At 38.2% G+C, this 288,358-nt stretch overlaps 2 protein-coding genes across 4 annotated transcripts; one reads left to right on the plus strand and one right to left on the minus strand.

Moving 5' to 3' along the window:
• Positions 1–28,322: 28,322 nt before the first annotated feature.
• Positions 28,323–219,919, minus strand: NBAS (NBAS subunit of NRZ tethering complex). Of its 2 annotated transcripts, XM_054194531.1 has the most exons (52): positions 219,758–219,919; positions 214,875–214,929; positions 214,213–214,249; positions 212,409–212,486; positions 211,268–211,315; positions 210,167–210,210; positions 209,198–209,331; positions 208,321–208,454; positions 208,103–208,201; positions 200,522–200,660; positions 199,657–199,722; positions 196,213–196,341; positions 192,789–192,852; positions 191,162–191,355; positions 189,940–190,197; positions 189,042–189,167; positions 187,778–187,929; positions 186,762–186,896; positions 186,413–186,491; positions 185,544–185,648; positions 185,117–185,253; positions 171,636–171,719; positions 170,838–170,991; positions 169,266–169,451; positions 168,060–168,233; positions 166,958–167,091; positions 166,170–166,232; positions 165,535–165,657; positions 163,957–164,059; positions 161,471–161,694; positions 157,783–157,895; positions 154,994–155,107; positions 145,603–145,716; positions 143,612–143,769; positions 141,611–141,709; positions 134,431–134,598; positions 133,720–133,833; positions 133,342–133,465; positions 128,111–128,187; positions 127,435–127,572; positions 111,411–111,640; positions 101,449–101,559; positions 97,864–98,114; positions 95,747–96,081; positions 88,345–88,563; positions 87,897–88,099; positions 78,324–78,413; positions 75,841–76,036; positions 55,618–55,757; positions 46,768–46,912; positions 40,109–40,237; positions 28,323–29,100 (listed from the first exon to the last, which is right to left on the minus strand). In XM_054194531.1, exons 1-52 carry the CDS (start codon positions 219,905–219,907, stop codon positions 28,825–28,827), a joined length of 7,152 nt encoding a protein of 2,383 aa, XP_054050506.1. In that variant the 5' UTR covers positions 219,908–219,919; the 3' UTR covers positions 28,323–28,824. The 2 variants fall into 2 exon arrangements, with proteins under 2 accessions (XP_054050506.1, XP_054050507.1); XM_054194532.1 differs by lacking the exon at positions 134,431–134,598.
• A 2,675-nt stretch (positions 219,920–222,594) lies between these two features.
• On the plus strand, positions 222,595–240,692 carry DDX1 (DEAD-box helicase 1). Of its 2 annotated transcripts, XM_054195407.1 has the most exons (26): positions 222,595–222,719; positions 224,662–224,713; positions 225,563–225,626; positions 226,103–226,132; positions 226,380–226,476; positions 226,981–227,028; positions 227,175–227,258; positions 228,175–228,258; positions 228,667–228,743; positions 229,262–229,334; positions 229,447–229,523; positions 230,351–230,465; positions 230,974–231,112; positions 232,117–232,177; positions 233,379–233,477; positions 234,147–234,236; positions 234,810–234,998; positions 236,054–236,105; positions 236,542–236,688; positions 237,415–237,506; positions 238,064–238,136; positions 238,588–238,660; positions 238,774–238,816; positions 239,041–239,136; positions 239,921–240,041; positions 240,361–240,692. In XM_054195407.1, exons 1-26 carry the CDS (start codon positions 222,704–222,706, stop codon positions 240,489–240,491), a joined length of 2,223 nt encoding a protein of 740 aa, XP_054051382.1. In that variant the 5' UTR covers positions 222,595–222,703; the 3' UTR covers positions 240,492–240,692. The 2 variants fall into 2 exon arrangements, with proteins under 2 accessions (XP_054051382.1, XP_054051383.1); XM_054195408.1 differs by lacking the exon at positions 226,981–227,028.
• Positions 240,693–288,358: the final 47,666 nt, after the last annotated feature.

A 288,358-nucleotide genomic window follows, 5' to 3' on the forward strand; every position in this document is an offset into this window, starting at 1 on the left:
ATTACCAAAGGAACCGCACCATGAAGAAATTATCAAAATACTTGCGCACTGAATCTGAAAGGGAGTCTGGCCAGCCTGCAGTATGGGCTGGCCAATTCAACGTCTGCATCTGGTGAGAATGCATGTGCCTGCAGATATGACTATGCCGGTATTGCCGTTGGTAGCTATACAATAGATGAAAGGTGTCAGCAAGAGGACAGAAAATGTTTGTACATACCTAGGTGTCATCACCAAATCACAGAATGGTTGAGATTGAAAGTGACCTCTGGAGGTCATCTTGCCCAGCCCTCCTGCTTAAGCAGGGTCACCCAAAGCCAGTTGCCCAGGACCATGTCCAGGTGGCTTTTAAATATATTCAAGGAGGGAGACTCCATCACCTCCCTGGGCAACCTGTCCCAGCCGTCAGTCACCCTCACAGTGAAAAAGTGTTTCCTGATGTTCAGATGGACCCTCCTGTGTTTCTGTCCTGGTTTCAGCTGGGATAGAGTTAATTTTCTTCCTGATAGCTGCTGTGCTTTGGATTTAGTATGAGAATATTGTTGATAACACATATTGTTTTAGCTGTTGCTAAGTAATTCTTATATTAAGTCAAGGACTTTTTCATGTTCCCATAGAAACTGAGAGGGAGCATAGACAGGACAGGCTGGCCAAAGGAATATTCCATACCATAGACATCATGCTCAGTATATAAATGGGGGTTGGCCAGGGGGCAGGAATCTGCAATTGCTGCTCAACATGGGGGTGGACAACCCATCATTGTGTGGTGAGCAATTGTATTGCATCACAATTTTGTATGTTCTTTTACCACTATTATTATTATTATTTTCTCTTCTGTTACTGTTCTATTAAACTGTCTTTACCTCAACCCACGAGGGTTGGTTTTTTTTCCTTTTTCTCCCTCTTCTCCCTGTCCTACTGCGGGGAGGGGTGTAGTGCGTCAACTGCTACATGGTCCTAGTTGCTGGCTGGGGTCACACTATGGCAGTTTCAGTTTGTGCCTGTTGGTTCTTGTTCTGTCACTGGGCACCACCAAAAAGAGCCTGGCTCCATCTTCTTTGCAGTCTTACTTCGGGTGTTTATACACATGGAAAAGATGCCCTTGAGCCCTCTCTTTGCTGCCTGTCATCAGACTCTATCCAGTATGTCCTTCTCTCTCTTGTACCAGGAAGCCCATAACTGGACACAGTGCTTCAGGTGTGGCCTCACCAGTGCTGAGTAGAGGGGAAGGGTCACCTCCCTCCACCTGCAGGCAGCGCTCCTCCTAACGCAGCCCAGGACACCATTTGGCCTCTTTGCTGTGAGGGCACATTGTGACCCGTGTTCAACCTGGTGTCCACCAGGACCTTCAGGTCCTTTTCTGCAAAGTTGCTTTCCAGATGGTCATCTTCCATGTTGGCATGCAGCGAGTGGCATCAATTCCCGGTTCTCATTTCTCGGAGTTCCTACTTAAAAATAAACGAACAGAAAAGAAGGGGATTATGTGTACATGCTGTCTTCTGAATTTTGCAAACAAGTATTTAAATGTTCAGGAAAGGCTAAGGAGAGAAAATGGCAACACGACACCACAGCACACTGGAAATCCAAAATAATTCAAAAGGCAAAGATAATTAATGGCACAATATTGACCACTTCAGACCAAGTCTACCTCTTATTCCTGGTGTGTTTACTGACATAACAATGTGGATTTCCCCGACGCAGTTTGTTATGATAAAAAGGATGACCCTACCCCAGCCTAAATAATCATGACGTTGATGCTTGGTCAGGGGGCTGAACCAGAAGCGTTCGAGGTTTCAGACCCTGATGCGGTCGGCTCTGCTGCTGCGCTCTGTCAGCCATCTTGGTTTCAGGTTTCAGTCTGCTGTGCCTCCTCGCACAGAAGTTTTAATTCTTTTATAAAGCATAAAATTACCTGCAACACACACACACTGAATGCCACAAAAATCAGCTTTCTAGACTCCTTCTCTTTCTTTTGAAACAATCTTTATCTTTCTTGCCTGTGTGCTCTTCCCCCTAAGGCCCCTGCCTTGCTAGGCAGGCAGGTTTAAGCAAAGTAGCTGGGTTTTAAAAGCTTTTCCCAACATGTTTATAACTCTTTACAGCTCTCTCACCTTTACAACACAGCTACCTTTAACAGAAATACAGCCAAATGTTATAAACCAGACATATCTTCTCACTCCCGCTCAGGCGCCACTATAGTGCTTCTAACCCCCGTGCCTCTGCCCCTGCAGAGGTCTCAGGAGCAGCGTTCCTCCTCTGTCGGGTTTCAGAGCAGGTGAACCATTTAATCTCTCCTTGCAATCACATCTTTCTTCTCCTTTCTCTTGTCTACTTAACCTCTGGATCAACGATTGCTTTTTGTGACTTACAAGACACGCGTTACACAATGTGTCTGGACCTCCAGTGTATGAAAGGGAAGGAGCCGGGGCTTTCATTATTCCTCCCTGCTCACTTTCTCGGGGATGACTTATGATGCTTACAACTCTGCTCTCCCGTTACGGTCAGAGTTTTTCCTCCAGGACAGTCTTACTGGGTGACTGCAGGGTCACAGCTGTGAAGAGCAAAATAGAATTCAGCCACAAGGGACAGAAAAGCCTTTTCTAAATAGCTCTCTGATACAGGGGGGGTCTCTATTGCCAGACATAATGGCATTAGTTTGATGCTGCGGGGTTGTTGCAGTACCAAAGAAAAGGGCTATTTCTACTAAATATTAACAAATACATGTCTTGAAGTTCTGTGTCTTAGCTTTCATCCCAAAGTAAATCTTTCATTCTGGACCTCTATGAGTTATAAAAGTGCAATACCACAAGCTGATTTTAGTGAGCAGTGAAATCTCCAAATGGAAACAAGTATGTAAAATAAATCGCATGAGTACAGGTAATATAACCTGAAAGCATGATAGTTTTTATTTCAGCTGATAAAATCATAGCAAGCAGACAAAATAATTCAAAAAGTAGCTCTGAAAACTGCTCATATAAAGTAAGAAAGGAGATATATTGTGCTTGAACAATGAACATCTACATGACTTTACATGTAAGTAACAGTGCCTGGTAGTGTAGAATGATGTCCACATGCCTAGATCTACACCTACGCACAGAAAGTCACTGAGTCTAAGATGGCATCAAATTAGATTTAGGATCTAGAGGAAAGAATTTTGGAGACCAGCTTGTCTGACAAGATGTTACTGGTTATTCCTTGCATTTACTGCAGAAACTTGTATCTGAGTTTTACTAAAGGTTTGTTAGCTAAGGGAGAGAAGACAGATAAAAATATTAAAAGGGTAGAGAAATCATCTTTTTCTAAATATTGGTTCAAGTGGTTAATTATATCTACTGTTAAAAAAGAAATCTCTGTGACTAAGCCAAACTCTTTAAAGTATTGATATTTCAACCTTTCTCTGCAAAAATAAAAACTCTTCAGCACTCCCGGTTCTCTACTTAGAAGAATCCTATCCCCAACAACTAAATCACCTCATAATCTTTTTTTACAGAGCCTTCAGATGCTTAAATCTTTCACTATAAGACATTTTTATAGTCATAAATCAGTTCTACATTCTCACAAATTTTATTGTATTTCTGAAGACCTAAGTGATAAATCCATTGAGTCAGCAATGCCAGAAAAAATTCTTATCCTACTCGCTACTATCCTCATCCAGCATCCAAGGATCGTTAACCTTTTCCACCACAGCACATTGCACTGCAAGGTTCTGCCAATATACTAACTAACTGCTGTCCCTTCATCGGCACTGCTTTCTAAGAACACCATCTTTCAGAGTAACCTTATAAGTGGGATTCACCTCTAGCTTATGACACCCAAACACTGCTCTCTACATAAATATTTATATATGCAAGCTAGAATCATGATTCAGTTAAAGATTAACTGTTGTGGTGTGAGCTGGACTGGCCCCTAAAATGAACGATAGCTGCTCTGTTTAACCTCTCCCCCTTCAGAGACGGGAGAGTATCTCCTCTCAGAGGAGAGGAGTGAAAAAGAGAGAGAGATTTATGAGTTGAAAAAGAAACTAAACTACTTTAGTTATATATTAATAATAAAATACAAAAAAGAAAAGAGAATCATGTTAATAAGAAAATGATGAAATATATACAATTTATAAAAAAACATATGGAGTTCCCAGGATGACGATCACATCACTGACAGGTATGGAGAAAGTCCCAAACTGGACTCAGCAACAGATGGGAGCTGGATTCCAGATCTGGACTCCAGAATGCACGGATTGGGATCAAAGGCAGACAAACAGACAGAGGCCTCCTCAGCTGACGGCCATTGAAGAAAGGGGGCTGACCCTTTGATCCCTCAGCTTTTATACTGAGCATGGCACAGATGGAATGGAATACCCTCTTGGCCAATTTTGGGTCACCTGCTCCTCCCTGCAGGTAGGACCCCGTCTACGCTTTTCATCTTCCAACCCTCCAACAGGGCAAATAACAAAGTTAGCTGACCTTGATTGTTATAGCAATAAGTATAAGCAAGAGCCTCTGTGCATACCGTTCCTTGGTATTAACTATAAACATCAGGCCTTATCACTCTGGAGGCAGACACTGTCTGGAGAATATGCTGTTAATTTCAGAGAGTTATTTAGTTAGAAGAGGCTTAACTGAAAAGTAAAATTACTGAAAAGAAAATTGGTTCTGTTTTACCTCAAACCAGGACACTAAGACAGCTACATTTAGATGCCAATACACAGACGTGCACAACAGCACTAGAAAGTTGATTCACGCTTACTGATATACGTAAGTCAGATTCTCAGAAGGCTTTTAAAATTTGAGAAAATTTTGTCTAAAAATAGATATGCAGCTCTGGATTTACTTGAAAAATCCCTCCAAACAAATGATTGATGATGGAGATGACTTGCCTCTAAACCTTCTTTTAAAGATACTATTCAAAGTAGTCTGTGGCAAAACTTTTTTCACAGCCTGGAAAGAGGAAGGTGTTGATTCCGGCAGGTGCCTCAACCAGTCAGAGTACTGTCAGCACTTCACTGTTCGATGAAGGTTGGGGAGAAACTCTCTTTTGTGAATCAAATGTTTCATTTCAATTGTTGCTCTTAGAAGTGCCTGAGGAAAACTGGAAACACTTCAGCTAGTGAAAAATTGAACATTTCACATGACAAAGCATGTTACTAGAAACTTGAAAAATGGAAGACTTCTAAATATATTTCAGGTTTGTTATATGCATAGCAAATATTTATTCTAACTGCATAGAAGAAAACTGCTGCCTTGCTTTACTTTATTGCATGTAATCAACTCCTTAGCCCTGGAAATGGGAACTTCCAGCCAAATGATTCTTTGTTCAACTCATTCATGGAAGGCTGAGTTTGTCTAACACTTACTTTGTCTCCTTTCATGCTGCTATTTTAAAACACTTGTGGCTGTCCCAGATAGTTGCTAGCTGACAGAATTAGTGCCCTCAAGAGAAAATGAACAATTACAATTTTACAACCATTTTTGGCTGAAGCACCAGACCAGGGCACTGCTTTGCTTTTTTTTTTTTCCCTTCAGAAACAAGACTTATAGTTTTAAATCATTCACATAACCACTGGCTTGGCTCCAGGTTTTTCTTTTATTCACCTTCTTTGATTTGTGAGAAAGAATGGATCACCAAGAGGATCCCTGGGTACCTGGATATTCCTTTTGCAAGATCCCTGAAGTCATGTAATTAGTTCCAGCATAAGATATTTTTTTCTTGCTACAGACGGCAACTTGAGCTTACAAAGGTCCCTTGCACAATTTCATTTGCTCTACACTTAAGACAAATGTGCAATACAACAGTAAATCAGATTCTTCCTACATACCTCCACTGGGTTCTCTTCATAGGGAACAGACTTTCTGTTCTTGCTCTTCCAAGAGAATCTTAACCTAGATATGTCTGTGCCTTGTCCACCTTACAGAAATATCAGGGATGTTTTTTAGGCATACTCAACAGTAGTTTGGAATGGTGTCAGAGGTTTGGGGTTTTTAATTATTAAGCATCTATTGGGCATTCAAAATATAAACAGTGCAAAATTTACTATCTCATACAACATTTGTGATAAAATAATGCTGGCCTTTTATTGAAGAGCAATGTGCTTAGTGGCAATTAGATCCATTTTAAGTCTTGAGGGCCAAATTAAGTCACTGAATCTTATTATACTTTAAATGGGCCCATTCCCACCCTGAGTGTGTTGAGGTTGTTTCACCCTGCTCCTTCTGACTTCGTTTAGCAGCCAAGCACACCGGGTGCTATCGCTAGTAAATACAAATAAGGAGTAAGTTGTGCACGTGCAGTGCATATCTCCAATTGCATTTTTTTTTTTCTCCTGCAAATGAATTCTTGGGACTGACTTCCCTTCTCTGTCTACCTGCCTACCTTGAATTATTTCCTCGTGGCACAGACACCAGTAGATGATGTATTTGTGCATAAAGCCAATATAATGGACCTTCAGGCTCCACTGGGATCTCCTACCACAGTGAAGTCAGGTAATTAATAAGAAGTCCCTGTAAGCCTGTCTTATGTGGTAGAACTAAACGGGAGGTTTGGGGCAGCACAACCTCATTTACAGGTAGCTTATGCTTCATTTTAAAAGAAGAAATCTGATTCTCTTAGACCTTTCTGAATTGGTAAATTTAAACTGCTGACAGCAAAAGTAATTGCTATATGTAGATTAAACCCAACTGTTTGTAAAGTGCAACTCCATTTCCCTGCTCCATTTTCCGCAACGTAAGCATTCCTGCAGATCTGCATTTTGTTGCACAGATGGTCTCTCCAAAAAACAGAACAACAAAAACTACTCATTGTTATACGTTTCTGGTGCCAAGACATACAGAAGGTTTATATGCCACTCTGGAAAGGTAAGACTCTGAAGTAAGGCTGTTTCTTAGGTAATAAAATAGTCTTTTATTTCATCTTCTCTTTCACAAGGGTAGCGGTTACCTGGATCTCACTAGGTGTTCAATGGACAATAAAAATGAACTTTCTTTCCAGAAGCATCAGCACTTCTAAATAGTTTGTTAAACTGAACACGTTTCTCATGACCATTCTTGACTTTCCTAACAACCTGTTCGAATTCACGTAAATCACAGCCACAGCAATCTGATGAGAAACGTAACTGCTAGCTCTGCACTCAGAAGAGCCAAGAGAGGTTATTCCCCTGCATGGGACATAGCCCTGTGCTCGGGGACAGGCAGGCTCTAGTCTCAGATATTAAAAGCTCTGGTTTTAATTTTAAAAGCACTCCTGTCAAGACAGCATACACTTTTATAAATCTAATCCTCATCCAAGTCTGAAATCAAGATAAGCATCCCCTGCTTAAAGCAGCACTCCGTTCTATTGGGACAGATGAGTTGTCCCAGTAAGTCTGAAGAGCTTTCGTGAATAGGAATGAACTTGTGTTATAACCAAGACTGGGAAGAGGTTCAGAGACCACTTTCTGTGCTGTCGTAGCTAAGTCATTCAAAACTCTTATTTCTACCAGGACAGCCTCTGTAAGCGTGGACGTTCACTACGCAGCTATCCTCTTCGTTAATATTTGCACACCTGCTGAAAGTTCTTGAAAGTGCTTACCGAAGGGGTGCAAAGCCAAACTAGCTGTTGTGCTGAGCTGCCCAGTTGACAGGAGAGAAAATCCGGATCATGTCACTTCAAGGTGACAGATAGCTATGGCCAGCTGAAGTCACTGCCTCCTTGCCCCAGCTGTGCACGCATCACTACCTGCCTCTCAGCATGCGGCTCAGCATTTTCTTCCTATTTCACCAAACCAATTAACTTGTAACTGCTTTTGTTCCTCTCGCATCACACATATGGTTCTACAACTATTCCGCAACTCTCAGCGAGTCCCTGGGGTTCTCTTTAGTTTGTTTGATGGTTTTGTCAGGGCCTGCCTGTGACGAGACCCATCAGCACGTTGGCCACGCGATCTCTCCATATTGCATGAAGCGTGAGCATTGCATACAGAGCATCATTCCCCCCATTGGCAGATGACGCCGATGCTCTGTACACACAGCAGGTGGCACTTATGGTAGCATAATAATAATAAAATTAAAAAAAAAATAGCCACAGAAAACTTTGTAGTACAAATGAGTTCAGAGTGCAGGCTGAGGTGCAGTGGCACCAAATATTCACAAGGATCCCCAAAGATGTCAGTGGCTTTTTTTAGCTGCTTTCATCTCTAATGTCAGGACCAAAGTCCTTCTTCATTTTTGTATTCTTCCACTCATAAACATTAAAAAAAATAAATCTGTAGAAGTATGTTGATATAAAGCAGTAGTGTGACTATGTCAGAGCCTACTTTGTCAGCTTACAACTATTATTTCTCTCATTTCCAGCAGAAGACTTGAATTCTGCAAGTACTGTTGATAGGATCCCTTTCCATTTAAAAACAAAATTCACCACTACGAAGTCAAGTGCTGACCTGCAGCAGGCTGATGTTGCAGGGGGCAGCAGGGGCGAAGGTGGTGTTTATGCATGGTTGATCCACACCCCTCTTCTCTGTCTTCTGTGACTCTTTCCAATTTGATGTCAGACAAAACAAAACCAAAAACAAGGCACGTCCCTCCCTGAAATATCTGCTAATCTAATGCTTATGGGTTTTGAGGATGCAAAAGAGGATATTCAACACACGTACACTTTTTTTCTTGCAAGTGCTGAACTTTTGAATCTGTGTTTACCACGTTGTGCAAAGTTGCCCCGATAGATAAACCATCATAATCCACACTGGAATATATACACAAATCACTACTCTCCACAACTTAGTAAGGGGTTCAGTGTAGCCTCAAAAAGGTTCACTAATATTAGCTAAATGGTTTTCAATACAATCCAGCTGTACTATTCTGTACTGGGCTGGAAATAAAGGCAATAGACTAAAACTTGCACAGCTTCTCCCTTGTGAAGCAAAAATTAGAATTAATTTTAAAATAATTAATTACTTCTCCAGGTCTTTTGTCCACTCTACTGGAGGATCCTTTAAAGAAAAAAGATGTTGCTGAAGCAGAGAAAGTTCTAGCAGATGCAAGCTGACGCTGTTCAGCCCTATTGCCAGAAGGGAAACACATCACACGCTACATCTTTCTGAAAACAAAATTAATTTAAGTGAATAAATATTGACTCAAAAAGCAGCCAGATAGATCCATCCAGTCAGAATAGCACACAGCTCTGACTTTCCACTCAAAATGGAGTTCACAGGAATAGCGAGGCCATCCCAAGAAACACAGATTCAGCAAGGTATATCTGTGCCGTAAAAAACATGCTTTCTCCCCTCCGGCCTTTGGTCACTTCTCCTTGGGCAATGGCCATTTGTCGTTACCTGCACCCTCTGAACCACGCTGTGCTCACATCCTCAGCCTGGCTACAGCTGTCCAACCTGACCAACCTGTTCAGCCTTCCGTAAAAACCACACACCAAACCTACCGAGACACTCTCTTTTGCAGCGAACGCCTCCCACTCAAGATCAATGGCAGGCTTTTGTAGTAGTCTCAGAACACCAACAAAACTGTGACTTGTCAAAAATTGTGCTTATGGACCTCTAATTCTATTGTAAGTGTGTATATAGTTACATATACGAAACAAAGAATAAAGATTTGCAATCATTTATATATCTCAGTTGTATACCCAAGACTAGAAAAGTCCTACATTGGCCATATGTAGTAGACAGTTTTCAGGTTTTCTTCTTTATTTCCCCTCCATGAAAAAGTTATAGGATATCTGCAGTAAGACTTGTTCAGAACATTTTTCTTTTTCTGTTGGGTTACACAGATACACCCGAGGATTCACTTGAAGAGGTTGTGACTACAAACCTGTGTCTGTGGCGCAGGAAATACGCACCAAAACCAGTAAAAAACACATGGTAGAGTGTGCTTGAGGTGTCAAACCTTTTTACAGGTCACCAGGCAACATGAGAGGGGAATCAAGCTGGGCTTGCAGATCCCAGGTTGTTTTGTGGGTTAGAAGAGAGCAGTAACATTTTTGTCTATTTGCTTAGTGAAATCTTCTGGGTCGGAAACTGGAGAGACATTTGCACTTGCACCTTTCCAGCATCTGTAAAAATGGAGTGATGCTGAAGCTGTTAACACCACCTACATTTCAGCCAGTTCCAGCCTTTTGTTTCAATGTTTGCAGGAATACAGAAATAAATATACGTTACTATAAATAGCAGCCAACAACACTTTGAATGTTCAGAAACGCCAGAGCTTATCTCCGCAGAAGTCTGTGGATGCAAAGGGTTTTTTCAACTGAAAGCCCAAGACGTGATGAATATAAAATTAAATGCATGGGTAATATTAGAGAACAATTTTTAATGATTTTATCTGACCTAATAAAAAACACTTTACTGTGCTAAAAGCCATTAAGAATCTCACTAAAACAGGAAGGGAAGAATTCTTAATTCAAAATCAAGTCTTCATTCCAGCAGGTGGAAAAGAGTGAACTGGAAAATACCAAAAACTTTACCAAGTGTTACCTTCACATTAAGAATGATGGAAACGGATCATTCAGAGTCTCTCACTTTTTTTTTTTTCTTTAGAGTACACAGAATATATTTTCTTCATGTAAAATACGAATTAAATCCATCTATTTTACAGTTTATTAGAATAAAACCCAAATACCTGTACCAACAAATTCATAAACATATCCAAAACCAGGAGACTGTTGTTCCGCCCTATATCAAATTATTTTGTGAAGCTGTGCAGAAACAAATTCTAACCAAAACAAAACAATAACTGTAATAAAGTTGTTTGTATCATTGATAATATCTCATTTGAATAATTCTTATAATTTAATGTTGACATAAAAATAGCCGAAGTAATTCATTTTGTGAAGTCTTTTTGAAATAAAGCTTATACGTATTTTTTAAACTACTTTAAAAGATTATTTGAAAGAATCATCAAAGCAGCCCTTTTCAGGGAAAAGTCTCTATTTCAATTAATTAGTACTTATACTAAGGTAAAAATGTGGTTCAGCTAGCCAGCTTTACCTGGCATCTGTCTAGATTTCAAAAAAGTTCTACCAAGCCATCTTAAAATTCCCAGTTTCGCAGACTGTTCCTCTCTATTGCTTTCTCTTACAACTTGATTCTTCAAAGTTTGACATCAGGGTTTTTACGGTGTGGGGTTTTTTTTCCTTTTTGCTTGACCGGTAAAAATATTCCTCTTTTAGCTACAACTTATCTTGTATATTACTGGTACTTCAAATTGTGTGTGCATTTGTACTTTTGTTTAGCCACATAATTTTATATATATAATTTTATGAGATTAAAAGATTTTAGTTATAAATAAAATAGAATAGGTTATTTATGTTTTTCATAGTGTCAGCATTTATTTAGTTTTGTGGGAATAATGACACAAATAAGCTTGGCCAAATTGAAGGCACTGTCGTTACAATACCATGGCTTTTACAGGCAAGAACACTACGGATGTTAATCCACTAGACTTTTACCACTAGAAACTAGGCAGGACCTAAGCAAAAGAAGATTGATTTTCTCCTTGAATCCTCACTGATCGTTTCTCTTCATTAGATATTCAGATCCCACTGTGATGAGGGGCATAAAACTGACATTTGCAGACAGGAAGATCACTGTATTATTTCAACACAATCTCTGGTCAAACCCATCTCAAAGTAATATGGGCGTTACTTTCAGGGACATGATGGAGGTATTTTTGTGAAGGTACTTAAGAGGTTTGACAGCCCAGCTTCTACTTGTCTACAGGAAGTTGTTTAAACACATTATTTAAAGGAATGCAGTTATTTTTCAGCTTTACCAAAGGATAGAGGAAGAACCAGAGAAATCTAAATATGCCTAGATAATAAGAAATAATTGGACTGAGTATGAGTTATCAACTTAAGCACGTAATTACAATGATAACAAGAAAGCCCAACTAATGAGATTACTAAGTAGTCATAGCTGACTTACGTTCTCATCCCAGGCAAAGGGACTGGACTTGCAACCAGACAATCAGTTTCAAAGTAATTAAACGCTTGTGATACCAGCTGCAAGGTTGCTTCTCCAAACCAACAGCGCTTTTACTAGCATCCAGCAAACCGCTAATAAGAATCAGGAATGAAACAGCTGGGGGCTGCAGAATCGTGTTGCCATGGAAACCACTGCAGGTGCGTGGTCCAAGGAATAATAAACCCAGGACTTTTAGAGTTTATAAAAAAAAATAAGGAAGAAAGGAAAAGAAGACAGAGAGTGAAATAAATATCACAAACCAAGGGCATTGCAAACACTTTTGAAAGGAGGACAGGATAGTATTGTTAAATGTGATCTGTCAGGAAGAACATTGCAGGGGACAAAGGGATTTAGCTGAAAGATATCTCAGTGTATAAGTATGCCAGAAAAAAAGAAGAAGAAAACAGAACTAAACAAAAGAAAAATACAAACACCAGAGGGCACTGAAACAGAAATAAATTCTATTACAGGTCACTGAGTTCAGAAGAAACAACAGAAGAAAAAGAACAGTTCAGAAATTGATGTGGGAATCAGGACCTCTTGGATTGCCTAACATGGTTCTAGTTCTCTTGTGCCAGAAATCATTTGAACATCAAGCCTCCACTCATATAACACATGGACCAGCCTTTCCCAGAGTAAGAGCTCGTTCATCTATGTACAGCACTATATAAGTCTGATGGATTCGATTTTCAAAGGTATTTAGAGTCCTGAAACTATAGCTGGTGGGATTTGTTCAGCTCCCAAACAGGCTGAGAACTTTATTCACATTCATGTCAGTGGAACTGAGGTACTTTACGCTGACCTTGCCTGTCTGAGGACTACCAGCACCCTAAACTTTCCCTACAGTCAAGTGAGAGGGATGTGTAGCTCTAAGATTGACTGGATCAACCCAGATTTGAATGGTTTTTTCCTCTCTTAAGTAACTCTATAGGACACATTATCAATGACATTTGTATTAAGACTATACTTATCCATGCAGCTTCCTCTTTGTAGAGTTTATGAGTAAAAGGAAGATTGCTGTCCAGAGATGATATAAAGTGATCTCACTCCAGACTCACAATACTCATGCAAGTTTCAGAAGGATCATGAGGTTTGTGATTCTATACAAGGTGATGGCTTCTCCACACGATGGCCAGGTGCTGCCCTGCAATACATTTACCTTCACAGTGCAAGGAGAGGTAGGTTATAGAGGTGGAAGATTCATTTATCAAGAATCATAATGCAAAGCTGAAAAATTAGATGAAGTCATTAAAAACTGTGTACCTTCAAATAAAGCTTAGAACAGAGGATGACAAAACTCAAACAGGAAAATATTTTGACCAGACTTGAACAAAGAGAGTACCCTTTAAACAGCACCTGAAAATTTGGGAAACTGGATGAAGTACACACATACAACTACACAGAGATTAGAAAACTTTAAAAAAACAAAACAAAACAAAACGTCAAAACCCACAAAAACAATCCCCCCCCCAAAACACCCAAACCCCAAATCAAAACAACCCACCACCACCACAAAAACCAAACCCACAGCTGTATTAGCCAACATGCTTGGTTTTCATACACGCACTCATTTAATCAAGATATTAAAAAGACATAGCCTCTTCTCCCCCAAATCCCTTATGAAGTGGTTAATCTCAAAAGGGACACTGCATAAAAATACGGAAGATTGTTATATATTAAAATTTTGCAGTGACAACAGAGATGATTGTTTAAATACACCATCTTAAAGGTTGAAAAGATAACCAACTGTTCCCCACAACTGTTCTAAACTAGTTTAGACAGAGATGAAGCATAGGGTTAGGGAAGCTGCTAGAAATAAGATGGTGTTTAGAGTCACATCCAAATGAGGAAGTAGAAAAGAGGAAACTCTGGAAGAAAAATTAAGGAAATAAAAAAATGCAGAGGAAAACGTTCATTAAGGCATAAAAACAAGTAGTAATTATTCATTCAAAGAAGAAGTGGAAAGCCAGCAGAAAGCCTGATAAGAATGTCTCTAGGTGATCAGTGTAAAAGAAATACTCAGAAAATATACAGTCATAGCAGAAAAGATACACAAGTTCCTTGTAACTGTGCTCATCAGGGCAAAGAAATCAGAGAGGAGACAGAGGTCTCAAAGAAAAACTGACCAGTAAGGCTAGTGTTTGTATCACAAATAGCACAACTGAAACAGTTAAAAATAATGTAGTTAAACAGACATACAGATAAATACCGAGTATTGGGAAAGATTACCATTTCTGAATAAACACCAGAGTTTTACTTATGTCATTAAATTGAATTTTGCCCGGAGAGAATTTATTTTCCTCTGTGGAAGAACAGGATGGTTTCTTCAGAGGTAGCTATCTGTGCAGTAGATGTCTAATGTTTGGTGCCATGAATATGCCACGAAGAGAGGCCGTGCCTCAAAAATCTGTTAAAGTTCTTTGCAAGAGTCAAAAAATGTATGGACACAGAGATTTGATTCCAAGAGATTTATTCCAGAGAATAAGTTGTCTCATCAATTAGACAGTGAAAGGGGAGGTAAATAAATAAATAAATAAAAATAAAGGGCCTAAGTAAGTTGTCAGTTTTCTCAGTATAGGGTCTGACCTTTGCAGTCTAGGAACTTATGCCAGGATCTTTATTGCATACTGAATGATCCAGGCAAGATCGTCATCACACAGCAGAATTTTCAGAGTACTAAAATCCTGAATGGGAAAAGCTGCAGGAGAATCCTGTAATAGTGAGCAACTGGTGATATAATGGCAAGTAAAACTGAATTCCAAGAAATACGTATCCATTCATAGTGATGGACTGTGAATTAGATATTACTAATCAGAAAGAAGCAGCATTCATTGGCAAAGGAAAGTAAATAGCAGATGATGAGAAGAACTGAAATATTCACTGCCTTTTTACTCCAATTTTCCTAAGAAAAATTAAGTGCAACTAGCCATTCAACACAATTATCATTTGTAACTGGCAATAGTAAGACAAGCCAAAACAATGAAAGACTTTGTTAAAGATAAGTGAGATACAGTCAAGGCAGCTAAGCCTCATGAAAATTCACGCTATGTATTTAAGAAACAAGCCAAGGCAACCCCCAATATACGATTATCTTCAAGACCTCAAGGAAGGTAAGAGATATTCCAGGGTAAAAAGTACCTACCTTTAAATGAAAAGAAGTAAAAATACGTCAATCACAATAATTATTTTGTAAGCTAGTAGATGATATTAACATGACAAGAAATACAAAAATGCGTTGTCTAAAATACATGGTGTCATACTAATCAAAGTTACTTCCCTGACAGGGCTACCAGACTAGTGGGAAGAAGTTTAACATATGCATCTTGCCTTTAGTAAAGCTTCTGGCATTTGCTGTTTACATAGGAAAATTAAGGATATATCATTTAGGTGAAACTAATATTAAATGCCTGCACAACCAATTGAAAATAATAAGATGACAACATATTCGTAGAATAGTTATTAATAGTTACTTTTAGCCTGTAAATGTGGGAGATGAAATGGAAGATCTGTCATAGGTTTTGAATTATATTCTGAATTTCCAGGCGTGATATGGTTGATAGAGCAGAAACAATTTGTGGATGCTGCAAATGCTTTAAAGTTTCTCAAGGATGTGGTTAAAGCCTCTTATCAAAGAAATGGCATGAAATATAACCAAAAAGATGGTACACCTGCAAAAGAAGAATTAAAATTATAAATACCAAAAAAAAAAGCAGAATAACTGTTTACACAATGCCACTGCAGAAATGTAGCTGGGGTTACAGTAAACCACAAACAAAATGAGTTGAGAACATGATTACAGAGCAAAAGTTAAAAATAAAAGTAGAGGTGCATTGCATGAAGGTCATGAAAAGCAGCTCTTCCATTCTGCAAAATACTGACAAGGCCATAGCTGTGGTACAATATTGGAAACAAATTTTGACAAATCAAGGAGAAACCAAAGGAGGTGTTCTAAAAAAGGCAGGGGGAGGGGGGACACAAAAAGGATAGAAAAAAAAACAAAGGAAGAAGTATATTTGTTTAAACTAGAGAAGATTTTTTTTAAAACCCTTTCAAAATATAAATAGTCATAATAATGAAGGAGGCAACATTGAGATTCTCCAAGATGCTAACAGTTAATTTCAGTAAGGGATATTTTTCTATTATGCTCTGAGGAAAATTAAACAAAACAAAGCTTTTCAACACAATGACAGTTGACTACTAGGACTAATTATCCATGGAGAGTACCTATCACGGCTTCTAATTTGCCCTCTGTTAATGTCAAATCACTGCTTGAAACGAGAGTGGCAGGGTAAATACCCAATAATGCAGAGCCTAGAGTCTGGCTCTTGTCGCTGGGTTGACTTTCTCAATGTTGAAGGTGTTTGACATGGGTTTTTTTAGGCAATGACTGGGAAGAAAAAGGATTGATATCTGCAGGGAATTTATTTGTACCATATATTTGCAGTTGCTTACTCACAAGAGGCTGCAAGAGATAGTTTTAAACTAACAAACTTTAAGGGCAAGGATTGGCTATTTGTTACATGCATCAGACTGAACGCTTCCTATGTTGACTCAGGAAATAGCACAGCAGCAGAGTGGCAGATACGGTGTGCCACTTCCTCCGGAGTGAAAAAGGGCATGGTTTTTCCAAGGTTTTGCATTCTAGATAGCAGATATTATCACCTCATCTAAACATTTTGCACTGTTATGTCAAACAAGATACCAGAATATCCTTGAAAAGTTGGATTTGGAGTCAGACAAAATAACATCTCAAAGTCCAGGAAAGGACCATGAGGAAAAGGCTCATTTAGCAGAGACAGATGCATCTTATAGTTGATGACGCATAAGAATAAAGTGATACTTGATAAAACTTAGAGTGAGCTAGAATTTTTGAAAGGTATTAAATAGGAAAAGGTTTCCCAACATTTTGCAAAAACAAATGAGGCAAAAAATACGGAACTGCTTTCCACTGGAAATTGAGCTACACAGTTTCTAGCAAAAGGATGGTGATGACTATGGGAGGGGAGCTAGGACAGCTAACAGGGTTACAGAAATTGAAATGTGCAGATCTGATGCAAGGCAAAACTCCAGGGAAATCCCTGCCCACAGGTCAAGGAGCTTCTCATTCTGCATTGCAGAAATGTGCCAGGACTATGTCATGGACTTGTACATTCAATATCAAGGGGTATTAACAAATCTCTCCCATGTAAATCTATTCCCTGTTAGGGATAAACATTTATAATAGCTACCTACAAAAAGAGAACTGCTAATAACTAACTAACTAACTAACTAATCATGCATGTCCATTTTGGGTTCCACAGAGTACAGGACTATATAATATTTTATAGTGGGGCACAAGCTGACACTGGATGCCCTTTCTGCCTGCATTTTGGGAAACCAACCAGGTTGGAAGATGTCTAATCATAATAATGTGGGGCTAAGCTTAAAAGGACATTAACCAATAAGCCAACATCAGTAGCCCAAAAGAAAAATCTAAACCTAGGGCACAGGTGGATCCTCTGTTCAAGGACCTCCAACACTGGCCCAGTTGAAAAACCTCAGGGGAGAAGTCTCACAGCAGTTGACGTGCCACTTAAAAGCCCTCTGGAGCCCCATTGTAACCAGAGCTCCAGGCTTCATCTCTCTCCAAACCCTGCTCTTAACCACCAGTGCACCCAAGGGCCTGCCTGAGCCTCAGCCATGGATCCTCAAGTGGTCCAAATGAAAATGTTCTCCAGGAATATCTCTTTCCATTGCTTACCTCTTTCACTGGGGACTCATTTCACGAGTCTCTCCTTGGCTGCCCTCCAGCCACAGCTCCAAGCTTAAGGTGAGAGAGGGGGAAATGGGGCATTTCAGTGCTGCGCTGCTGGGCTCGACGCTTTGGGACCTGAGCCTCTGTCCCTCCTGCTGAGGCTCAGCTCTCTGCCTAGGACCATTCAGACCTGGAACTTCAAACTTATAGAAATCACCAGACCTAGGTGGGAAAGTACAAGTCAGGACAGTGTTTTGTTGACCTCTACCTTTGCACAGGAACATCAGAAACTGTCCAGAAACTTAAGAGAAAGAGCTTTAACTCATCTTTTCTCACACTGGCACCTACACACAGAAGGCTGGACAAGCCCTGTGACTTCGAACAGGTTAAGAAAAAAGCACCATATGGAGTTAGTTCTAGACCAGACAGAAATCATTGCCAAATCAAAGCACAGAGCTAATGCGTCTGTGTAACATCATCTAATTATTGGCAGATAGATTATTGCACAGTATTCCCCCAGGCCGAGTCATAAACAATTCACAAACATGCTTTGGGATACAAGCCATGAATTCACAGCACTGGGGTCTGAAGCTCTTTTCAAGTCATTTTATTCTAAACATCTGTAAAGGAGATTTTTGCTGTTATACACAGGGCTATCTATGTAATTTACATATCTCAGATTCTGATGCACTTCTATCACCATCTTGTCTTCCTCTTACATAAAATTAAAAGACCTTTAGATAAGTAATCCAGGAGCAAAACAACGGCACATGTTGGGCTTTTAAATCCTGTTAGCCAAACAATTAGATGAATTTAAAATACTAGAAGCTCAGAAAAGTAACAGGTTTTTGTAAGCAGTCTGGAGTATAAAACTCGTGTAAAAATAGCCACTGACATATTTGAAATCAGAAAAATCAGTAAAAATCTAAGCTTGCCTGCAAGTAATTCAAACAGGAAAACCAGGCTACATTCGTTCATTTAATTTTCCATCACTAATGGCTGGACTAGCTCTAAAAAGAGCAACCTCCTTCCAGTCTTTCAGGCCCAGGTTCGAAGCCGTCAGATGGTTTACACTGATGTTAAATGGCAAAGGAGAAAAACTGGGATAGGCACCCACAAACAAAGTAGCCACATGACCACTTATAAAATAAAGGTATTATTTACAGAAAAATAATTTACCTGTATCTAGTCCATCTTCTCTTCACTTTGTTCTCTAACTTCTTAAAAAGAGGTAAGAGGTGGTCTGACTGGAGGTATGTTTCCTAGGGGCTGCTCTAAAAGAGGGGATCAGGCTGGCCAAGCCGCAAAAGTCTCTGGACACTTCTGGACAACAACCTTCTTTTCACTCATCAACTCTACAAATAGGAAGCTGCGTACAGTGTAGTCCTTGTAAAAATGACATCAATAAGGCATCCTATAGAGTCACTCGAAAGAGAAAACATGATTCTGGCTTCAAACTGGAAGGGGGTAGATTTAGATTAGATATCAAAAATAAATTTTTCACTATGAAGGTGGTGAGGCACTGGAGCAGGTTGCCCAGGGAAGTTGTGGATGCCCCATCCCTGGAGGTGTTCAAGGCCAGGCTGGATGGGGCTTTGAGCAGCCTGGTCTAGTGGGAGGTGTCCCTGCCCATGGCAGGGGGTTGGAACTAGATGATCTTTAAGGTCCCTTCCAACTCCAACCATTCTACGATTCTATGATTCCGTGATTCAGATTTTGGTTGGTTCAGTCAATCTTAGAGCTACATATCCTCTTCATTAAGCGGTAGGATGAAGCCTCTCCTAAGAGGATGTTTCTAAAAGTGACTACCAAAAATACGTTGATAAACTTACAGTTACAGTTTTGATACAAAGACTTTGTCTCACTTCAGATTGCTTAATTTTTGGTAATGTCTCCCTTGTGCTATGGGAGTAGTAACAAGTGTTAAAATTCTACAGGCCAATAAGGAAAAATCTTGTCAGACTACAAGAGAACAAGCAACCACAAAGTCCTTCTTCCTCTGCCCCAGTGAACTTTTTATAGCTCACCATGCAAACCACTAACTGCAAAGAACAGGCACGGCAAATTTCATCCCGTAAGGTCAACATCTCAAAGTTACAAATGTATTAAGCAATGCAAACTGATCTGCAGCTCTTAGGAGCTGGAAAAGCTGCCAGCTCCAAGAACTGAAAGATAAGGCTCTTGACAACAAACACCCACTAAATGCTATTTTCCACAGCAATGCTAAATACTAGTCTTTAATAGAGGGGAGAGCTCTCAGGCCTAGGGTTAAGCCAATCTCATCAGTAAAGTAGGGCTCTGAGATGTTGGCTGTCAACCACCACTTCCCACGCACGGTTGTGTGATGCTTCTCAGTAATCTTCAGTGGCAGCTCTGTAAACACTGGAGGTTGTGTTATTCAAACTTACCCTAGGGATGCCAGGAATGATACCATGCTTTTCCCCACAATTAGGATGCTGCTTCATCTGTCCATATTCCTCTGGTTAAGCCTTCGTAGATTTGAAATATGGTGAAGCATAGAGGTGTTTTAGGATTATAAAATCCAGCTTGCTGATTTCTGTTCATCTGCAGATTTAATCCTTAATTATTGAACTGTGACTAAAACCAGAAGCTGAAACTAGCAGCTGCAATAAATAACACGGTAATGAAAGGAGGTTTTCCCAAATAAGTTAGTTATTGGTACCAATTGGCTTTCTCTTGGGACAGATTACAGCCATAGGACAATAGATTGGACGGGCATTGCAAGCCAGGAAGAATATTTACTCCATGGTCTCAGAGGCCTCTCCCAACAGCACCGAACAGCATTACATTCTTGCTAAATGTCACAAAATGTCATGAAAAACAAACAAGAAACATGCAGAACATTGCCAGTGTCTTCAGTCACAGCAATAGCAGGGAATTTAACATAGAGAGGTAATTCTGCTCTCCGTTTTGTTTCACTGACGATAATCCTAAGGACCTTAACACTTTTCCAATAGGTGCTGGAGATCGAGGTCAGTGAGCACCTGAGTGAACGAGGAAACGCTCTGGAAGGTGCTCCCTGCATTTCAGGTCTGAAGTTTAACAGACTGAGCTGTGGCTACTTGTACTTTTCTGCCTATATAAGAGTTTTCAGGGGTGTTACTCTACAATAAAGCCAAAACTGAGACATTGGCATAAACACTACCTCTGCTGTCTTTCCTTTCTTCTCTGACTTTTCATCTTACAGGATGGAAAAAACTAACTTTTTAAGTCAATAATACTCACTACATTTCAAGCAGAATCTTGCAGTACAGAGAAGTTATCAAAAATACCAGCTATTTTTAGAGGCCTCATGTGGGCAACTGAAAAGTATTTTATTGGTATTTCATGAAATTAAATGTAAATGTGTTAAAAAGCTCCTGCAGCTAGTAAAGTGCGAAGTGCAAAAGTTATTCTTCCTTTACCCCTTTTTTTTTTTTTAATACTGCCAATTTTATACATAAAGATGATTATTGAATGATAAGAAGGAACTACTCTTTCTGGCTTCAGAGATGACTGATGTACTATGACTTCTACAAACTAATCTTGAGTCAACACCAAGTCTTTTCCTCTGTTTTCACTCCTAAAATATCGCTCTTCTGTTCGAGCCAAGAATCATCAGATAAAGGTGGTGAAAGAAACAAACCAAATTTGGTGAACAAAATGAAAAAGGCATCTTCAGCCTGGTATGGTTCATGTTGGTAAGGCCAAGCAAACGTTGAGAAGAATCTATGCAAAAATCATGTTACTGCCACATCTTCACTGCTTATTTTCTCTAAGCGCATCATCTTTAACATGTAATGTAAATATTTTGTTGCATACAGGTGCAGTGCTTTCACAGTATGAATCTTTACTGGGGCCTCCAGGGAATACCACTAGAATAAATACTGCCCTCTAAAAGCAAAATGATCGGAAAGAATCATCAGCTAATTTAAAAAAAAGCAAACAAACAAACTAGAGCTCTAATTACAAACGGTGTCTTGTAGTCCCTTTTATTAATTTATTCATTCCTCATTTCTATAAGCAAGGTATACTACTTTCATTTCCCTCCAGACCAAGACCCTCAAACTCCTGAACTGTACGTGTTAAATACAATATTTTACATAATCTCACTATTAGTACAAGCTGTTTGGTGTGGTCATGCCAATTGTTTTTTCCATCATTATGAAAAAGAAAAGTAATGTAATCACACCACTTAAATATTTACCTAGGAGTTTCCTTCCTCTGGAGATCTATCAAGTCATTGAAGAGATATAGGTTATAACTGGAACTTAACTCTTTAAATATCTTGACTCTTGAACCACCTCAAACTGAATCTTACTTCGTATGGGAAGCCGTATCTCACAATCACTCTTAGTTTTTCATCCACTTGCATCCAACAATTTTGAACAGTTTAAGAAAGAGCCAAAGATTGAAAAAAATCACATCTCAGGAACACTTTGCTACAGAACAGCTGCAGCATTTATAACTCCGTAGTCCAATTTGGCCTAGGCTGGTTTTTGCTCCATTTTTCTCTGCAATGTCTTTACCAGAAATAACATTGAAAGCAGCATGTGACAAACACTCATTAAGAGCTTAAGTGAGTGGAAGAGGTCACAAAAGAAACACTTCCAGGACTGGACCTTAAATTGCACTACCATTCCCTTTTTGAGATTATGCAGGATCCTGCCTATATGTAGTTCACACACTTACTAATGAAAGTTGCATTCAGATACTGTTGTGTCTTTTTTCCTCTATAACCCAAACCAGCGCAGATGGTACTACCAGATTAATTAAAATCACCCCCCCCGGTTGCGTTCGCAGTTTGCGTTCTGTATTGTTCTCCCATTTAGACTAAACTCCTTCTGCTTCTTTGTTTTCAAGTGTTACTTTTTATATTTAAACAGCATACATCTGCTTTGCTCATTAGAATAAATATTTTACATGCACATTGTGCAGATAAAGATTCTCAGAGAAAAAGGCCGTCACGCAGCTTTCGGTACCTGGGTTGGGAAGGACGTTGGACTGTGAATCAGCGCTCTGTGTGAAGCTGGTTTCCCCGTTACCGTGCCTTGCAAGCGAGGGAAGGCTGGGAGGGCAGGCGAAGGGGACATTCAGTGACAGGGTGTCAGCACAGCTTGGCAGGAGATGCCGGTTTCAGACGGAGAGGAATACACAATAAGTAGACAATTCATTTTTAACGGCAATTACATTTTTTATGTTAAGGTTTATATATACTGACTTTCACCAGTAAGTCTTATTTCCCTTGGAGATTACCACTAACGCATTGTTTCCCTCTTATTTCCTCATAAACACCGCACCAGGTCTAGTATTTTATTACCTTTGTGCCTTGAGAAAAGAGGCCGACTTGCACCAGCTGCTGTCAGGAAACCTTTTAGCATTTCGTATCTTCAGAAGAATAAATCTTGGTTTAATACTCAGCTTTGCGGGAATTAGGGATGCTGACCAGCGACTAAATCAGGTATTTCAGCTTCTGCAGCTATTGCAGTAACAACCACATATAAATTGATTATACATAAAAAAAATTCTACTAACTGTCATGTATCTGGCATCGACAAGCGATACTGGGAGCCGGGGTTTGGTAATGACATGGCCGTGCACGGCCGTTGGGGTCTCTGCCACCTGCTCCCAGACAGCTTCAGAAAGCACAGTCTCTATTTTTAGGTAGAAATGCTGACCAGGCTGTCAGATCTGGCTATGACTGAGCTGGACATAGCCTCAGACTTTATCTTCTGTTTGCACAGCTTAGTGTATCCTACGAAGGTTCAGTCAACATGATAAAATACCCCGCTTTGTTCAAATAGCATAGTCATTAGCATGAGCGCTGAGCCATCCCCTTCGTTAGCCAATCCCAAAGCCAGTGAAGAAAAATGACAGACGAAATTTATCACTATGAGGAGAAATCAAAGTAAATAAGATTTTCACATTTCTGAATGTCACAGTAGTCAGAGAGGTTGAGAGAGGGATTTTTATTTTTTTTCTATGAAGTCTTTGCTGTTATAATTACCTAAGGAAAATACAGTTGTAGTTAAAAAACAACTCTCCTAAGCACTAAGGAAAGATTTGGTTCTGTAACCATGTTGCTCAAGTCTTCCTGCTCTATGATGGGATGCTCATTCACTCTGGAAACTCAGTTCTCCATCTCCATATAGTGCAACAGAGCATCACTGAGGACAAAGCTAGGCAAGTTTAAGGCACTGAGCTCTTCTGGAGAATGGAACCATCTCAGCAGCTGATTTAACCAAGCTAAAGGAAAGACGCCGTTTCTGACCATCCATAGGGCCTTTATCTACTCTTCTGCTTTTATATATGTGCCTCATCTTCAGCAAAATGAGCTAGCTGTTTTCAAGTGCGGGCAGTTGCTAAAGAGACTCAAGTTTACTATTTTCTGTGTCTAAAAAATGGGACAATAGTAAAGATGTCAGAGTGCTGATGAAGACAAGCTTTTGAGTAAGAACGAGGGTTGGATGAAAAACTGTTGAAAGTCTTTGTGAAATGTACTGTCTGAGTGATCAACTGGTAAAAGAACTTTGATCTTTAATAACCATGATGTACATGGCAAAAAAAGTCTTAAAAAAAACCCTGTAAACACATATAAAGTAATATAACGCCAGATGAGTGCTACTAACGTGGAAAGAGAGCTCAGGGTCAACCCAAATAATCCTACGTAAACACTACCTCAAGTTCTCAGTGATGGTTAAATAATCAAATTGGAAAACGTTTTTATGCTACTAGATGAACCTTTGGCATGTCTACAACATTTCATACAAGGCATGGCTCTGCTCCTGCCTTCCATGTCTCAGAAAATACACAGAAAAAGATAGAGGTAAATAAAGCACACCAGAACTCAACAGGCTGGAAAAACACAACTGAGACTGAGCGTATTAGATGCCCACAAAAACAGGAAGAGTGAACAGAGATTTAGTTTTTTATTTCTTTTCTGATATAAGGAGTGGGGACATGGTTTGAAACAAATCAAAGATGAAAACACATAAATAATGGAGGTGGCTCATCTGGTTGATAGACAAGTTTATGACAAGTTGGGGAAGACACATAAAGTCCCACAACCTTGGAAGTGAGACAAGTCGCAGGGCTTGTCTCTTGTTTGAAGTGTACTCTTTTTTAAAAAACACTAGACTTTAGGAACCTGGAAATTTGTAAGTAGAAAACGTGGCAGACATGGTGGGCAATGCTACAATAATAAATCCATTTTGAAGGTGGAACACTTCTAGTTTTGTGTTCATTCCCTTCCTTCAGAATCCCTCAGTCTATCATCAATCAGTACGATAAGCCAGCAAGGTGTTAGATGTTACTCGCTGCGTGTTTTGCAGTGAAATATAACCCAAACAAAATCCTTGCCTCGGCCCCGTTTTTCACTTGCTTCAATTGCTGTGGCTGTTTCAATGTTGTCCTGCCCTTGGTTTGCTCTCTAGCCAGAGCTTTCCCCTTCAGTACTCATCTGCTGACTGACGAAAGCAGGTAAAAAAGATCTTCATTTCCTATGTGGCCTGCTGTCATCCTCTGCTTCTGCATAGGGAACATGTTCTTATTGAGAAGAGCTGGCTGGATGGTCACCCACCATCGCTCTCAGGAGTAAACGGCCCACAGTTTCACCCCTGTTTTTGTGGGTAACACAGACACGGTTACTGTCTGCAAACTGTGCCGTGAAATCTGACCTTGCACAGAATACCTGCCCAGAGGCTGGGTTTTGAAGGGAAAGCAGAGGTAAATAAAACAAGCTTGAAAAGTGATTGTGTTTTCGCAAGCGTAGGAGTTTTACCCCCCCGCCCCCAGTGAAGGTATCCATATTCTATGGCCATCCTCTCAAAGCGTGTTTTCACAGTACAGAATGTCAAATACAATAAATCACAGAAAGAATTATTATACAAGGAAACTATCTGAATCGTATGTGGCCACCCCCCTCGCTGAATTGCACTGCTTTGTTTATAAATACAGAAATGTCTACTCTACATCTGTTGCAATGACATACTGCCTCTGCTTACGATTTCCAGCAGAGAAAGAAACTGTGAGTTATGATCTTTCTTCCCTAATCTCTGGTTCTACTTATCCAAAAGAAAGGTGATATATTTTGCTGCTTTGGTACACCTCCCAGGCAGCAAAATGCTCCTCAAAGATGCAAACACCATCAGCGCTTTTCAAGCAAAAGAGGATTAATTGCCCTAGGAAGCATTGCTCCTGGAGACACAACTGAACTCTTCATTCACCTGCTCTAGGGAGCTCAAGCATCTCCAGAGGATGGACTTGTTTTGGGTAAAAAAAACCCCTCAGCTCATGCTGTATTCTGAATAGAGCCCAACTGCAAAGCAAACAAACTGACAAAACCGAACTGTCTCAAGTGCCAGTTCAGCACTTTGTGATTTATATTTTTTTTTTGGTCCTAAGTAATCCAAGGTGAGTTTCTTAGCCTTAAGACCAATACAAAACAAAACAAAAAAACCCAAACCCAACACAATAACATTTGCTAGTGTGTCTTCCTCGCTCCCAGAGCCTCAAATGTTATTCCACCATACAGAAAATACTAAAAGGCTGGCATTGGGATACACATATACTTGTTATGTGCATCATCTTTCACTTTTTTTTTTTCCTTAAATTTTATTTTATTTGGAACATACATTTTGGATATATATACTGAAGCTGTTCCTTATAGATAAAAGTTTTGAATAAAGCATAAATCAGGAGTAGTCCCGGCTGCAAGGAAAACATTTATCATGGATTTGTAATGCCAGCAAACCAGAAAATGGACAGAAGATCAATAACACTCATTAGAGCTTTATCTACAGCTCAGCTCTAAAGTGACACTAAACACAAACTTTTCAAGATCCTGAATGAGAATGGTCAGAAAAATCAAGCACTGAACTTATTAACCTGAGAGCAAAACATGCAGACAGACCAAAAAGCTCCATCGTAAAGTATGGAAATATCTTTTATATAATAATCCAAGGTTCTCTTGCAGGAGGTACGCCTTTGTGGTTTGCCTGCATCTACTGTTTTCCAGTTATGTTACCTTTTTTAAATTTTTCCTTTCTTTTCTCCGCAACTCCCATATACTTTGCTTTACTAGTCTGAGGCTTAAGCTAACATAAGAGAACAGTATTAAGGCAATATAGCTGAATGATATAAATTTGATAGGTATGTCAGATATATGGATGAGATAACCTTCCATACAACACTGCAGGACAGCTGCGACCAGCATGTACAAAAAAATAAATTAACAATCTGAAGAATTAAAGCATTGTTTAGAAATCTTGTTAAGAATCCTACGTAAGGTGGGAGGTAAGGCTAACACCTGAACAATTTTCAGAGTCGGTAAAAGCTGATACAACAAAGCAGATCCCAAGTCGAAGACGATGCTAGTAAAGAGTCAGTTTTGGTTCCACAAATGTCATCATCAGTTTCTAAACCCTGAAGTCTAGGAAAGAACTCAGGAATACAAATTTATAATGAAATATCTACTTCAAGCTTTTAACGCATTCATCTTCATTCTTTATGGTTTAGGCTCACATTTAGGAAAAAGGGGGATTTTAGAAACTACTGTCTCAATAATAGTCTATATGTTACTATATTGCATAATGAAGGGGCTGGCTACGCCAATTAGCAGAAAGCTGAGATAAGAGTGTTATTACTGAAGCAGAGAGCAACCACGCCTGAACTGGATCCCTCCGTCGCCAAATTTTGACTGAGTATTACCAGTGTTAATGGGATCCATCACCAGGGTCTGTACTGTGGGCATGGTACAGACAGCTAAATCACCTATATGAGCCGCAATCACTGCGCTAGAATGTTTTTCTTGTGTTTCATTTCTTTTGAGGAGAGGAGACTGTAGGGGGACCCCCAATACCCACACAAGAAAGTTCTCCAGATGACGGAGACAGGCTCTTCACAGCACGTATGGTGGGAGGATGAGAGATGACGGGCAGAAGCTGCAATGAGACAGGTTCAAAAAAGAGGATATACTTAAAAAGCTTTTCAACATTGGGACAGCCAAGCAGTGGGACATCCACCCTTGGAGGTTTTCAAGAGCCAACTGAATACAGCCCTGGGCAACCCACTCAACCATTAAAGGAACCCTGCCCTGAGGAGGAGGCTGGACTACATTACCTCTACAGATCGCTTAAAACCTGTATTATCCTATGATCATATCATGTGTACTGTTCCTGCACATTATTTAATCAAAATTGGATCTCAACACAAGATTAGACAAAAGATTTACAGATTAATTTCAACAACAAATTCCTATAAAAACGTGGAAACATCCAAAACCTTCTGGTAACGTAGTGTAATAAACAGCCAGTCCCCTTGTTAAAAAAACCTCAGAAAACAATCAGAAATACTTTGCCTTAGTAAGACAGAAAGGCATTTGAAAATAAACACACCTACTTAATTTTTCAGAACTCAGGAAAAATAGAAGTAAAATACTTTGGAAGTGCATTCACACGTTTTGTATTTGAGATGGGGCTTCCCAAATTGCAGAGGAATATACCTCAAAGACTAGAACTGTCTCCAAGTATAGAAGAGTTCAGCTTGTCTTTATGAATAAACATCAGTGAAGAGAGACAAGAATTTCAGAAAAAGTGGCTGAAGAAAGAAAATATTTTTCTTATCTGTCTAAAAGGGGGGGAAAAGAGACTACAGTAAATGTAAAATATTTTATTCATTGCAAACAAAAGCTGTGGTAACAACATTGCACAATACCAAATTTTAAGGTTTTGAAATTCTCAGAAATTAGTCTTTGTTGTGATTGATTTTTTTTCCTCCATATATCTTTATATTTTTACATTAGTTTTACATTACAACAAGAGAAAATTACTTACAGAAATTAAGACAAATTGTATATAACCTGCCATCTTACTAATATTTCATTTATATGTCATAGAGTGTAATCATTTAACACTTTGATCTGAAAAGGATTATTAGATTCAATGCTTTTCTAGTCATATAACAGAATGATATGGTCCGCACCAATAATTTCTTTGAAACTATTAGAAGTATATGGGAATTCACCGTTTAAGCGTGCTGTTTGTATTGTCTACAAAACATAGGTAAATAACTTTGTTGCTTCACTAGAACAACAATTTCTCCCTTTTGTGTGAGATTTCCAGCAAAAAAAGCAGACAAATGCACAAACGCAACGCTTCTAGATCCAATGCTGAACAGCCTGGAGGGCAGCAGTGAAAGTCCTGAGTGCAGGATGAGTCCCTCGATGAGACATCAGGAGGGACCCGGCCTCTGCATTGAACCCCGCTTCTTTCAGTTGTTTTGCTATTTCCTCTACATCCCAGCCTCCTTCTCCCTGGTCGGCCAGTAAGTGGTCGATCAGGCGAGGATAGAAGGCGGTAGGTACGCACTTCACCACTAACTTGGCATTGAGGAGCAAGGAAAGTATTTCAGCATCACAACTGGAATCATCAACCTACGAAGAAAGAAAAATCCAAAGTAATTAAAAATTAATTACCAGATACGTCCATCAACTAGAACATGTCATGACTGTTCTAACTGCACAGAGCGACCTTGAAAGCAAGATGAGTATTCTGTACGGCTTAACAACCCGGATACACACTTTGCCGATATCAGAATATGTAAAGCTATATCTTTAACAGTCTCTATCACATTAATATAAATATTTGACCTGCAGTTAACAACCTGGCTAGGATTCCATGAACAGCTTTACAGACTTTTCACAGGGTTTCATCCCCAGTACAGAACAGACCACACCACCTACCTCCATATCAAGAATGACAACCTGAGGAAGGACAGAGCAGAATATATTAAATTTTGGTCACTTTCATTAGTATATGTTACCTTTCACCTATTAATGTAATACACAACATTCTCAGAGTCAACCAGATTTCCCAAAATTTCATCACTCACAGCAAGGATGAGATTTTCAGAAGACTACAACTTGTATTTTAAAAGATTTGGAGCACAGATCTCCTACCTCTGTGAGACATCCTGGATGCCTTAGAAAAATATGGTTACTTGATACATGAAAGCAGATATCCTCTTGAAAATCCCATCTATAGCTTTACAAATAACACTACAGAATACTTTAAATCCTATTTCAGTTAATTTTGACCTGTCTCTCCTAGGTTGCTTGAAATGCAGCGTTGTTTTAATCAGCTTAGGTGTCTTACCGCTTCACGAAGTGCAAAAAACCAAATACATACAACAATAACACCAGCCAAAGGAAGGGTAGACAACAGTCAGTCTTCAATGAATGCATTCTATCGAGTTACAAATAAACTAATCAAAATTGTGCTACATTTACAAAACAACTTCTCAGTTTAAAAAAAAAAAAATTACCTGTTTAGCCTCTGTTTCATTTTCCATAAAAAATGAGGTACCAACAAGTAATAAAGATCCTGTGATCCAGTGATTTGGTACCCGTGAAGACCAATTCAACTACTACTGTTGTGTGACCACATGACGTGACTACTGTATATCCAGATTTGGCACTGACACTTGAAATCTTGAAATGAAGCAATTTTAAATCTAATTATTGTAACAAACCATTTAACCCCGACTCTTTTCAGGACACCATTTAAAGCTTCCTTGTCTCTCTGTTTTCGTTCAAGCTAAAACAGTGCAGAGCTTCTCTTCCTCACATTCATGGACAATGGGCTGCATCCACTCCTTGCCCCCACCACTGTCACCATGAGCACATTGCAACAGGCACATCTTGCTTATAAGCCAATTCTCTGTCCCATGAAGTTTCCACAACCATTTCTTAGTAACAGGTAACAGTGTCTGTTTGCAGGTTGTTGTTGTTTTTTTGTTTTTTAATTATGATTTTTCCCAGAAAGATTAAACATAAACAACCAAACGTACTAGTAAAAATCTTATCTACTCAGACACATACACTGTGAGAGACCGTGCACACAATTTAACATGGACCACCTAATGTAGGAGGCTACTCTCTCCATATTTCCCATACACGTAGTCAAACCAGAAACACAATCCTCAAAACATAAATCAGAAGAGGTACATAATTTTCTCTTGAATGCACGGCATTGCAAGACTACCAAGGTTTGGCACCTTATTTCACAGAATCATAGAATCGCCTAGGTTGGAAGGGACCTTTCAGATCATCTAGTCCAACCATTGTCCATCAATCAAACTCTGACAAAAAACACCACTAAACCATATCTCGGAGCACCACGTCTACCTGTCTTTTAAATACCTCCAGGGATGGCGACTCAACCACTTCCCTGGGCAGCCTGTTCCAGTGCTTAATAACCCTTTCGGTGTAAAAATTTTTCCTAATATCCAGTTTAAACCTCCCCTGGTGCAACTTGAGGCCGTCTCCTCTTGTCCTATCACTCGTTACTTGGGAGGAATCAATATTACATTTGCACGTAGAGGAACACAGAATTCGTAAGGAACTACCAGGTAGCTCCTTGAATTGAAGTAGATGAGAAATCTGCCACTAGCTTCAGGAGAAAGAACTTCCTTTGAAATTACAAATTATTTTAGGAGAAAGGTCTTTACTGTACATAAATAATATTAGAATTACGAACATAAGTTTCTCTCCTGTGAAAGAGCTGAAAAGCCATCATGATGACTGAAAGCTCGTATGTGATAAGCAACAGAAACAGAATAATTTGTTGCTCTATTTTAGAAGATGCACTCTATGAAATATAAAATATAATTAAAAAAGGAAAAGGACAGAACATGAAATATTGTAGCATGATAAGTTGCTATGCTTTATCAAGTATGAATCCTTAGATAGTAGACTCCAGGTGAAGCTATTGTCCAAATAAGTCTTTTTATTGCCTTCAATTTACCATTAATAATACATGATCATTGCTTTCAATTTACTCTTTTCACTTGCTTTGGAACTTCAGAAGCTTTCCAGAAAAACAGAATGGCTTCATCATGTTAACCAGGAAGACTGTTTGCTGTTTCACCATCACGCTACTTCTTCCATTACTTCATTTAGATATTTGTGTTTTTCTTTCCATTGAAAACTTAAAAATAAACTTGATTTCCTCCAAGTCTTCAATGTTTTCATACTTAGTTACACGAACCTCTCATGGATTACAAAGCTAATGCAGTAGTGTAGGGTAGCAGTTCCAGGTCCAGTTTACTAATCAGTTCTAAGAACAGTAGGGATGCCCAGTCTTTAGGCTGGCCACTTTAAGTCTTTAATTATTCAATATTACCTCTAAATTGTCATATGCTAATTACTGATGTGTTTTCCTGTTGAAGACGGGCTGATGATTAAATAAAATTCCTAGTGTTAGCATCTTGCAGCATACCATGCAGTATGCTAAGCCATTATCCAAACAGCTCTCGTCTTTTCTGAAATGGGAGGCTGGAGGGACATTCTCCCCCGCCTCCAAGCTCCCTGTGCTCTATTCTTGACTGGTATGTAGGATGCAACTTTACACAGGGCTTCAGTGTTTGATTCCACGAACATAAAACGCAAACAGTAATTACAATAATGAGATTAACAACAGATGGGAAGTCTGATTGAAATCAGTTTTCTAGGCTATTATTCAGTTAACGAAAAAGTCCTATAGATTAGTACAATTTCATACGCCAAAAACCTACAACTGGAGAGAGACGAGTCTGAAAGTAAAAGACCTTTTCTAGCATGAAATCATTAAACATCTGAGCTATACTGTGGGGATGAAGATGTCTGCATGCAACACAGAAGCAAAGCAACCTGTCTGTACTCATGCTCCTTGTGTCCTTACACATAACAAAAGAGCACACAAAAGGCTCTTGGGTTGTGTCTGACAGCTCATCCTTAAGCTCAAATAGTCCAGTAGGTTTAAATTGATTAACATTTCCCAGTTTCTGACTTCAAGGCTGTCTGAAGACCTGGTCAGAAAGAGGAAACCTTTGTATCTTTGTAATGTAATTGTCTCTGGATGGAGACACAAGATGGCAACCAGACCCTGTGAACACATTTCAGCAGCTAAGGCCCCTGTCTATTCTGCAACTCTTCCTTAAATCCAAGCAGAGTCTGACAGGTGGGGGAAGAACACAGAGAAGCCAAGGTTTAATGAGAAATCTATATAAAAATAGGCAGCTGAGAAAGATAGATTAACTGTTTGTTTTTATCAGTTTTGCAATTCTAGATCATGCCAACATTTTGGGTATCAATTGCATATGAAGAAACAGTCATTAATTTAACTAAAACCAAATGCACAAGCAGAAATTCCTTACCAGCACCTATGCAGATTGTCAATAATGGGGGCACATCTGGCTGGAGTCCCCATCGCCAGTGGTATTCCTCAGGGTTCAATTCTAGGACTGGTTCTGTTCAATATCTTTATCAACAATCTGGATGTGGGATTTGAATGCACATTAGCAAGTCTGCTGATGATACCAAACCAGGAGGTGCTGATGAGTCTCTTAAGGGACAAGAGGCCTTGCAGAGAGGTCTCGACAGACTGGAGCACTGGGCAGTCATCAATGGGATGAAACTTAACAAGTCGAAATACCAGATTCTGCAGCTAGGACAAAGTAATGCCAGGCACAAGTATAAACTGGGAGAGGAGTGGCTGGAGATGAGCCCTGCAGCAAGGGATCTGGGGCTGCTGGTCGACAGCAGGCTCAATAGGAGCCAGCAGTGAGCCCTGGCAGCCAAGAGGGCATCCCGTGTCCTGGGGTGCATCGAACACAGCATAACCAGCCGGACAAGAGAGGGGATCACCCGGCTGTATTCAGCGTTGGTGTGGCCTCACCTTGAGCACTGTGTGCAGTTCTGAGCCCCACAGTTCAAGAAGAATGTGAAGGTCCTTGAATGTGTCCAGAGGAGCGCAACAAAGCTGGCAAAAGGGCTGGAAGGAATGTTCTTTGAGGAGTGGCTAACGATTTGTCTAGTTTGGAGAACAGAGGGCTGAGGGGTGACCTCACATTGCTCTCTCCAGCTTCCTGAGAAGGGGACGTGGAGACGGAGGTGCTGATTTCTTCTCCCTGCTATCCAGTCATAGGACACGTGGGAACAGTTCAAAGCTGCACCAGGGGAAGCTTACACTGCACATTAGGAAGCATTTCTTTACCAAGAGGGTGGTCAAACACTGGAACAGGCTTCCTAGAGAGGGGGTCGCTGCCTTGAGCCTGTCAGTGTTTAAGAAGCGCTTGGACAATGCCCTTAGTAACATGCTGTAACTTGGTCAGCCCTGAAGTGATCAGGCAGTTGGACAAGAGGATCATTGCAGGGCCCTTCCAACTGAAGTAGTCTACTCTATCCTATTCTAATAAATCAATGCATATTTCAAAACTATTAAGATAGTTTTATTTAAGTATCACTGCTCAGGGTATAAGCTGTAAGATTTTTAAAAATTAAATCAATTTAAATTTAAATTAAGACTAAATCTGTTTAAAATCAATTTTAAATTAGAACAACAAGGATTAACGCAAAAAACTACTAAAACACTAGAAAGGTAAACACACAGCATCTATTTAAAAGTAAAGTACACCACAGAGAGTATAATGACGGCTGTACAAGAAATGACTCAGCAAAACTAGGACTCGTCAATCTATAAAAAAGGCAGCTTAGAGGGCATAGAGCAGACAGCAACCGCATACCAAATATTAGCCTACAGTAGATACAGACTCTCTAAATGGCGTTATATTTTCTTGTCCAAAATCACTCTTTTGACAAGAGTTGTAAACAAGAGAGTAGAACCCAGTTAAGATCATTACTAAAAAGCAATTTTACCATCCCCGTGTTAAAAAGCTGCTGTTTCTGGGCAGACAGCAGTGGTAGGATCTTATTAACGAGTCACTTCTGATCTGCCTGCATATGCAGAGCCCTCACTATCCCAAGATCCTAACTAACTCTAAAAACACTGGTTCCAGCAAAGTTTATCACTGATCCCAGAAACACTGTTCCAGTGATATGGGATGCAGCTGACTGCAGTTTAAGCAAGTCTCAGAGGTGCAGGTATCTTCTGCACAAATGAATATAAAACCACTTTCCATATTGTGTGAACATGTGAATAAACTATAAAGCACAATAATGACAAACTCAGAGTACATTATGCCTATCTGGACTTCCATGTTGAGGGTGCTAAATTTTTCATCAGTGTAAAACCTGTTACTTCTGGAAGGCTTAAAGGGGAGAACACTTTTCTTACCCATCTCTCCTTCAGTAGGATCTGACGGTGCAGATTTAGTGTGGTGCCCAGGCACAATGCACACAAGTAAAAGAACTAAGAGGGATAATTATGCTAAGGAGAGGAAATCCTCGCTTTTTTTTTTCTTGACTTCCACACCTATTTAGGTATTGGCTGAAATCTACTTTCAAGATGTAGGCACTCAAGTGGTGTCTCTGATGACTAGCTCACTCCTTTAGACTGTGACGATCAATACCTTTCCTTGCTAGAGACACACATAGTCATTTGAGAAGTGAGACCGAACAGAAACAAAACTGCCACAGATGCACTCACAATTTCCACTGAAGCAGTGCTACAGCACTCTGCTTCAGATGGGGCTTGTGCATTTTATCAAAGGTTTCTTTAACCCAGAATTTATAAATGGATCTGCATGTATAGATGGAAAACCTCATCTCAGCAAGGTTCCCCTCAACAGGTATGGAAGTGAGGACCCACTTGTACTCTGCCTCCGCGAGTCCTGAACTCTTTCTGCACGTCTTCAGCATGACGGGTAGGAGCCTTATCCCAGACCTGTAAGTGCTGTTCTTGAAGAGGACACGGGATCCAAGCTGTTTCCCCACTGCCCTTGGCAAATGATCCCAACACGAAGCAGTTGTACAACCTGTATTCACCCCTACACTGACTGCTGTATTTCTGAATCGGAATGACAGTTTGCGTCTTACGCTGAACTCAGCGCCATCAGTGCATAATTGGTAAGGGTTAAGCATGCCTGCCTGAGGCTCTGCCATCAGCACACTCATGTTACGAGCTGCAAATGGGCTCAGGCTTGAGGCACTCACCTCTACCAAGGCAGCAGGTCTCCTGGGAAAGCAGAGACTGGGAGCCTGCAAGTTTTAAGAAAGCTTGTGTGTGAAACAGGTGGGTGAAGGTCAGCTTTGCCATAGGTGGCACCTCCTCTGATGTACTTAGAAGAGGAACTTGAGGCATCTAAAAGGCTTTACTGATAAATCACTGAGGCCTCCACAAATTCATGCAACCATGAACCTAAGAATTTTGTGGATCTGCTCTCCAAAGACCAAGGAGGCATCTTGTATCAGCATCCAGTATTTTTTCTGGTTGCTAATATAGCCTACATGGACATTGTACCTGTACTTGCTATGATGCAGTATATCTGAAAAGAAAAAAAAAAAAAATCTCTCCTAAAGAGCAAATCAGGGTCTGGGCAATTCCCTGGCAGCACTGTTTGTGCAGGTGTCTAGAGGGTCTGGTATTAGCAATAGGCAATATTTCACCCATAACTTATGCATTATGAAATATGGATACTAATGGGAAGATAAGAGCTGCTGCTGATGTAACAGCAGCAAAGAACGGAACCTGCTGTTTCCCAGAGTATTAGCTCTCCACTACTACTGGAGGTAACGATGCTTTTCATTTTATTCTTGAATGGAGTCTATATAGGGCAAATAAATAAGGGGGAGAAGAAAACAAAGATATATTAAAAAAAACCGCTAGAAAACTAACCCAGAGAGAGATATTTTACCGTAATCACCGTTAGCTTATATACACATAATATAACAAGATTTCTTTTAAAAGGTAAGCCACACCAAGTGAGTAGACATAAATGGCAATGGAGACAACTGGAGATTCCATTATTTTACACATTCTTTTGGATTTTTTTGTACCACATTTTTCAATAAATCATGTTGCAAAGGTAGTCTCAGTACTTCATCACTGAAAGTATATCATGTAAACTGAGCTAAAACACTATTTTAGATTAACTAAAACCATTTTCCAGTTCTAGTTTCTATTAAAGTCTTGGTTGAAGAAGTATTTGCACTGATTATATTAACTCCCATTTGTTGGCTGTTTAAACAATGTAACTACCAACAGGTAATAGAATATTTACTTGCTCTGTCAGAAGTATAGAAATCCATCTTAATCTTCAAAAGATAACCAACTGAACAGACAACACTGAAACCATTCTCAAAACCAATCTGACTCCCAAGGGCAAACGAAGTGCTATTGGCAGTAATAAGCTTATTTAAGTAAACTGATTTTTAAAATTATTCACGCACCACACAACAGAGAGGAAGAACAGTTATTTCTGTTATCCAAAAAAGACAAGTGGCAGATTATAAAAAGATACACAATAAAGAGAGAGGTCTGCAATTTCAAAAAAGCTTACACAAAAGCTTGGTTGTTTTATTACAGGCAAAAGCTATACAATTCCTAGTATCAGCACTTCAGCATCATCCTTAACTGTAAACATCCATAAAGCTGTCAGCAACATACAACAAATGGCTAACTAATACTTAGTATCAGCAAGCAAGTGCTGTATTTTTCTCACAGCCGCATTTGTGAGCTGTGTTAGCACTATGTCAGGGAATCAATAGCTATGATTTCCCTTTGCCAGATGTTATTCGTCCTTTTCCTGTTTAATGTAAGCAGAAGTGGGCTTCCTATGAAAAATTCATTAAGAATTCTACAAAAAGCATTAACAGCCCAAATACTGTTTTTAAAAAGCAAAAAATACGCATACAAAATTATACTGAATAAACAACATTGACGTAGCTAGGCGATATATGCACTTTTAGTACAACACCAACTAATATGTTCATCAGAGATGCATATAAAACAAGCAGCAAATATACTTTCTAAACAATATATGAACAGCTTTTAAGTTCACCATGGCACTCTTCTGTACTAGCTGCTTTTCTAACACTGGCAGTGGACTGTCACATTCAAGGTACTGGATAAACTCTATGCCTGACGTAATGAAGTCAATAGTTAAATTTTCATTGACTTAAAAGAAAACATCAGGCCAAAGCTAAGTGCTTTGAAAATTCTAGGTTATGCAGCACTCTTACAGAACTATGCGCTCAAGTGAATACTGAAGTTAGAAGGAAAAATTAAAAACAGCTTATCAATCTGCCTCCTGCATAAGAAGGCCAAAAAGAATATTATTTTAGGCATGCACAGGTTTACAAAGTGTTTTTATTAGTAAGAAGATAATATGGCTCCTGGCCCTAAAAGTTCGATATAATGCAATCAACCTAGAGTGTAGAAAATTGAAAGCCGTAGCACACTAGAAAGAAAAGGCCAGTTAAGAGAGCAATACAATTAGCAGCCATTCAGAAAGTGCTACTGCACAGCATTGTGCTTTAAAAATAGTTAAACAAAATGTACTCGGACACAAATTCCTGCTGGCAAGCTTTAGAGCTAGTCACTTGCATAGCAGCTTTCATCTGTTCACAAAAAAGTCAATTTTAAAAGGTTAACAAGAACATACAGACGAGAACGTGCACGCATATATCAGATCGCCGGTTGCTTTTCTGTGAGACCGTCTTGTTTAAAAAATAGTCACAAAACCCCCTTGCTTTGCAGACACAAAATCTGAAGTTGCAGTTGTAAAAGAAAACTATCAATATGCTAAAGATCATCTACTATTGTTTTGGCGGTTAATATTTATAAAATTACTTTTTTGTGGAAAATTCCAAATATTTGTCGTGTATCTGTATGAAATCAAAAAAGGAATAGGAACACCTTCACAAAAACCTGTTGTTCTTTGTTTAGAATGCCAAACTCAACTAGAAACGCTCCAAATTAATACTGAATGCTAACTATGACATAGGAATTTTGATACCGGCAGATGTGCATTACGTATCATACGCCCTGCCTCCTTCCATACAACCATTTTAAATGTTCATAGAGGACAGGTTAAAAAAAGCTGGTGCTTCATCCATTTTGGTAGCTAATTCCTTCTGAAAGAAAGTTAGCAACATTTGAGATGGAGCCTGCGCTTCCAGATATTTTGTTTCTCTGACTGGTCTTCACCACTGTGTTCCGGAGTCCTCCAGAAGGGGAAGGGAATAATTCCTTTCACAGGCTATCCAATGGGAATAAAAAGAGAAAGCTTCTGGAATACAACGTGCAGCATTAAGAAGGAAAGACACAGCGCATGAGGAGGAATAAGTGAGGAAGAGAGACTTAAGGGAGAAACCTGACAAAAGCAGGATACAGAACATCTTTTCTAGGGAACACAGAACAGTGTGAAAGTAGGGAACAGCACTGCAGTTTGTTGCAACCAAGGAATCCGAAAAATTTGTTGCGACTTCTGTAACTAGAGCAGAAGGCCTGTCCTAGAAGGCTCCTGCAGAAACGGGGAATGTTTGCCTACTTTGTGTGTCTCAGAAAAAAATTATAATTTCAATTTGAATTCTTAGCAATCATATTTTTAAAGCTTTTGTGTTTTGTGGATGGTGATTTTAAAAAGATATACACAGTTTCATTTCTGTTTCCGTATGAGCAGTTTCATTTTTAAGTAGCATATGGGAAATTTACCATCAATTATAATTTATATTGTAATACACAACCAAGAGCTCCCTAAGATACAGTGCAGAATTTGGAAATATTAAGATATGTGGTTTTTCCACTGAAATATTGTCACTCTCAAATGTTCAACCCAGTTAATTCAGCCAGGTAAGAAAGCCGTTCCTTTCATGTAAAGGTCTGAGACAATACTTCCCTTCTCTTTTCTGATCGAGTGCTAGGTCGTAGACCACAGCCAACATAAAATCCAAGAAAGTCAGGTTGTACATGCACAAGTTCATTTAAGAGCTTGAAGATGTTTTCAACCCACCTCAGTTTTCAGGAAAGAAAAAAAAAAAAGATAAAAGATAATATAATGCTTTTGTCTAGGAGACTAGCTTTCATTTTTTTAGGTGTTCCTTCTTAACTCAAGAGCAAATACACAGGAAAAAGAGTAATGTAATTTTATATTAACAATTGAAAAATTCACAGTAATGTCTTTCAGTTCTTGTCCAAAGAAAAAAGACAGAGTTTTGGTGAGCTTTTTTCCCCCCAGAAACTTCGCTGCAGTATCGAATAAAATCTGTTTAGAATTGCATGAAAGTCCCCAAACATCTTGCATTTTAACCTTTCTACAACAAGACCAGCGATGTAACAGCTCTCCATGTGTACACGAACAAGTATGTCAGAAACAAGCTACCTCATCTGATGTACTATTATCACTTAAAAAAAAAACCCAAAAGAGCTAGAATATGAACCCAGAGATAACAATCTACTTTATATAATAAAATAGCTTCTGTTCCAGCACACTGACTTAAAATAGCATACTACATAATTTAAAGAAAGTGCTATGATGTTTAATCACCTCAAGTATATATAAAAGATCTTACTAGCCCCGTGTTACTGCTCACTGTGGACACAATAGATGTGGAAAACATTAATAATGATAAGGGTCTCAATAGTTTCTGCTTACTACATGAAGATAAAGGAGCTAATTTATTACCTGAAACTCTGAAAGGTGGTTAATTCAATTGCTCATACCTTAGCAACAGCTTTTATTTGCTCCAGTGCCACAGCGTGAAGATCTTGATCTTTGCTTTCTAGCAGCAGTTTCAGTGATGGCAGCAGGAGGGACTGGTTAAGCAGCAGCAAACATAATTCTTTTATGCACTGAAAATAAAAGTAAACTCATTCGGTGAGATCTCTGGAGATACTAGCATCATCATTCACACTAAAATTTATGAAAATTCTATGTCAAATGCAAAATGAAAACAAACTTTTAAAACAAATGAACTCCCAGTTGAAAATAACTCTTCAGAAACTTGAAAGGACAAATTTTTAAAAAATGTGGAATACAGGGTTATAAGTGCAACATTTATTATATTAAGACAAGGCAGGTACTGCATCACCATTACAAACCAGAGTTTTACTGAAAGAACAACAGAGCAATCACAGCTCTCTGTGGGACTAATATATTTGTGCTTCCTGAAATCCTGCAAAGCACAGGAAGAAACTTAATGGACACCTGTGACATTTCTGTAAGTCAATTATGCAATCATAAAAGTGGAACAAAATAAAGAGGAAATCACAGTACATACCAGAGTTCAACATCATAAAGCTCTGTTGTAAAACATTTTCAAATTTTATACCAATTTTTATACACAATTAAAGCTTGGCAAATTAACTTTCCCTCATTCATCTAATTTCTCATCTTTTATAATACAGCACAAATTTAGCGTCATTAATCTTCTGCAGGAAGAAACTGTGCAGAGAAAAAGTTTTTTTGAAAAAAAAAAAAAAAAACCACCCCCAGAAAACTCCCAAAACCCACAAACCTAACAAACCTACTGTGTATTTCCAAATCTTTGCCTTGGCCTTTATTTAAAGCAAACAAAGAAAACCTCGTACATGAAACTTGTGGCTTCCCCCCCCCCCCCGCCTCAACACCACAGTGATTTATTCATTTATACATTAAAAAATATTTCGACTAACAAATTATGTTATAAATCAAATAACAACTTCCCTATCCCTTTTGGTCATTTTTCAAGAATTTTGGTCATTGGCCACAACCACTTCCCAATGAGGTCCAGAGATGTCCCATATTCCAGGACAACCTACACTAAGTGCTCTGGGTATTGTGTGATAGTCACCTTGAAGGTGGTACCCAACTCAGAGGTGCTCTCTGTTTCACTCCAACATTTAAAGAGCAATTGTTGAAGGAGCTCATCAGCTAAATACTAAGTTGGGAGAACGCAAGTCTTCCCCCCTCCCCTTTTTTTTTTTTTTTTAAACATCTTTTGAAGTTTAATGACAAGTGTTACAATTTAATGACCAAAATCATAGAATGGTTTAGGTTGGAAGGGACCAGCACTGTTTTAGTAGCTGTGAACCTAAAAGCCTAAGAATTATTTGAAGATGAAGAGATGTTAAACGCTCCAATTGTAGCATACTGCAGAGACACCTGGCCTTGCTTGGTAGCACAGGCAGGTATCTGGCTGCACGTTGCTCACTCTTTTCTAAATTTATACTTTCAAGAAACACTACCTAGAAGGATATATTCTATCACGCTGAGCTCTGAGTCACTGAGGCTTGTTCTCTTGCCTGGACTCGTTCCTTTAAACTTGTAATCTGTACTGCTACTGATAATGTTTTCAGTGAAGGGTATGATACAGGATCAAGGAATAAGAAGATTAAATACATACGTTAAGCTTTGTCTGATCGGTCGTATGCTTATTAAACTTTTGATAATTTCATATTCCATTGTATTTCTTTTGAGCAGTATGGCTGCCATACCAGCAAACTTACTGAACGCAAAGTTAGATAGTCACACTACACATCTCCTTTTCTTGAAAGGGTGTATCCACGGCAATAAATGCAGCTTATGTTCAGTAACATAAATTCCTAGAGTCAGAACATACATAACCTGAACAAAACAGCAATTTTACCATGCTTGCTTTTTCTGTCTGAAAGCCTCTCAAAACTAAATGGAGAAGCAGTGCTTAAGAAATAACCCTTCAGTATAAAAAGGCTCTTTAGAAGAGCTCCAAATCATATTTTTCAGTTGTGTGGGGAAGAAAAAGAAACTAAGCAAATTGGAAAATGTAACTAGGTACTGTACATTTTTACAGCAACAGGGCAGGGAGAGAAAATATGCTGATGTTGAATCAGTTTGTTCTCCCAATGAGCTGCTTTAAGATAAAAAAAATTAAATCTCTCAGCAAGCAAATGCAGTAATATAGATATTAACACTGCTATTTTCAAAGAAATAGCATTTAACTCAGATGATATGCCAGCATTTTGTTTTCTTCTTAGATACTTCACAATTACACTCTAGTATTGGTTACACATGCCAACGGGACGTGTTCTAACACAATCCGCTTTGCTCATCACAGATGCATAAAGGCCTCCACACAAGAAAACACACGTTTAGCTATCCGATTAACTTCTGTTTACCTTACACTAGCAGATTTTGAAGCCAAAGGGCGTTAGATTTCAGGTAGGTACCAGTCAGATGACTTGAGTTTGTGCCTGACAACGTGTCCAGCAGACATATCCAAGTGTCACCTATAAAACCATCATCTCTCTTGAAGGAGAAGTATACGCTCCAACAGTTAATTTTACTTACTGTCAAAATACCATGCCTTATGCTAAAATTTGAAATGTTATAAATTAAACTCAATTGTTTCTTGTTATGCCTTTCTTTGTAATTAAAGCATTTTATAGCTTCTGTTCCATCTAAAAAATATCTGCAGAATAAAACCAATCACCTCTTGATCTCTGATAAGCTAACACACTGCAGTCCTTCAGTCTTCCACTCTCATCCGTGCACTAATTTTTGCAGGTTTTCTCTTTTGCCTCATTTTTCAGTGTCCTCCCGAAATGCAGCTATACTAACAAAGTGTTTTATTTTAATGCCATTTTTACTAGTGGTTTATGGAGAAGGGTACTTCTTATCCACTCTTCTTCACTTGATGTCTCTTATCAGTAAGACTCCACTGCCTATTTTCCTGGTACACTTACGATACAACATCACGATTAATGACACAGTGATACAAAAAAGTCAGTAACCAAAAGGTAAGAAATGCAAAGTGTTAAATATTTTGTTTCAATTCTTGTTAAAAGATTTCAGGCAAATGAACAATTAACAGTTGACAATAATAATAATGGGTGAGACTTCAGCATTGAAAATTCAGTCTCAAATAATAAAAAAAAAAAAACGTATTTCTGGGGCTATAAAAAATTCACCCCAGAACACCTAAAGAAATAGTAAGTCGAGTTAAGGGACATCACCCTTGAGAACACGACAGGTTACACAGGACTGGAAAAGAGAAATACAGTCTGTCTTTCAGACATGGAAGAAAGCAGGCATGCAAGGGGGAAAGTATTATGGACCTATCGGATACTCCCAGTTCATGAAAATCATCAAAACACATAGTGAAAAAAACACAAACAAAAACATTGTACAGAAATATGTTCCTAAAGACCCCTGCAACAGGTTCTGCGGTTAAGAGTAAGGCCATGACTATGGCATATTTTAAGTTTAGCAACACTTTGAAAACGTGACACAAAACGCTGTCAGAGGCACCAGGGAAATGAGGTGTAGGATAGTGTGGTCCAACTTGCAAACCCCTGGAGTGGCCTCCATCCCTTTTCCCACAGGAAGGGGCTGGACAACTTGCCAAATAGACTGTCCAAATAGTACAAACACCTTCTCGTATGTCTATTGCTCGTCGTATGGCTGCACTGCTGCTCTGGGCAGCAACTGGAAATCCAACCCTAGGCAGCAAGCCACCACTCACGGTGCTTCTCAGAGCAACACAAGTGCCTTTCTTTTCTGGAATAAGCACTTTAAAACACTTGAGTGCCTGCCTGCCGTGAGAGGCTGCACTTAGAGCGGGTATGATGTTACCTGTGAGAGGGACAAGGGAAGTCATAAATCAAAATCTGGATTACCATGATTTAGCTGAAACTTTTGTCTTCTATCTAGTTATGCAGCTATGAATGGTTCACTGTAACACCAGTGAGACTCATAAAATGGATTTCCTAAGAGTCTGTTTTGGGTCCAATATTATTCAGTATTTTCATGGATGGCTTTAAGGGCTGGATAATGAGTACAAACAGTATTGTGTCTGGAGAGGCTGAAAGCAGACCAAAGGGCAGCATTTAAATTCAAAATTATCTGAACAAAACGATCAGAGACAACCGTGAATGAAGAAAAACATACAATGTAAACTCATATATAAAAAATGGGAACAACTAGCTACAGAAATAGAAAAAACGAGACCAACTGGCTGCTATATTATTCCAGGAGATAAACATCTTATAGCCACTAGGACCCCAGGGTGACTACAGGTAAGAGACTAGATGCATCCTCCCATTTAGGTCTCTACATTAACTGACACACGACCCACACTTTAACACTTACTGGGGGGAGAAGGATTTGCCCCTTTCTCAAGAGATTAATCAGGCAGTGCAGGGGATATCAGACAGTCCAAACACATGTGCATTCCAAGCAAATAAAACAATGCTTATTTCAACTAAGAGGAATGGAAAAAAAAAAAGAAAAATCTATCCACTGCATAATGCAAATAAAAACCACGACAGACACACACACGGATGCAAAGATTAAAGCTGTGCAACTCCTCAAAAAACATTAAAAAAAGAACTTGCCCCTAAAAAACTAGAAAGACCAGCAGGAGGTGGAATAAAGGAAGAGAGAAACCTTTCTAAATACATCTGAAGAAACAGTCTAACTTCTAGACCATCATGACTTGAAGTTAAATGTTTCTTCCATCACAGCCTCTGGACTTCAGAATGGCAAATGTAATTCATGGTGATAAATTGATCTCTCAGTTTTTAGAATTCCATCATTCTAGGTCTGTCTTCTTAATCAGTGTATGTATTGAAATGTGAAGTCATCTAAACAGGTTAATTGTCAGTAATCAGATTTTGATCTTATTCAGCCACACGATCTCAGCTCTCTAATTTTGTACTTAAGTACCGTAGCTGTGCATACAAATAAGTTACTTAAATTATCCATGTCATTCCCCCTCTTCCCAAGCAGAGACTTGAAGCAATATAGCCTGTGTTTGTAGATAACTATACAATTCCACATTTTAGTGCGATTCCTGTTGACATACAGCATTCTAGTCACAAAAACAGTATTTCACGTTGGTAAAGCTTGAGGACCAGAATGTCTTCGTATTATGTATATTCACACTCACACAGAGGGCTCTTCCAACATTAAAAAGGAAGGCACCTCCAAGCAAAGCTGCCAACCAGTATCAGAACTGTGTGTAAATAAAGAATTCAAGAAAAATTTTACTCAATTGAGAGAATCAATCAAACCACGACCCATCCTTGAGCAGAACTCTTGGTAAACTGACTGCTGAATGACAGTGACCTTCAGTGGGATTTGTCTTCGTGGTTCACTGAGGTGAGTTCAAAAATTCTGCTTTGACAGTTTGACTACTCCTACACATGAGTAAGGTCATGAATTTACAAGCTATGATGGGCCATTCAACGCCTTGTAAAGAAAAGCTATATATACTTACGCCAGTCCCAGGGATAGGGAGACCTGCCTTCCACTAAATTTTTTGTTGGAATGAATGAATGAAGTGCATTTATCATTTCAGTTTACTGACACCTTCTGGAATCATGTTCTGCATAAATTTTGAACTTGACTTAAATCAGTCTGTTGGACTATTTAAAAAAAACAACACACAGCCCACCTGTCTGCATTTTAAACAAAATGTTTTGTTTCTATTTTGCTTCTAGTCTTAACATCAGCTGTTTTCTATAACAGACTGTGATTGCCTGAAGATGATTATAAGGGATTAATCAGCCTACTAAAAATATGCACACACTACTCTGAAGTTGTGTGAAGTTTATTAAGCATTTCTCAAATCTGTCTTCATTAGTATACAATGTTTACGTACAAAATGCTTCAATAATTTTATACTTAAGAAATGCTTGTATTGAAGTATGCATACATAGTTAAGGAAGACAAAAACATCATGGTTATTACAGAGCAATTACTTGTGTAGTAGGGGTTTTTTCCCCATCACCAACACATTTTTTCAAGGATTCTCCGCTAAATCTTTAAACTAACAGCCTTTGCCACACTAGCATCAATGACAATGCACTACTAAAGACCTTCCATAAGTACTTCAAAGAATAATTTACACTGAAACAGACCTCTAAAGGTCAGCTAATCCAAATAGCCCCCACTCAAAGCAAGCCCAACAAGACCAAACTGCCCATGACATGATCCAGTCAAGTTCTGAATTCCTCCAAGGACAGCGACTCCATATCTCTTCTAGGCATCCACCTATTCCAATGTTTCACCACTTCAATGGTGAAAAACGTTTTCCTTGCATGTACTGAGAGTTTTTGATGACGTAACTTGTCTCCATTGCCTCTTGTCCTGTCACTAAGCATCTCTGAGAAGAGGCTGGCTCCAACTCCTCTACATGTTTCCTCATCTGCATATTTTAAGACAGCAATATGATCTCCCACAGTCATTTCTTCTTAAGACAGAATAAACCCAATTCTCTCAGGCTCTCTACATTTATTGTGCTCCATCACCCTAATCATCCTGTTAGCTCTCCATCAGGCTTGATCCAATATGGTAACATCTTTCTTGTACTTGGGACCTCAAAACAGGACTCATACCCATCATATCTGAAGTTAAAACTTACCTTGACAGGGATCATGTGCTTTGTGTCATACAAAGAACGGCAGATTTTCAAAATTTCGTTTCCTGTGTTCTCCTTTTCCTCAGGTGGGCATCTCTGTAGCATAGCAGTCCCCAGTTTCACCCAGGGATTATCATCTGTGCATGATCTGCCCAGAAAAAACAGAGTTGTACAGAGAATATAAATATGCATACACACCCCTACCATTTTCTGTAGGTATTTTTTTTTTTTTTTACCTTTTTTCCTCTCTTTTTTTTTTTTGGTGAAGTAAAGTATAATCTCATGAAAGAGAGAGGACGAAGTTTTGAGACAAGTTACTATCCCGATGCCATCATTCTTCCCATGCAAAGAAGCTTAAAGTATTTTGAATTATGATATGTTGTTACAATCCCTGATGGATCACGCACCAGATGAAGATCGATCAAATTGGAATAGCATAGGAACAGCTTCTCCTGGCTTTATACCAGCTAATTTCCCAAGCAGAATGGTATCGAGGGAGGGGTGACAAGAATCCAGCATTTGTAATTTTGTTTGCTTTGATCACATTCTAACAGCATCTGTCTCTCAAGTATCTCTTGTTTCTCAGTGAAGAAAATATTTCCAAGATTCACATTCTAATTTTCAAGTCCAACAAGTACAAACAAAAATAAACTTTTCTTATAGCCCATCCAAACAGGGTGGGAAAATGGAAGTACATGCATCTGTACTTATCCGTTAGTAGATATGGATGCAGATACATTTGTTTTAGATATGAAGTTCTGTGTGGAATTAGAAGAACATTTTAAATGTCACGTCACCATTACAAAGTCAGACTTAAGCAGATGGCAGACAGTAGATACAAGTGAATTTAATCACACATGATGGCAAAGGCAATGTTTATCATAAAGTTTTGTTGCTGAAACATTTCTTGGCCCAAAGCCGCTATTTGCTAGATGATGGAAATGCCTGGCTACTTTTGTTAGGGGTAGGTGTGCTTGCTAGGACTGCACGTACTGACAAAAATGGGTAGCAGATTGGAGCTTTTAAAGGAAAGCATGAAGTATAACACCGGACCACATCTACCTGCCATTTTCCTAATGTGAATTAAGTTAATGCATTTCAATTCCCATCTACAATGGGCTAAAATCATGCACGATCACAGCTTAGATCATGATTACATTGAGCCACAGTAACACAAGCACTATGTTCACCTGTGCATAACCTTAGGAAGGCATAAAAGGTGGTTTAAAAATCACCCCATCAATCTCTTTGGCCATTAATTAGCAACCCAAAGTCATGGGAAACTTTTCATTTTAGCTTGAAGGAAAAAAAACGAAAAATCACAGGAAGACCAAATCTGTCAGGTTCGTCTTAAAATTTAGTGTAAATTAAGATACTCATCCAGCACATGTGGGAAGGAGTAGTAAAGTGTTGTCAAAGCACTGCTTTTCAAAGATATTACTTGGCATTAATTGTTGAAAGTAACACATTAATATCACTATAAACTGAGTCTGTTAGGAGAGTCTGTTGGATTGACATATATCAAGGAATAGGTCCGACAACTCTGGAAAGGACAATGACCAATATCTACTATTTCATATATAAAAACTCTCTCCTGATCATCTTCCACTTTCAAAAGTAGATACTGTAAACAAATAAAGCAAGCTCCACATGAAGCTGACATTACATCCTAACATGAAAACCAGACAGAGATGCTAGGAATGAGTAACTTTGAATGCAAACCAAACAGAAATCATTATCTTTATTCCTTCTGACAACTTAATTGAGCCTTTCTATCAGTCACAGTCACTGAGCACAGAGCCGCCACAACTCCAGCTGGCAACAGCAGAGCTCCTCCTCTCCTCTCCTTCCAACCTGGTGGGTCGAACCCAAAGATGCCGGCTTATTCAACAGGCAGAACATGATGCACTTAATCTATGAACCCCCAGTAAGGTTAGGAGACGAAAAAACAAAACCCTGCAACTTCATCTTTGCCACCAGTTAAATTGATAGCTCCTGCTATGTGATCCATCTCTTGCCTAAAGGCACGGAGAGTCATAATGAATTTCCATTTTTATAGCTGGTGCCTCCAGAGTACATTAAGAAAACCTATAAGAATTTCCCAGTAGAAAAAGAAAACAAAAATCCCACTACAAAAACCAGAAGTCAGAAATAACCAGAAAGATGCAAGGCCACAAGACTTGCCATGTGTGGGTTTATTTTTTTAAGTAAAATATCAAATATATACTTTACATAGATAAATCTTTTCTCAACACAATTCTTTATAATTATTTCGAATACTTGTGTGATCTATTAACAAATATCTGTTATCTGCCATCTCTAAATAAAAACAAGATTCAGTTACCAAAATCTGACACCTACAGGTAAAATTCAGTTTTGTTCTCTCCTGGGTTTTGCTTTAGTTCAACTATGGTCAAAAAAAAAAAAGTTATTTCGCAACATGAAAAAAGGAAATATTTCAAAACCTCAGCATGAACATGTTATTTTTTTGCTCAGAATCAAGAGAGGGAATTTTTGGATTAAGCTGAAAAAAAAAAAGAAAGGTGAATTGAACTATTAAGTCCCTAAATGCTCAAAATGTTCAAAAACACCTTATCAATTTTTAAAATAAATATAAAAAAATGGCAGCAAGTGCTTTTTGAACGTAGGCAGCAAGTTCCAAAGGACTGCAGAGCTTCAGGTACTGTCAATCTTTTTTTTTTTTTTTTTTAAAAATCTTTATGAAGTGCTTAAAATGACATCTGAATATGAGACACCTAGACACGAACGCATGAATGCATAACAAGGATGTGAAAGTAAAATTTTAAAAAGTATATGATTTTGAGTACTGACTGAAAAAAACCGAGCTACCTCCTCTCTGTTTCCTCACAGTCAACATGGGATATTGTGATATGAAGAGAATCATATTTGCAGGTGAATAATGAGCACTATTCTAGCCAGAGTGTTTTAAAATACAAGAACTCAAAAAAACATTAAAAAGCACAGACTTATCATTAACAGAAAGGTCACAAAAGTTCTTTAAAAAAAATAAAAGGCTACTGAAAAAAACCCCAAACTTCAGTTATTTTACTTCTCCTTCCTTTTTGAGCCTTTATAGAATGTAAATTGTATTTTCTAGCTTTATATTCCATTATAAGTATTAGATATTTACTGTTAGGCTGAAAACCAAACCCCTAAGTATTCAAATGACTCAGTCTTAAATTCCCCTGTTCCTGCACATATCGTTACATTGGCACTAAACAATCAGTTAGCAACGGCATCTCTTTTCTGAAGCAGAGCAGGAACAAATAAGTAAAGATTAAACAAAAACCTTAATACGTATGGCTAAACAATTGGCTTAACTGCTCGCAGCTCTCCTACTTGCTGAAGAATTTCTTAATATACCTTGTTTTAAAATGAGATTGTTGAAAACTTTCCTAACAAAACAGTTCCTGCTCCTTACTCCAACCCAGTCATCAAGGTGGCTTTTTCAGAAACACAATTTCAGGAACATATATATTAAAAAAGGCTAGGCTGGTAAGAATAATTGAATGTTGCCTCTGTTGCATATTTCCATGTTAACAGAAGAGGGAAGAATGAGCAACGCAAGAGGAGGAGAAGACCCCAGAGCAGAGCAGGGCACGCCTGCAGCAGCCTTCCCAAAGGTGCAGAGATGGGTGTACGATAGCGACTGCCAGTGACAATGGGGAGAGAGAGAAGAGAAGGTTCAGATAAAGAAGACAGAAAATACCAGAGATTTTTTTGGATTGCTGTTGGGCCTCATACTTAGAGCACAATCTCTGCTTCCTGGCTGGCATGAATCATGTCAGGATTTACAAAGCAAACTAATTCAAATTAATGCAAGCCAAAATAATTAAAAAGAAATGTAAACTATTCCCAGCACACTATAACAGGAGTTAGTTGAAAAAAATAAAATAAAGTCTAACTATCTACTTGACAGGAGTTTGTGTCAACTGAGGTGGCGCTTGAGGTGGCGGGATTGAGGGTGGAATAAGGACAGAACTTCATTTCAGGAGCACTATTAGCTGTTAAGACAGATGTTTTGAGTTCACTCAAATTCATTTTAATGACAGCACACTGATTATAAAAGTCAAAATTCAAGTTGAGAACACTTCTGCACATCAAATATATTATTCCTGTAGACAGAAGTACAAAAATACACATTTTAGTTGTATACAGAACTACATAGCCTAGATTTAAATTTAGGTTGAATCCTTATAACAAGGACTTGATGTTTGTCCTTTAGACTTTGTAAAAAAACTGAATGACAAAAAAAAAAAATAGCAAAGCATCCCCACAAAAATAAAACCCAAAACAACTCCAAAACATATTTGACTGAGTCAATACAAGTAAGTGGAAGAAATTTACAAAAAAGACTCCCAACTATGATCACATGCTGTCTACTATTAGAACATCATATATGTTTTTTGAAAGCACTCGCAATGAGCTAGAAAGAAGGACTTTCAAGCCACAATGAGTATTCCTGCTGACACAGGATTTATAAAGCATTCGCTCAGTCTAGCAAGTACTGTTAGAAACAACAGTGATAATAAAAGGAAAGCAATGCAAATATAAACACAGAAAGACCCCAGAGTGAAAAATATCCCCACCCCCTTGATATATTTTTTTTTATCAGGAAAACTCTTAGTAAGGAAAGGAAAACTGAACCATCATTGACTTACTCATTAAATAAAGGAACAAACAGAACAGGCAACTTTCTTACTGAGAAAACAACCAAGAAATACAAGAGGGAAGGGGGCAAAAGGAGAATTTAATCTCTGTCACTTCTTTCAAGATGCTGCCTCAACTCTTCTCCCCAAACAAAACACTGATATGGCAAGGAAGAGAACAGACTAGATGTTTTTTCCCCACCCTTCAGCCCAGCAGAGAGAACTGAAGGACGAAACAAGGGTGGTAACTATGCTCTGTGCCCAGCCCCCTTTAAAAACAAACAAACAAAAAACCACAACAACAAACCCAAACCAAACAGATCGTTTCCTACATTCCTACACTATGAACTCAATTGCTTGCTCCACTAATTAAATCCGTTTTCATTTTTTAGTTGTCTAGAGTTTCTGTCACTTTAGTGCTGAGTTCAGGAAAACTAGCTGGGAGCCTGCACGGTAGATCACATTTGGGAATCATAAGAGGCAGAGGTTCTCCATGAAACCACTACAGGTGGCTATTACTAGTGAAAGAGAAGAGAGCAACTTTCTCCTGAAGGCTTTCCAAAGCCTCCTGGCAAAACCAAAGCAGTGAAAAGAGACATTGAAGTTTTAGTAATAACAAAAATTACTATATAAATAAATAAATCTAATCACAGGATAAAATCTGCAGTTTGTTCTTAGCATAAAGCCTCAAGAACATGAGCTGGTCAGCCTCACCTCAGTTCCTGCGAAGATGAAGCAAATCCCCCTGGAAGCATTTCCAAGCAAATAAAGGACATGAAGTAGACTAAGAGTAGTCAGCAGGGACATAAAAAGGGGAAATCATGCCTCATCAACCTGATACCCTTCTTTGATGAAATGAATGGCTTGGTGGATGACAGCTGATATTATGTACCTAGAATTCATTCATCAAGGCTTGACACTGCCTCCCACAACAGCCTCATTGACAAACTGATGAAGTATGGGCTAGTGAGGCAGACTCAAAATTGGCTGAACTGCCAAGCTCAAATGGTTGTGATCAGTGGCACAAAGTCCAGTTGGAGACCAGTGACCACTGGTGGATCCCAGGGGTCTATACTGAGGCCAACAGTCTAACATCTTCATTAAGTTTGACAGGATGACCATCAGACAGAGTGCACTGTCAGGAAGTTTACAGATGATACAAAACTGGGAGAGAGTGCTGAAACACCAGATGGTTGTGCTGCCATTCAGTGGTACCTTAAGAGCCTGAAGCAATGGGCAGAGATCAATCACATGAAACTCAAAGGGAAATGCAAAGCCCACCCCCTGCCTGGGAAGAAATAACCATCAGTACTGGCTGAGAGACAACCAGCTGGAAAGGAGCCTGGACAACAAGGTGACCATGAGTAAGCCATGTGCCCTCACAGCAAAGAAGGACAACAGTATCCTGGTCTGCATCAGGAAGAGCGTTGCCAGTAGGCGGAGGGAGGTGAACCTTCTCCTCTGCTTAGCACTAGTGAGACATCTGGAGTGCTGAGTCCAGTGCTGGGCTGCCCAGTACAAAAGTGACACTGAGATACTGATCTGAGTTCAGTAAAGTGCCACAAAGATGATGAAGGGATTGGAGTATCTGTCCCATGAGCAGAGGCTGAGAGAGATAAGAGAGTTGGGACTAGTTCAGCCTGGAAAAGAGAAGGATTGGTGGAATTTTATCAATTGTATAAATGCCTGATGGGGAAAGTAAAGAGGAAGTGTGACTTTTCTCACTGATGTCCAATGAGGCAAAGAAGCAATGGGCACAAATAGAAACACGGTACATTTTACCAAAATGTAAGAAAAATGTTTTTATCGTAGTTGTTGTGGAGTCTCCAGTCTTGGAGCTATTCAAAACTACATGCCTCGAGCAGGCTACTCTAGCTGACCCTGCTTTGAGCAAGGCGGGGTGGAGTAGACATCTCTACAGATCCCTTCTGACCCCAACTATTGCTAAATACATGAAAATCACAAAATCACATACAAGGTTGTGAATTAATTTACCCTGTTCTCTTGCCTCTTATCTTAGCCCACTTGGTATTTTTAATGTCAAAATTGTGACTACGTAAATGCCTAGGAGCTATACTAACTACTTTAGGCCCTAAATGAGTTATGATACAGGTGATCAAAGTATTTTGTGCAAACTTTCAGATTTCACAGATCTTGGAACTAAGAGGTATTTCACCTCTGAAATTTAAACCACTGTTAGTTTTGACTACAAATCACATTTAATCATTATTTAGTTTTTTCTTCTTCACTTTAGGAGGTCTGCCTGAAGGAACAGAACACTAAATGGGAGATAAAATTAAATCATTTTTAATTTCCTCTGTTACGGAGCAGTAGACAAGAACTATCTATATACCAGAAGAGTTCTCCTTTCACAAAATCTTTAGTCTTTCTTTTCAACTCAAGGAAAAACAATATTGCTAACTGCAGCAATATTTCACTTGACCCTTTGTTCCATACATTTAACTTTTTTTTTTAATCTAAACACTACCTTAAGTTTGACAGTACCCACAAAATGTTAGGCACCCAATTTTTAATTGCAACAAAACAAAACTAAAAAGATAAGTTGCAACATCAATTTGTGACAGAACACACAGCAGTCCTTGTACTTAATGCACTGAAGACTATTTTTGGCTCATAAAACTGGTTAATGCTCATCCAGAAATTGCAAACAAGCTGCAGGCTTGAAAGCGAATAACTCTAACAGATTACCTTCTAATGGAATAGTTCTCTAGAAGTACAGAAAAGAGTTACTTCTCGTAACAAGATAAGCCTTAACTTTTCTGACAAATCAATACACAAACACTTTGGGGAGCGTAGTCTTCAAGTTAAAACAGGTTGTAAGCAATACCCCAAAGTAATCCAAAGGAAGCATCACTTGATGTCTCTAACCTAACTACTGTCAGATAAAACATGGCACATTGTACTTGCTAGCCAAAAATGTATTAATATTATTGCTCTCCTTGAAAGATATGTGACTTTTCCCTAATAAGATTATATGAATCCTTATATCTTAGAAGTGATCATCTGTTATAGAATAGAACAGCTAAAATTTTTACCTTTAAATGTGTTCAGAAAGTCACAGACAAAACCCAAAGAACTAGTGAAAAATAATGTAGTCAAAATGTTCCAAATTAACACTTTCAATAAATACCTATTCTGATGGGTGCAATGCTGAATTTTAAAATAATTATTTTTGGTTTGAATTGTTGGCTAGGATATGCCTGCCCTAGTATATATTCTTTACTTTTGGATACTTTATTCAGAGACAGAAAGAATAGGTAGTGAATCTAGAAAAGAGAGGCACCATTGCTTGGTAGCATTACTTTCCTAGATCTCTCCTGCAGGCGGGGGCACATCCACCTGAACATTACCTTTCAAAGGTTTCGACACGGTTCCCCACAGCCTCCTCCTAGAGAAACTGATGCATTACGGTCTAGACAAATGGTCTGTGCAGTGGGTGGGGAACTGGCTGACAGGCCGCATGCAGAGGGTGGTGGTCAATAACTCCTTTTCAATCTGGCAACCTGTCACAAGTGGGGTGCCCCAGGGATCAATACCGGGCCCAATGCTGTTTAATATCTTCGTAAGTGATCTGGATGATGGGATTGAGTGTACCCTGAAGTTTGCTGATGATACCAAACTGAGTGGGGAAGTGGACATTTTAGAAGACGTGGATAGGCTGGAAGAGTGGGCTCACAAGAACCTTATGCAGTTCAACAAGGATAACTGTAAGGTCCTGCACCTCAGAAAACATAATCCAGGAGTGCAGCACAGGCTGGGATCTACCCGGCTGGGGAGCAGCTCTGTGGAAAGGGACCTGGGGGTCCTGGTGGACAAGCAGCTCAGTATGAGTGAACAGTGTGCTGCTGTGGCAAAGGCAGCCAACACGATGCCAGGTTACATCAGCAAGGGCATCGAGCAGAGATAAGGAAGTCATTATCCTGCTCTACTCAGGCTACACCAGGAATACTGTGTTCAGTTTTGATCCCCACTATGCAAAAAAGATATGGACAGGCTGGAGAGGGTCCAGGGAGGGGTCATCAAGATGATCAAAGGGCTGGGAAGCCTGCCACACAAGGAAAGGCTTAGAGAACTGAGTTTGTTCAGCCTTGAGAAAAGAAGGCTTGGGGGAGACCTTATCACCATGTTCCAGTATTTAACTACTGTTTGAAGAAATGCTTACCTGTTGCTCATGTCCACTGGTGGCCAAGCTTGAAGGAGCAAAACCAAGTGCTGAAACTCAGATGGACTGTGACTAGACTCCAGAAGTCCCAGGAAGAGATCATACCTTTTTTCTTCATTTTCAATATCTGTTATCTCTACCTAAAAACAACACAACAAAAAAAGAAAAAAAAACAAAACAGATTTCTTAAGAAATCAAGGATTTAAAAGCAAATCAAGAATCTATGAAGGACATCACTGCTGTAAAATAATGCAGGAACACAGTGAACATATTTTTCCCAGAAACTCATTTTCTTACCTCTGCAAATAAAACAGGAGAGTACACAGATGATGGGGAATGACTTAGGTGTACACTCCTAAAAGAATGTAACCCCCACAAGTACATTCATTGTTCAGAGGATCTTATCTCTGTCTTCTTCAAACAACCAAAAATTCCTTAAATTCCTTTTTCTCAGTATATAGACACATATACACACATATATGTATTTTTAAAGAACGGGTATGTCTAGTGCTTCCCTATTACATATTACTCTCACTCGCCTATGAAAATTCAATAGTTTTACCTGAATTTACAGCATCTAACCTTTTCTCCCACAGGAAAAAGCCTTGAAAGATGATTCTAAATTAATTTACCCAGTGAAGAACATCTGCTGACAAGTACTGTAATATTTCTCTGTATAGGTGTTTGAACCTAAGAAACGAAAACCCACACCCCATCAGCCAGCCACCAGACAACTCTATTTCAGGAAAAGTGTCCATCTAAGTTTAAAACCTGCAGCTTCTGCCAGGACTTGAATTCACTTTAGTTGATGACAGGTTCTTTTACAGATAATTACTGCTTGCAGTTTGTATGGTAAAGAAGTAAAAGGTCTGACTGTTGAAGGAAGGTTGCTATAAATGAGAACCAACTTGCTACTAAATGAGAAGCAGCTTCTGTTTAAAAGTTTGTCTATCACGCTAGGAGGGCTTTCACAAATGCAATATCTATTCACTACCTACCTGACATACAAAAAGTTCTTGGAAGTTTAAAAATAATTTGTTATAATAACAAGGTAACTTCCTCTGCGTTATTACCACATTCTAACACTGAATTTTTCCTTCAAACTTCGAAAAGTTCCAGGATATCAAACACTTCAGTTTCATCTTATAATTCTGTTGAAGACACACAGCATTAACTGTTAACTTCTCTGTTTCAGCCCAAGTAGTTCTGAGACATCAAACATGGACCAAGTTTTCCTTACTTCTACAGCAACTCTAAAAGATTAAAGATTGCATTCCCATTTTTTCAAAGCGACTCTGATACATCAAGGGCAAATCTTTCAAAAGAGGCTGGAAAACAAAGATTACTGATGCATTTATTGAGTTGCCTACATAGTTTGTGACTTTAAAATATTTAGTGCAGAAAACCTGTTCGCTTCTCTCTCCAGAGTACATCTGAAAGCACCACATACTAAAACACTTCAGATAGCGAAGAAATGTTTCTGAGATCTGTCCATTTAAAACACTTCGCTGTACTGCAAATGTCACATAGCAAACATCAGTTACCCACCTGTAATATCACTAAATTCCGTCTATAGCTACTAATACAAAATATTATCATCTACAATATTTAAATCACAAGGCTAAAAAGAGAAGGGAAAAGAACAGGAAAGGGTAAAAGGGACAAAAGACATGCTAACCTCTAAGTATCGAAAATATTTAGCAATTAGCAAATTACGTACTATCTAGCAACAGAACCTCTGCCATTGCTTCATCTGTCCCCAAACTCCTTTTTTAGACAACTAGCTCTAAATATTTAAAGCAAGTAAGTAGCATTCTGGATGGTCCATTGAGTATATTTTAATATATTTGCACAAACAGCACGTTACTTCAAAACAGGCTAAATGTACAGATCTCTGTAATGATAACTGTAAAAATGGAAAGAAATAGCACAGACAACATTAATAGATGAGAAGAGCTGTCACAGAAATTGAGCCATTAGTAGCAGGCATCCTATTCAACATGAACTAAATTCCAGTAATTCTACCTAATAACACATCTTTACAGACTCGGGTTTAGTTTTTTTTTTTTTAATGAGATTGATTAATCTAACATTATACTATTGTGTTTTGGACAGCTGGATCCTTGCAATGTGATTGCTCATAAAAAACCCACATATTAATGTGATCAAAGTAACTCAGAAGAATTATCTTTCTCTTCTTAAATATGGTGTGTATTTCTTTCTACAATGGCCTTTTTCAAGTTGCCTACATTTCCCACTAAGAGTAATAACGTGAACTTTCTACAGTGTTAGTTATTTATAGTTTTTAAGAAAACTATTGAAAATCCACTTTTTATATAGCATTTTAAATGCTCAGCACTTCCATTTAACATGAAACAGGTGAGATTAGAAATTAGCAACACAGTGTGTAAGAATGCACACTTTTAAGAGTGCATGTGGTGACGTAAAAAATGCAGCACTAAGGATAGAGGAAATGGAAGGTTAATAAAAGGGAATCAGAATCATAGAATCTTCATGATTGGAAAGGACCTTTGAGATCATCGAGTCCAACCACACACACACAAAAAAACCCCTACAATCTCTTCCACTGGAGCATGCTCTGAAGTGCCACATCTAGATGTTTCTTAAATACCTCTAGGGATGGTGACTCAAGCACCTCCCTGGGCAGGCTGTTCCAGTGCCTGACCACTCTTTCAGTAAAGTAATCCTTCCTGCCGCAACTTCAGACCATTTCCTCTGGTCCTGTCATTATTCACTTGGGAGAAGAGGCCAACACCCACCTCTCTCCAACCTCCTTTCAGGTAGTTGTAGAGGGCAATGAGGTCTCCCCTCAGCCTCCTCTTCTCCAAGCTAAACATGCCCAGCTCCCTCAGCCCCTCCTCATATGATCTGGTCTCCAGACCCTTCACCAGCCTGGTAGCTCTCCTCTGGACACGCTCCAGCACTTCAATGTCCCTCTTGTACAGAGGGGCCAAGGAAGGTTAATAAAATGGAAAATACCTAAGTATTGATAGGTAGATGAGAAGTATGATTGCTTTAAAAAAAAAAAAAAACAACAAACCAAAACAAAAAAAACCCCCAAAACTCCCCACCACTCCATCTTTTAAGTCCTAGCTATTTCCCCTTCTTCAACATATTTTAAGCCTCTGTGCATCTATCAGTCATCCCTATGCTCCACATACATCTGTTTCAAATAAGTTTTAAGCACGATGATACTCCTGTGACAACATGGTTGTTAAAATAACTTTTTTTCTGAAAAAGAGAAGCCAAGATTCAGATGTACACCCATCCTTTAACACCGAGAATGCCTGACTGTGTGTGACAATGGCCACACAAAAAAACTGTATCAGGAATGTTTTTCAAAAGCATCTTTCAGTTGAAACATCATCAAATACAAGCTGATTCTGCAAAGACTGTGTCCACACTTCACACTACGTGTTGATAAGTAGCCCCACTTGTTTAAAGAAGATCGCACAATGTCCAAAATTGTACCTTCTGAGAAGCAACTGTATTTAACTTGTGTGTATATGCCTTTAGACAATCAAGGTGATTGAAATCTATGCACGATTTGCCCACTAGCAACACTAGAAAAATCCTAATGAGCAGAAGATCAACACTACGTACTGGAAACACAAACAACAATAAAACATTTAAAACCTCCAAGGTATTGTTATTCCTATATAACAGAAGAGTCCGTTTTAAGTTAACATCAGTGCTATGAAGTAAATCAAGGCACTTGCCTTAGATAGTTTCTGCACTGCTTTATAGTTTGAATGACAAGATACCTTGCCCTGTCTCTAATTCTTTCCTTATAATTCTCCAGAAATAGAAATTACAGTCAAAGCATGACAAAAAGTGATAGTTCCTTGCTACAAGAAAGCAGTAACTTGAAGCAGCACATTGGAATGAGGTTTTTGTTTATTTATATTTGGTACACATATACATGTGTGTGTATATATATATACACATACATAGGTATAATATACACACACACACAGAGGCAACATACACTTTCCTCTGTATTGTCTCCTCTTTCCAAGGCTGAGGGAGAGCACGGTGAGGAAGCAGCCACCTCAGGCAGCAGAAACAGCGCATGCTCTGTCAAAAAGTAGAAATTTCATCTTAACAGAGGTGAAAGCTACCTGAGATGAAGTTGCCATGGTTAGTTAAGCCTGTTGTTTTGTTGCAATAACACAGCAAAAAGATCAAAATTTCCACTTTTAACTAAACACTTCCTTTGCAGCGACTCTGAACGATCTATTCAGATAACTCTGAACATTGCAATGCAACAAGGCACCACATTTCTACCAGTATCTTTAAACCATGGTAATGGATACTACAACTCAGCTTTCCCTTCCTCCCTTTTTTTTTTTTTAAAAACCAAAAATCAAAATAATCCTTCTAAAATACTCAAAGGCTATGCAAAGATAACCTGCCACGAACTGCTCACAGCCCTGATAGCGCAAGTGCCTGTAAAGAAGAATCTGTCACTAAAGAGAATAATGAGGCGTGCAGTAAGGAGCATGCTTGAACTTCAGATGATCCCAAAGGAATATGAAATAAAAAAAAAAAAACCCACAACAAAGACACAAAAGCAAGGAAAAGTAAAGCAAAGACTTTCAGTTTTAACAACAGATTTGCTCAACTCTGTCCTGATTTTTCCCTAGTTTCATGCCTTCTCTTTGGCAGTGGAACACAGCTGGTGTCATGTTTTTCATGAAAATAAAAGGCTGCACAAATATTTACCACTACGGGAAAATCAATTAGGGGAATTAATTTCAGAAATTATACTCATGATAGATTATAAAACGAAATACAAATTAAGTAAAACTAAACCTTATGTTAAACTGTTAAAATACACAATTTCATTATCGATGAGGGACGACATATGTTTAAAAAGCAAGATTATGCAAACATCTGCATATGCTAATGTTCCTTAAAAGAATATATAGGAAACTAAGAAAACAAAATACAGGCTACAGAAACAGTACTGAGTGATGCTTAAAACTGCATTAGATACTAGCAGCTGTCTGAACCAGTGCAAACTCCTCTTCATTGTACGTTCTCCTCCTGAGGACTTTGATTTTACATCTTTTCCCAGTTTCTCCTGTTATTAATTAGCAGCCTTTAGGATGGCTCATAAAGTAGTTCTGACTCATCCCATACTATCACCGCTTAATAAAGGCAAAAATTAGTCCGCCTTTCTCAAAAGTTGTCCATGACACAAAATTAACCACATTCCTGAATGGGAATGCCAACTGCAGCTACAGTGTGTAGCAGCTATGGCATGCCAGAAGACAAAAGCCAGATTTTCTTTTTGTCGGAGATGTACAGAATCATAGAATGGTTCAGGTTGGAAGGGACCTACCTTAACGATCATCTGGTTCCAACCCCCCTGCCATGGGCAGGGACACCTCCGGGTTGCTCAAAGCCCCATCCAGCCTGGCCTTGAACACTTCCAGGGATGGGGCATCCACAGCTTCCCTGGGCAACCTGATCCAGTGTCTCACCACCCTCACAGTAAACAATTTCTTCCTGATATCTTACCTAAATCTCCCCTCTTTCAGTTTGAAGCTGTTACCCAGTGTCCTATCATTACAGTCCCTGATAAAGAGTCCCTCCCCAGCTTTCCTGTAGGCCCCCTTCAGGTATTGGAAGGCCGCTATAAGGTCTCCCCAGAGTCTTCTCTTCTCCAGGCTGAATAGCCCCAACTCTCTCAGCCTGTCCTCATAGGAGAGATGCTCCAGCCCTCGGATCATCTTCATGGCCCTCTGCTGGACCAGTTCCAACAGGTCCATGTCCTTCTTGTGCTGGGGACTCCAGAGCTGGATGCAGTACTCCAGGTGGGGTCTCACCAGAGTGGAGTAGAGGGACAGAATCACCTCCCTCAAACTGCTGGCCACGCTTCTTTTGATGCGGCCCAGGACGTGGTTGGCTTTCTGGGCTGCAAGTGCACGTTGCCTGCTCATGTTGAGCTTCTCATCCACCAGCACCCCCAAGTCCTTCTCCTCAGGGCTGCGCTCAAGCCATTCTCCACCCAACCTGTATTTGTGCCTGGGATTGCCATGACCCAGGTGCAGGACCTTGCACTTGGCCTGGCTGAACTTCATGAGGTTTGCCTGTGCCCACCTCTCAAGCCTGTCAAGGTCCCTCTGGATGGCACCCCTTCCCTCCAGTGTGTCGACCGTGCCACACAGCTTGGTGTTGTTGGCAAACTTGCTGAGGGTGCACTCAATCCCACTGTCCATGTCGCCAACATAGATGTTAAACAGTGCCGGTCCTAGTACTGACCCCTGAGGAACGCCAGGTGTGGCCATCTAGCCAGTTCCTTATCCATTGAGTGGTCCATCCATCAAATCCATGCTTTTCCAATTTGGACAACAGGATTTCATGGGGGACACTGTCAAACGTTTTGCGTAAGTCCAGGTAGATGACGTCGGTTGCTCTCTCCTTATCTACCAATGCTGTGGCAACATCATAGAAGGCCACCAAATTTGTCAGGCACAATTTGCCTTTGGTGAAGCCAAGTTGGCTGTCACCAATCACCTCCTTATTTTCCATCTGCCTTAGCTGAGATCCCAGGAGGATCTGCTCCATCATCTTGCCAGGCCAGTTTTTAAGCACAGCCACATAATACACCTTATTGAATTACTTGAGTTTAGCCACCAAAACAGCTATTTTTCCTCAAGTAGTTATGGTCTGCTTACCAATAGCAGAGACTTGACACAGCATTAGTTCAGTCACCCATCCTCTTACAGGGACAGTTGTGAACTTGCTGTAACTTGCAAATCTTGAGAAAATTAAAACATTGCTGAAAAATATATTCCTGGAGTCCACTTATTTATCAAACAATTGGCCAAAATATCACAGAATCACAGAATCTTCATGGTTGGGAAGGACCCTTAAGATCGAGTCCAACCAAACAATCTACAATCTCTGCCACTAGAGCATGCCCTGAAGTGCCACATCTAGACGTTTCTTAAATACCTCTAGGGATGGTGACTCAAGCACCTCCCTGGGCAGGCTGTTCCAGTGCCTGACCACTCTTTCAGTAAAGTCATTCTTCCTAATACCTAACCTAAACCCCCCCTGCCGCAACTTCAGACCATATCTCTCTCAGTTTTGACATCATTTTGCTAGTAGGAAGCTACATCAGATAAGATTCCCAGAAACTTTAAAAAAAAAAACACATTTGGTTTTATATAAAAAACACGTGAAGCATATAAGTATGTATGCTTTTACCGCTAAAGTATAAATGATAAGAACTTGGCCGTTGGTTGAGTAACTTGTAGTCTCTTCAAGAGTACATCACCTGAGCACAAACATACCCTTTTTATCTGAACTCAGCCACCGTGAGCAAAATTGGAAGGCATGGTTTTTTTATCCAGTGCTGAAATAAAAACTTAATGCACTTACAATCCCTCCTCAAATAAAACCCCACACTGTTCTGCCTGATGATAAAATCTTTCAAAGATTTATATAGTTCTCTTCCCTCACAGATTAGATCCTACTAGATGCCCAAAATATTGAAACCGCATAATATGCTTTATCCACTTTCAATGCACAAACTTTTGACTTATCATCTCGTTCCATAGATTTGTTATTACTTTACAGGTACTCACCATATGAGTATTGAAATATGAAAAGTTCCCTCAAAAGTTTGTTCTGTAGCTTTCAGAAACCTAGTATTTTATAAAAATTATAAGACGGTACACATGAAGAATGATAAATAAAGCTGTGGACATCATACATGAAATGATAAATAAAACCTTCGGCATGGCAGACTGCAGGATCAGTTGTTTAGTTCAGTACATTATCTCACTCTTGAAGTTAGCTTAAAATCAGTACTTACAGCAACAGCGGAATGTTGCTGTATCTAAATTGTGTCCCTGAGGCATTAATATCCACTATATAATGTTCTCCTGATCCTAAAGGACAGAGACATCTAATAGAGTTGTAAATGCTTTATTGCTATAGCTATATAATTTGAGAATCTGGTGCTGACTGACTTGGCTGATAACCTAGAGTTTTGTTTAAAAAACTGAAATGCCAATAAAAAGATCCAGCCAATCCAGTCCTCTCTTTCCCCTGAGATAAAATACAAAATGCTGCCTATTTACATACAAGAACGGTGAGCAGAAAAACTAACGCAGACAGACCACCACCTCCCTCTGCCCAAGGAAATCTGTTCTGCCAATTACATTTTTACTCCCTGTGAGCACAGCAGAGCCATGGTTTTCATCAAACAGATTTTGTTCACTACTAATGTTTTAAGGAAATAATTGATAATTGTAACCAAAGAATCAAGATATAGAACTCAGAAAAGTATTTCCCTTCATTATAATTGCTTGTTTATTGAGAAAAGCTACATCCATGCTTAAACCCAACCCACTATATTAAAGGCAGACATTTGCAGTTTCCAAGAGCTGCCACCAAAAACCTACTGATTTACGTGATCATAAAATTCATTTTTTTACACCCACCAGATTGTAGATGTAAATATTTCAAAATATGTTTGTGTTCGACACTGCAGCATCAATTTGAATTAATATAGCATTGAAAATAGAAATACTAAGCAGGCATTTGAGTAGTCCCTTCTTGCTACACTACGTTTTCAGTATGTCAGGACTCCCTTGTAAAATACACTACACTTTTATTTATCATCCCCCGCTCTCCAAGTTCTAGTGGTAGAGAATTCATCTATGCTGCACTTTAAAATAATAGGTAGATCTGACGTGAAAGATTTTATTCAGTTTCAAGATAGGGAATGCTGATGCTAAAACTTGCTTCCACTCATTAGACAGGGCTTAACATGGTTTGTAAACAGTGACTGAAAGGACTGATAACAATTTGATAGAATTTCTGTAATTGTCATTTTGGTGTGCTGTTCAAGGCAGAAAAATACAACAGTCTTGCCTCAAGGAGCTTACAATCGAATTAGATAAATCAGCAAAGAAAATACTGCCCTTCCTAAACAAACAGGCCAGATGGGGTTGGTCACCGAAGAAAATAATCTTCCCATTTTGTGGGTGAACTTGTAGTCTGCCGTCCCCTATTCTGCTGGGATCTGTGTGGCTACTGAAAAGTCTGCATAAACGTTAAGTTACTGAAACCAACTTACAGTAGAAGGTCGCAAAGTTAAAAGCTTGCTACAAAGGACATATCAAATTACAACCTAGGTTAAACAGGTATTTAAAAGTTAATTACTCACAAAATGAACACAAATGTGAAAAATCACCAGTAAAAAACAAACTGCAAAAGTGTACAACTGTTCCTGAAATTGTATAGGTACGGACCCAGCAAAGATAAGATTAGGAGCTTTTAAAGGCTCCTTTCATTCTCTTCAAACTGTTTCAAGATGCTAGAAATCCTGTCAACCTTGATGTTAGACACATTATATACTTGTGAAACAAAGCAAAAGCACAAGCACATATTGAAACATCTTATTCAAAACCTTCACACCCCAGAGCAAGAGCAAACCTTTTTTAAAGGCAAAACCACAAGCGCTCTACTCCCCAACAGACGACCAGCATCCCATTATTTCTAAACCAGGGTTTCTTTTAAAAGAAAACTTTTAAGTTGTGATTGAGAGGGAAATCCTCAAAGACACAACAGGGTGAGGCTGGGGAGAGTAGTAATAGGCTTGGAAGAATGAACAATCATGTCACTCAGCCACCCGTCTACCAGTGCAGGGGCAAGACTGTACATGAAGAAAGGAGTCAAGAGTAACCATGAGAGCAGAACTGCAAGCTTGGGCACGGGCAGTTTGAGATACCTGGTTAAAGGCAGGTTAGGGGGAGACCTTACATATAGCCGGAGAGGTTAACAACTGGCGAGTGAGTCTCTTTTGTGAGACATACACTGGAAGTCAGAGATCACAAGAAGGAGGAAAAGCAGGGAACTACTGTAAGAAAGGCAGGTGTTGCTTTTGCAGAGGAGAAAAGCCATTTCCATCAGAGGTGACATGATAAGGGAATGACTAAGACAAAGAGGCTCCAGCAAAGCTTGTAGAACATCTCTTATCACACAGACAAAAGGACAAACTGATTCATACTGGATTAGTGTCTAGAAGGGTAGGCAAACATTTAACCAGGGCTAATGACATTGAGCAATTTTTTTACCAAAAAGGAAAGAAATAAACTAGCCAGATAATCCCTTTAGGTCTAGCATAAAGAGAAGTAAACAGAGGCAAGACATCCGGGAAGAATTTTAGGCGCCTCGGACAGGCTCTGAACCCTGGAGTACCTAACCAATGGGAAACAGGGGAGGGAAAAATTTGGCTGGGATTAGGAAATAAAAAGGTGTGTTTCAAGAACTGAAAGTGTGCCTACTTGCTAGGTCACCCGCTCTTGCAAGAACGTGAATAAAAATGTGCTTCACAGAGGATTCTGCCTGAGCCTACTTCATTTGGACCAGAACTTATTTCTCACACTACTGCTCTTTCTCCTCACTATATTTATAGTATAATTCTCCAAAGTTTTAGAGATTTCAGTGGTGGAGGAAGCCATTACTGCAATCTATTCTGATAATCTACATAGCTCTGTGCACAATTTTATCCCATAATTTTGCACTAAAATTGTAACTTCTGTTTGAGCTAGAATGCTTCCTAAGAGACAGTCTTTTGACTTAAGTAAACAAGTTCAAGGTGTAAACGTGTAAAATCTTTCCAGTAAATTATTCCCGCCTATCAATCATCTTTATTTGATTTTATAAAGATTCCACTTACTTGATCTTGCCACAGTAACACTTGAATTTACAGCTTCTCTACACAGAGTTGTTTCCAGTTCTCATTCCTAATTAACCCCCTCTGACTGCCCACAGAAGAGGGCAATATGGGAGTAAGTTTCACATATACTTTTACTTTTTCTACTCTTCCTTCCATGTCTGTTTTTTTTGTCCACTGTTGGAGACAAAATACTGGGCTGAACCGGACCTTGACCTGAACTAGCATTGACATTTTTTATGTACTCATGCACTAATTAAAATTGACATTATATTGCCATATATACAGTTAAAGGCAATTAAGAACACATTTATATAGCACTAGGCGTTATATACTTTAAATATTCACAATGCTTTAGAATTAAATTCAAAAGATTTCCTAGGAAAAGGAATACTGCCAAATGACTACTATGAGGCACTGACATAATCTGTTCCCTTAATGAGCATTCAGTCTTGGTGCTGCACTTCCTATTTTTGGAAAGCTGATAAAAACTTTTGAGAAAACCCATGGAAAGTTGTGGTTTAGATTATAAAAGTGTTAGTTTACTCACACCACTGTTGGATCAGAGAAGTGCAATTTAATGAGCACATATGTACAACTAAATTGTAAACCTGGCAAGTTCAAAGATTTCCTGTGCACTAAGTTCCATTAAAAAAAAAAAGTATGCCAATGCGTGTCATTTGAGAAGTCCGTCTTTCCTTTAGCACGAGTGAGTTTTGCCTTCTCAGAAATATATTCCAAATACATTCCCCTCATGGCAGAGGAACCTGTCAGTTTTAAATGAGACTTTTTCATCTTATTTTCTCCATCTGCCCGCGTTCGTATGTGGATAATCCTACTTCCAATCCATTTTGGATCTTGGTAAATGGAAACGTATTACATGGTAGTAAGTCACAGCTGAGAGATGGTAACTTTTTAAAAACTGTTCTACTGGGCTCACAAATGCCCCCACATAATGATGGAATTTAGTTCTATTTTATGAAATAACACTGTAGGAAAAACATGACCTAGTTTGGAGGCTGGACCAATGCCGCAGATTAAATTTCCTGGCTTGAAAGAAGCAATTCTGAAGTTATGCTTATGGAGTTACTCCAGTTAATAAAATGCAACAGCTTTATTAAGGAATAGCCACTTAAAAAAAGAAAACCAAAAAACCCAAAAAACCCCCACCACATTCAAAGTACTGTTGATTTCCTTTACTAGAGGGAATGTAATGTGAGACAGTGATGCATAGGCTTACCTCACATCTCCCCTCCATTTAAGTTTAATACCAACAAGGAGACAGGAGCTCTTCATGGAGCGTATTCCAAGTCCTGAACTGACAATGAGAACGTGGGCTGCTATGACCCCGACTTTGGAAAAAGAGCCACTGCCTGACAGACTGGAGAGGAGAGAACTGTCTGCTATCAAAACAACAATCTTAGAGCAACCACCACAAAATTAAAACTGAAGTCAAGAGTTTTGCACGACAAACTCAGAGTTCACAACACGTACGTTGCACCCCAAAGGAGGGAGAACTCTGAGGTCAGGCTTTCTTGCACTTTCCCCCAAAGCTGGGCTTACGACCATGAGTGCTGACCACAAATGAAAGCCTGCTGCACACAGATACTAACGGGATGCGCATAATCTCATAGGTCAAATCCTGCTCAAACCAAAGCCAGTGAACAGGATAAGCAAATTATGGGATTCAAGTTTAAAAACAAATCAACCAGAAGCCTACTGGTGATGAAATAAACAAAGGCTCAGCCACATGTCTTGTAGAAACACCTAGGAACTTTTTTCCTTCTCAAGTGATTTATATATTGTTTAATTCCTTATCTGCTTGATATGCAGCTCACTAAGAAGTGCATATAGATTCAGTAAACACAAATGCGTTGCCAAATGCATAAAAATGCGTAACTCGTGCAGAAAATAAAATCCATTCATTTGTATTCTGCAGGAGACTATGTCCTAATCTGCAAACACATTTCAGCACAGAGAAAGCCTCTGAAGACTGTACATAGATATTGACAGAGAGATAAGGGCAAATAAAGAAAAAAAAATATGCATTTGAAAGATTTATGTATCTACCTAGCTAGAACTGAAAGAGACAGGATTAATAGATGTGTAATTTAAAATGCATATTGACTAGGTGTCAGTTAATAGGTAAAATTTTGGATCTTTGTAAATCATGGCTAAAACTAACATCTGTGCAACATGAGGGACTTAAAAACATGTAAGTCAGTTTACTTGTATGCACCAGCTACTATTCAGTTTCATAATTCATAATCTAGGTAATAATTAGTACAATCTACATTTAGAACAGAACAGAGTGTTGGAAGACACGCCTAGAAGTGGCAAGATTTTAATTCTTAAGTATTACTTTTAACTTTAGGCTGTTAAATCAACGACAGCCATTTCCCGCCGTATCTTATGCAAGTGGCTCTTCAATTTACCTTTTCTGACCATCACTACCATCAAGCAGCAGTGCATGCACAAGCTCCCAGTACTCAGCTGTATGTGTAACTGTTGTCTTGGTAAGTCTGCAATTCTTGCTAATAGAGGAAAAACGATTTTAAAAGCTGTTTTCATGTAAAGGAAAACCTCTCAAAATTAATCTTTCCAAAATGTCATCCTGCAAATAGGCTAAACTGACAAAGCAAAAGATGCATTTTTAGAAAGAACAACCCACAATAAACTGTGATACTCTCTTTTGGGAACAACAGGATGTTGATGTTGACTCAAGTTTTAAATAATATTTCAGTACTACTATTTTCAGTAAAAAATAGAAAAGAAAGACTTCAACTTTTAAAGCAAAATTCCATCCATATTTATGACCTAGACCAGGAGCACATAAAGTACCAAGTGGATGGACACCAAAAAATTATTTAAGCTGTAAAAACTGAAAAAAAACAAGTAGCTCAGATGCAGCCATAAAAATAATCAGAAAAAGATAGGCAGCATCATGCACTGTCACACCAAATGGCAATTGGTGGTTTTCCTTTCGATTTGATGTAGTGAAAGTCCTAGAGGTCAGTCATCACAGCCGAGTCCCTATGTCATAACAGCAACAATATGGGAAAAACCCTCACTCTCTCAATCAACATGAACTATGAAATTACTATGAAGTATGAACTATTTTAAGAATATCTGAGTGGGGCTCCTCAGATGATACAGAGTTTACAGACCTCTAAATAAAAAGTGTCAGCTAGCAAGACAGTTGACAGAATAAGAAAAGGCTGTTTGGAAAAAAAAGCATGGCATCATAATTATTAATACAAAATACTCATTTAGATATTAACAAAATAATACATAAAGAAAAGAAGTTTTACAATTTACTTATATTTTCAAAAGGCTTTTATCAACATTGCTGACTAGAAACCACTGAAGAACTTGATCTGCTAACAGGAACAAAACCAAAAAACACAAAGCAAAAAAAACAGTTTATGATCACATAGTGAAGCTAAAAAGTAGAATTTCTCATGATTTTATGACTGCTTCTTTGCTTATCTAAATAAAATGATGGTTTTGGAGGACTGCAAGCATTGAACAGATAATACTGCACACAAAAGAGCTAGTTTCTGTTTGTCAAGGACACCATAGAAAAAAATCTTCAATTGATTTAAAAAAAAAAAATCTAGGATAAGTAAATGACCCTATGATGGCAAATAAAATGTAACAAAGGTAAAACCATCACATTTTAAGATATGCTAAATTAGCCTCATCGAGTCAAAACAGGAACCTGAGCCCCACTGAATGAAATTCAAAGACCTCTGGTTAATGTAGCTGAAGTCAAGAGAGCAATCAAGGTGTTGGGATGCATAAACACAGGCTGTTAATTTCCACAAGAACATCACATTCACTTCTCCAATTGCCTCCTTTCAGGAGGTATACTGAGTATCACAGTGGGCTCCGAGACAGAGGGGAGAATACTTAGATGTAGAAAGCACTGTGGATGAGGTACGTGATTGGAATTGTTTATTTAGACTGAGTAAACAACAGAATAAGGAAAAAAAAGTGATGAAGTGCGTAAAACAGAGGAGGGATTTTGATTTTCTGGATTTTACTATCCTGTAAAACAGAACACCACCACATAAAGAGGTAACAAAAAAAATAAAATCCTTCCACAAAGTTTCAGCATGTTTTGCACTCGATGAATTCGGCACGACACCCAAGGCTGAATCACAGTTCATCCACCAATTTCTTTGCAACATACTAATAAACTCTAAGTACATCACTAATGACTCTTAATTTTTCTGAAACTGAGATAAAAGCAGCATATGCTATGTTTAAACCATTCTCCACTTATACCTTCATTACAAAAGATTTATTACAGAAGGTGAATTATCCTCCATGAATCCACTCCAGAGCGCTCTTATCTTCCTCTGAAGCAACTGCTGCTAGCCACAGAATACCGTAGTACCCAGGGCGTGCATTCAAAACCATCGTGTTCACTGGAGCTATACTGCTTTTCTCTCCACTTTGTCTTATCCATTTTACTTGTGTAGTTAATGGAAAATATTTCATTTGCATCTTAAAGTATTTAATTAATCATACAGGCTACAATTTATGTTCCCAGAAAAAATACATTTCACATGTTCTCATATGGATAAATTGCACCTTCAAGGAACGGAAATTAGTGTTTTAAAATATTAATTAAAACTTAAATTAAATTTCTTAAACTTAATTTTTATGCATTACCACTAGAGAAACAATGTCTCAAGAATTATAAACAACATCATAACAAATCTACTCAAAGTTGATAGGACCATAAATCTTTCTTCTACTTAAGCATTTTTCACAAATAAAAGATGGCTGAGGATTAAAGAGATACAGCTTCTTCACTTGTATTTTGCCAGATCAGGCTAAATACAGGTCATTGTTACCTGACTTCAGCAAAATGACTTGGGAATTCTTACATCTCACTGTGCTTTCCAAATCCTTACATTTAAATCTCTCTGACACAAGTAGAGGCAATTGGAAAAAGCTGAAAATCATCGTATGTTGACTTATTCCCATTGAGACCTTTCTTTATAAAGTTATATGAAGAAACATCATGTAAGCAGATATACATTTTTGATATAACTGGGGAAGAAGGACAAAAGAGCAATGGAGGCTTGACAAGCCATACCCAAGTTCTCAGAAAGTCATTATGTTACTTAGGTTGCTGAGACAGAAAACTTGGATAAGGCATACATAAATTGCCTATATGAAGGAAGGGCAAACGTGCACGGGATGTACACAACACAAGTACAAATTAATCATGCATTTTTTAAAGCTAAACTTTTGGGAATGTCAGGGTTTAACCCCAGCCAGCAAGTAGGACCACACAGCCACTCGCTCACTCCCCCCACAAGGGTAGGAGAAGAAGAAGAAAAGGAAGGGAAAGGGGAAAAAAAACCCAAAACCTTGTGGGCTGAGATAAAGACAGTTTAATAGAACAATCACAGAAAAGGAAAATAACAATAATAATGGTAAAAGAATATACAAAATAAGGTGATATAACACAAGTTGCTCTCGCCACCCGATGATCAGTTGCCCAGTCCATCCCAAGCAGTGACTGCAGATTCCTGTCCCCCAGCCAACCCCCATCTATATACTGAGCATGGCGTCTGTGGTATGGAATATTCCTTTGGCCAGCTTGTCCTGTCCATGCTTCCTCTCAGCTTCTATAGGAAGCTGAAAGAGTCCTTGACTAACATCATCTGGCAACAACTAAAACAATATGCATTACCAGCACCATTCTCACATCAGCAGTTACTAGAAAGAAAAGTAACTCTATCCCAGGTGAAACCAGGAAAAGGAAAAAAAAAGCCAGATAAAATAAGAAAGGTGCCTCAAGTTAGAATCTTAAATTCGTATTAGATATCCTTTCCAAATTTCAAAAATGCTTAGCGCTCAGCAGCTCTGTATACCACAAGATCATGAAAAAAACATAATATAACAATATGAGGGGAAAGGCTAAATGAAATTACCTTCTCTAAATGACAAAGCTATTTGCATTTAAGTAGCATGCAAACAGTAATTACATTTTGCATTTGCATAATAATTACACAATCCCTTCAAGACAAGGTGTGTCTTATATAAGCTTCACAATTACTAACTTCTTATCTTAAACTAACCCTTGGTTTACCTAGAGAAGCTTTGTCAGTGCTGCTCTAACTTCCTGGGGCAAAACCCCAACTCTTATTACTGTAACTTATGCCTTGTAACTGGTCACTGAACTGAACGACAATGTACACAACACATAACTGTTAGTTGGTACCTTGCATATGTTAGACAGTGCTGCGAGTCATTACAGACTACATTTTTATATAATATATGAAAACAAATGGATTTCCCATCTTAGATTGATACAGCTAAAATTTGATATGAATATTCTAAACCATGTTCTTCTCAGCCCCACCCAACATTTTTTTATATATATAAAAAAGGCAGTATTTTGACCCATATTTTTCATGCACCAGTTAACTAGAAAATTACAGAACCTGAAGAGCTCAGATAAAATTCATCAAGGGGATTAAAACAACGCATGCCTCCTCCCTCCAGTAGCATGGGATACTACTGGAATATGAATTAAGGACTCTCACGCCTTTGAAAAATGAGGACCCCTGAATTTTTAATTTTGTTAACTAATCATTAAAGAACTGGAAATTGCTGCGTTTCTGACTGTTTGATAGGTAGCTGCTTCCATAAAGCACATTTTTAATTTTGTAAGAGCTGGCCTGTTTCCCAGCAGCACATTGATTTGTGGGACCACTACTTACAGCACCTAGAGCATAATTAAATATTAAGTCCCTCCTTGATGTATGCAAAGTCTGACTAAGAGGATTAGTAGACACACAGAGGGTGGCTTTCACACATTTTCTGGTAATTGAACACTGCAATATCATTAAACTTATCTTTACTCAATAGAAATCCACATTCATCCTTTACAAAATCTGCTGTCCCTCTTTGTACCAAGGAATGGTAAAGGAAAAGAAGAATCCCTTAAAATCATTTAAGAAAAGTCAAGCAAGTAAGGACAAAACAATCTGGAAGTAAGATAATGAATACATTTTTTGAAATACTTACAATTTAAAGTTCTTTAAAAACAAAAAAAACCCAAAACCCAAAAGAAACCAAACCAACAAACCAAACCAGCACACCTGCCCCACAACCTAAAAATACCTCTTTTTTTTTTTTTTTTTTTTTTTTTAAATGTGATCAAGGGGTTTACTACCTCACTGGATGAGAAAGGATGACCAAATTAATAAAGGTGCAGTGATGTTAGAGAAATTGATACCTACAGACGAGGCACAGACTGACATAGCATCCCATCCCAAGCACACCTTTATTACAGTGTTGTATGCGCATCTTCATATAATTAGCTCTGAAAGGTTTGAGCTTATCTAGCACAGTACTTGAGCTTTTTACTACATGGCTGCTTGCACTACTTGCTTGCTCACCAGCAAAAGAGTAGAGCACTGAAGTGATCAGCAACTCTGTTTTAGGAACAAATGGAGCGCTGCTTGTACTAAGTACAAACTTCTTCCCTCACAAAAAACAGGCGTTTTCCTTTCCAAAACAAAGAGTATTCTAAAAAACCACCACTTCAGGAAACAGAAATTATTAACATAGTATATGGAGAAACCTAAACAGGCTGGAAGATTGGGCCAAGAAGAACGACAGGAGGTTTAACAGGTATGCTGCACCTGGGACAGCCTGGCTGAGGGGGCCTTGGGGGTCCAGGTGGGCAGAGAGCTACACCTGAGCCAGCAGCATATGCAATGCATTCCATTCATTCCCGAGATAAAAGCAAATGGATGCGACTTTCATGTTGTAAAGTTATATACATTTTGATTTATCAGATTATGGAAGAAAATAAAAGTTATCTTATCTATTTCTCAAACAAGTGTAATGAGTCTCACAAGGTTTCTGTCAAATACAGGTTCTTTTTCTGCCTTCTACAGAAATGGATGAAAGCTATTATCTATCTGTAACTTTTTTTCTTAAGACATACTCTAGTTGACTCTTTCAGACTTGAAATGCTTTTGGATTGGAAAGTGGTCACAGGCAACACAAATATTGACAAAGGACTGAAGTGAAGACGAAAAATCCATTCACAGACAGACACCTGAAGAGCAGCTGAGGAGTTAAGTGCTGGTATCATTGTGAATGCAAAAGAAAAAGTAATTTCTAAAGAAAGCAAGAGATAAGCATTTTCTTTTTCTTTTAAGATTTTTACTATGATTATTCCCTTGGATGATCTTCGCACAGTGAGTCAAAACTGAGATATTGCTTTTGTTTGATACGAATACAAAATATTTTTGTGCATAGATTTTTTTTGAGGAACTATTAGAAACATTCTATTTTAGTTCCATAAGGTCTTGCCATGGCGGGGAGTCATTTAGAAAACGGATGAAAAGTAACTCTGCTTCTGCATAATTCTACATGCAGCAAGTGATACTCACGTGACTTCAAAACAGCACAGGCTTCAAAGACAAGATTACTTTTTCCTCTTAACTCTTTCGTATATTTTTATTGTACTTAGAAATGTACAACCTCTAAAAATATGCATGTTGATATTAAGCACTTCACCAAAATGAGTCATGAAATAAAGCAGTTAAAACATTAATGAATAACCAACAAGAGCCTTTTTGTATAGATGGATGTTTTTTAATATTCTACTTAACAAACTCAAGTGTTTTCTCTCCTGAGAGCATTCACTAGATAATCCTTATTAGTCTCAGATAACTTTTGCTTATACTTAAAAAATGTCACTCTTTAATTCAGAAGGAAGGTTAATCTGGTTTAGACTCGAAAACTTGAGCAAGAAGTACTCTGTCTCTCTCAGGTGGAAATAAATAACTAAGAGTAACTTCTTTCACCAATGATTTTACCTTATTTTTTTTCCTGATTTCACACTGAAAAAATCTTAAAATCATCACATGGCTAATTAAAGGTGTGAACTGTTTTTAAGCTACTACTGTCTTTCAGTTGTTAGGTGCTGCCCCCTAAGAGACAACAGCAGACTAACTGTGACTGAATGCATTCCCTATTAATTAAGGGTTTGCATTTGATAGTGTCCTTAATGTTCCACCTACACATTCATGGAATAAGATCCCAGGGGAAAAAAAAAAAAAAAGAGAATAGCCAGTAATTCTCATTCTAATTCTGACTATAACGTTACACCAAGTAGAAGATAAATAGGGAGAATAGAATTGACAGAAAAAATAGTCAAAAAGGGAAGAAGATACAAAAACTTCAAAGTCAGTGCTTCACATGGAGGAAAGTCATTAGTGCTTAATCAAGTTTGGTATTATGTACTCCTCATCCCAAACAAAAGCTGAGGAACCCATTAACTTTATATCTATGTTTTTTCAAGGAATGTATTAGAAACCTGAGTCAAAAGGAAAGTAGGATGAGTTCCCGTAACAACAGCATGCATCGCAACCACATATTGCAAACCAGCATTTCATCATATAATCCTTGTATAAAACCAGTCTTATGCTATCATTTATAGCAATCAACATTAATACCTTTGTTTCCGGCCAGCAAGCTTTGAGAACAGCTTGCGTCCTGAAGTACACGAGTAGCTTGCTATCCTCATCACTGAGATGGAAGGCTTGCTCCAGAATTTGCAATACTCTGATGCGAGGCTTCACTGCTAGGGAGTCATCACCACAGAAAGGTCTCAACCACTCCAGAAGGTCATCTGAAGAAACTACTTTCTCCCTGTAATTAAACAATGCTGTGTTAAACAGTCTTTGGTAATCCTAATCAAAGTACTACATATATTTTCAAAGCTGTTGACAAGTACATTCAATACTTAACAAATATGTAACACTGGAAACGGAACAGCTCACCTCTGTGAGGATGCAGAGAAACGAGCCCTCGTAAATCAGGTACCTAAAGCTAAGTGGGGTAAGAACTTTTTTTGAACTTCAAATAACCATGTAATACCACAGAAATCCATCTATACAGTTATATATTCTCTCACGTAGTAGCTTGACTGCCAATCGTATCGTAATGGTGCTGGATTTCAGCACCTGAAAATCCAGGCCTTTCACGATGCCTGGTCCTGACTGATGCCTGTACTTCTACGCCATCTGACTTAAAATGCAAGCAGTCGAGCCGCTTTTCCATAAAGTACGACGTTTTTATATCTAACGCTTATTCATATTGCCCCATATTCTCTTTCTTTCCTTACAAGTCCCTCCTTTACACTACACACACACAAATTAGTTTCTCCTCATTGTAGCTCAAGCCATTTCTTATTTTTTTTCTGCACCACCTCTACCCAGCGTGATTATTGTATCTTCTAATATGATAATGATTGCAGAATGCCCATAAACCCAAGAAAGAAAAAAAAGAGATGTTAAGGGAAAAAAAAAGAAAAAAAAGAAAATTTAAGTTTTTGAATTTTCCTCACTTGGCTAATTAGAAAAACTCTTAATTAAATCATTCTATTTAAAAAGTGTATTATACTGAATACATTCTAACTGTGTGAAAGCACTTACAGTACACAGATTACCATGAGCTCACCAACCAGTCATCAGTTCTGGACAGAATAATCTGTCATGTGCCTAAACTAACATGTAACAAATCAGTAAATGTTACTCTGCTATCTCTGAGTAGTATTTTAAACTAATTTTCTTTTCTTAAAAAAAAATTTAAAAATCCAGAAAGTGGTTCCAGGTGGAGTGTGATTTATAACTAATGTTCCCTTATTTGTCTTAACAAGACAGATGGGAAAGCAATATCAGACAGAAAACACCAATTTAACCTGTCTTGCAGCTCTGAAATAATAAACATTGACAGCTTAGGTTTTCATATTACAAGGATTTCAATTTTACTTAGGCTTTATATTGTCTGAATGATGCTGTTAGCTCAGAACTTCAGCTAAATTAGACATGCCTCTGCTGAACAGGCGGCATTCAAACTGTAAATTAAAAGTTTGGGAATTAAGAGGATGATCTGGAGTATTTCAAGAGTTTTGTAGAGCTCACATCTGACGTTTATATATTTTTTCCTAAGGGAAATATTTATATTTTATAAATTAAATAGCTCAGGTTTAGAGAGATAAATAAGAACAAGTATTTAAATGGATGTAAACAATCTCCCGTAATCACAATGACTTTGACTCCAACTTACTGTTTCAGCAGTTAAATATTGATGAAGTATACAAATAAGAGAGTCCAGAAAGTGTATCTCAGAATAAAACAGTATTGACTCTCCCATTCTACCTTATATCGCAAATGAGATTTGCTGTAGATTTTGACATCAGTCTATTTCAATATCCAATATTTAACTAATTTAATATCAGTGGAGAAGCCTCCACACAATAGTGTAATTGGTTTGTGTTGGCTACCAGAGAGTATGGGTTGTTTTATTTTTATCATACACAAGTTCTTAGTTTGCACATCTAGAAAAAAAACTGACTTTTTTTTCCTTCTTCGTCTTTACTAGAAATGCAATGGAAAATGTCAGCGAGACATCCAGACCGCTATGTGACCTAAAATAAGGACAACCCAGAAAGAGGACAAAAAAGTGTGGTGAAGCATTATACAGCACTTGTGAAATTGTTTCTGCACTATACCCTACAAGCGTTGACAAACTCAGATATCTAAATTCAGATATCTGAAAGTGAGTCGTCATTATTTGTAATTTACCTACTAAACTGAAAAAAAATGCAGTGAAGTTCTCCTGGTAGTTGTACAATCTGCATTAGTCATAGCATAAAAAACATTTTCTCGAGTCACCATAATACACAGTTATCTAAATTTTAGATTCAGTGACTTGCTTTCTTCCAAATGATCAAGTAAAGGCTTCTGTCAGCGCTCAGATTTTGAACCAGATAAATGACAGCCTGCTCCAAAATAAAGTCTTAGGAAATTAAGTGCAAACCCATTATATATACCCATGAAGAAAAATCACCCATATTTAGAATCGTACCTTCAGTGCTTTCATGAGAAGTATCTTTCAAAGTCTTAACCAAAGAATCCATACAGTACGTTCTTACCCTTTCTCAACACTTGCATGCACTGCAGAAACGATGCCTCCTAGGATTCCAAGTGGATCTTTCACTGTTGTAGATGAGCCACCATTTCCACTGTCAAGGGAAGACATAAAATTACCATAAAACTGGTCCTTAATATTGTATCTAATTCTATCCACCTCTAGGACTTACACGACTTGTTCAATAATTATAGCAATTTTCCACTTTCACTGCTTAACTAGTACTTTTATTTTTATGTTAAACTAATATGAGGAGCAACAAGAAAAAAGTGGGAAAGAGACATACTAAAATACTTGAAGTGAAACTTGAAAGAAAGAAGAACAGTTAAAATTTAGCACTTCCAACACAGATTAGCTCAGCAAAATATCCACATGTAATCTCATTGTCTTAAAGAGCTCATCAATATTGACTAAACAGATTAAAGGTTACATACAAATGTCACCATCTTTTCTTTTGAAATATCTTGCAGTATCACTACTGGTTTAAACCAACTTGACTGTAACTTGACTCAAAAGAATCCTATCTGCTGATTCAGCATTTTCCCCCCGCAACCTCTCTGAGACTCATCTTCAGTTGGATTAATCAGGTTGATGTTTACCAGAACTAACAAAACTAAAAAGGAACACGTGGTCAAGAACAGCACGTGGGAAAGGGCAGGATTAAGCCAACCATCAAATGGCATCAGCTATACATGGGTAGGAAGAGAAAGAGAAAAAGCTAAATCACACTGCCCACCAGATGTTCCAGTTACAGTGGTGTTCTGCAGGTCGAAGGGCAGTAAATATTGGGAAAAAAACCCACTTTGGTAGGAATAAAAGCTTCAACTCCTAATGCAATGAAAGTGACGTTTTCTGCTAAGATTTTCAGCAAAACAAACTTGAGATGTGACTTGGTGCTGAAAGAGGGAGGGATTTTACACTGTGGCTCTTCATGGAAACCACAGCAGCGTCAATGATGCCCGGACTGAACTAGAAAAGCAACGTTTTACCTATCTTAGAGTTTGTCAGTGCTGCCCTGAACAAAGAGAAAGAAGGGCAAATAGTTCCAAAGTTAGCTTACTAAACCTAGAGATAAAGTGTATTTGCTCTACAGCTCATCAGCATATCAAAGCTCTTCTGCTACTAAAAATGGCAGCCTCTTCCAGTATGTTCTCTTAATAAAAATGAACACGTCCAGACTACTCTGACTGTTCTAAAGCCAAAACATGCCATATAGCTGATTGTAATGTGTAAAAATAACTACAATATTTCTCAAATTTGTCAAGAATAATTTTGTCATTTATTACTTCAGTAAGATAAATCTATTGCCTAAAAAATGATTACACTATACAGCAGAGACCTGAATTTTTATAGCCTTTAATGGCTTCCTGCATTCAGAGCTTTCACCTTTTCTATTTTTATCTTAATAGGTGACCAGCACTTCAGTGAACAACACTAGATTTAAAATTGACATGTGACTCCATTCAGAACAGACACAAGATAATTTGTTGCATGACAAAACCTTGGTTTATTGTTGGCATTTTATATTGCTATACCGCACTCAAAAGTTCAAAGTAGGAGGAGAAAGCTCATAACAGTAGCCTTTTCCTCTAAAAAAAAAAAAGTTATATACGACTGTGTGAGAAATGTGATTGTTAATACCAATACCACCACATGGCATCTAAACAAATTTTAGAAAAGTGAAGTTTAAATCTAGGTATTTTTCTAACCATCTTCAGAACAACTTGTAACAATCAAATTATAATTTTTTGTAATTTATGGTACAGAAATACCCGGGATTTCAGATTCCCAAAGACAGAGAATGTCAGTTCAAAAGATAAAATCTATTTTCAAAAAACAAACAAACAAACAAACCAAAATTGACATCAATGATTTCAGTCGGGGGGGGGGGGGGGGGGGAAGGGAGAGGAAAAAAAAAGAAAAATTATATTTTTCCCAGAAAATGAGAAACAGTAGAACTGGAAGCTCCAGTAAAAAAAAAAAAAAAAAAAATAAAAAAAGGAAATTAAACCCCCTCCTAATTCAGTTTACACCAATAGTACAGAAGTGTGCAAACGGTAAAAAGACCGGCAGTATTAAAGTAATCTTTTTATGCAAGCAGGTACACGCACTAGGACATGCTTTCAAGCTTGTTTTAAAATAAAAAAAAAGCCAAGAAAACTTAAGACACATTCCCATAGTGAAGACAGATATAAGCCACTTCATTAATGTTCTGCTTACAGGTCAAATTTAAATTTTTCTGTAATATTTGCTTTTTGTGGTGTTTTAATTAAGTTTGTAATAAAAAGACAGCACCAAAAGGCATTAACATGGCATATCTAAAGAAAACTAGAAGAATACTTATAAAGCTTACATACTAAGAAGAGAATGATGACTGTCTGAAATAGAAAAGAATAGGACACGGACTACAGAAATGGAGATCTTACTAGACGTACTTACCCCAAATTATCTTTAGTGTACGTAAACAACTTTCATATCAAAGGAGAATGACCAGCAAACCTTGTATTTTGGGTACCCTCAATTTTGGACATTGGTTCTGAACAGTCTTAGCCCTTGCTCTTCAGAAGCCCTTCATCTTTCTAATTAGAAATGAAAGTCTTTAGCTCCTACCATAACCAGGCTCTGAGCACCTCAAAAAACTTGGGTCAAAAGAAACATATCCCAAAAAATTAATGGGCATTTCCGAAAATGGAAAACCACCGTTTCAGACAATAAATCTGTGAAGTCAGTTCTCAAGTCCAGTAGACGCATGAACAAAAGCTTCGAGTTTGTCGTACGCAGACAGGTACTATCCTATTAAGCAGGAGGAAAGGACAATCTAAACAGTAAGTTACAGCTATTTGGAATAAGAAAGTATTTTAAAGAGAAAACTAGAAAGATTGGAAGCTAGCATTTTTTAAGCTTAATATTGCCTTTACTGCCTAATGATCAAACTAAAAAGAGATTACAGCTCATGAGACAAATAATCATGTCAAGTTTCCACAGATTGTTGGCTTGTTCTTTTCTTAATAATTAATGATTAAAAATAAGCAGCTACTAACAGAAACAAACATAATTAATGAAGGATTAGTCTTCCACACAGATTATATGCTATTTTATGCATGTTTTAAACAACAGAACAGGATTCAGTGTTCACCTCAAAACTCATAAGTATGAGCCTGGTGTAATTACACTGATAAAGGCTTATTTTGATTTCAGTTCAGGTTCAGAAAAAGTGATGCATATTTAATCAAGTTCCTCAAACCCAATAAAGTACAAAGAATGTTTGAAAGGAGAATAAATTAACTTCCTCTAAATCTTTTAACCTAATTATGGTACTCATTAAAAATACTTGATATCGTCTTATTTCTCCAGCCTTATTTTCTTCTTTCTGTTTGTGCTTCCTTTAAATATCAGGAAAATAAGAAAATAATACAATGTGGGTGTGCTCATTCAAAGCTGGGGAAAAAAGTCACAATGCTGAATCATCATTTCCATCAGAAATACGATGAAATTATCATATCCAAGTTACAGAATTACTCTTTAGAATCCGTGCTCAAGTGAAACAAGATAATAAAAAAATCTGGGATTTTTTCCTTCCAAGTTAGCTACTCAGTCTAATAAAGCTGGTTTTACCTTCCTTCACAGAACACTGGCCATTAAAGAAGAACTCAAAATTTCACCAGACCTTTCCTGTGCGTTGCCTGGTGAATACTTCCAAAATTTAATGAAATGCTACATCCACCTGGACACTTACAACTGCTGCTTTGAAGGATAATTGTCAAAGAAGGAATTTTCCAACATGACCTCCTTCAAAACTGTCATATAAAATAACAACACTGTATAACATAACAAAGCTCCAATAAATAAACCTGAGGAGTTTTCCCTTGAAATGTTACATTTATTGAATAGAAGTTTGTTGTTCCAGGTACAGAGGCAAGACTACTTGTTTAATTTGAGTTTTTGCCCATTAACCCTGAAATGCAAGTATTGCACTAAATGTGGTTAATATCTTTTAATACGTGTTACGGTCTAGCTTGAAAGCGAACATCTGAGCGTAGGATAGAGATGCATCCATTTTTATTCACAGCAACAACATTAATACCAACAGGCTTAAGAGATGCCAAACAACCAACCTTTATTTTAACTGCTTCCTATATTTAGAGCGATGCTACTTTAGAATATTAACCTCCTACTGAATTTCATAATAGGGAGGATATTATTTCAAGTATTTTCTATTTTATTTTATACTAGATTTTCACTTCATGCTCTTTATCACTGTGGTAGACAAACTTTGCATAGGTAGAGTAGAAAGGAGAATTTTGATAGGTTTCTCATACTCTGCATATTAACGAGACTCATTACAGTTGAAATAACTGGACTTTGTGAGCTTTATATCCAGATGCATCACACTGCTATATTCCAGTCAGAACCAGAAGAACAGTGATTATCTAAACCCAAATTATTCTTCATCAACTGGACAAACCCAGACAAGAAAGTTACTATTATGTTGCTGTGCAAGAGCTCTACCATCATTGAGCATGCATGAACACTCTTAAACTGAGTGACAAGAGAAATCAATTTTCTGCCAAGGAAGACTGCAGACGCTTTGACAGGTGCCTTCTTTTCATCTGTGGCACTTCAATCTGCTGTAACGTACACATACATGCTGAAGAAAAGGTAGAGCCATAGATTATTTTCCATGCCAGACTTGTTTCTCTATTTCTGGTATGTGCATTCAGATCACCCTGCCCAAATAATTTGCTCACATAAAATGCAGAGGCACAAGATCAATTCTCAAAGTTTTATCTACCTAAATTGGTCTTAGAAGTAATAAACAGCGTCTAGCAGCCATCTAACAGCAGAATACTCTTTTGTACTTATTGCATGTATCTCTTTGGAACAGAAATACTTCAGAAGAGTTTTGCATGAATAGTTAAAGTTATAAGTATCTGTTCATTTATCATGGATGATATAAAATTACCACCCCCCCCAAGAAAAAAAAAAAAAAAGAGGGGGGGCGGGTTGTGGGGGGTGTGTGTACAGCTACAGTGATATTCCATTTAGGATACTCGGGACATCAAAGACCCAGCCAGGAAGAGGCAACAGGTAGCACTCAGCAACACTAAATCTAAGAGAGCTTCTCTGAATGGAAAAAAAAAAAAAAAAATAATCCCTGATGAATTAATTTCACCTGACTGCAGAAAAAGAAAAAAGCTGGAGTGAATAATTTTATGCTGCTCTGAAGGAGAAAGAGACATCACAGAGGAGAAAGAGGCATCACGGACAGAAGGTTTCTTAAGAGCCCATTAATATTCTGTCAACAATGATGTCAAAAGAAAGTCTTGGATTCTTTTCATCCTGGGAACAAAAATACTGACAGGGATGTAGATGTAAAATCCCAGAACTTCATTCTCTGCTTGCTGTCTTGAGAATTCCACATCTCAGCTTTAGTCCCACAGCAACGGAGACTGAGTGTGCTGCCTGGTTATGTTGTTCCGACAGAGAACATCAAGACAGACACATGGATTCCACTGCACTAAGGGATGGGTCAGAACACCACTAATTCTTGGTAGGAAAGGGGACAGGATGCTTTTATCTGGCTACAAAAATTCATGGACTTCCACGTATCCTAAACCTTGTTAAAGAACAACAGCACCTTCACAGGTGCATTCAATGCCAACAAATCATTTTCAATGTACACTTGATCCACAGATTGTCATTTGAGCCCCCAAACCACATCCCCTATCAATTCACCATCTTAATAAATATCCTCATTTTCACTGTGGCAGGAAAAGGTCGAACCTCAAAGGACACGTTCAACTAAAAGATCATTGTATTGAACTTACAGCTACTTTAATCTGCCTGGTAACAAGACGAAGATGGTCAGCATCAACTGTATTTCATGTTCTCTGTATCATCTGCACCCCACCCAGATCTCAACAGAATTATTCAGGGACGTGTAAGTATAAACTGCGTGGAAGCTAGTTATTTTGCATTTTTTGGTCTCCTAGCCTGTTTCTCTGTAATTTTAAAATAAGCAATGACTCAGTTTGCTGGCACTGCATGAACAGGTTGGTTACTTGGTTTCTGTAATGCCATGGAAGAGGCAATGGCTGAGTTCTGGAGCTGTGAATCCTAGAAAAAAAATAGTACTAGAAGCAAGGCTCAGTCTCCATGTGTGGGATTGACTGTAGTACGATGGCACTAATAACAGCAAGAAACCGTAACAATGATAACACTGGAAGTTGAGCAAAACAACCCCCTTCCTCACATTAGAAATCTATTTCTCTCCAAGAGGTTAGTGGGTTGGAGTTTTTTTTAGGTATCGTTGTTGCTTTCAAGCGCTGTAGGAAGCGCAGAGCACTCACACCTGCTGTTTAATTTGGAGGCAGGGTGTAACACAAAGGGAGATGGAAGAAGAGCAAAAACTCTTAAGAAGCATTCTTTATGAGAACGAAGAGCAAAAATTTATGGCCTACATTTTAATGGACAGACAGGCACATTTTTCAGAGCCTTGCAAATAAGAAAATTTGTTAAAAACCCCAAAAAACCAAAACAACTCCCAGAAATAGCCCATCAGGTTACTCCGAAGATGGAAATTGTACTTCTTCATGTAGGAACACCTGTTGTAGCAACAGTCATTGCTAGGTCTCTGCTACACAAATACCTGTATGAACTCTTTTTGTACCCACCATTTCCAACAAACATGCCTTTTGACTCAGTTTAAGAGGGAGGATTTATGTGTAATTGTAAATTTGGCAAAAAATTCACACGTGCAAATACGTATAATGGAACAATATTGTAAAGCCGCAGCTTTTAACTTAAAAACTCCCTCCAGTGATTAGGTTGAGTTCAGTGGCTTGTTTTGTTCAGACTTGCCGTTGTTCTTGTGGGGGACTTTAACCTCCCGGATATCTGCTGGGAATACACCACAGCAGAGAGGGAACAATCCAGGAGGTTCCTGGAATGTGTGGAAGATAACTTCCTCACACAGCTGGTAAGTGAGCAGATGAGGGAAGGTGCCCTCCTGGACCTGCTTCTTGTGAACAGGGAAGAACTTGTGGGGGAAGTAGAGGTTGGTGGCCGTCTAGGGCACAGTGATCATGAGATGATCAAATTTCTGATTCTTGGAGAAACAAGGAGAGGGGTTAGTAAAACTGCCACCTTAGACTTCCAGAGGGCAAACTTTGACCTGTTCAGAAGGCTGCTGGACAAAATCCCTTGGGAGGCTGCCCTGAAGGATATAGGAGCCCAGGAAGGCTGGACATACTTCAAGAGAGAAGTCTTAAAAGGCACAGGAGGAGGCTGTCCCCATGTGCCGAAAAACAAGTAGGTGGGGAAGGAGACCGACCTGGCTAAATAGGGACCTTTGGCTGGACCTCAAGAACAAAAAGAGAGTCTATCACCTCTGGAAGAGGGGGCAGGTCTCTCATGAAGACTATAAGGATATAGTGAAGCTATGCAGGGAGAAAATTAGGAGAGCCAAAGCGCAGCTAGAGCTCAACCTAGCTACAGCTGTTAAGGATAACAAAAAAGGCTTCTATAAATTCATTAACAACAAAAGGAGGATTAGGGAAAATCTCCCTCCCTTACCGGATGCAGAGGGAAACATAGTCACAAAGGATGAGGAAAAGGCTGAGGTGCTCAATGCCTACTTTGCCTCAGTCTTTAGCAGTGGAACTAGCTGTTCCCTGGGCACCCAGCCTCATGAGCGAGAAGACAGGGAGGGGAAGCTGAATGAGGTCATCACAATGAAAGAGGACGTGATCAGTGACCTGCTATGCCACTTGGATGTGCACAAGTCTATGGGACCGGATGGGTTACACCCAAGAGTGCTGAAAGAGTTGGCAGACGTGCTCTCCAAGCCACTTTCCATTATCTACCTGAAGTCATGGCTAACTGGGGAGGTCCCAATGGACTGGAGGGTAGCAAATGTAGCGCCCATCTACAAAAAACGCAGAAAGGAGGATCCGGGAAACTATAGGCCTGTCAGTCTGACCTCGGTAGCAGGGAAGGTCATGGAGCAGATCATCTTGAGTGCCATTACAAGTCATATAATGGACAAGCAGGGGATCAGGCCTAGTCAGCATGGGTTTACGAAAGGCAGGTCCTGCCTGACGAACTTGATCTCCTTCTATGACAGGATGACCCGATTATTGGATGAGGGAAAGGTTGTGGACATTGTCTACCTAGACCTTCGAAAAGCATTTGACACTGTCCCCCATAGAATTCTCATGGAAAAACTGGCAGCTCATGGCGTGGATGAGCATACGATCTGCTGGATCGAGCACTGGCTGGATGGGTGGTCCCAAAGAGTGGTGGTCAATGGAGCTAAATCCAGCTGGCGGCCGGCCACAAGTCGTGTCCCTCGGGGCTCAGCGTTGGGACCATTTCTGTTTAACGTCTTGATTGATGACCTTGATAAGGACATTGTATCATCAGCAAGTTTGCAGATGACACGAAGCTAAGCGGGAGTGTTGATCTGCATGAGGACAGGGAGGCTCTACAGAGAGACTTGGATAGATTGGATCGAAGGGCCAACGCTAACGGTATGAGCTTCAACAAGGCCAAGTGCCGGGTCCTGCACTTGGGCCACAACAACCCCATGCATCGCTACAGGCTTGGAGAAGTGTGGCTGGAGAGCTGCCTGGCAGAAAAGGACCTGGGGGTTCTAACTGACAAGCGGCTGAACATGAGCCAGCAGTGTGCCCAGGTGGCCAAGAAAGCCAATGCCATCCTGGCTTCTATTAGAAATAGTGTGACCAGCAGAAGGAGGGAGGTGATTGTCCCCCTGTACTCAGCACTGGTGAGGCCACACCTTGAGTATTGTGTCCAGTTCTGGGCACCTCAATACGAGAGAGATATCGAGGTGCTGGAGCGAGTGCAGAGGAGGGCAACGAAGCTGGTGAAGGGCCTGGAGAATAAATCTTACAAGGAGGGATTGAAAGAGCTGGGACTGGTTAGTTTGAGGAAGAGGAGGCTGAGGGGAGACCTCATCACTCTCTACAACTACTTGAAAGGACATTGTAGAGAGGTTTGTGCTGGTCTCTTCTCACAGGTCATTAGTGATAGAACAAGAGGGAATGGCTTCAAGCTGCAGCAGGGTAGGTTTAGGCTGGACATTAGGAAAAAATTCTTCCCAGAAAGAGTGGTCAGACACTGGAATAGGCTGCCCAGGGAGGTGGTGGAGTCACCATCCCTGGATGTGTTTAAGACTTGTTTAGGTGTGGTGTTAAGGGATATGGTGTAAGGGAGAACTTTGTAGAGTGGGGTTGATGGTTGGACTCGATGATCCCAAGGGTCTTTTCCAACCTAAATGATTCTATGACTGCCCAGGCTTCCCAAACTCAGAAAACTCTAACTGTCTTATCTGAATAAGAAATTGTAGGTAAACAGGAGCATAAACAATCCAAGAACTCATTTCTTGTTACTGCTCAATTTTCTGCAAAATCCAGACATTTGAAAGCAAACAAATACTCACTACAAAAAAAAGATAACCAAATAAACAAAAGTCCACATCAAACCAACCAACAAAAAAAAGCCCCCGAAAAAACAGAAGGAATGTTTTTGGGTTTAATTGTGGCAGTGTACTTACCTTAACGTACATACGATTTTTTTAATAGCACATTGGACAATATCCTTGGGAGAAAGACCAAGATCTCCAACAGCCACTTGTAACAACTGCTGTATCATGTCCAGGGGTTGACCATCTATACACATAGCTACTGCTTGGTCGTGGATTTTTTCTTTCTCTGACCTTGATAAATCATATAAATAGCCATACTTCTGTAGTGTATCCTGTGAACAGATAATTTCTGAACATGAATCAGCGTACTCTTTATTTACATGGATGTATCATTCAGAGTCTTTCTTCCTACAGGATTTAAAACATACTATGGAAAAGATTGATGGAATTGAATTTTGAAAGACCAGGTCAGCAAAAACAAAGCTACAAAACATTAATAAAATATGACAGAAGATTGATATCCATCACTGCTAGTCATGGCAACACTCAAAATAAGTGCCTGATCAGTAATCATTACCTGTTCGCTGTTTTTCAAATAAGTGATAAAACTATGAGTGAGTGTTTCCAGATGAGCAAGGGATTGCTGTAAATGATTCAGAGCTTCTTCATAAGCAACAGATGGATTTTCAGCATCTTCCATGTCATTCTCAGAAGTTTTTTTTCTTGATTTTTCAGAAAGATGTTTTACTGCCTTAATAGCCTTCTTTGTCACATCTGTCCTGGTTTCAACTGGCAGCTGAAAAAGATTACTCAATATTTAATCATTCATCATCTGTTCACTAAAATTTGTATTACAGCAGTGCCTAGAGGTCAAGTGGCTCCACTGTTGTACAGCACAGCATAAAACTAAATGAAGTATTTTATGAAAAGCAACTTTATTTCTTATTAGTAATTTATTTTAAAAGGATCAGTATTCCATTAATTTCTTGTGCTGTCCTTTCTTTTCTTGATGTTGAACCTGATTCATATTAAACCATATGAAGCTTATTTTCCCTAGTAATATCCATTATTTTTGTGAGTGCCACCTTCTAATCTTTGTTTTTTAATTCTGCATTGAGAGATGTCTGGGGATCATTTTACAAGATTAACTGAAAATCCTAACTGCTGAAAATTAACTTAAGGTTAGTTTTGTTAGGTTTAGATCATTGTGTAGAGTGTATCACTAAGACTATAATCATAAGCAAAAAACAGTAGGAGGTCTACAACTTTTAAATCAACCTATTTAAAGCACAAATTACACAAACTAGCAAGTTACTACTTGAAAGACCTGTACAACTAGATGTATCTAGCCATTAAACTGAAATAAGAAAATCCTCGTTGTTTTTTTGGTTTTTTTTCCATTAAACTTCTCATAAAGTTCGAATTCCTAAATATAGAGTCATATATACATTGAATGAAGTTTCTCCCACACTTCGCATGAAAGAGTCATTGTAGTGCATTAGAATGGAATTTAGGATCTCAGAAGGGAGCCTGGGCAATGATCACAGATTCCCAAGCTTCCAGAAACCAAGATTATTTTGGAAAGGGATGCAGACAGAAATAGTCTACATAGACAGTACTTGTAGCAAACTGTTGTGCTTTTAAGTCAGGAAAAAAAACACAGCTTCAGCTCAAAGTTTGAAATATGATTTAAAAATTCATGTATTATTTGTTAGTTTATAACTTCAAGCACAGTTTTAAGGATGCTTGCAATATACTTTCTAATGGGTGGGGGTCTCTGCCTAAACCCACAGGCATTAGGTACTTTTAATATCAGGTGTTTCAGTTACTGGAATACAAGACAAAGAACAAATCTTTAATTTTAAATTTGAAATACACCAGAAATAGAAAACCATGCTTAAATCTGTATGATTTAAAATCTTAAAAAAAAAAATCTTAAATCATGCTTAAATCTGAATAGGAAAGAGGCTGATATACCACAGAAAGAAGAAAATTAGACCGCCACAGAATTTCTCATAAGGAAGTCAAATTGATGTTTATATCACAAATTAAACTATCTACTTGTAAAGACACAGAAAGCTTGACAAGGATTATGTAGCAGAAAGTTTTACAGTTTATATATTTAAATTATCCCCCCCCAAAAAAAACCCACAGAAAAACAACACCAAACAAAAAAAAAAAAACAACACAGCGAAAGGTGTTTACTCCTGTTTTTTAGCGCTGCCGCAAGCCACAGTAATGGTGTACTGGACTTTTTTAAAGATAAAAGCAAAATGGTGGACATTGTGGCAAAAGCTAAGAAAACTTGCCAACTCTAACGGGGTAAATACAAAGGGTATTTTACCACTCGGTTTCAAACTCAACTCAGTTCTGTTCCCACCAAAAGAAATTAAGTATGATTTTGTTACTTTGAACAAGGTCTCATAGAATCGTAGAATGGTTTGGGTTCGAAGGGACCTTAAAGATCATCTAGTTTTAACCACCCTGGGCAGGGACACCTCCCACTAGATCAGGCTGCTCAAAGCCCCATCCAGCCTGGCCTTGAACACTTCCAGGGATGGGGCATCCGCAGCTTCCCTGGGCAACCTGTCCCAGTGCCTCACCACCCTCACAGTAAAGAATTTCTTCCTAATACCTAACCTAAATCTACCCTCTTTGAGTTTTAAAACGGTTTAAAACTGTTACCCCTTGTCCTATTGCTACACTCCCTCATAAAGCATCCCGCCCCATCTTTCCTGTAGGACCCCTTTCTGTACTGGAAGGCTGCTGTAAAGTCTCCCTGGAGCCTTCTCTTCTCCAGGCTGAACAACCCCAACTCTCTCAGCCTGTCTTCATAGGAGAGGTGCTCAGCCCTCTGATCATCTTCATGGCCCTCCTCTGGACTCACTCCAAAAGGTCCCTGTTGTTCTTATGTTGAGGCCCCCAGAGCTGGGTGCAGTACTCCAGGTGGGGTCTCATAAAAGCGAAGTAAAGGGAGAGAATCACCTCCCCCAAGGGATGTCATGCAGGGCAGTGTCAAATGCTTTGCACAAGTCAAGGTAGGTGATGTCAATTGCTCTTCCCTTATCCACCAACCTGTAACCCCATCATAGGAGGCCACGGAATTTGCCAAACACGATTTGCCTTTAGTTGAAGCCATGTTAGCCGTCACCAATCACCTCCTTATTTTCCATGTGCCTTAGCAGAGTTTCCAGGAGAATCTGCTCCATGACCTTGCTCGGCACAGAGGTGAGACTGACCAGTCTGTAGTTCCCCGGGTCTTCCTTTTATCCCTTTTTAAAAAATGAAGGTTATCTTTCCCCTTTTCCAGTCAGCAGGAACTTTACCAGACTGCCACGACTTCTTAAATATGATGGATAGTGGCTTAGCAACTTCATCCACCAATTCCCTCAGGACTAGTATATGCATTTTATCAGGCCCCATGGATTTGTGCACCTTCAGGTTCCTTAGATGGTCTTGAACCCAGTCTTCTCCTACAGTGGGTGATTATTCATTCTCCTAGTCCCTTCCTTTGCCTTGTGTGACTTGGGAAGTGCGGCTAGAGCACTTGCCAGTGAAGACTGAGGCAAAAAAGTCATTGAGTACCTCAGCCTTCTCCATATCCTGGGTAACCAGATCTCCCGTTTCCTTCCAGAGAGGGCCCACATATTCCCATATCTCCCTTTTATCATTGACATACTTGCAGAAGCTTTTCTTGTTGCCCTTGGCATCCCTGGCCAGATTTAACTCTATCCGGGCTTTAGCTTTCCTGATCTGATCCCTGGCTGCTCGGAAAATTTCTCTGTGTTCCTCCCCAGCTAGCTGCCCTTGCTTGTCTCAATATCAGGTTTTACTATAAGCAGGGAGAAGGTGATACTCTTCACGTCACATTAAAATTTAATGACTAGGATTTCTATATGCATTTTGTAAATCTGATAAAAAGATAAAAACAGATACATACTTCATTTTTTCCCCTTCTACTGTACATTCTAATGTTCAAAATGCAATTAAAAGATGCAAAAGGAAAACAATTTAAGTATTCCACCTAACTGTTGTATCCTAGAACACTGTGAATATACTGCTAGTTTAGAAGTCATGGTGCCATAAGCATACACAGAATAGAACATTAAAAAAAGAGAATACAGGTTCTTCCAAACACTATTTTAATTTTGCATTCATATTTGCATAGTGCCAAAATGCAGCACTACCAACATATCATTTCTCTGGTTGTTTTATTCCAAAACACGAATGCCTATCCTCTGTACTTGTAGTCAGTTTCAGTAATGAGATTTGGTATCATACCCAGTAACAAAAAAAGCTAGCTTAAGGGCTAGTTCAATCCTTGTTTGCATGTGAAGAGAAGTTTTCTTTTTAAGAAGCTTTTACGGTTTAAAAAGATTTTTAATTCTATAGGCTATAAAGTGTAACGAAAAGTCCTAAAAATCTGTTTTCTTTCATTTTCAAAGCAAGGAACACCACATACTATTTCAGCTGAAAAGATTTCACTCCTCAGGGTAAAACTCATCTCAGAAGCCAATTTCCTTCAGAATACGTAAGTATTTCTTAATAAATTATTGTACAAGTAGCATTCACTCACACATGAAGAAGCTGACCCTGCCACTCTTATTGCCAGTGATTAGCACACAGCTTTGAGATGATGGAAACAGCTCCCCTCCTTTTAATGCCACAGGAACCTGGGATCCGGGCAACACTGAAACACAGAATGGTTGGAAGGGACCTCTGGAGGGCATCTGGTCCAAATCCCCTGCCATCTACAGCCAGTTGCCTAGGACCATGTCGAGATGGATTTTTAATATCTCCAATGTGGGAGACTCCACCACCTCTCTGCTCCACCTGTGCCAGTGATCGGTCACCCTCTTAATGAAAAATGTTTCCTGATGCTCAGATGGAACAGTTTGTTCCGGTTCCCGTCTCTGCCACTAAATCCCAGCTTTATGTATTCCACCACCCAAAAGTCCTGTAGCTACAAGCCAACCAGCTATACTAGAATGGAAAGCAAATTACTTCAGTTAATTCAGAAGTAAGTTAAACAGTTATTGAACAACAAAAGCTGGTTCCCAATTCCTATGGGCAGAGAGAAAAAGAAGAGCAAAAGCAAGAAAATTTGTGGATCAAGATAAAGATAGTTTAATACATAATGGGGGGTGGGGGGTGGGGAGTGAACCAACCAAAACTAACTGATGCAAAGGTAATTACTCACCACCTCCCACAAGCAGACCAATGTGAAGCCAATCTCCAAGCAACAACCATCTCTGAAGACACCCTTCCAACCTCCTCTTTGTTACTGCTGCGCATGACATTATATGGCACAGATCGCCCCTTTGGCGAGCCCAGGTCGTGGCTGTCTCCCCTTCCCACTTTTTGCCTATCTGCAACCTACTCAGGGCTGGGGTGTTGACAAAAAAAGAAAGCCTGTGATGATGTTTAAGACTCATTTAGATGTGGTGTTAAGGGATATGGTGTAAGGGAGAACTTTGTAGAGTGGAGATGATGGTTGGACTCGATGATCCCAAGGGTCTTTTCCAACCTAAATGATTCTATAAACAAACAGAAGTCCACATCAAACACAGAAAGAGTGGTCAGACACTGGAATAGGCTGCCCAGGGAGGTGGTGGAGTCACCATCTCTGAATGTGTTTAAGACTCATTTAGATGTGGTGTTAAGGGATATGGTGTAAGGGAAAACTTTGTAGAGTGGGGTTGATGGTTGGACTCGATGATCCCAAGGGTCTTTTCTAACCTAAATGATTCTATGATCACTCAAGACTCTTCTTCATCGTTGCTGACCAAGAGGGGCTTTTAGATGGAAGTGCTGTCCCATGATGACAACAGAGTGCATTTCATAACCTCCCTGGACGACTTTCTCTCACTTTAAGCTCCCTCTCAATGTCCACTTCAAAGAACTCCACCAATTTTCTGTATGTGAGAAAACTCAGATGTCTCAGTGACAGCAGAAATTATTTCACGGTAATGACCATGGGGTTTTTTGGGTCCTTTTTGTATGTTAAGTATCAGTGCTTCCATAAAATAAAGAAATGGGCATCTGTTATGGGGGTGCGAAACTGATGGCAAAGTACTAAAGTACTTGGCCGTAGAACTGGGCTGGGAAGAAAGTGCTAAATCAGAGATTAAAAGAGTGATCGCATGATGAGTGCAGCCTAAGCACAGGATAAAATTTTAAGTAAAAGATGCAAACCAAAAGGCAGCTTTTATGTATGATGCATTTTTCAGATGAAAGTTAGAGGAAAGAGATCTCTGAGAATTAAATTTTCAAGTTCTACAATGCTAATTTTTCATTGTACGCTTCCGCGTGGAAATTGGGTGGGATCCTGAGGCAAACCTAGTTGCAAGCTGGTTAACCAGCTGTTTCATTCCCAAACCCAGTGCAGGGGACACACTAAATCAGCTGATTTAATCAGCTGTTTCAAACACTACTTGAGTACCTTTCATGGCCAAAAAGCTAACAGATTTCTGCTACGAAGTTCTGCTTGGCCACCAACCACAATAACTCTGCCATCAATATCTCCTTCCTGCTACTCCTACTCATCGTAAGAGAGTAGAGAAACTGTATTACAATCTTGAACAGAAGTAAGCAAATGAAAATAAACAATGTTTTTCGGAACAGATACAGAATGGAGGCTATCCATCCTCTCCCTGCATCAATCGTCTGGGACAAATGAGAAATAATCTTGAAATGCCCAAGATACATTAACAGCATGAGTTTCAAGTAGTCACTAGTGGTGATCATACGTGAGGACAGTGGTTCCTTCTCATTAGACAACAGTCATCCCCTGGCTACCTCAGCCCAGGGTCAGGTCTGGCAACTGAGATCTCGGGGAGCGTGTCAGTCTTTCCTGACAAGCATGAAACACTCCGTATATGATAAAAAGGATCAAAACGTCCAAACAAGACAGTGGTTCTGCTGAACACACGTAAGAGACAGCTGATACAACTAGTGATAAAATATGTTGGTCTAGCATGACAGACAGATCAAAGCATAAATTTGGTGCTGACGAAGCTTTTCATTTTCTCAGGATTTCAATGAACAGCAATTTATTTTTTTTTTTTTTCAACAAATTCTGGTATAGATACAGGTTAGATGGGTTCTAATAAATTTATATTAATATTGTGGGAACGCTAAAACAATACCCAGGGAGGGAACAAATGACACCTCATTGAATGTGGTGAATAAACACCTCTGGAAAATAAGCACAACTCAGAATAAAAAAGATAAAGGCGCCAAAAAACCCCCACAAAACACCTCCTCTTTATCATCTTTTCATTTCAGATTAATAAAGATTAGTAAAGAGATTAGTAAAGACATCTCAAGATCTTTTAATAAGGAAATATCCAAGAAATCTCATCTATTTTTGTATGCTTGACAGTAAAGACATACAAGAAAGCACAGGCAAAACTTTGTTAGAAACATCCTTTTAAGGAGGTTGCACTGGGCAAAAAGAAACTGGAGATCTGTTCTTCCAATAACACGTTCTTTCAATAACAGGCTTTCAGCCAGATGGAGATTATGACAGAGTTTATCATTTATATTATTACAGTGCCTAGAAACCATATGCATTGGCCCAGAAAGCTTCTCTGTGGAGGATCCTATTCAGAATGCAAAAGTCTGGTAGTGAACACAAGCCTGCGGCACAACAAATTTTAGGATGAGCACAAGTAAAATAAACAAATACACAAGAAGAATAACTGATTTTCTGCTGAAGCAGAATGCAGAGACTTCGGGATTCCATGCAAAACTCTTATTCACAGAGCTAACTCCTCTAACTGAATAAAAAAAAAATAATCCTTTTTTATACTAGCAGTCATAAAAAGAAGAAGTAGGCAGAGGAAGGCAGGTTTATGAATTTATCTTTAAAAACTGTAAAATGAAAAATGTAAAAATTTGCTGAGACTTTCTCGTTGATACTATATTCAGCTGTGCCTCACCCGAGGCCTGAAATTCTTCAATATATATCTGCTTACCTTTGTGACAGCTTTTGAGGAAAAGGTAATTTCATCAATAAAAGTGACAATATCATCTGGATCAAGTCTATCCAAGTACTTTGAACACATATCATATGCATGTAGCCATTCATCCATGGTTTCTGGTATTTTTTTAATGAGATGATGATCACCATTCCAAAAAAGTTTTTGTAGCCAGACAGCATAAATAGAGCTTGGTGACAGCATGCCACCATCTTTTTTAGGAATTTTGGGAGCCAGTTTGGAAATAGATAAGATATTTTGACTTGTAAGGATGGGCTCCAGTGTTTCCAGGGGGTCTTCATTTTCATTTGTTAGCTTTTTATAATTAAGACCTATTGACATAAGGAGAAAGAGGAAAATAAAATAAGAGTTATTAATAGTTAAATATACTCAAACTCTACATTTATGTGTAAAACAATCAGTGCTAAACCAGTATCTGCATAACTAGGAAGACTCTACTCCATCTCTTTTTACAACCGTACATACTGACAAACTGGGGAGCAAGACAGGTTTGTGTACGGGTAACACTGGGATTTTATGATGTCCTGATGTGTGCAAAACCTCTCAGTGCCTGGAATATATTTTAACATTACATATCGATACAAACCAAAAAACGAGATTCTCAAAAAAGCAAGAATATATATATAGTATATAGAATCATGCTACTATTTTTTTAATAGAAAGCCTAGAAAACCTCAAGACATAAGTCTTCATTAATTAAAGAAAGATGTATCCTGATCATGTAACAATTGGCACTTACTACCCATCTCAACAAAAATGCAAGGCACTAACCACAAGTAAGCTAAGCTCAATTAGAGATAGGACACGTAGATCCATTTACATGAATATTTATATAATACAAGAGTCCTACTACTTCAGTTCCTACAGGAAGAAAAATCTTGCAAATTATTCTAGCAACAACAAAATATTTCTAGCAGCAATACTATTTTATTCTCTATGCATATAATTCTTAAGACAACGGACCTCTATTGCCATGTTTTTCTTCACATACTTTGGGCCCGTAACCTCTACAAACACTTTGATCCTACCCCTTGCCTACTATCTATAAACTATGCTGAATACTGAGAATTTTAATTAAGGGTGTAATACAATAAATTTAATTTTCTACCATACAAAGTTACTAATTTGTGTCTGATGTATGGTCCTAGGACTTTTTTTTGAGCAACATTTAAAAATAATTTTGAAGGGAAACCAATAACTTCTTGACAGGTTTTTCTTCAACAAGCACCGCTGAACTTGAGTGTTTAAACACACCGATAAGACGTGAAGGTGACCCCCACAAAAAATTATTGCCTTTTTTTCTTCCTGCAATACATGACTTCATATGCACAATCTCTCCAAATTCTGCAGCAAAGTTAATGTCTGCTATGGTTGCAGTATTGAACAATCAATTCATCCACGCAGCAGGTAATCTCACACAGTGCGTATTTTTCATTCTGAAACTGGATTTGGAGTTATTCAACTGAAATTCAAGATACTGCTAATACTTGACTAACAAGCAAATTGAAACTAGTATTCAAAATTTCAGAGTGCTTTCCAGCAGCTCACTTTTATAATCATCGTCTGATAATGCACGAGGACAAATAATGTTGTGGTTCTTCAAAAGCAAAAGGTAACGTCAAGGATAAAACACAAAATAAAATTATCCTCTTTAAAACAAACACACAAAATGCTTAAAGTTCCTGATGTATTACGTAGTTCAGACTTTTGAAAGGGAAATTTTCTTTGAGTTGTTTGAGAATATTCACGTTAAGCTTACAGTGTTAAAAATTCTGCTCTAGGTGGTCTGTATTTTTTCCTTTCAAAATTGTCTATGAACCACTGCCAATAATTTTAATCTGCATCACCAGTAGAAACCTGGTTTTAAGTACTTTCTGCTTGCTGTGATAGAGGAAACTGGATTTTCAGTAACAGTAAGAGAAGGAACTTGCTCCTATAAGATATGACTAACTTACTAAATTACTTGCATTCATCTGATATGCTTATTGAAAAAAATTACCTGGAGCATAACCTAGATAAGCATCGTCATGTCCACACTCACATAATAGTATAATAAATACAGCTATGAAGAAAAGAAACAGGAACTCTCCTACCTGGTGCAACTGCTTTGAATTTTTTCAGGAGTCGGATGTGAGTTTCAGGTTTAACAGCATGCTTCACCACTTCTGAGCAACCACAATTTTCAAGGAGCGTAAAATAATAGAGCAACCGCTGGTGATCTCTACCTTCAATACTTGGGTAAACATATTTAACCATGCGTTCATGTAAGGTTTCAGGACTGGTTTTCAAAGTCTCAAAGAGACCAAGACTTTGTGCTCTTTCTTCTATTTCCAGCGTCGATAACCTGCATTTAGAAAGGAGTTTGGCTTTAAAGGCCTGGAAATGCCATGAGAGACTCTTCAGCTGCACACTTGGGAGACAGGACAATACTTTCCTTGGCTTCTGGTTAACTTTTAAAAACATTTTGAAAGAGTAAATACTCATTCATAAATATTTAGACAGTCGTTATTCTGCATAAACAAAAGCTAAAGAGCTCTTGTATTTCCTGATCTTGTTATGTGTTGACTTGGACGCGCAGATTAAAGGTCATGAATGCTGACGTGGGATTGAAAACAGCATTTCACATCTGTAAGTACAGCTATATGTAAAAGTAGACATATGTCCAGAGGATGTGTACAGCAAGACTTAAAAAAAAATAAGAAGACAAGGAAAAAAAACAAACCCAACCAGACTTGTGGCTGCATGATGCTAGAAAATCCCATTGCCCAATTGGAAGTTCGCCTGATCTATTATCTATTACTTTCTATTTTCTATAATTGACAGGCACCTGTGAATGCTTTGAGAGGTATTATCACTGAAAATTGGCTCTTGCCCACTAGTTAATCTATTTGACACTATTATTCATGCTTAGCATATTTCATTTGACAGTTTTATCAAGTTGCTTCTCAAATTGTCATCCATGAAAGCTTATGAAAAGATCAGCAAGTCTTGGGTTGACCTCAGCCAGTCTCACTGCTTCAGGAAATTTTTTCCTGACCCTTTTTGAAAAGAATACATTAGCTCTTTCACAGCATGAATTCAGACACCTCCAGCTGACTACATAAAAGATCACTGAATGCAATCACTCCTTTTTTCCTCAGCTAGAAGAAAAATGGGTGCATATCAAGGAAGTCTCATCTTAACTTTATACCCTTCTCAAATCAAAGTTTTACCTAAAAACTGAGGAAAGAAGTAACATACAGATGACTACCACCTTGACTATCCCCAGAGTTCAATCACATGCCACGTTAAGTAGTACATTTCATTTGGAAATCAGATGTCTTCTAATCCCATTTGATTTTCTTCTACCTTTAAAATTGATTAAATTAGAATTTCAACATCAATTTTTCCTAAGTATAAATGCCACGTGTAAGTTAGTGTTTCTCTTTGATATCCGAGTAAAATTTGTCTCAGTTTCATTCCTAAAGATTATTTTCTTACAGCAAATACCACAAACACAACCTTCTCTCATTCATCTCAGATTCTCTGATTTCTGAGGGAGAATAAATTACCTTTGAGTTATTTTTACACCTAGAACCTACCCCAGGTAGGCTGTTAACCTTGCAAACATTATTTTAATTATCTAAATTCTTGTTATTTGTTAAGTGTTCTACCATATTGATTGAAATAAGTATGATATTAATGGAAATAAAGCATCATTCACTCTTAATATCAGACAAAACAGACACTTGGATGTGATGTATTTCAAGAGTGTGATTTGAATACATTTTTCTGTCCTCACCCAAAGTTCAAACTAAAGGCTAGATGGACATTAAATTATATAAACAGGATCTACTGAGGTTTGCCACGTGGTTTTGGGGCAGGGCTGGTGGTGGATAGGAAGGGTTCATTATGCTGTTCAGAAACAGAATAACAGATTCTGCCACAAGAAAACATAACATTTCCTGTCACTGAAATCTTAAAATGCATTTTATAGCTTTTTGGTAATCAAATGTGATCAGACTCTTCAGAAGAAGCAATTAAATTTTCACTGAATTTAAAAAAAAAATGTAATTCTAAATAATTTTCAGAGTCAAATTCACAGCACAAGAGAAAAACTTGTGATGTTTATTTGCCATAAAGTAATCAAAGAAATAGTTAATAGAAACTACCCTAGTGCTTCTTTTGAGCTTCTCCTACATAAAGTGGCTTATAGAAATACCACATATTTGGTTAAAGAGATTAAGTCTTAGAATAAACTTCTTTCAGTTCAGAATGAATGCATAACGAGGCATGCATTATTAATAACATAATCCCAAGACTAAAATATACTGTAATGGCCATATGCTGTCAATCAACTTTAAAATGAGATTATGATACAACAAAAACATGCTCAGCAGCACATTATGCTATTATACATCAATTTTCAAAACTTTTTTTGAATTTCATTAGGGAAAAGGTTGTTACTTTGTACTTCAGTGATTTCAGAATTCTATGAATGCTAACTCATGGAGGACAAGAACAAAGAAAATGAGAGAAAACTGTTGCAAAATACCTTAGGTAATATTCCAGTCCCAGAGAAGTCAGTTGGCTCTTTCACATTCACCCCAGTGTTGCCATGTTTATACCCTGACTGTCTATTTTGTTTAAAGCACTACATAATTTAGCAGCATCAAAATTTAGAGTGTATGACTCCTCTGTTTTCTAGAGGAAGCAAAGAAAATCTCAGAATGTTATTTCATCTTCTCAGATCTTGCACCAGCATCTATCAGGTGTTGGGTTTTTTTTATGCCTCATGTTTTATAAAACATTTTAAGGCTTTTTAATTAATAGTTAATGTTAAGAGAGGTACAAATACTGCTGTAAGCTAAAGGTGCTTTCACAATTTAAAATCTGAAACAAACGAGACAAATTTGATCACATCTGTCAGGACAGCAGATAAGAGCTGCTCTATTACACAGGGGGCTCTACATCACTGTCATCCAAATGCACTTTCAGGCAAGTAGCTTAGTGATTCATTGAATGGGTTTATTCACCTTTCAGTGGGCAAAAAATACGTGTCTGACTGACAAGATGTCAAAGTTTAAAAAAAAAAAAAAAAGCAGCTCTGGAACCAACTCTGGAATAGAAAAGAAAAGCATCCCTCTCCCCATGCCCCCACCAATGCCAGGTCTGGTCTGCCATAATCTTGTAGGCTAGAACAGCTCCAAAACTGAAACTGAGATGAATAGATGAATAATGTGAATGGTAAACTCCAATACATTTATTTCCTTTGCTATTATGTAGAAGAGAAATCAATAAATAGCAAAACTTTTTTAAAAAATAAATAATTACATAAAAATGATCAAGCCTCAGGACATATTCTAAGAACTGTAAAACTACCTACAAGATGAGTTGCTGTCAGAAGAGAGCACTAAGCATTCAAAGCCGTGGAAACCTAAACACTGAAACCAAGTCCCAGGATACTCTTAAGAACAGTAAGACACATACGGATTTCTACCCTTGCTTGTAACACCTGTTTCCGTGGATGATTACAAAAGCATCACATGGAAAAGACAAACATTACCAAGCTAACACAACACAATGAACACAAAAACACAAACCAAACTCTGCCCCCAATGTGCTTAAATTTTCTCATAGATTAGCACATATTTCTGTGTAACAGAATTCTACGTGTATTTGCAGGGGAGACAACATACCCGCTGTCGGTGAACAGAAATTCCAGATGGGTCATATAAACTTCCCAAAGTGGAACGTTGTATCGCTGAGCCAAAGAAACAGCAATCTTGTAGACATTTTCTTCCAGTGTTCTTATGTAGAAAAGACATGAAAGAAAACAAGGAAAAGAAACACTAAGCCCCAAGAGACACAACATGAAAATAAATATTTATATTACAAAAGTAACAATTTCTTTTTAATTGTTTTTTCTTTTCATAAACCAAGAAAATAGAACCACAGTTAAATAAAAACACATGAAGTGCATCTTCTTGTATTTGCTTACGCTCAGAGCTGCATTTGCAGAAAAAATAAAAAATAGGAAAAAAAACCCACCCCAAACCTCAAACTACAGAGCTATTCCAAAGACAGGCACCTGCTCCACATACACTCTGGTTCTCAATGACAGTTTCTGCTTAACCTTTGTGCTAAAGCAAAAACCTCAGTTTTCATTTCATTTCAATTATAAAGCGGCAAAGGATGTAACGTGTCACAGCGTTTATTTGATTTAGTTGTGACACCTACAGTATTTTAGCACCAGTGGTAGGTAGGTCCTCCAAGCTCTTCCTATGAGTTCAGACACAAACACTCTTCGTATTTGCAGACTGAAATAAGGTGTGAAAGTGTTCAGCTCCACTCTGTAAATGTCCAGGAATTATTAAAAGCTAGTTTTCTGTTATTGTATATCCCTTCAACGGAACACATGGTGAATCTGCGAAGTGACCAAAGTCTGAAGTTAACTTCATTATTAATTTTTACTAATCCTAGCATGGCTCAAATAGACACACAGAGTTTTTGGTTTTATGTTGGTACAGGTGCAATACAAAAATATTAAGGCTGATGCTGGGTTTTGGGTTGGTTGCGGTTTGTTTTGGTTTTTTTTAGAATAATTCCAAGAAAAATACTACTTGTTTATAATTACATCCTAATAGACCTGTCACGAACAACTTTTTTTAAAAGAGGGAATACTGCTGACTATGTTAGTTTAGATTCTTTTTAATTAAAACATCATGAGAGACTAAGGAAAAGCGCCTTACACAACATGAACTATTACAAAATACAATTGCAACTGTCAGTAAATTAGCTTACAAAATTATATTCACATGACACTTTTTTGGACCCATGTTAAAAAGAGTTTACTCCATAAACTTGAGTGACTTTAGCATATTATGTTTAACACCTTCCTAGATTGATTACATTGTTTTCTGTAATACTGGGAGGGTGGAACAGAGACACTGCGAAGCAACAGTAACCTTTAGTACAAAATTTTCTACGCTATTATCACAATGAATGTATGACAATAAAAGGAAAGCAGAACACCACCACTCCCAGATTAGAGACCATATCCTCACAGTTCTTTTTTTTTTCTTTCTTTCTGTCATTTATGCATCTTGATCTATGCTAAATAAAGCTTACAGCTAGAGTCTATGATCTTCTCGCCGTCCTTGGGGAACATGAACACCTGACACATCCATACACTTTAATTCTGATTTTTAGATGCTCAAACGTATCATTACATTCTACTGCAACAGTTACTACAGATACTGCAGAATTAAAATAAATCTAGGATACAGAGCAGAAAAGCAAAATGCCAAGAAAAAAACATAACACTGAAAAATCTTCACAACCAGCTATCAGAACAGTCTTTGCATTATAACTACTGCCCTAATAGCTAAAGCAAAACCAAAACCAACAAACCACAAACAAAAAACACAACAAAAAGCCCCCCAAAACCCCCCAAAACCAATAACCTTCTCATGATGACTCTTAGTAATAACAAAACCTGAAAAATATTATGCACTTTACATTGAATAACATGCATGTAAATTAAAGGAGGCAGAACAGAATCACAGACTAGTCTGGGTTGGAAGGGACCTTTAAAGGTCACCTAGTCCCAACCCCCTGCAGTGAGCAGGGACACCTTCAACTAGACCAGGTTGCTCAGAGCCCCGTCCAACCTGACCTGAAATGTTTCCAGGGATGAAGCATGTACTATTTCTATGGGCAACCTGTGTCAGTGTTTCAGCACGTTCATTGTAAACAATGTTTTCCTTCTATCTAGTCTGAATGTACACTTTTAGTTTAAAAGCATTACACCTTGTCCTATCGCAACTACAGGCCCTGCTAAAAAGTCTGTCCCCATCTTTCCTGTAAGTCCCCTTTAGGTACTGCAAGGCCGCTATAAGGTCTCCCTGGAGCCTTCTCTTCTCCAGGCTGAACAACCCCAATTCTCTCAGCCTGTCCTCATAGCAGAGGTGCTCCATTCCTCTGATCATTTTTGCATCCCTCCTCTGGACCCGCTCCAACAGGCCCATGTCTTTCCTGTGCTGAGGGCTCCAGAGCTGGATATAGGACTCCAGGTTGAACACAAGCATTAAGAGAAATCAATTTTGACAAAAATAAAAGTATTTACTGAAATATATTTAGGAAGAAGGCAAAACAAAACAAAAAACTTACCACAAAACCAAACCAAAACAACAAAAAAACACCAAACTGAAACAAAAAAAACACACTCTACCCTGTGTCTTCTGTTCCAATAGCCGCAGCACCTTCCCTCTGAGTTTCCAGCACTGCAAAGCTCCCTGTACCCAACCTCTTGAAACTAGACTCAATACTTGAATGAAAACAGAAGAGCACTTTTTAACCCAGCCAGCAATGACGTACATATAAGAGGACGATGATCTAAACTTTTTCAAAAATACTCAGTAAGAGTCATCTAGTCCTTAGAGGCAGATGCTCTAGTCTATTTTTTGACATTAAGGAGAAGCACCATGACAACACTGCATTGTAAATTCCAGATTAGTAGCCACAGTTTGTGCAGGTTGTCATTAAGCACATAAAAGCAGATTTTTTTTTTAACCAGGGATACATAACAGCTGTTGCAAATCATAACACACAAACTTACATTCCTTTGCCTTTTCCAGAAATCATTTGCTGTACTCTCAAGGGGGTAACTAGTTGAAATGAAAACAAAGATTCCTGCAAGAACTGCACAGTGACTATGCCACTGGCTAAGGGGAAGATAACAGAGGATATTCAGGTAAAGCTACACTGGAGATGATGAGGTTAACAGAACTATTCTGTAGGCTAGTCCTCAACACTGATCTCAATACTTTCATTTATTAAAAAAACAAAACCAAAAGTACAATACATTACTTTCCTTGTATCATCAATTCAGATACAGGATATCTTAACAGAAGAAAAAGATGATCTTTAGGAATGCTCCAATAACCCTCTGCTTAAGAAGTAAATGCTACAGTGACCTCTGAAACGAACAATGGAGCTACTGGAGAGAGTCCAGTGAAGGGCCACAAAGATGATGAATGTCCTGGAGCATCGCTCCTGTGAGGAAAGGATGAGGGAGCTGGGACTGTTCAGCCTGGAGAAGAGAAGGCTCAGGGAGGATCTCATCAATGTATATAAATACCTGAAGGGAGGGTGCAAGGAGGACAGAGCCAGGCTCCTTTCAGTGGTGCCCAGTGACAGGACCAGAGACAATGGGCACAAACTGAAACACAGGAGGTTCCCTCTGAACATCAGGAAACACGTTGTTACTGTGAGGGTGACCAAGTACTTGCACAAGTTGTCTAGGAGGCTATGGAGTCTGTATCCAGGGAGTTATTAAAAAGCCATCTGGACACAGTCCTGGGCAACTGGCTCTAGGTGACCCTGCTTTACCAGAGGGGTCGGACCATACAGTCTCCAGAAGTCACTTGAACCTCAACCATTTATGATTCAGTGAAAGAGGAAGATGATACAAATGCTTTAGTACCATGTTAACTCAGTCAACCATATAATCAGCAGTGGCTCTGGGACCTACTGGGATCCATTCCCCCTAGCACTTCATAAACCTTACTAAAATCCTATCCTTCTGCCTTAACAGTGGCATGCAGTGGCAGCATAAGGCAATGGACATTTAAGGAAATGATATTGTACAAGTAAAGAACAGTAACAAACTATTTAAAACAAGATAATGTTATATATGTATAATGTTATAAAAAGATAACATTGACAAGACAAGAACAAGTAGTTCTTACGCAATGAAAAGCTCAAAGAATGTAAGAATGTCCATTACCTTGTGAAAGACTTTTTTTTTTTTTTCACCCCCCTTTTCATGCCCAGCCCTTAACTGCTTGTCTCTGCAAGCCTGAGGACTGCCAGAGAAATCCCCACTGAAAGGATGCAGGCACAGTTTGGATGTACCTCCTGTGTTATGCTGCACCAAGACTGGTGCAAAAACAAATTCAGAAGCAGTTCTTGGCCACCCTGCCTGTGTGCTAGCATGTATTTCCAAAGTATCAAAAAATATGCCTATAAAATTATATGAAAAAAATATACGTAGCTGTGCAATAGCATTCAGCTGGAAGTTTGCTGACTACCTTCAACCTCACAGAAATAAAGATTTGGCAGCTCAGAGCAATTTTTTTTTTTTTCTATCTTGGTCTCTAAAACCTCTGTTGTATCATACATGTGCATGTGTTTGCTCACAATCACTGTCTTTAACATTTTCTGTTGACATCAATCAGCTACAAAGCGTTAGAACCACCACTAGATTCAATCACAATAAAGGGAAGTGAGATGCGCTTTTCCAGTTGCCCATCCTCATAAGATGATTTAAAAAAAAAAAAAAAGTCCAATTTGGAGAAGTGAACTGAAGATTCAAGCCAAGAGCCTCTAGTTTCCGCTCATGTTTGAAGTGGAAAAAGGAGATGGAAGGCTACAGTGGTTTGTTACGTTCTGCAGCAGCAATGCATCGGGGAGAAAAGGCCGTGTCTACACTGGCCAGAGAGCACAGCAGCACAGCAAAAGCATACACAATGGTTCAGAAGCTAATGTCACTAATAAAAGCTGAAGTATATTCAAAGTGGTTTGATACAGGACCTTCTGGTTTAGTCTTCTAGAAAGGGACCTAGTTCACACGCACCAATATCATTCTGAGAAACCAATAAGCACAAGCTGAGTTATAAAATTCAGATTGCTTGATAATTGCACAACTTTTCCAAAAATCTACAGTAAATATTTCAGATCAGTTATATAAGACAAGGAAGAAGTTGGTGCTAAATCATTAAAATCAACTTCCGATTTCAACATTTTAAGAGAAGGAGTGAAGGGCTGAAGACCTCAGAGCAGGTGAATGAAAAAAAAAAAAAAAAAAAAAGGCAGCCACCCAAAAGCTGGCCTCAGGTAAAAGAATAATTTAGAAACCTTATACAACATAGTTGGCCTGAAGCTACATGGGACTTCACCTGATTACTCCAGAATTCCCACTCAGTCTTGCTCTAGCTTCACAAATTCCTTTCCAGATACATTCTGGATATATTTTGCCCAAATAAATTGTTAACTGCTTGAGAACTAACCTTGGCTAAGTCTGTGAGGCACCCAGATCTTTAAATGCTTGATAAATAATGCATAATGAGCTCTAATGTCAATATACCAAATATTGAAGAAAAAATTGACAACTATTTGTTAAGTGGTTTTAGCAAATTGCTCATTCTAGTACAAAGCTGTTTTGTAAATAAGATACCATCTCTTCCAGGTGGTGTTCCTGCAAACAGCACTTCATAAAAGATTAAAAACATGAGGCACTTAATGATAATTCAAAAATAAGAAAAAATATGCTACACAATTATATTTAATTCGCACATTGTTTCCATGAGAAAAATGAAGATTAAGAGTCAACTGAGAAGATTAAAGCAAGGAAACTGCAAGCTGAAGTAGTAATTAATTGGATCTTTCCAACACCCTAATACAGAACTACCACTCTCATCCCCATGCTATGAAGCCTTATTTTTACTACCCCTTTCATACTGTGTTTCGATCTCTACTTACTGTAAGGAACTTTGTCTTTGTGATATTTACTTTGTGTTTATGAAAGACAGTATCTAAAGGACTCTTGGTTGAGACAGTAAGCAAGCAGGCTGCATCCAAAACAAACACCTACAGTAACAGAAGGATTTTCGTACTGAAGTTACTGTAGACAAACATCAAGATGTAATGTCCACCTACTGATAGGTGTTCAATGAAAAACATATACAAAACAGGTAACTCTTATGGAAACGTTAAAAGATGCCAAAATCTATGCAGGCGTAGATTTTATAGATGCAAAGCAGCAGCTTAGTGTTCAAAACCTGAGTTATACTATTATTCTTATTCAGCATTTCATATCAATGTTTTTTTACTAACAAATTCCTATTGGAATTCCAGCTATGAGTAGCTACATAGGTGGAAGACTGTAAACATCCAAATATACTCTTCAAAAGCTTTATGCACAGAGTAGTTCAAAATTAGGTTAAAAAAATATATTAAAAGTTTCCTATTGCACAGAACTCTTCCTTTGACAGTCCAGCAGCTATTCAACTATGATTGCCTTCAAAACATATAGAATTTAAGTATATTCATGACTTCTTCACAGCTTAAAGTACCTGCATACAGATGTTAATTAAAGGTATTTTTAATATTAAAAGACAGTACTATCCTATATCTTTCTTTTTTTTTTCTATTCTGGATAACTGGAAGTGAGACAAAAACATTCTAAATATTAGAACATGCAGTGAAGGCTTCAGTACTTAGAATCATAGAATTGCTGAGGTTGGAAGGGACCTTTAAGATCATCGAGTCCAACCTTTAACCTACCCTGACAAAAGCCACTTCTAAACCATGTCCCCAAGTGCCCCATCTACCCTTTTTTTAAACACCTCCAGGGATGGTGAATCCACCACCTCCCTGGGCAGCCTATTCCAATGTTTAATAACCCTTTCAGTGAAAAAGTGTTTCCTAATATCCAATCTAAACCTCCCCCGACGTAACTTGAACCTGTTTCCTTTCGTCCTATCACTTGTCACCAGGGAGAAGAGGTCAGCCCCCATCTCTCTACAACCTCCTTTCAGGTAGTTGTAGAGGGTGATAAGGTCTCCCCTCAGCCTCCTCTTCTCCAGGCTAAACAACCCCAGCTCCCTCAGTCGTTCTTCATAAGGTTTGTCCTCCAGACCCCTCACCAGCTTTGTAGCCCTTCTCTGGACACGCTCCAACACCTCAATGTCCCTCTTGTAGCGAGGGGCCCAAAACTGAACGCAGTACTCGAGGTGGGGCCTCACCAGTGCCGAGTACAGGGGGATCATCGCTTCCCTAGTCCGGCTCACCACACTATTCCTGATACAGGCCAGGATGCTGTTGGCCTTCTTGGCCACCTGGGCACACTGCTGGCTCATATTCAGCCGTCTGTCAACCAACACCCCCAGGTCCTTTTCTGCCGGGCTGCTTTCGAGCCACTCTGCCCCAAGCCTGTAGCGCTGCATGGGGTTGTTGTGACCCAAGTGCAGGACCCGGCACTTGGCCTTGTTGAACCTCATACCATTGGTCTCAGCCCATCGGTCCAGCCTGTCCAGATCCCTCTGCAGAGCCAACCTCCCCTCAAGCAGATCAACACGCCCACCCAGTTTAGTGTCATCTGCGAACTTACTGAGGGTGCATTCGATCCCTTCATCCAGATCATTGATAAAGATATTAAAGAGAACCGGCCCCAGCACCGAGCCCTGGGGGACACCACTTGTGATTGGACACCAACTGGATTTAACTCCATTTACCACCACTCTCTGGGCACGGCCATCCAGCCAGTTTTTTACCCAGCGCAGAGTACACCTGTCCAGGCCATGAGCAGCCAGTTTCTCCAGGAGAATGCTGTGGGAAACGGTGTCAAAAGCTTTGCAAAAATCCAAGTAGATAACATCCACAGCCTTTCCCTCATCCACTAAGTGGGTCGCCTTATCATAGAAGGAGATCAGGTTTGATAGGCATGACCTGCCCTTCACAAACCCATGCTGACTGGGCCTGATCACCCTGTTCTCCTGCATGTGCCGTGTAATGGCACTGAGGAGGATCTGTTCCATGACCTTCCCAGGCACCGAGGTCAGACTGACTGGCCTGTAGTTCCCCAGATCCTCCTTCCGGCCCTTCTTGTGGATGGGTGTCACATTTGCTAACCTCCAGTCAGCTGGGACCTCCCCGGTTGTCCAGGACTGCTCATAAATGATACCAAGTGGCCTGGTGAGCACTTCCGCCAGCTCTTTCAATACCTTGGGTGGATCCCATCCGGCCCCATAGATTTGTGCACCTCCAGGTGCTGAAGCAGGTCCCTCACCGTTTCCCTTTGGATTACAGGGGCTTCATTCTGCTCCCCATCCCTGTCTCCTAGCTCAGGAGTCTAGGTACTCAGGGAACAACTGGTCCTACTGCTGAAGACTGAGGCAAAGACTTCATTAAGTACCTCAGCCTTTTCCTCTTCCTTGGTCACTATGTTGCCGGCCCCATCTACTAGAGGACAGAGATAATCCTTAGTCCTCTTCTTATTGCTAATATATTTATAGAAACTTTTTTTGTTGTCCTTGACAACAGAAGCCAGGTTTAGTTCTAGCTGGGCTTTGGCCCTCCTGATTTTTTCCCTACATAGCTTCACTACCTCTTTGTAGTCGTCTTGAGTGGCCTGCCCTTCCTTCCAGAGGCCATAGATCCTCTTTTTTTCCCTAAGTTGCAACCCTAGCTCCCTGTTTAGCCAGGCCGGCCTTTTTCCCCGACGGCTTGTCTTCTGGCACATGGGGACAGCCTGCTCCTGCACCTTTAAGAACTCCTGCTTGAAAATCATCCAGGCTTCCTGGGCTCCTTTGCCCTGGAGGACTGCCTCCCAGGGGACTTTGTCAACCAGGCTCCTGAAAAGCCCAAAGTCCGCCCTCCGGAAGCCCAAGGTAGCAGTTCTGCTGACCCCTCTCCTTGCTTCTCGCAGAATCGAAAACTCTATCATTTCATGGTCACTGTTCCCAAGACAGCCTCCAACCTTCACATCCCCCACAAGACCTTCCCTGTTTACAAACAACAGATCCAGCAGGGCACCTTCCCTAGTTGGCTCTCTCACTAGCTGTGTCAGGAAGTTATCCCCTGCACATTCCAGGAACCTTCTAGCCTGTTCCCTCCCTGCTGTATTGTATTCCCAGCAGATGTCCGGCAAATTGAAGTCCCCCACGAGGACAAGAGCTCGCGATCTTGAGACTTCTCCCAGCCGTTTATAGAATATTTCATCTGCCTCCTCATCCTGATTGGGCGGTCTATAACAGACTCCTACTACGATATCTGCCTTGTTAGCCCTGCCCCTGATTCTTACCCATAAACACTCAGTCTCATTATCACCATCATTAAGTTCAAAGCATTCATAACACTCCTTAACATACAGGGCCACACCCCCGCCTCTCCTTGCTTGCCTATCCTTCCTGAAGAGCCTATAGGCATCCATGGCAGCACTATAGCTATGTGAGTTATCCCACCACGTTTCTGTGATGGCGACTACATCATAATTATCCTGCTGCACAATGGCTTCCAGCTCCTCCTGTTTGTTGCCCATGCTACGTGCATTAGTGTATAAGCACTTCAGCTGGGCTATAGGTCCTTTCTCCTTTTTACTGGCGGGAGTCACTTACAAATGACTACAGGGGAAAAAATATTGTAATAATTTAGTTAAGCCGACTGTATGTTAAAAATAAAACACAGATTATTAACCTTTTTTTTTTAAATTATAGTTCATTACAAACTTTGATGCTTGGCCATACCCCAATAGATTGCCAGAGCAGGTTTACAAGAGATTAAAGGAAGAGATGAGATCTCTGCTTATGCTCTGATTTCATTCACCTCTTATTAACTTTAATGATAGTAGTTAATAAACAAAGAGTCATAGCTTCCATTAAAAGTTATCAATACATTTATTTGAGCAACATTTCATTTAAGGGGAGTAGTTGAATAGAAAAAGCTCCAGTTGTAGCAGCATTACAATGTAAATATCTAAAGCAACTGGCAACTTATCCCTTCTAAAGGTCAGCACTACTTTCAATTTTCTTTCATGATTTAAAGATTAAAGTAATTCCATTTCAAAGTAAAGGAAATAAACATAATAGACATTACTTACTCTGCCAATCCTAGTATTGTTTCTCTCTTGTACTGTCCATCTGCTGTAAATCTCTGCACATCCACTCCTTTGCCAAGTCCTTGCAGAATCTGAGCTTGAGTGAAATCCAGTAATCGTTCGTTATAGTAATGCAGCTGATTTATCAAAGTTGCAATTTCTTCAGGCCAGTCTGCATAGCCATACTGAGTAACATGCTTTGTGACCATCTGAATCAGCTCTTTTGGATCAGCCTGTGAAAGTAATTTAAGACAAACTAAAAAAAGCCCTGTAGATTTCTGAGAAAAAATTACCATTTTGTAATTGATCCCTGTGTTCAGAAGTAAAAAGCTTTTTTCCATTTTTGAGAATTTTTAAGTACAACAGAATTCTAAATTTTCTGTAAAGGCTATTTGCTATGACTTTAAAATTTGTCCTTTTGGAAAGTTTTAGACTGTTCCATATGCTACAAAAATTCACACAAACTTACCGAATCAAATTAATACTAACAAGCACCTCACTATGACTGAATTAATTTGTTTTTCAAAACCCTCATTTTAATCAATACTGAATTAGGCAAATGATTGGTAAAACACTTCAACAAATCAAAGAAAACTTACCAAATCCCTCCTCAGTTACAAACACTATAAGTTTACTCAAAACCAGAGATTCTACTTTAAAAGAAAGAACGGAAGCAATATTGCAAATTGGGCTTTTTTTTGCTACTGAAATTTCTTATACACTTCTATTATATAGAAGTGATAAAAGGAATAGCTTTGCATTTTAAGTGTCAAACACAAATACTTTCCTATGGCTAGGCTATGGCTAGGCACCTCCACTTGAACGCAGCTGTGTGCAATACGTAATCACTCCGCACACTCAATGCCTTCATTTCTCTCTTCCAGGAAAAAGGAGGCCACCAGCAGCACTATGCCCACAAGGAAGCACCGTGACTTCTCGTGTGGCACCCACCGAGGAAGGAGCGCTGCTAAGAGAGCCAACTGCAATTGAAATACTTCCTAAAAGAAGCAGCTAATTTAACTGATGTGATCTCAAGAATGTTGAGTGTACTGAACAGATTTACTTTGTTTTTATTACAGAATAATTCTGCTAAATTAGAAGCTAAACTTATGAACATTAACTAGAGTGCACAGCAGGGTAAAACATGTACCAAATGTCTGAACCTTGAGGCATGCTTGAATCTTTCTATGACTTGCTGGTCATTCTAAATTGATTTATATTTTTCCTTTTTTTCTTTTCAAGTCTGAGCTGACAGGCTGCTCACCAAGTCATATTAAATGCCACAGGGCATCCTTTTTCCTCTCCACATGATATTTTTTTGAAGCCCTCTAAAAATGCAAACTCTTTGATTTTACAAACAACATCAGTAGTTCTTTCAAGGTTGCTTAGGAGATTGGTAACAGGATAATAAAACCTCAGAAAAGAGACAGGCAAGCAGAGCAGTGCCTCTGCAATACAATTATATCAGCTGGAAACCAATCCACTGTTTATTATGTACCCTGGTATCTCATTTTAAGTGATACACTAGAATGTGAGCATGGAGACAGGGGAAGTCAGAGCAAGACGAGGAAACCTGTTTAACATAATTGCCTGCATCCTCTGTACAGTCCACTGAGAAAGGCAGGTCCCTCTGACAACCTACGAGGGTAAATTTGCTCTCTTTTACTAAGTTTCCCCTCTCTTCGTTAAGAAGAGTAGAATCCAATGTCAGCACTCTTCTTCCCGTGCACAGCCCATGGGATTGTTCAAAAAGTACACAAAGACAAACTGGAAAGTATTTTCAAACAAATACACCAGAACTCCTTCTTCAAAAATAGCTTCTGAAGATGAAAAGATAACATTTTTAATAGGTTTCCTGAATAGCACATAATTTTTCACCTTGAGGCAGAACTAAACTTGAGTATTTACAATAACTTAAAATAATATTAATTACTAAGACCATTTAATTTTTGGTCCATTGTTGTCTTCAATACATTGGGCAATCATCATCTTTAAGTGTGAAATTCCTTTTTAAAAAAAGTAATCTGCTACCTTACTTCCAGTGATAATATTCTGACAAAGCTGTCACCCTCTCAAACGACATCTATCTCTAGTGCCAACCTTCATTCCCCATTTGTTACATTTCCCAAAGAGCATCTGTGTGCAATCTTTCATGCTGCCTGTTTATGCTTCACAAGAACACCTTAAGGCTATTTAATCAGCATTTTCCTGCTAATACTTCTGCCAAATAATACCTACAAAGATGCAATAATAAGCGTGCGGTTTCGCCAGGACTGCTCTCTACCAAATTGGTCATCACTATTTCACTGTTTTTCTTATCTGAACCTCTTCTATCTCTTATTTCAACACCAGGTTATAATAAAAATAAAATTAAAAAACCTGGATCAAGGACCACTGTGTGATACAGGAGTACCACAACAAATAATAATGATGACAAACTGTTACAAGGAGGGAAAGAGACGGAAGTGGAAGATAATTTGATGTACATGTTGCTTAAATGGACAACATGATCCTTGGATGTAAGTATGAGGAATGAGAAACAAAAATTCAGATTGATGTTTTTCACCAAGGTAATTAATTCCCACTACTAGGTTCTTTTCCAGCTTTGAAGTTCTGAAACACGTTATAAAAGGGATGGCTCTGAGAAGTACCACAAAAATTATTTAAAGCATTTAAGAAACGTGACTTACAGTAATATACAAACAATGTCTTTGGAAGGAGGGTCTATTGAGCTTATTAATGACAGAGTTAGAATAGAATAATAGAATCATATCCGTGTATCTATATCCAGACATATGTAAGGCGAAAATGTGTAACAAACTCTTCAGTCTAGGAGATAAAAGAACAAGATTTGCCAGCTATCAAATTAACACATATATATTCAGACTAAAGAAGACACGAGTTGTTTTTTTATTGCAAGCAGTTGCCAAGGATTGTGTTGAACTCTTCACCAACAAAAATCTTTCAATCAAGCGTTGTCCTGTTTTATCCCTTACAAGACCTATGCTCCAAACTATCAGAGCATGTGAAATCAAAAATTAGTTTAGAGAAATCCCACAGCCTGCTTCATGCAAAGCCTATACTGATATCTGATGCGAGACTTTTAGGGTTTTTTAATCTATAAAAAACAATCTTTCCCAAGTTGCAGTTGCTTGCAAAACTAATTTACTGGAATGACGCACAGCTTTCCTTCTCTCAGATTTGTTATCCTACAGATTTAAAGTGTTTTCTTAAGTAACAGTGCTGCTTGTGCAGTACTTATCAGGCATTCAACACAAGCTCAATGAAACAACATAAACAGACGATGTGTTCGGTATCAAGTTGCGCAGAACTTGTATTTCATGATTTTAAGTATTATTTAACATCTCCACATTTTTAATACATGTTTTTTTAAAGGTAAACACAAATATTTCTACATCCATTCAATACCTAATTCAATTAGAGATGATGCTTGTTCTAAAAACACTAATACAGAAAGCTATATTGCCAGTATTCAAAAAAGCCTTAACCATTTTTGATTGAAAAGGCGATAACAACTAGCTAGTAATAGTAGCTGGCGACAAAGAAAATTAGCAAAATCTGTAAAGGCTGGCTCTTACTGCATCATTCATAGGGTGTACAAATTCTTTGACTTTGGTAAAATTTTAACAGGTGCTTAAAAAAATAATCCCTACAACAATTTGTGTAAATACAAACTATGACAGGTAAAACTGATAAGAAGTCATACTCAACTTGTCTTCTTTCTGATGTTATCTGTCAAAAAAAAAAACCCAAGAAAAAACCCCAAACTGCTACCTAATACACTATTATCTTTGTTGGCTTTCCAGAGTCTTTCAGATAGTTAGAAATTGTGCGTAGGTGTCCCAACTCCCTGCTCTGCCAGATAAATCTCCTCCTACACTTCTAGACAGACATTTGAACACAGCTTCCCCTCCCTGCTCATTCAGGAAGGGTATTTTACACAGGAACACAGCAGCAAACGTAGGATAACTTTCCAGAGAAGCCACAAGAGCTGACCTGAATGTATCATATCCTTAACTCGTGGGCCTCCACAGCATTGCCAAGGGAAATCCCTCATGAACTACCCACCAATGCGTTTTACTCATCTCTGGGACTAGTGCTACGTTTTACAACAGTGTTGTCTTGGCAATAGTGGCAAAAACTTTGCTTAGGAATTAAAAAAAAAAAAAAAAGGAGAGGAGAGAAAAGAAAAAAACAAAACAAAAAACCCCCACATCCATCACTTCAGCATAAATCTAATTTAATTCCATGATATTAGATGTGATTCACTCAGCACAAACAAAGACAAGCTGCTGTCAATACTGCAACACCAGCCGTTACCAGTAAAGCCCCAGCTGGAGATCAGCATCCACCTGACTAGATGTTTTAAAGCAGTATTTCTCTTTGACCATCCTCTGGGAGGCACACCTGTAAACCCCTTCAGAGTCTGTATGTCACTGTGGTATTATAAAAGCAACACCGGTTTAAAAAAAAAAAAAAAAAAAAGAGATAAGAGGTTTTGATCTTCTAATTTTTTCACCCTGATCCCTAAAATAATCTTCAATTATTTTTTTTTCCTGGCAAGTTTCTATTTAAAGAGATTTGAAAGAAAAAAGAAAAGTCTTAATTCAGCCATACATATCAGGAAGAAAAAAATGAATCCGAGTCTGTTTTTCTCCTGTTCGTCTCCTGCTCAGGGAGCAGCAACAACCTTACAGCTATAGTAAGAGAGATAAAAAATAAAAAGCTCTACTGGGAACATATCATTGAGATAATATTAGATCATTGTGAGGCTATTTAGCTTGTTTACTTATTTAAGACCAAGAATCCTTCCAATTGTTCTAAAAAGGAATACTATTCTTTCAGTTTTCTTTTTAATGTAAATGATCTTCAGACTGTGATACAGAAATGACGAGGAACACTGATGAGAAAAGCTGCTTAGATCACCAAGGCTAATCCACTCATAGCCACCTCAGATACGTAAGTGATGTTGTGGACCCTTCTGGATTGAAGTTGCAAAATGTTTCCATCACCTTTTGAACTACAGACTTTTGGTAACGATCAAAAGCTGCAACCACAGTGAACCACAGGAGTCCGAATGGGAATGCAGAGGACATGTCAGTTGTGCCTTGTAACACCGCATCTGTTCTGTACCGTCTTCAGTGGGCCTCAGAAAGGAGATGATGCTGCAGAGGAAGACGCGTACACCAAGCAAAACCTTTGATCTCTTAAGGAGATCTCTTAGTTAGCAAAACTAAGAGATGACAGCACACAGCAAGAGACACCAGGGAGCACGGTGTAAAATTCCTGCTACAGACACAGCTGCGCTTTGATCACTATCCTGTGTCTAGCTGTTGCCCATCTCCAGCACTTCTAAGGAAAGCAAACCACACCTCTGGAAAGCACTTACATTTCAGGGAGGAGAACCTTCCCTAATCCTCGTAGCAAGTGCTACAATCCCTGTAGCAAAAGATTCAATATGCTATAAATTTGATGAAGGGGAAGGCAAGAAAAAAAGAAAAAGAAGAATGAAGAGAAGCACCTATAGGCGACACTTTTCCTCATGTACAAAAGCAAGAAAGAAGATTTATAGGAAAGAAATAGTTCACTCAAGAAGTAAAATCCATCCCTCCATAGAACAGCTTTTCATTAATTAAATCGATGACACTTGTCCTCAATTGAGTCTGCTGTCACAGCGTGAGTCAAGATACATTACGTTAGACAAAGCACCGCATGAATTTGGGGTGGCCCACCTTTCAGAACACAGCTGTCTCACGCCTGATCTGCTCCAAGCCAAGGATAAAGTGTATGGCTGAGATGGAAGACCAGAGCATCTCAGAAATAAAACCTGTACTGTCACATCACTCAAGTACAAGGATACCTCAACTTTGCCCTCCCACTGCTGCAGCAGCTACTTATGTTGTTGGGTGACAACAATGATTTGTTCACGATCAGCTTTAACAACCATTTTTTTAAATGGATACAGGAAGCAGCAAATCCCATCACCCACCAGTGAAACCACACCAAGTCAACATATAAGGATACCTACTACAATACCTTTTATAAGCTGGAAGATGCATCAGAATAAAGTTGCACAAACTAAGAAAAAAAAAAATGAAGTAGAGATGAGCTGACCAACAAATCCTCAATTATTGAATCGATAGGCAGGTCTTTTACATTCAGCCAATATTAAAGCAATTTTCTACTTCATATTTATAATCTTAAATGATCCATCAGAAGTTTTTGTAACATACTGTAATGTCTCAAGTATATTTAAGGATTTTAAATCCCATTCATACTCTTAAAAAATGCTTGTCATCACAGTACACCAAGAACAAACCATCTCTGTGTTGTTTTTGTTTGTTTTAATAGAAGAAATATTGTATGTTTTGAACAAGCAATGTTGAAATGCAATAGTTGAAAACTGAAAAACTTGCATAAGAAGGCAGCATACGCCACTGCTGCTTCAAGGCCATTATGCTGGAAACTAACTGAAACTTATAAGGACAAAAGGTTGCCCAAGATGCTGGTATGATTAAAGATAGGACGTAAGTGGAGTCCCAGGAATATTTTCTAAAACAAATCCACCAGAAGAGACTGAATAAGGAAGGACTGAGAGTTAAGCTGTTAGTTTTGAATTTTGAATCAGATGTTGCTAGCACACAAAAATAACATTACCTGCTGCTTTTATTTCTGCTTCAGAAATTACACTAAAGACGGTATTAGAATTGGGCTAAGCAGTGTGCAACATCTATTATACAAAACCATGTTCTGCGGGATTTTTTTAACTCTATTTGCAGATGTACTACAATCACTGTCTAGAAATATCAGAATACTCAAAAACCAGGAAGAAAATACAGTTAACAAATTTGATTTCATCTATACATTTTGTTTTAAGGTCAAACAGCCACCCTGTCACAAGATTGAATCATACAGCCAGCCGGGATATCTGCAGTGTTTATAGACTATTGAATGTTAATATCTGCATGTTAGTCTACAAATTACCTTGCATTTTTACTGAAGATGTTTTAAGGTAAATTCCTAATAGGTGAAACTTGGTTACAAAAGTAACACATGATCTTTTAACAGCCAGCAGAAGGAGGAACAATGACAATAAAGTGACTTTAAGCCCAAACAAAACCACCTGGTATAAGCTAAATCAACATAGTTTCCAATACAGAAGCCAGTACTGCTACAGGAAGAAAAAAAAAAAAAAAAAAAAAGATAATGCAACAGGCTGCTGTTAAGAAATAAAACATAAAAATAATTTGAAAAGTTGTCCAGGCAGTTGTTTTTACAGTTATGTTAAATTACTTGTGTCTGAAGAGTTGAACAAATTGTTCTAGTGCTCTGTTTTAAATACTTTTTTGCTTTGTTTTCTATCAGCTATTCCAGCAAGAACGACAAATAATTAGTCCCAAGAGAAAATGTTTTCATAGTTTCTTTTCTACCTTCTATTCTTCAGACTCTCTCTTACTCGGCAAGATATTGACAAGTCAGGTTTAGATAGAAAAATCTCATCTCATCATTTCACCCGAAAGCTGCTTTAGTGGAACTAACACGATATATAAAAGGTTGAAGTGTCAACTGAAAGAACACGTCTGAAAACAGAAAATTACCACTTAGTTTTGAGTGAAGTGTCTACTAATTCATAGTACATAATTCATTTTCCATTTACAGTCAGGATTACTCTCAGTAAATAACATCACAGTTTAGGCAATTGTCCTAACCTTCTGTCCATCTCCCTTTTATCTAAAAAGTCATTGTGCTTTCTTTTCGAATAAATTATGTTATTCTATATTCTTTTAGAATATATCTTTAATCTTGATCTATGTGGCAGCAGTTCTAGTCATATGCAGACTTTGGCACAAACACACACTCATTCTGTAAAACTTCATTACAATATGATACAGTTTTAGTTGAAGTACAATACGGTATCCTTTTAATTTGTAGTTACTTGACTGGATACATGCACATATTTCTGTATCTTACAAATTTAAAGCTTGAAAACTAAATATTCCATGAGCTACATGACAAAACAAAACACACAATTTCCTATTCCCTGACCATTATTAAGATGCCAGAAGTAAAATATTTTTTCATCCTACTCCAGGAGCACTGCTAGCACTTCTGATTAGAAGCATGAATTTCTCAGTGACCACCTTCTCTTACTATGATGTATGTTTTCATGAATAGCTTCTTACACTAAATTTAGAGAGGCCAATCTAGCATTTATCCTCAACTCTCCAAGACGACAAACAAAGAAACAAACAACAAAAACAACCCACCCAACAACCAAACCACCAAAACCAAGAGATGGAGGAGACCGCTCTCTCACGTGATGAGAATTCAGCATTGTCTGAAACGTTACCTATATTGCCAACCCAGATGAATAAAATTTTGCTAAAATATTTTGTGTTCTAAGATGAACAGAAAATTTCAGTCAGGCTGCTTGCAAAATTAATGATGTTTACTGACTGGAGAAAATATTAACAGAAGCACAGAAAAAGAAGGTAAAATAAAGATAGAGCCAATTGACTAGGGGAAGACTGCTTCAGAAAAAGTGTTGGTCATTTTTACACTGGTTCCCAGAGAAGGACAAAACCCTTTGCAAGAAGGAAAGCATTAGTACTTATCTCAACTACCTCCCTTGCATGAAAAACCACAAATGTGCCTCCAGAGGCACACAGGAAAGCTGGACCTCAAACCTCTCCTGAAATGAAAGCCTGTTTTGAAGATCCTCTTTTTAAAAAAGAGTATTTCTGAATAGCTGGCTCAAGAACAACACTCACTCGGCTTTCAGAAGTAGGATTTAACAGAATAGCTTATACAACCCTTGAGAAATGAAAATAAGAAACACTGTAACCATCTCCTTTTCTTAGGCACTATTTATCTTGAATAAATAAAACCAGGGAAAACCACAGCTATTTAACAACAGCTCTTTTATGAGTCATCTAAATACTATTTTGTCCCGACTAAGAATGGTAATGCTTTGTAGTGCTGTGTGCTTAACGAAGAAATATGAGGATCTGTGAAACCATGATTTAACTACATCAACCACACCTCAGCCAACGGAACATAGTTGTCACAACCTGACTGCAGCGTCGCTAATTGCTGGATTACTAATTCAGGGATCACACTGGGAGGTGTTCAAAAGTGTCCACAAAGACTGCTAGTTCACGAGAGCTTACTTGAGTTTTAAGCCTTCAAACGTAGTAGCATTTAGTGACTTCTCAATTTTTGTTAGCTTAGATGTTCATTCATTTTTTAAAAAAATCTGAGTTTATTTGTTGAGCTATCACTGAGGAACAAGCAAATCAATGAGGAAAATTCACAAAAAGTGATAGGCCAAAAAGGAAGCTAAAAGGATTAAAAAAGTACCTGAAAAGCATCCTGAAAAGCACCTTATAAAGAACAGTAAAGCTGACAGCAAAAAGTTCTGAAAAGTCACTCCAAATCGGTAAATCAGTTCGAGAAGCGGTAGGATCACTTGGTGACAAGGTGTGACAGGGACACTCACTGGTAAGTCCATAGCAGAGGAAATCAGTGAGATCTTTGTGTCAGCCCTCACTGCTGAAGGTATAGGGGACAGAGCTCAGAAGACCTTGATGTGTTGGAAGACGACACCTGGGAAGCGTCAGGCCAATTAGGTAAGTTATGTGCTTGCACACCTCCATGACCAGATGGCTTCATCCCTCAGTTCCCAAGGAAGACAAATGTGAAGTTACATTAAATGGCAGGCTAAGGTGCATCAATGAATGTTAAAAAAACCACTGTGCCAGAATGCAAATCCCATCTAAAAAATGGATCTCAAGGGGATCCTCACAGGCAGCACAGACCAGCGGGTCTGATTTCCGTCCCTGGTAAGATGGCAGACCCTGTAACAAAGAATAAAACCACTGAGCACATGCATTAACAGAGCTGGGTGGGCAAGAGTCAGCATGGCCTCTGTAAAGGGAAATCCACTTTGCTTGCTGGAGGGCTATGAGGGTGTCAATAAACACATGGACAAGAGGAATGCTGTGGCAAAATACATACAGATCTTCCAAAAGTCTTTGACAAGTTTCCCCACCAAAGTCCAGTCAGGAAGCTTAAGGTGCCAACGGATTGGAAGAAATGTGCTTTTATAAACTGAAACCTGGTGAAAGGAGAGGCCAAAGCTCAGTGATCGCTTTTCAGGTAGGGGAGAGCCAGCAGCAAGTCCTCTAGGAGCAGGTTTTGAGACCCCTTCTATTCAGAATCTCTTATCAATGACCTGGAGAAGGGATGAGCGATAAATATTTAAGTTTTATGATGACACTGAGCTCTTTGAACTATTCAAATGTCACGCTACATATCAAGACTAAGCTGTCTGGCCTACTTTTGTATTTAAAAAAAAAAAATCCAAACCCAAAAAAACCCAAAGAAAACTTCTTCCAAGATCAGTTCTTAGTCTGCCAGATAATGCCTCATTTCACGGTGCCTTCCCCCACTGCCCTCCCTCTCCACAGTTCTCTCAGTCACAGACTCCACACACATGCAGGAAGGTCAAAAGAAGAGAGAACAGCGCAGAACAGATTCAAGGAGTTCTACTCTCCCAATTTTCCTTTAGGAACCATAAGATACACACTGGACTTCGAAACAGAAGCATACACTAAATGAGATAGGTTCCCACCCCAGGTATTAATGACTAACAGTATCTGAACACGTACGAGCAAACAGCCTGGTAAATAAAAAGATAGGAAGCGCTAGGCATAAACAGCGGCATGAAAAGGAAGCGGAGCAACTTAAAGACCAGCAAAGAAAGTTGAACTTGATGCAGAACATACAACAGAAAATTCAAACAGTGAAGCAAAGGGGACAAATTACACCGTCAAAGGAAATTTGCTAGTTTTCACCATCACTAGCTAAACATAAAGAAGGGCTAACGAGGAGCCAATAGCTTGAATCAGAACTTAAATGAGTAAAGAAGGTCATGTTTAAGTCCATCATAAGTCAAAAATAAAGAGCACTACCATTTTACCAGCTACAACAGACTTAGTGCTAGCCATTGTGTTTATGGATAAAAAGTTGAATGTTGAGACAAAATGAAACAAGACTGTCTTGACAGTTTGTCCATATTGCAGTCAATGTTTACAGACTCCAATAAAACCTGAAGTACACAAATCCAATTTGAGATTAAAAATGCATATATAATTTCTAGTGAGTTAAATTCATAATTTAGGAATGTGACAGGATATTATTATTAAACACAAACCAACATGCAACCATTTAATGAGCATTTGATTTCCAATGAGAGATGACCTCATGTGTATAGACTTTACTTCCAGCTGCACTACAGTGCCATGTAATAAGGTTAAAGCCATCAGACCTCATACAACATGGGTAATACATCTGTTAGCCCATAAGATCTGCCTCTCTCCCTCCTCCTGTATACAGACTACTTATACAGTTTTTATTTCCAGTTCAAACTTTATTTTCAACATCCTACATTCAGAATATTACCTAAAGCTGTAGCATAAGGACCACAGCTGGGAGTTCTGCTTCTCCGGCTTAATACAGCTGTATGTATAATTAAGGGCAACCTTATACAAATAAGCAACAGAACTGCCTTGGGAGCCAGGTCAAGCCTGCAGAATGAACTCCTGGTAAGATCAACACAAACTTCTACATATTCAGTCCCAAGTTCTTCTTTTGACCTTGTTTTCATTAAAACAAGAGATAGATAAACACATATCAGCAAGTAACAATTAAAAAAAAAAAAAAACCACCAAACAAGAAAAACCCTGTTCCACATGCTGGGAACATGCCCTTATGTGAAGGGAGATGAGAGACAGTAAGACAGACGTGACATGTTTGTCACAGCAACTTAATGCACTTAAAGCCTACAGATGCCACTGTGGTGAGGGCAGTACAGAGACTAAATACAGTCTTGCAAAAGAACATGTGAACAGAGACAATGGTCTAAATGACAGAAATAAAGAGAAACAGCACAGGAACTAGAATACGCAACAGTTGTGACAAACAGAGAGAGAAAATGAAAACAAAACCAAAAAAAAAAAAAAGAGACCCCTATTTTGTAAACAGTGACTTTACGTGAGGTGAAAGCAGACCTAATTCTGCCTCTTACACAGAGACTGATAGAGGCTTCCCTAAGCAGCAAGCAACAGAAAAGGGAAGCAGATCAAGTGCACAGAGCACAAGTTCACTGCGTAAATGCACTCTTTCACAGAGTGACTCAAAGGCCACTTACATCAGGCTACTTAACTCTGTGGAATTGAACTCCCAGCTTCTTCACCAACTCTAGGCTGCATCAAAAGCATCACAAAGGAGAATCTCCGAGGTTATCATTTCAACGTATTGCCAGTTGCAATGCACAAAAGCCCAGGAATCAAATTCATTTTCTTGAATGAAAATAACAGGCAAGGGAATAAAATAAAAACCTATGGCTTTTCTGCTAACAGCAACTTTCCTCATCTGCTATTAATTGCAAAATTCACATTTCCCTCTGCAACTCAGCAGTATTTGTCAGTAAAATACTCCTCTCCAAAACCATAGAAGCACCTCAGCATTAGATTAGCACGAGAACAGGAACATAACATATTAATTAACCTTAGGGTAATTAAACTTTTTCAGTCCTTTCTGGAGTAAACAATCCCTCAGATATATTTATTCTGGTGACTTATCAGATGACCAGGATAGGACAAATGAGGAGATAAGCCATTAACAGCAAAAATTATCTAGAAAATCTCTTGCTCAGCTGTACAGCTTTTCCTCTCACTCAACAAGACTGGGAAGTAGCGAGTGGTGAATGAGAATGGCAGGGGGGAGACAGCCTTGATGCTGCCCAAGCAGGCAGCAGCAGCCAAAAAAAAAAAAGGAAAGAAAAAAAAAAAAAAAAAAAAAAAATCAGTGTCTTATCAACACTTCTAGCCACAAAGGCAAAACACAGCCCCATAGGGGCTTCTTTCTGTGAAGAAAAAGTTAACCTCATCCCTGACAGGCCCGGTACAGACCAACCAAAAATAAATATAGGTTCTCAAAGGGTAATGAGTCTCCTCACACCAATGCTTCCCACAGTCAGTCCATTTCTGGAAATCTTGTTCTCCTCTCCTGTCTGGCATTATTCTTATAGACCTTTATCTGTGGTTTTATTTTGTTGTAGAGCTCCTTTAACGTCTTCCTCAGGATAAGAAACTAATATAGCTCAGATGCCCTGAACTATAACTATCATGTTTATATTATTGTAACAACTAAACTTCAAAATTGTCTCTTGGGTACAAAACTAAAGAAGTACTTTACACCCAAATCCCTTTGTTTCTCCTTAAAGCAAAGTAATAACTTCATCAGAAATAGAAATTATCAAGATGATTTCCTTTGGGACATCAACAATACAAAAAAGTTAATGAGAATTTCTGATAATTTACGATTCTGTTTTTGATGTGCAGATATTAGTTACCAGTATTTCACATCACAGCTAAAAAAATAAAAATTAAAAAAAAAAATCAGCCTTTATCCACCAGACCCAATCATTCCTTCAAAACGTTTTTCTTAACTAACTAGCAAGTCCTAAAATTCTTCCTTAGCCAGTGGAAGAGGAACTCCCACCCCCACTCACCATTATCCTTCTAACACATCCATCATTTTCATTCTGAGAACATTTCTCTCATTATGCCAGAGGTACTCATGTACTCTTTTGAAAGATTTACATAATGTTATTTTAAAAGTAGACACAGGAAGTGTAGACTTTTCCATGCTTCTATACAGCTTCTTACAAATTCAGCTAGAGTTTTCAGACAGGATAGTTGATTCAGTAGACCAGAGAAATCCCACCTACTGTGACTCAGATGCTGTTATACAGAAACATATACTCTATGATCTTGAGGATCCACCATCTAGGCATGTGGCTGAAGTGCCAGATTTAGATCCTTACTGAATATGTAAAGGTTTAGAACAGGCGGGGAAAAAAGACTTGGCTATACATCTTCACCCACAAACACACAGCTATCTTCCAAGAATAATGCATAGCTTTGAATTATACATTTAAAGGAGCCAGGGACGCGTTTCTGTTTTGAGAAACGGTCAGAAGGTAAAGTTGATACAAGACACCAGTGGCATGAGCTGAAAGACAATCTATTACGGAACAACATCTACAATTGAGTTTACCATCTTCATAAAAATTTGCACCATAAAAGTTTAAGATCAACTTTGCCCACCAAGCTCTTAGGAAATACAAAAATAAAAGCCATGCCTAGATCTATGCCCATGGAAAGCAAATGGTATATCATTGAGGAAAGCAACTTGCAAGCAGAGCCATTTTTATTACCAGCATCTAAGATGTACATTTGAACAAACAGCTGTTTTGCAGTGGAAACTGAGTGTTTAAGTCTGGGGATTTTACGGGAGGGGGGGTGGGGGGGGGGAGTGGAGAAGAGAAGAGCATTTCTTTTGCTCAAAAGCATCTGTTTCTATGTCTCCTTTTCTACCTCTGTGACATTCTCTCACTGGATACCCTTCGTAACAATGACTGTATTCTCCCACATTGTTTTCTTACTGAGCATTCAGGGCTTTTTTTTTTTTCCCCTTTCTTTCTTCTTTTTCTTGGTGTGCTGTTCACTCAGGATTTTCTCATATAGCTGTCTTCAAAAGCTACTGCTTAAGAGTAGTTCTTAATCATAGCATGTATTCTTTTTAGCAAACAACTTAAAATCCACTGCTTATCACATTCCAATACAGTATTTTACCAAGACGGAACAAAAGATTTAGCCAAAGATCATAACAGGAAGAGATAAACTACATGGTGCTGTTGATAAGACTTCACTTATTAAATGGCAATTGTAGTAGAAATAGTTTAATCTTTAACATCTCCATCCTCATTCTTATGACTTACTCTTTCAAAAGGCTTCATAGCTCTTTCTATAAAATAAGACTGCCTAAAAAAAGCTAAACTAAAAAAAAAAAAACAACATTTTTTCATCAAAGGTGCCTTGCAGCAGGTACCTAGGCTCAAAGAAAGCTACTGAACAAATACGAATGAATTCCTCACCACCAACATATTTTGCAAGCCCCACAACTTTCAGTTGTGGCCTAAGTTTTCTTTTAGCTTCTAAACAGAAGACAGCAGGAATGCAAATCTCAGCAGGAACACAAAAGGCTGCCCAACTGCAGAACTGGGCAAATATCAAAACAAGCCTTCCTCTGTAAATCAGGAGCCATTCTGAACACAGAAAAAAAGAACAAATCTCCTCTCATGCCACAGTGGTGATTCACACTCTCTCTTTTCATTAAACTTGTAGCCAGAAGTGTCCTTTTAGCCGTAAAGTAGAGCTAGGCTGAAAACTGAACACTCCAGAGACCTTCTGTACAGGAGAAAAGAACTGGTGTAAATTCAGAAAGGCTCTCTTGGAGAGGCAAAAAAGAGTTTTTACTCAGGCATCTTAGTAGGAATGGCAATTGATACCTTACTAAACTTTCGCATGCCACACCTTCAATTTATTTTGGAGTTTACCATGCAGCTGCTTTAATCACAGGCGACGAATAAGCAGCGAAGCTGTGCAATTTCAAAAAGAGACAGCTGTCAAAGGAAATCAACAAACTCATCAATGAACGAGGATGACTTTTCAAAAAGACATATGTAAACTAAAATACAAAACAACACACCTCAAGGAAGAGTATGGAAGCTTTCTCAATAGCAGCTTTCTGGTTTAAATGGACACTTGACTCTTCTGAGGAAGTACAATATCAGTATCGCAAGATGACAGCATAGGCTATGCTCATTATTGCTCAGTGTTTATAAGCTACTTTGAAGACTGAGAGTGCTATTACCTATAAATGACACTCGATACTGTGCTTCAAAAACTCTTCCACAAATTGTGAAGTACTTGTCTGTTTACAGCACTGTAGAAGAATAATTATGTGTAACTTAACAGGCTGCTCACAGTGTAAGTCAGATCAGCTCCTTAACAGGCTTAACTCACGTACTGGCTTTTTAGAACAGCTTTAATGCTGCACGTTAATGAATATGGCTTTAAAAAGAAAGAGTACTAACCCTGTAGAGAGGGTGGCATTTGTCCTTGAAACATGGTGCCAAACGAGCATAGATCTGCAGGCTATAGTAATAACTTGCCAGCTGGAGAGATAACGCAGAGTGTAATTGCTTTTCAAAGCATTTGTTGGCATCTACCACCTAGGAGAAAGAGAACGTTAATTTAGATGAAAGAATTAGCAAGCATACAACACTAAGTGCACAAACTTTTACAAAGCTACTTGCTGTGATTTAGAAATAGCTCTGACTACGTTTTTCTGGCACAGAAGTAAATCAGTAACCTACACACACACACAAAGATAGTTCAACTTTATAATGCTTTTCTCCCCTTGCATAAACTCCTAACCAAAATTTTTTTCCAACTACAGTTTTGATGCTTCTATACCACAAAGTTATTATCCCTATTTATATATCCATAAATGTCAGTCAGGTGGCCCAACTACTATTTTAAGAAAATATGTCTTTTTGTCAGTGCCATGCTCCTAAGCCAATTCAATGGCATTTGTTCAGAGTTTCCTTTAAATGCTTCAGCCTGATCTATAAAAAAATCTGTATTTAAATGAATTCAAAGACTTAGATTTTAAAACCATAAAGAAGTTACATTTTCTTATGGACTTTTGAAATGCTATGAATAGCCTTTCCTGGCAAAAACATAGAAACAAAATCACTATCGACATACCTGCGGCAGTGCAAGTAGATAGGCAAGAGACAAGGCCATATCATTCGGTAATGCATCACTTGCCAGTTGTAGCAGAACTGCAACATACAGGGAGTGGAAATAAAGCTTTGATTACTGACCCATCTAGCCTTGACAGTTAGCAAATGAAATGTTTTCAGTGTAACCATATTTTATTAGACACTAGCTTGAAGCACTCTATACGTACTTAATTAAACACTTATCAGTGCAATCCAGAAGCAGATAATATGTAATTAAACTGCAGCACACCTTTACCTTGACTTCCAGGCAAAGTGGCTGATGCATTAACCAAACGAGACTATGCAGTAACAGATGCTAAACAAAGCCACTAAAATATCACCTCTACTGATTTACGACAAGTAAATCTTTTGCTTGTAAAAATCAAGGCGGTAATGTAATGTTGTAAGCATTCGAAGATACCAACGTAAGGAACAGTACAACATGTCTTCTCTTCAAGCCTGAGCTCTAATTAACTTACCACTGAACACAACAAACAATATAAAAAACTTGTCTTAATTTAAAAAAACAAACCCAGCTGCAAATAGAAGTATCAGCATGACATTTGAAATTAATGCATTGAAGAATTATTCTGATTATAAGAAGAAATACTTCTGGTAAAACTGACACCAAAATTACCTGCTTTTCCTACATTTAGAAATCAAACTTTCTTTTTGTTTAAAAAACCCACTATATTTTACATTACACAAACAGGAGAACCAATACACAGACACAATGTGAACACCCAAGATTTGTTAATTAGCAACAGGAGCTCTCCTTCATGCAGTTCCTCCTTCTGTACTAAAGTCAAGCATCACTGCAGTTGCCACAGAAGTTCCAACAAACAATTACAGAATAACAATTCTCATGATACATTTAATTCTCAGGTTTGAGGGTAGAGAATTTAAATGATTAGTTCCAGGGACAGCTTCAAAAGTCTTATGAAACCTGGACCAGAAATTGCATAAAGAATTGAAAGTATACCAGGAAAATAATATTATGGTTTCCTTTTTTATAGATGATGATGATATAATTATTGTTGTTGCTCCGATCAATTAAAAGCCATCTTCCAGAAACTTAGCTCTTTTTTTATTTTCAGGAAGTCTCAAATACCTATATTCCCACATTACACAAACTACTCTTGAGGGCACGCTGGCAAGAAACTTGATTACTTTACATGCACAGCCCCCCAGTGAATTCTTTGTTGATTTATAAAAGGCTTGAATGACCAATTACAAAGTTAAGATTATCATTAATTTGCCATCAGCCTGAAGTGGATTTACATGCTGGCCCTCGGCCAGAGAGAAAAAAAAAAACAAATTTCTATGTGACAGGTCATCACAGAGGCTGCCTACATGGCAATACGTCCCACCTACTGCAAATACAAGCCTGCCCAACAGCACCTATGCTCTGCGCGTCAAATAGCTTTTACCAATAGTTTCTTGCTGCTGACAGCTTTTTTCTGCTACATTCAAAATAACCTGTATGCAGTCCAAGCAAAAATAACAGGACTCTAGAAATACGTGATATTAAAATCTTGATGAATTAGCTTGCAAAACTGGTATTTCCCCACTCTGAGCACACATAAAGTTTCTTTCTATATTCTTAAAACCACCTGTAGTAGAACAGAAAACAAATGGGAAAGAATTTGGGCTCTACCCTCTACTCCCTTCCTCCAGAAAATTAATGACTGCAAAGCCTTGGAAATACGCCACAAATTGTGGGTTCTCTTCCAACTGAACATCCCCAACATGACAACTGCCACACTAGCAAAAATTTATCTTCACCCTTCAGATAGCAATCATGACAAAGAAAATGGCACCAATACAAGGCCAGAAAACAATATGAATTTATTCATACTCTTTCATGAAGCTCAACACAAAGGCATCCCAGTTGACAGAATACACTTAAGAAGAAAGACCTGCCTCCATTGTCATCGCTTCTGAGTAGAAAACATTCCCTGTACTGGTTCAATAAATATAAGTTTTCTCTGCGCTTGTGTGCAGATATGTGCTCATGTACCCATATATAGTTATAAGCCTACTTTACATGGACATAAACGCATGTGTACACACAAAGACTAATTTCATACATTTTTCTGTCTCCCAGTGAAGCCCTACAGGAATTCTCTCACATCTAACAGGGCTAAGTTCAAATCACAAGCTACAGACGTTAGCAGGATGCCATTCTGTCCTCTCACAAATCTTCACAAAATTTACAGGAACTTGGTATCATTTCAGACCACTGCCAAATCTGAAGTTTACCAAAGGGATTAAACGTTGCAGGGCTGTCAAACCAGGGAGGACAGGCAGTGACAAGCAAAGAGCCAATGCTGCTGTTCCACAAGCAATATTTCCTTAAGAAAACACAAAAAAATATTGGGTTTATGAATAATTTTTATCTCCTGTGCAGGTATTGTCTTTATGCCACAAGCCTGTTTGGAAGGCAAAGTAGGGAAAAAAATGGTTTATTTGTGAAAACTGGAATATATACCTAGGAAGTTTCAATTTTTCCCATTTATTCTCTGAAAAAAATGCAAAACCCACTTCAAATCTTCCATTGTTCTTTTGGATGTGATAAAATCTCACTAAACTTAAAAGTATATATTGTAGTTAAACAGCCATACCTGCAAGCAATTACAAAATCATGGAAAATATCAAGCTATTCTTTGTTCTAAAACTCCTAAGCATTAATAGGTCTGACCAACTTTCTTGGGTTTACTTTGATTTTAGTACCTAATACGGTTACAACAAAATGTAGCCATCGATTTTAGTAACTTTGCATTCAGATTTCATCTTCAACCACCCCATCAAATCCCTAAGGGCAATGGAGAAAGACAACTATATTTAAACAGAGACGCACAACATTGCCTTGGTAAGAATGTTTTACTGAACCCACAGTGATGGGTGTTACCAGTTCATGGAAAATCCTCAGCGTACCACCTACCTCCAGACAGAAAAGACAAGAAAAGTCAAAGTCCAAGGCTTGTGAACCTACCAAATCCACAAAAGAAGCAGCAAACATTATCCTGAGTTTTATCACACGCACTGCCTCTGGGGAAAGCATTTAGCCATTCCCTGACACCTGAGGCATGACACTGCTACAGTACTAGAATCAGAGTTTGATGCGTACTGCAACTTCTCCTAAGACAGTGTGCTAAGTACCACTAGGGTTTCTTTGCTGAACTGCATCTTCTTTCAGGTTCATCGATTCTTCCAGCAGAGCTGAAACCTGCTGCCTAGAAGACAACTACAGGGAAACAAACAGGATTCAAACTTGTCTGAAAAATAAAATCTGTTATGTTTATTAGTTACTAGTATAGTAGCTAATAGCTCATATTACATTCAAGTGTCATATGGCAAAATCCTCCCAAAACCTTAGAGTAAACCTGAAAATATGGGAAAAACACGGAAGAATAACTGGGGAATCACACCTGCCTGACTTTTTTCTTTTAAATTTTGGTGGTGTGCTATTAATACGCACATTTTTCAAGCTCCACAATCCTGAAAGTGTTAACTTATTATGTCTTTCACTGGAATTGATAGAGCAAAGCATTAAGAAGGGGGAAGAAGTAGGATCCAATACTGTTAATCCAGGGCTAAATGCATTAGAATTAGCAAGTTACCAATCTATTCATTTACAGAAAGCTACATTACACTTAAGTGTAGGAATGCTGTCTACTGACTACCAAAAGGTACTATACAGCAGGACTGCTGAGTACAGAATAAGTATAGCTCAGTTTTCCAGAGGAAAACACACAAAACAGCTCCATAGCACAGCTGGAGGGACTCATAAGCGAAATTCAGATTGACTAAGAGTCATGGAAGAGAACAGAAGTATTAAAATGGAAAAAACAGTAGTCTGCACACTTAAGAGGAGGATGACAGAGGCTCAAAAACCGAGGCTGGAATCTAAAATTTCTTTTTTTCTTCAAGAAAAAGTCCCCAAAGCTGAAATTTCCATCTCAAAGGCAGCCACTGAATTGTAAACAACCAGTTCCAATTACTCAAGTTGGAGCTGGAAGTATTACTAAAGATCTGCCAACTAACATCATTTGCCCTAAGAAAGCAATTAATACTTTTTTAATCCTTGCCTCCCTCTCCTTTAAGACACAGGAATCAGAGCTAGAAGCCTATGGGCTTTCAGCATGCAAGAGAAGAGATCCTAAGTACTGATTTAAAACAATTTTTGCATTAAGAGAGCATGAAAGGAATGAAATGTGAATACATCCACATTTATAGAACCTGTTGCTGACCTTTTCTAATTCACAATGTTATTATATTACAACTGTACAGGTTATCTGTAGAAATATCACATATCTTAAATTATTGAATGGAACACAAATATGCTGGTTTTCACCAAACAGTTGAAATAAAATGCGTGGCTTATGAAGAAAGTCTCGCTTGAAACTTTTGTCATATTGCAAGTGATTTAATATACTCATTTTTCATGGCAGAACTTACCACAGAGTAACATATAATAGAGATATCTTCCTTCAAAAGACACTAACAGCATGTAAGTATTTCAACAGTTCATTTCTTAAACCAGCAGGAGACAGCAAAAAGGAAAGACAATCATAGGTGGTTTTGAGTGGGGTTTTTTGTGGTTTTTTTTTCTTTTTTTTAAAAGTGAAACTGTTTCAGTTAACAAAATAACCTATAAAATGCAGACGTTTCAGAAGACAAAACGTTCTGATGACTCCAGAAGCTGCAGTTAAGCATTAGTTACTAAGTAAAATACTGTAGTGACCCTGCAATACTGAAAGCTGTATACAAATTGGCACAGAATCTGAACAAGTGAATACACGGGCATACATACAAATAACACTTAGCAGTGGATTGCAAATTTCCATTTAAATATCTGTACATGGTAGTAACTCAGAAAACCTTCAACAGTTTCCCCACACACACAATCTTCGTATCTTTGTCAGCCCCCAAATATCAGTTTCTGCTTATTTAAAGCCAACTTTCAGATTGCAGATTTCTGGTCTTAACTGAACAACTCCTTTTAAAAAAAACAGTTCTCTTGAAAACTCTGCAGCTAATTCTATTGAGACTACTTACCAACATAAGATGTTGAACCAGATCACAATTCATACAAAACACCCAGACATTACGTTGATCATTGTGTACAATTCTCCATATTTAAACTCATCCATGGATTCTCCTATTTACTATCTATAGTAAATAGAGGAGTGAATACACACATAGCCATACCTTCTGTTGTTGGAAGTAAGTCTTTTCCTTCGCTTTTTGTTTCTGTAAGTTTCTGTGTTCTCAGCAATACTTCTGCAAAGCTTTCCAAAGAATTGTTCTGGTACGTGCCATAGCTGATTTCAGACTAGAAGTAAAATAAGATAACTGACACATGTGCACTATACCCTGCAGTTATATTTAGCTCACTTGTACCAGATGCAATTACCTACCTCAGTTCCTGCGTTTGCTTTCTTTTCTGTTTAATGCTGAAATTTTTCCTACTATTGCACAAAATTTCAAGTCCTTGCAAGTCACACAATTAATCCAAAATCCATACTGTTAGTTAATTATAAGATCCCACAAAAACTAACATTCTCGAATTCTGTAACAGAAACTTACTTCTGCAACATATGCATCAGCAATTAGAGACTCATAAAACGGATGACAGCCTTGCTTTTCCACAGTGGCGTTTTCTCCAGGCCCGCTTTTTAGTGCGCCTCCAAATTCTTGGCCCTGGGAAAAATAAGTATAGTTTAGCCTACTCATTTAAAAAAAAAAATATTAAAAAGGCTGTAACTGCTTATCAGAAAGGAAGCAACACTAAATGAAAATATCACTGAATTCAGTGGATAGCAAGACAGGAGTCATTTTACAGAAACCAATGCTGAATGAGGTCCAGTATTCTTAAAAAAAAAAAAAGAGAATCATGTTCAAAAGCAGAGAAAGCGTATCATAAACATTATAGAAAATCCACTGAAATAGAGAAGGTAGAAAAAAGAAACTGAAAAGGAACAGCTTTGAACATAAGAGTATTGAAAGAGTGGACTTCACTGTGCTTTCTTCCCCAAAGTTGTGAAGTTCTGCCAAATTTCAAATATGCCTTCTCACACTATGCAAAGAAAGCTGGAGAAAACAGATTAGAAAACAAGGAAAGTAAACAGCTTTAGACCCCTTCTCTCATTGGATTTGCTTGCAAACAGTCCCGTAATGTCTCTAGTTTATTTACTGATTTGGGGTCTTCAGTTATCAGATACCTACAAAGAAGCCTAGCTTGTCTATTAATATATCAGTGAACGTGTAAACATCTGAGGCACATCAGCAATCCCTTACATGTAATGGTCGAAGATAAGTTAATGATCTCTTCCACCACTGTCCATCACTGACAGCATGCAGCATGGCTTTTGTGGTCATAGTTGTGTTAGACAACACCTTCATGGTTTTTGATGTCGTCCAGTACAACAAATCAGCAGACTGGCTAGAGGAGACGCTGGTTTCATCCTGTGAGCACATCCAACACACAAGTGCAAGTGTTAGACTCATGCTTTAATTAGCTTAATGACCTAAAGCCAAATGCATTAGTGTTCAGGCACACTATGTTAATAACATATTTTAATGATCATCAATTTAAGCAGCAGCTGTCAAAAAAAAAAAAAAGACAAGTTAAAAGTGATTTAGGAGTTTCAGTCTGAAGTGAGTAGCGTGATCAGTAGAACATTTTGCCCCTTATTCAACTATAATCTCGTTTCCACAGACACCAGCTGTTTTTAATTCAAAAGTTTATAATGGTAATGTTTTACATAATTGTCGAATGCTTCTGTTAAAATAATGATCTCTGTACAAATGAGGAGATTGAGCATGCTAAAATTAATCTTCAATAACTCAAGAGGGTTTACAGCAGAGACAATCTTGTATTTGCACAGAGGTAGCACTAATTAAGTTGAATTCTCAGTAGGGAAAATGGTGAAGAGATGTAAACATTCATCTCCACACCAAGTGAAAATGTATCATCAAGATTTGAAATTCTGCAGTCAGCACTTACAAGGTACCAAATACGGTAAACCTGAAAGACTTTAAGAAGAATTGAGACCCCAGCCTATTCTCAATCCCAAACTGCTTCTGCAATACGTATACATCTACACGTTATCCTGCAAAACATCTTCACCCAGTCTCAGTAAACTCACATTTCTTAAAAGTAAAAGACATGTTCCACAAATGGAGGTTTCCTTTACCAGCTCTCCCTCATGTAAAGCATTTAAAAACACCCACAACATCCATGTTGATTGCGCTGTGCTATTCCAATCCTGAAAGGTTTGTGTTAATTGCATGCTTTACAGAGCTTACACATTAGACAAATATATAATCAGCATGCTAAGGTAAACACATTGTCTTCAGCAATAGAAAATATAAATATTTCCTCCATACAGCAAATTTCAATAGCTTTATAGCCAATGTTTCTCCCTAAAAACACTATTATTCATTTCCCCATACAGCAAAGTGTATTGAAATAGAAAAATTCTACCTGTATAACTGAATGTGAAGTATTAGTTTACAACTTACTAACTCATGACAAACCTTCAGACATCAGAGCAAAAGGATGCCAAGTTATGCTCGTGATTTATGTCCCACCATAACTTCAGTGACAAAACACGTCAGCTTCAATAAGGCAGAATTGCACTGTAGACAAACTTATTTTTAATACCTTTTACTGCAGTATGCATTAAACCACTGCCTCAAGCTGACCACTGAAGTAGCAGTTCTATCTTACGTCCTTCTTTCCATTAAGGCTTCAGCATTTTTTTCAATCTTTTCTGAAATGACATTCTGCATTTCACAGATGCACCACTAATGAACTCACTGGCTAAACTGGAAATTTCAGCTCTTACTTCACCAAATGAAGAAAGAACGTGCCAACTACGAGAAGTCATGATTTTTATGCCTTTGAAAAGTAAAAAGCAAAAGAAAATCCTAGGTCTGGTGGCTTGGTGTGGTGGGGGAGAATTTCTTGTTTGCGTGGTTTTTTAACTAAACCACTCTTGGCATTTAGTATCCTGTATATAATATTTAAAATATATTACAAAAATCTCTTGTACTAATTTGTCTCTCTGCCTCCATTTTCAAGCAGGCGCTGCAGGACACCTAACTGATTTTTCAAGGGGAAAAAATAAACCAAACCAAAACAGAACCAGAAAAAAAAAATCCCCCCAAGTCGTCAACTGCATTTGAGCAAAACACATTTTTAAAAATAAACTTCCTTCAGTATCATGAAAACTAACGGATTAACTTGTATGCTGGTGAGTATGTTTCTACAGCTCTACTGCTATATCAAATAAACTATTGATTCTTTCTAAAAAGAATTTCAACTCTTATGAGTAATTACAGTCTTTTCTGCACAAATAAGAATTCTGTTTTCTGAAAAGCCATTCCTCTGTGTGTCTGGAACAGCAACACTTTCAGGCTATAACTTTTTGTTATCCCGAATCAACCTCTCATAAAATAAATTATTTCTTAAAGACTGCTGGGGGTCCCATTTTAAGAAGACAACTTTAATTGTATAACTGTACCTTCGGGAAAAAGTTATAGTTTGGAGGTTTTGAGAAGTGTTTGGGGGAAATGATTTTCTTATATTATTCCTTGCTGATATCCTTTATAAAAGTAAGCACTTCTGATAAAAAAAAAAATAAGAAAAACAACTTCTTAATCCTAAATTAGCAGAATCTAAATTGATATAAAAAAGTGAGCCAACAAATTCTGAATTATCAAGATACTCTAAAATAACAGCTAAAACATTTGTATATATACATATGCTCATACATACACATATATATAATTCTAAACAGTCTTAATTCAAGGACAAATAACAAAGCCAATTAGACAAGGTGCAAGGATCAAAACATGCCAAAACCATACGCTGTGTGCACTTCATCCAGTAAGAGTCATTATGCATTAAGATTATGAAGGAAACAGGGCGAGGTGGAACAGATTCTGTTCATAAGACTGAACATCAAGTATTAACATTCCTTTTTCCCTTTTTGGTACTCCCACTGGAAAAGAGAAATTTTAAGTAGTGTTTTACATAAATATTCTACATTTATGTTTTGTACCTTGAAGGGTTTTGGTTTGGAGAGTTTTTGTTTGGGGTGGGTTTTTTGTTTGGTTGGTTGGTTTTGGTTTTTTGGTTTTGTTTTTTTTTTCTTTTTGTAGTGTATGTTAGAGTTAATGAACAAGCCTAATTGAAAACTCCAGTCCTGCAAAGATAAACCAGACCCTAGATGAGAGACTAAGAAAAAGAGCCATCTCAAGATGTCAACACTGAAATTCAGGTGTCATTGGATGTCTAAGCCCTTATTAGGGTTATATGTCGGTGGAACTGAAAAGAGTAACCCAGCCTTAAGCACACACAATGCCTTTGATTCAGCTGCTCAAACACAGGCTTTGATGACTGTCTGAGAGGTATAGCAGTAATTAAGATATCTGCTTAACACTTGTAGATCCGACAGAGGACCCAGACTTTTGGGGTCAGTAGCTAAAGGACAGGAGAATAACTTAGAGTATCTTAAATTGTTGTTAGCTATGATTAAGTAACTGAATCAAGCACCTGATGGCTAATTAACTGCATTGTTCTCTCGGCACCATTGACTGGATCTCCACTGACTACAACAGGAGTTTAAGCAGTGCGCATAGAGTTCCACACAGATTTTTATCCTCTGCACAAGAGTTCAGTGACACTGTAAATGAACGTGATTCCTTCAGGAATTACAGGCACCTCTTCCTATAAGAAGAATTCTAATTTAGTTATTAAAGAATAGATCCCAGTACATTTACTAAGCCACAAAAGACAGCTCCAGTTAATTGTAAAATAAAAAAATAAAATTAAAAAGAAGGGTCGCTACTATTTGAAATAGCAGCTGGAGCATTATTTTTGCCCTGAGGTTCCAAAGACTCCAAGTGGAAGACTTCCCACAAAAATACACAATAGTAATAATACACGCATGTTGCATAAGTACAACACTCCCTAATAACTTCTAACCAGCAGTGAAAAAATGCATGACAAACCAATTAAATGTACACAAATATTTTAAGAGATCCTGTCTTTTCCCAGATCTAGTGCTTGGGAAAAAATGCAAAAGCAAAGAAGATGCTAAGACTCTGTTAATCAGAAATTTTCTTTTCTTAAGCAAAGTTTAAGAAATCATTTCTATAATTTGAAGATACTCTGCTCTAGAAATTATGTCTGCTCTCCTATCAAAGAGTCCGGTTTCAAGGAAACTTGAAACTGCAAATTTCTCTTGTGCTGATGTGCCACTTTATAATAATTAAGTTTTCATATTCAAATATGTAAAAGAATGATTTTATATATAATAGACATATTGCACATTTTAAGTGGTAAGCAGATTTAACATAAAGTCAGAGCTCATTTACAAGGCAACTGATGGTTATCGTTTCTACACAGCACAGCATCTCGTGACTACTTTAATAATGTTAGTAATAATATTCTGAAATGCTTTTCATGAATCAAGACCTGAATTTTCTGAGATATTTTGTTTGAGAAGCACCAGATCAGTTGTTGAGGCATTGGTCGCATACAACCAAAAGAAAAAAAAAGGTGGGGATTCGGAAAATTTAACATTTTGCTTAAGATTAATCTGCTATGTGGGAAACATTGTAGCTTCCAGAAGATAATTTCTCCAACAGATCCCATGAGTTCAATCAACAGTGACAAGCTGGCACTAAGGTAATGACGTACATCCTTGTGCAAATGCACTAGTTCCTACAGAATAATTACGTGCAGCTTTCTCATAGCAATCAGGAATTTCCTTCAGAGTAGGGCCACGAAAAACTTGGAGAAAAGTTATAGTGAAGTCAATACCAGAGCAACGTTAAACAACACATTTCTATGCAATCTGTGAAGATATGTAGCCAGCTGCTATCGAGATTTCTGCAAGTTTTGTAAGAAAAAAAAGTCTCAGAGGAAAAACTTAAAACAACAAGAATTAAATTAGTTTTAGACATTTCTAGAGAGGAGCTCATCAACAGAAGCATGACCAGCATGACAGGCATGACCAGCTAGTGTTGTGGGTTGGTAAAATGAAAAAAATGGTAGTAGCAATTAATGATTCAATGCTAGATAAAGGTAAGAAGAGGTAGGAAAAGGTCACTAAAGCCTTGAAAGGAAAAATTGATATACTTACAGAGAGGTATTTTTAATACAACAGAGAAAGGGATGCCCAAACACATGTATGTTAGAAGAAGCTTAGTCAAGTAACGATAAGGAAAATTACACTTAAGCCACAATTTGAAAAGGTATCAATAAGTGAGAAAGAAGAACGTTTGTTGACTCCTTGAGAAAAGGGTGCTATAAGTTAATCAGGACATAAGCGAAAAAGAAAGGAGTAAAAAGAAATGACAAAGAAAAATCTTACAGTTTGTTTTTTCTTTGAAGAAACTGAAGTTCTGTGCAAGACAATGAAGGTGAAGCACGAGGAATTAGCTGAAGTGGAACTATGGGAATTGCAGTTATAGGATTCAGTTAAGTCAGAGAAACTGAGTTACTGAATATATTGCTTTTCTAACATTTCAGATGTCTGTAACAAAGGAAGGGTTATACAGTGTCTAAATTCTTGGCTATGTTTCCTCCTGTGTCATTGCAAGAAATGAAAGAAGCTATAAATCCCTATTAAGTCAACTGGGAGAGAACAAAAAGACAGAATTAGCAAATATACAGAACTCATTTCAGAGTGTAACAGCCTGAAATATAACATGCCAAGAAGTTGTATTAAAACAGAAAGAAAAAAAACCCCTCAATGCAGCACCATACAGGCTTGCCAGGTCAACTGTCTGCCTGCTTCCAATTCTAAACAGACAACCAGCCTCAACTGAGGGGCGGGGGGAGGGAAAGAAAGATATATTGCAGAAAATAAGAGCGGATAATTTTCTAAATGTGAATTCCCCAGCATAACGAAAATTGCTTCGGATACCCAAACTGAATTGATAATGCAGTTAATTAGTGAGCAAACTCTTGAATAAGTTTTTGAATCATTTATATGCATGTATAATTGCTCTGTCACAACATACAGTTAATAGTATTACAGCATATGAAAAGCGATGCATAACAAGTTTGTTACATACATTAAAATATTGTAAACATATGTATCCACACCCACATCAGAAGGTTTCATTTTATTAACATCTACTTAATAATCTTCCTCTCGGAGAGATTCATTTATCATTTTCCAGAAAATAAAAAAGCATTCACACCAGTGAACAGACCTGTGCTTCTTATCAATGATTCTAGCAGATACAGTGTTTAGCTCTCTTCCTCCGAATTCTGTTTTCAGTGCTGTTTTACTTTCCTGCCCATTTATTTTTTATATATGCAAATACGTATATGCATGTTTACATATGCATATGTGTATACAAAGTATGCATGTATGTCTGTACATATATAGAAAAACATAGCAAAAGACAGACATATACATAGGAGTTGCCTGTTGCTATTCCAAGAACATGAAGGAGAGGTGTGTTTTTTGAAGCCACATGGTGTTAAATATACCAAAGGCAAAGACTAGTGTATTCCATCTACAGCTGCCATTGGTAAAAATCCCCCAAGTGTATAATGGCACTGAGGAGGCTGCAATTCAGTTACTTTTCTCAAAAAGCCAGACTATGCAATGTGATCCACCTTCTTTCTTTATCTATTCTTTCCTGTATTTCTTCAAGGTTTTTGTGCCGCCCCCCCCCGCTCCCCGCCCCGTTTATCACCTGTAGAAAAACTCGAAAAAACAGAAAAAAAATTAAATTTAGAATTTTCCACTCTCAATAGGATGAAAAAGACATTCCTTTCCTTCATAAGTAGGTTATTACGGTTATTACATCTTCTTTAAAGAGAGAAATGTACTTGTAATTGTACATGTACATACTTATCTTTTTAAAAATAATAAACACGAAAAGTAGAAAGAATAATTGTAACTTTTTTCCTGCTGCCCTGCCTCTATTTCCCACAAAAGACTCAATGTTCCTTCTGATCGTAGACACAAAAATAATTTCATATGCAGCGTATGAAAGTTATAAAATAGCAAAGAAGTCATAAACTTCATGATGCACAGAACAAAGGAAAAAAATAAGTGTAATTCAAGACATTTTTAAATTAAATATGTAGCTCAGGTTTATTTTCAAATGTCTTGCTTTGCAATTGTGACAGATCAAAAATCAAACCACCATTTATGTATTTTATTGTGTTAAGTTTTGTTGCAGTTTCCTCTTCGGCCTCTAGGTTTATTTTTTTCCTATGGTGCTAAGACTGTGTAGGAAGAAGCAACAAAAAAATCGGAACAGACCAAGTATAACAAGCAAAACTTTCAACTTAAAACAATCTAAAAACAGTAATTAGTAGATGTATTTAGTGTTGTGAGTTTTATCTAGTAAACAGGTAGATGTTTCTAAAAGCTCAAACGCAGCTCTTCAGCACAATGCAGAACAAAATCATTTTTATAAAACTCTCTTTAAAGCTTACCTCGGTATCCTTACTGTTCAATGAAGAAAGTCCTGAGATATTTGTATTCTCACCTCCTTCGGAAGGAAGGAACTGGTAATTCACAGCCTGATACAGAATCTGTAAATACAAAATAAATACAGCTCTCTTACCAGTCAAACAATCAAATGTAAGAATTATGACTGATTTTATAGGAAAGCCAAGAAATTCTGATGTAAAAGCTTTCGCTATAGAAAAACAAGGGTGCAGGGGAAGACAGGGAAAAGAACACGTAAGTATTTTTGACATTGTCTCACTGTTTTAGTCCTAGACAAAATAATCTTCCATTCTCTATGATTTTTTTTGCTAGTTTTCACGCAATGTACTTTTATTTTATTTTTTTATTGTATGTACCCTGCTGTACTACATACGCTAAAGAACTTCCGTGAAAAATATCCATTACCTGAACTGTGCCTCTGAGGTTTTGGGCAACTCCACAGAGACAAGTGTTACACACGATAACAGTTTCATGAGCAGAATTTCCACAGGCCATACAACTGCTGGAAGGTCCACAAAAGACACTTGTATATATCATCTGGTCAGCGTGACCCTCTGATAAATATTTTTTGCATCTCTCTAACTACATAAAAAGACAGAGTGCTTGGACCGAACACGTGGGACCATTAATGAACAAGAGCTGAAGAGCTTATGCTTAGTTTATGGAGAAAGTAATCACAGAAGAAACTGATTAAACATGATTTGACAGAAATCATGAATTGGGTTTGGCTTCCTGGGGCAAATACCAAATTAATCATCACTGACCTTTTGCTACAAATGATATTGTACTAATAAAGAAATCTAAGTAACAAATTCAGTCTCAAGTTTTGTGAATGGAGAAGACAGAAAGTTGTTTGCCTTGGAGAAGTGGGATGCAAGAGGGTAATACCCAGTGGCTGAGCAGCTGCACTGCACTATGACTAAATGGGATATGGAGCCTTTAGAAGGAAAGAGACAGTGATATAAAGGCAGTGAACTGCAGTAAGCCTAACAAATTCTGATGTATACAGCACCAAGAGTCTTCAAATTCTAATTCCAGGTATAGGCACGTAAGGGAGGAAACAAGTTTTTCTCATACGCATTGCTATACAAGCAATTTTGTAAAGAAAAAGGCTACGCACTTGCAGCTGCCTTAATTAGAGTGCAGATGTACTGTAGCTATTGCTCCTTTCTCACCCATTCTTCAGCAAGCCCTCTAAGATGTTTTTATTACATAAAGATGAATTTATGAACATTGTGAACTCTTAGACAACTAAGACAAATATGAACTCTTAAACAAGTAAGAGAACGTAGGCCAAACCACAATTACACTGAACAGAAATTTAACATTTTGACAACCTAAATTACTGCACTGCAGTTTCAAATGAAACTTTTCAAAAGGTTTGCTATGTCATCTTGCCATACCTTGTATTTAAATGCCACAATTACGTGTTCTCGCAAATATAATATAATCAGCTGAATATCTAAGATCTGATTCTGTTAAGAAGTCCGTCGTTGCAAAGTTAATAAAGATGTCTCAGACATAAAACCTGCTGTAGTTGTTAAAACCATTACATGGTTGAAATCGCTGAGAAAAGAATTTCATTGTATATTGGGTAGAGATCATAAAAATGTAAGAATAGACATTTATGTGGGCATTTAATGAAGTTACATTACAAGGTGTAAGCACCTGGAAAACACTGAAAAAGTTATTTAACTGCATTTACAAATAAAATGTTTAAATCAGGCAATAAATGAAGAAATTAGGAGTACTAAAGATAGAGAACATAATTGCACTTCTACATGATAAGTCAACTCATTATACAGAAATGCTTATAGAGAGACCTCATTTATTGAAATATAGCAGTGAAAGTAGAAAAATAGAGTAGAACAAATATAAACTTGTTGGGAGGTGGAACTTAAGGGAACAAACTCAAAAATGAGCACAAGTCCCCTTTACTTTGTTAAGCACCGAACTTGCAGAGAAGAAGTTTCAGAAACACCCACCTGGGTTTGCAATGCACTGCTCACTCCCAACAACGCCTCTATGGCACTTGGGGGACAGTGTGTCAGAGCAAAAGCCATGAGTTCCTGACGCATACCCAAATCATGGTAGCCTTCCGATTGCCCAAGCTGACTGCATACCTCCCAGCTTTTCGAATAACCTGCAAGGGAAAAGAAAGCATACTTCCAAGGTTGATAAGCTTCACAAGTCACAGCAGGATGCTGCATAATTCTTACTGAATGAGATAAAGGAGGGCATATGGCATTCCTGCCAACACTTAACATCCCCTGAGAAAGGAACCCTAAAGGCTCCATAAGACACAGATGCAACTCAACTTTAGACTGACCAAGTACATAGACGATTCATTATTATCATATTGTAGATATCCGTACAATAGGCATCTGTCAACCTACAAACAGTATTTTTTACATACTGCAATAAGAAATTCATAATATACTTCACAGCATGATATTAAACACATTAATGTGCTAAACAAAACCAAAAAGTAAAATATACTGCTTAATATAATTATCAGAACCTCAATTAATCTCAGAGTTTCTCCTCTCAACCTCACGGCAGAAAAAAGAGCTGAAGAAACAAATCCCATCTTCCTTAGTATCTTGACACATATGTGCCATTTACCTCCACTCATACTCTCATACATACAAATTACTTAAATACCACAAATATTTCAAGAGTTTTGATAGAAAGGTAGATATGTAAAAGATCTGCATGCTCCTACCAGCTGCAGTCACATATTTTTACCTGTTTGGAAGGGATACAGTGCAGGAAGAACGAGAAATTGTGGTTCCCAGAGGCATACAGAAAAGCTCCCTAAGGTTACATGTCTAATACTTCAGTAACTGTCTTAGTACACACAGCATTTCCAGTGTACATCTCTATTCCATGTATTTGTGCATTACATATGGCAAAAAACACATTTGCGTGGGTTTTGTCTTGCAAAAGAATGATCACAAACAGCTAGGATACATTTTTCCTGCTTTAGGAGGAGATTAAAGGAATCTGGCTGTCACCTCATCTTGTCAGCTCCTATACTCACACACATCTTTTGTCAGAAAGCCAAGAAATTAAGTTTGGAGATACCCAAACAGATGTGGCAAGTGTCTCTCCAGAAGCCTAGGTCCAGTTTAAAGATACCTGAACTGTCATTTATAATGTACACACAAATATCAGCACTTACTACTACAGCCTACGTTATTGTTTTCAGATTGAAAACTAAATACAAGCCCCCTGTCAAGCTGGGTAACAAAATTTTATTTCTTATAATTATTTACAGAGATGAACAAGTGGGACAGCAACTGCAGAGAAAGATTTTACGCTATGTGAATGAGCTTTTGCAAATTGAATAAATCTTAAGAAAGATATTGAAATATCTTCTTTTCATAAAGAATTTTAAAAAGAAACATGAATGTGTGTGTTATGAAGCATGGACCAATATACATGTTTAACCTCAATAGAGTTACACATGAGCATACATTAACAAAAACATAATACCCGAACATAGCAAATGGAATTTAAAAAACATGACAAATTGAAACTTTTTTCCTTTGCATTCTTACAAGAAAAAAAAAAGTAACGAGGAGACAATTAAAAATGGAATCCCCACTGGGATATATTTTGAGCTTCTGATGTAAAAAATAAAGGATTATCTGAATGACAGTATGCAACTTCAGTTGAGAGATCCCAGTGAACTAAATCTGGACCAGCGTTGCTCCAGAAGTCACCGTGGCTTAAGTATTTTGTAATTCTGTAACTAAATGGAGTTCCTCCTCCATGACAAAAGGATTTGTCATATTTAAAACCACCTGCCTTTTACATTTGACATGTTTATGTCAGCTGATTTCCACAAACAAGACGTAACTGATTTTTGAATTAAATGGACCGATCCGAAGCAGCGTACTTCACAGTAAGCTGAGAGTCAGCACTCAGATTTCCACTCCCATCACCCCACGCCACCCCCATTTCTCTTCACCTGTGGCCATAAGCTCCTGGCAATGCATACTAGCTGCTTTGTAGTCCTGGAAGCTGAGAGCTTGTTCCACTAGAAGTATGAGAACTTGACCTTTTCTCTCCATCTGATCATCTCCTGTAAGAAAAATTCAGCATTTTTATTAGTTAATTGGAATTAATGGTCAACTTTATTTCTTATAGAAAACTGTATGTCACAACGTGAAAAGCCCATCTTGAAATTGTAGCAGAAATAAAATTATCTGCTTTTTCCTGAAGGAAACAATAAAACCAGTTATGTATTTTTAAAAACATTGGCATCATAGCTGGCTAAAGAAACTACACAGCATATTATGGCTAGGTTAAAAAAAATGTTTTGAAAACTGTATTTATGTGATGGCCAAGACATAGATCAAAACTGATATTTAAAGTATGTGACATATAAATCAAGATCCTGACATTGAAAAAAGACTTCTGTGAACTGTAACAGAAGAAGAATTTTGAAGTTTTTAATTGCTTTGTTACAGTATACAAAGCCCCAATTTAAACTCCCACGTCACAGAACCAAATAATTCATGATATGTGGAAAACACAGGTATTTAGGAATTCCTACCCTCATAAATTGAGTGAGTAAAACTGAAACTATTTTTTCCACACCAAAGATGCATCTTGGTCACCAGACCCTCTGGACAATGCCTCTTCCCCCAGTTACAAGTCGAAAGTAACACTTCAGATACTAATGATCTCATGAGAGTTATTTACTGACACCAGTTGGTCCAGTCTTGAGCTCAAAAGAGCGTGTATGCCCATGCATTAGATGAGAAGGTGACTAAACATATGCAGGAAAAAATTAATCTCACGCTATTCATTATAATTTAGGAAAGAAGGATGGCAAGAAGCTAATAAAAGTGCATGGATTTTTTCAATACAAGCTCTTTGCTCGTGTTTCTCCCCTATTATCAGAAGCGATTTAACGCAGTCACTGTTGTTACAGTCATTTGAAAAGGGCACTGCTTTATGAAACTGTATTACTACAACTTGTGAAATGCAAATACTTCAGAAGGTTAAACAGACCCGGTTCCAAAAACCATTTAAAGAGTACAGGTTTTTAAATTTAAAGCCGTCATTTTTAACTCTACTTTGTAGGTCCGTACATGCAGGCCAAGCAAATTTCTTTTTAAAGCTTTCTCAAAAGAGAAGATCTAGCAGTTGCACTAGAATGACATTCAGAGAAGTGAAGTTATCCTAATTATTGAACTCAATCAAGATTTCCCCTAATCCCGGCACGTCGTAACTAACTCAGCTGGGAGAACAGGTTGGCTTCCCATCATTTTATCTTTTGGCCTCTTGCTCTATGTACTGCCAACACACAATGTTGCAAATTAATCACATCCAAGGCTCTTCTGTTGTAGAATTTTGCCCTCTGGAACCTGGGAACTTCTCATCCCAGCAAAGCAATTACAGATGACAAAGAGGTGCTTCCATCTACACGAGCTAAATGTGAACTGTCATTTCTATATGCAAGAGATCCGTTCTTGGCACTCACCTTCCGATGCCCACTTCACCCTGACAGCTTTACTACTTACAGAGAGATTTGACTAAGTAGCAGACACAAATAAAAGGCAAGGCAAGAGAAATAATTAAACGATTGTCCCTCAAATTTCAGCTAGACAAAATAATCACTGCTATTTATGACTAGTTGGGAGTAGTAATAAATGGGTAGTAATAAGTGAGTGGGATTGGAGGGAAGAGAGGAGAAATACTCAAAGCAAGGAATGGTTTTCTTCCTAACTGTGCTTGAGAGACACGTGCTGAAAAGTCCCCCATCCCCAATGTTTTAGCTAATTAGTTCTGATGCAGTAGGATACATCTCTGCATGTTTTACAAAAGCACAAGCATATAACATAAGGATCGTTTTCCTTCCAGTCCATGGCTATACTTGCTCATCTTATCTCCACCGTTCACTCATTTAAACTCCCATTGTCTTGATAAAGTCACACCATTATCCATGCCAAACAGCCCTCAGCTCCCACACCACCTGAGACAGAAGCACAGCCCCAGCCCTTTTTCCAATGCAGCTTTTGTTGCCTCAACTGTTCAGTCACTTAAAACACTACCTGCTGCAGATTAGCAGCACATTCTTGTTCTTCTATTCAAACGTGAAAAAAATTCACTGCTTCAGATTCATGACCCCTCATTTGAAGGTATTTTTAATTACAAAGTCTTATAAAAGTGGAAGTTTTGAATTCTAAATTGCTCCTCTTGCAATTTTGACAGACATCCAAGATTTTAAACCAAGAAAGGTTCAATGAGAAGACATTAAAATGGTGACCTTATTATATTACACAGTAATTCTGCACTAAGCCTCAATGTTAATGTCTGACATCCAGACTCAAACAAATCAAGTTCAGGAACTGGAATGGATATCTTAGTTTTTGTTTCCCTTTATTAATTGTGAAAATTTGTGCGTGTTCAGCTCCTTGGGACTATTACCTTCTTATGTTGTAAGGAAAATGCATTTATATTCTAATAGTTATTCCACTCAGTAAGATTTAAGTCTCCAAAATTCTTTCCATCTCCTTTCGTTACAATGTCTAGCATTCAACTAGAAGTTGATACAAGCAGATATGACATTGTCTGAAAGGAGGTTGTAGAAAGGTGGGGGTTGGTCACTTCTCCCAAGTAACAAGTGATAGGACAAGAGGAAAAGGCCCCAAGTGGCACCAGGGGAAGTTCAGATTGGATATTAGGAAAAGTTTCTTCACTGAAAGGGTTATCATTGGAACAGGCTGCCCAGGGAAGTGGTTGAGTCATCATCCCTGGAGGCATTTAAAAGATGTGTAGATGTGGTGCTTAGGGACTTGCTTTAGTGGTAACTTGGCAGTATTTCGTTAACGTTTGGACTCAATGATCTTAAAGGTCCTTTCCAACCTAATGATTCTATTAGAAATGATGACAGGAAAAATACCGAAGCTCAGAAATAACAGAAAGTATTTTTTTCTTGAGAAATAAAAGATGTTCAAATACTTTTTAAAAGTTTGGATCCAATTTGGGTCGTATAAAGAAAAAAATAAAAGCTTGTTGAAACACTTTGAGTAAGATGCATGCTGTATTTGTGAGTGGATGAAACATTATCCTGAGTGAAACCATGTCATAAAAACTTAAAAGTCAAATGGTCTCAAAATTGTACGTATACTCCAGAAATTCCATGTCACCTACATTTAGGAGATCAGAAACCAGCTGTATGGTTACTTCCACACATGTAAAGCAGGAAAGTCAGTGTTGAGGAAGCTGGATTTCAAAAATAAGCTCTGACTTAGGAACATGCACAAAGCTTAGAGTTACCAGAATTAGCCTATGGATATTAAAATTAACTAAATTACCACAGAAAGTGGTGAGAAAACAGAATAATGAACAGAAAACATTTCTTGAGAACGTGACTCAAGAAATAAAGAGCAACGCTCCCTAGATGTTTTTGATACACAATCACAGTAGAGAAGATGCTCTTAATTTCTAATACGTAAGTTCGTGGGATGTTTTTACTCTTTTTTGCTCCTCTATTTTGTAAGCAAGTATTTACATAAAGTGAATTCTTTCACACCATTTCTTAACCAAGAGTGTGGATTAAGTGAGGATCGCGAGACACCGAACAGCTCCAGCTCCCTGAGCAGGTGAAGATTTTCTGGCTGTCATCCTGAGCACATTCTCCCCCACTCACTTTGCCCATCTGTGAAATTAAGATAACACTCATATGCTTACTTTACAGAGGTAGTGATGTGAAGCTTAACTAGAGTTTACTGTCATTAATCAAGTACTTTAAAGCAATTAAGAACCTAGCTGATATATCATTACCTAAGCAATATTTCAGCTTTGGTAAGTATGAATATAAATTCTATTACTCACTCTCAGTGCTGCTCTCTAAAAAACCGTATTCAGGGAACACGGTTCCCAAAGCTCTTTGAGGATGACCATGTGCACTCTACTCTCGGGTGCACAGGAAATGCATTCTTTTAGAATTGAAATTAAAATATAAATGCTCATATTATTTTATAAGCTATGTATTATATATAGTATAGCATAGCACATACTATATACTCTATACATACACACAAATATGTATAAAATTTATATAAGTATGGATAGATGTAGTAAGCACGTCTTTCACAATCAGTGACCATGTGTGGTGGGTGGCAGGGGGAGTAAAGAGGGGGAAATGCCAAAACAAATTCCCGCAGTTAGCAGATAAAGCACAAGAAAGCACTCTACTCGTAGATATGCACGGTGGATCGGGAATGGAAGGGACTGTAAATTTGAGCATGCATAACCAATACCAATAAGTATGTTCCGCAAGACAACTTCCTTCACAGCAAAGGTGGCTCATACATCAGGATAATTGTGTAAGTAGTGAAAACCAATTAGGGACAAAAAACAATTCTTTCTCCCAGAAGCGCTTTATCTAATTCTTCATTAAGCAAGTCCATAAAGTTCAATCCCTAGATTCTTTTTCAACATCCAGACTCATCCCAATAAATCTCCATAAAGCTTTCATCATAAGCTGTTAGAAATCAAGTTACCCTTTCTCAGTAGTTTTAAACCTGCTAACAAAGACTATCTGTGCTAAATCTGCAAGGAAGGTTTTCCTTTTCTAATATTCAGTTTAAAACAAATTATGCTCATTCACAAATCTTAAAATCTGTATGTGTGAGGTGTCCTTTTGGCTACAAACTAATTTGTGGAATAATATTAGCATTTGTTACCATTGTTATGGCTACCAACTCCTAAAATAACTCTTAATCATACTAGTAATTAATTGTAAATCAATAACTTAAATTACAAGTCAACGGATACAGAAATATCATTTCTACGTGTTTTTCTTTAATTAATTTTTTTTTTATCCCTACTATTGAATTTTACGAAACTCTTCATTTGCAGACTATGATTAAGCATTCCACTGTTTTTAAAGGTATTATTAAACATAAATCATAAACAATTTTAAATTCAGAGTAGGGTTACCTATTCCAACACTCACTGGAAGTACATACGGCAGTAATTGAGGACCACAGAGTGAAGATCTACAGACGTTCTTTAATTTGTTGGGAAAATACTACATTTGCATGCATGACTTAAAACAGTGATGGCAATCATGCTTTCATTGTATGCTTTTGGTTACTCTTGTGGATACTTGTCAATGGGATGGAATGTCAGGCACAAAAAACCTGCAGTAATAGTGGTATGCCGTTTATAGCTTTCAAGTCCAGAAAAACTAAAAAAAAAAGAAGTTAAAAGAAATACTGAGTTTCTTAAAATGAAAGTAACCTGTTTTCCATAGCCCATCTCCTGCAACAAGTAAGTTTAGACAAAATTCACAGCTAAGGCATTCTCACACTGAATCCATATCTTGCTTATAAATGAATATCCTGTACAGAAAATAGTATTTCTAGATAAGTCATACAATTAGTCATCCCTCAGTGAGAGTGAAATCACAAAAGTTTTAATCACAAAAGCTTAAAACTACTTATAAAAAAAAACCAAAACAAAACCAAAAAAGAAAAACCACAAAACAACTCCCAGCACAGTCACCACCACAGAAAGTCACCACTGGAAGTGTTTTCTTACTGTTTTTTCCCTTTCAAATAAATGTTAATCTATAACCAAAAGATAATTTTGGAAGTGACTGACTTATTTATTTAGCATAAGACATAAGAAAAGCAAGTGTCAAAGTATGGTTGAGCAAGGAGCTTCTGAAAAAGCTCAAGTGGAAGAAGGAAGCCTACAATAAGTGGAAGAAGGGACTGACCCCTTGGGAGGATTACAAGAATGCTGCCAGAGCGTGCAGGGATGAGACAAGGAAAGCCAAGGCCACCTGGGAATTAAACCTGGCCAGGGATATCAAGCTCAACAGGAAGGGCTTCTACAAGTATATTGGAAGCAAAAGGAACACCAGAGAAGTTGTGGGCCCACTGTTGAATGAGACAGGAGCCATGGTGACAGAGAATGAGGAGAAGGCGAAGTTACTGAATGCCTTCTTTGCTTCGGTCTTTACTGCTCGGCCCAGCCCTCAGGAGTCCCAGGCTTTGGGGGAAGTAACGGGGAAAGAAGAAGACTTCCCCTGAGTTGAGGAGGATCGAGTGAGGGATCAATTAGATATTCGCAAGTCCATGGGCCCCAATGGGATGCACCCAAGAGTGCTGAGGGAGCTGGCAGAAGTCACTGCTGGGCCGCCCTCCATCATCTTTGAAAGGTCCTGGAGAACAGGCTACATGCCTGAGGACTGGAGGAAAGCCACTGTCACTCCAGTCTTCAAAAAAGGCAAGAAGGAGGAGCCGGGGAACCACAGGCCCTCACCTCCATCCCTGGGAAGCTGATGGAACAGCTCGTTCTGGGCGTCATCTCAAGGCGTGTGGAGGAAAAGAAAGCTATCAGAAGTACTCAACATGGATTCACCAAGGGGAAATCATGTCTCACTAATCTGATAGCCTTCTATGATGGCATGACTGGATGGATAGATGAGGGGAGGGTGGTAGATGTGGTCTACCTTGACTTAAGTAAGGCATTTGACACGGTCTCCCACAGCGTCCTCATAGGGAAGCTTAGGAAGAGTGGGCTTGATGAATGGACAGTAAGGTGGGTAGATAACTGGTTGAAAGACAGAGCTCAGAGGGTCGTGATTAGGGGCACAGAGTCTAGTTGGAGGTCAGTGACGAGTGGTGTTCCCCAGGGTCAGTACTGGGTCCAGTCCTCTTCAATATATTTATGAATGACCTGGAGGAGGGGATAGAGTGCACCCTCAGCAAGTTCGCAGATGACACAAAGCTGGGGGGGTGGCTGACACACCGGAAGGCTGTGCCGCCATACAGCAATACCTGGACAGGTTGGAGATCTGGGCAAAGAGGAACCTTATGAAATTCAACAAGGGCAAGTGTAGGGTGCTGCACGTGGGGAGGAATAACCCCATGCACCAGTACAGGTTGGGGGCTGACCTGCTGGAGAGCAGCTCAGTGGAAAGAGACCTGGGAGTCCTGGTGGACAACAGGATGACCATGAGCCAGCAATGGGCCCTCGTGGCCAAGAAGGCCAATAGCATCCTGGGGTGCATCAAGAAGAGTGTGGTCAGCAGGTCGAGGGAGGTCACCCTCCCCCTCTACTCTGCCCTGGTGAGGTCGCACCTGAGTACTGTGTCCAGTTCTGGGCTCCCTGGTTCAGGAAGGACAGGGAACTGCTGGAGAGGGTGCAGCAAAGGGCTACCAAGATGATGAGGGGACTGGAACACCTCTCTTAAGAAGAAAGACTGAGGGATTTGGGTCTCTTCAGTCTGGAAAACAGACAGCTGAGGGGGGATCTTATCAACGCTTATAAATCCTTAAAGGGTGGGTGTCAGGAGGATGGGGCCAGGCTCTTTTCAGTGGTGCCCAGTGACAGGACAAGAGGTAATGGGCACAAACTTGAGCATAGGAAGTTCCATCTCAACATGAGGAGGAACTTCTTTCCTTTGAGGGTGGCAGAGCACTGGCACAGGCTGCCCAGAGAGGTGGTGGAGTCTCCGTCTCCAGAGACATTCAAAACCCACCTGGATGCATTCCTGTGCAACCCGCTCTGGGTGACCCTGCTCTGGCAGGGGGGTTGGACTAGATGATCTCCAGAGGTCCCTTCCAACCCTATGATTCTATGAAAGCAGCATATTACTTACCAAGATTCACTCTTGAAATACACTTTTACTACTAAAACTCCATACTTACCACAGGAACAACCACTAGAGTTATTCCTGAGATTAACCATTAAAGTCAGAGCCCACTCTCAGAATAAATACGTACTTTGTAGTGTAAGTAGCAGTTTTTAAGTCATTCACCTGCTTAAATATTAACTACCTCACACATTCATCTTCTGGTTTTCTCTGTTTTCAGTGGCGTCTCAGTAAGTGCCACTGTGATTGTAACACCAACACACAGACATTACCACATCAATGAATTCCCTGAAGTTCTCTACCTAATATGGATAAACTGGACAAAATACTTTGTTTTTAAGCTTCACAGAATCACTGTGGATTTTGTTTTTCCTTCTTTCATACAAAGAGAAACATTTAGATTCAATAAGAAGGTATGCCAAAAAATCAGCAGCATTAGCCTAAAGAACCCAGAATATTAAGAAGAAAAATTGACAGATTTTAACTTGATGCGGGAGGAAGCAGAAAGGAGAGGGAAAGAGCTGTACAGCAATCTTGTCTTCTGAATCAATATGGAGATTATTTTTTTTCCAAAAGTCTTGCAACCAAAGAAAAAATAAGAGAAGTTTTGACTGTCATTCTAACTTTTCTAAAGAACAGGAGAGAGATTACATGTAAAATGAACAGATATGTCGATTGAATCAAGCTACCAAACATGGTACCATCCCCTGCCATCTTTCAAATAGTAGCACTACCTAACAGAAGCACTGAGCTTACCAGAGTCACGACGACTTTCCCAGCGATTCCCTTCTTTAGTATCTAGGCATCTCAAGAGGTCAACATTCTAACTTCTGTACCTCTGTTCATAACCTCACCCAACCCCCCTGAATATCTCCCTCCCTATACATAATATTATGCAAAAATTACCACTACTAAGCTTCCTGAAAACATAACAAAATATTCTTAGATGATTTAACGGATAGAGAAACTAGCCAAGCATGCATCAGTGGCAAAGGCGCAATACGTTGATTTTACACACCACACTGCGTGAAATATGCATTTCTATTTCATATTTTGTATTTCTACATTGTATTTCTACATCATCAAAATACAGCAGTATTGTATTTGCAGCTGCATTGATGAAATATTTTTCAAAAAGCAGAAGGTCTGCCATACACTTTAGATAGCCCATCTAAAAAAATAAATAAATATGCTATCCTTAGGATTCAATTCTTGAAGATGTTCAGCTCCTCAAATGAATATTTAGGCTAACACGTTATTTTTAGTGCACAAAGGAGATACACGAACTTAGAAAAAAGTCTAACAGCTGAAGTTTATGCATTACAGATGACTTCTTTTCTCCTCTGATTTAATAATAGTCCCATTTAAACTATGTTATTTGACAGAGACAATAAGATTTACCGGAATTTTAGTACTACCAATTAACTGTAGGACAAAATATTCTCAGCCATAACTCTCCAATCTGAAATAAACTTTTACTCAAAATCCAGATTAGGCAAGGCTTTTTTTATTTTAGGTATTAGTGGAACGTCAGAGCACTGACAATATCAGCTATTTTACAGATAAAATACTTCATTCATGTAAAATATTTCATTCCTCCCCAATGACCGCTCTACCAGATGACTTTTTAGTGATATCCTTGAACACACATTCTAATGATCAGCTCAAATGTTCTAAAGCATAACACAAATGCATGCTGCATTGCAATTCAGTGTCTTATTAGCTTACAGCTTACCTGCAACCCTTAGCAAATTTGCAAGTCCCAGGAGCTTAGCAGACTGCTTATAGTTCGTCGGCATCTGAGCAAGACAGTCCTTGATGAGACTAAGTCGATCCGAACATAAACGCACTGTTGAAAGAAGAACTGGTGTTAGAGACTGTACAAATGAACCCTACTGCTGTATTTCTGGTTAAACAAAGAAGACACAGAAAGAGTGCTAGGGAGTATAAGAATGCAAACATAAACTGTAAACCAGCATGAAGTTACTTGCGTGCAGATCCTCAATTATACCTATAAACAGAAAGTTAAAATAACACTACAATATAATCAGCCCTAATCACTAGCAAGTCAGGCTGGGAAGGGAGGAAGAAGAGGGAGACTGATCTGACTCAAAGTTTTTAAATTTATATGACTAACCACATGCCTTCATACAATGTTTTTTTGAAACATCATTTTTGCAATATTCTCAGAAAAACTGCTACAACAGACATTAACTTTTAATTCAGAATGTTGTAAATAACTACCTTTTCATGCAACATTTGATTTTAGGGTGGACAGGATACACCACACAGACTGAAAGAACCGTCAGAGGCAAAATTTTTAGGCTGTTTTAATTTACATGAATATTTTCTGAGCAAGTGGAAGGATAGCTGCAAATCACCAGGTTGTATCAACCATATCCTGAGAAACTTACAATTAGTACTGTGTTTCAAAAAATATTTTACCAGGAATTAAACAAAAACCTTAGCTGTATAATTTAATATCATGAACCAATTTCAGTGCTCCTTTTTAGCTACTTCGCAAGTGGCTAACTTCAGGCTGCTGCTTTAAAAAGGTAACATTTTCATACCATGCAAGTTCTAAGAACACAGAGAAACAGCATGTGGATCTTCCACTTAACACTCAGCAAGACAGTAATATCTGCATGGGGGGGATAAACTCTCCATTAGCATATTGGGCCTAAAACGTGTGATATAAGGCCTCTCAGCAAGAGCAAAAAGGCACTCGCATAATGAAAATTCTTAATAAATTCTGGAAGTCAAATTAGACCAAAACAGATTAAGAATGCAGAAGCAGGAAAAGGCTAAACTTTTAGTTTCATTTTTACTATTCTATCACACACATGTATTAGTAGTATACAGCAATGATTGTGTAAGCAAGATTTTTTGAAATATCTAACATAACTGAAAGTAATCTGAAATACCATGGGTCAAACACTTTCAATAAATACAGACTTTTCTTCACCTTTTATGTTAATAAGGACTCTCCAACCCATGTTTTATTAGAATATACCATAATAGTAGTTCACAACCTTAACCGCTGAGTTTGCTAAAAATACAAGCAGGGGAAAAGCTCTACAGAGAGCTAAACATAAAAGTGCCAATAAAAGTCTATTGCTAATTCTTACTGTGGGAATAGCAGATCCTTAATGTTATTTTAATGAAATTCTATCAAAGTAACTGACCATTTAAAGGCTTTCATTAAAACTTTAAAACATAATTTTAATCTTATTAGATTAATTTGATTTACATGAAAGATACTGAAGAAAGGGTAAGTAAGGATCATTAATGATATTACAGGAATGATTTCACATATGCTAATTAATCTAGATCAGTTGTATTACACATACTGTTAATGCAATATTATGTTTCCACCTTTTTTTTTTAAGAGATACCTTGACATCCACACTGAAAAAGATGAAGAAAATAAATGTGTATTTTCTGCAGTCTGACCAAACTGACTAAAAAGAGTAATTCTCCTCTAGAAGCCAGCTGTGCAATGTTGCAAGATCTAGAAACCATACTTATTCTCAGTCAGAAATGGTAATACTCCTGAATATAATGTATGGAGCATCAGATCACTTTAAAGGAATACTTGGAAAAGAAAAAGAAAAAAAAAAAGGAAAAAAGACGACACGAAAGTGAAGTAACAACAGCCACTAAGAACATCCAGTTCATTTTTCACAGAGCCACAAGTGTTTTCCATAAATCCCAGTATGTCTCTGCACAATGCCAGAACTAAAGCTCTACCATCAGCACGTTTCATTGGTACCCAGTGCTCTTCTCAGCCAGTTCTTTTAGAGTGTTTTCAATATCAGTGTCCACACAGGTTCACACAGTTGCCCACATACCATACCTTCAAGCTTCACTGAATGCCAGTTAGATGAGCTCTCTTATTTCTTTCACTTAAAAAACTAGGTTAGTTAGCTTGGCACAATCTATAAGCAATAAAATATACTTATTGCCCATAATCATTTTTTTTTTTTTTTTTTTTTTTTTTTTTTTTTTTTTTTTTTTTACAACTTCTGTCCAACAACTCTCCATACCGTTGGAGTCAGAGCTCGAAACCAGATTTAAAATTTTAATCAAGTTGTCAAAAGAAACACTTTGTAAAAGTTTACTTCCATTGCCACTGGGTTTTATATACTTCAAACTGAAACAGCTTAGTGGAGACATGAAAACTGCCTACGCATAAAATACCCCTCTCCCACCCATTATTTTAAAGCTCATCAGCAAGCGCAGACTATTTTGCAAATAAAAGATGAGCTCAAACTATTTCTGAAGTTACCAGGAGCTTCAGATACTCAGTGCTGTAATTGTTAAAAAGTCCTGCTAAAAATAAGTCCCAAAACACAGATTCCATATGCAGACACCTAGATAAGCTGAAAAATGTTTTTAAATAAATCATTTTTTGATATGTGCCTCTTTGAGGCAGGGAACAGACCTTTTAGTTTACTCACGCAACAGTCATGCAGTAGTAAACTATTTGTCATGCGTATTTATGCATATAAAAATATGCAGTACCTTGTAACGGTAATATTTTCACTCCAAATTCTTCAAGGTAGCCAAGAGCACGAATGAGATCAAGCTCCTCCTGAATAGCACTCGGACAGTCTACAATAAGTTGTAGGCAGCACCTAAATAGGAAGGAAATATTTTTTTTCTAAAGATTGCTGAATAAATTCAAAGTTACATTTATGGAAAAAGTTCACCTGTGAATAAAAAAAAAAAAGCCCCAAAAAAACACGAAAAACCCAAACCCCACTCACTTCCTGGGTTTATGAAATGTCAAAATACTCACTAGTCCTGTAACACATATTGTAAGTGTTTGGCACTATTTCTCTGTTACGTCTGGCTAAACATTTTAACCAAATTCTATTCTTGGATTGCCACAATCTTCTTCACCTAGTTGTGATAAGAACATCACCTAAACTCTCTTGAATTTAGACCTGCAATGAATTTAACGGAAGACATTGAAGATGTATGTACTTAAATATGTAATTACTTAGGGAAATATCCTATCACTATTGCAATTTGGTGCTGCAATATACTAGAAGATAAAAGCAAAATTCCATAAAACGTTGATTGGACATGAAATGTTAGAGCCATTGTCACAAATTCAGTCTCCTCAAGTAGATTCAGCAAATGAAAACAAAGCTGATTAAAAAAAACACCCACACAAAATTGCTCTGAAGAATAATCGATGCATACAGTTATTAAGACATTATTTAAAATAAACCTTTTTTAAATCACGTTTTATGGATATTATATTGACATCATCAGGTTTTAGACCAAATTTTTTAAACAAAACTTGCATTCTAGTACACTATGTTCTTACATAGTTTTAGTAATACATGTTTAATAAAAATCCAAATGCAAAATAGTCCCAATGATTTTAAACGGCTTAATTCATCATGCACGTTAAATTGTGAAAACATTTTATTTGTGCAATTTGTCATATGGCTTTTATCTCCACGTGTTAATTAAGAAATAGACATGCTTACATCAAAGTTGTAGGTTAGCTATATCCCCATTTGAAGCCATCACATTTTTCAGGAGCACTGACAAACATTTCAGGTAAAGTGGAGATTAAAACAGGAGTGGAAGGCAAGAGAACTAGCTAAAGATAAGATAAATATGTTCCATCTAAAACAACTCACAGAGGAAGGTTACTAGGAGACCTACACACTGTGATAATCACTCACGGAAATAAGTTGTTACCATTAAACAACCAACTGGAGAAAAGTCAGAGAAGGACCAAAACATCTTATTAAACAGAATAAACACATGGTCACACATTCATCGCAAGGATTCAAACTATAAAGTGCATATTTTGAAATATCACCATAAAACCATAAGATAAGAGTTGATCATGGGACCCTTATGAGATATTAAAAGCAATTATCCTTTATTCCCAGAGCCTGATAGTGGACAAGAGTCTCAACAGGAGATGAGGGGGGAATAAATTAGTAAATAAATACTAATTTTATGATAACATTAAAACAGTTTTTCATACTGATCATAGAATACTTTGGGTTGGAAGGGACCTTTAAAGGCCATCTAGTCCAACCCCCCCTGCAATGAACAGGGACATCTTCAACTAGAGCCCCATCCAACCTGACCTTCAATGTTTCCAGGAATGGGGCATCTGCCACCTCTCTGGGCAACCTGTCCCACTGTTTCACCACCCTCATCATAAAAAATGTCTTCCCTCTCTAGTTTAAATCTACCTTCTTTTAGTTTAAAACCATTACCCCTTGTCCTATCACAACAGGCCCTGCTAAAACGTTTGTCTGCATCTTTACTATAGGGCCCCTTTAAGTACTGGAAGGCTGCAATAAGGTCCAAAGCCTTCTCTTTTCCAGGCTGAAAACCCCAACTCTCTCAGCCTGTCCTTACATGAGAGGGGCTCCAGCCCTCTGATCATTTTTGTGGCCCTCCTCTGGACCCGCTCCAACAGGTCCATGTCTTTCCTGTGCTGAGGGCCCCAGAGCTAGACGCAGGACTCCAGGTGGGCTCTCACCAGAGTGAAGTAGAGGGGCAGAATCACCTCCCTCAACCTGCTGACCATGCTTCTTTCGATGCGGCTCAGGATACAGTTGGCTTTCTGGGCTGGGAGCTCACATTGTCAGCACAGATTGTCAGCTCACGTCCACCTTATTATCCACTGGTACCCCCAAGTCCTTCTCAGCGGGGCTGCTCTCAATCCCTTCATCCACCAGCCTGTATTGATACCAAGGGTTGCCCTGACCCAGCTGCAGGGCCTTGCCTTTGGTCTTGTTGAACCTTACGAGGTTCACATGGGCCCATTTCTCAAGCCTATCCAGGTCCCTCTGGATGGCATCCCATCATCCCTCAGGCATGTCAACCACACCACTCATCTTGGTGTTGTCTGCAAATTTGGTGAGAGGGCACTCAATCCAACTGTCTACATCATTGATAAGGATATTAAGCGGTACTGGTCACGATATGGAGCCCTGAGAGACACCACATGTCACCGATCTCCACCTGGACATTGAGCTGTTGACCACTACCCTGTGGATGCGACCATCCAACCAATTCCTCATCCGCCAAACAGTCCACCCATCAAATCCTTATCTCTCCAATTTAGAGTGAGAATTAAGAATTAATTTGAAAAAGGATAATTAATTACAAATAGTTTGAAACTATTACTGTATTCAGTACTAAAAAAAAAAAACTGGTAATGTATATTTATGTACCATTATGGGTCAAGAGGAAATTTTATGTTGAGGGGAAGAAAAATAATTTAATCTTTTTCTTATAATTAGAAGGTAAGTGTACTCATGGCTAAGTGAATGTAGTACTTTATAAAGACACTTCTTCCATTGTAATTGAGACATAAGTATTTTGTTTGGATATAGGATTTTGTTTTGGTTTTGTTATTTGGTTTGTTTGGTTGATTTTTAATAAGTGCCTGAAGGAAAAAGAAAAACTCATTTGGATTAAAACATAACACTACCAATGAAACAGCAAATTCTTAGAATAATAGGGAAAGGCTGGAAATATTAAGACATGTCTCTATTTTAAGTATTTACGGTAAGTCAAGGCATCAATCTTCTACATAAGTAATACCTGATTATTTTACCTATCTGCATCTAAACTGTAAAAGAAAATACTTCCATATCTACATCTATAGAAGTATGAACGCCCACACTGCAACCCCCAAGGCTGCTCTATGCCTGATTCCTTTCTGAAGAATTATTTGACTTTTTTCTTAATGTAACAAACAGACAGATATCCTCAAATGAACTCCCATAATCAGGAAAGAGCAATGTAAGAAAAGAAATTATTGAATCAGGAAAATGCTCTTTTCTATTGTGATAGTAGCTGGGGCCCACAATTATGGTTCAATGCCATAATGTGGAAAAGGTTCAAATGACACACACAAAGTTTCTTATCCACAGAGAGTCTTGCACATTTCTTCTTCTCCAACCTGAATTCTGTACGAGATCATTCCAGCAACCAAGGACAGCAACGGTATACACATACTTAAAGCAAGGGGTGTGGGGGGAATATACAAAAACCAAAAAATCTTACAGATGCCAAAGATATCGTTTCTGTTTACCACGAAATTTTACATGAAGAGAAATAAACCCACGTAAGATTCACCTGCTCTTACAGGGGAAAACAAAATTCAAGTTTCAATTAAAAGAGCAACATGTATGTACATATATAATAATTGTAAATATACCTGGCCAAATCCATACAGCTATCAGTCAAACTCGTTGAAGAATTGAAATATTCTCTGCCAGCAGCCAAAACCAGTTCGATACTTTTTGCAAAGCTGACTCGGTACTGTGGCTTCCCTTTTGATGAGCTTGGAAGATCCACTGACCAAATACTGCAGTGCATCATTTGCCCAGCCAAGTGGATATTGTCTATATTGCTTGAGCATAAAAGACTCTCTGTGAATATCTAAAACAAAAAACAATAATTCAATAATCTGCAGCAGCAGCTCCAAGGACGCTTATCTGCATTGTATGGAACCAGCCCCTTTGAACAAAAGGATCTTTGAAGTCAAAAGAATATATTCAGCCCAAGCAGAAAATGTAACTTCTACCAAGGAGAGAATTAGGACAATTTATTTAAGTAAAGCTAAAATTAACTACTAGCTAGTTATTTCTACTTCCTGCAGAAAAAAAAAAAAGCTTATTAACTGCCTTTTTACAGTATGACTTAGAGATCAGAAATTATTTACACCTATATTCTGAATTGTTAATGGGATGTAAGAATCTGAAAATGCAGTTCAGTATTAAGAACTTAAAACCAAGAATGTATTAGAAGAAATTCTGGATTCCTGAAGAAACTGAAATTTTGTATTCCAGAAAAATATTTAGAACTGAGCATATAAGATTTTTTCTAAGTTTCAATCAAGATTATCTTCAAAGAATGCATACTAATATAATGCTGCATTTCCCACAAAACACAAATTATTTTCGGGTCAAAGTTTTGCCCACTTTAAGACATTCAAAATAATTTAAATTCCATACAAAAATAATTATTTTTTTTTAAAACATGGTAGGTATTGTCCTAATGAAGAGCAACATATGCATTTAATAATTTCAGAAAACATCACAGCTGCAACAATACGTTACAGCCGTTATCGAAAGTTTTAAGTTTCACAACAAATTAAATAGAATCAATGAATCATAGAACAGCCAAGGCTGGAATCTCACAAGATCATCTGCTATGACGTTTCATGGGGAAGGGGGCATAGATGAGATTATCTAGCACCCTATCCAATCACATCTTGAAATTGAAGTATTTTTTCATTAGGAAGAACCTCTCTAAACCATCTCATGCTCTGGAAAGGAACACAGTTTAGTGTTTCTTAAAAAACATCATACAATTGTATCCTCTTCCATTTCACAATATATTAATCCTCAAGGAACAGTTAAAGATGCAAAATATGATAGCAGACCCTTCTTTCTTAAAGATCACATACATACAATTTACCCCTCTCAAAATTTATGGGCATGAAGTCCTTCTTCAAGAGGACAGGATCCATTGTGCTTGCAAGAATAGAGTAAGCATCATGCTAAAAAAAAAAAATCCCACTGCAAATCTCACATGTGATTGCAAATCCTTACTGCCTCATCAAGTTCTTAGTTTTGAAGTTACCAAAGTATAATTGCATACGACTGCACTAAATATCAAAGCATTTTCATCATTCCTAGATCATTTTTCCAAAACCTTCTCCTTTGTTTTTTTTTTTTTAGTCATATGGTAGAGGTTAAAGAACAATTTAATATTAATAAAAAACTCAGATCAGAGAAAATAAAATGCTATTATTTTCAGAGTGCTCTAGTACTGTAATTTTTTTAAATGCACTTAAAAAAAATTCCAAGTACACTAAGCCTTAGCCTATCACAAAACCATGACCATTAAATACACTATTGTACAACTACAGAGAATGAGTGAGGGTTTTTTAGGTATAGGTCAAATAGCATTGCTTTTTGCCCTTCAATTATTTTTTTTTCCTAATTTGCTTTCAAAACTTCTCACAAGAGCTAATCAGATTGGTAGCCACAAGCAAGTAAATTTGCAAACTGTAATATTACAAAAAAACTTTGAAAAGATTTGACTATTTAAACACCGTTTATAGTGGACACGGCACTGTCTTGGTAATAAACTGCAGTATATTGAAGTGAAAACTTAGATAAACAATAAAGGTCACAGAAAATTCCACATCAGTTTAATAGCTGTCCTTTGCAAATATTAATGACATTGGTTTGAGTTTTATGCACATGCAGGCATTTTTTTCCTTCAATTCGATACCTCATCTCACATTATTTTACTTCAACTGCAAGCAGTAGAGAGGCTATAATCTTATAATCTTGTATAATATTATCAAACCAGAACTTCATGTTTAAGAAATGCTTGGTTGAAGATAAAACTAATGACAATAAACAGATGTTAAGTGTTTATTATTAAACACATTTGTATGTAGAACCATGAAGTCTAGTAAAAGATATATAAGGATATTTCTTAGAGGGGCTTTCAATGAAATTAATTAACACAGGAAGCTTCCAATTTGAATGAAAATACCATAAAAGAGCCAGTAGACAACCAAGCAACATGACACATGAAAATGTATTTACATTTGTGAGCAACAATACAAAATAAGAATTTGTAGCTTACTTAGGACATAAATCAGTAAGAAACCATAAAACTCACCTCATAACAAGTATCTGAGTGTAAGCATGTATATACTTTCTGCTGCATGTCTAACATATCCTGGAGCAATTCCTTCCAGTGCGTCTCACTGACTGATGGTTGCCTACAAACATTTTTAACATTAAGTATTCTCTTCCTCAACAAATTTAAAGAAAAGCTGTAGATAACACTATCACCAAAAATATGAGTTTTCAAACGCTATTTCAATCTGTAACTGGACTTTTAACCAAAAGTGATTTAAAGACAGAATGTTTTTAATATTAAATAACATTAAAACAGTGTCTGTGGGATAAAATAGTCTGATGACAACAATGCAGTACCCAAAGTGTTTTTTCTCCTTGTGGGATAAGACAGGGATTTAAGCAATCTTTATCAAGATCCCCCAAGTAGGTTTTGATAACTTCCAATAGTACATCAGAAAGTTGGAAATGCTATCTTCCTGCTGATCCAAGACCAGCTAAGTAAAAACAAGTTTGTAACAGCAACTGAGAATCATTAAAATGCTGTTCGTTGTAGGCAATCTCAAAGGACTAATCAATTGCATGCAATCACAGGCAAATAGAGTTGCAAGTTTATTTTGTTTCTTAAATTAGAATGGTATTCAGATTCTTGACCCTCTGGATCCATGGATCTCTGTTTACCTGCAAAGCTTCCTATACAACTTCATGAGCTCTGTCAAGACTTTTACTAGTAAAAACACTATGAATGTTTTTTGACATTACCTTGAGCCTTTCAGATTAAAAAAAGACTTGAAGCTAAACAAGCTAGTCCAGCTAATAGTGATTTTCCTCATGTGGCATTAGCTTTCATTTTGGCAAAGTAAATGTCTCTACAGAAAGTGAAAAATCAACATTTTTCCTACAGAGGCATTGACTTGGTCTTCCTAAAGAAAGGTTTTTAGAAGACAAAAGGCTTTCACCATGTCCAAGCTACCCTACCATCACCAATACTGTTGTGCATGTTTACTTATTACTAATAAGAAAAAAAAAAAACCAAAAAAACAAAACCACACAACACAGCAAGGGCTGCTTTTCCCAGGGTTCAATCGTTTTATCTGCTTATGCCAAGAGCCATGTAATAATTCATCTACAGTCAGAAGACTAGTTAAATGAGGTAGTTCTTAAACTGAAAAATTATACTGGAAATATAAGAGGTAGAATCAATACGTAAAATCAATAGATTACCTTATTACAAGAGCTCCTAAGAAAACACACCAAAAAACCAAGAAAGTGTTATTTCACAAATCCTACACTCTCAATAAAATTAAATAGGTCATAAAGGACCTCATTTACAATATATTAACTTATACTGTTCATCATCTTGCAGTATTTTACAGCCAGTACGCCTTTTAGGATTGTTTACTTGAACACAAACATATTGGAACAGGTTTGAAACAAGACAGTTTTTTTGAATGTGGAGAATGCAGACCAAACACTAATGTTAGTTATAGGTTTAACAAATGTGTTTTAAGTACACCATGTTCAGTTTGAACACTACGGTTCCCTACTGCAACAAAACAGGCAGGTACACTCTTACTGTCCTTTCCCTCTTATCTCCCATCCCCCTTTGAATACTAACTTGCGACCTGTGTGCCTGGTCAGCCTAATCATCAGCTTCCTTGCCTCCTCCACATTGTCCTTTGTGTCTTTCACAAAGGAAACAGGTTTCTGAAGTCCATGTTTCTCCAACAGCTCTGCCACACTGTAAGTGAACAGTCAACACTTTAATTCTGCACAGTTGTACAACCACCTCTGCTGCAGCAGTCTTAAAGCCATCTCAGACAATGTACTACAAATGTAAACAGTCTCCATAAAGTCTGTAACAGTATGGATTAGTCAGAGTAACATTATTTACTCAAAACAAATTAATACTGTGGGTAAATGTGTATCACCGATAACCTGATGACATATCTTCACAGCTTTAGTTTTTGAACACTCAAAGCATTAGATTATCAAGGTCAAAACAAATTCCTCAGACATTTCAGAATCAAACTTCCTCCCCTTCAAAAAAAAAAGTGTCTTATAACATTTAAATGGTTAAAACCATTCAAAATTTTTAAGTTCTGAATATAAATTCATACATATTATCTTGTTGACAGCACTAAAAACAAGATAAATATTCTTGCTGCTTTCTTGTCATAACAAAGTTCTTGGCTATGCTTAGTGAATTCTGTAAGAATACATCATTTATTTAATTTTAGCAAAATTAAATACCTAAGAATATGTTCCAGTTCGTCTACTTCATCATGAAGAGCGTTAGTTTTATCTGTTTCAGGCCTGCAAAGATATTATACAATTAGTATTAAATATATATATATCTATACTTCTTGTAATTTCTTCATATAATTCATATTACATATGAAGATAAGCAGTTCGAAACATTCCTTGATGAAAATCAAATAAATGTTAGCTTGAAAAGATTAAAACCTTCCAGCTTCTGGCTGGAAGGACAGAAAAAATTGAGAGAGTCCCTCAGTCTTCCAAGAACAGAGCTTTTCCTTCTTCCTTACGCTTTCCTCAGGCGCTCTCCTTCCTATATGTAAAAGGTATTGGGAGAATAGTCCACATCTCATACTTTCACTTTTTCGACAATGACTTCCTTCATGGAGATTTTCCATATAGAGACCACTCTCACAGGGCCATACTGCTGTTTATAAACTAAGTGCAAGATGCCACTAACTGTAACAAGACCAGTAAGGTAGCATTAACACTTGGTTTCGATTCAGCAGGACATAAAATTCTAAAGAACTAACATAGCAGCCTAGACCAAGACTTCTGCTTTAAATCATGTTTCGTTGAATTATTTGGTAGAGTACATGTATAGCACAAGCATACGTATACAGCACAAGCATATCTATGAGCACAGCAACTCAGACAGGAACAAAATATTCCAGTAACATTACCTACCCCTTAATGACTTAACAACTATTTTTAAAGCATTAATTCACAACTATATTTAACATGTCTAAAATATTTACAAATAACTAGCTGAAAATGCTTACCCATATCCTCTTTGTGGAAGGCATTCCAAAATATCGTAACAGAGAGCAAGCTGGTTATCCCGTTCACAACTATAAATACATTCCAATGCCATAATCATAAGCTGGTCTTGATCAGGAATAATTTTTTGCTGACACTAACAAGAAGAGAAAGCACATTATCTTTAGTTTTCTGTTTTTAATTCAGTAGCTCAGTTTCTTCTGAATACAAAAAAAGATGTGTACTCCAAGTAAGTAAGTTGCCTTTAGTTGTAGTAAGGTCTCTTGATGACAACTTAGTGAAGTACCTGTTCAAGTTATAACCTGAAACATAACTCAGGTTAGTTTCCTACACTGCAGACACTGGAAAGAACAGTGGCATGCTTTATATCCTTTTTGAATTTGAGAGGTGGAGAGGGTGCAGGGCAGAGGAAGGCAACTGCTGCAAACACTTGTCAGATTTATTTAATATGCACAACAGTATTAATATAGAGAAAATAGCTGTGTTTTTCCTTCACTGGTTGATTTCTCCCCAGACACTTAGAACATTCAGTAGTATGCAAAAACATGCCTATGTGCCCTGGAATAATTATTTAAACTGTAGAAGCAGCATGAAATACATGGACCATAACTTCCACCCTTACTCATTGAACTCTTGGCTTGGGGCGGGGGGAATGAGGGGTGAGGCAGGGAGAAATAACTTGAACTCCACTGCTAGTAAATTCCTCAGGAAAAAAATATAGTGAGATCAAACTCTCTCATATCTCTTTTTTAAAAAGCAAATACACCAGGAATTTACTTTAAACATGTCACCATAAAATCACTTCAAAGAAGAACATTCACAATGATTTTTGTTCTCGTAGGTCAAGATCATAATTACATTAGTTTAACAGTCTCACCAAGGACAGTTTAATTGCATCATAACTTATGCTAGCATACTTTTTAATTAATGTTTTCTAAAACATAACAAATCCTGGGTCCAAGAAGAATGGAAAGATCAGAGAGATGATCTGATTTAGAAGATGAACTAACCCTATTTATGAATGCACCTTTTCAGGATAAGAATTTCCAAAAAAAAAAAAAACCACACAACACCAAAGAAGAATCATCAGGGTTATATACTTACAGCAGGTTTTGAATTCTGAAATATCTTCAGAGGTAGAGTCAGGTCCTCCTTTGCTAATGTTACTAAATATTCTTTAAAAAGTGAATTTGCTAGACCAGGGGACTGATTTTCACAGCGGTGGAGAAAAGGTATCATCCACTGATACACATTCTTCACATATTTTTCATCAGAGGACTGGAAAGCGCAATGCGTTACAGAAAGGAAAAAAGAACAAGTTCAGCTTCATTGTCCAAAACAAAGAGAACAAATTTTGATCAATATAACTGAAACAGTATCTTCATCTATCATAAACGACAGCTGAAGCCTGACATTCGCCCATGCTGCACAGATCCCTACATCATGAAGCACTGAAACAATCCATCATCTTTCTGTTACCCGATGGCTTGGGGAAACCAAGCAGTACAGGAGGAAAGCCCACTACATGAGGAAAGCCCAGCTGTCTTCCTCCTGCAATTTCAGAATTAGCAAGATCGGCTTGCGTTCATGTCAGAGTAGTATTACTTTCAGTATGCAAGGATGCAAGACAGAAAGACAAATGACGAGTGGTTACATAAATCCTAGCAAAATTTTGAAAATTCTGATGCGCTTCAAGTGCATGAGTATTCTCCTCTGGTGCTTCTGTATTCTTTGCCTGAATTTCAGAGCCCTGTTCAATCTCTAGGTATTTTTCAACCTTTCCAAAAGGTCTTTTTCTATTCTGAAGTGACATGCACAGGCTGAACGCAGAGAAGATGAAAAACACACATATGGTGCAGAGACAAATATTAAGATTAGTTGGCAATATCCAATGACACCGAAAAGCGCCCAAGGAAAACATTCAATGTTGTTATATCTGCAGCATCATCGACAGCTACACTGAAGATCCTTTAGGAAGGGCCAATGAAAAAGCAATTCACAGCTTTTAAAAGACTGAATTTATTCATGTTTAGTCCAGTGCTTAGGACAAAAAAAAAAAAAAAAACAAAACAGGTCTTTGAGAAAACTGAGCCATTTTAGCTTTTGTTAAAAACAAGTAAATAAAGAAAACAAAAAACCTACCACAACAAAAAAGGAACAGTGAAAGTGCTGAATTCCCATTGAATTAAAGTCGGAGGTTCATTCAGAAAAATGTCAGCCACTAACAGTATCTTTATATACATAGGATCTAGGGTAACCTGAATTACTGGAAATGAAGGTATACTTACTTGATTAATTCAAAATACTTACATTCTTCATCAACAGTCTCAGCTTTTCAATGTCTTTCATGTCTACAAGTTCCTTCAAAGTTAAGGTTCGATCACCATCAGTCTCATAAACTACTGTCTCAAGAGTGATCAGATTGTCACAAAGCACCTGCAGACCAGGAATACTCCTCTCCATGCCAAGACGGACAAGGGACAGAGCACAGTCCACCTGAATAATAATAATAATAATAATAATAATAATAATAATAATAATAATAATAATAAAACCCTGTTTGCCAAAAAACAACTTCAAGTCCAATCTATGTCCTATTTATGTGTTTATTTTCTTTCCCTGTTCCTTTTGCTTAATAGACAGTTCTAAATTCCTGGAAGTTTCTGCGGCCTGTATATTCCTAAATGGATTGCTCTTCTCAGCTTCATAAAGACCAAATAAAATGTTTATTCTTAGTCATTAGGAGAATACTATTTTTTATTCCTTCTGGAGATCACACACCTCACCTCACTGCATGGAATATAAAGGATCGCTTTAAACTAAGATAATCGTTTAACTGATTAAAGTTATGCATACCTCTGCATGTAACATGACTTTCCTAGCTGACCATGAATTAATTATTTTAATTGTTGCAGTTTATTTCACAGAAGATAATGACAGTCTTTTTCCCTGGTGACTGAAAATACTTTTACATGAAAGATACTGTTTCAATTTCAAAGAATGCAATATCACCAGTGCACATTCAGTGAAGCAGATGTAAGTCTGGAAGAGTAGAGTGCAATTTCTTTTAGATGTTAGTAATTTAATTGATCTTTGAAAGTTGCTTTTACTTCCATACCTACTGTTAGGCTGTTAAGAATCATAGGAAACTATGATTAAAAAGCCTTGGAGGACTGCAAACTTAGGCATAAAAAAGCTCGCCCATCAGAACTAACTCACAGTGATACTTCCAGTCAACTCCCTTTTCATGCAGCTAAATTGGCTTGAGAAGCAGTAAAATTCTGGAGCACGTCAGTGATAAGTTCTTTTCTTACTTGCAATGCTTATCTCTACCACACAGAGCTTCAAACATTTTTAACATATGGAGTAAATAAAGCAAAAATAAGCTGTATGGTAGTCCCACAGACACACAGTAAACCTGCCACGAATAAGTCACAACAGTATTACATACTGACATACGAGTGACACGTGTGACTGCCATATATCGATATATATGGCACACTATCATGTGACAGGTAATAAAACACATTTCCTGATACCCTGTGCACATTTCCTCCCTTAGTTACAAGCATAAAATGTAATGGTAAACATTTTCCACAAACTATGAAAGTGTTACTGTCTGCTATGGAAGTCAAGCAAAAGGGAATCTAGTGGCTTCCTGTTCATTCCTATGGATCAGTTATTTGGCTGAGTAAACTTTAAAGCAAGCATAAGTACACTGCAAAAGAAAAAAAAAAAATACTTCAAAAGCCATAATGACGATTGAGACACGGTGTATATTACTGAGGGAAAAGCATCCCATCAATACGCATTAAGACAGGATTCTGTTGAAGAAAGCTGGTCAGCCCCCATCATTTCCCATTTCCTCACCGCTATTCTCACCTGCATTGCATATTTTTCAATTTCCTGTGCTCTGCTCAAATACCAATCTGTAACGAGATCTACTGAAAGGTCAGTAGTCCTGTACTTCAGTAACTCAGGTTGCATTTCATAAAGAAATTCGCCTTCATCTTGTAAAGTTGGTTCAACAATCATCCTTTTAAAAAAAAAAAAAGTATATGTTTAAGTATACATTTGCTTGCATTTTTTTTTTCACATCAGTCTTGTTCCTAAAACTTCTCGTCGTTCGGAAAGAAAATGACACAATCAGCCTACCATTCCACCAATAATATGAGACTCAAATGCCAATCACAGTTAAGTGTCAAAGTTTTGTCAGCAAAGTAACTACTACGAGATTCCAAACACGAGACAGATCATGAAAGAAAGAATCCTCTCTGCTAAAGACACAGGTATGCCCAGCCTCTGCTTTCCATCTGTTCCTCACACAGTGAAAGGCATTTTGTGACCCAGTTCTGCTGCTGGGATGTTATGGCTGACAGGTAACAGGGCAGAAGGAATAAATAAATAAATAAATCAGGATTTCCAACAGTAACCTCCCTCGCATACATTTGCAAAAGTTACTCATCCCATAATCACACTGAACGTAGTGCTATAACGTTATGTTATGAGTGTTTGCTCAGCCAGCCTCACTAAGAAAGCTGAAAACACAAGTTAACGTGTACAAAAATAAGTAGTGAGTCTTACTGGGTATTTCCCACATTTTAAGAATTAGTAAGTAAATTCTTTATCTGAAATGTACATAAATATAGAAAAAACTTTTTGATTTTTCTACATACTTACCTGCATTCTGCTTTTTCACACCAGTCTTCTTCACGATGTTTCTGCTCATTCCAGGGAAGAATTTTCAATGTCCCCTGCTTGTAACTAGTAGAACAGAAAAGGGAAGCTTTACACAATTTTATCGTTTGTTTTTTTTTAAATTGTGATGGCATTCAATTAATGGAATACAGAGCATATACAAGTATTTCAGTGAATTCATAATGAGTATGTCATTCAATTACAGTATCAATTCTTTACAGTTTATCACTTCTTAATGCAGCTTTACAATTGTGATTTTGCCTCTGTGACATTATCTGTACAAACACATATTCTACTTATGACATTAAAGATCCGCTAAAAAAATAATTACTAAATTGATCTTCTTACTGACTCTACCTTAAAAAGGAAAAAACCCATTACATGCTTTTAGAATTTTTACTGCCTCAAACTGTGTATTCTGACTTCATATGCTGTCACAGAAGACTGAAATGAGTAAAAGCAATGTTCTTCACAGCTTACAAGAAAAAATAATAATTCTTCAAATTTTAGCACAAATCCTTGTGCTGAAACGAAACAAGATATGCCCTACTGTATTGATCTTCTCCATTAAGTTTAATGTGGTTTTCTGACTATAAACTTCCACAGTGAAACATTCTCTAAATATTGAGGTTGAACAGAAAAAAAAAAAAAAAACAAACACAAAAACCAAATCTGTTTAAGATGCAGGTTAAGATGACCATGGGCTATTACTAGAATGATTAGTTATGGTTTGCTGTTGTAGGCTAGTTGTTTTAAGCAGCACAAAACCCAAGAAAACCATGTCAAGCTATGCTGAACATAAACTAAGGGAGAAGAAAAGCAACGTATAGGTTCTGGCATTTGTAGAAATAAGAAACAAACCATGTACAAAGTAAAGATGTTAAAATTTCAGCATCCTGGAGCAATAAGCTTTTTAAGTCTCATTCATTTTCTCCTGACCCCAATAATGAACAGCAATAGCAATACTACGCGGGCAATCCCTATTTATAAGTTATCAACTGACACGGTCTCCTCATCCCTTGAAGAGCAGCCCTGTAACTTGGCAGCTTAAAAAGAAACACAATTCCAACAATGAAATCAATTTCACGAGATAGTAAGAGTTAAAAAAACAAACAAAAAACACCAGCAACTTCATCCCATTTAGCAAATGCCATTAAACACATTGTTAACAAAGTGAAGCACATCCACACTGACTGCCCTGTACACACACGCATCTCCCAGAAGGTCAGACACCCTTTCTTTCCCTCCTCTGTGCACTAACAAATAATACCACGTTTTATCACAGTAATTCCAACCCTCCAAATGAAACATACAGTAGAAATCCAGCAATAAATTGGCAGAGACAGATTTGCAGGCTCTGACAGTCAAACAAAACGAGGGGAGAAGACTGGAAATTGCTAATTCCGATGGCTCAGTTATAGTAACATCTGCGTTCAATTCCAGTTCAGTTGGACAAAACACTCCACAATTATCTTTATAATTAGACACCATGTAGAAAAATGATATAATATAATTAGACACCATGACTGAAAAATAATTAATAAAGAGAATTCCAAAATAGCATTTATGGTATAAGCACCAGGAACAAAGACATTTTCTGATTTTTGCAAAGATTCATCATCAGCCCACTAAGGTGGAGGGCTGTTGTTTGTTTGATCAAGTCTTAGATAACACAATTTATCAATTAATTTTAAATATTAATGTTTAAAACTGTGTGCATAAACTAAATTAATATGGTCCTATTTCAAATGTCATACATGAAAATGTTATTATGGAAGGCCCAGTTTGTAGTGAAAAAGCTCTCATTATCAGTTGAAATGTCAAGTAACAGAAAAGCCAAAGTGTGATTAACACTCCCTTCCAAAATATAAAATCAAGACAATATGAGCAAGTTTTTGATGTTACAATCAATAATGATCTATTTTTCCATGTTCTATTAAACATAAAAGAAAACTGGACAAAATTTTATTGCCTAATTTCTTTTCATGGCAAAATTTTTCCATTTCCTTCCCAAGTAGGCTTAAGAAGACATTTCAGGAAGGACTGGTTAGTTGGTTTGTTTGGGGTTTTGTTTCGGGAGGGTCTTTTTTTGTGTTTTTCTCTGGGTTGTGTTTTGGTTTTGTCTTGGGTATTTTTTGGTTTGGTGTTTTTGGTTTTTTTTGGTTTTGTTTTTTTTGTTTGTTTGTTTGGGTTTTTTTTAGGTTATTAACAAAATCTACTGATCCAAGCCTGTACTGCCAAATACTACATTGGACAGGTTCTTCTTCATTAAGCCACCACATCCTGCCATGTCCATGACAAGTATGCAAAGTTGCATTCTGGAATTACAGTTCCAGTAGCACAAAAGGTTTATAATTAAAGTTGGCAAAACTTGCAAGTTTTCTTAACTAACCTGAATATCAGGATGAATTACATGTTTCTTCCCTCCAACTATTCTTAACATAGTCGAATCACTTCCCTGACCCTGATAAACAATTATGAGACTAAACAGTTTCATTTTTATGCAAGCAAAGAGTTATCAACCCAGCCTAAAATCAAAAGTTACTAGAAAATACTTCTTTTTGCAGACTGTCTGGCTCCTTCTTGGCAACTCATTTCAGAAAATAATCTGTATTTCCTTCTACCTATCTAAAAATAGGTATTTTCTTCCCTATTCTTGTAACTCAAAACATACCTGGGTTTGCCTTTAAATTGCAACTGCTTTGAATATTTTTTTTTAAAATACGTTTTAAAAAAGAATCCTTTCCAATTAACAGAAGTCATGGATTAAGTACAGACTCCATTCAAACGAACTTCTCCAACACCCCACTATGGCTTACAGTTTCAACTGAAGTTGAAAAGTTTATTGCTTAAAAAACTGCTTGCTGAGAAAGATCTCGCTCAAGTTCCCAGGCTTTGCTCTCTTTGTTTGACAGTTGCTTTGCTTCCTCCTTTCCCCTCACCTCCAAAATCCACCAAGTGAGGAAGCAACGTGCCACTCTGCCCACCTTACTCAACAGGGTATGACAGAAAAGAACTTGAAGAGTACAGAGACAAGCAACGTGAATGATCAAAGGTAAGAAGTGTCTGATCACCCCTTCTGTGAAAGCCAGAGCAGACTGAAGAATCTCAGAAGAAAGAAAACCACCAATAGGCTAAGATTGATATTAAGTTGCTCATTTTTTTCATTTCACTTAAATAGGAAATGACATTTCACTGTTTTTACTTCCTACAACACTGTAAGCACTGATGAGATTAGCAGGGTCTCATTTAAAATAAACAACAGCAGATACTGTTTTACACCATATGCAGCTAAGCTGTTAGCTACTCGCTGCGTGACAAAGAGGATTAAAAAAAAAAAGGTGTATTTGCATTCAAACATAGGAAGAACTCTTGTGATAAACTGTCACAAAAGTCTACTATGTCTAGAAAATACCTAGCTCAGGAATATTTGAGCTACATATTATAGACACTTAAGAAACTTCAGGTAAACGTTGCACTGTACCTGCCTGTACCTATTTTTTTTTTCCCCCTTGGCACCCGCTGTTGGCCTTTTACCTTCTGGCCCAATCTACCAAGATCAATCTCACATTTCACCACAAGATTTTGAAGGAGTGAAACCTACAGTTGTCCAGGCACATCAGTTCAAGAAGTACTATATGCATACTTCAAAAGTTTTAATAGACCTCACCACGAAATACTGAAGAGAAGATTGTTCAGTTCACGGGAAAGAACCATTGTGCACTGCTATCTTGACTGGAAAATGTCTACTCCATCTTTTTTCCCTTCTCACAGCAGAAAAAGAATACTTTAAGTCAGGTGTATGGATAAGCCACGGAAAATTATTTTTTAAGTATTTTCTGCTCTGGCTCACTTTGCCATTTTAAAGGTATTCAGGCCCATCATAGGAATAAGTGGAGAGGGGAATTTTTGATTTTTAAATCAACTATCACCAAGAGTCAAGCAGCACTCAGTAACTGTCTCCTCCAAATGCTTAAAGAAAGCAATACCAAAAAAGATACAACTGCAAAATACCTCATCCTAGTAGAAATCAGCAATTACAGAAAGTCAGTCTTAACAGATAGATTTCTTGGTAAGTTCACAAAAAACCAGCAAACTCCACACCACTGAGAACTGACTGCCAACTTCATTCACGTTTTCAACAACTGTCCTTACTTTGTCTTCCCATCCTGAAGAGTTTACAAAAACCTCTTTGTATTTGAATCCAAATACAAGAACTGGAATAAATCAGTCTCGACACTAGCAAAGGATGGGAGATCCCTGTACCCAAGTCCTTTATAAAGGCAAAGAAATTATTAAAACACTGTATTTATCTCAAAATTTATCACAAGGTTTTTCTTAACTGAAAGTTATGTTTTAGCAGAGATTTTTTTTTTTCCCCTCAAATTTCCCCATCAGTAACTCCAGTGACTCACGCAGAAACAGAGCGCATCAAAACTTTGGAAAAGTAGCTGTTAAAATGGAAGCAAGTCAGCTGAGAAGGATTTCAGGCATCAAAACACCATTGCATTCTGCAAACTCAAACCTGTAAACGCCGATGAGACAGGGAAGAAAGATACAGACATGAACACACGTATGCAAAAAGCCGGGCTTCCATTTTTCTATCATGCTCCTGTTTACAATGTGTGTGCAGCAAATCCAGCTGAACCGCGGCATATGCCCGGCACACAATAGATGAGTCTAACTGGGCTGGAAGCGGTGAATTTGGCACGCGTAGGTAGCTCACCGTATGTGCAACATACACTCCGTGCTACTGTATCCAGAATTCATTAGTCTTGTTTTGATTTAGAAACTGAAATCCCACAGAGGTCAAAGACACACGCAGGTTAAGACTGCATTACTACACGGGGGGGCGCTCACCCAAAATTCCAGATATGGGGACAGATCGCTGCAGTCGTTAATGCAGGTGTCCCTCTTTTCCAATTAAAAGAAACTCTCACCTGTGCCATACCATAACTCTACACAAATAGTAGTGTGGAGGCTTTTATTTGGATTTGTTTTTTTCCCTGAGACACTGCTTCCCTCCCCACCCCCCGCCTTTACCCTTCTCTCTTTTCTTTTGAGCAGTAGAATAAATATGATTGGATCTCAGTAAATTGACAGAATACGGAGGTATTCAACTCTATTTCTTCAGAAAGAGCTGACTTTTCCTGTATTGCTCTTTTCACGCTATTGTTTACATTGGCTTGGCAATTTTTCCCATTCTTTGCTTCGACAAAAGAGGTCCGTACCATTGTAGTTTCCATATCCTACCAACTGCATTTATTCAAACCTGCAGCTTATTTTTCTCTCCAAGGACAGCCTTTCAAAAGGGGAAGGTCTAATTCAGTTTTAAGGTCAGAGTCCAATTCTTTCTATTACCAATGGCATCTCTGTGTGTTTTTTTTTTTTTTTTCCTTTAAGCATTTCATACAGCAGGCCTGTCTCCAAGACTCATCTAGCTGAGGATTAGAAATTTATATATTTTTTTTTTAAATCCTTTTTCTTATAAACTTGTGCACAGAGTCCAAGGCAAAAGGCAATTCACCCCAACACATTTAAGAAACAATATCTTTTTGTTGAAAGACATGCACATTTTTAAGAGTAGGTTTGTTTTGTTTTTTTTTTCTAAAAATATTTTGGGGATAAACCTTTGCTTTTTCTTTTCAAATCATGTCTCACTGGCTGACGAAATGTTATAAACATTAATTCTGCATTTAAAAGCTTGTGTGTTACATACTGGAATAGTTCTGAACATAACGTATTTACGTAAGACACCAAGCACTGATCTGTTAGAGGTGAGAAAGCTACAGATGAGAGATACGGAACCATGAAATAAGGTAGTGTTCCCATGAAACGGTTCCGTTATCCACTCAAAATGTTGCTTGATTCCAATTTTATTATGTTTACTTTTAAAGTTATCTTAAATTTGCGTTTCGGGAAAAGAGGAACGCTAGATGTTTTGTGAGAAGAGGAACCTTCAAATATTCTTTTCCTCTTGCAGTAAAATCTGGAAAACATACTTCTAGTAAGTGTACAGGTGTAAGCAAGTACACTGTAAATTGTTTTAGACTTCACATTCAAATTAGCACTTCCATAATCCCACTACCTACAGTATATATAATATATATATTACAATATACAGTATATATACAGTATATATAATATACAGTATATATACAGTATATATAATATACTGTATATATACAGTATATATAATATACTGTATATATACAGTATATATAATATACTGTATATATACAGTATATATATTTCCAGAGTATATATTTCCTCCAAATATATACTGTATATAAATACATGTAGCTGTATATAATACAGGATCTGCAAGGGAAGTTCTATAAAATATTATTTTTTCATTTAATCCAGAAACTCATTTGTCCAAAGTCTGTAACTTCTCAGACAGCAATGGGGAAATCAATGCCAGTTTCCGTTGCTCTGAAATCCTACGGCTCTGAAACAGTTTTATTATGTCACGATTATTCTATAACTGAGGATGAAATATAATAAGAAATGGATCCCAGATATGTAGTCTTACAAAGCTATGATATGTATTGCACTTTTTATACTGTGTGAAAATATTCTTTTCCTCCATTATAGTAGATCAGTAGTAAATGAGTAAATGCAATTATGTAGCTGACTGCATATTTTTAGTATATTGAATAACTGGAAATCTATGTGATACAACAGTGCTGGCCAGAGAGGTAAGCTCTTCATTTTCCAGGAATATCCACAGGCCATATGACAAATTCATCAAGTCTGAAGTACAGCTGATGCCTAAAACAGAATGCCAAAAACACCACACATTTTGGGAAAACTGATCTAAATAAACTGGTGGAAGAGATACCCCAGTTGCTTTTGGGTGCCAGTTAACTACCCTTCAGAATTCCTACTGTGCATATTGTGATGACGGGTCTTCAGAAGCAACTCTGGCAGCAGAGGAGAAATGCTATGTTTGATTTTGTATAAACAAAGCAAGCAATGTTTTAATGACATGGTTAACTTCTAACTGAATTTTGGGAGAGGGGAACTTTTTCTTCTCCTAAAACAACCTAGACTGAATAATCCAAACATCAGAAAACTCAGCCAACACTATATAAGTGCAGTTTGGAAGCTTGCTGTGTTCTTTTTTTTCTTGCTGTATACAATTAAAATCATGAGGCAACAGCTTTCACAAAATCCAAATGGGCTATTTTAAAGACACAGCTGAACTCTGAATAAGATCAAAGTTGTCTGTCACAATATAGTGAAAATACTCCTTCACAATGGTATATGTATAAAGCATAAAGAATGTTCATGGAAGAAACTTTGTTCTAAACCCTGTAAAAAGGCAACAAATAAGACAACAGCAGCAATACACTTCCATGAGAGGACTGGGGAAGGCAAGCCAAGGTACAGTTCAGGACTATGCAGGCAAAAGACACACATCGTAAATGAAGACAGATCAAGTCAGGCATGAACAAGCCAGAAATAAAAAGAAAATCCTGTTAATGCTCTGTGGATAAACAGCACAGACATAGTTCAGTTCACATGCTATAGGAAGGGACGCAAAGGCTGCTACTGGCCCACCTGAAACCTTCTCCAGGCTGAACATACCCAGCTCCCTCAGCCTTCAAATGCTCCGGTTCTCAATCACCTGGAGCCAGTTCAGCAGGGGGACACCAAGTTTACTGATGTCTTTCCTGTACTGGGGGCCAGTATTCTAGATGCAGTTGAACAAACGCAGTAGTCCGATCGCTCAGTCTCCTGGCTGTGCTTGTTCATGCAGGACAAGATGCTGCTGGCCTCCCCCGCTGGCTCATGTCCTCTTTGTGCCCACCAGGACCTCCAGGCCCTTTTCAGTAGAGCTGCTTCCCAGCCAGCCTCCAGCCTTTATTGTTGCAAGAGCTTCTTCAGTTGCAGGAACAAGATTTTGCATTTGCCCTTCTTGAACTCCCCGTGGCTCTTGCTGGCCCACTTCTCCAGTCCGTTTAGGTCCCTCTGAACAGCAGTTCAGCTCCAGCATAGCAACTCCTGTGAAACTGCCCTCCTTCCTTGGTGACAGCTCATGTCCTCCACAGCTCCCTCAGCTTCAAGTTCTCATTCTCCTCTTCAAAAACTCCTCCTGACTAATACCTTTTGCCAGCTCACTTTCTGCAGCAGCCTTCTGGCTGCAGTGAGCTGCTCCTGCTACTTTCCCAGATCCTTGCATAGGCCAGTTTATAAAGAGTTTCTTTTCCTCCAAACCACTTGCTTTAATTTTTACATGGACCACAATAACCTTCCCCCCCTCCTACCAGAAGTCAATCCAGATGGAACACAAGTGACATCATGACAAGTTAATCTTTCCCTCAGAAGTTATTTTTTCTAATCCATGGTAGAAGGTAAGATTTTATTTCCCCAAACACATCCTTGAACTAGTATTAACTACGTTGATCCCTCTACCTCTGAACTGTTTTTCTTCTTTCACTTAGTGAAAAGGAAAAGAATATATAAAGAACATATAAAACTTATGTCCTTTTTCTTTATTTGAATTCACTTGTATAATGATACAATGAATAAATAAGAAGAACTGACCACGGGATTAATTCTTTTAACAGGAATACTTCTGAACTACACTAAAACCAAAAGCAGTTCAGCTTCAGAAGATAAGAAAAACTAATGAGGACTATGTATTAGACAGTTCTGCAGATGTTCAGTCATCAAACCTATTTACATACAAATACTAAGAAGAGAAGAGATGAAGCTGTAAGAGCTTCATCGAAACTGCAGCGCCACAGGCAATAACTAAAAACCTAGTTCAGAAGGAGACATCATTATGAAAAGACAAAGTTAACCTCTTAGTTTAATTGTGTAGTATTTATCTATTCATAGTTGAGAGTCTACTACATGGAAATTTTCAGGCTTTGAAAGCTTCAGGAAGATTTTGGAAGGTATATCCACTCCCACACCCCAGTTCATCAGGCAAATGGAGTTCATCCACAACTCTCCAGTAAAAATTCACTTTAAGCCACGACTGAAAACCAGTGTTAGAGAAAGTTAAGGAGTAAAAAAACATATAAAAAGTTGCTATCTTAGAGGGAAGATTTTTTACTACTAGTGTAATGTGCAATATAGCAGACTTACGGCTGCTGAGGGAACCATACATTTGAATTTGCCAGCATCTATGGGTTTAAAATGTGAGCATTAATGTTGCAATATAGCAGTTAAATGCAGTAAAAGGAATAAGAAAATTAGAAGAAAAGGAAAAAGACTCTGGTTATATACTTATAATGGTGGTAAAGCATTATTTTCCTCTGAGATCACCTTTAAAAACCTGAGGGCAACAGTCTTAACTAGAGGCTAAGAACACTAGCTGTAGGTATTAAAATAGAGATTAGGAAGAGCTATCAACTCCTTTGACTATCTGAACTTTTACCACCTTCACTCTGAAGCCTGCGCATCTGATGGATCTTTGAGAAGTAGTATGAATCCCAATGACTAAGAGACAGCAGAGATTCAGAAGCCATCATTATAAAAGAAGCTGAGAAATAATACGAAAAGAATTAGGAAAACATTACAATCACAATTCCGCAAAAACACATTACGGAGTAATGTCATCCTATCACAATACCAATTTGAAGCTGCCAGGCACGTACAGCCACTGATGCATCATAATATTTTAGATTCCTTCTCAACTCTGGGGGCTGTTGAGCTTATACAACTTGCAGCCCTTTTTGAGAGTCTCATGAATACATAAATCATCTGCTCAGACACGACAAACCTCCTCCTGAACAGTTCTGAGAGTGATCCCTAAAGGTACTAAGCTACAAAACATGTGCCATAAACAAGAAACAAAAGAATATCTACCACTTGAGACTTTTTACAAGCAGATACAGGAAAAAACTATGTATGTATTTCCTAACAACCTGGCCCAGAAGAAAAAAGGAAAAAAAAAAAAATAAGTAAATTCTCCTACCTTTTTTCCCCCCGTATGTCATACCAACTTTTCCTTGACTGATAAGGCCTTAAAATTCTTATGACACTGGCCTCTAAATGTCATCCTAATGTAAATGACATGTGTCAGTAACATGAGAAATAAGTGCTTTATGCCTATAAAATGCCCTAGCAAAACAAGCCTTTCTTTCACTAGGCACTTAGAATTTACTATCTGCAGCCGAACTGGAGTCTCCAGACAAAAGCGGCAGTTACAATGTAACCTTTACAAAAACATTTCTTACAGGTAATGAAATTCTTCAGATATAGGACTTCTATGTGCATTTGTGGTGGTATGTAGCAAGCAATTGTCATTCGATGCTTTTGCCGTGTCAATAGCTACAGGTGCCTATTTGTCCCACCTCACCTGTTCCATGCACAAAGGCACCACCTGCTACACAATCCTAATCCTCAACCAGATTCCCCTGCAGATGGAGGAACTAGGAGGACACAGAGCAATGTGGTGAAGTTCTATAAGGGTAAGTGTCACCTCAGAGAGCTCCAGCTGGGAACCAACACTCTTACTTAAAATGCTCCGTATACACAGACAGAATATGGGCAGTTACCAGCAGCACTTCATCCTACACACATACAGGGCCATATACAAACACCTAGGAGACAAACTACAGGATTTTTTTTCCTCCGCTAAAATCTTTTCTGCCTGCAGAGCTGCACACTGCTCGGCAAGAGGCCTGAGCTGCAGGAGGCATCAACAAAGCACTGAACAAGGCATTCTTTAAGCAAGGCCACCAGGGCAGGCTGCACTCTTAACATGGGCACTGGCATACAGTTGGTCCATGTTAGTGGTCTCATGATGTGCACCACAGGAACCAATTACCCCATTGGAATCTCCTAGTACAGACAATTATGGCCTTGAATTTTCAGAAAAACAACGAGCTAGAAGAAATCATAAGAGAGATCTGTCTTTTTTGCAGCTGAGAGTAAAAAATTACTTCTGATATCCAGCATACACTCTACTTCATAACTGCAACAGTGTGGAATTTAAAAAGGAAAACCAGACTAAGTCATTTTCTGACTCAGAATCCTTTATAAAATTTGTCTAGAGTCAAAGTTCATGAGGACAGATTGAATCATTCTCACTCCCTATTCCAAGACCATTGTAATTACAAGTGGCATTAGCTGTAGAAACACTTGTAAATTGTAATGCTAGAGTCAATTTTCTAGCAATTAAAACAATGGGGTTTGTATTTTTGTAATGCTTTCCTTTTGTTCAGAAGTTTATTAATTAGTCAGCACTCGCAACTTTTTAATTTTATGTGGGAATGAAATGGTTTTGTAGTTGCATCATAGCCTTGTTCAATCAGTTAATTTAAGGCAAATTACTTCTCCATACAACACAATACGTAGACATAAACTAGATAGCACATTCATTTAAACTGGATTTCATAACAACTACGTATCTACAGCATGCCAGTAATCGTAGCCATACTAATAACTCACTTAAAAAATAAATGCTAGAACTGAAAGGCCCAATAAATTCACTTAAAATGACCAAGAACTTCAATTCTCTTTGATTCACATGAAACAAGAATTGCCAGAAGCTGAACTGGGAGGGGAGGGGGGGAGACTCATCCCATTTAAAAAAAAAAAAAATCCACACTTTTTACATTAATAAGAAAGTGTTACTTTGTACAACTTAAATCTGTTTCATTAGTCTATTATTCTCATTAATAGATACATCTTCATCAATACTTATTTAGTTCTATTACATTAATAAAATAGAGTTTTAGGGAGCGTAATTAGCAATGTTTTGCAAATAATCACTTTTGCAACACAGAAACAGTTTTAGAAAAACATTAGATAAAACAGAGTATATTTTTATAATTATATGGGATTTGCGTAGATCGGATTTGCCCTCATCCCCATTTTGTAGTTGTCCAAAGACAAACATTGCAAAGCCATACAGTATTATCTGTTCTGCAACCTGAAAAAAAAAAAAAGTGTGAACCTACACATACCTGATCCTAGCACTAGAAAGTTCCGTCTGCCACAGGAATAAAGATTCAAACTACATACTTCCATTTTTCAACAGCAGACAAAACTAAGTTCTTCACCCATAACTTCGCATCTTTACTACTACATCACTGGTGAAATGTTTTATTTTGACCGTCATTTTGCCTCTTGGCACATAAGTCAGTTTCTTAAACAAACCAACCAATCACAATAAGAAAATAAAAAAAAAAAAAAACTAAGAACAAACAACCTTTCATAAAGAAGGGGAACATGTTTATGAACACCAACGAAATGCCATCACCACATTTAAGAAGCCCGTTCTTCCCTCCCTCTCACATTATAAATCTTATCAAAAGAGAAAAATTGGATTATATTTTACCAATTTTATAAACACTGCAATAATTTCTCTGCATGGTCCTAACTATTACCTGAGAGAAAAGGATAAAACAAGTGTTTTCACACCAGAACTAAATAACTGTGTTCCTAATACTACCAACACAATAAAAAGGGCACTGGTAAGTATTAGATATCATGAAATAAAGATTAACTCCTGTTCAGAAAGGACAAAAGTGGTAAGTATTATAAGCTAGGAAAGAACATCAGGGGAATAACTTGATGAATTAAAAAAAAAACACCTCTTTATCTACATAGAGAATTATCCAAATGGGACTATTAAAACTTTGAAGTGAAAAACTTAACTATAATGCTGGAAGATTAAAAAAAAAACAAACCACAAAAATTAATAATAAAACTACCCCTCTGAAGTAAGGCTTCAAAGTCCTATTGTGAAATATTAAACAATGAAGTCTTTCCTGATTCTTTATGGCCACTGAACAATATGCTTCAGAACTAATTTCGTAATTGAAGTGTTTGAAAGAAACACTCTGGAAGCAAAAAATTCTTTTCATTAATACACAGAACACTTATGACATTCAAGGAAGACTCTCTTATGAAAATTTATATGAAATTGACAGTAAACTAACATCTGATGCTGAAATAAAAGAGTAGGAAAGTCTGGATTTAAAGCTTTTCATAATTCTACCTTAGCAAGCCGCATAAGAATCAGTAACAAGAAGATGAATGATACTGAAGTTACTGACTGCTTAAGTGTTAAATTACATTTCAAAACAAATCCAGAAAAACATAATTGCTTCCAGGGAGCTAAACACTTGTGTTATTAATTTCCTAACACTGGCTGTTACTACAAACCAATTACAGACTTGTACTTAACACTTGTGAAAATCTTGGCAGTTTCGGATCAGAAAAGATCATGCCTCCTCTTATGTGTCACGAAGGCAAGAACGTTTGAAGTCCCTACTTTCCCGGTAATAACCGAAAGAGACCAAAAAGCTTCCAGGAATGGCACAAAGTAAAGCCGAAAATGCCAAGTACATATGGTCAACTACATAAAGACAAACCTGCTCTCTTGATTACACATAATAACCAACAGCAGACTGCCATATATGGAAAATATTGTAAGTATTAACATAAAAATCTTTTTTTTTTTTTTTAGTTAATATCCATAGATGCATCCTTACCAAGCTTCAGGCAACAAGAAAGCATATTCATGTGGTGAAGTAGTCTCCGGAAAATTGGACAGAATTGCCTGTCTGTGTGGAAGTAAAGCTGATCCATGGAAAGTGAATAAAATTTCCAGGGCTCTGACATTGCTTTCCTGAAGAGCAAAACATTAACTTGTAGAACTATCTTAAGATTGATTTAGACAGCAAATGAGCAAGAAATCTAATGCAACATGTCATGCAACAAACATTTAATTTAAAAATTTTCTTTAGCAATAAAGAAAATTAGCTCAGGGTCACTGCATTTATTCATTTACAATCAGACAAATACACCCCCCACCTCTTAAATTCCCTTTGAGATTCAACCAAGTTCAAAGTGAGTAAAAAACTGCACTTAAGTGCGTACCAAAACAAAATGACATTCTAGCAAAATAAATATTAATACCCGAGCATAAGTTCTTGCAGAAAGTACAATATTCTGATTTCTGAACTTCTTGAAGAATTCTCCATCATAGTGCTGTTCAGCTGCATGAGGCCCTCCAAGGATTTCCTTTAAATGAAAAAAAAAAAAAAAACCACACACAAAACAACAACAAAAGACCTTATAAAAGATTTGGTTTTATGCAAGACTTACAAAAGCATCAAAAAGCCTACATGTTTCTTTATCTGAGGATGAATAAATATGAGATATATGTGGAAAAGTATGCTGGTTTTCATTTGTTTCAGTATGAAAAACACAGATGCATAAGGTAAGACAATTCTCTGTCTTATTTTGGTTAGGGTTTAGACAACATTAGTTACAAAAAGACGTGGTAAAAGTCATTACGTGACTAGCGCTAACTGCAAAGTTAAAATTAAAAAAAAACTAAGCAAAAGACAGTTTGACATTCCAAGGACTTTCACTTCAGTAAGTTCATGGAAGAAAAAGATTCCTTAGAGAATCTGAATAGAACTTCCTAACTAGACTGACAGAGGGAAATAATAATAATCCCATGCCAACTCCACATCCCATGCTGTTGTATACCTTAATTCGCTGCAGACACAGAATGTTCAAAGCAGGCCTCTGCCCAACTATACCTCTCAACACTAGAAGCCAGCCATTTGCAACAGTAAAGCAGGAGAAACACGGTAGCTTGAACAGAAAACAGCTTATTTTTCATAAGGGAGAGACTGTAGCATTTCAAGAAGACCATAAGCATTAATATTGCAATATATAACAAAAAAAAGAGATACGACAATGTGACAAAAAGGTTACAGGAATACCTATGGAATGAGAACTCAAAAGAAGTGCAACCAGCTACCCAGTGTCCTCACCTCATAGGTTTCAAGGCGATCAAGGTAAGTTAAGAGCTTCAGCCTGCTGCGGCAGAGTTCTTTCTGTTCCAGTGTCAGCCTGCATTCAAAACAGGAATTTTCACGCTTGCAATTGGTACTGTACACCACGTGCACATGAAGACAACAGTTACACATTTTAACAGCTTTCTGCGCTGGAATATACCAAGAAATTAAGTAAACCAAGAATTTTGATGCAATATAATGCCAATTTAAATTTAAACCACTTTCCTATTAGGAATAACATACATGAGAGAAATCACATTATTGCAACTGTGTATTATAATAAACCTATAACTCTGAATAAAACATTGCCTAACATTTCATTTACTTTGAGAAGTTTACTGATAATAGCAGTTCTTGACGCTTCTTGGCCTCTTTTTCCCTTCTAGTATCCACTTCTTCATCTGGTGACAAAAAGTCTTCATAGGGAATTTCAATGTCCATCTCCCCCGGTAAGATAAATCTGGAAGACAAAGCCAACAGTGTAATCAATGTTGATTAAAAAAACCCAAAAAACTAAAAAACAGATTATAACAAACTAATTTTTGAATAAACATACTAAAACAGCTTTCCGTATATGTCTTTACTAAAAATCTAGATTTTTATAGAAAAAAATAATAGTGAATTTTGCTGTTGTAAAGCAGCAGGCACTCATCACAAGCCAACAGGACCATCACCTCTTGTTTCCACCCTCTCCCTAAAACAAACAGAAAAAAATAAACCACCAACTACACAGCTATGATGGTTGATAGAAGTTTCTAAATTCCACAGGTAGCACTGGGATCGGCAGCAGCTCTACAGCATACCACGATAATAGATGACTGCACGACAAACGAACAGCCTCTTCTATTTCTACCACCAGGAACTGAATACTGAAGAGAATTGTCTCTGCATTTATTTCCCCACTGACCCGCTGTGTTTTGCTTTGTTCTGCTCCCCACTTGAGCAACAGAAGATCATTACAACAATTAAGACATGCAACAAAGTGTATTTATAGTAGTAGTTGCAGCTTCCAGAAGAGGCAACAGAAACAGAATCTCACAGAAAAATAGTGACATCAGATGTTCTTTATGATGAAGAAAATAAAGAGCATCAAAAGAAGAAGGAAAGTGCAGTACAAAATAAACAATGATTTTACCTTTGTAAAAGGTAAAATGAGAATAGATATCTTGTGGGCATCTTTAAAATAGTTTGATTCAAAGCGTTACTTTTCTTTCTGTCCTGCAAAAGCACCTTAACATTTTCATTAGTGGTTGATAAACAAGTTGTACCAAATTATTAGTAAGGATTTCATACACCATTCTTTAGAAAAAGAAAACAAACAAACAAATACTCTTCCCAAACCTGCCGCCATCTTCTCCTTTTCCTATGGCCACAAGAGCCTCCAAGTCTGTGCCTTTCAAGCCATACTGAAGCAGCTTCTTAGCAGCATCCACATTCTCTGGAACTCTTTCCAAGCACTCATGAAGAACCCATGCACGCTTCTTAATTTTGCTCTGTCAAAGAACAACAGCATAGATACAATGTTAAATGCTTTAATCCAAAGCAATGAAACTGGGAGATGTTAAAGTCTTCTAATGTGTTTCTTCCACTTAAGAAAATGTCAAGTTACTTTTATGACTGAGAACGTCAACCAAGAAAAGAGGCGAGAATGCAAAACCCATCATTCCTTCAGAGTATATATGGCAGAAAAAGGCACAGAAATACCAAGTGATTTGGCAGAACTTTCACAACAAATGGAACAGAAGTTATTATTTGTATTCCTTAATTAGTATCACACCTCCTTACACTAAATAAAATGTGATGGTTTGGGGCTAGAACATAGTTGTTACAAACAGAGTTTATTCCACAATAGCACTAGAGTAATTTTCAGTATCAAATAGGATTCTGTGACAGAAAGGACACGCCTGGGTCAGAAAATTTTACTGGCCTTATCTACTGATCTTCAGTTGAAATTACATAGCACATGGAGAATGGCTACTTGTAAAAATCTTATTTTGACATTCAGTTAATATCTGACTTGAAAACAAAAGTTAGACAATATTTCTCTTCATCTCTTGGAAGATTTTACACTACAGTGTCTACTGAGTTTGAAGTATTTTTTCCAAGCCAAAAGAAGCCATGTTGGAATCTACTGCAAAGCTCCAGTTACAGTTAGCAGAATTCGCTGTAAATTTTGTTATTCAAACTTTGCTATATAGCAACTGATAATAACTTCACCTTCCCGTTTAATTTTCCAAAGTACTTGGAAGTTCTTCAAATGTTTTATATTTCCAATTATTATTTTTATTAATTTGCCAGGCAACAATCTACTGCTGCATGTGGGGGAGAGATTATACTACAGAAAGCATGCTGCTATTAACAGAAATTAGAAGATACTTGGAAGGAAAGGTTGCCATTACCTTCCAAGGTCTCCAGATCAGACCTTCAGTTAAGCTAACAGAATCACTCCCTTTTACATGACGTGTAATGGAATTTGCAGGACAGCTCTCAAAATTGCCACCAATTTGTGTTGTATAAATTAGAACACAATTCAGAATTCAATTTCTGTAGAGATAACGCAGCCATTCTGATAAGAAAGCCTAGAAGTCACAAAAAATAAACCCACCAAGTAGTCTTGAATTGAAGCGACATTAACAGCCGACTTCCTCCACTGTCTTTGATAGACAAGATCAGAATCAAGGCCATATGCTTGAGCCAAAGACAAAGCTTCCCCATATTCTTCATTATCAATCTAAAAAGCAAACACATGAAAGTCATCTGATTTCCATATTAAACAACCACACATGTGTTGAAACAGTAGAGGGATAATTATTGTGGTATGCTTAAGCAGGTAGGGAAAAGAATGGCTCAATATACAGATGAGTAATACTTGGAGCTGATGGACACCTCTAGAAAATCAGAGATTTTTTTTTTTTTTCCCCCTCAAGAAGAAGGAAGAAGTTATTTAGGTAACCAGTACGACATCAGCACTCCCTGGGAACTTTTAAGAGCTCTAGAGTGGTCTGGTTTACCGCCAGAATAATTGAAACAGCCTAGACAAAGTACTGACTCGAGCAGTCTTAAAAATTAAGAAGTATCCGTTCAGTAAGAGTGAGTCACAGGCCTCATCTGTACGTATGCCTGAAAAAAACGTGCAAGTAAACTACATTCACATCAGAATATAAGTTAACCCATTCCCTGGCCAATAACAAGCTCAACTGATTCCATTCAATATATTTGCCAGGTCTTTCAATATTTGTAAATACTCACATGAGCACACTTCCAAGTTTGGCCAAACTAAAGATGCACAGTGTCTCCTCAGTGACCTGCAAACATCATCTCATTTGAATTATTATAACTCTAGATTTAAACAACGATCCCTTCGATTGGGTAACACAGTACACTGTCAACTAAGAGACCCTTAGAAATATGTGCCTAAATCCTTCTGTTAACATAGCAAGAATTGAAAGGTCTTTCTAAATAAAGTTGCTTATGAGAGAAATGACCTTTCCTTCTCTACTTACTTTTCTCTGGTACAGTTCCTCTGGAGTCGTGGATCTTAAACTGACAAGGCGAAAATTCTTTGTAATAGTACGTGGACGTTTCCGTGGAGGAGCAAATCGTTCCATTTCTGTCACAAAGTACAGGCCTTGCTTCAGGTAGCTGAAGTATCTGTCCTTAGCAGAAGTTTCATCATCTGAATCAGAGTCGTCATCTCCCTCATCGTCATCACCAGGCCTGCTCTCCAAGCGTAATCTTTTTGGAACGAGTTTTATTTCGCACTGCACAGAAAATATGAACATGAAGCATCCACCTAGTACACCTCAGCTAGTTTGGTGAGAACTGAATACATCTCCACTTCCAATACTTCACATTTCAGAATCAACACCCTTCCTCCCTTTCTCCTTTAAACCCTTTATTTCTCAGCTTGCTTAACATGCTCCACAAACCCTGACTGGGTCTGTCTCCTACATCTGAGGCTTCATCCCTTACCTACTGAAGCAAGAGTGAGGGCTTCATAATAGTAACCAACTATTACACAAAACATCTTATACTACCCCAGATGGGACAGAGCTATGGAGACATCTTCTGTACACTGTTATATAGCTTACTGCAGTGTACAGCAGTGTTTTCAACTCTTGGCTATTCAAAGCAAGGTCTTCTGTTCAATGCAAATGTAATATCGCCTCCATCCTTAGGCTGTAATATGCCAGTCACTGGCTGTATCTTATTTCCAGAATAATAAACCTTTCCAAAAACATATGCACAAGCTTTGGTATGTATTGAGATATTCTGATAAAAATTATTTTAAACTTTTATTTAATATGTTTAAGACCTATTTCAGTGTAAGATTTGGGAAAGAGTAATTTTCCTAGTTTCAATGAAGTTAACCAGGAATTTTCTTTATGTTCTGCTCCCTCCTGGAATCCTACTATAGATGAACAAAAAATATCTTCCTGCAGATTCCTCTCATTCAGATTCAGCCTTCTAGGAGTTTTGTTTCTACTCCCCAGAAGTTATTTGACAAACAAGTTTTTATTAAGACAGCTAAGTTGCCGCAAGTTCAGAATTTCCCTGAACTTGGAAACAGAATCACTTTTTCTATTAAACAATAATTTTTCTTCTTTTTTAACCACCACCCCCCACACACACACCCCCACACTCCCCACCCTTGAGATTACATACACAAAAGCGAACTGTTTCTACTGCATTCCAAAAAGGTACCTGCTTGTGCACATTCCTCACCTCCAGACTTAGAAATCCTCCATCATGAGCTGAAGTGACCTGAGGAGAACTCTCAAACCATTCACATGACTTTCCCAGCAAGTTTTTTAACGTCTTGACTGAGGACACAGTCAGTGCACCAGAGCAGCGAGCCAGGATGACAGAATTATCTGCCCACCAATTTACATCTATCAATGGGTAATAGGATTCTTTATCTAAAATAAACAAACAAACAAGAATGCACTAATACAAGGAAATCTTATTTTAAACACCAGGTAAGAACAAAAGTGACTTCAATTACTAAGAGATTTTATCTGATGGCCTAATTTAACAGTTGTTTATTATTGCATATGCATCCTTGGGTCACTAAGTTTGTATTTTAGATTAATTATATTTTACTAAATCAGTTCTGCATCAAATAAAGCTGTTGAGCAGAAAAAATAAGTCTTTTTTTGTAATTATTTTTTTAATATTATTTGGAAAAAGAATTCACAGTAAACTGATTTACTTGCATAAAATATGATATTTCATAAAGATCTGCTTCAATACTTCCCAGGCCATCCTTAACCAAGTCTCACTGGCAACAAACATAATACTGATGAAAATCAGAAAAGGTTACACTGCTTTTGAGGATACATGACAACTATGACCAAGGCTTGTGAAAGAGCCTACACGATGAGGTTGTTAAGACTAAACGAACAAAACAGAAAGTCACCACAACCGAAGATGGAAGCTGTGTCATTTCTAAGACTGTCTTGACTGTGATAACTGGGACAAAACGTTCACGAGAAAGTTAGCTCAATTTGTTCACCACAGTGTCATTTCCCACCTCTCCGATGACAACGGCCTTTCCACAAACAGCACTGCGAAACAGATCAGTTTATCACTTTTCTGCTACTCCAGTGCTTAGTCAGCAGCCTACCCAGGAAGGTCAGAGGAGTTAACCCAAAGACAGAATCACCAAGAAAAACAGTACAAAGAAACAGAGATCTTTTAATAATATACATGTATACAAGCAGTAGCGAATGGATCATGGAATAGCTATTGATCTCTGCACTCTTGGAAGAGACGTGCAATAAAGGTGATAAATGGTTGCACATGGTGGCCTGAATTTTGGGAAAAGAATAGAGAGACTGACATGAGGCAAATCCAGTCAGAGCAAACAAAGCCCTTTTGTTTTAGAATTTCAAACTAATTATCTTTAGATTACATTACCTTTCAAGATTTATTAGACATTCATAGAAAAAAAAGGTAAAGGTAAATTTAGGTTTTAGACTGTGGACTCTGATGTGTTACCTACAAATTATGATGTAGTGGCTTCTGATACAAGCTGAGACATTTGCTGAGTGTTCAGCATTCTACAGAGTCATAATCACATTATTAATAATAAATGAAGTCCGGTACTAATTGAAATATCATCTTATTTATGGTTATGGCTAAAAAAGTGTTCTTAAAACAGGATTAAAAAAAAAAAAGATTTATTGTGACATTCATTTAGCTATGCCATGCTACAAATTCAAATCAAACATACAATTTTTGCAACTATTCTAATCGAGATTTAATTAAGCCATTTTAGGTCTTTGTATATTTGTATAAATATTTTTAATTACACAGTGGTATAAAATAACGATCTAACTGTGCCACACACCTCTTATTTTCTTTCTTTTTTCACTAGAGAGTCTCCAGTCTGGGTTGATCTCATCATAACCTGGCTAAAAAAAAAAAAGGGGGGGGGGGGGACAAAAAAAGAAATGGATTATATGCAAGTAAACTTTTGTAACACAGACAATCTGCTTATTTACTCTATTGCTGACCCATTCATTTTTCAATGAAAATACTACACATAAATTCAAACTTTTCCTGAATGTAAAACATACAGCTGCTGCAGCAACACTGTACTTTTCTCCAGACAGTTAAATTAAAAAAATCATAACAAAATAAGACTTCTGTATTTCTAAAACAACGTATTAGAAAACAAGAGTACCATCAAGACCTGGCCTAGTCAGCATTAAAGAATAATCATACCCTAAAGATTTCTGAAATAAAGGCTCTCCAGCAACCAGAAGCCCACCAAGTGTTTGCTTTTCATGTCTGTACATAGAACTGCAAGCATATTAAAGAGAATCTTCAAAACAGTCCTCCTGTTCACTCTGTGTAGTGGTCCTGAGTACCAGCTTTGTACAGTGCTGTAAATATTTACTCTGGTTATTTTCATAATTATAAAGCCCCGTTCAAGCCTAGTGCAGCCAGAGAAGCAGCATTATTTAATGATGCACTGCAATGTTTAGAATCAGTAAACTGTTGCTGTGCTGGTTTTTTAAGCTTTACTTAATAATAGCAGAATACATGTGAACCACACAAATACAGATGCCAGTAATCCTGCCCCCAGCTGCAATGTAACGAAGTACAGGTAGATTATACAGCTCAGACAACCAAAACAGTCTTGGGTCAAGTAGAAGGTGATTTTTAGACTTAATATTTTAGTAGACAGAAAAGGGTCTACTAATTAAAAGTAAACATGAGGCCACTTTAAGTTAATTTAACAAATATGTTAGGGTGACAATTGTAGGAAATGCACACACTATGAAAATACCCATTACACCTGGATACTAGTTTCATCTATAAAAATCATTCTGAAAACAGTCAAATACTGGCTACTCCTTTATATCACCCTCACTAGAGGATAAAGTCCTGAAAACTGCTTCAGAATACACATTCATTATTTTTAAAAACAAAGGAAAAATACAAAAATTCACTGTATACATGCTGGAGCAAAAACCTGTATTGTCACAAAAATCTCAAGTGTACATTAAAAATAGATATGTATACATACACATACGTACAAGCACACACAACACTTCTGCCAACACTGGAGCAGAATTCTTGGGATTTTATTTTGGTTTTTTAAAAGTACTTTCCTAAATAATAAATAAACCATTTCTGTGGTGGGCTGACACCAGCTGGCAGCTAAGCATCACAGAGCCGCTCGCTCACTCGCCTCCCCAGTGGGACAGCATAAAGTAAAAGCAAGAACAGTCATGGGTCAAGGTAAAGACAGTTTTATAAGCAAAGGAAAGCCCAGGGCGGGGGGGAGAAAAACAAGATGAATGATTGCCTTTGCATCACATCTCCCACAAGCTGACTGATGTGCACCCAGTCTCCGAACCATGGCTACCTACCCAGAACCTCCCCCTGCTCTGTTTCCATTGCTGATCATAACATTAGGTGGCATGGAATATCCCTTCTGTCATCTGGGGTCAGCTGTACCGGCTGTGTCCCCTCCCAGGTTGTTGTGCACCCCTAAACTACTCACTGGGAGACAACAGTGAGAAACAGACGGCCTTAAAGCTGTGTAAGCCCTATTGAGCAATAGCTAAAATACTGGTGAGTTATCAACACTGTTTTGTTCACAAATCCAAAACCTAGCACCACACAGGCTGCTGCGAAGAAAATTAATCCATCCCGGCAGGACCCGGAAGAGTTTCACAGTCAATACAGCCCAATCAGATCTGAGTGCTTACCTGTAAAAACCCAAACAAGCTACACAACACCCCAGCCATGTTTCCAAGTCAGTAGTCTTGCTCTTGCCATCAGATCAAGAAGATAACAGCACACAAGTGGTGTTCAGCATAGCAATATACCATTATCTCTACAAGTATTTCTTGATTTAAGTCTTTCCTATAGTCAAAGTTTGACTTATCTTTTTTGTAGTTTTTCTTGAAAACGTTTATTTAAGCTCATAGTCACCATGATACCCAAAGACAGACATCTTCCTTCATTTTGTACTCTTACTCATTATAGAGGCCTGTGCCTATATCTAATGTCAATGAAATGTTTTGCTGTGGACCTTATAGTACCTACTGCTCAATGCTTAGACTGTAGATTAATTCAATATAGCATGGTGAAAAAGCTGTCTGTGTTTCATATGAATGCATAAACTTGAAGCATTTAAAAACAGTAGCAAAAAACTGTAGGAAATATTTTTTTTCATTGGAATTTCTAAAGGAGTCAATACACTGTGCAAAAATTTACCCTGCAAAAGAAATTATAGACAAGAATCAAAAACTACAAATATTTAATGGTAAAGTCACACTTGGATTTATTAATCAGCATATGCCCTAAAACTCAGTTTACTACCAAGTAGCAAATGTTTCATTCTACAATGATTTTCTAATAAGAAACACTACAATAAAACCACCTGAGATCAATACTGCATAGGAAATATTGGTGGTAATTCGTGCCATATATGTCTAGTGACTGGTTACCCTGTTTGGACTTGATGTCGATTCATGTCTTGTAAGTTTAGAACATAATACAGAGTACTTCAAGTGAAAAGCCCTTCCCTATCTATTAGTCAAGAAATTAATGTGAGTAAATTCAGAATACTTCACATAAGAGCATGCATAATTTCAGATTTGTCATTCTTCAAAATGCAGATGTATTTTCCTCACTAAAATAAAGCGTTCTCTTTACCCAGAGAGTGCATTAGTTAGTTGGAATTTTCTTGAAAAACTAATCAGTTTTCAATTCACGGTAGTCACGTAAAAGTTTGCCAGCGTTTGGGCAATTCCTAACTTAAGTTCCCCTACTTAGTTTTGCAAATAATTCCTGTAGAAAGTGTGTGGCTTACTAATACCAAATTATTCTGGAGCATTATCTGGCAGAAGGCAGGGTAAATTTTGAGGGAGGAATAGACGAACACATTAGACATCCAGTAGAATTTGGTTTCAACCATTTAAAGTTACCCGTGTTGGCCTCCACTTATATTTTAAAATAGCATTTCAGTCTACCTCTACCAGTGTTACCCACTTGGCACCAAAAAGCCTCATGAAAACTTCACTGCAAAACAACTGGTTCTTTTTCTTAACTTTTAAAGTTTAAGGCTTAAGGTTAAAACATAGAAAGATTATTATGAAAGTACGTATAGGGATCTTGAAAAATATGGAGTTGACTGGAAAGATAGAATGTAGCTAAAGCACAGTTATCTGAACTACTCCCATCTCCTAGAAAAGCACATCTCCAGATAATTAAGATATACACTGCAAGTTTCTAGACATCTACATCCTTCTTACCTGATCAGTTTGGTCCCATTCTCCTTGTTGTCTGAGAGATGGAATAGACCAGATTGTCAGTTTTCCCGAGAAATGAATAGCTGCCAGAAGAGCTCCGTCAGGAGAAAGATTCATCTTGAAAACTCCATCCTGCCAGACATTATGTCAGAAGAGTTTAAAAATAACAAACAAACAAAAAAACACCAACACATACACAAACCACCAAACACAACCAAGCAAGCAACAAAAAAAAAAACCACCTCACACACATCAAGGAATACAGAAAAAAATCCCCAAGCCCCAAAGTATTTTTTTATATTTTAGGAAAAAAAAAAGATTGTACAGTCTTCCATCCTGAAAATTTAACATGCTTTAAATTTTAAAAAAAAGCTAAGAACAGAATAAAGGTAAAGTATCAACTGTGGCATGGAAGAGTAAAAACAGCCTATGTAAAGGAAGAACACTACCATAAAACTAAGAAATCTTTAGGACTGTGAACTTCTGTATCACATTGTTATACAGCAAATAAAATCTGAAGCGTGGCATTCCTAGGAGAACACTGCAGTCAGCAACGCAGAGCTACCTGGAGGAAAAACTGCAGGTTGTTTTCAAATCAGCTGTTCAGAGAAAACATTCAGCAGCCTCACTTTTCTGCTGGCCTACCTCTCAGGTTCACCCAAAGACTGTTACCAAAACACAATTTACTACAGCTCTTCCTCCCCGGGAGCAAACTTTTAGGTAGGCATTATTACAATTAAAAAAAATTTTAAAAAAATGGGGGGGGTGTGTGGTACAAGAGATAGATAGATGGGAGCACATTCATTTCAGGACACTGAATCAGAATTTAAGAATCCCTTGGATAACAATAAACTAAGCAGCAACATAACAAACAACAGACTAAGTCCATACAGATGAAGTAACTCAACATCTGTAAGTTAACTTCACCAAGGCTGCAAAAATTCGCCTGGATTAAGTTTTCTTTGAGTTCTGGATAACCTAAGAGGCAAAATGTACTTCTAACAAAATATTTCCTTAAGGATTCCCAAACTCCCACGCAATTACAACTGGATCTATACAATATTTCCACGAGACAAGAGCCTCTAAATATACACTCAAATTTTAAAGTCAAACTTAGTGCCACTGGCAATGCATAACAATTTCTGACAACACCATTTATATTCATTCCCTCCCCAACACAACTTCTGTGTTTTTAGAAAGATCATTAGGTTCGCAGAGTCTAGTCTTCACTGAAAGACAGCAGGATGTAGATTCTCCAAATTATATTGTTTATAAAAAACCATTTTGTTAGTGTAGTTTGTTTTTAAAAACTTCCTGATAAAGATTCATCCTACAGTAATGTTAGAACTCTCCAAGTCTGCAGATAATCAATTTTTAGGCCAGCACCTCCCCTCTTGAAAATACCTTAACAAAATGAAGTACAGAAAAGTTACTAGATATCTAGATGATTAAGATGTTTTAATGGCGTTTCTACAGCACATGAATGGTAGGTATAATTCAAAAATAACAATATTCTTTTAGGGTTTGTTTATTTCTTTGGGGTGTTCTTTATTTTATTTCCTAGGCGGTTCTAAGTTCTAGCTATGCCGCAGAAACGACGATGGCAAAGGAATCTGCTCATTGTTGTACAGTGGTTTGCAGCTATTGAGAGCACTGCTTAAATCCCAGCTTAAAGCGTGTTTTTAACTGAAAAGGAGAGCATTATTAGTTTTTTTCCCCAAAGCAATTAAGAATTATTTATATTAGAAAAATTTCATAAGTATTCTGATTATATTCTTAAGCAGCTAGAGTGCTGCAACCTCTACTGTAGTTTGCCAAGGAAAAGTACATGCCTACTGATGGCAATTGTCTCTTTACAATCAATTTGCAGACACAGAGGGCAAAGAACAAAAGACTGTGACAGGACTTCAAAACATATAGCTAAAATATTTAACCCATTCAGATAAATGATCAGGAGTATATACATCACAGATCTTAAAGAATTAAACATTTTCTCAGTAGTCAGTAATAATTCTCTTGCCGTTAAATTTAGATGTTGGATGGCCATTAACACATTCAAATTTAGCACCTGACCATTGTTATCTATAGACATTAATCAGTCCTTTGGAAAAGCAGGCAACGCTGCCTCAGTAAACAGCTTGTCAGCTTCAGGGAACTGCAGAACAAGATACTGAAAACCTCAGCAGGTTGGCACTTCACATTTTACAAGTATCATTTAAGTTCACAACACTAAGATTCAAATCCCAAATAGCTAGTTCTAATGTACAAGGCCCCTAGCTGCTGTGCCTGTCATCCCTTAACACTATTGCCAGTTTCCCACTAAGAATGTAAGATATACCTCATATATTTAAACCATAATCTCTGAAATTGGATTAAAACATTCAAGGGTGAATAACAATCTCTCCTTTTCTTTGTAAATTTAGTACTGGCAACTGCAGTGCAGTTGAAGTTCAGTACAGCTACACTCAGCGCTAGCCTTCCAGTAAGGGGGTTTACTTCAGCCTTCTCTTTTATATTTTCAGTGAAGGAAATAAAATCTCTCCCCATTCCACCCTTGAAAGAGATTCAGAAAGATTCCCCCCCCCTTCCAATCAAGCATGCAGTTTCTTCTTTAACCAGTCACCTACACATCCTCATCCCCCCCCCCCAAAAAAAAAAAAAAAAAAAAATCTATTGAGGCATTTCCAAAGTCCATATTGCTTCAGATCAGCCATTTTTCCCTCTCAGGAGGATGCAGTGAGGGTGGCAGAAAGATTTTTTTCACTGTTCTTTCCTTGTAAAGCAAAAGAAGGGAAACAAGTTTTTTTACAAGGAGGGAAAGGGGGATAAAAAAAAGAATCAAACAAAGGCTACACATAACTAGTAGACAAGCGATAGAAGAAGGTGGTGCAGTACTGCATGGGTTGCTCCTAAGGCATGTAGAGCAGTACAAAGCCTTAGAAATACAGAAAGCACGCACCTACACCTCAGCATGATGCTCAGATTTAACACTCACTCATTCAGGGGAGAGAAGAATAGAAGACCCACACCCAGGGTTTGTTAAGAACAAGTTGGTTCTGATCAGCAGATTCATTAGTTTCACATGCATCCTGGTAGTAGAAGTTTGACCCATAATAAACATTTGAAGCTACTTACGTGCTTCCTTTTTGAATAAGAGTTTACATTTAATATTGAACTCTACATCTCTAGACTTGTTCCTGTCAGGATGCTGAAAACCCAAGGTTCAAGCTTCGGCAGATGAACTAATTGGATTTTTAATCAAACCAAATAAATTGCAAGCTACTCCATTTAACACTAAAAGCTTATTATTTTTTTATAGGTCCTATACAAATGTTAATTCTTAAGATGCATAAATTAAAAACTACTTTCAACCAGTCTCTCAGGCAGTCATTAATGGACAATTATGTTAGTAAAAAACATTTCTGAGGTAGACCTAGACCTTAATACCTGTTCTGTTCCCCGCCTGCTGTAAAGCCTTAAATTCATAATCCTTAATAATCCTCTTCTCTGTGCCTGTAAGAACAGAAACATATCATACAATGAAAAACAATCTCATATATTGTTTTATGCACCTAAAACTAAGTCATATCTGAAGTACTAACGCAACTCTGCAGGATTCTTTAAACTTCCATAAGACTGCCTATTTTAAAATAATGCAAGGATAATAAAACACAGTTTGTGTAACTTTGCTCATTTCATTAGGTATGCATCATGCCACAGAAAAGCACTATCCATTAAAACAAAAATTAACAGCTCTTTTAATACTAAGCAATACCTATATAAGAGTAAATACTTTAATTTATCCTAATATACTGTAAATTGATTTCAGAATGTTCACATGGTAGTTGTTAACAAATCAGACATACTTCCAATAAAAGCAAAAGAAATCATGAGGCAAATTTAAATTGAAACATTTTTTTCCAGTGTGCTGTCTTTTGTTATGAAGTAATAAAAAACCAAAAATAACTGGAATTTTTACAATAAAGATAGGAAACATACCACAGCACACAACTAAGGAGTTTGTATATTACCACCCTATATTTTTTGTTGTTGTTTCTTCTTATTTTGATTGTTTTTTTTTTTTAAAACAAGTGATAATCAAGAACTTAAAAGTTCAAATCATACTACAGAAAAAGTAAAAATAGATGCTGGGGGAGGAAGAGATAGCTTATGAGAAGTTCACATCACAGATTACAAAATGGCTAAACATCACATTAAATTCTTCTTTCAAAAAGAGATTCGTATTGAACTTCCAGTTAGATAATTCTGCCGCTGACACTATTCATCCAATAAAATGAGGAAACACACTTACTGTTCTAATGTCATCTTCGTAACTAGTAACCTGTTTGTAATGGGGAGAGCCTGACAGAACTCTCCAAGCAGATATCCCACAACCAGTTGCTTTAGATACTCCATCTTCATCTGTTTCACAGCCTCCCACAAGCAGAAGTCTGAAATACATAAAAGCATATTGTGATTTTATATACTGTAAATGATTTTAATTGTTTTAAGTCACAACTATAGCAGTTTGCTTGCAGTAACAAAAAGACTAAGTATATTAAGATACCGAACAGCCACAATAAGTTTTAAACTCCAGGGTGTTCACAGACAACAAGACTTAAATATTACTTGCTATTTTTGGCATTTATCCCTATCCATTTGCATCTCTAGCTTTCCAAACAAGGCAAAATTCACAATATTTAAAAGAAAATATGTCTGTCTACAATTTGAGTTTCTCCCCTACCCTCAAAGAATGATAACAATTACAGCCTAAGCTTATGAAAAGTTTTGGTCATTCTGCTTAAGCATTAAGTTTCCATTTATTCAGATGTGGTATAAAAGCTACTTGTCTTTTACCAAGGAACAGAACGCGTCAAGGTTTTTCAATTTTGTTTTCTAAAGCCACTCTACCAATTATAAGTGTGCATGCAATAATTTTGTCACACACAGTAGATGATATTCTTAAAATTTGAGGGAACTCTTACCATTATTGCTGATTACCACTAAAATGCATCAAGGGCTTCCCTTGAAGCCCTTTCACCTCATAAACAAGCCATTTTATATTTAACTGATGATTACATTGATGAAAACTTTGAGAACAGATGCCTAAATTTGTTTAGAAGCCTTATTTTAGTGAACAACCCATCGAAAAATATCTGCAAAAAAGACAGATTAGAAAAGCCACAGAACACTCCTTATCAAAGTCTGCATTACTCTTGAAATACTCTACCACCTAGTGGCTGATGTTCATATAGCTCTCAGCTGGGATTTGAGTGTATTTCAAAACATTCCCTGCAAGAGTCAACTAAAAGAAAAAAAAAAAAAGGGGGGGGTGGGGAGGAGAGAGAGGAAAAATAAAAGTATTTTCCTTCCACATTTTATTCACTTTAGGAGGTCACTAAAACTTATTTAACATTCCCAGGTCTCGTGCTACTCACAAACGTACAGCAAGATGACCTCTACCACAGATGCTTACAGTTTGTTACAGTTCTTAAGAGGTGTAGTTATTTTGTGGTGTAAAGAGTTGCCTGAGACAGAAAAACAGAAATCACTTTTACCATTTTCCCACAACAGCAGCAACAGGGGGCTCTCAGTCTACCACCATAATTAATAGGAAAATGGGTAACTGATCAGAAAGTAAAGCATAGCACAGCCAAGAGCAATTACTTCTCCCTTAAGGAGGAGCTGTTTAACTTTAGAATATGTAAAGTTTCTAATTGAGCATTCATGATGTGGTGGTTTCTTGCTGTAGTATACCGAGAAGAAACCACATTATCATTTAAGGAACAAACGGATTCCTGTCAGTCATGGAAATCAACCACGAGTAGCGCAGATCATATTTCAGACTCCTTAAAACCAGTAACCCGAAGAGCACGTGGAAGCAAACGTATTTCGAGTAATTAGCATACATTTTCTGTAGCAATAACATAGGAAAAAAGCAGACATAAAATTACCCTATCATAGCTTTCCCAAAGATACTTAGGCAAAGCAATTGGGTTATGAAGATGCCAACAATTAGCAAAGCATGGTATTAGACAATGAGTGAGAGAACTCCAACACAGACACAGCAGCAAGGGAGGTCGCAGAAGAAACTTCACCATGACTACTACTTGTTAAGCAAAGAATACGACCATGACTTGGTGAGCACAGAAATCCCAGTGTCACAATACCAAAGAACTCCTACAGTGCATACCTCTTTTCTGAAGAGGCTAGTAATATAGAACTGCATTAAGCCTTTTATGCAACAAACTTTATATCTCAAATGAACCCAAGATGCTTTACATTTCAACAGTTTCCAATCAACAACAACTGTTTGGTTTTGATACTGGTTGCTCATCCTGGCCAACTGGTGGGACAATTCTTAGGTAAATATTTGGAAAGGAACTCTGAGGAACTTACCAAAACATCACTTCAACCCAAAATAACAGTAAGAAAGAGTACTTTGTTCTGCAAGTCATACTAAGCATCAGCTCAATCTGAAGATGTCTCTGGTGCCAGGACCCTCAAAACACTACAGGGGTTGGTTTAAAATAACAATAAAGGAAAGGGAGACATTGAAAACCAGAATATTTAAGCAATTCCATACTCAAGCAACTGAGGAAGTCAGAAGCAACAAGCAGGACAACACAGCAAGTTTAATTTCATTCAGCTTTGGGACAGCAGCAAATATTAATAACTACTTGAACAGTCTTGTTATTCTTTCATGAAGAAAGTTACTGTAACTGAGATAGGCTTGCAGAGAAGAACATGAGGTACAGCCACCAACAAACACCACAGTTTTCAGAACTACACAAAGCATTTTAGTACCAAATTTTCTGCTGATTACTGAGGGAAGATTGTACTTTAGAAGACAAATTTCAAAAATTAAGTGTCATATAGTTAATAATGCATTTGTTTGTTTCCTTTCTGTATATTTTTTATTTTCCTTCTCCCTGACATTTCCCTTCTGCAACTTTCCTCTGTCTACAATCATTCTGTCAGAGAAGCTTGACACACTGCCACTGATCAAAGAACATAAGAACCGCCCCCAACTCGTACAAAAGTCATCTTTTAGACATGCTATGGAGTTCTTCTGAGGAACTTCAGCAAAAAAAACAAGGAACTAATAAGTTTTCAAATATCTTGCAGCACATACCTCTATCAAAACAAACAAAAAACCCACACCAAAAAAAAAATTCCACACAAAACCAAAAAAACTTTCAGAGACACAGCATACCACATGAAGATTCTTTCCCAGCAACCTTCTAGGTTTTAGGGCAGAATACTTCATCTACCCTGTTGTACATGATGCAGTCTGTTTTAGTTAGCCAAGAATAAATATGTTTGGGTACTCGAACATCTGAGTACACAGTCTAGCATCATGAAATCACATCTTCAAATTCTGAAAGATGTTGGCAAGATCAATGTTACATAGATCATTATGCATAAAGTAATCAATTTCTTAACTTTTTTTTAGCACAGAAAGCAAGTTTCACGTGTGTCTTTCACAGCCTTGCATGACAAAAGTTTAAGAAAAAATAAATTTGAAAATAGGTAAACAAGAACTTCATGAAATTGCTACAACACAGCTGTGAATTCCTAACAGTCAAAAGACTGCAGGCACAGTCCTCTGGAAGATTAATTTATCTATAGTCTTGTCCATCCATAGGCACCTAGTTTCTTCCATAAGCTCCAACTTCCATTGCAACATGCCACTGAATTAAAAATTTCAACAGCAGCAGTGACTAAAACTCAATTACAGTTGACCGCAATGTGCCAGAAGTGACTAAGAGACAAATAGTAGCACAAAGACCAAGAGAAGAATTGTCAATAACAGTGACAGCAGTAGCTCCAAAACTGCCTGAACTAGCTCTCAAAAACTCCATCAAGATAAATCTTTTCAAAGAAATTTTGGGAAAACTGTCACATGCAGTGCAACGTATTTATAGTTCTGAAGCATCTTTTAGGATAAATGAAACTCAATGACAGCTGGAATGACGATGTCATATCAGTTTAGACACACACAAAATACACAACCTCAAGACAAAAAGCCGTCTCCCAGGACTGCAAGAGAAATTCATCATGGCAGCACGTACTTAAAATTTTAAAAAGCTTTTCAGAGACCAAAATGCAACAGCAGGGACAGAAACTATTAAGATGAATAACACAACTGGCATCAAAAGAAAATGAAAGGTCCTCCTGAGAGCCTCGACAAAGATCTGGACTTGTTTACCAATTATTTTTTCAGGACTAGGCAGGAGATGACTCCAAAATAAAGAGTTGACAGGTAGACTGGGAACAGCAACCAGAGACAGTTTTTTCCTGTTTACTATTTTATTTTATTTTTTAAGTTAGTCTCAGCCTGAAGAAGATACCAAGCCAGTAACTTCCTCTGTCCCAGTAATGTGAATAACTATTTTTCCTGGCCAAATACTTGGGTTCTTAAACCACACCATTATCAGCTGCAGTTTTATGCCACTCTGGATAGGTCACAAAGCAACGTTAAGTTAATATATGAGACTATAGTAACTCCCTAGAAGGGAAAGTTTTGTCTATCATGCTGTTAGGGATATCAAGATCAATGCAACATCCTTTAGTACTTAAAGTGTTAAAATAATTAAAATAATTTTTACTGTTTCATATGTTTTCTATGCAGAGTACAGCTAGCGTGCAGCAGTTTCTGTGCTCCATTTCTAGATCCTCTTAATACTCTACATACTTCTGTGATCATCAGAGGACACCTGTGAAGTCTTTGAGGAACTTCACCATACCTGCCATTACCAGGAAGAGCTGGCTAGCAGGCTTCAGAAACTTTTAACAAGGTCTGCCAGCTGTTCCTGATCAAAGCATGCTTTGAGCTTTTGTTCCAGCTGAATCCTGATTAGCAAGGGTCAGGAACCCAGGGGAATGGATTAGATGATCTCCAGAGGTTCTTTCAGTCTCAAAAAAGTGGCTGCCCTTGCAGTACCTCAACTGTACACTATTTCAGAAGTTTCTACAATGTTGGGCTGAAGACTACTAGTATAATACCAGTCTCAAGGACAGCAACTGCAATTGAGGCATCCAAGAAAAGTTTGAGACTTCTACACAATTCTTCACTCATCAATTTTGGTATAACAATCAAATTCCAACTGAATCCAAAACCCTTCATCTCCTAAAGCCAACACATATTTTAGGCTCTAACATCAAACATTTTCTGTAGCAATGGCAAATAACCCTGAAGACAGACATTAAGCTCTAGAGTAAGATACTCAAAATAAGCAAGGTGTTGAGCCTTTACCATTACAGTTTACAGAGAGCTCACATTGAAGCAGACATCTAAGTTTTATCAACTAAAGTGCACCATAAATTCTATCATAGATGAAAGCTGAATCACATGAGAACACCACCGTTAGGCATTTAAATTAAGGTACGTAACACTTTTCAACAGCACTGAAACTCATTATTAGACTTTTTCCCAAAGCTATTGTTTCAAGTTTCCCTACAGATTCAGATATATTCCCTACTGAAATATTCTCTTTGCAATTATCATACATGTAGTTGGAAAAGAAAACAAACCACATATTAAGTTCTTAAGCACGATTTAACTGCACTGTAATATGGAATGTGCAAATACATAGCAATGCAGAGTGCAGTGAGTCAAGGCTTACAAGCAGTGGAGATAGACCAGTGTAACTTTATAACTTCACCATCTGAAACTAAATGAAATGCAAGAAAGCACAAAGTGATAAAGTTGAACTTATGTTAAGTGATCAAAGTTCACAATATGGAAAACTATGAAGCGTTCATATGTATCTACAATTTTCTTTAACACACAATTTTAAAAAAACTGCCTCCCTTCAACTCCTTCTGGGCTGTTTTGAATAACAAGACAATTTCAGCAAGAGACTCTGCTCAAGAGTTTAAGAGTTCTCCAATGTCAAATTTAGAAGCTTTCTACCACAGAATAAATTCAAAACAGAGAAGACTTGCCTACACAAAGGGCAAAACATTGGTTCTTTCCATCCAATTGTGCATTCTTTCAAGTATCAATTTTTCAACTTTACTAGGCAAGTCAACTGACTGCACAGAGCAGGAGACACTATGATCACAAGGGACTCCACCTGACTATTTTTATTTTCATGGAATGAGTCCTAATATTTCGTGATAAAAACAAGTAATTCCTGAATGTGTACACCACACACATTACACAAACTTATTACTTCACAGCAGATATAACCACATATAGGGCATTTCTCTCCCTAGAAAATACGGAGTACAGACAACAAAAAAAATATGCCAGCCCTAAGCTTCCATAAAAAAACAACTTTAATTACTAATATTATGAATAAACTGTTCTAAGCACAAAGCACAAGCATTGTCTCATGCCCTTTTATGTCACACTAATATTAAGTTTTAAAAACATTAATCTATGATCATATAAGATTAGTAGGAAAATCAAAGCTATTACTTCTCTTGGAGGTGGGAGGAAAGAAGGAAAACAAAACTTGAAATTTTCCCCCTCCCTCCCCCTCTCTTTTAAACCTCTATGACAATAAGTTGACATTAGCACACACAAAGCAATGTCCATGCTATTGAATTGGCATGGTTGTCAACCAATTTTCTACATATTTCCTTGTTAATGGGTTCATCCATTATAAGAGTTTAATAGTTCTGACATCATTTGCTCAGAAATTAACCAAAAATGAAAAGCAAGCGCATCCATCTATTATAATTGTCAGAATAATTATTTGACCATACGTTGAATGTTAACCAATATTCTTTGCAACACTCACTGTTATAATCAACCTGCTTCCTAATATTAGGAGCAGAAAAGATAACTTTGGAAACACGTGTCAAGAGCCACTAACCCTGGTCTGACCAAAGGAAAGAATGAGTAGGTTCTGCTGCCTGGTCAGATAGTGCTACCAAAGCTTCATAACACACACCTACTACCTCAAAACTCTAGATTTAGTATACTGAGTATTAATTATGTGGAATTACTAGATATGAACTTGGTAGTATAAAGAAATCATACTCAAAATTAATCTCTCAAAGTAATAAGCTAAAAGAACATTACGTCTTATTAATAACTTTTTTTTTTACCTAAGATAGATAGGACAGCTCACTTAACATTGAAGAATGAGAACAAGTTTTGAAATAGTGAGTTTCTTGTGGTATACCATAGCCACGCCTAATTGCCATTTAAAACAATACAGCGATATCACTTATTGTTCTGACAAATCCTAGTAGATCTAAGAGCAGAAAAATATCTAGAAGGAAGTTTAGTTCCTACAATTGAAAAGAAATAGAAAAATAAGTCACTAAGTTTATCCTGGTTATCTTAGCAAGTAGATATTAAAAAGGCAGACACATTTTTAACATAAGTAATTGGCTAACCAGGACTTATTCCAACTACATCTGGTTCAAGAGCAGTCAGTCAATTAGTCCATCTTTCAAGTCTGGTACCTACATCCTACATATTACTAATAAAGAAAACGAATCGCAAGACAACTTCAAATATCAAAGCCTGGCAGTTCCAGTCAGAACACTAGGGAAAGTGGGCTGGCCAGTGAGTCCAGCAATCAAATCCAGACAGAAAAAAAAAAAAAAAAAAAAAAAAAACAAACTATACATCAGCCCTTACTCCCAGCAAATTCAGAGATGCCTTTTGAAACTATTCCTGACATTCTAAAAAAAATGCCGATTATGCAAGGTACTCAAATAGTAAAGGACACAACCTTCACCATTCCATCACCACCTAGGGCTTCTTTCATAGGTCCAATGATGTACTACTACTTATTACTGATTCACTAAATACCAATGTTAAAATACATTTTTTCTCCCCTTCCCTATGCAACACACGTCAGTGTTTGTTTTGCCACTTTTGTTCATCATTTCCATATTACTGGCAGGTAGCAAACGGAACACTTACCTGTGACCAGGATGATAAATGACAGTAGTTATTCCATGGGCATAATGGCTGTTAAAGCTGAAACTGTGACTTTCTTGAAAGCTTTGATTTGTTCCAACACTAAGTATGGGGAGGAAAAAAGTACATATATTATTTCAGATTTATTTTCTTTAAAAAGTGGAAAGAATTCTTTTGAAGTTCACAGTGCCTTCTCGAAGGAAGTCAAAATTTATGCTTACCTTACAAGATAACTTCTCAGTTCTCCACGATAATTGACAACAAGCAGTTCGGCTGACCATTGGGCACTTGCTTTGTATTCTAGAAAGATCAATCCAGCAATAGCATAACTCAGATCTCCTGGAAAACTTGCTGTCTTTACCCAAAAATGCAGACAGGCATTGAGAGAGAAAAGGGATGTTGTTTTTGTTTGTTTTTTTTTTAAAAAAAAAAAAAAAAAGAAGAAAACAACAAAAACACAGAGAGAGAGAGAAAGCGTCCCGATTACTGAAAGAACAAATATATACTTATCTTTATTTTTAAAGAAATCTTATTACTATAAGGTCTGCAAAGACAATAAACCAAGGAAACATACTTCCCCAAACTAGTTTAATTTAACATTTGAATATACAATATAAAATATGTTGTGCATGGCAAGCCAACAGCAATTATCTATTCTCATACCCCTAAAAAAATTTACTCTTACTGCTCAATCAGCAATATCTCTTGATTTGTAAGTGACTCCGCATACAAACTGCACATTTGTCATCTACTACTACAAACTAATTATTTGCATACATACTAAGTAGAGGATTCTACACTGTCACAATCTGATGTACCTGCAGATCTACCACAATTTTAAGAAAATGAAAAGAAAGATGAAGATTCTGACTAGATACAACACCACAAAGGATATGCTTTGCAAGTGCTACACATCACTTAACTATAATACACCCGTCACGATAAACAATTCATGGTACATTTCTGCATGGCATTCATATTGTAAGCCTTTATATCAAGGTAAGACATCATTTAAAAAAAAGGCCAAAGAGTGGGAGTTACCTTTTATCCTTACAACAAATTCTACGATATTTGTCTTTAATCTAAGAGAGCACTTACCGGTGAAATGACCAGAAGCTCACTACCCATTAGGTCAAACACTCTTACTGTTCCAGTACTTTCAGCATAAGCCAGTAACGTACAATCATGACTCCATGCCACTCGCCTCCACTGAGGGTTAGGATCCTTTGGCACTATGAAAAGGGAAAAAAGTTATTAAAAACTAAAATATAAATATAATTGTTAAACAAAATAAAAAATCAACTGCATTAAAAAATGCAGGGTGCCTACCACCATTACAAGCTTATCTCAGAGGAGAAAAAAATGGAATATAATAAATAGGACTATTTCAGTTGGAAGGGACCTACAACAATCATCTTGTCCAGCTGCCTGACCAATTCAGGGCTGAACGAGTTAACGCATGTTATTAAGGGCATTGTGGGGCTCAGAACTGCACACAGTGCTCAAGGTGAGGCCACACCAACGCTGAATGCAGCCGGGTGATCCCCTCTCTTGTCCGGCTGGTTATGCTGTGTTCGATGCACCCCAGGACACGGGATGCCCTCTTGGCTGCCAGGGCTCACTGCTGGCTCCTATTGAGCCTGCTGTCGACCAGCAGCCCCAGATCCCTTTCTGCAGGGCTCATCTCCAGCCACTCCTCTCCCAGTTTATACTTGTGCCCAGCGTTACTGCATCCTAGGTGCAGAATCTGGTATTTCGACTTGCTAAATTTCATCCCCCCAAAAAACCTCACCACCTCCAACATCTGTTACATCTCCTAAACCCATTAATTTTAACTATCATTTAATTTCAGATTCAGGTTTAATATGTTAATCACCACGAAAAGAAGAAGGGGGAGGGAGGGTAACGGAGCTATTCACAAAGCAAAACTATTAAGAGATTCTTCCAAATGCTTTTACGAAGTTAAAACATTATCTTTAAAGTAAACCAACACCACCACTTAGCAATGCATGAATAATAAACAATGATGACACTAAGTAATGATATAGATGTTGCCATATCGTATACCTTGACATTTTCCAACTATGGATCCAAAGTCATCTTTTGCAGACCTGCAGAAAAAGACTCATATGGTTTTAATTAGAAGAGCACAATATTTAATTTTCCAGAATAAACGGAACACTATAAAAATACTCTAAGTATATTCAAAGGCCTGCATGTATTTAACTACTTGTTCAAAAAGGCACATAGTAGCCTTCACCCTTAGGCAACTACAGTAACTAACAATAGTATTTTAGAATACTAATATCCCTCATTTAGTAGTAATGCGGTTCAAATTAGGATAGCAGCATTTCAGAACTTCAGCATGTAACTTTAGAAAAAAAAACTTAGTCAGTATTCTCTAGGTTACAATTTTAGAAACAATGCAAGAATATAGTTACATTAATACAGTTGAAACACAAGATTTATTTTATAGTCTATAAGCTGACATTTATGGTGTTCACACCACTTCTGATTGAAAAATTTTCATACACTTGCTTCTTTTACATATAAATAGAAGGTCTGACCTTCTAGCAAATGGATTTTTGTGAAGCAAGTAAACACATTCAATCAAGATCCGTTCTACAGCTAAATGTGTTCTTGAACTGGCAAAGGAGAGCTTGTTGTTAGAGAGCGGAAGAAAAAAGGAAAGCATCAGTCTTTACGGCAATCCACATTACTTGTAAAATAAGGTGAAGTATTATACATGCCAGCTACTCTACAGAGAAGCAGAACACTAGCTCCTTGTCCCATTTATTAAGAAAGAATTTCTAGGGGGAACAGAAGGGCAAAGGTTAGAAAGACCATTATTTGGATTTAGTATTTTGAAGCATCTTAATTGTTTTTCTTTCACATCTTGAAGAAAGAAAGAGAGAGATACAGATAGATACTTAAATAAATTTACCTATGACGTATATAAATTGGGGGGCATTCAAATGGGGAATGGTGAAGAACTAAGAAGAAATAGAAGGCTTCCGCTTTCTAAGTTAAAATATAATTCCATAGATTACTTTCACAATATATAATATTAAAAAAAAAATCTTTAGAAGTACAGTTAGTGAATGACTAGAAACACTTTCTCAGACCTCCATAACTGTGGTCATGAAGTAATAGATAACATGAAGTTACCTGATTTCTACACATTGGTCTTGAACAACCGCCAACAATTTACCGTTGCTGAAAGAGAAAAATACAGGTGTGAAAGTTCATTTAAAGTCCAGTCCTTACAGAATATGCATTAGAGATGTATGTGCTTTTCTGCAAGGTTAGATATAAAATTCCCTTTTCATAATTGATATTTCCCCATTTGTTTTGATTTTTTATACCAAAAAACCCCACAGTGCTATAATAAGATTCCCTTCACGTCACTGAAATTATCTGTCACTTTTTTCTAGTAGCACTAAGAAAACAGAAACCATGTCTAAAAATCTTGCCGCGGGTGAGGTCAGAATCAGAAGTTGCTTATGCATAATTTTATAACGGCAATATCTAAAACTACGCATTGCTTTATCTGTAATAAACAACTATCATATTTCAGCAAGTTACGTCATCTCCTTAGGAGCAGGTCTCCTCTCTTTGTACCTAAAATACAACATTGCAACTAGCCTGTTGTGCATCAGAAGGGATCATCACTTCCCTCAAAGAATCGCCATCTCTCTCAACAGTACAGAGCTCTTGCAGAACCACTGATCATATTCAGCGATAATACATAATAAACTAAAACATTCCATACTACCTTCATGTTATTGAACCATTTTTCTGTACATATTTTGCTTATTTTTAAAAGCCAGTGATCTCACCAATGCTGCTAAAATGACTGCAGAACAGCTGGGTCTAGCCTTGGGGCAACACTTCTAATAGCAGACAAGTCTTGAGGGAATGCATTCACTTTCCACAAATTTTAAAATAAGCAATTTATATTATATATCCTGCCAAGTTATAGGTCTTTAACTGATCAAATTCAGGACTTGACTTTGAGAACAACTGCACTGCAAGACACTTTGCCTCAAAAGCCAGAAGGATGTTCAGACCTTACTGAGCGATGCATTAAATTAAGGGAAGCAGCGTGGAAGCCCTTAGGCAGCAGACTGAGCTTTCTTTCCCAAGGCTCCCCATGAAAGCCTCCAGTATTTCTCTTGACCAAGAATAACAACATGACTTTAGCACAATATTAACTCAGCATTATTACCAATGGGGACGGCAGGGGGAGGAAAGGAAGCATTAATACATTCACTTCTGCCAAAAGTGGAAAAGCATGTAAGATGGTTACCTTGCAAGTACTAGGTGCCAGTTGATCTGCTTACTAACTAGACGAACCAGTCCAGCAGGCAAAGAAAACTTTGCAGGGCTGAAACAACAAAAACATTAGGCTAAATCAGAACATACATGTAACGAAAGCAGTACCTGAGATACACATGCCAGACAGACTACTTAGCTTTAAAGGCAACCATCAGTGACCTGGGAGGTTTCAGCAACTAAACATGAATCAACAATGATGAAGGCTAACAACATCCCTGTTTGTACTAAAAGAACAAAACCACATATTAAGGGGACTGGTTATTTACTCATCACTCTTTATAATCCGGTCAGCAGCCAGTTTTGGGCCCCCCATTACAAGAACACCACTAATAAACTGGAGGGCCACCAAGACAGTCAGAGGACTGGAGCACTTGCCCTACAAGATACTGAGGGAACTGTACTTGTTTAGGTTGGAGAAGGAAAGGCTTCAGAGGGATTGAACAGCAGCTCTTTGATACCTCGGAGGTTACCACAAAGATGGGAGCCACTGAGGTGCATGGCAGGAGCACAAAAAAACATCATCAATCCTTTGGTGGACTTGGCAGTGTTAGGGCAGTGGTTGGACTTGATGATCTTAAAGGTCCTTTCTAACGTAAATGATTCTACGATTCTAAAACAGAGGAGGTTCCAAGCTGACATAAGGAATCCTTCACCACAAAGGCACTCAGGCACTGGAACAGGCTACCCAGAGGGTCTTTGGGGTCTCCATCCTTTAAGCTTTTCAAGACCTATCTGAACAGAGCCCTAAGGAACCTTGTCTGAATTCTCCCTGCTTTTAGCAGGACTTTAAACTAGAGGACTCAAGTTCCCTCCCAAATGCTTTTATTAAATACATAAAAATAACAACTAGAACCAATTATAAAAGCTAGAAATCAGATTTTAAACATGACTACGGGGGGCGGGGGAGGAGGGGAAGGGGAAAGATAAATTAATTCTGTCTGCAAGTGAATCCTTACAACTAGACTTATATGATGGTATGGAGCCCATAAACACCACACACAGACAGAAAAAAAAAGGCAGGGAGGGGGAGGCGGTTGCGGGGGGCAAAAAGTAGAACACCTGCAACCATTGCCTGCTGAATTCAAGTATAGTATTGTTTCACAGGGAGCCAAATTCATGTCTCTCCATATCTCAAAACAAACAGAATACCCTAAAAAGGGAGAACTGATATCTTCAAACCTGCCAAATGCATCAGAGTAGTATAACCATGGAGTTGAAATTCTTCAGGAACACTGTATTTACCCTAAAATGTTTCTTGGGCCATTTAAGTGCCTTTTGAATCAGAAGTTAAATATATAATTGGCATGAATGTTGCTGAACGAGTTATTCAACTTTTTGTATGACAGTTTGAATTGCCACTAAAAAAAATAAATTCCAAATTATTACTCCAAAGGAAGTAAATCCTGCTATGCTATCACACCTGTCATTGAGGCTTAAGAAAAAAAAAAAAAAAAAGAAGCTTAACCTGCAATATCTCAGTTGAGAGTGGGGAGTGTTTTGAGAAAGATGATGTTCAAACTGCAATTTTACTTAGGCTTCTGATGAAAGCAAAAAGTGAAACTAGTATACACCAGGTTTTTTTCTAGATAGGCTTCAGCTGCAACTCAAGTGGTTGCAACTTAAACTTATGAAAAGAGAATATTTAAGCATTGCTTGGACAATATTCTAAGTGAGCATTCAATTTTACTCTCATTAGAAATACCTTTCCATCAAATCAAAAAGCTGTAGAATTATTACCAAATAAAAAGACTATGCACTATTTCCATCAAACCTACCTGTACCAGATGTACCGAAGCAAAAACAATGCAGGACCTACAACGGAAAGAGAGGCAAAAATTACATCTCTAGTGGTTTTAAAACACTCTCCAGCTTACTGGACACAAAGCCTCAGAAATTCTCACAAAAGAAAAAGGCATTATGGGAAAAATGCTGTATCCTTGGACAATGAATTCTTAAGAGTAAATGCAAATGGCAGATAAAAAAAATCACTACACATTTCTGGAAATTCTAAAATAAATTCCTACTGTATGAAAATGCAACTCAGTTACTGCATAAACCAAGCGTTTAATGGCAATGTAATACAATCGGAATTTAAAGCTTCCTTATAGAATCATTTAACTAGCAAACAACCCAATGCAAGAGCTGGTATAGAAAAAAAAAAACCACCTCATCATTTTGCAAGATACAACAGAGCTTCTAAACTTCTTAGATGTATGGTTTATTAATTTGTTCCAATAAGCTAACAGAGACAAGAAAGTTCACAAAAATGTATAAAATAACATAGCAATATTGATAATCAGAAAACATCTTCCTGAAAACACATACTGCACTCTAATTCCATTACACTAGCCATCCTGAAGTGCAGAAACTGTAAATTTTATAAGCGATCCACACATCATTCTCATGAGTCATGAACATAAGAACAAGTCATACTTACCTGTAATTGCTCTAGTGATGATAAATGATGCACCATGTTTTCTGTTGCCTCTTGGCTGCAATTACAACAATAACAGTCAAACACTGTTATACATTTTAACTTAAATACTACAGTCATACATATATTCACTGATTAAATTTAAGTTGCCTGCTAGCCTACAAGTTCTTTATGTATTTTCTATTACTTGCAGCTTCATATAGTGAGTAATTTAACTGCATAAGCTAAAACAGGCTATAAAGCCAAATATTTTAAGTGCCAAGATGTAATAAACAAAACATACTACAGACTGCCTATTGATTCAGCTTTGCCTTGATCTTTGGGCAGTAACAAAAGACACTGACTTCTGATTATGTTCTCCTGTAAGGTATTATAAATCATTCTTTCTATGCCAAATGAATGCCAGATTGATCCGTAATACCCAGAAGTCGAAGCAATTGGTGTTTCAACACATTATGCTAATATACAACTGCTAAGCTACATAAAGACTCCTCATGAAAGTTTCAGAAATATTAAGAAAAACAAAAGACCTCCTGAAGAAAAACTCTTTTTATGTCAATTTGTACCAAGTAACACAGTCACTCAGATTACCACCTCTACTCCGTATCATCTCACCTAGCCTTTCCATCAGTCCTGCTCTACTTAAGGCAGAGGGGAATAGCTACAGTCACTCTATAAATGACAGCACTATCCAAACACAGAAAAAAAAAAATACAAAACAACGTAGGATGCATATTCTTAGCTATAAGAAGAGGTAAAACTATTTGCCAATAAGAAAGTAGGAAAAAGGGATTAAACTAAGAAGACAAGAAAGAGAACCAATAAGGAAGGCATCACACCCCAATCTCCAAAATAAGCAGTCATGCTTATGCTTTTATAGTGAAAATATTAGAGCATCACAAACTGAGCATTAGAGTAGGTAATGAATGAATTTTCTCTTCCCTTCGGTATAGAATACATAAAGCAGATCGTTACTCGTTAACCAAAATATTCAGACCTCTTATTCCAAGTGAGCAACAAACACTGAAAGATGCATAAATTTATCAAAATTAGAGAATATGTCTATGTTTAAAAAAAAATATTTGGGCTCCCAAACATAAGTTATTGTAGTAAAGATTAGCAGTCTTCTATGCAAAGTATGCGATCCAGAAAGTCTTTCAAATAATCAGGCTGTTGTCTCACAGCGTGTAAGAAGCCAACACAGCTGTACCAATAGACAGCGTTACAAATTCAGGTTGATCAATCAGGAAATAACAAGGCAACACATTAACTGAGAGTATAAATTATTTCTTACAGTTATCATATCGCCTCAGGGAGAGCTGCAATTTCCTAGGGAGGTTAAAAGCAGAGCCTATTAAAGTCTTTGGATTAAGAAGAGCTCCCAGTAAAAACATTTCCAAAAATTGCATGTACCTCTTTAGAACTTTTTTGAATATTCTTCGTGTCCACTCCTGAGCCTAAACTACAGGCCACTATTTCACACATCTTAAACCCTTCACCAAGCTGATTTATTATTATACTCTATAAACCTGAATTTTACTTTTTGTAATATATTCCTATCACTTCAGCAACGGCTACCAGATCTGCTATATTTCTTTTTTAATTAATTTCCACTTGGGAAAACAACTTCAAGTTCTCCTTCACTACAGCATTCCATAAATAAAACCCAAGTAACTTCCTTGCTGACAAGACACCCACTTAGTTTTGGATTTTGTTGCACGCCCAGCAAGCTTGCAGGGGAGTGCTGGGGAAATCTCAAACCATTAACAATGGAAAAAAAAAAAAAAAAACACAAAACACACAAAAAACCAAATACAGAATCAAGTGATACATTCAATACATTTCAGAAGATAGACAGCATTTGTCTACTGGAGAAAAGGAAAACTTCAGTCTGCCTGTATTTACACAAATGATTCCATGAGTCCTCTCCTGCAACCTCCTCCACAACCACTGCCTCGTTCACTATTTTCACTGATCAACTAATCAGTAATTCCTTTCATTCATTCATTACATATTTCAGGGTTCCCAAACAGTGCTTTACATCCAATCACATCACTAAACTGAATACAGCCTGCTTGATTTCCACACCACTCTCTTCTCTGGCCTTGTGCATTTCCTTTACAAATACCTGTTATTTTCCCACCCCAAAAAAATTCTTATTGGGAAATTCAATACACATGAATGAAAACACTAGCAAGAACTAAAATTAAAGCTAATTTGGGGTTCCAATTTAAGAAATCCATGCCAGTTTTATCAGTGTCTTGAATTTAACATGACTTCACATATTCATCACAGGATTCATCTTCCAACGGTTGTAACTACAGTTGTAAGTGCAGTGTAGTCTGTAATTAAAAATTAATCATCCCAAATGACATAACAGAAAAATAAAACAAAGTCAATAGAGACCTGTGCAAAATTTGTTTTAAGGCCTTGCTTTGTATCCTAGATGACTGCATAAGAAGACACTTCATTTAATTTCCCAGTGCAGCATTCAACTTCCTTTCCCTTTCTGCTGTCCCTCACCTCATTCATTCCAAACCATTCAGTTCTACAAGATGTAAGGCAGGGAGTGTTTTGTGACTTTTTTCTGAAAAGTGTGAATAAACTAGGATTAAGAGATAGATATTCCAAAGGGAAAGTCACAATCACCTAAATAATATCACTGTTAAGACACCTTAAGGCAAGAACTGAATCATGCTGACAAAATAACTTGTTTGCCTATGTATGTCAGTGTAAAATCAACCTCACACTAAAATTGCAAAAAGAATATCAGAAGTGTCCTTAGCTACTGGCAGTTTTCAAGAAAGATGCAAATCCAAACAAACTACATGACATGATATTTTCAAGTCTTCCTATTTCTGACATTCAAAATGGGAATTATCTTGAAAATACCAAGTTTTAAAAGAGCCTATACCATTTACTGAAGTTGACAAGAATTCTATGAGGTTTAGAAATTCTGACTATCAAGGCAGATGAGGACCTTCAGACTGTGGTTCACGATCAATTTAAACTGGCATACCCACATGCTGCCACTAAAGAGAGGTCTCACACATCACTCGTCTTTGACTGACACATATTCACCCCCCTTGGTACCTACATGAGCACTAACGTGACCCCTCAACCCCTCAACAAAAGTAAATGAAACAACGCTATTGTTTCTCAAACTAATCAGTTCTTTCATCAACTTACCATACAACTTGAAGAATACTAATGGCAGCACAAGAGAAGTGATACTTGTCTGAAATATGCTCTCTTAATGCATTTGTAGAGCCACAGTCTCATGCCAGCACACCTAAGTCCTCCTCGTGGTTTGCAGATGTGTAAATTGCTTTCATATGTTACTAGGAACAACTATTTACCATCTCTCAAAATTCAGTTAAATAAGAATAGGTGAAACTGTCTACTCATCTATATAAGCAATCTATAAAGTTAGTAATTGGTAACACTGCAATCATATTTTCCAAACACTGTTGCTGCAACTGAGGATTTACAGATCAAAAAAACAAAACAAAACAAAAAAAGCCCTGAGGATTTACAGATCAAGAGAAACAACAAAAAAGTCTCACAAAAATACATTTTTATGAGAATGGCTTTAGTAATTATTAATAGGTACATTCTTCCACCTGAGATGTTTTTACATCTTCTCTGTTCAGATGTTCTCATTAAGCATAAAACTTTGTTAAAATATCTCCATAAACTACTTTTAGTGGGAAATGCATTAACAACTGCAGCAGACTTGAAAGTCACTACCAGAAAGAAATAAAACCACATTGCTTGCATCTTCTATGTCCAAATCAGACAAAAGTAGACATAGAAGCAGCTAGCTAAGCACCTTGCAGAGGAAAAAGCAAAGATGTAAGGGCTTCTCAGCTTTTCCACCGACCCACGAAGAATAGACAGAACCAAGCCAAAACTTGTAACACAAGAACTGTGTTTTCCAATCTTTTAAGCTTTGTAATCCATTTGTGTGCCTTGTAGACACAAAGTGATATACTTCTTTTAACCCATTCCTGAAAATATATATTCAGCCATTCCAATATACAAGCCTAGAGAGGGACCTAGTTTTTCCCTCATGCAAGGTAAGCTCGATAAAGACCTTGTTTTCGCCAGGATAGGTTCCGGTGCTCTCAATACAGCTGTTTCTGGAGATGAGACCTGGACTTCATCACAGTTTATAGAATCATAGAATTACAGAATGATTAGAGTTGGAAGGGACCTCAAAGATCATCCTGCCATGGGCAGGGACACCTCCCACTAGACCAGGTTGCTCAAAGCCCCATCCAGCCTGGCCTTGAACACTTCCAGGGATGGGGCATCCACAGCTTCTCTGGGCAACCTGTTCCAGTGCCTCACCACCCTCACAGTAAAGAATTGCTTCCTACCATACAACCTAAATCTACCCTCTTTCAGTTTGAAACCGTTATTCCTCATCCTATCACTCCACTCCCTGATAAAGAATCCCTCCCCATCTCTCCTGTAGGCCCTCCTCAGGTACTGGAAGGCTGCTATAAGGTCTCCCCGGAGACCTCTCCGGGCTGAACGGCCCCCACTGCCCTCATATCAGCTCAACAGTAAAATTTAGTAAGCAAGGAAGACTTCGAGGCACCCCAGGCCACACAAACAAGGGCGACAACGTGGGAATTAAGTGACACGAGACCATGGCAGGGGCAGGATGACCGCAGGGACACCCCTTGTGCTCGCCCCTGCTGCCCTCCCCGCCCTTCTGCCCGTCAGGGACGGGGCTCGCAACCCGGCGAATCCTCCCTGGAGACAAGAGCCCGGCCCCACGGCCCTCAGGGCCGCCCGGCCCCCGGGGCGCATCCCCGCCCGCGCCTACGTGGCCAGTTCCCTCCCCCGCACCCCGGCCATGCCGCGGCGACACTCACCTGTACCTCCGTCTCCGGAGGCCACTCGGTGTTAACCAGCAGGTCGTACAAGATATTCTCCTCCCCGTCCTCCTCCTTCTCCTCCTCGCCGGCACCGGCTATCCCCTCTTTAGGCGCCGCTTCACCGGGCTCCCCGCCGGCGGCGGCCATGCTGGCCCGCTCCCCGCCCACCCAGCGCCGCAGCGACGACGGTGCCCGACAGAGGCCAAACCAGTCACGACCGGCAGCTCCGCGCAGCCGGCGGCCTTTAACTCCTTCAGCGCTGCCGCCGGCCCGGCCCGCCGGGCGCCGCGCCTCGCCCGCGAGAGGCCGCTGCCTTCCCCGCTGTGTGGGAGGGCTGCGCCGCGGGAAGGTCGGAGCTGAGGGGAAGGGATGAAGGCCGAGGAGCCCTCAGCGCCTCAGCGGAGGCCGAGGAGCCCTCAGCGCCTCAGCAGCTCTTGTGAAGGACAGCAGTCGCATTCAGAGACCTCAGCCTCCCCTCTAAAGCCGTGAGGGGTGGGATGCACTTTTGGGCAAGAAACGAGGAGACAGCTAGTGAATATGACATATGATGTATGCCTATAGAGAGCCTTTAGATCCATAGCTTGTCTGCTGCCCAGGGGAGCCCCTGGAGGCCTTTCATCCGGCGCCCACCACTGCTCCGCAGCAAGGTGCCACCATCAGGGCCACCCCGCCGACATGGCGGCCCTCCTAGCATGGCTGCCTCAGCCGGGCTGCCCTAGGACATACCTGCGGCTGCGGCCTGGTGTTGGCAGTCCAGAAAGCTGGGGGTGAGAGAATTTAGGGTAAGGAACACCTAAGTAAGCAAAGCCTGGGTATATTAATTAAAGTCTTACTGAATAGGAGAAAAAAGGGGAGAAAAGCAAGTTATATATTTCTCACAGATCATTCTTCCAACTTTAATGATGCTAAGTAGAACTTATAAATATTTCAGTTCTACAAATGTTTGTACTTATAGAGTTCAGCTCTCTCAAGCAGATAAAAATGAGCCTGTTTATTATGAAAGAACTAAGGTTTCAGTCTCTTTCCTGCCAATTTCCTATTAATTTTATAAAGCGTTTGTAAAATTTAAAGAAGATTACCTCACACCTTGCCAGTTCTGCTCTGTACTATAACTTTAGCTTGTATTTAGTAGCCTCTCAGTCTTGTAGGCAACTGTGCAGCCTAGAGTCAGTTTAAACTAAAAATTAAATTCTGAAAGTAGGAACTCAGAGCAATATACAAGCTGTGTTGAATACTTGGAAAACACTTCAGGAAGAAACTACTGAGAAAAAATGCTTTCTGCTTGTCTCTTTAATAACATTTCTTTAGCTGTATTTAACAATGTAGTTTGTAAAGCAATAACAAATAGTATAACATCATGTTCATATCTTCAAAAGAACTGTGGGAGATTTATAATAAATTACATTCTGGGTTCCCCGCTAACAAGCAGCACTATGTATCGATATCGGAGTCTGCCAACATACACATTTTATCAGAATCACGGTTGAATCTGTAGATTATTCATATCTGTGTCTTTAAAAATTATTAGATTTGTCATTTATCCAAAAGCAAGCAAAATTATGATTGACAGATAATAGCAAATAATAGTGAAAGAAAGGCAGCACATAAAATGAAGATACTCCCGAAGGAATTACTAATATATGGGAAGCCATCATGATACAAACATCCTGGTACTGAAGATGTAAAATACCTGCTGTATTTTTCTTTGCAGAGCACCTGATTTCTACAGCATAAGTTAACAGGCAGTAGGGCACAGTAAGCATTTTTACAAGGGTCCTGAAATAAAGCTCCAGGACAAAACCAGTACTCAAATTGCGACACAGTAGAACTACATTCTCTGAGATGCTGTCGTCTGTTTGGTCTTTGAACCAGACGTGTCTGCATCTGAGGACTGCCTTAGAAAAGATTTAAGTTGTGTTTCCCGATGGAAAAATGTATTATGCTGTGTCTTCCACTTAGCAGAGAAATGCACCGCTGATTCACGGTGTAACTGTAGAAGCTGCATTTTTTTCATTTGTAATCTAATTTCATTTTTACAATAACGCCCCAGAAATTCTTGCCTTTAACTTCATTAGAAGTTATCCTGGAAAAAGGTTGTGCAGAATTTGGGGAAACTTCTGTACAAACTGGAGAAGACTGTGTCCCCATTAACGTATGTCTAAAAAAATAAATTGGTGTGCTATCAATGTGTGAAGGTACTGTTGTTCATATAAAACTCTGAATACTTTCTGCCAAATATTTTTAAGCATTGGTTATTAAGCACTGGAACAGGCTGCCCAGGGAAGTGGTTGAGGCACCATCCCTGGAGGTATTTAAAAGACAGGTAGACATAGTGCTTAGAGATATGGTTTAGTGATGGTTTTTGTCAGAGTTAGGCTGATGGTTGGACTCGATGATCTGAGATGTCCCTTCCAACCTAGGCAATTCTATGATTCTATGAAGTACGTTTATTATAGAAAACCATGCAAATGTGAATTACACTGACGAAAGGACTGCAGTGTCGTATGCAAGTGCAAAGCAGATTCTCATTGCAAACACACATTTAGTGTTTAAAATATAAATTAGCCTGGGTGTAAGCTAGACTATGGGTTCTGGAGACTTGCCTGTCTGTGCGAAGCCGCAGCAGCGAGGTCGGCACCACAGGCGGACCCCAGGGAGGAAAAACGGGGAAAAAAAACTTTTGGAAGCTTTAGGAAAAGTGAGGAAATCGCGAGCAGGTGACAGGAGCGTAACCTAAAAATCCGCAAACAGAGCAAAAATAACTCCTGCTGCAGTTTCGCCCTCGGTGTGTCGGCTGCAGGGCAGCCCTGTGCCCGGAGGGGGCACAAACGGGCCGGGGTCGGAACGCGTCGCGGCGCCTCCCGCTCCCAGCCGGCGCCATAAAGTCGCGGACGGGCCGAGCGCTTGTGCTGTGCGGTGGTTGGCGGTGTTTGTGGTGCGAAGATGGCGGCCTTTTCGGGTACGTGGTGCTGGGGCGGGTGGTGGGTGTTGTCAGCGGAGCTCCGGGAGAGTCCCTCGCCCTCCGGACCTGCCGGTGCTCTGTGGGGGCGGTGGGTCCCGCGCTCCCTGCGGCCCAGGGGCCCTGGCAGCGCCTACCCCGGCTCCCGGGCCTGCCCCGGCGCGGGCCCTCCGTGGTGTGGGACGTACCGCGGCCTAAGGTGGAGAGGCCTGTGGGGATGTGGGTGCTCTTCCTGGCTCCTGGGGCTCTTGCGGGCCTTCAGAAGCGGCTACCAATATGGATTTGCTGTTCTGGGGGGGGAGGGGTACGTGCGTGTCTGGCAACTGGGATTGCTCGGTCATACTCCTTCCTCGGTTCATCATGACTGTTCTATGTATTGCCGGGGGTGATAATTGGTTATTATAAGCGTAGCTCTAATCTGTGATATCGTTTGAAATGTGTGTGAACTGTAATCTAAAAATTTACTGTGAAGGAGGAAACATCACCGTTTATTCCCTCCATGCACATATATGCACACATAGGTGACCAATCAGCATTAGGATACTGTAAAATTTTAATGTGTATGGGTTTATAATTTGTTTCTTTTGACTGAATTCTTTATATCTAATCATGAGGGAAAATGATGAAGCTTCTTCTGTAGATCTAGTGATGAGTTTAGATGCTAGGCTGCAGGATTAATTTGACAGTAGTTGAGGAAAATATAATGCCATTGTTCGATTAAACCTTTGTGCAGTATATGGAATTAAACTATGTGAACTAGAAGCATATTAAAAATGGAAAAATAATATAGGGATCTATGCATAATTAGCAGTCAATAGCTCTGAAAAAGCTTTTTACTTACGTGGATTGTCTAATTTTCTAGGAATGCAGACTAATACTTGAAAATGTTAAAGCTTTCTGAAATGATGTTACAAATGTGTTTCTTGTAGCACTTTTATTATAGCAAGTGGAAGAATCAGTTCTGGCTGCATACATCCATATATGTCAGCCCAGCTCTCTATGGGTGTATATGTGTGTGGTACATGTGAAACCCAGCATATGACAGTGCATAGGCTAGCATGTAAAAGCTCCCTTTAGATAGGTACATATTTATACTTAAAGAAACGGATTTAGAGTAACGCTATGCACCTGAAAAGATAACCAGTAGCTAAATTGTTATTTTGATGGTATAATGCTATCACATGGGTTGGTTAAGATCTGCTTTCTTCTTGCCCTTATTGAATAGCTGCAGGTGTGGGTTTTCTTCTTTTTTAGATAAAGAAAAATTGCTTATCAACATTAATGTACAAACATTATTATGTGCTTCATATTTAACTTGTGTCTGAGGGAGGTGTTGATATCAGACTTTAATATGAGTTTGCTAGAAGGTGTATCAAAGAAAAAAAGCTGGATGTGGTTAGTAACTGTATGAAAATAAAAGCATTGTCTAGTTAATATACATGCTGTAAGTGTGTAAGGCAAGATTTGGTGAAAAGAAACTTAAACATCTCAAATTTGAGTCCCTATATGGTACAGGTTTTTCTTCTTTTTTGAAAACTATTTGTATCACAACTGTAGAGGGAGTCAGGATATTTGTGACTAACAAAGTCTTCCCTGTTGTTTGTGTAGGCGGTTTCCTTAAATGTGCAAAGATAAGTAGCTTGCCCTTGAAATGGTACTGAGTTCCCAGTGTGTTTGCTTTGTGGTTATGTCAGCACCTGCCCCTATGCCTAGCATAAGCCTGACTTACCCTACTGTAAGCGGGGACAACTGTCAAAACTGTATGTTGGGAAGGGAGAATATTTCTTATCTGTCACTTGAGTTTTACAGAGAAGGCTGCATGTTTTGTAGCTGAAAAGAACACTTTTTATTTTTGTCTGTAGTTGGAAGTGTTGACACTTGGAAATCTTTTGGACTATGTTGAGGTAAATAACACTGCTTGTTCCTTTTTCTTGTCTTGCAGAAATGGGTGTTATGCCTGAGATAGCTCAAGCAGTGGAGGAGATGGACTGGCTGTAAGTAGGAATGCGTTTGGGCCTGGCAAAATCTAATTTGTCTTTCAGCAATATATGACATGTGTCTTAAAATACCTCTGCTGTCACATTAAAACAAAGCAGATATGTGTTTTCCTTTAACTGTCATTGCATCTCATGCACTTCTCTTTTTGTGTAAATGACTGAAGAACACAAATTGTGACTGCAGTAGTAAGATTTAAATTTGGACAAGCAAAGCATACCTGCTTATACTTCAGGTTCATTTCTTTGATAAAAGCCTTTGTGCTTCTGCCTCTGTGCTTCTGGTTTATTGGATGAAATTGTGGGTTTATTGGATGAAATACTGTCACATAATTAATGCTAGTTTAGTAAATGTTTTCCAGACTGTGCTCACAATTTGTGTTCCTCAGAGTTGATGCTTGTGTGGCGGTCTTCTACAAGTATTCTTTCTGATTTTAGTTACTTGTTTGGCTAAAACATTTTGTCAGAGCTTGTTTCGAACTGTCATTCAGAATATTATCAGAATGGACAATCTTAGTGTATGTAGTTCTTTTCTCATATGAGTGGTATTAATTAGCTGTGATTAATCTGTTTCTTCTATAGTTCATCATAGCGATGTGGGATGTAGCCCTCTTTGTCAGGGTGCAGCAGAATCTGCTGCATCCACTAGTCACTTCCGGTAAAGGTACATCTCCTGTTCCAAGCTCTTCTTGTAAATGGAATCCTTTTCATTTCCTTAGCTGCAAGCCAGGAAGAATAACATTTACCTGGTATTTCCCATCTTGCAGATGACTGAGGTTTCTATGAATTCCTATATAAGCTTTTTTCTACTGCAAAGATCAATTTATGTTATTGTGTTCTTTCCTACAGTCTTCCTACGGATATCCAAGCAGAATCCATCCCACTGATCCTGGGAGGTGGTGATGTACTTATGGTATGTATACAGGATAGCCCTGTTCCAAGAAAGCCTGTGTCTTTTAATTGTTTGTGCGGTCAGTTCCCTTCTTTCCAGAAGGGTCCATAGTTAGACGAGGTCTCCTGTCCTGCTTCGATAGAAAGTATATTCTTCATCTAAAAACCTCTTTGAAATCCCAGTGTGTTTCCAGCCGTTCTTGCAGATGGGATTCATTCTTTTTAGGCTTTATTTTTTGGCTGCTTGACAGGCACTGGCACATCAATGAGAGCTATCTGATTTAATCTTTTTTTTTTTAATTTTTGAAGTCTGTTGTAAAGGTTTTCTGTGTTTGTATTTACGTGCAATTTGTGCAATGGTATTACTCTCTGAGATCTTCTGTATTATGCAGACATAAAAGTAAACTTAGTTTATAGTTTATTAAAATAGAACTGTAGAACAGTCCTTACAGTTTAAGTTGCAACTCTGGTTAAACTCTTAATTTTTTCTTCTTATAGGCTGCTGAAACAGGGAGTGGAAAAACTGGTGTAAGTAATCAAATTTAAATTAGTACAAAGTAAAAGCCTTTTAAGTGGTGAGAGGTGGTGTGTGTGTTTGTGTCTGCTTATATATGTGTATATGTATTTAAGCAGTATTATTAATAGTCTTTACAAACACATGTAGGCATGTTTTAAAGTGTTTCTGACTTTGAGTATTGCACCTGAAAACTAGGCCAAGTGTATATCTGGAAATATCTGTATAAATTGTGGAATTAAAAATAACTTTCCGTTTTAGGCTTTTAGCATTCCAGTTATCCAGATTGTTTATGAAACACTGAAGGACCAGATGGAAGGCAAGAAAGGGAAAGCAACTATTAAAACTGGTGGGGCAGGTAAGTTTTTGTATGTCGCACTCCTGAAGTTTGGAACACTGTTAATTCATGTCGATTCAGTCACCTTCGAAAGCAAAATTAACCTAGCTTGCCATTACATAAGTATTTTTACCTTATTGTGGCATAATGTAAGTCAGAATATCATCATCCAGATATTATAAAACAGGAATATAAATTTACTGATGGAGTCGTAAGAACTGGGGTGCAGCTGAATTTGATTGTGATGATGTGGATCTCTAGTGTTTTCAGTTGTGTTTTTAAGTAACTTAATCTGCGCTCTCCTTAATGGAAGAATCTAAACTTTCATAGAATACGTTTGCATTATGCACCTGTGCCCCTCCTATGTCCTTTATTTTGACTTTGTATGAATTGCTCTGGAGCAAAGCTGTCTCCCTAGAAAATTAAGCCAAACACTGTAGAGCCAATGTGAACTTCTAATTTGAGTTTTCCAGGCTTACCTTGTTGATTTAATGCTTTTTTGGTTGCTGTTTGTTTCAAACCTAGTGCTGAATAAATGGCAAATGAACCCGTATGATAGAGGATCAGCTTTTGGTGAGTTGTCCTAATGCTGCTGTAAATATTCCCTTGAAAATGTTCACTTGGTGGAAAAAAGAATAAACTAGAAGAAAGTGTTCATGAAAATTTCTTTAAAAGTAGAGAGGCAATTTCTTTAACTAAAACTGTCTTGTAATTTTCAGCAATTGGATCAGATGGTTTGTGTTGTCAAAGCAGAGAAGTAAAAGAATGGCACGGATGCAGAGCAACTAGAGGCGTGACTAAAGGTAGATATCAAGTTATGTATTTTGGAGACTCTTCTAGAAGTTTAAACTAAAATGCCTGTTTGTCACCCATTGTTAATGTAGATGCTTGCATTTAAAACTTACTATCCATCTGAGCAAATGTGCATTACTCTATTTACTGCTAGCTGAAGACTTTGGAATGACAAATACCTTTGTCTTGCTCTCCTGGTGTTGTAAATCACCTTTTTCCTTGATGGGGGATTGAGTCAGAGGAGACAGAATCACAAGTAATATTTTTTAGAACACATTTTATTAAGGTGTTATTAATAGGAAATAGATACTCACACAGTACTTTCAGTTGTTTCCTCGCACACTTCACACAGGCACATGCATGCACAAATTTTATGGTTATGTGGTTGGAGCAACAGATGAGAGGCCAACCCCAAGTCTTTACTCAGAAGCAGTTATACTGATACTGCAGTGGTTCTAGGTGTGTGTTCAGAAAGACCCTCAGTCTCATTCAGCAGTACAGCAGATAATCCTGTAGTCTGTCTGTACGTAGCAGCCAGTTGGATGTGGTTGAAGTTACACTACCAGTTGTTGATGCTAGTGCGTGCTGGTGATCTTCTACTAATTTGGCAGACCCCTGGTGTTCTGAGTTTGTGTTCTTGTGGATTCAATGGAACCATTGGTCTCTCTAGCTTTGGAACCTTTCACACACAACCTCTCAGCCTGTACTTCTTCCTTTTGCCTGTTGTTCTCTGATAACCTGTTGTTTATATTACATACATAGGTGCCTGCAGAACCTTCTCGCACTAACACAGTAGGGGATTTTATGACGCTTTCGGAAGGGGAGGAAATGTTAAACTTGTATGGTCTTGGAAGCAGTCAAACTTGAACCACCTTGATGAAATTGAAATGTAGGTGGTGTTTCAGATTCTTTCTTTCTCTTTTCAAGGGAAATACTACTATGAAGTTTCCTGCCATGACCAAGGCCTGTGCAGAGTTGGTTGGTCAACTATGCAGGCTTCACTAGATTTGGGTGAGTTTCCTTCAAAAGAAGAATCCCATAGACTGTTTTCATAGTCTTGCAGAGAGTGGGTTCCTTGGGAAGGACATCAATATTGGGGAGTTTAAAACTTTTTGTCAAAATAATGCTCTTCCTGTTAAGAGGAAATCTGCTGAGGTGGTGGCAGTGTTTCTTGTCTCTTGGCAACTTTTTTCCTTTTATTTCAATTTTCTAATGAAGGTGACTGGAGACTAGTAAAATCAATAAATGTACTGGTACAAAAATGCTAGTTTAGTGTATATCAAAGCTAGAAGTCTTTAGTTAGCCCTGTGTATTATTTTTTTACCTGATAGTGTTAGAGGTTTCGGTTGCTGGTACAAGGAGGAAAAAAAGTAACCTGTCAGCCAAAAGATAAAAAGCTATAGTTTGTCTTTTCTTCAGGCACTGATAAATTTGGCTTTGGCTTTGGTGGCACTGGTAAGAAGTCTCACAACAAGCAGTTTGACAGCTATGGTGAGGTAAGTTTGAATTGCTTATTGGTAGAATCATAGCAGAAACATTATTATCATGGTAGAAACTGAGTAAAAGTTTTGCATGTTGGTTCTGTGCTGTGACAATCCAACTGTCTTTCATAATAGTGCCAAATTTTAAGGGAAGGTCACTGGGCAGAAGTACAATGAAACATTGAGCCATTTTTGGATAAAAGCATATTAATAGATTGAAAAAAAGCATTTGTCGGCTTGAGGCTTATGATTGTGGCTAGACTGCAAATATTGACGCCTATTTAGAAGATAACCTCTAACCTGTAACATACAGAAAAGGTTTAACTGATGTCTTGGATTTAATTCTTGACTTAGTTCAGTCTTAGCTTGAACAACACCAATCTGTCTGTATTGGAATAAACTGAACTTCGCAAAAATTAGCATTGAGTAGGGAGAAGTGTGAAAACTAAAAGTCGATGGAATGTAAGCACTAAGTTTTCTTAATAGACTGAAGACGAAAATCTCTTAGCTTCACAAACTTCTTCTTGCTACAGGAATTCACTATGCATGATACAATTGGGTGTTATCTAGACATAGATAAAGGACAAATAAAATTTTCCAAAAATGGTAAGTTTTACTCACTTTTTCTTTGGTATTTTACTGGGGTGCTTGTACTGGGAGAGGGGCAAGGAGAGGAATGCATGTATGTGGTGTCTGACTGAATGAACCCTTCTTTCAGGGAAGGACCTTGGCCTTGCGTTTGAAATCCCACCACACATAAGGAACCAAGCACTTTTTGCAGCTTGTGTACTGAAGGTAACTTAAGAATATCACAGAGGTGTAAGATCATGAAAATTGTTCTAGTTTTGGTAACTAACTACTTAAGTATAAAACTTGCATAGCCACCTAAAATTACTGTAGTTGTGCTTGTATGCTCCCTGTTTCCTTTGGTCTACTAGTGTTTCACTACTGGAGTGGTCACCACAGGATGTTAGCCTTGAGGAATACTGTTCAAGTTAAATATTGAATGTTTAAATTCAAATTTAAATACTTAAACTTGACTATAAGAATAAAATAGCACAGATGACTAATTCCTAATACCAGTGCTATCTTGCCAGTATTAAAATTCAATATACTGTGATTCAGCAGATTCAAGTTATTTGCTTATAAGTGCCAAAATTCTCGTTTCGTTTATTCTCAACTCTAACATGACAGTACTGTAGTGTTATGTCTTTGTGGAGTTAGTTTCTTTGGGGCGATTTATTACCAAGTAAAGGTTTCAGCAAACCTTTTGGTGGTCAGAGCAATGTACAAGTTTAAAAAGTGTTTGATTTCTTGTTTGGTTTTTTTTTGTGTTGGTTTTTTAATTTTGGTTTGTCACTGAAAATGAATGGAAGGTGAAAGTTCAAAAGAATGTGGGGATACTGTGATGGAGAGGAAAAGAGTTTTAAGAGCTAGAACCACACATGAAAGGTCTGGCAGGTTTTAGATGACTTGGCGAACGGGAATGTGTATGATGGGAGAAAACACATCTTTCCCTTCTCCTCGTCTGGCTGATTTCTCCTGGGGAAGTGAATTACAGAATTGTTTCTCATTTTATGTGGTCTCTTGAATTTGTGTGACACACCTTTGTTGACATCTAGAATGCTGAGTTGAAATTCAATTTTGGCGAAGACGACTTCAAGTTTCCACCAAAAGATGGCTATATTGGTCTTTGCAAGGCTCCTGATGGTAGTGTTGTAAAATCACAACACTCAGGTAGGTTAGGATTTTTAAACTTCTCTCAGTTCTATATTCAGGTTGTGTTATAGAGCATGTTTTCATCACTTAAATTGCTTCATTACTGCTGTATTTAGGGTCTTACAATGATCTTACTGATAGAAATACTAGTATTTTTATAATGTATTCCAAAATTTCTTCATCTTAAGCCACAAATAGTCTAATATTTTGAATTTAGAAATGCATCAGATAAAAAGAGAAGTTCAGCTAAGTTGCTCAGCAGTGTCATCTTAAAAATACATGTGTGTGCGTTAGCGCTGCAATAAAATTAATTATACTGCATGGCCAGTATACTAACTATTGTGTCAAGATTGATTTGTAATCTCTGAATATTAATCTGAAGCTATTCATAATTCAGTGAGCAATAACATGGAGCAGGTAGAATCATGAGGTTTTAGATTATTAGTAGAAAATTCAAGTTCGTTTCCAGTAAAAAAAAAAAATCCAGGATAGGAATTTATCTTAATGGCATATTTTTTTCACTTAGGAAATGCACAAGTGGTTCAAACACAGAATCTTCCAAATGCTCCAAAAGCATTGATTGTAGAACCCTCAAGAGAGCTGGCAGAACAAACTTTGAACAATGTGAAGCAGTTCAAAAAATATGTTGATAATCCCAAACTAAGGTAACGGTGCCTCTGTACTAATTGTATTTACGGTATTGTACATGGACATGATTTTGCAGGGGGATGAAGAGTGTTCCTCTAGCTAAATGGACCTGAATCTGCAGTGCTACTGATAATGGCCTCAGTAGTATCTGCTACCAACCAACCTCCTGACTTCTCAGCTACAGTCAGACCAGTTAGGGTTGTTTTGATGAGTTTTGTCTAAAGACTACATCTTTCTGGTATGACAAATCTATTTGTTTTTTCCTTCGGATTATCAAAGGTGTACGATAGCTAATTTTTTTAATCAAGAAAAACACATCTGCTTAGTGCCCTTCTTTTCTGAGCATCTTCCTGTGCCCCTCACATCCCCCTGCGCTAACTTTGTTTTTATTCTCCAACAAATAGTTCTGTACAAGGTCTGTGCTGTTTACATCAGTGTGCTCACAGGACAACTCTTGCAATGATTGGCATGGGATGCAATTACGAAAAAAATCGTCTGCAAGCTGCTTTTGTCAAAAGTTGTTTCTCTTTTGACTGCTTATAAAACTTAAACAACTATCTCCATATTCTAAACTACAGTCAATTTACAAGTAGAATTGCAGAGAAGTAGCAATGGGGAGAGGCAAGCTATGATGTAAGATTCATTTAATTTACTGTTACTTGCATTTCTAGCTTTCAAGAACATAAGAAACTTACCAAGCTAACTTGTGTTTGAGATCTTTCAGGAACAGATTCTTTAAGATGAAATTGGTTAAGGTGTTTAATACAACAATGACAGAGTAATCAAATTTGATTCAACAATTCAGTAACAAAACTTTCACTTCTCAAATCAAAATACAATATGCTACATATGAAGGGCCGAAATTTAAACTTGTTTTCCTGTTCTCTGGTTCTTAAAATTACCATTCAGAACTGTTAATTGTCAACTACTAATAAAAGAATCAGTCTTCTGAATGTTTAATATACCTTCCGAATATAATAAAAAAATTAGCAAGTGTTAAACTATATCGATGTAATTTTAGGGAACTGTTGATTATTGGTGGAGTTGCTGCAAGAGATCAGCTGTCTGTACTGGAACAAGGAGTAAGTTGTATTTTTGTTCATATGATCTAATAGTTTGGGTTCTGAATAACTCAGGATATTGCTAGAGAATAGAAATGGTGCTTCTTGTAGCTTCTGTAAACCTGATAATAAGAAATTGTGCAGTTGATAGCAAGCTCATGTTGCACTGGTCTAGGATTTGTTTCTTTATTTTTATGGCAATTGTCAATACAAATGCTTCTAGTACTTGGTCAAATCCTATTGAAGGCTGAGTAACTCTGAAAATTTTAAAAATAAAGGTGTATCTTTTGCCATTTGTCCTTAACTAACAAGACAGAGACAGTTTTCCTCTTAACTTCTGTGTCACACTTGTGTGAATAAAACTGTTGTATGATTATTGGGGTCAACCTCCACCACAAACCAGTTCCATGTAGAACGAACTGGTCCAGCTTCAGCAGCGTGGGATGTACAATCAATTCAGTCATGCTGTAGGGATAGCATAGTAATTTTTTTTTAAGACTCACTTTTGGAAGTGAGACCATGTCTCTATTGATATTTTTTTTTTTCAGTGATTTTTATCTGCCAAAATACAAATTTTCTCCTAAGCAGGCTTGAACTGGAAGATTGCTAGACTTTCATGTGAAAGCTAAATTCATGATGGTGAACCCTTCCATCTGTCAAAATCTTAAGTTATTTCTATGGTTGATAGACTTGATAGGTATACTTGCACAGTAGGAAAAGTTTAATTTATTTTATTCCCAAGTAAAAACAGATTTGTTGGCTTCAGATAATATAGTTGCACAGCTTTTTCTTTTCTTTTTTTTTTTTTTATGGGGGAGGGGGAGTGTGGGTGTGGAAGGGGAAGAAGGGAGCAGGAACAACAACATTTCCCAATATAAGGGAAGACTTCCTGCCTAAAGCAGGTTCTACTATTGAAATGGCCATAGAACTGAAATACAGGTTGCCCAGAGAGGCTGTGGGATCTCTGTCTTTGGAGATACTGAAAATTTTGCTGGGCAACTTCCTGAGTCCTCTAAAGCAGCTTGGAAATTTTCCTTGTTTTACATGTGATGGTGGGAGCGGGGACCAGATGACCTCAAGAGATGCCTCCAAGCCAAATTACTCTAGGATTCTGTGAAGTTATAATTAATAGAAAATAGGGCATTATACTGATAATTGCCTCATAATCTTAAATGTCTCTAGTTAGTTACAGGACTAATTAATATTCTTATGTATTTCATAGGTGGATATTGTTGTTGGAACTCCTGGAAGACTGGATGACCTGGTCTCAACAGGAAAGCTTAATTTATCTCAAGTTAGATTCCTGGTTCTGGATGAAGCTGTACGTAGAGAACTAAGTGGTGCTTAAGTTCTGTTCTTGAATGCAATATAACATTTCCTAAGAGAGTCAGTGAAATGTCATTGTCCTATATCATTTGGTACTTCAGTGGAACAACAGTTAGCTACCTATAGTCTACTTCAGGTCAATCTTTTTCAGGTCAATTTCTGAACACAGTGACCTACACATTCCCTCCTCCCCCCCCCCGCCTTGTAGCTTCTCTGGTAAAGCTGTTTGATTTTTTTCTAATAGAGAAATATATTTCAGGCGGTATTCACAAGATTAGTGAAGTCTGTGCCTTTCCCTGTACAGGGAACTTGAAAGGACAAAGACGAGATAAGCATTTTTGATTACCCAGCAGGTCTCAAAGCCAGTGAATTCTCTACTCAGTATGCTGTGAAATGAATGCCCCTCTCTCTGATCTGTTTTAGTACAACTGAATATTCACAAAGATGGAATGCCTTGGGGTATTAGCTAGGAGAAGCTGCTGAGACAGATGTTCAATTTCTTGTGAAGCACAGCAGCTGTACTTTATAAATACTCCATTTTTTCCTTTTTTTTTTTTGGTGCTTAGTAATCATATCCCTGCCAGAGGACTTCTAAGGCTACAAGCGTATTGCTTGTTCAATGTAAGAATTGCAGTTTGTTTTCTTTTATTTTGTTCCCATGTAGGATGGCCTTCTCCTCCAAGGTTATTCAGATTTCATAAACAGGATCCACAGTCAGATTCCTCAGATAACTTCGGATGGAAAGAGACTTCAGGTATAAAGTTTGTTCTTGGTTTTGTGGGTTTGAGGGTTTTTTATGTGTGTGTGTTCTTAGGTTGTTTTGTGTTGGTAGGGGTTTGGGGTTTTTTTTGCGTGGTATGCACTGCTTTTACTTGTTGACTACTGCTTATTTGAAGTAGAGTTTGTTACGCCTCTTGCTCAAAAGTGACACTTGTCCATTGGGTTCAGTAATACCTGTGAACATGTATTTTTAGGATTCTAGATCTTGAAGTCCCGTATTTAGCAGATATAAAAGTATTTGAAAAAAGAGTGAGTGCATATATTATGATTTCTAATGCTCTAACGATCTTGATTCAACGACTCTCAGTAATTCTGCTTTCTTCCTCTCAAACGATTTGGGTTTTGTAAGAGAATAGTTAAGTAACTTATTTTGTCCCTTGACTGTTCAGGTGGGTAGTTCCTGTGATGAGGAAAGCCAGTCAGGGACTCTTTCTGTTGTGCTACGTTATGCTATTCAACTACATAACATTCTTCCCGTTTTACTCTGAGCATTCTGCTGGGAGAATCTGATCTTCAGTGGTATCCATATGGCTCTTTTTATTCTCAGGTGATTGTGTGCTCTGCAACACTACATTCTTTCGATGTGAAAAAACTATCTGAAAAGATCATGCATTTTCCCACCTGGGTTGATCTGAAAGGAGAAGATTCTGTACCTGAAACTGTACACCATGTAGTTGTGCCTGTAAATCCAAAAGCTGACAAACTCTGGGAAAGGCTCGGCAAGAATCATATCAGAGTAAGTGGTCTAAAAGTGAAAATTAAGATTACTTGCCCACGTTTACTTATTTAGCCTTCAAAATTGTGGCCTAATATTGTAGGATCTTTGCCAGCTATTGAAACAGCTTAGTTATCTGAAATGGTTTGTTCTACAGTAGTCAGCATCATGCTATTTATGATGTCGTAACACTGTTTCTGAACAGCTCAGTCTTACAAACGTGATTGAGGAAGATCTTGATAGAGTAACGTTGTGATTTGTATGGGAGAACAGTGGCACTGCACTGCTTTTTCACTCATTTCCCAGCTGATCGTCTGTAGCCTAATTGTAGTTAGTACCTGTCTTTCCTGATTGATCAGGAGGAAGTAAACCTTCCAAGACAGATCATTCTGTAAAGTAGTTTTGTCTGTATGTGAGACGAGCAATTTTTAGAGGAATGAATTTAGTCTCAGAATACATTTGAGACTCTAGTTTAAATACTGCACACCTGTTCGTGTGAGGTGGTAGTTGTTGTTGAAGTCTTTAGTTTTCAAGTTTTGAATAACCTGGGACTGTATTTCATTCCAGCAACTCTTAAGCAGCTACAATCAATAAATTTTCTTAACTCCTCGTTACCTCTGGAACCTCCCTTTGTTAGGTCTGTTAGAACTATTTCATTAAGTGTTAGCATGAATTTGTTTCTCTTGGGTTTTAGGTTTATATCTGGTTCAGGCTAGCATAGGGGAAAACATACGGAACAGCTGCATATTATTTAGTGATGTTTGTAGTGCGTTGTTTTCAGGTTTGGTGTACGTTTGTTTTGGTTTTTTTAATTCATCACTTTGTACAAAGGTGGTTTCTATCCAGTGTCTACATAAATAATTTTATTGTCCTTTTATATGAACAAGTTTTGTGTGCTTACACTTAAGGCTTTTCTTAGCTAAAGGTCTGTTAGCTTATCTGGTGGGAGAACAGAATGCTAAGATTACTTTTAAACTTTAATTTCTTGATAATTATAAGTTAAGGGAGTTAAGTATTTCCTCTGTGAAGTATGGACTAATGATTTCAGGGGGTTTATTTGTTTGTTTTCTTCCTAGACTGATGAAGTACATGCAAAAGACAATACACGACCTGGTGCTAACACTCCAGGTAATCAGCAATAGTAGTTGAGTAATAGCTTGTGAAATAATCCTTTGTAAATGTTATGAAGTAAATCTGAATTATAGTAGGTATCGGCCTTGAGAGTCATGTTCCTCCGAATTTTTATATCTACGTTTTTGTAGTTGTGAAGATAAATGTGTTTCTGTAATTAGGGTTGAGAGAAATAGATATTTTGCGGGTATTTAAACAACAAATGTTTGTCAGTGTGTGTATAGGTAACCTGAAACTCCTGAGTTTCGTTCTTTCTGTATTATATTACCTTGTAGCAGGGGAGCAGAAAAAACTGAAGGTCTGCTTCACTTGCTCTGCTAATAAAAGTTTAACTGTCTACTGAAAGGCTAGAGAAAGCTTTAAATGTGTGCTATTCAAAGGCTTTTCATATTTTTAAACAGTTGAGTGAAATAACTTCTTTACTTTTACTTAGAAATGTGGTCTGAAGCTATTAAAATTCTAAAAGGAGAATACACTGTTCGGGCAATCAAAGAACACAAGATGGACCAAGCCATTATTTTCTGCAGGACTAAAATTGATTGTGATAATATGGAGCAGTACTTCATCCAGCAGGGCGGAGGTAGTATTTTTCCTGGAAACCTTATTCTCCTCATTTTCCTGTTTATTTCAAAGCTGAAATTGTATGATAGAGGTCACTGATATTCAGACACCCCAGAAATAAAATTGTGCATATGTTTTTTGAAATATTGGCTGGGCATAAAAGTCAGGGTTTGGTAGTAGGGAGTTGCAGGCGTGGCCTTTTGTGAAGGCAATAAACTGCCCTGTACCTGTTCCAGACAGCTTGGAAATGGCTGGAAACAACACATCGTGCACCAAAATTTGAACCAACGAGAAGAGCATATGCTGCCTCTGCTGAAATGTATATAAGAAAAAGTGATAGTTGCTATGGGCAGGAGACATAGAAAGAAAATGTGTGTACAAAAGTACGCACATAAGGAGACATGGAAGGAGAAGTGTGAGAGAAAACACAGGGGACACTGAAAGGGAATATGTGAGGAGGTAGGTTGAAGACACACATCTAGAGAAATGAAGGAATTTTAAGGAGTGAGCAGACATGACTACACAGACCTCTTCTGGGGAGGAGGGAGGAAAGGTGTTTAATCGTTTGTCTTGTTTTTCCCCAATGCCTCTATCAGTAATCAGAAGTTTATGTTTACTGGTAATAAATTCAATGAAATTCCCCTGAGTCCAGACTTTTGCCCACAAAATGTACTTCTTTCCAGTTCTGTATGGTATTGTGTCATAACTTATATATGGTGTTATTAATGCATAGCAATTCTTTCAGGTCCTGATAGGAAGGGACATCAGTTCTCATGTGTCTGCCTGCATGGTGACAGAAAACCTCAAGAAAGAAAGCAAAACCTGGAAAGATTTAAGGTGATGGAGCAGATTGTTGAAGGCTTTTCTCTTACTTCCCAATATCTGATATCATATGTTAATTTGTTTTTCTAGTTATCCATTTAAATTAAATTGCATTCAAATGCTGTCTGACCCACTTCCTAAAATGCTGTGAGGCACAGTTTCTGTAGGTGGAAATCTATACTGTTAGTCAATATGACCTTAGTGAGTTTTCATTGAGAGGGCTTACTTTTAAATAAAACCTAAACTTAAGCTTTGTAACAGATTACATTGTTTTTTAGAGTCTTTGGGTCTTGACTATTAAAAAAAGTTATTTAAATATTGGACAGTTTGGTTTTAAGCCATTTTTTGATTTATACTGGTTTTATGCTGTTGGGGAAAGAAATAAGGGTGTAAATTGGCCACGCTATCCGTGTTCAAAAAGCATTATTGCACTGGGGAAGAGCTTTATTTGAAGTGTCTTAAATGTACAGAGACACTTCAAGGTGAAGTAAATGGGAAAGACTACTGTTTTCATTGCCTGGGATTTTGTTTGCTTTATTTAGTACGCTTCTTTACAACTGTGTTTTTTGCAGAGAGGAGATGTCCGTTTCTTGATCTGCACAGATGTTGCTGCTAGAGGAATTGATATTCACGGTGTCCCGTATGGTAAGACATAACGCTTACACTAAGCTATTGAATTGCATACAGCCTCAGTATATTTGCAGTTAAAACGAGCGTATGACTTACAGCTTCACTTTAAAAAGTTGTAGATGTTAAAGGCTTGATCTAGGCAACTTGTAATTTGATTGTTCACCATACCTTCTCAAATACCTGATAATATTCTGCATTATTGGGGATTCTTCATTTCTTTTTCTGCTCTTGTCAAAAAGTAATCATGGAGAAAGCAGTTTTACAATGGAGGCCTTAAGTGTAGGTATTGCAGGTAACGACACCTGTAACTGCTGTAACAGAACATAAACTATCTATATGGGTTAAGGAGAGGGATTGCAGCAATCAAAATCATATTTATTTTAGGTGCCTGGTCTGTGACCTTAGCTTGTATGTCTTTAAAAAAAACAAACTTGTATTCTGTGTGGATTGTGCGTTTCTTATACAGTTATCAATGTCACACTCCCTGATGAAAAACAGAACTATGTTCATCGAATTGGGAGAGTAGGCAGAGCTGAGAGGTATGTATGTGTTCTGAGTAGTCACTATGTTTCCTTGATTATTTTGTTGTTGTTGTTTCATAAATTGGCAATAGTTATTGAAATACATTTTTCTCTCTCCCTTAATACTTCAGGATGGGTTTGGCAATCTCCCTTGTGGCAAAAGAGAAAGAAAAGGTAAATATGCTCCAAAGCAAAATGGAACAGACGTTATTTACTGAAGTTCTATCCACAGCTGATGTCTGACTTCAATGTCCTGCATTGGAAAACTGCTTGTTTGTTCTTGCTTAATTGAAAGGGAATTAAATAGATCTCTGAATTCTTTTTTCATGCTATAATTAATCAAAATGAATGTACTAAACTATTTCACAAAGTTTAGAAGCCGTTTCTTTTATTTTTAGGTTTGGTATCATGTATGCAGTAGTCGTGGAAAAGGGTGCTATAATACTAGACTGAAGGAAGAAGGAGGTTGTACCATATGGTACAATGAGATGCAGGTAAATGTTTTGCTTAACCAGAATGTTCAAACCACTCTAAAAGACTGTGGGATATAGTTCTTGTTTTAGCTGTGTAGTTGCAGTACAAAGCTGGCTTTGGGATGTTTATAAACCTTTGATTTAATTTAAAGAAGAATATGGAAAACTCTTGCAAGTTATACTTTCTGTTAGTTTGTTATTTAGTTATAAAAGTTTATTTTAATACTCCTAGCAAATTCTGTTGGGAGTCTTATTTTCAGCTTCTCTATGGTCTTCCTGATCAAATGCTGTTAAGAGTTACAGTATGTTAGTTACGTATTTTTGTTTAGATGGCTTGTTGCAAAACTGTAAGTAACTTTAAACTGTTGTTCCTCTAACCTGGAAATAGTGTGTTGCTTGAGTACATTTTTATTGGGATTTGCATACTAAGTATGAATGCTTTTTAAATTCACGGTGTTTCCCTCCTTTTCTGTGTTAAGAGAAGGGTGAATGATACATCATCTGTGGTAAAATAAGCTCAGGCTGTGAGCTTTTTATTGTAAAGTAGCCCCACTTGCATAAGTAGGGTAGGATGTAAAATAAAGGTTTGTAGGTAGGGTAAAAACATACTGAGATTGGAAATGAGTCTGGAAATATAATCTGTTTGAGCAAAAATGTGTTAGTCTTTGGTGTCTGTGACCGAATTGTTTTCAGTGCACAGTTCGTGTGGAAACTACTTGAATGACTATTCAGAACACTAGTCTGACTGAAGTCTTGGACCATAAGAGTACTTTAAGACACTCTAATATTTTTTTTTTCTTTTTAGTTGCTGGGGGAGATTGAAGAACACTTAAACTGCACTATTGCCCAAGTTGAACCAGACATAAAAGTACCAGTAGATGATTTTGATGGAAAAGTTACATATGGGCAGAAGAGAGCTCTGGGTGGTAAGTAATGAACTACTCTTGAGCTACCTTGCTATGCAATGCTCAGTTTCTTGGTTATCTGCTGTGTAACTACAGAATAGGTAGGTTTAAAAAGACTCTGATAGATCTTTGCTGTCTTCTGGATTTGTTACATGCAGTCTATGGGTTGCAAGTGACCGAAGCATGTGTATGCCTGTATTTTGTTGTATTTGTTTGTGTGGGTTTTTTTAACAAGTTAACAAAGTTACTTCAGCTTTCTGAATGATTGTGGTTGAGCGTTATTAATTCTGCTGAAAAATGTTTTTTGAACACATCATTTAGTTTGAGTCTGTCTTGGCAGGTGGACTGTATAAAGGCCATGTGGATATTCTGGCACCTACAGTACAAGAGTTGGCTGCCCTTGAAAAGGAGGCTCAGACATCTTTCTTGCATCTTGGCTATCTTCCTAACCAGCTGTTCAGAACATTCTGATTGCACCACACTTGAGACAAGGCTTGAGTTAATAAATGCTCTACCCTGCAAATACAAAAATCCCATACTGTCTCTGAGTAGCAGTAGTTAGAAAAGGATTAAAATTAAATATACTTCTTGCATGATGAACAGTATGTTCAACACATTGTTAACTCTGTATTAGCTGTTGTCTTGATAAAATAAAACAAGTCAAAGGTGAAATGGTTTCTTTTGCTCTTCTTTTGCCTTGCTTTGAGGATTAATTTGTGGAGTTGTTCTTTGCATAGCCTTTTGATTTATTGAAAATACAAGTGTAATTAAGCAAATCTGGAAGAATAAGAGTTTAATTCATTTCTTTGGAGAACATATGTTAAAACTATTTAACTAGCTGTGGACTGTGATTTCTTTTTTTTTTTAATGCTGTGCTTTTTCAAGATGCATCCATACTCAGACAGCTGTATATATTTAAGACAATGAAGAAAAAATCCTAACTTCCTGCAGTATGTATTTGAAGCTCTTGGTTATCCTAAAACCCTAAATCTAGGCTGATAACTGCATTTTCATTCTGTAAAACTAGGCTTCTCAAAGTTAATGTGTCTTAAACTTTTACAGTTGATCTTGTACAAAGAATTCTACAATACTCTGACTTCATAGGAAAGTAACACACTAGTATCAAAGCAGTTCATAAGTCTTCAGAAAAATGTTTTTCATGCAGCGGTATAGGTTGAAGTACACAGTGCCTCTAGTGCTGCTTTCAGGCAGGTTGTATTTGTTCAAATGAAGTTACTGTAGTCTGATTTGGATATTTTTTAGGTTCCTTTTTTCCTCTAGTGACTCCTGTAAAGATACTTCACAAATTTCAATGACTTTGCCTGCAGATTGTCACCTAAAGTATGAAAGGTCATTGGGAATGCCTGACAACCCAGAATGGAAGTAACTTTTTGCTCTCCTTGTCAAGACTTCTAGTCACAAAACATTCAATCCACGAGAACCAGATTAAACTCGTGTTGAGCAGACTGAGTGTCCTAGCTAACATAATAAAATACATAGATTTCTCATTAAGATAACCTAATTTCAGTATTAATTTACTGTGACTACGTGGTGTTATCTGATCCCAGACTGGTTAATTGTGGACTCCTTCCTTTAGTACCTTTTCAGTACCTTTAAACAGTGGGATGGGGTGCTTATACATTTAATTTTAAGTTGGAGATAACTTTTAAATCAGAGGGGAACGGTGGGTATGTGGAGTCAAAAATCTTACCAGCATTGTTCTTTGTGTTAGGAAGTGGCATTTGGAATAAATCTGCTTACATGTTCAAAGTGCTGACGTCTTTTGACATTAGCTATTGGATCCAAACTTCAGTACATAATTTCAAATTCTGACTACGTAGCATTGCTTTTTTCAGTCCTAAAAATGAAAGTACCTTTAGGTGTATAACCTTAGGCATACCAAAACTTCTGTTTCCCTGGTGTAGGATCTGAAATTACTAAAATGACCTACTGTATACGTTTTGGTTTTTTTTTTTGGGAGGGTTTTGCTGATGTGCCTTCAAAGGTTGCAGCATGAGGGAGGTACAGGGGGAAAGACTTTCTGGTTCAGAAACTTTAATGGTTGACTGAGATGTCAAGAATTTAACTGTATCTTGTGCTAAACAGAAAATTTCCTCTGCCCTAATGAGTAATCTTTAGGAAAAGTATTTAGATGAGATGGCACGAACTACTTGCAATTGTTTTGAGGAATCTGACCTGTTTTTTTTTTTTTTATATTAACTTCCAGTTACTGCTGTCTTAAAACACTAAAAAGATGATCTTTCTAGAAAACACCACATTTCCTCAGAAAGCAAGTAAGGTGATTTTTAAAAAAAAAAAAAAAAAATTAACCAGAAAGCTAAATGGAGTTACACCAAATTAAGTTCAGACATTTGTCCCTGGCATAAAGTCCTAGGATGTGCATTGCCTTTTATTTTTGTTTCAGAATGCACATGCCTTTCTCCCTAGTACCAGGAAGTGATAAACCGGGTGTAGCTGGATAGGCAAGATTCCAACTAAGAGCTGTAACTACCTTTCTTGAACCAAGCACTGACTTTCTTTCACATCCGCAGTCAAGATAGGAAGACGTTTTCAATTGGCAGTTAAAGTCAACAGATGTATAAGAACAGAATTTCTCGGGATCAGGTGATGTTGCACATCTTGTTGTCAGGAATATTCCAACTGATAATAAAAAAAAAATAATTTCTCATTGAAATTAAGTACCTAATGTGTGTCTTTATACATATGTGTATAAATATGTATAGACTGCTCTGTATATGTATGTATAAACATGTATATGATGGGGGATGAATGTTCCAATGTGCTTTGTGATTTTTTTTTTATTTTTTTTTTTTGTTAGTGGACTAACCATTGGCTGCCTCTTGGTGGTGCTGGTGTTTCATGTACGGCTGAGGAGGCCGTTAGTACATCAGCCTACTACTTCTTTTTTTTTTTTTTTTTTTTTCCCCTCCTTAGAAACAAACAAACCCCAAAACAAAAATAAGAACTTAAAGCTGTTCTGTTTGTGGAACACAAACTCTCAATGAAGGGCCCTTGCTTCACTGGCTGACTTGTCGCAGCTTGAATAAAGATGCAGTTTAAGCTGTTAGCATGGTTAATCCACTAACTTCTGGTTTAAAGGGCTTGTTCCTTGTCTGGGTACAACGCTAATTCTTGCTACTGTACATGTCAAAACTATGTTTATTTTTCTTCTCAGTGTTGATTTCTAGGGCTGGCTTAACTGAAAACAGCACCAAAAGATAGGCTTCCACAAGTGCCCCTGGCAGTCTTTGTTGCAAATTACTGGCTTTAGAACTCTGTAAGCAAATCCCATGTAGGCATGTTTGCTGTGCTTCAGCTTTTCTGACCAAAAGGGGAAGGTATGGGAAATTCAAGGTTAACCAAAGTGAAATAAAGCAAAATAAAAATACTAGTTTTAAGTTGGTTGGTTTTTTTCTTCGTAGTTATATTTTAGTAACAGTTGTACAGTTAGGGTAGGGAGAGATTTTTGTTTGGCTGAGTTTATCACTTGCTTTTTGGAGCACCCTTGTTCAGTAGTTTTACATTTTTGACTAATTTGCTTTAGTACAATGTCTTGAGAGAACTCACATTCTTATTGGATGATTAACTATTCATTTGAGTATTTATAACTACTGGTGGTAATCTTTCTTTGTTTTCCTTTACACTCCTATAAAGGTTCCTTTTATGGAAGGGAAAAGGATACAGATGGTGTTTGCCACTCGGCGTCCAAACTGCTGAGCTGGGGCCCCCTTTTAGTATCCTCCAAAGGCAGGAGTTCACTGGGCTCTTGCGCTGTAAGCGCGGTTCTGGTTTGCTACTGTGAAAGCAGGCAAAATTGCTGCTGGCAATACAAACTTGTACTCCATGTCTTCTCACGTTTATGGAATCACACATACAAATAAATGCGCCTGGTCAATTTGAAGAGGTAATTGGCCTGTGGTCACTTCCATGTGTGAATATCCCCTATAATGCAATAAGCTGGGCTCCTACTTAAGCCAGTTAGCAAAGCAGCCGCGTCTCAGGTAGGTTCGGTAAACGTAAGAAAGGGGGAAATCTTTACTGAGGAGTGCGTACCCTTCTGCCTTGCACCTCTGTTTATGGGTAGGAAAAAGCGTAAAAGCTTAAAGAAACCTTTTATAACTGCAGTTACACCAGCACTTGCCAATAGACAAAGATGAAGATATCCAAGGGTTGAGGGAGAGGAAAACCTGTGGCTTGTGTCAAGAATCTTCTTACAACAGTATTTCTTTGACAAGCTGCTTGGAAGAAAAGTTGCTACTTTGCAGAGTTGCTGCTAGTTGCCAGATACTAACTCATTGTGTGAATGATGAGCGAGCTCTTAATTACTTCTTATTAAGATGTTTTCAGAAGCCACGTTGCATCTTGCAGTGCTTTTTTTGTCTGTAGTTCCTGGTTTCTCAACAAATGTGGCCAGATCCACAGATGGAGAAACTGAGGTAAAAGGATGGAGTAATCTGCTGAACGCCAGCCAAGACTGGAAAGAACTCTCATAATTTCTTTGCAGCAATGATATATTAAAGGCTATTTCATGATACTCGGCACGTGAACGAAATAGTCTTTCGTAAGGGCTGTTATTATTGGAGAACATAAATGGCATGTTCATGGAGCTTATCCTATATCTGCTGAGCACCACCGCTTACTGGAGCGCCTGAGGCGTATAGCAGCGTACTTCTCTTGTCCTGAAGGGATTTCCTTGGTCTAATATTTGGCAGAAAAATTAAAAGGATGAGAATAGCTAACTGATACAGGGAGAACAGACTGCTGGAAGTCAGCTGATTCTGGTTAACACTGAGTTAATACCATTGTGGGTGACGGGATACGCTGCTACTCCAGAATGGCACAGGTCTCCCGCCTGTAGGTGCTGTGTTGTACCTGCCAGCGCGGTACAGAAAATTCAGGTAGCCCAAAGCACCTAAACAGCATCAAAAACTTATGTTTAGGTAACTTGAACCATCCTATGTATGTAAGTTGAATTTAAAAATTCTAACATATATGGAAATGTCGTATTACTTGTATTTCACAAACCGTGTTGCCACGGTAGTCTCGCTTTGTTTGCTGTCTTCGGACTCAGTAAAAGCACTGAGGTGTTGCAGAATTGTCCAATGGTGACTTGCTTCTGTTCGCTGATTGTTACAATACACAAAACTCAAAATGGGTGATTTGGACAATATCAATTAAAACCGTCCTACAGATCTGTTTTTGAGAACCAGCACCCTTTTAACCAGAGCTGTGACTGTGCTAGAATTAGTTTCATTTATTCTATGACCTATGAAGACTAACACAAAGAACAAAACCCAAATAGAAATTATATCCAAATTGCTTCTGTTGCCATTTGTGACTATCTGGCATATCATCAGCATTATGTATGCTATCTGTTATGTAGGTTTCAAGCAATGTGTTCTATTGTAATCGCTTTTGTGAATCTTGTGTTATGAAATTTAGTTTTTCTGAACATTTTTAAATTAAGTGCTTCAAAATAGGAAGCAGAGAATTTGTTAGCATTCAGCAGTAGCAGTTATGCTTCATTGCGTTATGCTTTAGCAGCCCTGTTCTAAATACAAGGGGGTGGGGGAGATTGCGTTGAGTTTTAACCTCTTTTTGAAAAACACTTAAATTGCTCTTCGCTCCCTTACAATGACAGTTTAAGCAGCGTTTGGGTGAAATACTTAAAAATAAGTAAGTTTTACAAAAAGACTGTCTATTCAATGAGAGGCACTGATCTTTGGTGGTATTTCCAATGTCCTAAACGAATGAGAAGATAATTTAAATTTAGTAAAAAAAAAAAATAAATCTGTAAAATGAAAGTAAGTCATCTGAAGTTTTCTCTCAGCAGCCCAAACTCCAGTTCGGGGTTTTGCCAGCAGCCATTGTTGCCGGGTGGTGCTTTTACACTCTGTGTCTCCGTTTAGTCCAAGTTTCTAGAACACACTAATTCTTAGTGTAAGGTAAATACACTTAACTTTTCTGTATTTTCTTACTAAGCTTTAACTTTTCTGGTATGTATATAAAACTGACTTTTACTGGTAGCTTAAAAATAGTCTTTAGAGCTAAAGAAGGAAAAGGCTTGCTGTTAATCTTTCCCAATTAAGCTAGTCTTTTTTTTCAGTATAATGCCTATGGTATCAGAGGCTTCCTCCTGTATTTTACTTACCTCTTTTAATCGCGTAGGTAACTTATGTAAACGCTACGCTCCAGGATGCTGTCTCCTTAATAAAGCAGGAAATCCCTGGGAAACTATCCAAATAAACACTGCACAGGCTACCGAAACAATGAGAAATACGGGCTTGTATATGAAATATTTTCATCAAGCCTATATAATACCCCCTTAAAAGTCATCTTTTTTTTCTGAGAAGACATCCAATAAAGTGACCTTTCTACTTGTCAGACCATGTGTGTATCCAGTTGCCTCTCCTGTTACCCTGCTGATGAAAAGGGAGTTAACTTTTACTCCTGTATCAACAGAATTGTTTGTGTGGTGGCTTTCAGTTTACAACTCTTGAAAATCAACCAGGGGCTGGGGGGGAAAGACAGGGAAGAAATGTAAGCTCCCTAAAATTGAAGAAGGAATGCAAATCAAACCCTGACTGAGACCTAAATTGCCAGTTTGAAAATAATCTTCTAAGTAAGTGTTTCCATAAGTGACATGATTTGGGGTAATTAAGTTTGTGATGTCCAAATAAACTGTGGTTTAAGGTTATGAGCTTCAGAGATCAGTGTCTGACAATCTTAAATGTATGTGATAGTCTTGACTATGCAAATGGATATGCAACAAAAATAAATTCTGTTTACTGTCTTGCATACTGCTATTGTCTAGAGCAAATTAAAATAATGTGGTTTGATATGCCATGATGAAAAATCTTCTCACCGAAGCATCTGTATCTCAGCAAGATGTCAGTCTGCAGCTCGCTCAGAAATCCCAACCTCAGCTATGTTCTGGTTCAGATTAGGTTTGTACTGAACAAAATAGAGTGTAACAAAAGTAAGCAGGAAGCAATTCCACCCCCCAAATGAGGCCATTCCAGTTTTTGTAAGCGTTTCATAAGAAGCTTAACAAATTGCCAACTCAGGTAGAACTTGTAGGATGTTATTCTGTCTCCTCTAATAGTGCTATGATCTGTTGTGCAAAGCATTACATCCAAAAGCCATGTTTCTCAGGCGGTATTTACCAAACTCAAGTCTAACTCATTTATTTGAAGAAGAATCCCCAACTCCACTAGACTATTTCCTGCATTAAACCAATTAACCTTCACAGAGAAATTAGGTCTTGCAGAGGTGGTTATGTTTCCTAAGAGAGCAGCCGCAGCATTCCTGACAAGCGTTTGATGTGGAGAAAGAGGTTTTCAAGAAGAATGAGTTAATTTCCAAAGGTGCTGCTGTGATGAGAAACAATTTCCAGTATTACATGCACTCCTTGCTTATCTTTGCTATATAGCAAGATACTTTTTGTTGCATCAGCAGCAAGCATTGATGTTATGTTTGCTAGAAGGGCTTGAAAAGGTTTTATTCTGCAAAGTTTTTATAGCAAAAGGTATTATACACCAGGCAGCCCCCGGAATCAATACAGGCTGGGGGATGAAGGGATTGAGAGCAGCCCTGCCAGGCTTGAGCACCTCTGCTATGAGGACAGGCTGGGAGAGCTGGGGTTGTTCAGCCTGGAGAAGAGAAGGCTCCGGGGAGACCTTATAGCCCCTTCCAGTACCTGAAGGGGGCCTATGGGAGAGATGGAGACAAACTTTTAGTAAGTCCTTTTGTGACAGGGGTAATGGCTTTAAACTAAAAGAGGATAGACTTAGATTAAATATAAGGAAGAAATTTTTTACAATGTGGGTTGTGAAACAGTGGAACAGGTTACCCAGGGAGGTTGTAGATGCCCCATCCCTGGAACATTCCAGGACAGGTTGACTGGGGCTCTGAGCAACCTGATCTCATTGAAGACATCCCTGCTTATTGCAGGGGGGTTGGACTAGATCGCCTTTAAAGGTCCCTTCCAACCCAAACTACTCTTATTCACATATCATTTTGTGGAGTCAATATCAGAAATGGCTTTAGTTTTAATAATTTAATCGGTTCCCTTAAGAAAAAAAAAAAAAAAAAAAACAAAAACCAAACCCAAAACTAAATGAAAGGGGGGATGGGACACAGCAATGGGGAATGGTAAACCAGCTGGGGCTTAATCTAATGCAGTGATGTGAAATAGAATCAGAATGGTTTGGGTTGGGAGGGACCTTAAAGATCACCTAGTTCCAACCCCCTGCCCTGGGCAGGGACACCTCCCACTAGACCAGGCTGCTCAAAGCCCCATCCAGCCTGGCCTTGAACACTTCCAGGGATGGGGCATCCACAGCATCTCTGGGCAGCCTGTTCCAGTGCCTCACCACCTTCACAGTGAAGAACTTCTTCCTAATATCTAATCTAAATCTCCCCTCTTCCAGTTTGAAATAGTTTTCACCTGGAGTGCTGTTTACGCAGTCTGTGTGCTATGTGTAAGCCCTCCCTTTTCCTCCAATACTAGCCTATGAAGTTGCCCTATTTCAGCCTTCCCTTTAGATAATAAGTTGTATTTCCTTGCCCTTGGTTGATCTGCATGTCCCGGGTGCCGTGGTGTTGTCTCCCTCTCCAGTGGCGCAGGGGACATGCGCGGGGGAGGAGGGAAGATGCCTGGGGACCAGCGCAGTGGGGTACCGCAGGACATTGTTTCACCGAGGAAAGTTGCTAATGTGAGACCTAATAAAGGGGTGAAATTGAGAGCAGCAGCAGGCTACTGTAAATCATTCTGGATATGATGGAGGCAGAAAAATTGGGGAATCAGGTGGCACAGTCTGCTTTATTCTTCTAAAATTCTTGTATTGCCACTGTGATGAGCGACTGCTTTCCCGAATTGAGGTGATGCCTTCTGTTACCTGTCAAGAGTGGCTCCTTTTCCTCTCTGCCTCTCCAAGGAGAGAATTATATGAGCTCTTAGGCTCAAAAACATTCTTTTAAATGAAAAAGCAGGAAGGTAGAGGTAGACAAGTAGTGAGCTTAATGAAGAAAGTAATGAATTTAAGACGATCCTAGATTTCTCTAAGCAGCCACTCTGTCCACCACAAAACCCGGTTCCTATGCCAGTGGAAATTATGTTATGGTGTGAGAAAGCTCTGCTCTGTCAGAAGGAGAGAGATGTTTTTCCTTTCTGTGCCAAACTGTCCTTTAGGTACACTGGTTTCTTTGAGAAACCAAGAAGTGGATCAAGATACTTTTTCATGGAACGCTTCATGTAACGAATGAGATCGTTACAGCCGAATGAACCCGCATAGCTGAGCAAACACTCTGAATTTATTGGAAGTGAGTATAAAGTTAGTATGAAGTGAGTATAAAGTTAGTATAAAGGGAGTATAAAGTTGTATAAAGTGAGTATTATGTTATATAAAGTGAGTATAAGTGAGTTTTGTTTAATATCTTTATCAATCATCTGGATGAGGGGATTGAGTGCAACCTTAGTAAGTTTGCAGACGACACCAAACTAGGTGGGAGTGTTGATCTGCTTGAGGGTAGGAAGGCTCTACAGAGGGACCTGGACAGGCTGGACCGATGGCCCAAGGCCAACTGTATGAGGTTTAATAAGGCCAAGTAAGTGCCGGGTCCTGCATTTCGGTCACAACAATCCCAAGCAACGCTACAGGCTTGGGGCAGAGTGGCTGGAAAGCTGCCCAGCAGAAAAGGACCTGGGGGTGCTGGTGGACGGCCAGCTTAACATGAGCCAGCAGTGTGCCCAGGTGGCCAAGAGGGCCAACAGCATTCTGGCTTGTATCAGGAATAGCGTGGCCAGCAGGAGCAGGGAAGTGATGGTGCCTCTGTACTCGGCACTGGTGAGGCCTCACCTCGAGTGCTGTGTTCAGTTCTGGGCCCCGCTGTACAAGAGGGACATAGAAGTGCTGTAGCGTGTCCAGAGGAGAGCTACCAGGCTGGTGAGGGGTCTGGAGACCAGGTCATATGAGGAGAGGCTGAGGGAGCTGGGCATGTTTAGCTTGGAGAAGAGGAAGCTGAGGGGAGACCTCATTGCCCTCTACAACTGCCTGAAAGGAGGTTGGAGAGAGGTGGGTGTTCGCCTCTTCTCCCAGGTGAATAATGACAGGACCAGAGGAAATGGTCTGAAGTTGTGGCAGGGGAGGTTTAGGTTAGATATTAGGAAGAATTCCTTTACTGAAAGAGTGGTCAGGCACTGGAACAACCTGCCCAGGGAGGTGGTTGAGTCACCATCCCTAGAGGTGTTTAAGAAATGTCTAGATGTGGCACTTCAGGGCATGCTCTAGTGGCAGAGATTGTAGGTGGGGTTTTTTTTGTGTGTGTATGGTTAGACTCAATGATCTCAAAGTTCCCTTCCAACCATGAAGATTCTATGATTCTATGATAAAGAGATGTCATGCCCTGAGAGGTCATTCCTAAATGGTGGCAAAGATGTGTAATTATTGCTAAATTTGCCAGCATAAATTGCCTGTAGTCAGTTATAGGTGATAACACTACTTGTGCACACTGACAAGAATTTATGGGAATACCTAAATTGTGGGTTAGCTGGCTGGCTGTGTGTGTGGTTGCAGACGATGGAGGTTGCTCTGTGTTTGGAAGACTCGCTAAATTCCCTCTTGTGCTAAGGAGTGGGCTGTCACACAGCCAAGGACCAGCACAAGGACTGTATTTTGTTTTATGCTTTCTGTCATAGCAAAGGTCAGATTTGCACAGTTTGTATGGTGTAAAGGTCTAGAACAAAGTTACAAGACTGATCTACTTATTTATTTTTTTTTTTTATTTCCTTCTCCAAATAACGTGTGTTCATAAGTGCATAAGTTTGGGAGTTAACACACAAGTGGTAAGAGATGTTAGTTTGAAATGTTTGCACATTCAAATTTTTTTGAGGCCTGATGACTTTTATTTCATTATTTTTTAATGGGCAACTATGGTGTTGGTAAAAATCTTTTTTTTTTGCTCTTCATTTCCTCTTTGACAAGGGCTTTATTATAATGTGCAGGTGTCATGAAAGAAGTGCGTGCGTAAGTACCAAGGAAAATAATATTTTCAAGGTCAAACTCCAAATAAAATTTTCAAGAACAGCTTTGATTCCTAAGATGCTTTAGCCCTCAACTGGAGCTCCTTACAGTTCAAAAGTGCTGAAGCAGAGATCAAAACGAGAAGCTGCAGGCAACTGCATTCAGAACCTGATTGCTTTGACTCCAGTTTTTTTACCATTCTGGTAAAAAACACTTACTGTTTTCCACACTTTCCGTTGGTCTCTGGTTCAAAAGGGACAGCTGAGGGCAGAGTGAGCAAGTGGCGTTTTATTGTGTATCCAGACTGACAGACTAGGAACAAGGGATCAGCCCGGATGGGTCTGAACCGGTTCGATCGTGCTTCACACCAAATAAAAATCTCCCAGACAGGTGAGATGAAATTTAAGGAATGCTGATGTTTATTAACTAAGTGCATGTCGATATGTCCTTAAAGAAGAGTGGGAGGATGTAGCCTGTTTGTGTTGCCACTAAGACTCCCAGATACATTACATGCTTGACTGCTACCATATATTAGCTGGGAATGACATTGCAGCCTGTCTGGGAGAGGGACCCTCGTGAAGAATTGTAGCCATGGCTGCTCTTTAGGCTCCATTTTCAGCTGTTGTGCTGGATTTGGCTTTTAATTATAGCCATATATATTTGCAAAAGTTTTCAAAATGGCAAATTTCAAAAATTGCCTTTGGACGGTTTAGTTGACCTCAACATTCCCTTGCTGTCATTTTGTTTGAGTGAAATTATTCCTTAGTTAAGGAATTGTACCCGAACAAAACCCTTCTCTTGCTGACGTGATGAGGGGGAGCAATAAAGCAATACTAGTCCAGTGGCCATTCTACGTAAGCACTGGAAAGAAATACGGGAATAACTCTTCAAAACTTTATTTCAAACAGTGAGACCCAGCCTGTATGATCACTTTTTAAAAACTCATTGCATGCTAGTGTACTTCATACATGGGCGGCATTTGGATCATGAAGGTACCCCAAAAGGGCTGTGTAATACTGATGGTTTGTATTGTTCCTCTGCAAATACAGGGGATTTGTTTCAAAAATGCTACAATGCTAATAACAAGCGATTTTAAATGCTTGTGTCTTTAGCAGTGGATTTTTTAGTGGAAGGTTTTAAGTCATAGAAGACTAGAAGGTACTAATATGCTGATGACCAAAAGTGGTCATTCTTTAACCCAAATTGCTTGCTGTGTTGCTAAACAACTATCTAAAAAGCTTTATTCCTGGACTGCAACTTTCTGAAACAGCACAGAAAAAAGCAAACTCTCAGGTTTAAAAATTAAATTATAACATTAAAAAAAAAAAAAATCACTCCTGCAAGCAATACTCTCTAATGATCTCCATCTTGAAATTTAATTTGCAAAGGTGATACTAGGACCACACATACCTCATGTTTCTATGTTAAGCTGCTATGAACTTGGAACTGGATGAGGGATTTCCCCTTTCTATAAATTTGGTCTCTCCATGAAATGTGAGTTCATAGAATACAGAAAAATTCAATTCATACATATGAATCCTCTTGTATGTCAAGAAAGCTATTACTTTCATAGGCTTTTACACTTCTCACAGTGAAGGCTAATGACGCTGTGTATATTAAAACTTAAATATTTTATAAATGCAATCAAAAATACGTTTAAATAAAGTTAAAGGTCTGAATAAAATGTAAAGCAAAGAAATTTAAAGCTCAGATAGGAAATTCTGGTCTATATTATATTCTTCAGGATTTTCAAGACCACTATTGAGCACTACAGAGTAGGCTGCTTTGTCTAATCTTGCATTGCCCTAGGAATAACTATACGTAAGTTCCATTTGTGAAATGTATTTTTTTTAAAGAGAGAAGTGGAAATATGGATTTAAAATTTGTATTTTGAAGTTTACAGGAAGCTGCCTATCAGATATATTTATGTAATGAGGCAAAATAATAGATCATTGTATTAATTTGCATTTATTTCCTTATATGGGGTTTTTTTTGGAAAAGCATATGCCTATCGGAGAAGACAATGTTCAAATCTGTATGAAAAAATACATGGTTTTATTTTATTTTAATTTCTTTTCTTCCGAGTACACTTCTGAATTGATTACAAGGTAAGAATTGCACCCATGATAGAGCATAAGGGATTCTGGACTAGATCTAGAACAGCAGCGAAGTGCAGCTTACTTTTTGGGTTAAGTTCCTGATGCCCTGGAAAAATATTTTTCAGATGATGACTAAGTCCAAGGTTACCTCAGTTCTACAAATAATTTCTATACCAAACTGCAAGTTTTCCAGGAGCCTGAAGTCTTCCTTCAGCCAGTAACCAAAAGTGGATCAACGGGGCAGTGGAGAAGCTGGAGACTGTTCAGTGCATATTCAAGAGCCACAAACTAAGTATTTTTTCTTTCTCCATCTAAATTACCTGCAAATGCTGTTAGAGAATAGCCAATGGGGATCTTCTTAGAGAACTGTGTTCCACATCAAGTGTGGCAGCATGCTTTGCTTTCTCTTCAAAAAGTGGCGTCATCACCCATTCTAGTTTTTGCCCTGTAGCTGTGAGTAGTTAGAGCATTAGCCAAGGTATAGGAGAATGAAAGGCACATCCTTCCTTCTGCGTAGAAGGCTCAAAATCTTGTCTGTCCCAGGAGACTACACCACCTGTTCAGCGTGAGGCTAGTTTGGGGTGAGAACATGTTTACCTCCCTGCACAACTGTGCAGAGTAGAGGTCAATACTCATTGATCTGAGGGAGATGCCAGAGAGAAAAGGAAGGACTCTATAAACAATAATTTAAGTTATTTTTTCAGTTATTTTTTCAGTTTTAGATTATTGCTCGTCTGACCTTGCCAACTTAAGCTCACAGAAATGGGAGCCTGTTAAATCCTCGTCTGGACTGAAAAGCCTTCTCTTATGCAATTTTGTTCCTTAAATAAGTGCCTAAAGAGTATGGTATGGTCACGTCTTTGCTTTCTTTGACATAAATTATTTAACTGAGCTCTCAAGTACCTCAAAAAGAAGTAAATTTTCTAACCCTCACATCATTCTCATGACTTCTATTCAAATTCTTAATTCCCCAGGATGATTCTTTACCTCTGGGTACTAGTGCTGGGCATTGCTCCAAATTCAGCAGCACAGTTTCCAAGCACAGAGTTGGTGCCACCTCCCTTCCTATTTGAACATACTTTTCCTGTAGTCACTGCTTGTATTTGCCCTTTCAAGTAGAGAATCACACTGGAAACTTGAGCTCAGCTCATAATTCACTGGTACTTCTCTCTCTCATTCCTTTTCTTTTTTTCTATCTATCTTTTTCTCTCTCTCTCTTTCTTTTTTTCTTTCAGAGACTGTTTGAGGTTGTAACCCAGAATAAGTTATTATTCTCAGAGGTACTACTACACATGTGGCCGTATTTAGGATCAAAGTGCTTGCTGATGCTTAGGTTATGAGGTGGCTTGTACCACTTTGTTGTTCTCTTCATTAGTTGCTAACCCTGGTGGATTCATATATGTATGTGAGTAGACGTATATATTTATAGAGGAAGTATTTTTTTCAGGTTTTTGATACAAGTAACTTGTGGTGATCCAAAAAACCCCAAACCCCTACATTCTCAATGATGCGTGTCCATTTGCAGTTATGCTTGGAGACCTGTTAGTCAGATAGATAGTTTTGTTGATATGTGCTATGCTGTATTTTTGTCACCATAGTTTCTTAGTTAATAAATAAATAAATTGGGGAGTACAAAATCAATCCCGTAAAGAGGTCTAAATATATGAATTCTCCATTATTCCCTTTTTAACTAAACTTGTAATTTCATCATAAAAGATAACAGTTTAGCTTGACGCAAACCCATGTTGATTGGCATTAATTATATTACCTTCCTTTAATTTATTAATCAAATCCTGTATCAGCCAGCTATTTTGCTTAGGATCAATGTCAGTGTGACAGGCTTATAATTACCCGGGTCGCCTTATTTGCCCTTTTAAAATATTGGCACAACATTAGCTGTCTTTCAGCTCCCTGCAATGTCTCTGGTGTTCCACAATGTATTGGAAATCAAAATGAATAGCCTAGAGAGTTCCTTCACAAGCTGTCTCTGAAACCTTTAAATGTAAGTTATTTGGACATGCCGATGTCTGCTTTTAGGAGCTACCTTTTAGTATCTTTTTGAGCTACTATTAAAATGGAAAGTCGTTTGTCATCATCAGCAGCTGAACATGCTGGGAGGCCTTTTTCATTAATGTATTTTGGAAATATTTGGAAAACACTTCTGCCTTTTCACTACTGTTACTCATATTATTTTGTTTCTGTTATAGACCTTTTCTTAATCTTTTGATAAAGGTTTTCTGATTCCCAGTCTCGCTTCCTCGTAGGATCAAGCAAAACCCAGTTGCTGTGTTTGACATTCATTTGCCACGGAAATCACTGTAACATCCCAGGCTTAGGACTAGAGCAGCAGTGTCAGAGGACAAGAGTGAAAGAGGATGAAGTTTTGAGGTAAACATTATATTTATGGTGTTATAGGCTCACCTGGAGGCCACAAACAAGACTTAAGTCTCTGTATGGTTTCAGCATCAGATAACATGCCGTCAAAATATAAGGTAAGGGACTCCTAACAGAGCTGAGAAGGGGACACAAAGTGCCCAGTGACACAACAGTTCTAGTTAGTGTAATGGGGAGGACAAACACGTTTGACAGCCTGAGCTGAAGCGTTGCATAAGCCTTGTAGCATAGTTTGAAGATAAATGTTACCCGTGAACTCCTCGACCCACTGATGTCTGTCAAACCTGATGCTCATTCACTGAATAAGAGAAATATCAGAAAAGCAAATATTTCCATTAAATTCTCCACGATAAAATAGCCTCTTTAAAGCTGAGTAACGAGCAATAAACGTGATAGAGGGGATGCTTGATGGGCTCGCAGCCTTCGTGCCATGAACAGCTCCATTGTCAATTGTACCCGTTTCTCTTAATGTCACTTCTGGTGCTCCGGAGCTGCAGGTCTCCTCGCCGGTGGGGTCCCGCCATGCATAAACACCATCAAGCTGCCGCTCAGTAGTGGTGAGATCGGGAGAGGCTTCCCGCGCTGCTGCTGCGGCTGATGGCCTGGAAAAGGAATGCTTTTGAAATAGGCTGTGGCCTTCGCTGCTCCACTTGATTGTTTCCATCTCTGCATCAATCTCCGTTTCAACACAGTGTGAGCTGGCTGGGGGTGAAGGGGGGCGTCCGTCTGAAAAGCGACAGACGCGAAATCTCGTGCCATCTTTTGTATAAAATGGATGTTATCTTTATTTTAATTTCCAAAGCAGGTTGAGTGCACCTCGCTTCAGACAGAAGATTATGTGCATCCTTTATCACTTTGTGGCAGTAACTTTCTCTCTCTGCTGGCTACATCTGCCCAGATGGATTAACAGCCTTTTTTTCAGTCTTTTTCCCAGCCTCTTTTTGTTAAGACAGTGGAGTCACATTCAGTTAAAGGTAAACCTAAGAAGCCAATGCATCCTACTGCTCAATTTCCAATAATAATCCTTGTACAAACCACTGTAAAATGTTGGCTTAAAACAAGGTAACAAAAGGTTCAGATTTTACCAGAAATACATACTATTCAGTGTCTGACTTTGGTAACTTCATAATGAAAACAAACCCCATTATTTCGTAACAATGCGCTTTCTCTTTCTAAGGGGCTAGACCCAAAGCCTGCTACAGCCGGGAGAGGTCAGAGGAGGCATTCCTTATTCTGGCAATCAAATCTCCAAAGACATGATACTTACATAGCTTCGCTTCATGTTATTGTCATGGAAAGCTCAATTTCAGTACAGGAAACAAACAAACACACAAATAGTGTTTATACAGTGCTTTTCATTCAGTCAAAGCACATTAAAAAGCATAGAGAAATGAGCAACATTACCAGGGAAAGACGCTATAAGGAAAGATACACTACTCTTACAAAACTGCTAAAAATCACTTTTTAAGATTTTAAACGTCCTCGGATGCCTTTCAATCTCACACAAATCTATAAAAGACATATAAATTAAATATAGAAATCATAGATCACAACCTTTTTCTTCCCGTGTCTTCTAACACAGGAATAAAATTACTTTGACTGAAAATGAAATGAACTTATATCCTGTCATTCTGTGTCCTGCTAAAGGATAAAACCTCTAGTCCCAGGTCCAGAACAAAGAGTCAGCACCAGGTACACAGAGTTTTGATGTGACTATAATATAAGACAACAGAAAATAGGTAAGATGGATAAAAAGCAGAGGAATAGTGGCGGCGTGTTGGCAGCGTTAGTTGCGGAGAGGCATTCTGCCTGTTGCTGCTGGCACTGTAGAATTCATCACCACAGAAAATAGAGAAGATAATTCAAGATATTATAAAGAGCATATGAATATATATGATATTTGTGTATGGATAATAAACACCCATGCGGCGATGTGATTGTTCACAATAACAAAAACATTGTGATGTATACAAAATTTTCTGGTTTTTATTGGATTAAAAGAATCTCTGGTTGGTTCACATAAGGCGGTAGCTGCGCTCATGTCCTTGCCATCATGGAAAAGAGACTGCTTATTTTGCATGATAGGACTGTTGTATGTTTCTTGCAGAGGCTTAAAAGAGACAGGTAATGAAAAGTAAAGGAAATACAGGAAACAATTCAGCAGGAAAAGCATCTTACTACCAATAAAATTCTGTATTAAGGTTCACGCTTTTTATCCATGAAGCCCTAAATCTAGTCTTTCCCTCCAGCAGTCTCTCTCTCTTGTGTGCTATCACTACGTTTGCAAATGCCAGTGAGGTTTGAATTGTAACCTTAGTATGAAAGAGACTAAATTTCCAAAACTTTGTACTAAGTAGTCTGCTATCGTTTAAATATCAGGGCAAGTTACAGAACGCATCTGTTTTTCTGGACATCTGGGAGGTGGGGGGGTGAGAGAGCATGGTGTGGACAGAGTCTGACATACAGTGGACTATTGGTATTCATTAATAACAGATAAATACTTAAACATTCAAAGATTGTGACAGCTTGTATAGAAGGTGGCATCAGACCTTTGTTTTTTGTTATTGAAAGAAATATTAATATCCATTGCAAATTTTTTCCATCTTGTTGTTGCAGTTACAACTAATAAGCCCACACAGTTCCTCTGTCAACTTTTTCTGCATATTTCTCTAAAATTACCGAAACTTGTTTATTTTATTCCAAGTTCTTTGGACCAATAAGAAACTGGAAATTTTTATGTACTTTCATCAATTTATAAACTGTAAAACTATCACGAGCACTTCTCCGGTTTGCAACCAGCCATTTGGTTTCTAAGGATACCATGAAGTACTAAATTTAATCCTTTCATTAATAATATATCACTGTTCTGTAAACCACAGGGACATGGTGCGCTGTGCTCTGCACAGGGAGTCACTGCTGGAACTCTGGTTATTCTGTTCCAAAACCATATGCCGCTAATACCTCAAAATTTCCCTTTGATAACAATAATAGTCATATTGCTATATGATACTGCCTTAGTTTTTTAACTTTGTTTTATAATCGTATCAACCTTTTCAGTTGATCAGATTGCCCCCTCCCGCTCCAAGCAGACAGACCAGTGATAGTGAGCAGAGCCCCATTAACCTGGTACATTTGAAAAGTGCAACTGCTTGGCCTGCATTCCCTCTCTCATTAAAGTGGATTGTAATATCCAAGTTTTTGTGGCTTATGGTTGGATGTTCAATGTGCTCTTTGATTACTGATGTACTTCAAGCTGCCAGTATTCACATATTGTGATCAGCGTTTTTGAATGGCTTAAATTGTAACCCTCAATTCTGTTTTCTACGCCGGTAAAAAAAAAAATAATAAATTAATAAAATCAAGGAAATAGGAAGCAAATTCTCTCTAACAGCATGATTGGTGTTTCCTGAACTGGGAAATAATGATACCAATTAACAATTTTTTTCTTTTTCTTCCAGCTTTAAAGTATCCAAATGCACAAACAGGAGTCGTGGCAGGTTAACTGATTGGCTGTTAATGAAACCTCCGTGTGAAGACCCTCCTTAATCTACTCAACCCTCCAGAGATCAAACAGAGAGTTAACAGAGCAGAGCAGGTTATGTGTGATGGATGTGTGTGTATAAATCACTTCCTCAAAGCTAAATTGTTCCAATTCACTCAGTGGCAACAAACTGCAAAGTTTCTCACAGGCATGTAACAGTCCCTCCTCCTCCTCCTCCTCCTCCTCCTCCTCTTCCTCCTCCTCCATGAGGATTGTTGGCCGGGAGCTGGAAAACTCCTGGGAATCCAGGAAATATAGTAACAGGGTAGAAAACAGCAAGTCAAGTAAGGAATAAAAGCAAGCATATAAAAGAAATAATAATGATTTTTGTCTTCTGATAAGCATTTTGTTGGCCCTGAGGTAATCCATACTCTTGCTTCAACTTTTGGTCTTGTGTAGATAGCTTTGCTTAGATATTCTTAAAGAAGGTAACATTGAAAGAGGCATAATGGCAAAAGAAGAATAAGTCATGAATCTATAATAAGTGAATTGTAAAATTATAAAATAAAATTCACCTGTGATTCACAAGGTCCAAAAGGACACTTCTGAAAACTGCTACCCACAATTTATATTTTTTCTGGTTTTCTTTTTTTATTCTGATAGATTTTTTGAATCTGATGACATAAAGAACAATTTCCTTTGTACTTATTAATGTCTCTCCCATGCCTGCCTTCTCAGATATCCTTTTAGGAACTAATCTTAGAGCTCTTACAGAAGAAGAGTGCATTCCTTGCAGATTGCACTGAGATCAAACCTATCTCATTTACTTTAAGAGAGAGAAATTATGCTCTTCATTATTAACTCACTGGTTTCGAACCTATTAATATAACCAAGAGCTGAATTGCATTTGAGGGAAATTTTAAATGACTGCATAAATAAAATTCAATGAAATATTTTAATATATTCTTTATGTTTCCTGTTTAAAATTATTCTTCAGATGTTTATTACTCGTGTCTTTCACTCTGCTCTTCACCCTACTGTACTATTATTATGCACATTTTCTTTCTTTTCCTAAATTCCATTAAAATTATTTTTAACTTTCTCCATGCTCAAGAAAAAGACTCCAGAAAGACAACAATCTGCTTATCACTTTTTCTTATTGAAGCATATTCCCGTATGATGTCCATTAGGAGTTTCCTCTGAATACGTACTATAGAGTAAAGGAGGGTTGAATAAGTCGTGAGTGTAAGTATGTGAAGAGCTAGTTTTGGAAAGAAAAATAGAGTGAAAGGCTCAGATTCCTGCCCCTATTCTGTATTTTAAGTTTATTATTTACACCAAAGACAGTGAAGCTGAATACGCGCGTTTGAAGACCACGGTCATAGATCCAAAAGCTGTAAATTCAATCCTTGTCCAGAGACAGAATATTTGTAGATGAGATTAATGGAGAATAAGTTACTTGACTATTAAAAGTCACTAACAATGGGGGGAAAAAAAGCCTACACAGGTTATTACTAGGATAAAAGAAGTACCTTGAGAGCATCAAACTTCAGGTCATTCTGGCCTACCATACTGATGGGGGTGAAATTCATCTCACATCACTTTAGATGACTACAACTTGGTCCCCTTTAATTCTCTTCTTACAGGTACTCTTACGTGTGCCTATAGCATGATTTATCTCACTCTAGTTGAAGTCTTTGGTTAAAATGAATCACACCTCTTTTCTTCTTTGGTTGTGTAGGGCACATGATTTATTGAAATACAGACATCTACATATGGACATCTACATAAGTCTACAATATAGACTTCTACACATGTCTGTATTGGTATATAGACATATATTTTTGGTCAGATAAATCCTGCTCAAAGAAATATATTCAGCAGCCCCACCTTTTTCCCTAAAGCCCCCTACATGTACATTTCTAAAGACGTTCAAAGTATAAGGTTTCAGTTTCAGAGTGACATGTACAAGCAGACATGCTTTGAGACTTCAGCCAAATATCATTTGTAACAGCTGAGCTTAGCAACAAAAAGGCCCCAGTCCTGTTCTTATAATGGACATACTGACAAATCCTCTGTGTTATAATAAGTGTACGGATGAATACAATAAATTACAATTGAAAGCCAACCAATGTCACTTCCTTCCCTCCATGGCAGAAAACATGACTGTGCCTTTGTACGAGACAAGAATTGGTTTGGCTCAATTTATTGTGCGGGTAAATCCAAATCTTTAATCAAATCCCTGCTTAGTCTCAATGCCAACTTTTGCTCCTAACTTTGAAGATTTCATTGCAGAGGTTCAGGCAAGTCAGTCCAGAGAGCTATGTACTTCTTACACTTGATCAGCTGGGTCATCTATATCTAGGGGAAAGGGTGGTGGTGGTGGGAAGTCAGACAACAGTGCAAAATAATTGCTCTTTCTCTTTTTATATAGAAAAAAGGAATTTTGTTGAAATGCCTAAGTCTTCAAAAGGCCATTTTGCAAAACAGAAATACACTTAAAAGCATATAATCTTTAGCTGGAGGCCAGACTGAGTATGTTTCTGATTATGCTGGTGACCCTCACCCTAAAATCCCTTTGTAGAAATGCCTTTATTCTAGACAACATACTGACTAGCAAATGATCTAACAGATTTCACAGCACATAAATTAAGACCTAATAAATTATTTTAAATTCAGACTCCCTAATTACAGAATCAGTGAAGCGTTCCATTTACAATTGCAATTATATAAACAATTAATAAATACAACTAAAGTCAAGCATCGTGGAGGAATATTTGCTAGCTGTTTACTATGGAAAAGACGGGCAAAAATTTTAAGCACTGGCTAAAGCTGGTGAGAACTAGTTAAAACCTATTTTTCATAGTTGGTCTAGATACAAGAATAGGAACATTTCATTATGTTAGCTTAGCTGAGTGTAAATGCTCTGATAGTAACCTCGGTTACTGATTAATTTTTATATTTATTTAGTATAAATACTTTCACTTCTACTATTCTTACAGTGTAGTAGTGTACTCAATTTAGCGGGAAATATTTTGGATATATAGAATATATATTATCTATATAAAATATATAAATCTGATATATTTATTGGAATGTATAGATATGGAAAGAACAATTGTACAGTTAGGAAGTGTACTTTGTTTATAGGTATGGCTACGGCTGTATGTGGATGGTTCCAACACATATCAATGTAAAGGATATACATCCCATATAAATCTAACAGTGGGAATGCATAACACCTATAAAAACAAAGAACAGCTCTCCCCTTGCACATAACAATGTTTCCAAAATACCCTCCTTTTGTCTGTTTTTTCCCCACGCACAGTAGCAAAGATCAAACAGAGGAAGAACCAAGGAACATGTCAGTTGCTGCTAACAATTAACTTATTTCAGATATCGGGATATCTGCAATGAGAAAATTAAGACAGGCTATAAACACATGACAAAGGAATCTATGTTGCGGGTAGGTATAAGGTGCTTCTCTCCCAGTATTTTGTATTGTTTCAAGTGCCGTTAGCGAACAATAACAGCGCCGCTGTCACAGAAATCTGTGCCTCCATGATTTCTCAGGTTTTCATTGCATCCAATGCAGTGGGACTTCACTTGTTTCTGCACCACCATCAGGATAAAATATGTGAAGATGTTGAAATGTGGTACTGAGCTTGTAGGAAATGTCCCTGCTGCTCACCATGACCCCAAGCTGCAGAACATTGTTCATGAGAGATGGAACTTGAATGTTGCCATCTTCTCCATGACCATGTCAAAAAAAGGGAAGGTGGAAATAAGAATATAATTGCAGTTGTTTATTGGCTGCCACATGTAGGTTTCTTCCACATCAGATGATATATTAATCTTGGGGCCTGAGAAACTCTCAGGCTAATTGTTTTGCTACCACATACCGTGAGGGCTCATTTTAGAGTGCTTAGGAGCTTTCAAGACTTCTGTGACTTCTGTTCAAATAATGGGCACAAGCTTAGTGAGGGAATTAACCCATCTGGACCACTGAAATCATCATCTAATGGCTCTGAATTATTCCTTAGCTTAGGAGAAATTTTTTTCAGTTCTGTTAATTTTTACTGGCTGAGGGGAAAAGTCAGTTCTTCGCAGAAGCTGTGGCTTAAGTCTAAGATAACATGTTGGTGCTGTGAGTCAATTATGAGCTTGTTACAGAGTTTTAGGGTCTAGTTAAGGAACTAGGACTGGTGAGGAAGGTTCTGGTTTCCTTTGCAATTGCTGCATGTAGGGCTAAAGGAGCTCTTGCCATTGCTCTTTCCCAAACTGTTGGGATTTTCTAAGATCATGGTCTTCTGGTAGAAGAGTGATAAAATAATCCATTCAGCTGACCGAAGGAGTGAAAATGAATTTCTGTTTTAAATTGGCGGTGGTCCAGCAGACTAATCTTCCATATCTCAAATACAGAATTCTTGTTTGTTCAGTCGGTATGTTTTTGTAGGCCCAGATTTCTCCACAGAAAATCTGAAATAACCAATTGTCTTTGTACATAAATAGCATATTAAACTTTGCACGCTCATCCTTGACTTGGTCCCTAACTATGCTAAGCCTTCTTGCTATGTACCAATCACATCTGAAATATTCCGTACGAATATAAGAAATCTCATGCTGATCAGACTAATGGCCAACATGACCAACATGACATACTCTGCCTCTGTCAGTGGCAATAGGACACTGAACATCAGCTGTGTCCACCCATCTTCTCTTCATCAGACACCCCAGATTCCCTCCCTCCCACTTTTCTTTTGTACTGGTAGGTGGTAGGTTTTTCTCGCTGGTGAATTTAGCACTGCTTGTTACAAGGGGAGAAAAAGTTCTACAGAGCATTTATTGGAAAAGGACTTAGAAATGTGAATTTTGCAGCACAGCACCTTTCTGATGGAAAAACCTTCCACTGAATTAACATCACTGCTTTCTTGAAGACTGTATTGACTTCAAAGTTCACTTGTTTCAATACATTTAAGTAGTGCTTTCCCTCATGTAGCTGCATTTATTTTTCATTTCACATAATCATATCATCTATTTCTAGAGTCAAATCCTGTGATCCTTACCGAGTCAAAGCTTCATACTGGAGTTAGTGGAAGTTTAGCCTCAGTAATAACACAGTAATTCTGAGATTTGTCCCTTTGTAAAGTAATCTGTAGCTTTTCACGCATTGCTGCAATAAACATTCATTTCCCTTTTTACCCTTAGCCTACACTGGAAGCCGTTTATGTATTTTATGGAATGCCAAGAAAACAATCACAAATCATCTATTAGCAATTGGATTACACAGTCTTCTGAAGCTGGTTAGATTTTCTTTGCCAAGTATATTCTACTCCTTTTCATCCAGCTTGCTAGGAAAAAAAAAAAAAAAACCATCAAGCTGCTATACATGTTGCCTTTTCATTTTAATTGCTGGCATTTCATAAGGAATGCACACAGGTCCTAATTTGCACAAAGAACTTACTGTACATTCATTTGCAATATCAAATTCCATGTCTTGGTGAAATTATATTTGCAATAATGCTTTGTGTCATAAAACTGCAGCGTATTATTTATTATACAGTCTTAATCTTATTACATTCAGTTGTTGAACTTGGTTTTAGCAGACTGAAATAGCAAGAGAAGCATCCCTATTAAAAGTCAAGGAGAATCAGGGTTGTTAGGCAGGGATAATTCACTGCTTATTCAAGTCATAAGTAGAAGATGGACATCCTCTTGAGCTGCCCCTGAGGAAAGGGAACAAAAACCTCATCGTTGATTGAATCCAAAAAGACTTTCCTGAATAAACTAACATCAGTAGGGACAGCAGCTGCTCAGCACCCCTGAAAACGGATTCTTCCAAACCTCCAGTTATGAATGCAGTACGGAGGCACCAAAAAATTGGTTGCCAAATCTGGCAGCCTAGGCCTGTGGGAGGGCTTTGTGCTGTGTGAACACTTCTGTCGACGGATAGCCGAAACAGGTAGCGTTGCAGCGCAGACTTCTCATTTGGGAGTCAGTGATTTCTCTGGAAGACTGATCATTGCTATTTTAATTGATGACCTTTTGTAAAAAGGTAAAGAAGATGCAATGGCTTTCATTCTTGTTGTTGGAAAACTATATTGAGTAGTACAAATTATTAGTGGCTCTTTCATACCTATTAAAAGCTTAGGAATTGTTCCTGCTACAGCACCTATTCATTTCCTCCTAGGAGCATAATTTGGTTTTCAGCAAACACCCAGAAAGGCTATAAAATAAGAGAAAATCAAAATCAATCTCAAGAGACTATTCCGCCTGAATTACTAAGCAGTCTAGTACACTGTTTGCGTAAGAAAATGGAACAATGAACCCAAAAGCCAAACTCCTGACCTCAGCTCCTCTGAATTTTCTGTGTTACAGAATTTTTGCTCACATTTTGCGTCTTGGTTTCATTGCAGTAGCCTGCACTATGAACCAGATGTTGTCTCTGAACCCAAAGTGTTTGTAAGGAAGATGAGGGGAGCAATATATAAACACGTTTAGTCAAGCGCATGAACACACTAAGGTGTAAAATGCAGAGCCGTATTTGTTTTGAAAAAGTAACAGCTGAATCTGCTTTGCCACTCATATAACAATGTAGTTGAACAGTATAGTTTACCCATTAGAAAACAACACCTCCACTGGAAAAATTGTATGTCCTTAGATCGACTGTGCCTCTAACTGCCTCTGGCAGACGGAGTGTGTTTCCTTGTTTTAAAATGGCATTCACAGACATGATCATAATTTTTATTTTAAGGATCCAATCGCACATTCTTCACATGTCTGAAATGCCCAGCAAAAACTGCAAGAGCTTGGTATTCTCAAGGAATGCAGGAAACAAGACTTTGTAGTTGTTGCTCTTCTTTTTCCTTTTGTTTAATGTTTAAAATGTGTACTAATAGGGTTGCTTTACCATCAGCTGACTTTATGATTTATATGTATTCTTTTTTTCACTGAAGGCACCTGTACCAGAATAATAAGAATGCTCAGATAAATACATTCTCTGCATTAACTTCACTGTCCCTAACAGAGTTCAACAAGGAAGAAACTTGAGTATAGGTTTTCTTTGTTGTCAGACTTTAGACTGATGTAACTGTGGAAAACAAAAGCAATCCTAAAAACAGAAAACCTACCAGAAACATCTAACATACAATTTGATCTTCTGCTTATGTTATTTTGCTTCAATTCACAGTGAAGTAACATTTCTGCTGCACTGGCACCTGCTGTGTATCACTGCAAATGGTTACGTATAGCAGCACAGGCGCCTTGAGAAAAGGAGAATATACTGTTCAGAACATACAAACAACTATATTTGAACTTATGAATATCATAATTCCTTCTGAAAAATGTGAGCTGTTTAAACAAATAATCCTTTGTAAGTGTTTATTCTAGAAAACCATATTTTCTTTCCCAGAAAATTACATGCAACAATGGCCGATGACACTGGTGATTTGTCTACCATGGCATTCAAAGAGATGAGAGCTTTGGGGTTTTGTATGGAAACTGGAATAAAAGAGGCTCTGGTACCCAGCTAGAAAGTGCTTGCAAAAAGAGTCCGAAAGGAAAATAAACAAATACCTACTGCAGTGCACAGTTTAAGGTTAACCTCAAACTCATTTAGACTGTTGCACGTGATGTTTGTCTCCAATCACTCTTTTATAAAGACAGCAGGAATAGACAGTTTCATATCTGCATTTGGACACCTGAGCAGCTCAGCACCCCGGAAGTGCTGTGCACAAAATCTACCAAGAAAGAGGTTTTCCTGCAGCCCCCTGTGCTTCTGGGAGCCCCCGTCCCAGTGAGGGGAGCGTGGGAACCTGCTGCAGACTGGAGAGGGGACTGGGACACATCACAGCCATGCAAAGAAAAGGGGTTTGCTCAACCCACTTAGGTTCCTCAAAGTCCTGCCTGTGTGGGCATTTGGCTTATTGCTGTTACTCAGTTTGCCTCACAGATGTCTCGTCAAGGAAAATAACCTTTGCTTTTGAGAAAGAAAAGAGATAATGAGTGATTAGCCTAAGAATATCCCCCCAAAACCACCACAGGCAAGCCATAGTCTATTGCTGCCACTCCTCGTGTCTTGGTGCTCGCTCCAGGAGTACAATTCACCAACCTGACTCAGATACCATCGTTCAAAGTATAGTGAACAGGAGGAGATAGATAGGTTTGAACATCCAGCACGTCAAACTGGACAGTGTCCCCTGAAATAGCTGTTCTGCTGGCAGTGGAATTATTGACAGCTTAAGGCATCCAAGAAATGCAAAGAAGAGGGATGTCTGTGAAGTTTGGTGTTTCATCTTGGGCTTAGATGCCTACCCGCAGCTGTGACTTAGATGTATTTAAAGGCTAAATTAAAAAAAAAACCAAACTAAGCCTTACAATAAGACATCTCTTAGAGTGCAGGCAGCTATTTTATATATATTTTAGGGCACAGGCAGAAGAAGCAGAGCTGCACGCCTTTCACACAAGAGCGTAATGGCTACAGAGCTTGCTGAGAATCTGAGATGACTGGCTTTTATGTCTTATGGGACTAAGGAGAGCAAGCAAGAGGTGGGTTAGTTCTGTAAGCAAATGATTAGGCTACTTTGCTGAAGGAAGAAAGTTTTGGGGTTTCAGTGATTCCCTCTGTGTTTATGGTTTTATCCAATGCTTGCTAAATGTGGAATATACAAACAGCTAAGGTACCTTGCAAGTCCCTATGTGATTAAGCAGCTATGTGGGGATTTTGTGGATCACTCATCTAAGCTGCTGTTTTCAGCTTTTCACACTTTGTGCCTGATAGGATCTGTTGTAGTGTACATCTTGCTCCAACTTACTGTGCATAATAGCACTTCTGTATGGGATATTTAGCTCGTAGAGGTACTACCAGTGATTTTCGGCATGGTTGTAATAACCTACAAGCAACCCCAAAACTAAATGCACTTGTATGTCCAGTTTTTGCTCAGCCGTTTGTCCCAGCAGAGCTCTCCTGGGCTATTAGCCAGAGCCCTGTGGCTACTTCTGCTGCTCGTTTCCATGATTTGCGATAAGCAGGGGATTCTGCTGCATCCGCCTGCTCTAGTAGACATTGCCTGTGAGACACCATCTCTTTACAGAGAGGAGATTCATTTCTCTCACCCCCCAGGCTCTCATGAGACTTCGTGGAAACACAGTCTGTTGTTCCACCCTCCAAGCAAGATTCATGACAGCTTTAGAAGTCCATGAGATAGATGGTTACCCCTGGGCTACCCATACTGTCTCTTTTATAGTCCACAGAGACAGGCATTTCCAGCAAGCAATTCATCGCTTTCTATTCTTGGGGTGAATCACACCTTATTTTATTACCTGATTTGCTCAGGTCCAAATGTCTGTGTTTGGCCAGAGGGTTCCCACCCTTTTGTGCCTAGCTGAAGTGACAACTTCAGATGACCGCTGAGCAAATGACCGCCATCACCCCATGCACATTTGGAGGGAGAGGTGGTAAAAAGAAAGGGTTGTGTGCCCTTTCCTCCCTGTCAACACCCTCAGATGCTACAGGTATGCTCAGCATCAATTGAAAACAGTAAAGGCTGTGATGTCCTCCCAGCCAGATATCAGCAACATCCACATCGTTACATTTGCAACTATTATGTTATATGAAAAACATACAGAATACTATTTTTTTAAAAAAAAAAAATAATGCTTTGATGCTCTCTGCATCTTTATAACTCCTGATGGTCACTGATCACCCTTCACAGCTCTGCCTTATTCTGTATCCAGTAGCAGGGGTTTTTTTGTGTTCATGAAGAATATGTGGTGGCTAAAAAAGTAACAAATTTTGCCCAAGAAGAAAATTGGAGAGCAAATCAAAGAAGAGCTTTCTGAGACACCTTCTCCATATAGCTCCTAAATTTTCTCTAAATATCGTATTATGTTCTGCAGTATTGAAATACCTTTAAAATGCAAAGAAGTATCTTGTCCAATACCAGCTCCTGGTGTACTCACCTGTGTAAAATATTTGAACGGTTCTGGAATAGCATTAGTTAAAACATTCACTTGGTTTCTCTATTTACCTGTTTCTTTTTGAGTGCAGTGCAATATTGATGTTGTCAGTTAATAAAGCCACATCAGCCGCTGGATAAAAGTTCATCACAAATAATGGCACTATTTAAAAGAATGAGCCTTATAATCTACATAGATTGTTTTCTGCTTTGATATATTTTAATTGCAAAACCAAATAATTTTCCCTCAGCATTTGTTAAACAATAGATTACTCCTAACCTAAAATTACCACAAGGCAACTATTTATATATTGCCACTCTTTTAAATCACATAACTAATGGTTACAACTGCAGCTTTATACTGACCTTTTTTCTTTTTTTTTTTTCCAAATAAAACCATCATAATTACACAATTTGAAACACTTTCTTTAAATTGGAGCTTGTTACCTATCTTCTGCAATAACCTTGTCAAATTACAATAATTCAGTGCTTTTAAATCTGATACTCTCCACTCTGCTAGCATCAGGGCTCCATGCTAGATGTCAGTGGCATTCCATGCAGGCACAGGAATCTCCACTAATGAACCTGAAGCAGATGAGGGTCATCGTTAATGTTTGACTGTGTATTTACAGAGGGCGGTTTGATGGGGAGTATGGGCAGAAGTAATAGATCTCCCACCTTGCTTCCTTCGCCATAAACACTGCTTGAGAACAAGTGGCTTGTGTTTGGGTATAGACTTAGACAGATTTCAGTCAAGCTAATGGCCAAATATCACTGAATTTCCACAGGCACATGAAATTTTAAAACTTTTTTTTTCCTTTTTTTCCTGAATAATACTTTGTTTGAACCTGATGCAGCACAGATCGGATCACAAGGATGTCACTCGTCAGCAGCGGGAGAGGAGTACCTTTCACAGGCTGGTAAATCAGAGGGCAAATTCATGTGCATTCTGCAGGAGAGAGGGGAGGCACCGAGCAGCCACCCCAGCGAGGAGACACCTGATTGTAAAACTACCACACTGCCATCTCAAACATCTATCATCTGTACCACCTTGTTTCAAAGGGCAGGGAATTAAGCAGGTAATCAGCCCGTTGACTTCAGCTGCGTTAGATCAATGCCACCTCTTTGCTACAAATCCACAAAACCACTATGAGAGGCTTTAAAATATATCACTAGATACCCCATTACCACATCTTGCAGAAGGGCAATTATTTGGCAAAGCAATTGCCAGTTTAGTATTACTTCTGTAAAACATGTTTCTCCTTAGTTTTGGTGCCCTTTATTGTCTGTTGTATAACATTTTTGTTATAAGGATGGTACAAAAATATTCACTGGAACTGCTGCTAGAGCTACTGGCAGTACGCCACTTCTAAAGACTCTAGAAGATTCATATTCTTTTCCTACTGAATATTAGAATCACAGAATCATAGAATGGTTTGGGTTGGAAGGGACCTTAAAGATCATCTAGTCCAATCCCCCTGCCATGGGCAGGGACACCTCCCACTAGACCAGGCTGCTCAAAGCCCCATCCAACCTGGCCTTGAACACTTCCAGGGATGGGGCATCCACTGTTCCAGTGCCTCACCATCCTCAGAGTAAAGAATTTCTTCCTAATATCTAAGCAAAATCTCCCCTCTTTCAGTTTAAAGCCATTTATTGCTTCTGAAATTAGACCTTATTTGTGCTGGATACAATCAAGCATGCCGTGGAGCACGGGGCTGGACAGCAAGGGGCTTGAATCCCACTTACATTTTATTTTTCATGATGAGAGCCAGCATCCAGGTTGGGTGATGGAGAAGTGTGTCATTGCAGACAGTGGCACAGGCAGTTCACAAATAAATGCCGCTGGTTTCATGTGGCGGCGGCGAGCCCTGAGCTGGGGGCGAGGGGGGAGAACATGACTGTGTGTGTTCATGGGGTTGGAAGGGCCATCATGTTTCACAGATTCCCAACAACAAATTCTGACAAGTGAAAAATGTTTGATTTTAAAAAGTCACACAGATCGCCTTTTTTAAACACTTTCAGTATTTATTTAACCTAGTAAATAGGTTTATTAGCAAGGTTCCATTCTTTGTAGTTTAGGTAATGGATTTACCATATGTTTATGCTTTAAGGACTTGTGTAAGACTGCTAACACCTATTTCTCCACCTCCTGTCTCAGGGGTTAAGACCTTGGTATGTTGCCAGTTTACTGCTGTGGTCCCTTCCCCTTGTATAATTACAGTCATTCCCAGAGTGAAGGAAATTCCCTGAGCTTTTGCTCTAACTAGCCACAATGTTTCACTACAAAAAGGCACTTCTTTAAAAGAAGAAAAGTAATAAAACTTTCACATTATTAACTTTTTCCCTTTTAAAAGAGGCTGAAAAATGCCATTGTACCACATTAAAGACCTTTACATAAGACTCACCATTGGCTAATGAGCCTTGTTGTACAATCTACCACATGCAACTGCCTTCAAGTGCTGCTTTTAACTTAACCTTGATGTAGTGCCAGGAATGTGCAAAGGATATACTTTGATGGTGGGGGCAGTCTACTCCCCTCTCCCCCCCTCCTTTTCCATATTGATGCACTTCAAAATATCTGTAAGATTTAAATTTTACTGTTGTTTAACAGAGCAACTAGTTTATATCCCATAAAGAAGCAACGAACAATTATCCGTCTTGTAGCAATAAGCAAGTAGATCAGTTATTTATAACAGAAATGATAGGAAGTTGCTGACACTTTGTACTTGCTCAGTGACTTTCTTCCTGCAGATACAAAGCATCCTCACAACTCCCCTGTGAAGAAAGTATCATAATAATCTCTGCTTTATCATTAATAAAACTAGTTCAGTGACTTTCCAGAAGATGACACAGAGTATCAGTATCAGAAACAGGATCTGAAGAATTTTTACTTGCAGTTCCCTCTTTGATTATGAGTCATTTCCTCCCCTCACTGGAGTGAATTATTTTGGTAGCAGTGCTACTGGAATTTGTTTAAATTTCATGTTATGGCCAGATGTGTTCTCCATAGAAGCACATATTTGATTTATATAATAATATTTATAACCCAGGTAATATTCTGAAGATATTTTGGAGGCACTTATCTGACATTACTCTTTCCTTGAATAAAATTACTACGATATTGAAATTGAATCCTAAATTTTCCTGAAGAGTATTTATAGAAACGTTAATTTTCTTGAACATTATAGAGCTGATCGACTTAATTTTTGTCTGTTATTTCCTTGATTGCATACTGAAAACATATAGGAGCTGTTATCTAAATGTTTTAATTTCCCACCATTTGAGAATTTTCATGAATGAAAAGAGTGTCTGATATTCTTCAAACAAGACATGAAAGGTCATTCACAAAGGGTATATTCAAAGGTAAAATGGATGACAGAGCATAGGAAAACGAATAGCAAGAGGACAAAAATAAATTTTGCTAAATGCACCCCAAAAGTCAAGAAAAAAATTATTCGCTTGGCTTGGACATGAAAAACTTGGAAAGTCTTCATGAAACAATTCAGAGTCTGGTGGAAGTGGAAACTGAAATTCCTTTTATTTTTGCCATGGCAGGCAATTTAGCATTTTCTTTAGATTCGAACACAAAAAAGCCAGGGTGATATTTTGAGTAGATCAAGTCTTAACAGGAGCAAAATTAGGACGATCTTGCAGCTGTACACTCTAGATGTACGGAAGTAATAAAAAATATCTGGGAAGATGTGGGGTTGTCCAGAACATTTAATCAGGATCTACTATGAATTTTCAAGTTAACAGGACAGGATGACTGGCAGAATTACTAAAACTGAGTATGAATTGTGTCCTTTAAGTAAAGACTGAATTAAAATGTAAAGGCTTTCTTCCATTCCATCCTCTTCAAAGTCAGGAAGGGAAGTGTTTTCCACATGCTGGTTTCTGACACAGTGGGAGGAGAAGTGATGCTCAATTTTGCAAATTTCCAGGTGGCATGAGGGCAATAACACAGCTGAATCAAAGTAAAGTGAAAAACAAAAGATTACAAATGGTCATTTGTATATTTTCTTTTTTTTTTTTTTTACTTTTTATTACTGCATATTAACCACTCATTGTCATTGTCTTGAGCTTTTGTTGATCCAGTTCTCTCTCTCTTTTTCTAGAATAGCCTTCTAAAGGAGACAATTTCATTTTCCAAATGTAATTTTAATTTCTTCTTAAAAATATGGCCAGTAAATATGAGCAATTTTGACCACTTGACAATATGGAGGACTGACTAGAACTGGTTGAGATATGTTAAGATTTTTTTTCAACAAATACCTTGGAGTAGTTTTCATTTCTTAATTTGAAAAGAAATATTATTTCAAGGTTTGAAGTTATTTGTGAAGTTTTCTGAAAGATGTAAGGTATAGCTTTTTAATGAAAATCATGTAGCTAAGGTTTTATTCCCTGGTCAATCAAACCTTTTGCTTCCTTTTACAGAGAAAAGATGATTAAAAAGAGACATATATTTAAGAAAAAGGGTAGTTGTTGCAAAAGTGCCATGGTTTATTTAATATTTTGAAAGAAAAAAACCTTTAAAATATGAAAAAGCCTTGCTATGCAATAACTTGAGACTTAAAACAGGGATTCTCTGATCAATGGTGTGTTGGGTTTTTGGTAGCGGGGGAGCTACAGGCGTGGTTTCTGTAAGAAGCTGCCAGAAGCTTCCCCCGTGTCTGATAGAGCCAATGCCAGCTGGCTCCAAGATGGACCCACCACTGGCCAAGGCCAAGCCCATCAGCGACGGTGGTAGTGCCTCTGGGATAACATAGTTAAGAAGGTGCAGGGCAGCAGCCAGAAAGGAGTGAGAATATGTGAGAGCAACAACTCTGCAGACAGCCAGGTCAGTGAAGAAGGAGGGGGAGGAGGTGCTCCAGGTGTCAGAACAGAGATTCCCCCTGCAGCCTGCGGTGAAGACCATGGTGAGGCAGGCTGTCCCCCTGCAACCCATGGAGGTTAATGGTGGAGAAGATTTCCACCTGCAGCCCATGGAGGAGACTGTGCTGGAACAGGTAGATGCACCAGAAGGAGGCTGTGACACCATGGGAAGTCCTGGTTGGAGCAGGCTCATGGCAGGACCTGTGGACCCATGGAGAGAGGAGCCCATGCTGGAGCAGGTTTGCTGGCAGGATTTGTGACCCCGTGGGGGATCCACGCTGGAGCAGTCTGTTCCTGAAGGACTGCACCCCGTGGAAAGGGCCCACGCTGGAGCAGTTCATGAAGAACTGCAGCCCATGGAAGGACCCATGTTGGAGAAGTTGGTGGAGGACTGTCTCCCGTGGGAGGGACCCCAGGCTGGAGCAGGGGAAGAGTGTGAGGAGTCCTCCCCCTGAGGAGGAAGGAGCGGCAGAGACAATGTGCGATGAACTGACCACAACCCCCATTCCCCGTCCCCGTGCACTGCTCTGGGGAGGACGGAGAGAAATCGGGACCCGGGGAAGAAGGGAAGGGTGCGGGGGAAGTGCTTTAAGATTTAGTTTTTATTTCTCATTACCCTACTCTGATTGGATTGATAATAAAGTAAATTAATTTTCCCCAAGTTGAGTCTGTTTTGCCTGTGATGGTAACTGGTGAGTGATCTCTCCCTGTCCTTATCTCAACCCACGAGCCTTTCATTATCTTTTCTCTCCCCTGCCCACCTGTGGAGAGTGACAGAGTGGCTTGGTGGGCACCTGGCATCCAGCCAGGTACAAGCCTGTACAGGTTGAAGGGAGAACTGGAGTAGTAAAAGTGAAAAACTGAGAAGCCTGTGATTCAGACAAGGCAGGGCTTAAAAATGTAAAATTAAGAGTTTCCCTGACCAATTTGTCTTTACCCTGCATCGAACTTCTTATAGTTACTATAAACATCAGGACAGTTTGGATAGTTACAGAAAAGAGTTATGTTGAAACCGAACAACTTGATGTTATTAGAAGCAGAAACCCTTAAAAGAAATAAATAAATATGTCAGAGAACACAACACTGTCCTTTCCTGAAAAATTACCTGTATGTGTATGAAATGCAATTTTTGACGGGGGTTTGAATAAGAACACATATGAGCTCTGCCTGTGTTGCATAGTCTGCTTACACAGGCAGAACTGTTTTATTTTCTCTGTTAGTCCCCCCAAGTGGTATAATATCCCTTTTAACATTCTTCCTTGCACTGCATTTGCTATTAACTCTTCAAGCACTGGCATGTGTTAGAGATCAGTCAAACACGGTTTGTTCTGTTAATATCTTAACGGAGAAGGCATCAGGCATTTCCATGTAATCAAGTTATCTTTTTGAGACAGAACTTCATGTCATTCAATTTATGACATACTTAAAGATATTTCTTACTGGCTGAGGAATTCTGAGGTTTCCCAGAATCCTGAGATTTTCATGACCTTCATTTAAATAACAGAATTGTTGATCTTGCTTTGCAAGGCACAGCTTCACAATCAGAAACTGATGGTCTTAGTTTGCAAGGAAAAAAGAAACACGAATGACTGTTGTTCTTCCCTCCATCTAGAGGAACAGGTACCTCCACTGCAGTGTGACCAGTTTATTTGAGCTGCAGATACATAGTAATAAGTGGTTGGATATGCATGAGGAGAATCCTATGCTGTTGTCAGCTAATTACTCTCCGCTTGAGAAAAAAAGAAAAAAAAAAAGTATTTAGTTACTATCTAATAGCTTATGTGGGTATTATCCTCCAGCCAAGCAGGCTTGCGAATTTATGGGTTAAGAGCACTTTAACAAAATCTAGATCCTCCAACGTTTTGGCTTACTGGTGTTTATAGGGGTGGCTGTAACTCCACAGGCTGCTGCAGCTTTCGGTTCTGCATTAAGGTCTTGAAGCTATGTTGTTCTGAACTTGTTGAAGTTGCTTCAGTGAAGAACTGTGATGTAGTAAATAATTTGCCTGGAAAGCATGTTGCTGCTAAAGGGATGGAAACTCTAGAGAGCAGTCGATAATTAATAGCAACATTTCTTCTTTTTTTAGAGGACGCTGTCCTTGTGCAAAGACTGTCAGGCCGAAAAGATGGAGAAAAGTAAGAAGGAACTTGGATATTAAAGATTTTTCTGTATTTCAGCTTCCAAAGCTAGTTAGTTGTTTCACTAGAACTACTTTCTTCTATCTGTAGAGTTCTTACTTATAAAATCCTCCTTACATAATTCTATTAAAACAAGATATTAAAAATGACACCGCTTTATGTTCTGCACTGGTGTCTGGTGGCCTGCTACCACTGTAGTCCATCGCTTTGTAAGTGTAATCTCCAACAGACTCTCACTTTTGCACTGTACTATAGGGTACCTTCTTAGTGCAATGAGTGGTAACTGTGACTGTAAATGGTAAAGTGAAAAACTAGAAATTAGCTGATGCCTCTGGTATGTAGTATGAACATCATGATGGGTAGTGTGGGAGGAAACTGAAATGAACTGAAGTTAGAAGGGACTTCTGGAGATCATCAAGTCCAAGCTTCCTGCTCAAAACAGAGTCAGCAACAGCAGTTTGCTGAGGGCCATGTCCAGTTGGCTTCTGAATATCTGCAAGAATCGAGACTTCACAGACTCTCTCAGCAATCTGTTCCGGTGATTGCTCACGCAGTAAAAGTGTTTTTTCTCATGTTTAAATATAAATAACACGATTTGTGCCCATTGTTGCTTGTCCTTTCACTGAGCACCATTGAGGAGAGTCTGGCTCGCTCTTCTTGCTCCCCCCATCAGGTATTCCTACACCTCAATGAGATCCCCCCCAAGCCTTCTCTTCTCCAGGCTGAAGAGTCACAGCTCTCTCAGCCTTTCCTCATAGGAACGATGCTCCAGTCCCTTCTTCACCTCAGCGGCCCTCTACTGGATTCTCTCAAGGATGTCCATGTCTCTCTCATACCAAGGAGCCCAGAACTGGAGCTAACACTCTAGGTGTGTCTCACCAGTGTGGAGCAGAGGGGAAGGATCACCTCGTTCAACCTGCTGGCAATGCTTTTCCTCATGCAGCCCAGGATGCCGTTGGCCACCTTTGCTGCAAAGGCACATTGCTGGCTCATGTTCAACTTGCTGGCTGTCAGGACCTCCAGGTCCTTCTCTGCAAATCTGCCTTCCATACAGTTAGTCCCCGCCTTGGCGAATGGGATTATTCCTCCACACATGCAGGACTTGGCACTTCCCTTTGTTGAACTTCATGTTATGGCCTATTGGCCCATTTCTCCAGCCTGCTGTGACAGACATGGTATATCAACATTCATGCCGGTTCTGTATCATCTGCAAACTCTGTCCCACGCTCCAGGTCATTAATGAGGATACTAAACAATATTGACCCCAGTGTTGTCCCCTGGGGCACACCACTGGTGACTGGCCCCCAGCTCGACACTGCCCACAAACTTAAACAGTATTGGAAATACGCAATGTAAATACCAAATTTGAAAGAAAGAATCCTTGTACAATGGGCACAGAGAAAAAAAAGGAGAAAGATTACTTTAAAATGCCAGCCATCCTATCTGCAATGACAGTCTGATGTTGGAGTATTTGACAGCATCCTGAAATTATGTTCATGTTCTATAGGCAATCACAGAAATCTTTGGAGCTAATGGGTGTGCTTACCACATTAGGTGAGAATAAATCACGGAATGATTAAATATGCATTGGACTATAAGGGAAGTTGTGACTGGGGAAAAACTAAGAGAGGACAGAAGAGCTGTCTTTGATTGCTTCACTGGCCTGGACATGCACTGGTGGAGTTCAACAAGGCCAAGTGCAAGGTCCTGCATTTGAGTCGGCACAATCTTCATTATCAATACAGGCTGGGGAATGATAGGATAGAGAGCAGCCCTGCAGAAAAGGACTTGGGGGTACTGGTGGATGAAAAGCTGGACATGAGCCAACAACATGTGCTTGCAGCCCAGAAGGCAAATCGCACCCTGGGCTGCACCAAAAGAAGCATGGTCAGCAGATACAGAGAGGTGATTCTCCCCCTCTACTCTGCTCTGTGAGACCCCACCTGCAGTACTGTGTCTGACTATGGAGCCCTCAGCACAGGAAGGATGTGGACCTGTTGGAGCAGGTCCAGAGGAGGGCCATGAAGATGAGCCGAGGGCTGGAGCACCTTTGCTATGAGGACAGGCTGAGAGAGTTGGGGTTGTTCAGTCTGGAGAAGAGAAGGCTCCAGGAAGACCTTATAGCGGCCTTCCAGTACCTGAAGGGGGCCTACAAGAAAGCTGGGGGGGGGCTGTTTGCAATTACATGTAGTGATAGGATGAGGGGCAATGGTTTTAAACGAGAGCAGGGTAGGTTTAGATTAGACATTAGGAAGAAGTTCTTTACAATGAGGGTGGTGAGACACTGGAACAGGTTGCCCAGAGAGGTGGTGGAGGCCCCATCCCTGGAGACATTCAAGGCCAGGCTTGATGAGGCTCTGATCAACCTGATCTAGTTGAAGATGTCCCTGCTTACTGCAGGGGGGTTGGACTAGATGACCTTTAAAGGTCCCTTCCAACCCAACACATTCTATGATTCTATGATTGGCACATAACCACACGTGACAGAAGGATGTGACCAGAGCCATGTGTCACAGGAGAAGGTATACAGTCACAGCAGAAGAGGACAGTGTACCTGGAAGTACAAGGAATCCAAAAATGAAAGAGTCTTTTTTTTTCTTCAGGAAAAGCAGGCAGAAGGGAGGGAGCATGACTATCAGGAAAGAAAGTGTGGGTTTTTGAATGAGGAAATTATATAAAGCTAATTGCTACTGTTGTATTCAGGGATTCAGGAATGGTCTATTTTTCTGTAAATAACTTTGCCACCAATATTATGATCCAGTCTTAGGCAGAAATGGCAACTGTATTCTTACTTGCAGTGGATTATTCACTGTCACTGTGTTGTACAGACTGACAGAATGCAGTCCTTGTTAAATGAAGCTAAACACGCACACTCCCTTCTTCCAAGAAGTTCGTTGGTCTCACCAGTTGGTTGTAGTTATACCTCTAGTATCGGTTCATCCGGAAAGAAATACTGTAAAATCAGTGCAGCAATGAATGTCTGATATCTTCTAAAGCCAATCTTCACTCATCTCTTCATATTACTCTGCAGAGAAACCCCGTGGAGGAGGGGTGAATTCTGTGCAGAAAAGGGGTCATGAAGTGGAATTTTACTCGGTGTCTTGGCAGTTTGGCCAGTTGCTTGTACTGTCAAGGAGCCACTCCTGGCCAGAACAGAGGGATGGCATCATCTTTCCAGTCATGCAGATATACTGTATATAATCTCACTGGATTTTGTCTCCTCCTGTTTTGGCAACCTGTGGGTTTTGGCACCAGGAAGGATCATTCACTGCTGGCAGAAGGTCACCAGGTCTCAGAGGTAAATGAGATTCAATCTGCACACTCAAAACTGGAGCAGAGCACAAAGGCAGGCAGGATCTCTCTCACAGTGTGTTTTACAACTAAGGAAAAAGAGCTACTGAACATCCACCAATCCTTACAGCCCTTGGAGATGAGGATCCACAGTAAATCTGTATCACTGCAGTGTCTGCGATGTCGGGATTACTTCAATAGTTCATGTCCTTACACTCTGTATCATGTTATAAATATTAAAAAAAAAAATCCATTTAATCCTGTGTTTACCTTTTGCTTTAGCGTTTTCCTTTTGTCATCATTCTGTGGATTAATGCTCACACGGTTGTCTTGTGTGCACAAGCTCCCCAGATCTTCTATTATACACAAGGATAACTTGTTTACACAGAGTTTTCCAATTCAGTTTTACACCATGTCAGCAGACTGAGTTGTGATCTCTTGGCTCATGCCAGCAGAATGGGGATTTAACTATCAGAAGAAAGGCAAAGGTGCAGTGATTTTGTATTTCTTTGCTTTTGGGGCCACCAAGGAGGATGAAAAAGATTCCACACACCTTTTCAGTTAGCCAGGCTGTCTGCTCAAATGTGATTGTACAGATAATGACAGTAATAGCTCACACAGCACATTTGTATCTACGTTTAAGAGCTATGTAAAGCAGTATGAGCTGCTACGCAACGCCAAATGCTCTCCTTAACCCACAGTTTCTTCTGTCATAATCCAAGCTCTTCAGGTTCTTGCAGTAACAGGGTAAAAATGATTGTGACAAGGGAGGGACTGGTGCAGCAGGGATTGCTCTCTTACATGCTGAAGATAGATTAGCCAAATTATATCCCCTTGGGTTTTGCTGTTGTCTAAATCTCAGACTTCACCACTGCTTTCAGCCAAGTATCCCTGGAATTTTTGTATCACTTCGCAATTCAGTGGAGAGCGATGCTCAGTATAAGGTATTCAGCCCACCTCCTGCCTTTCCCCATAGCTCGCCTTTGCGCAGAGCACTTTGAGCTCCATGCCATAGAGATATAATTTCTGTCTTGGTACTTCAGTTTATAATATCAGATAGCAGCACAGCTTTTGAGATTCATGACGATAAGACAGTCTCTGAAATCTTGAACACTGTGACTCATGGTAGCTCACTGAAGAGTAAAGCATGCTTGAGAAATTTTTAAATTCCGTTAAAAAAAAATGAAGTTTTGTGGGAAAACTGGTTTGCAAGATCTACTCCTGCCTTACATAATGGGTACATAATGGGTCTTGTAGCCTAGTTCTACATCTTCTTTGTAACCCACAAGACTCAAACTCCATTATATATGAAAGCACAGTGCTATAAAGCAGATGGTGGAGACAGAATTATGCATGTGAATTTTGAAAGGGATTGTACTTCAGGGGGTCATACCTCTCTCTCAGCTCACTGAGGGATTTGAAATCATCCTGTAGGTATAATATTAATAGTAAGCATTGTTCATATAGATTTTGATGTTCCACTTCAGGCTTTCTAGCTATTGTGCTACTTAAGGCATTATGGGTGAACAGTAGTTTGAAATACTTCAAATAACAGCTATTTCACACCATTTTCAACTGACAGTCAAAGAAAAAACATCTTGCAAAAGTATCCTGGCAACAGGGCTTATAGCATCAGCGTAATTCTTGTACATGTATTAGCATGCTGTGGAACATCACTGTGTTAAGAGAAGAGAGCTGCAAATACGTTTTTTTATCCTGAAGTGGCAGTTTTCCTGAACTATGGCAGTAATGATTAACTAACCATCCAAACCAGGGTATGTGTGTGTAAAAGGCAAGTAAGTCAAATAAAATCAGGTTGCATAAGCCCTTTGTAGGACTTTACCATTATTTGTATTAAAAAGCTCTCCCCGGTATTAGAATCGGCAATCCTCAACCACGGGGCTGTTAATCTGAACCCTGCACGTTTAGATATTCATGTGATGCTACAGATCTTCAGAATGCTTGCGAGTGATTTAGAAGTACTTATAGGAAACACGCAGCGGTGAAACCCACAACTTTGCGAGGGAGGTGGCAATTTTCACGAAGCCCTTCTGCGGGGAAAGAATAATAGTTTGAGCCCAAACCAACAGCGCTTATTTAGTCACAGGGCAAGTAAACAGTAGCCCTCAATGACAGACTGCCTGAGATGGCAGATGAGGACATGCAGTGCATTGCTTGAATAGCTGGTCTCTGCCTCCTACCTGCACAGCCTTCTGCTCTTTCCATGCTGTCGCTGAGCAAGGGACTGTGTTTTTACAGCAACAAGAGAGAAGCAGTGGGAGTAGGAAGCTTAAATGGCTTGGTTTCTTCCCAGCTTTCTGGCCTGGCCCTGCTCCTTCCCCTCCAAAGCGCCTTGTCCTCATTTCTGCAGTCAAAATGTCGTTTTTGTGTACGCTGTCAAGAAACCTTCAAACCAAGGAAGGAAGTGCCCCGAATGACCTTAAGTGTGGAATCAGTTCCAAAAAGCAGAGTGCCAGGGAATGCCATGGTGTCTGCTAAGGACTGTACTGACTTTTAAGTAAAAGAGGCTCGAAAGCATAAAAAGACATTGGGTATATCCAAGCACCTCTTAAATATTTCTGTAGGCAGCCAGACTTCAATGGGCCCAAATTTGTGACATAATTCAGAACAGGAAAAAAAAAGAAAAAAAAAAAAAAGAATGTGATATGTGACTGCTGTAACTATGTGATATACTTGAAATAGAATCTCTAGAAGTGAGAAGTGTTGAACCAAACAACTTATTTTGTGTGTGTGGATACTGTTCCGGCAGTATCAAGTATAATCTACACGTGCTCCTTACTTCAGCCACAACAGGTATCAGCTGTTTTCACGTACCCAACATAAACCCAATATAAACTTTATACCATATATGCTGGCCAATTCAGCAGCGGTGTGATTCTGTGATGATGATCCAAGCTGAATTTGTACTGTATGTGACTGGGAAGTGCTTGGATCCAGTATTAATAAATGTAGGACCACAGAGACCACACAGTCAGAAAACTTGAGCTATATGGGCTGCTTGATTAAAACCTGAGATTTCTGGGGCAGGGTGAGTGAACTTGAATAGAGTGAATTTTCCATGAAGTGCTTAATTGGTTTAACTTATCAATCAAAACCTCCCTTCCTACCTGCACAGAAGTGCCTGCTGATAGCAACATCTTTGTGCTTTTGTATCTGCAGCTACAACAGATGTTATGATAAGGAAGATTACGGACTGTGCAAAAGCTCAGAAATTTTAGTTAAGCTTTTAGGTTTTGACTGACATTCTGCTTGGGTTGTGCATATCTCTGAATATCTCTTCTCCTTCAGTAAAATAAGGATAATTATATATCATATATGAAGCATTTGAACATGAAAGGTATGCAGAGAGCATCAGAAGTGTATACGTTCTTTGAATCTTCACCCAATGTAAGAATAACAGAATTTACTGAACAAAATATAATTTATATAGGGCTAACTGACAGCTGCTGCTGCAACCAACAAGATGAAAACTCTGAGCTCTCATCATTAATTAGCCCTGAGCATTTTAATGGTAATAAACTTGTAAAGTTTCAGAGGGCTAAATACGTTCTAGCTCTTTAAAATCCCTCTAAGTGCAGTTGGTTCTTCTTCCACCTCTGCACTATAATAATATGTAATTTTGAGCAGCTGCGGCACAGTGTACCACAGGTGGTGACAGAATTTAAGTGGCAGATGAGCTTCTTCCCACTGAACTGGATTCTCAGGTGAAACAGAGCTTCTGATGACTTGAGGCTTTTGGAGTTTTGAGTCCCACTGCATTTTGGCAGGATCCTTGTATGTGAGGAATGCTCGAAGAAGAAACAGATAGAAAAGAGTAGACTTCGCTGGCTTTTTGCATTGATTCACCAGACATTTCTACGTTGCAGGTGTGAATTACAAATGGAAATATACTATAGGCTTGAGAATCTAATGTCAATGATCTTTGAGATGTCTCCTGATGTAGAGCAGTAGCATTAATTTCATATACCATAGCAGCTTGTTCTAGCCATGTTTACTTGTTTTATTTTTTTTAAAAAGCTACAAATTGCCTTTTACGTAAAAATTAAGATGTTTAAGACCAGTTCTGTCTAGTTCAATGTAATGTTAAAAGCAGAAACTAAAGACACTGGGGGCAAAAAATGATAGGCAATGGGATTTAGGTATACAAGTATACACTTACATTTTGGAAAAGATTTGTTTTCTGTTTTCTGTATCAGTAAAGAACTAAATCTAGGTAATAGTATTGATAACATAAGGAAACAGTGCTTAGCAAGCTGAGCACTTCTACTGCCACCCTCTATCTGCCTGTTACGGTCATGACGTAGTGAAAAGGGACAAAAGAAGCTGTCAACAGAGGATGTATTCCTAAACACTAAACACCTGGAACACTTTCTATGGAAGACAAAGACAGATGAAAGAGGAATACAGGTAAGAAAGAAGGCTAGGAAGAGAGCTTTGCTGAAACCCTGCTTAAAATAGGATGAGTATGTGAGAAGGAAGGGTCAGAGGGCAAGATAGAAAACGAGAACTATCATCAGCCAGTCAGCTTGCTGCAGGACTGTTCGTAAAGACTGTCTAAAGACAACCACAGGAAATTTCCTGAGGGCAGAGGTAGCAAAATACTGAATGGCAATTATAGCTGTTTTAAGTGGACAGAGCTCCTCCAGGCCTACACAAATATCATCCTCGAGTCTGAAGGGGAAGCAGTGAGGGAAGAAATAGGAAAAACCTTGGCAAGAGTTTTGTAAACTTGCCAAGGATGACAGTGACCCCAGAGAAAGGGACAGATGGCTAACTCAATTCCTGACACTAAGAAATTAGTAAGAGCAACATGCCCATGAAGTTGACTTCTGCTATGAGGAAGATTTTGGGATAATCAGCAAGGTTTTTCAATCATTTTTATCGCTGTTGTGTACATATTCTTATGCTTCCTAGAACACAGGATGGACTAGGTGGTCTCTTGGCATCTTCTGAAGTCTTGCATTTTTAATTTCTCTGATTTAAAATAACTTGGCAATGTCAGCTGTACTGTGAGAAGAAAATGAATTTTAAAATAAAGAGAATTTTCCTTCATTCTGTTATCGATACGGACCTATAAAACAAATCCATTGGGGGGAAAAATCTGAAAAACAAATATTATATGAAGTATGTGAGTTATCATTCTGTATATAGCAAAGACAAAACAACAGTACATTTCAAGTCATTCAGATGGATTCTGAAGCATGGCGGGAGGGTGGAGGCAGAGAGGACCAGCAGTCTAACATCTTCTACACATTCCCCTATTAGCTGTTGCTTCCTTTATGTTTCTGTTTTGAAATGCATGTAACAAGATACTTAACTCCTACAGAAATTATTACTCCCTCAGACCTAGCTGAAAATAGTTTATATTCTGGTATTTAGCATCGCTAAACTGCATAATATTCAGGATAGGGTAGGAGAACTTTGTAAAAACCCCTCCTCTTGTCAAAGGAATTGCTTTCAAGTATCAATTAAGATTCCTTTCACTTAATGGAATGAAATATTCCATTCATTGTGCCTGACAAATCATCCTGCAAACGCTGCTCCTGAAGATTGTGTTTGATCACTTTACCTCATGTCTCCTCTCTGAGGAAAGAAGAAACAGACTTAAAAAAGAAAGACTAGCAGGTAAAGACATAGTATAAAAACCCAGCTTTTATTGACTGGGCAGGCTACAAATATTACAACTCACAAACGATTATGTTCCCCAAAATACCTTTACATGTACAGTCCCTTAGGTGAGTTATGGACAATTGATTTTCAGTAATTATTTTTGAAAGGTTTAGTGGGAATGATCTCACAAAGATGAGGAAGCAGGAAAACATATTGAAATTTATCCTCCTGCATTAATACACAGGGATGTTATTTACTGCTAATAAATGGAAGACAAAGAAAGTTCTTTTCAAGAGAGAAAGAGACACCTCACAACTGGGATTTTTTTAACGTATTTTCTTTTTTTTTTGTGACATCATCTTATAGCAATGTTGTTGCATCAATACTAAATACCTCCATTTCCAGATTTTTTTTCACTTTGCTAAGGGAAAAAAACCTGCTGAACTTATCTTCTTTACTAGACAGTGGTCTATCTTCACCGAGAAAGTTGCAGAATATTGTTTCTACCCAGTAAAGTGTTAGAATAACTGTTTATTTCCAGGCGAAAAATGCTTACTGAGATGAAAAGTATAAATTTAAAATTTCTCAGACTGAAAAGAACAGAATCTGGCTTTTGCACTTCCTCTTGTCTGAATACTATAATCACCTTTTTGTTACAGAAAAACTGGGTAGCAACAGCTGTTTTGGTGATGTTTTAAAGGGTAAGCTGTAGCTGTGATCAGTTATTTTAGATGGTACCTGGTATTTCTCCAGAGAGAATCCTTGTCTTTGGTTTCAGATACATCAAGAGGTCTCTTGGAGTTGGCCTAAAGAACTCAAAGCAGGCTGGAATTTCAGAAATTGGGATTTCCAAATAGCTTCTTGCTCAGCGTGTCAGGTTTGTCACTGCCTTTCTGAGGTGTGTGACTCTTCTCAGTCATCATATAAAGAAGAGAAGGAGTCTAGTCCTGTGTCCTTAATTCAACAAATTAGGTGGTGCAATGCCTACTTCATATCTAAGTTTCTTTTATTTGAATTACTCTTTAACAGTGGAAAGAAGTACATGAAATCATCTGTTAACAAAACATCTATGAAGTTATTGGATCATTAATGAGATGATCAGTACTCTGGCCTTTGCAGTCCTCCAGGCTTTGTAATTGTGACAGCAGTCTGTCTACGTCCATCTGTCTTCCTTGTAACTGTTCTCCAAGTATAGAACTAGCAGGGACTTTTTTTTTCTTTGCTATCTCATGCTTCCAACTTTGTAAGATTTTTGCTTGCTTCATTGCATATATTTCTCCATAGAGTCTGACTGAAAATTACCTACTGGAAATAAAAAGACCCAAACAAATCCCCCAAAAAAGCTGCCGAAGTCTTGCTGAAATCACCAGTGCAAAGTTGGTACCCTAACATCAGCTCTACCTTGAAAATAAGTGAAGGTTGAATGCAAGTAATTCAAGTAATTCATCATTCTTTATCTGGTGCTCACAACCTTGAGATCATTTGCCGGTTCCCATCTAGACAGAATTCAAATCCAATTTGTAACAATAGACTGTGAATGGATCAATCACAATTGGTTCTCTTTGTTACCTTAATTGAACCACCTTGTAGTTACTGAAGTATTTATTTTTAATTATCAGTTCTCATTTGTTCTGAATGACTGTATTCTGCTTCATTCCTCCAGTAACAATTTAGAAATTTAATATGGAAACCTCAATAGGTTCCATTGTGGAAAAATAATACTGAAATTAAGAAGTGAATAAAGGATAACGATCATCCCAGAGATATAAATGTTAAAATATCAGGCAAAATTATATTTCCAAAGTAAAGCATTACTTTTTACCCTTTAATAAAAGTGTCACTATCACATCATGAATATCCCTAATGGTATTAATCCACCGAGGCTCTCCCTCAGCTTTCTCTGTCCTTCTGAGCTTAGACAGTCAAATGCACCGCTCTGTTCCTAACCTGACATCAAAGCTCTCTTATTCCTCTGAGTATATAGGTCAGCGGATATTCCAGAAATGAGTCAGTTACCTATTTCATTTAAGTTCCCCTAACATTTTTACTGTAAGTTTAATGAAAAGAGGGAAATAGACTGGCTGGACACCGCAGCAAAATTACAAGGTATGATGAGCTTAGCTAAATTAACAGTACAGAAAACTTGTCTTTTAGCACATCTCAGAATATGTTCTTGACTAACCACTTTTGAAGCAAAGCAAGAAGTCTCTCTAGAAGAAACAACCTCTCCCACAGGTGGATGTAGTGATATATGCAACTCCTCCACCTCCACTTTTGTGGGAATGGCTGTCACCAGGCGGAATAGTTAATTCCTCCGAAAGGTGTGCATAACAAATAGACGAACATAAATATTTTCAGATGTTCTGTGCCAGGCAGTGTCTTTTCCATGGTCATTTGAGAGGCTATGGTCTGTGTCGGAGCATCCAGTTTCCCCAAGCTGTACGTTGGTGCCCATTAGCTGCTTGTTACACTGGTGACATGGGTAATGCGGTACTGGGGGAGGCAGGGGCACCGGCAGTTGCTGTGGTCTGGTTGCTCAACTGTGTCTACTTGTCACTGGTTTAAATGAGACATCAGGAGTCACCATATGAAATGTTAGAAGGACCAGTATGGGAGGAAAAAATACTGCTGTGTTGTTCTGCCATCCAATTGTCTGCCTGTGGAAATGGCCAGAACCCCTCACCGAAGTTTCGGTATCTCACACTTGACTGTTCCACTGTTTTCATCTAAACAGTGGAAGAGTAAACTCCTTGTGACTCAGTACTCATCCACGGTATTTCTTTGCTTATTTGGGATTTTCAGAGACAACACACTTCACAACATACATTCTTTCATTATGAGTCTGACTTCTGTATTTTTGATTTGCTTTCACAGGGACATAAATTAAAGCAAAGCTGTGGGTTTTGTAATGCTCCAAAGTTCCCCATTATGGCCACTCTGAAACAGGCTGATCTGCAGGGAGGTAATTCTCCTTCTGGGAGCATCTCAATGATCCTTATGGGTCCCTTCCAACTTGAGACATTCTATGATTCTATGATCACTTAGTATTACCTCTTTGCTTTCTCTCTGTCACAGTTAAGTGAACAAATAACTCTCCATGTATTTTCTGAGCTGAGGAAGCAATTCTCTTTCCGGTAAAGTTGCACATCAGCAAAACATTTCTTGACAGTCATGGTAATTAGTTGCCAATGATAAGGCATTTGATTCACTGTCACTAAAGGTTTCTAGGACTAGGTTATGTAGAAAGAATGAGAGACAAATATAGATGCAATCCCTTTCCTGTAGAGGGCAGAGAGAGATGATCCAAGTCCATCAGGTCTTTTCCATTGCTGTTATGTATAATTAATTCAGGAAAATAATTTTCCTCCCCTCTACAGCTAACTTGTTTTCTGGGGGCCCTGTGTTTCCTTTCTCTCACTTAAATCATT

The sequence above is a fragment of the Rissa tridactyla genome, chromosome 3, assembly GCF_028500815.1.
Source record: "Rissa tridactyla isolate bRisTri1 chromosome 3, bRisTri1.patW.cur.20221130, whole genome shotgun sequence".
NCBI classification, from domain to species: domain Eukaryota; kingdom Metazoa; phylum Chordata; class Aves; order Charadriiformes; family Laridae; genus Rissa; species Rissa tridactyla.

Excerpts from the sequence above, each read along its gene's own strand:
- NBAS (XM_054194531.1), bottom strand. The coding sequence starts at position 219,907 with ATGGCCGCCGCCGGCGGGGAGCCCGGTGAAGCGGCGCCTAAAGAGGGG. Across the intron at positions 208,455-209,197 it reads AGCTTCTGGTCATTTCACCG|ACAGCAAGTTTTCCAGGAGA; the intron begins GTAAGTGCTCTC and ends TTTTGGGTAAAG. Across the intron at positions 191,356-192,788 it reads AAAAAGAAAGAAAATAAGAG|ATAAAGAATCCTATTACCCA; the intron begins GTGTGTGGCACA and ends TGTTTATTTTAG.
- DDX1 (XM_054195407.1), top strand. Across the intron at positions 226,477-226,980 it reads TATTAAAACTGGTGGGGCAG|TGCTGAATAAATGGCAAATG; the intron begins GTAAGTTTTTGT and ends TTTCAAACCTAG. Across the intron at positions 237,507-238,063 it reads AAAACCTGGAAAGATTTAAG|AGAGGAGATGTCCGTTTCTT; the intron begins GTGATGGAGCAG and ends TGTTTTTTGCAG.